This window comes from Nycticebus coucang, chromosome 18, assembly GCF_027406575.1.
Source record: "Nycticebus coucang isolate mNycCou1 chromosome 18, mNycCou1.pri, whole genome shotgun sequence".
NCBI lineage: Eukaryota > Metazoa > Chordata > Mammalia > Primates > Lorisidae > Nycticebus > Nycticebus coucang.
The window spans coordinates 30875039-31163396 of NC_069797.1; the positions used below are offsets into that span (position 1 = coordinate 30875039).

The 288358-nt window shown below is 41.8% G+C and overlaps 4 protein-coding genes, 1 long non-coding RNA gene, 2 other non-coding genes and 2 pseudogenes across 24 annotated transcripts in view; 5 read left to right on the forward strand and 4 right to left on the reverse strand.

Moving 5' to 3' along the window:
* Positions 1 to 227: 227 nt before the first annotated feature.
* On the forward strand, positions 228 to 46137 carry BLMH (bleomycin hydrolase). Of its 2 annotated transcripts, none has more exons than XM_053570893.1 (12): positions 228 to 547; positions 842 to 1042; positions 5698 to 5807; positions 6617 to 6758; positions 7420 to 7508; positions 10268 to 10360; positions 23032 to 23187; positions 24019 to 24177; positions 24293 to 24360; positions 26452 to 26569; positions 30024 to 30093; positions 45164 to 46137. In XM_053570893.1, exons 1-12 carry the CDS (start codon positions 535 to 537, stop codon positions 45313 to 45315), a joined length of 1371 nt encoding a protein of 456 aa, XP_053426868.1. In that variant the 5' UTR covers positions 228 to 534; the 3' UTR covers positions 45316 to 46137. The 2 variants fall into 2 exon arrangements, with proteins under 2 accessions (XP_053426868.1, XP_053426869.1); XM_053570894.1 differs by having other exon boundaries at positions 229 to 547; positions 845 to 1042.
* On the forward strand, positions 6370 to 6476 carry LOC128571361 (U6 spliceosomal RNA). Its single transcript, XR_008375791.1, has one exon. It is a non-coding gene; the product is annotated as a U6 spliceosomal RNA (small nuclear RNA).
* A 13239-nt stretch (positions 46138 to 59376) lies between the features above and the next one.
* On the forward strand, positions 59377 to 99778 carry SLC6A4 (solute carrier family 6 member 4). 4 transcript variants are annotated; one of them, XM_053570877.1, is made up of 15 exons: positions 69682 to 69725; positions 70478 to 71134; positions 71486 to 71922; positions 74396 to 74530; positions 74983 to 75202; positions 76363 to 76501; positions 77328 to 77462; positions 77836 to 77939; positions 79276 to 79403; positions 80647 to 80759; positions 81357 to 81488; positions 82508 to 82607; positions 84958 to 85058; positions 89873 to 90040; positions 99031 to 99778. In XM_053570877.1, exons 3-15 carry the CDS (start codon positions 71580 to 71582, stop codon positions 99103 to 99105), a joined length of 1893 nt encoding a protein of 630 aa, XP_053426852.1. In that variant the 5' UTR covers positions 69682 to 69725; positions 70478 to 71134; positions 71486 to 71579; the 3' UTR covers positions 99106 to 99778. The 4 variants fall into 4 exon arrangements, with proteins under 4 accessions (XP_053426855.1, XP_053426852.1, XP_053426851.1 ...); XM_053570880.1 differs by lacking the exons at positions 69682 to 69725; positions 70478 to 71134 and adding an exon at positions 59377 to 59532; XM_053570876.1 differs by lacking the exon at positions 69682 to 69725 and having other exon boundaries at positions 70376 to 71134.
* Positions 99779 to 111413: 11635 nt separating this feature from the next.
* Positions 111414 to 162597, reverse strand: NSRP1 (nuclear speckle splicing regulatory protein 1). 11 transcript variants are annotated; one of them, XM_053570882.1, is made up of 8 exons: positions 162546 to 162577; positions 162076 to 162105; positions 161264 to 161357; positions 122286 to 122342; positions 119688 to 119816; positions 117832 to 118039; positions 115617 to 115725; positions 111414 to 112564 (listed from the first exon to the last, which is right to left on the reverse strand). In XM_053570882.1, the coding sequence occupies exons 1-8, from the start codon at positions 162563 to 162565 to the stop codon at positions 111508 to 111510; spliced, it is 1704 nt and encodes a 567-aa protein (XP_053426857.1). In that variant the 5' UTR covers positions 162566 to 162577; the 3' UTR covers positions 111414 to 111507. The 11 variants fall into 11 exon arrangements, with proteins under 11 accessions (XP_053426857.1, XP_053426862.1, XP_053426861.1 ...); XM_053570887.1 differs by lacking the exon at positions 162076 to 162105 and adding an exon at positions 124397 to 124459 and having other exon boundaries at positions 162546 to 162561; XM_053570886.1 differs by lacking the exon at positions 162546 to 162577 and adding an exon at positions 124397 to 124459 and having other exon boundaries at positions 162025 to 162227.
* On the reverse strand, positions 137210 to 137344 carry LOC128571449 (small nucleolar RNA SNORA2/SNORA34 family). The gene has a single exon (XR_008375862.1). It is a non-coding gene; the product is annotated as a small nucleolar RNA SNORA2/SNORA34 family (small nucleolar RNA).
* LOC128571204 (acyl-CoA-binding protein-like) lies at positions 147081 to 147619 on the forward strand (annotated as a pseudogene). Its single transcript, XR_008375696.1, has one exon. The product of XR_008375696.1 is annotated as an acyl-CoA-binding protein-like (transcript).
* Positions 162598 to 176638: 14041 nt separating the features above from the next.
* On the reverse strand, positions 176639 to 177546 carry LOC128571201 (COMM domain-containing protein 10-like; annotated as a pseudogene).
* Positions 177547 to 189699: 12153 nt separating this feature from the next.
* The window catches only part of EFCAB5 (EF-hand calcium binding domain 5), a 135378-nt gene continuing 36719 nt past the window's right edge, over positions 189700 to 288358 (reverse strand). Inside the window, 18 exon segments of the mRNA XM_053570868.1 lie at positions 189700 to 189878; positions 190598 to 190884; positions 192436 to 192689; positions 194080 to 194183; positions 197740 to 197895; positions 200961 to 201189; positions 202020 to 202189; positions 204057 to 204346; positions 215757 to 215913; positions 218638 to 218852; positions 223719 to 223808; positions 223909 to 223986; positions 226251 to 226424; positions 226427 to 227089; positions 230352 to 230451; positions 241933 to 242088; positions 281722 to 281792; positions 287306 to 287354. Coding sequence (XP_053426843.1) covers positions 189756 to 189878; positions 190598 to 190884; positions 192436 to 192689; positions 194080 to 194183; positions 197740 to 197895; positions 200961 to 201189; positions 202020 to 202189; positions 204057 to 204346; positions 215757 to 215913; positions 218638 to 218852; positions 223719 to 223808; positions 223909 to 223986; positions 226251 to 226424; positions 226427 to 227089; positions 230352 to 230451; positions 241933 to 242088; positions 281722 to 281792; positions 287306 to 287354 — 3366 coding nt within the window. The 3' untranslated portion in view covers positions 189700 to 189755.
* On the forward strand, positions 242475 to 251890 carry LOC128571206 (uncharacterized). Of its 3 annotated transcripts, none has more exons than XR_008375697.1 (3): positions 242475 to 243477; positions 243826 to 245588; positions 246290 to 251890. It is a non-coding gene; the product is annotated as an uncharacterized LOC128571206 (long non-coding RNA). The 3 variants fall into 3 exon arrangements; XR_008375699.1 differs by having other exon boundaries at positions 247884 to 251890; XR_008375698.1 differs by having other exon boundaries at positions 247893 to 251890.

Genomic DNA, 288358 nt, shown 5'->3' on the forward strand with positions numbered 1-288358 from the left:
GGCTTCTCAGAAGGCTAATGGGGTCAGTTCTCCGAAGCTAGAGTATTTGGTTCTGGGCGCAGTAGGGACCTCCCCAGGCTGCCACCTGGGGCGGGCCTGACCGCGGGAGAGCGCCCGCGTGGCCAGGAAGCGGGATCGCAGATGGCCCGGGGCCCTGACACCGCCCGGCGGGGCGCGGGGCAGGACAGGGTGACCGCGCGGCCCGGAGCGGGGGCGGGAGCGGCCTCAGGACGTGCCGGGCGGGGGCACGGTCAGCACCCGGCACGTCAGCTCCGCGGTCCCCGGCGGCCCTCCCCCGGGCGGGGCCAGCCCCGACGGCGCTGACTCAGCAACGCGAGGGGGGAGTTTTGTCCCTCCGCGGACCCCGTTTCTCCTGGCCTCGGCCTCCCCGCCGCCACCGAGCCGGTTTCCTTTTTCCGGCGCTCCGGGTGCGAGAGGCAGGTCTGGCCACCTAGGCAGCGAGCCTCGGTGCAACCCCAGCGCTCGCCTGAGGTCCCCAAAACTACCGTTACCCCGCCAGGCAGCGTGGGCGCCATGAGCAGCGCGGGTGAGACGCGGCTGTTCCCCAGCCGAGGCTCTGCCGGGGTCCTCTCCGGAGACGCTCAGCCGTACCCGGGAGGCCGGCAGCGGGGAAGGCCGGGGGCTGGGGCTGGGGGTGATGGCAGGGATGCAGCTTTGGGGGGCTGGAGGAGGACAGCATCTTGGAGGAGGACGCCGGCAAAGGGCTTGTCCGCTGCAGTGGTCACCTCAAGATGCGCTAAGAAGTTGGACGCGGGGTGTGGGAGTCACGATCAGCCCTCTCCAGGCTTGTTTTGGTGTTAAATGCTGTTTGCTCTCCCAGCAGGACTGAATTCGGAGAAGGTAACTGCTCTAATTCAGAAACTGAATTCTGACCCTCAGTTCGTACTCGCTCAGAATGTTGGGACCACCCACGACCTTCTGGACATCTGTCTGAAAAGAGCCACGGTACAGGCTGCTCAGCATGTGTTCCAGCACGCTGTGCCTCAGGAAGGCAAGCCGGTCACCAACCAGAAGAGCTCAGGTGAAATCTTGAACTTCTTGCATACTTTGTTTGACCTTTTTGGCAGCGTCCCGTTTTGGTATCTTAAGAATGGTCTTGGGGGAACAGATTTGTACTGAAAGAACTTCTAGTAAATTCCTAGAGAATAGGCACTGGTAAAGGTAGTTCCAGGAACATTATCCGTGTTGCTTATTAGCACATTTGGTTTGGGTGCTAAAGCGACAGGCCATGATCATATGCTTGAGTGTAATTCACTATATTCTGTCTTGATTTTAAATGATTGTAGTCCATCAGACAGTGCAAAAATGTTCATACCCTAGGTAGAGGAATCCTCAGAATTGCTCTGAAGGCCATATACAAATGTATGAAATAGAGACCATATAATGTAATCACATCAAATGTAACTTTTAAATCTGCTTTTTGGTTACAACTGAAGGTAATTAGTGCGTGCTAATAGAAGGAGTTCCCACCAATGACCACTTTGTAATGCAGAAAAAAATCCAGTTCACACGCCTTTTTGATCAAGAAGTCTTGTTTTGCTATCTCCTGTAGCACCATTATCAGAAAAACAGCTACAGTGAAAGGTTAGTTATCCAGAAACCTAAATATAAGAATATTCTCACACAGAATTGTACTAAAAGGATATTTTTAAAAGTCTTTAACCATTTAAAAACTATACAGAGAGCACATTAGTACTTGTTGAGAGCCAGTCAAAACTCACTCACAAAGTGTACGTGGGTATATTTTATTGTATGTGCAACCTTTGTAAAGTTGATTTTTAAATTTCAAGGAAAAAAGTCAAGACCTTTCAAGAATTAATGTGCTGGTGGCGCCTGTAGCTCAGTGGGTAGGGCACATACACGGAGGCTGGTGAGTTCGAACCCAGCCAGGGCCAGCTAAAACAATAGTTACAACTGCAACAACAACAAAAATTACCAGGTGTTGTGGCGGGCACCTGTAGTCCCAGCTACTTGGGAGGCTAAGGCAAGAGAATCACTTGAGCCCAAGAGTTTGAGGTTGCTGTGAACTGTGATGCCAGGGCACTCTACCAAGGGAGACATAGTGAGACTCTGTTTCAAAAAAAAAAAATTAATGTGCCGCTGTAGAGGAAAAGTAACTTGGGGGTGTGTAGGCTCTCAGGCTCCAAATGATTCAGTTGGTAATGTCACAGTGGTCCTACAGAGATTAGATTACAGTGACCTCTTAGGGAAAAGACTGGAAAGGCTAATTTGGAAAAGATCAGGTCTTCTACAATCTGTAGCATCATTTTTATTTATAAATAATCCAAGTAGCACGTTACCTATGTACTTTATTTTCATGCATTTTTTAAATTTTTTTTTTTTATTTTTAATTTCAGCTGTCTTGTTCATTCTTCTTCATTTGAAGTACTCTTTTTTTTTTTTGTTGTTGTTGTTCATTTTCTTCTTCCTCTGGTGATGCTCTGTCCTGCTGTTTTTGATGTTAGTAGAGACGGGGTCTTACTCTGGCTCACTCCTGCTCATACTGGTCTCCAACCTCTGAGCTCATGCAATCCACCCGCCTCGGCCTCCCACAGTGCTGGGACTACAGGCGTGAGCCACCACGCCTGGCCTATTTTCATACAGTTTTCTGTTTTTTTTCTTTCTTTCTTTCTTTCTTTTTTTTTTTTTTTGAGACAGTGCTGTGGCATTGCAGCTCACAGCAACCTCAAACTCTTAAGCTTAAGCAATTCTCTTGTCTCAGCCTCCCAAGTAGCTGGGACTACAGGCGCCCGCCACAGCGCCTGGCTATTTTGTTGTTGTAGTTGTCAGGCCCAGGCCCAGCTCCAACCCACCAGCCTTGGTGTATGTGGCTAGTGCCCTACTCACTCAGCTATGGGCACCAAGCCTTTCATGAAGTTTTCAAATCAACAGTTCATCCAGATTTCTTCTACTAGAAATATGTAGTGTACAGAAGGGAGGTGGCATACCGATAAACCTAAGGTAAGGATGAGCAATACTAAGGCATTAGTAACTTTTCCAAAAGCACTATAGTTAGTTATTTTATTATATATATTTTTTGTTACAAAGTTACTCCTTTTCAATATAGAATAGAATATTTGCAAACTACCAAGTGACTATTTTCTGTATATCCCTCAGGTCTTTGTGTGTATTTAATTATAGGTTGATATTTTATACATTGTCAGTTAACCTGCCTACCTTTTCACTTACCAAAATACTGCGAATATCTTTTCATATCTGTAAAAAAGTTATGCTCAAATGTAAGTAATAGTTTTTCCCTCTGAATTTTCCTTCAGAAAAGAGAGAATTACCTTATATTTAAGGCTGTAATAACTTTTACAATGGGCATTCTCAGTTTAGTTTGAAGTGGAGTACAGTTTAGGAAAGGCTTTACTCTGAAATAATCTCCAGTCTATGCTAGTTGTGGGTGCTTACAGAGATCATTTGTTTGAATTAGTTTTTTTTAAAGTGAGAAATTTGAGCACAGGGTATTCTAGGACCCGACTTTGTATGAAAATGTTGACTATCGTTGTAAATAGGCCTTTTAAAGATGACTTAAATCAGTAGAAGTGGTGACATTGTGAAGTTTTGGGTTATATACTTAGAGGAAAAATGAAGAATGTTATTCTACAGTTGGTGGTTGGCATAAAATTTTCAGGGATACATCATGCATGGATTAAAGGACAGGAACTTTATAAAGCTTTTGCTAGGTATTGCCAGATTGTATGTAGGTATTTTGTACCTATTTAGATCCCTATACAGAATGATAACAATGCTTATTTCCCCAAGTCCTTGCCAACATTGGGCTTTATCAATTTAAAAAATGTCTCCCCACTTATCAGGTATCTTTTTTTTCTTTTTCTTGAGATGGAGTCTCAAGCTGTTGCCCTGGGTAGAGTGCCACATCATAGCTCACAGCAACCTCCAACTTGGGCTCAAGCAGTCCTCTTGCCTCAGTTTTTCTATTTTTAGTAAAGATGGAGTCTGTTTTTTGCTCAGGCTGGTCTTGAACTCGTGAGCTCAAGCAATCCACCTGCCTCGGCCTCCCAGAGTGCTGGGATTACAGGCATGAGCCACTGTGCCTGGCCTTACCAGGTGTCTTTTGATGAATTTGAAAAAATGTTTCTTTGCCATTTATGTCTTTTTTGGCCACTGAATGATCTGATGATCTGTTTGTGATCTCTGCTCATGGTTTTCCAATAGTGTTTCTTTTTCTAATGTGATTTTCTTAGGCGATTTATAATGGATTCTTTTATTTATTTATTTATTTTTAATTTTATAGACAAGGTCTTACTCGTCGCTGAGGTTGGGATACAGAGACACAATTTTAGCTTACTGTAACCTCAAAGACCTAGGCTCAAGCAATCCTCTCATTTCAGCCTCTTGAGTAGGACTAAAGGTGTATGCCACAATGCCTGGCTGATTAAAAGAAGTTTTTTGTAGAGGCGTGGTCTCACTATGTTGCCCACACTGGTCGTGAACTTCTGACCTCAAGAGATCTTCCTGCCTTAGTCTCCCAAAATGCTGGAATTATAGGCATGAGCCACTATGCCCAGTCTTGTAATGGACTCTTTTTTGACTCTTACTTTGTCGCTCTTGGTAGAGTGCCATGACATCATAGCTCTCAGCAACCTCAGACTCTTGGGCTGAAATGATCCTCTTGCTGTAGCCTCCCAAGTAGCTGGGACTACAGGCACCTGCCACAACGCCTGGCTATTTTTTGTTGCAGTTGTCATTGTTGGTTAGCTGCCCTGGGCCAGGTTCCAACCCGCCAACTTCGGTGTATGTGGTTGGTGCTGTAACCACTGTGCTAAGGGCGCTGAGCCTCTTGCTGTCATTTTGAACACCAAAACTTTACCATAGTGTTTTCTACCTCAGATAAAACCTCTGACTACAAACTTGGATAGGCTGTTCTGGTCTGTCTCGCTGTGACTCCACTCATCCCCTGGCTGCTGGGTGGTTCCCCTCAGTCTGGTCTTGAACTTTTGAATTTAAGTGATCTACCTGCCTTGGCTCCCAGAGTGCTAGTATTACAGGTGTGAGCCACTGCGCCTGGCTTGGACTCTTTTTGAGGCAGGGTCTTACTCTGTCACCTAGGCTAGAGTGTAGTGACGTCATCATAGCTCACCTGCGACCTTAATCTTGAGCTCAAGCAGATTCTTCTGCCTCAGCCTCCTGAATAGCTGGAATTCCAAGCATGCACCATGACACCTGACTAACTTTTTTTTAATTTTATTTTTTGTAGAGTTGAGATCTCAGTGTGTTCCTTAGGCTGGTCTCAAACTGCTGGCCTCAAGCAATCGCCTCAGCCTCCCAAAGTGCTGGGATTATAGTCATGAGCCACCGCACCTGGCCATATTTTTTTAATATGTTAAAGATATTAGTTTTGTATATGTCCTGCAAATAATAATTACTACCTTTTTTTTTGTTGTTGTTGCCCTCAGTAGAGTGCCATGGCATCATAGCTCATAGCAAGCTCAAACTCTTAGGCTCAAGTGATCCTCCTGCTTTAGCTCCCAAGTAGCAGGGACTACAGGTCCCCCACCACTAATGGCCAGCTGTTACCTTTTTGTTGTTGTTGTTGTTCTTATTCTTTCTGCTCTTTCTGATTTAGTCTTGAATTGTCCAAATCTTGTCATGGCAATGTAATCTATGTGAATGCTCATCTTAATTTCTTGATTTGCTTTTTTATTTCAGGGCGATGCTGGATCTTTTCTTGTCTGAATGTTATGAGACTTCCATTCATGAAAAAGTTAAATATTGAAGAATTTGAGTTTAGTCAGTCTTACCTATTTTTCTGGGACAAGGTATGGGACTAATCTGGCAAGATTCTTTTGTTTTGATGTCAACCTTACTAGGACTACCTCTTCATTTCTTGCTTTTCCAGTTATAGTCTGCCCTGTTATTATCGGTGGGATACCTTTTATTCTGATTTCCAATGTATCAAAAATTGTCTCTTTTCAGAGCCAGAACCACTTACTTTTTGTTGGTAGGTGGCTAATCTTTATAATGAAATAAGTCTATTGATCACCTGAATGCTTACTTATTTATTTAAAATTTATTTTAATAATTTTTTGGCATCTTTATTTAGCTTATTTAGTCCTTTCTAGAACCCATATCCCCTTTTCTGGCAGTACTTATCTGAAAATCAGCAAATAATTTTATTTCAGAAATAAGAAGAAACTTTAAATATTCTTATAAAGCTATATACTCATTTAATTATCAATTTTTTTTGTTGTTGTTGTTGCAGTTTGGCCGGGGCTGGGCTTGAACCCGCCACCCTCGGCATATGGGGCCGGCGCCCTACTCACTGAGCCATAGGCGCCGCCCATTTAATTATCAATTTTAATTTAAAAATATGTATTAGTAGTGTTTGTTTCAGCATCACTTATACCAAAATTAGAATGATACAGAGAAGATTAGCATGGCTTCTATACAAGGATGACATGCAAATTTGTGAAGTGTTTTGTATTTTAAAAAAGAAAAAAAACAACATTATATAGAGTCCATGTTAATTCCATGACTCCCATTCTGTTGACAATGCCGGTAAAGTTATTGATTCTCTTTTCTTTTAATTCTATTTAACTTCCTTTAATTTAATTTTGTTTAACTTTAGGTTGAACGCTGTTATTTCTTCTTGAATGCTTTTGTGGACACAGCTCAGAAAAAGGAACCTGAGGATGGGAGACTGGTGCAGTATTTGCTTATGAACCCTGCAAATGATGGTGGGCAATGGGATATGCTTGTCAATATTGTTGGTAAGAGACTTTATTTAATGGAACTCAAAGTCCAGGTGATTGAGCAAGGCTTTATAGGTATAGGCCATTTCTTCTGTGGTTAGATACAGAGTAGAATTGGTCTCCAAGAAGATATGTTGTTAGCTGTAAGAACCTTTATTTCACATTCTCACCTATAAAGTGCCTTTCTTAAATGAGGGGGTAAGGAGATAGGTATAGTAAAGGGAGGGTTCGGAAAGAAAAGACAGTATTAAGTAGAAGTAATTTTCCATATAAAAACTCATCTCCTATTCCATGAAATAATCAAGAAACACATTAAAACTGCAACCGTTAGGTAATATCCTCATATAAACATGATCTTTTGGGGAAACCTCATCATGCTGAGCACTTAACAAAGCATTGTAAATAAAAAGAATAAAATTAATTCTAAGATAAATATACACATTAGAAACCTGCTTAATAGGGCGGCACCTGTGGCTCAAAGGGGTAGGGCGCTGGCCCCATATGCCGGGGCGGGTTCAAACCCAGCTCCGGCCAAACACTGCAAAAAATAAAGAAAGAAAGAAAGAAAGAAACCTGTTTAATAATATGAAGTTAAGATTTTCTAAATTGTTTTTGCCAAGGTTTCTAATACTGGTATATACTTTTACCTTGTTAAACACTAAAATGTATTTTCTTTTAGAAAAATATGGTGTTGTCCCTAAGAAATGCTTTCCTGAATCTTACACAACAGAGGCAACCCGAAGGATGAATGATATTCTGAATCACAAGGTATAATATGTGGAGCAGGGTGGAATTGAGTTTACTATGCATATTGTAAAACTTCTGGCCAGGTGTGGTGGCTCATGCCTATAATCAAAGTCCTTTGGGAGGCCACGGCAGGTGGATCACATGGGGCCAGGAGTTTAGGATTAGCAACACAGTGAGACCCTGTCTTTTCAAACAATACAGAACTTAGGTGTAGTGGTGTGTACTTGCAGTTCCAGCTATTTTGAAGGCTGAGGCAGGAGGATTGGCTTGAGCCCACGGGTTTGAGGTTGCAGTGAGTTATGATGACACCACTGCACTCTAGCCTGGGAAATGGAATAAAACACTATCTCAAGAAAAAAAAAAATGCAAAAAAATTTCTAATTGGAGGCCAGGCACAGTGGCTCATGCCTGTAATCCCAGCAGTATGGGAGGCTGAGGCGGGTGGATTGCCTGAGCTCACAGGTTCGAGACCAGCCTAAACAAGAGCAAAACCTGTCTCTAAAAATAGCCGGGTGTTGTAACAGGTGCCTGTACTCCCAGCCACTTGGGAGGAAGGGGCAGGAGAATCCCTTGAGCCCAAAAGTTTGAGGTTGCTATGGCATTCTACCAAGAGTGACACAGTGAAACTATCTCAAAAAAAAAAAAAAAAAAAAAAAAACTTCTAATTGATTTTTTTTTTTTTTTTTTTGTAGAGACAGAGTCTCACTCTATGGCCCTCGGCAGAGTGCCGTGGCCTCACACAGCTCACAGCGACCTCCAACTCCTGGGCTTAAGCGATTCTCTTGCCTCAGCCTCCAGAGCAGCTGGGACTACAGGCGCCCGCCACAACGCCCAGCTATTTTTTGGTTGCAGTTCAGCCGGGGCCGGGTTTGAACCCGCCACCCTCGGTATATGGGGCCGGCGCCTTACCGACTGAGCCACAGGCGCCGCCCTCTAATTGATTTTTTAAATAACTGCCTGGGTATTTCAGTGTTCACTGTTGATATACAAGATAGTTACTCATGGTCAATGTTAGTCAAAAGCAATGTAGCTGGCTGGGCATGGTGGCTCATGCCTGTAATCCGAGCACTCTGGAAGGCCAACGCAGGTGGATTGCTTGAGCTCAGGAGTTGGAGACCAGCCTGAGCAATAGCAAGATCCCACCTCTAAAAATAGCCAGGTATTGTGGTGGGCGCCTGTAGTACCAGCTACTTGGGAAGCTGAGGCAAGAGAATCACTTGAGCCCAAGAGTTAAAGGTTGCTGTGAGCTATGACACCATGGCACTCTGCCAGGAGCGACAAAGTGAGACTCTGCCTCAAAATAAAAGCAATGTAGGTTCATATTAACCTTAAAAATAATTGAAATTAAAGTGGTTTTTTTCCTTTTTAAAAAACTTCCATTTTTATTTCTGTTGATTTTAATGTTTTCTTAGGAGTATTTGTGAAAGAAAGTCACACAATTAATATGGACCACAAGCACTGAGTGCTGTGTCTCTCGTGTGGTTCTAGTAGAGGTGGGCTGCCTTATGCACTAGTAGAATCAAAAAGAACTATTTGCAAGACCCCCCTAAAGAATATGCATTCTGAGACTTCCCCAGACCATGTTTATGTGGTTTATTCACCCACTAAATATTTGAAGTAGTCACAGAACTGCTTTTTATTGCTTCAGGTATCTTAAGGAATCATTCTCCTCTACACAGCCCATTTTTCCAAGGAGGCTTATAAATCCTATAAGATGCTGCTGTGCTTTTTTGAGAACTTGGAGTTTGTCAGAATCCTGTCCTGATCTAGGGGGTTAAAACTGGATTTGTCATCCCTGGAAGAAAGATTACATTTTAAAATAAACTATAAATGTGATTTCTCAATATTAGAAGTAGGATATTTTCACCCCAGAAACTCTTTATCCAAAGGCTAAAAGATCATTAATGATGTAACATTGGATTCCTAGGGGTGTGTGTGGGTTTTCAATTTGGGGTTGTTTTTTTATTTGATACAGGGTCTTGGTCTGTCTCTCAGGCTAGTGTGTAGTGGCATGATCGTAGCTCACTGTAATCTCAAAGTCCTAGGCTCAAGCAATCCTCCTGGCTTTGCCTCCTGAGTACCTGGGACTATAGGCAGGCACCACCACACCTTGCTAATTTTTTAAAACTTTTTTCTAGAGATAGTTTTGATATGTTTCTCAGGCTGGTTTCAAACTCCTGGGCTCAAGCAGTCCTCTTGCCTTGGCCTCTCAAAGTGCTAGGATAACAGGTGTGAGCCACCATACCTGGCCTGGATTCCATTTTGAGTGGGAGCAAGATCCTCCTGGTTAAATTTCAGACTCACCTTTATCTTGGGTATCTCTTAAAATTGGAAGCCAAAATAGTGAAAACTATATTTGGTGTTGACATAACCATAGTCACAGTGATTTTGCAGAAAAATAGTGCACAACTGTGAAAAATATATTAATAAATAAAAATCTATTAGAGTGGCTTAGTGACATAACCATCTTATTTCCTACGTCTTCTAAGGGTGGTAAGCATTATAGGATCAGATGTTTTCCCCATGTCCAGGTACATAATGTCACATTTGCAGAGCAAGAGCAGTTCCATCTAGTATTCTTTGGGAATAAATTGTCTTTTCTCCTTATGAATTTTTAGCTGTGTGTTTAAGTAGACTAGCTAGGGGAAAATACACTTTTATGAACTTTGATTCAGGTCTTGGCTGAGATATACTTCAAAACAGAACAAGTATTGGTCTGTTAGGCTTATTTAAGTTGAATTTGGGTAAATATTGGAGTGCTGACTAAGTTTCTGTCACAGATGAGAGAGTTCTGTATACGACTGCGCAACCTGGTACACAGTGGAGCAACCAAAGGAGAAATCTCAGCCACGCAAGATGTCATGATGGAGGAGGTAATGACAACTATTTGGATTTTTTGTGACCTTTCTTGAGAATTCTAAGAATATTATCTGTGAAACTATTGACTAGGGAGTGTAATCATTGCTATGTATGTTTAATTGAATTGAAAATTACTTATTTTATAGAGCTGAAAAAACTGAGCTTTAAATTTCTTTTGCATATTTGTTTGAAACTTAGGTTTTCTGATTTCTGTTTTAGTGGCTTATGTTCATTTCATAAATACTGACTCTTCTATGATTTTGGCACTGGGGAAACAAAGCTGAGAAAGACAGTGTCTGTTCTCAAGGAGCTCTGTCTTTGGGGAAAAAAGAAAACACACGTATAATTATAATAAATCCTATGCTGGATGTAAAAAATGAACCGATGGTCACTGAGAAGGGAATGATTAATTTATTGAACTAAAGGTAACACAGGGAAGATATTTGAACTGGTTCTTGAAAGAGCAGCAGGAATTTATCAGGTGAGTAACAAGACCATTCTAGGCGATATATATAGGGCCATGAACAAAGGTAGAACCTTCACGAGGTGGTGTGGCTGATACATAAATATTATCAGTATGACTTATAGCAAATTAAGCTAGAAAGGCAGAGATACAAGGGATCTTGGGTACACGCCAGATCTTTTGGCTTTATTCTGAAGGAATAAAGGTAGGGAGCTGTGGATAGTTATAGCTATTAAAATAACGTATGTGAAAACATTTTGGAAAACTTAAAAGAACTAAACAAATATAAAGTGGTAATATTATTTATTATCAAGCAGTTAGGACTCTTTACTGCTAATACTATTCATATCCAGTATGACTGTGTGTAAGACTATGAAATTGCTTTGAGAAAAGAATAAACATTTCCCTTTTCAGCCAGTGGGACCCTCAGGAGTCCTCCTTTGTGGAGTTAAATGGCTTACTCTTCTTTCCACTGCAATGGAAAACACTGATGCTTCACTCATGTTTTCCTTTAAATATTAGAGAGGCAAGATAGTGAAGTAGTTGAGAGTGTGGTCTCTAAAGTAGGACTTTATGAGTTTTGGTCTTCTCATTACTTGACGGCAATATGTTTTACGACAAGTTCCTTAAGCTGTCAAGTCTCAGTTTATTCAAACAAAACACGTCTAGCCTAGTAGTTAACATGATAGCTATCTCTTAAATATCTGTTGAGTAGATGAATGCATGGGTTTCATTTACCAAATGAATTATTTTAAATTACCTCATGTTTACTTCATACATGCCTAAGGAAGAGTGATGTCTTAGTGTAGGAGGACAAAACAGGCTTTGGAGTCAGATGTACATGTTTTTAAATTCTGGCTCGATCACTTAACAGCTCGTGATATCGGGTAAGTACTTACCTGTCTGAGATTCAGTTTGGGCTTTAAAACATTTTTCTCATTGGATTTTTTGACGACCAAATAAGGAGTTAAATATATGCATACAAGGCATAATGCCTTTTTCTCTTCTATCCCTACTTCAGAAACAAAGTTAGGTACCACTTTACCAAGTCTTGAGTATGGATGTTTTATAGAATTATTTACTTACTGATTCTACTGCCTGTTCACCGCAGACTTCTGTGTGGTAGGTTTTAAAATTTTTACAATGCCTCAAATGACTCTTCTTTATTGAAGCTGACTCTGGTAATGAAGGGTAAGGTGGTGGTTTTAAAGCCACAAATTAGTACCTATGATTTGCTTAGCCTTGTAGGCAAGTCGAAATGATGACTTAAATGAACAGCTATGAAGCTCATATAGCTTTGAGTAAAATGCGATTATGCTAAAGACATTCTTTCTGAGGGAAGTGAAGCACAGGTTGCTTATTGAGATGACAGAGAAGGTAGATGTGTTTTGGAAATGTGTAGTCACATCTATTGCATTATGTCCACTGTTCTTTTAGCCTCTGGGTCTCCTAATGATTATTAATGTATTCTCTACCAAAACTCTGTTAAAAATAAAACACAGCTAGGTGTGGTGGTGCGTGCCTGTAGTCCCGACTGCTTGGGAGGCTGAGGCTAGAGAATTGCTTGAGCCCAGGAGTTTGAGTCTAGCCTGGACAACATAGTGAATACCCACCTTACACCCAGCCCCAGGCTCTTAAAACAGACAACAACAGGTTGGTCACGGTGGCTCACTTCTATAATCCTGGCACTCTGGAAGGCTGAAGCAGGAGTGCTTGAGCTCAGGAGTTTCAGACAGCCTGAGCAATAGTAAGACCCTATATCTATGAAAAATAGATTAGCTGGGCATTGTGGCAGGTACCTGTAGTCAGTCCCACCTACTCAGGAGTCTGAGGCAGGAGGATTACTTGAACCCAGGAGTTTGGGGTTGTTGTGAACCAGACTGATGCCATAGCACTTTCGCCTGGACAACAAAGTGAGACTCCATCTCAAAAAAAAATTGTTTTTCATAATAATTCATTGTCTGGGTGTATCATAATTAACTGGTCTCATATTAATTAATGGACATTCTATCTCATACATAGTTTGCATGTGTGCATATAGACCTGTAGGTTACATTTCTACAAGTAGAATTTTTGAGTTAGAAAGAAGGCCAGGTATGGTTAGCTGACGGCTGTGATCCTAGAACTCTGGGGGACCAAAGTGGGAGGATTACTTGAGGTCAGGAATTCAAGATCAGTCTGGGCAAGAATGAGATATCCACCTCTACAAACAGTAGAAAAATCAGCCAGGAATAGTGATAAATCCCAGCTATTCAGGAGGTTGAGGCAGGATGATTGCTAAGCCTAGGAGTTCGAGGTTGCAGCGAGCTATGATCATGCCATTGCACTCTAGCCAGGGCTACAGAGCAAGACTCTGCCAAAAAAAAAAAAGAGAGAGAAAGAATATTCATTTTTAATTTTCATGTGTGATGCCAAATTATCCTGATGATTATACATTTTATACTTATTACCAGTGTCTGCTAGAACCCATTTCCCTTTAGTTTTATCAGGGCATTGTATTTATCGAACAATTGGATTTTTGCTTATCCTATAGGTAAACAGTGCTGTCTCACCGTTTAATTTATGTTTTTCTTTGAGCGAGGTTGAGCATCATTTCTGTGATCTGTCTCTTCCTATCCTTTACTCATATCTTTCTTGGTCTTTTATCAATTTCTGGGTCCTCCTTATTTATAATAGAAACTAGCCTTTTGTGATATGGTATCTATAGTACACAGAATATTTAATTCTTACGTAGTCAAATTTGAAATCTTTTACAGTTTTCGATTAGGGTTTTCCCACTCTGATTATAAAAGAGTTCTTCCATTTTTCTTCTAATATCTACAGAGTTTTGATATTAATATTTGAATCTCTGATGCATTTGGAGTTTATCCTGCTGTAAGACGTGTGGTACAGATCTAACCTTTTTTCCAGATGGCTACTTAGTTAACTCATGCCTTTTTTGAATATTCCACATCTGCTCCCTACCTCTTAATTTGAGGTGCCACTTTTATCATATCTAAAACCTCTGAAGTTTCACTTCTGTTCTGTTAGTCTGTTTATTTGCCAATAACTATTTTAATTACTGAGGTTTTTCATAATATTTTAAGATTTGTGAGGATAGTCCCATATCACTGTTCTTTTACATTCTTGGCTACTTTTGTTTCAGCATCTCAGTTATAGCATCTTTACTTTAAAAGCTTGTTGTTCCAGCCTGAGCAAGAGCCAGACCCCATCTCTACTAAAAATAGAAAAACTAGCCAGGTGTTGTGGCAGGTGCCTGTAGTCCCAGCTACTTGGGAGGCTGAGGCAAGAGGATTACTTGAGCCCAAGAGTTTGAGTTTGCTGTGGGCTGTGATACCATGGCACTCTACCAAGGGCAACAGTGTGTGAGACTTTGTCTCAAAAAAAAAAAAAAACCCAAAAATAAATAAATAAAAGTTTTTGGTTACAATCTGGTTAAAATTCTGGTTAAGATCTACTGCTGCTAAGAAATAACTTTTTAGTATGGTCTTCACTTTGGGATTCTGGAAGAGAAAAGGAAATTCTTTTTGACAGCCTTGGAGGATATCCCTAACTCTGAAAAAGGGACTAAACTTCTCCTGAAGTTTCCTTTCCTATTCTATTCTATTCTATTCTACCCTAAACAGTCTCATTTTGTTGTCCTAGGTACAGGGCCATGGCATCATAGCTCACAGCAACCTCAAACTTTTGGCTCAAGCTATCCTCTTGCCTCAGCCTCCCAACTAGCTGGGACTACAGGCACCTGCCACAATGCCTGGCTTCTTTATTTTTCATATACAGGGTCTCACTCTTGCTCAGGTTGGTCTTGAACTCCTGAGCTCAAGCAATCAACCCACCTCGGCTTCTCAGAGTGCTAGGATTATAGGTGTGAGCCACTGCACCCAGTCCTCTCTTGAAGTTTTTAAAGGAAATAGACTGTATTCACACATTGCATTGTCTTTTTTCTAAATAGATACAATAAATAATAAAACCAATAAGTATTTTTGCCGACCCCCTTTAATACTTAAAATCCTAAAATAATATTAACAAAATATTTAAACAGTCTCTTTTAAGTATCCTTTAGAAGTGAAAATTTCACATCTCTATAACAATATAAATTTTTTTTTTTTTTTTTGGTAGATTTTGGCTGGGGCCAGGTTTGAACCTGCCACCTCTAGTATACAGGGCCGGCGCCCTACTCCTTGAGCCACAGGGGCCGCCCACATCATAAATTCTTTTTTTTTTTTTTTTTGGCCGGGGCTGTGTTTGAACCTGCCACCTCCGGCACATGGGACCGGCGCCCTACTCCTTGAGCCACAGGCGCAGCCCCATAAATTCTTAATTAAAATAAAGATGAATTGTATATCATGTTTCCTTACAGCTTGAAATACATTTCACATCATCTGTATATGAAAACCCAAGTGTAATGAAACCCTTATTCCTTAATTCTCTCCATTTAAATAGTCTTCACTGAGTCTGAAGGCACATTTCTTTTTTCTTAGCCCATTGAAGAGCAGAACTGTTTTGAAAAAACAACTCTGTTTCTTCTGTCATAATTTAGTGGCTATTGTAAAAAGAGTGACAAAAGCCCAGAAATATGCTTTGGTCTTCTTAAGGTAAATGAGACTTATATACTTGTGACTTATATACTACATCAGACTCGGATCTATATTTTCCCCTTCTAGTTTGGGCTTGAGGTCTCTCTCAGGAGAATGGGTTTAAACTCTGTGTCTGCCCTGATGGGACTCCAGGGGAAGTTGTCATGAGTGTTAACAGTGTGCCTTTCACAGGATACTTCTTTATCCTGCGGATGGCATAAGTATTGACCTGTGACACCCTCCAGGTGTCTCTCAGGAAACTTGTTTATATTGGCAAATGCCCTTGTGCCTCTTATTTGATCTGTGTCCAGTTTATTCCTACCAAGATAACCACTCTAGGAGAGCCCTAACCAGGCAAGAAGTTGGGTTCAGGTGTGTCACTCAGGTAAGATCCAGGGGAGGCAGCTCAGCAAAATGTGACATAACAGAAGCAGTGCATTAGTTACAGATCTTGGAGAGAAGAGAAGGCAAGCCTTGCAGGGCCACTAGGGAGTGGGAAGCAGTGCTTGTCACAGGTAGGTAGTGAGGACCTGTGTGCTGAAGTCTTTATCGGGGTCTGGGATGTTACTGAAGCAGGCGTCCTACCCAGAGTAGGGTTGGGGTAAGCAGGCTTGAGTTCCATGGAGTCATACCGTGCCTGAGAGGTGGTCACTGTAGTGTATCTGTGCAGTCCCTAAGGAATGTGTGGCTCAGTGAGGCAAGTCAAGTAGGTTGCGTCTAGCTGTCCCTTATGGAGGAGGTCACCAGGAGGCAGCTGTTTAAAGCATATATCTAAATCAACCACATTAAAAAATTGGGAAGAAGCAGAGAACTAGAAATTGGTTTAAGGGTTGCTAAGCCCTGCTTCTGATATGAGAAAGTCCAATTTATATTCATAATGGATGTTGAAACAACATCAAATTATAGGAATTCACTTCAAGATTCATCCAGCCCAAGGTTTGTTTCTGATGGTAACTCCCAAGAGACATACTGCGTGAAGCACTCTACATATCTCCATTACATTGAATCACACATTTTTCATGTTACATGTGAAGTAACTTTTATCTAGTAGGCAATAAAATAAGTAATACAAAGTGAAATAAAGTAAGTGTCCTAAGCGATAGTATCTAACACCAAAGATGGAGTTGGTGCCCCTTATTTAGGGGATCAAGGTTTCCTAGAAAAATATGCATTACAGATGTGCTTTGAATGAAGTGAGACGGGAGTGGAAAGTGTTCTAAATGGGTTGTGGTCAGATTAGGTGAGGGGTGAGTAGGCTAGTTTATCAAGAGTCCTAGAGAAGATCTAAGGTGGTGTTTGTCAGAAGGTGATCTGAAGTCCATCTACATTAGAACTAGCGTGTGCTTGTTAAAAATACAGACTCCTGGGTCCCATCCCAGATGCACTGAATCTGAATCTCTGGGGATAGTTCTTATAATCTGCGTTAAATTAGTGACTCTGAAACACATTAAAGTGTGAAGCTAGAAGAATAATGTGGAATTAAAATTAGATGTATATAAGAGCTTTGAATCATAGCATGTCAGCTTAGGCAGGGAGGAATCAGGAAGAGTTTTCAGTAGAGTAATGTGAACTAAAGCTTCACATTTGGAGATTAATTTAGTTAAAATAGGTGAAACTGGAAGGAGGAGAGGTAGTACAATCATATCAGTGTGGCTTGAGCTTTGAAAGCAAGGGTAGGAGTGATTGGATTGGAATAGACCTTGTAGAGGAAATGGGAACTGGTTTATATAGGGGCGGTAAGTCGCGGTAAAGGGGATGCATTTTATTCTAAGTGAGGTAATAACCATTGGGGGATCATAAGCTGAGGAATGACATGGTTTAATTTTTGTTTTAAAAAATTCACTCTAGGTGTTTTGAGAATGTATCATAAAATAGCAAGAGAGGAGTTGGGAAGCTAGATTGAAGTTATTGTGGTTGTATAGATAGATGAGAAGTTACAGTGGTTCGGACCAGGTTGATGAGAGTGAGGATGGAGAGAAGTGAATAAATTCCAGGGTACATTTTGGAAGTGAAGCTATCGAGGATTTGCTGATAAATTGGATGTGGAGGACAAAGAAAAGTGAAGAATTGGGGCAATATTCTGGTGTGTTGGAGGTGGGAGCATATAGATATGAGAGAAGGTTTTTTGGCAGTTAGGGCAGTAGGAGGGAACCAGTGTGTAGAAAAGGGTAACAATTGCAAATGAGAAAAATAGAAATTTGGCTTGGCACCTGTAACTCAGCAGCTAGAGTGCCAGCCACATACACCGGACCTGGCGAGTTCAAATCCAGCCCAGGCTTGCCAAACAACAATGACAGCAAAAAAAAAGTTAGGTGTTGTGGTGGGCGCCTGTAGTCCCAGCTACTTGGGAGGCTGAGGCAAGAGAATCGCTTAAGCCCAGGAGTTGGAGGTTGCTGTGAGCTGTGATGCAACGGCATTCTACCCAGGGCGACAGCTTGAGACTGTGTCTCAAAAAAAAAAGAGATAGAGAAATAGCCATTAAAGAAGCAAGGTTTGGAGGAGGGAAGGAATAGATGTGGTCTAAAAGTAGTGCTTTCTCTGCTTGAAACTATATTTAATACCTCCAGAAAATATCTCCTCTGGGTTTTTTTTTTGTTTGTTTGTTTTTTCAGTTTTGGCTGGGGCTGGGTTTGAACCCACCACCTCTAGTACGTGGGGCCAGTGCCCTACTCCTTTGAGCCACAGGTGCTGCCCTCCTCTGTTTGTTTTTGCAGGTTCAGGCGGTTTTTAACAGATCCTTGCCCTTCTCTCATTCCCCACCAGAAAGCAGTAGAGAGCTGTCTTCCTTCTCCCCTTTCTCTGCATGTAAGCACCGAGATCCCTCACTCCTTCCCTCCTTTTACACATAGCACTGAACTTTCTTCAGAGTTCAGCTGTATTCTGACCACTTTAATGTCCTTGTTCATGGCCACTCTACTCTCTGATAAATAGGTCATTTTACCTTTGAGCCTCGTTTTTTTCAGTAAAACTAAAGTTAGAGTAAATTATTTCTTTAGTACTTTGTGAGCAGTGAGTACAGCGTGTCCAGTATCTATTTTGTCCTGACTGCCGAGTGCATCTTGTGAGAAGCAGGTGACAATCCTGTGTTACCCACCAGAGAGCAGACTTAGCTGCCAAAGCTCACTACAGTTTTGTACCTTTGGAAGTGGAGAATGTTATTTCAAAACAGTAGATCTCCATCAAGAAAAAATAAAAAAAAAAAAAAAGAAAGAAAATACGGAATCAGAGACCCTAGATATTATACTTTGGAGAATTTTTTTTTTTTTTTTTTTTTGTAGAGACAGAGTCTCACTGTACCGCCCTCGGGTAGAGTCCCGTGGCGTCACACGGCTCACAGCAACCTCTAACTCTTGGGCTTACGCGATTCTCCTGCCTCAGCCTCCCGAGCAGCTGGGACTACAGGCGCCCGCCACAACGCCCGGCTATTTTTTTGTTGCAGTTTGGCCGGGGCTGGGTTTGAACCCGCCACCCTCGGCATATGGGGCCGGCGCCCTACTCACTGAGCCACAGGCGCCGCCCTACTTTGGAGAATTTTTTAAAAATTGGAGTTCATATAAACTAACATTACTTGGCTCAGAACCAAATATCCTTCCAAAGTGTTACAGGTTGCCTTAAGTGTGAATGACTTTGGATAATTTATAGTTATGGTAAACAAATAGTATAAAACAAAGCAATGCAACTCACGTTAACAGAGTTTTACTAGAATCTAAGAGAAAGAAAGGTCACCTTTATCCTTATTTATGCCTTAAATATATCTTTGATAAAATTCAGATTTGTAAGATATATGCAATTAGGCATAAGTATCATCTTGCAGAAGGATTCACTATATAGTTCATTAGACAGCAGAAATGCAGATTGCCTCTTATGTATTTTTCAGGAGAAGGAGGAGCTTAACACTTTTCACCTCAGAGAGGGGGTCAAATGCTTAATGAGGTTTTCTGCAAATTATTGTGTAAAACATATTTATTTTTAGAGTTTTTTTTTTTTTTTTTGTAGAGACAGAGTCTCATTTTATGGCCCTCGGTAGAGTGCCGTGGCCTCACACAGTTCACAGCAACCTCCAACTCCTGGGCTTAAGTGATTCTCTTGCCTCAGCCTCCAGAGTAGCTGGGACTACAGGCGCCCGCCAAAATGCCCGGCTATTTTTTTGTTGCAGTTTGGCCGGGGCTGGGTTTGAACCCGCCACCCTCAGTATATGGGGCCGGCACCTTACCGACTGAGCCACAGGCGCCGCCCTATTTTTAGAGTGTTTTTAAAGGTAAACAGAAGTTGTCTTCATCTTCATCAGCTCTCCTCTGAGCCTGCCAGAGGCTCTTTTGTGACCAGGGCCTGGCTTAGCTAGAATCGCCACCCTTGGACGACTGGACTTGATCAAAATGATTCCACTAATATGTACATATGTGTGTGACAACAATTACTAGTTAAAAATATATATCATTTAAGTCTATAAGACCTTCCTAATCTAAATGTACACTAACCATTATCTTGACCATAGTTACCAGCGGCAGTGTCCTCCTTATAATGACAGATTTCTAAAGCTGCCATTGGTAACTTCGTGCTGAGCAAATACAGAATGACTCTGTATTCCATGCGAATCTAAAACAGACTCATTAATCGTGACTAGAGTAACTCAATTAAAGTTGTTTGTATGATGTCCTGCCTCCTCTTTTCTGTGCTAGAAACCAACCTGTGAATGATACGACATTAGAAGAGAGGTAAGGACCAACTGTTCACGCTTATAAAACACACTGCAAATTCTAATAAAGGAAGCGTTCTCTCTTGGAAAACAGAATAAAACAAATGGCAGGCAAGCATAACCTTTTCTAAGTTAAACTGCTTTTGTTAAGATAGGAGAATCAGCAATAAAGAACAAATTACTCATGCCCACAGCAACATGAGTGAATCTCACAGACATTATGTCAACCAAGGGAAGACAAACATAAAAGATAGTATGCCCTATGATTCTGTTTATGTGAAGTTAAAGGATGGGTAAAACTAATAAATGGTATGGAAGTCAAAATGATGGTTATCTTGGGGAAGTTGTGGGTTATTACCTACAAAGGGGCTAGGGAACCTCCAGAACTCTAGACATGTTCTATACATTATCTGAATGGTGGTTACCTGAGTGTATACATATATTCAAAAATCAATCAAATTGAGCTGTACACTTAAGATTAGTACACTTTACATATTTACTGAACACATGTTATGCCTAAGTAAAACAGTAAGGAAAAGAAATTAGGTCATAGAGTTTGGATTTGTTGTGGGAAGTAATAGGTAAACATTTTTGGATCTTCAATAGGAAGTGATTTGAAGAAAGTGATGCTTCTAAAATCATGTATTCTGTGGTGAGAGTAGAACCATGTTCAGGTCAGCTGGTATAGCCAGATCACGTGCCCAGCACTCTGCTAGATGCTGTAGGGAACACAAAATAACTATGAGCTGGATTTATAAGATTATAAATTACCCTTAAGATTATAACCTTTTGGGCAGCTCCTGTGGCTCAGTGAGTAGGGCACCGGCCCCATATACCGAGGGTGGCGGGTTCAAACCCAGCCCCGGCCAAACTGCAACAACAACAACAAAAAATTGTTGTGGCGGGCGTTGTGGCGTTGTGGCGTTGTGCCGGGTGTTGTGGCGTTGTGGCGGGCGTTGTGGCGTTGTGGCGGGCGTTGTGCCGGGCACCTGTAGTCCCAGCTGCTCGGGAGGCTGAGGCAAGAGAATCACGTAAGCCCAAGAGCTGGAGGTTGCTGTGAGCCGTGTGACGCCATGGCACTCTACCAAGGGCAGTAAAGTGAGACTCTGTACAAAAAAAAAAAAAAAAAAAAAGATTATAACCTTTTGTAGGAGACAAGTTAGATAAAATGGTAAATTCTTGGTGTTTTGGAAATATGAATATAGCCTTGAAGTCAGACCTGAGTTCAAATTCTAATTTTGTCACTTACTGGCTCTGTGGCTTCAGGCAGCCTATTTATTTCCCTGAACCTTGGTTTCCTTATCTGTAAAATGGGGGTAGTACCTTTGTTGGGAGGTTTAAGAGATACGGTAGTCAATATGGTACAATACATATTTGCTTTTTTTTTTGAGACAGAATTGCAAGCTGTCACCCTGGGTAGAGTGCTTTGGCGTCACAGCTCAAAGCAATCTCAAACTCTTGAGCTAAGTCATTCTCTTGCCTCAGCCTCCCAAGTAGCTGGGACTACAGGCGCCCACCACAACGCCCGGCTATTTTTTAGTTGCAGTTTGGCCGGGGCTGAGTTTGAACCCACCACCCTCGGTATATGGGGCCAGCGCCTTACCGACTGAGCCACAGGCGCCGCCCTACATATTTGCTTTTTAATGCCTATAGCCAAGGATCAGTATTTTTTGTGGGGAGGGAAGGATAGGGAGTCTGTGAACTCAGTTCAGACTGTGGTCTGTCTCTTAGTGGCTATATGACCTTAAGTAGGTTATTGAATTTCTTTGAGTTTCAATCTCTTCTGGAAAAAAAAAGAAAAAAGAGAGGGTAGAGGGAATTAGACATTGAGAGAGTCTTATGAGAATTAAGTGAACCTAGCAGATACCTATCACTAAACAGGCATAATTAATAAATTTATTTCTGTTTAATAGTGTATACAAATGTATGGTATAAATAATGCAGGTAATAGGTGAGGAGATTGGCTCTGAGTGGAGAAGGAAGAGGCAGATCATAGTGTAAAATTTTTTTATTTTATTTTTTGTGATTTTTGGCCGGGGCTGGGTTTGAACCCGCCACCTCCAGCATATGGGACCGGCGCCCTACTCCTTGAGCCACAGGCGCCGCCCATAGTGTAAAATTTTTTAAAAGGAAATTTGATAATAGAAAAGGAAGTACTTTCTATATCCTGGCCTTGTATAAGATGTTTCTCTTTCTACTTCTATTTTTGTATTACTATGAAATGAAAATGATATAAGGTATATCTTTGTACTATAATGATGTCAACTTGAAGATACTGTAAGATCATCAGAAAATGTTATTGTCTCACCAAAAATATTACCTTACTTTTAAAAAAGTTCCTTCTCTTCTAAGTTTGAGGTTACAGTAAGCTGTGATCACTCCACTGCACTTCAGCCTAGATGACAGAGCGAGATCTGGTCTCTGAAAAAAAATTTTTTAAAGTTATTTCTCTTCCAATAATACTTCTAACAGACATTGTCATTCAAGCTCCAACTAAAAAGTTAATGGCTTTTCTATAAGTAGAGACCTCTGTCACAATCAAAGGAAAACCTCACTGCATGAAGGGAAGGAAATCCATTTATAAAATATGTCACTGTTTGTTACTTGAAAAATTATCAGCAGGGTAGCAATCCAGATCTTGTTGGGTATCAATGTTAGGCAGCTTCTTGGCTAAGGAAGTTTAATTAGCAGGACAAGTACTAAGTACAAAATACTAACATTTCAGAATTTCATTGTTCTGAGTGTTTGTTTGAGAACTCACAAGTTGACTAATATCAAATCCTGGATATCAACATTACAATTTTTGAAGCAGTATTAGATTTCTTGTGAAATTTCTGGCTTGACTAGAGCCACTGACTTCTTGTGTTTCCTAAGCTTAAGAAAAATGAAGAGGTAAAAAATAACACATTCCCCTGATCACTGCTCATCTGCCCTCCTTTTCTTTTCCAGATATTCCGAGTGGTGTGCATCTGTTTGGGTAATCCACCAGAGACGTTCACCTGGGAGTATCGAGACAAAGATAAAAATTATCACAGGATTGGCCCCATAACACCCTTGGAGTTTTACAGGGAACACGTCAAGCCGCTCTTCAATATGGAAGATAAGGTTAGAGACTGGCACTGACTACTGCTGACTGTTTGCTTTCAAATGCCTGTTGAGTGCAAGGAAGGATAGAAAATTTCTGAGTTAACATGCAAGATCATCCAACTATCCAGTATGCAAACTTTTTTTCCCTTCCTCTGAACTATTTAGTATACCAATGAAGTTTGGTCATGCCAGAATCTGTCACGTTCCCCTAGTGTTTCTCTGTAGGCCAGCAGTCAGTTTAATTCCTGTGTGCTCCCCTGATTTGGGCCCAGAATCATTCTCAGGTGCAAAGAACAATGAAAGCATATTGGGTATTGCTTATCATGGGTTGAGAGTACTCTGTACTATACAGTTCCCTCTAGGGACTCTCTGGCTGAAGGGAGAGTGTCCCATCCTAGTTTAGCTCCCTTCAGATTTTCTTCTTCTGCCTAACAAGACAGCCAGAGCCTCCTTCCTTCATTGGCTCTTGACCCTCTTCCAAGCAAATAGAATTGCCAGGTGTTAAGCCTATCTTGTACCTTTAAGGCAGGGTTCTTGGGATGATGCGCTTTCCGTCGTCTTCTAGTGCGTGTGATTTTTTCAGAATTAGTGTCAGAGTAGTTCATCCCAATAGGAAAGGTGGGAGATGCAGCTCTCAGATGTGTCTCTCACACTAATTAGAACGTGCAGGGACTCCCTCACATGTATTTTGCCACCTTTTGTTTATTATTTAACAGTGTAGCTGTGGTGCTTATTCTTGTAGACAGAGGTCCTGAGCTCAGCTGCAAACATATGACCCTAGAGGAGAAAAGTGTCTTACTTGACATTCCCGGTTTTGTGTTCTAATCAGGATGTTCTTGATCTCAATAGATTTGTTTGGTGAATGACCCTAGGCCTCAGCACAAGTACAACAGACTTTACACGGTGGACTACTTAAGCAATATGGTTGGAGGGAGAAAAACTCTATATAACAACCAGCCCATTGACCTCTTGAAAAAGATGGTTGCTGCCTCCATCAAAGATGGAGAGGTTGGTATTGTTTTTGTCTCTTCCACATTAGGGTTAAAACATCTTTTACTTCCTTAGTGTAATAGAAGAAAGAATTTGTGCTGACTTACTTTCTTCCTTTCTTCTCTGTTTCTAGGCTGTATGGTTTGGCTGTGATGTTGGAAAACACTTTAATGGCAAGCTAGGCCTCAGTGACATGAATGTGTGAGTGTAAGAAATTTTAAAAAGTCATTCATAAGTTGTTGCTGTTGGAGTGCACTCTTGGTATGAAATGACTCTGCTGAGGTTCATCCAAAGATTAAGGTTGGGCTAAGGCTGAGTTTCTTGCTGTAGAGTTTGAGGGCTTATAGCATAGACTCCACATACGTAAATGGTTTAACTCAGGGAATCAAGATCACATTTCATATCTGAATAGAAATTGTTGGGTGTTTCTAAAAAGCCATCCTAGGGCGGCACCTGTGGCTCAGTGAGTAGGGCACTGGCACCATATACCGAGGGTGGCGGGTTTGAATTTGGCCCAGCCAAACTGCAACAACAACAACAAAAATAGCTGGGCATTGTGGCGGGCACCTGTAGTCCCAGCTACTTGGGAGGCTGAGGCAAGAGAATCGCTTAAGCCCAGGAGTTGGAGGTTGCTGTGAGCTGTGACGCTACAGCACTCTACCAAGGGCAATAAAGTGAGACTCTGTCTTAAAAATAATGATAATAAAATAAAAAGCCATCTCATATGAGAAAGATCTTAAATAAATAATTACTATGTAAATCAGTGCTTTTGAGGAATATTAGGAGAGATTATCCAGAGCTCTGTATTGCTGTTTGATTCTTCAACTACCCTGTTTCCCCCAAAAATAAGACAGTGTCTTATTTTAAGGTGTGCTCCCAAAGATGCGCTAGGTCTTATTTTCAGGGGACGTCTTATCTTTCCTGTAAGTAGGTCTTATTTTCAGAGGATGTCTTATTTTTGGGGAATCAGGGTATTTATCTTACATTGCTGCCTTTGAATTCTGTCTTAATGACAAGTAGAACTAATTGCGTGCGTACTTTAAAGCATTACTCCTGGTGTTTGTGACATTGAAAGTTCATTTGTGAACTAAGTTGTATAAGATTCCTTGACTGTTAAAATACACATCATTTTAGGGTTACTTATAAGTAATTGTTACTTGTAGGACGTTGAATAAATATTTTGTTAATAAGAGAAAAATCTAGGCCAGGTATGGTGGCTCATGCCTATAGTCCTAGCACACTGGGAGGCCAAGGTGGGTGGACTGCTTGAGCTCAGGAGTTTGAGACCAGTCTGAGCAAGAGTGGTCTCTACTAAAAATAGAAAAAAATGGCTCAGTGTTCGTAACACAGTGATTATGGCACCAGCTACATACACCGAGGGTGGCAGGTGTGAACTTGGCCTGAGCATGCTAAATAACAGCTAAACAACTGCAACAACAACAACAAAAACAAAAATAGCTGGTTGTTGTGGGCACCTGTAGTCCCAGCTACTCGGGAGTGTGAGGCAAAAGAATCACTTAAGCCCAAGAGTTTGAGGTTGCTGTGAGCTGTGATGCCAAGGCACTCTACCAAGGGCAACATAGTGAGTCTCTGTCTCAAAAAAAAAAAGAAAAGAAAAGAAAAATTAGCCAGGTATTATGGCAGGCACCTGTGGTTCCAGCTACTCGGGAAGCTGAGGGAGGAGGATCACTCAAACCCAAGAGTTTGAGGGTTGCTGTGAGCCATGACATCACAGCCCTATAGCCAGAGCAGAGTGAGAGTCTGTCTCAAAACAAAACAAACAAACAAACAAAAAAACTATAACTAAAAGAGAAAATCTGCTAAAAAAGAGAATGAATGCTTTTTTTAATTTGGAGTGTACTCCCCAATATATTTGGCATTGTTTATTTAAATTTCAGACAGCAGTGGCTTAAACGAATTCAGTAACTAGTTCTACTAGCTCAAAAGAGATCATTTTTATAAGAAGTTACTTTTAAAAATTTTTCATTATTTTTAAAAGTTTTCTTGCCAAAATGACAATGCCCAGTCATCTTGACAACCTTTGATGTGGAAAATTTATGTTTAATCATTTCATATTTTTCTGCATACTCTGTGACACACAGAGAATGGAATCCCATTGAGAGATTAAATTCTGCGTGTAACATTCTCTCTGAAGAACTATAGCTAAAGCCCGTCCATATTTATTTGGAGCTGTTGAGCCCCTTTAGTTTATTCTGTGTTCCTTTTACAATTAGATGCCAGTTTTCCCCATGATTATACTCCCTTTACTTTGTTCTGTCATTCTTTTTACAGCTATGACCATGAGTTAGTGTTTGGTGTCTCCTTGAAGAACATGAATAAAGCGGAGAGGTTGACTTTTGGCGAGTCACTTATGACCCACGCCATGACCTTCACTGCTGTCTCAGAGAAGGTATGACCCTCAGCATGCCTCCTGCAGTGTTTGTACAGATGGATCTACATTCTCTTGCAGACTATTATCCAACAAAGCTTCATTTTTAGTGTACATAATTTCTGTTAAAAGTTAGGTTCCAAGTAAGACATTGTTCCTGCATCACTTGGGGTTTGGCTGCCTGCTCAGAGGTAATTAAATTTGGAACTTTCCATGAGGCACAGAATGTAAATCAGCAGGGAGTAAGGAAGTAACTGTTTTCCTATAACTTTGGAAGGTCTTAGCATGGAGAGAGGCTAGCAAGGGAATTTGGTAAATACACTTCTGCTTTATAAGGAAGGTAACTTCTATTTTCTAAGGAATTAAAATGTGTCCATATCTTGCTGACCTGTGTTCAGACTTTCTTTTCATTTGTTATTCAGATTCTCCTGTAGTAAAATGCCAGCGACATTAGCTTGTGGACTCCATGCCCATTACTGGGTTTATGCAGAGCTTTAGGAAATTGGACGTAAAGTATTTTCCATTTTCCGTGAAACACTCTGAATAATGTATTTTTGTAGGACACAGTATTGGCAACAACTGAAATTTTATCTTTCACAAGTAAGGATGGGATTTTCCCTCTATACCTTTCTCTCATCTCTTCCAACTATTTCACTTACAGGTGCCTTTTCAAGCCCATAGCATCCCAGATCGTTGTGCCCTTTCCTATTCATAACCTGATCTTGAGGAAGATTTAATTACATTCATACAGGCTCAGTGCCCGTAGCTCAGTGGTGCCGGCCACATATCCCGAGGCTGGCGGGTTCGAACCCAGACCAGGCCTGCTAGACAACAATGACAACTGTAACAAAAAAAAAAAAAAAAAACAGCCGGGTGTTGTGGTGGGCACCTGTAATCTCAGCTACTTGGGAGGCTGAGGTAAGAGACTTGCTTAAGCCCAAGAGTTGGAGATTACTGTGAGCTTTGATGCCACGGTACTCTACCAAGGGCAACATACTAAGACTCTGTCTCAAAAAAAAATAATTATAATAATAACATTCATACAAATTACAGGGCCAGGGTGTTAAGTAGTAGAACTCTGAGATAGTCTTAGTTTTATATGAGATCAAACACAGGATAGTATGAAAAGTGCCCTGAAATAATTCAGCAGTCCTATGCTAATACTCCTGCCCCTCATGTAGTTTTCATAAATAAATGCAAAGGGTGAGGTCTTGGAAGCCAGTGATGTTTGCTTCATCATTCTGTTCCTTGATATTCTCAGCTCTGTAATTAGCAAGACTCCCACACCAAGAAACAGATTGTTAAGGGTTACCCAGAAAAATGTGTGGAATACAATTTGTATTATCTGTGTAGATCAGGAAAAGCCCTTTAAAAACAACAAAAGAGATTTAAAAATGTTATCACTCCAATTTAACAGAACTCTCATATTTGAATTATTAATAAAACAAAATTAAGGTATAAGAAGTTATCTTAAACAAGGGTACCTTTTTGACTTCAGAAGCAAAACATTAGAAATTTTTCATGAATAAACTAAGGGATTTGTTCATATGTATGTTCATATGTATATTTGGACCTGTAAAATTCAGTGGATTTACAACTAAAGGTCCTTAAATTAAACTTTTAAACCATATAGAGAATTATTAAAAAAGAAAAAAAAGCAAAACACCTGGTATAATTTCCAAGAGAAGTTGGGCTTTTTATTATTTTTCCATCTCTCTTCATAGAGTATTCCTATTTTTCAGAAAGAAAAATCATTAATACTCCATGCCCTTTTCTCTGGAACTTGCAGTCTTTGATTGGCATGGCTTATTTCCCCAGGGAAATGGAACCACCTTACATGCTAATAGCATAAAGCATAATTTGTGTTATCATAACTGGAATTTTATATTGACATTTTTATCTTCTTTCGAGGTTTTGACCACTAAAACTAGTTGGAGCTACATTTGAGTAATACAACAGGAGTGAATGCATGATAATAGTTACGTTTCTTCAGTATTCTTTCTTGTTCATTTCATGTAATCCCTGTAAGGGATGTCCAGGTATTATTCTATGATTATAGATGACGCAGAGAACAACTTGATCCAGATCACTGCAAGAATTTACTGGCAAAGGAAAGAATAGGAAACATTTTCAGACTTACTATAATAACAAGTAAATTACCTTAGGTGATACAGTCCAATGATAATTATTTAAAAAGAAAGTAAAAGCCTGAGGCAGGTTTACTTGAGCCCAGGAGTTTGAGGTTGCTGTGAGCAAGGTTGTAGCCTGGGTACAGAGTAAGATTCTGTCTAAATAAATAAACAAATAAAAGATGGACTGCAATGAGAATAGAAAACCATACGGACATTTAATATGCCAGCTCCAGAATGTGTAGTTTGATGACCTGGTTTTGAAGGTTTCTGGTGTTAAGAGTAAGAGTTAGTGCCGGTAAGGCATTTGAAACTTACGGATTTATCATTTGTTGGCTATTTCTGAGACTGAAAATTACTAAGATCCAAGAAAACTGACAAGAGTAAAGTGTACAGGTTAGCAAAGCCAGTGGGAACCAAATCCCATGTAGGTGAAACTCGTCATGTAGTTATATGCAAGTGGGAACTGACAGATGAAATCATTAGGAGATAATAGAGGGGTCAGTGCTTTTCTTGAGCTACACAGATTTAAGTTGTTTTGACATCAGCAAATATCCTGGGTAAACATGAAAGAGAAAAGTCTTTTTCAAAATGGAGCCTTCCTCTTGTCCCTCTACGTGTCTTAGTAGTAAAGGCTATAAATGAAAGTTGCGATGAGTATCACTTTCCCTTTAAGAAGATGAAAATTGAGCTTATTTTATTAATGAAGATAGAAGAGGGACAATAGTAGAACTGCCTGGCTTCTGTTTATGAAAACGGTCTTTTTACTTTTGCTTTGACGTTCAATCTCTGTTGCATTAAATTCAATATTTGTGTAACTGAATCAGTAAAAGAACACATTTAGAAAGTATTATTACTTGATTTCTCAAAGAAGAAAATCAACCAGTATGATGAGAATGTGTTTGTTTCGTTTTAAAAAACAAACAAACCCTGACCAAGTTTTAGAATCATTCCTAAAATAAATACAGCCTTTGCAAAGAACTCTGATTGATTTGAAGGAGTCCCTGGCTTCAAACGGTATTCCCTGCTTTTATTAGTTTATATTTTCATTTTTCTTAGGCAAGTAGCATTTTACGTGCCTATATTGGGTATAGAATACAATGTAAAGGAGAAGATAGTGTTTATTGCTTTGTCAGCTTTATTGTATTTTTACCCCATGGGATTCAAATTCCACTTCTGTGGACTATCCGGGTAGTGACAGTAGGAAATATGTAATCCTGGTCGTGTACATCAGGCCTGAATAGAGCAGGCTGTTTATTCTAAGTAGATGAAGAAGAACTAATACATGACATGTCAGCAAAGGGAATGTGGTTTCAGACTATTCACCACCACCCGCTTTTTTGCAGGATGACCAGGGTGGTACATTCATGAAATGGAGAGTGGAGAATTCATGGGGTGAAGACCATGGCCACAAAGGTGAGCTTAATTTGGTAATACTAACTCCCGGTAACTGCAGTCTGCTTTACTTTGCCTCTGTGGGTGGAAAGCTGCTCTAATGTGGAGAATTTTTCAGGAATTGGTCCCATTGACTAGAGTCACAACACTAGTCTGTAGAAAAATCAGGGGATCTGGGCTCAGCACCCATAGCACAGTGGTTACAGCGCCAACCACATACACCGAGGCTGGAGGGTTCAAACCCAGCCTGGGCCACCCAAACAACAATGAGAACTGCAACAAAAAATAGCCAGGCATTGTGGTTAGTATTACCTCCTGTTAGTATCCTGTTTGTTAGTATTACCTCCTGTCGTCCCAACTACTCAGGCGGCTGAGACAAGAAAATCGCTTAAGCCCAAGAGTTTGAGGTTGCTGTGAGCTGTGATGCCATGACACTAGTGGGGTGACAAAGTGAGACTGTGTCTCAAAAAAAAAAAGAACTCCTGGCTCGACGCCTGTAGCTCAGTGAGTGGGGCACTGGACACATACATCAAAGCTAGCGAGTTCGAGCCTGGCCCAACCTGCTAAACAATGACAACTGCAACAACAGCAACAAAAAATAGCCCAGCATTGTAGCGGACACCTGTAGTCCCAGCTACTTGGGAGGCTCAGGCAAGAGAATCGCTTAAGCCCAAGAGTTTGAGGTTGCTGTGAGCTATGATGGCATGGCACTCTGTGGGGGTGACAAAATGTCTCAAGAAAAAAAAAAAGTCTCAAGAAAAAAAAAAAGAAAGAAAAATCAGGGGATCTGGTTTGCCCCCACAATTCCCTTGACAAATATGGTATGCCTGAACCTGTGGGTTGACCCTGAGACCCGTGCGTGCTGACATTTGTTCTAGGCCATGCCAACCGTTTATACCAGAATCACCTGATCAAATGGGAGGTTGGATGCCTTTGCCAAGATGCTTGGTACATATCTTTTGGTATATTTTCACCTATTTGCACCATTGCTCTAGAAAGTCAGAAGCCTTCTGAATGAGAGAATGAGATTGACAAGAAACTTTCTTCAGGCATTTGATTAGAAGACCCCTTAGAAGTTATGATGCCTAGAAAACAACACTTCTGACTACCATTTAGAACTTTTTTATACTAACAAATGAAAACCCTTACAGAAGTCATGAGTAAATTATAGCGAATAGGCTAAACAAAATTACATAGGTAATATATAAATTGTAGGAAAATAACTCTAATAATCTCACTACCCAGAGATCATCATTGATCAACAGTTTAGGGTGTATTCTTACAAATTTTATGATTTAATTTTTAGAGTTTCAAAAAATGCCAACAACTACCGTGCTGTATATGTGAACATGCATGCAGGCACGTGCGCTGTGTGCTAACAGCATTTTGCAGCCAGTTATTTCCGAGTCCATGTTTTTTACTTTTAGCCAGTGAATTCTGGCTAAGAAAAAACACATTAATCACAGCTTACGAGATTATTTAGAAAACTGGGAGGAGTAGGAGGTAGGTAGGGAACCAGAGAAGGGAGAGACACAAACACTTGGAACCAAACCCCTTGCATACATTTCACTGAACAGACGTTTTCTTAAAATAAGAGAAGAGAGAGAAAGAAAGGAAAGTAGAGATCAGTAACTCTAATTTCCAACTGTTTCTCTGAGCTGGAAGATTTTTAAGGGTAAAAGGTAGAGGAGGAGGTGTGGGGGTTTGGAATTGAGCATGGGGAACTTCCATGGCTTATGTTTGGAAACTGTCTTAGAAGACCCCTTTACACGGAATTTTGAATTTGAGAAGACTTTATTTAGCATGCTGATTGAGCAGCACAGACTGGTATATGATGGGCAAAATCTGAAGGTCATTAATCTGTCATTCCAGGTCTTTTCATCTCCCCATGAATATAATCATTGATGGATTTTGGCTAAAACTCCCTGGAATCTGCTGTGAAACCCAGCAGCTCAGTGTTTATATGTAAACAAACACAAGTGCTATTAGGGCATTTATCTTCATCATCAAATAGTTGCATGTCCCCCTTCTATGTCTTCTGTGATTACAGGGATCTATTATGAACAAGAATGCAACATTTGGGCAGCGCCTGTGGCTCAAAGGAGTAGGGCGCCGGCCCCATATGCCGGAGGTGGAGGGTTCAAACCCAGCCTCAGCCAGAAACTGCAAAAAAAAAAAAAAAAACATTTTTAAATTGGTGATTTCTTAGAAGGTAAATTTCATTTTAAGACACATGTACATCAGAGTCAGAGAGGGGTTTAAACCTCAGCAAAACTAGGAGAAAGATTAAAAGTAATTGATAGTTTAGTAACATGATGTTATGAATCAGTGGTAATCAAGAAATAGATGCTTGTCTTAAGTTGGAAAGATTTGATTATTTGTAGCAAACATAAGATCCTGGGTTAAAATTGTTTTTCTATTGCTTCAGATGAACCTCTGTAGCTTCTGTTTCATTTCTGGTCTAAATTGGTCACATAATTGGGTTTGTTATCATATAGGTTAGCATCTAAGAAAAGAACTGAAGCCTGTAGTCCCAGCTACTCGGGAGGCTGAGGCAGGAGAATCGCCTAAGCCCAGGAGTTGGAGGTTGCTGTGAGTTGTGTGACGCCACGGCACTCTACCAAGGGCAATAAAGTGAAACTCTGTCTCTACAAAAAAAAAAAGAAAAGAACTGAAGTTATGGCTTATTTAGATGACCCTGGATCCACTGGCTGGCTTCTTATTGTTGCTTATTTGTTTTCTTTTTTTTTTTTAATTTTGTTGCTTTTTTTAAAAAAATTAGGGGGGGTATTTCATTTTTTTTTTTTTTTCTGTTTTTCTGGGGTTTTATTATTTTTTTATTTTGCATTTTTCGGGCTTCCTTTTTTGATACTTTTCCATCTGGGACAGTCACTCAGTTACTAGATAGTTGTGATGTCCATTTAAGAGAGAATAAATAGGCCCAGGCACAGTGGCTCACGCCTGTAATACTAGCACTCTGGTAGGCCAAGGCGGGAGGATTGTTTGAGCTTAGGAGTTCAAGACCAGCCTGAGCAAGAGTTAGACCCTGTCTCTACTAAAAATATAAAAAATTATCTGGGCTTTGTGGCAGGGGCCTGTAGTCTCAGCTACTCGGGAGACTGAGGCAGGAGTATCACTTGAACGTAAGGAGTTCGAGGTGCTGTGAGCTAGGTTGATGCCATGGCATTCTAGCCCGGGCAACAAAGTGGAGACTGTGTTTCAAAAAAAAAAAGTAAAAAGTCAGGAAGATTTGTATGTTCTACATAGCATGGATTGCTGTCTTTAATATTCTGCACCTAGGCCAGGGGCAGTGGCTCACGCCTGTAATTCTAGCACTCTGGGAGGGAGGTTGAGGCTGCTGGATTGCCTGAACTCACAGGTTTGAGAGCAGCCTGAGCAAGAGCAAGACCCCATCTCTAAAAATACCTGGGCGTTATGGCAGGTGCCTGTAGTCCTAGCTACTTGGGAGGCTGAGTCAAGGGAATTGCTTGAGCCCAAGAGTTTGAGGTTGCTGTGAGCTATGATGCTATGGCACTCTGCTGAGGGTGACAAAATAAGACTCAGTCTCAAAAAAAAAAAAAAATATGCTGAACCTAAATACTTACTTTTAAAGAGAATTCTGGGCCACTTTGCTTTTTTTTTTTTTTCATTTAACTTTATCTCTTTCTACTCAAAGTTTTTTTTTTTTTGTTTTTGTTTTTGCAGTTTTTGGCTGGGGCTGGGTTTGAACCTGCCACCTCCGGCATACAGGGCCGGCGCCCTACTCCTTTGAGCTACAGGCGCTGCCCTCTACTCAAAGTTTTGCCTCTGCTGATTTATTCATTCCATTATTATGCTGAGAAAACTGGGTCTTGAGCCCTATAATCGACTTATAATCCTTTCCAGCGAAATCTGCAGCTATCTAGTAAAGATTAAACTAACTTTTTTTGTTGTTCTCAAATAACTGAAATGCTTGAGATTATAAAGAGCAAAGCATTTCATTAGGAGAGCCAAAAGATAAGAAATAGAACGGGCATGGAGTAAGGAATAGTTCATTCAAAGCCAAAATAAATTATTCTTGTGTATGTCTTGGTAATGTTTTTTCTGTCTTAACAGGAAGGAAGGAAAGAAAACATGATCTAATTTAATTGGCACACTTGGCCTGACCTTAGGAGAGCATGTAGTATGTTATGATGTTGCCGATGTGTGTTTACTCTAGCAGAGCCTTCTTGTCTGCCATCCTGTGGGACCTTGGGTGGCACCTCTGTTTGTGCTCTCTGGAGACATGACAACATTAAGAAGCATTACTGGGATTTTGTTTCTATAGATAACATTGTTAACAGTTTGTTACTATTCTCTTTGGGATTTCTGCCTGTTAAGGTTGATGTTTCTGTGAAAGCATGTTGATAATACAAGCTAGAGATAACAGAGCAGAGATACCTGGGCAAGCTGCCCTTGTCCTCTGCCCAGCCCTGGCTTTGGGCCTCCCTGTCGCTCACATTCATGGCCTTCCTGCCCAGAGACTAGTATGTAAATGAAATAACCTGACTATTTCACAAAAGAGAGAGAGGGTTCTTTCTGACCAGGAGAAACATAAACAAGAGAAATTAGTTTTTGCCTTACTGTAGCAGTTGTTTTACTTCACATTGGTGAATTCTAGTATTCGTAGCTGTACTGAAAATTGGACACACATCTGACACGTGTACTTCCGTGGTTTCTTTTCTCCCCTGCTTCTTCTTTTTTTTTTTTTTTTTGTAGAGACGGAGTCTCACTTTATGGCCCTCGGGTAGAGTGCCGTGGCGTCACAGCTCACAGCAACCTCCAACTCCTGGGCTTAAGCGATTCTCTTGCCTCAGCCTCCCGAGTAGCTGGGACTACAGGCGCCCGCCACAACACCCAGCTATTTTTTGGTTGCAGTTTGGCCGGGGCCGGGTTTGAACCCGCCATCCTCGGTATATGGGGCCGGCGCCTTACCGACTGAGCCACAGGCGCCGCCCTCTCCCCTGCTTCTTGAAATACCTGACTATGCGTTTCATACCTTATTTATAGATTATATCAGAAGTGGATTTCACAGTTAGATGAGGAAATAGACCTTGGGATTTGTTATGTTTTATTTTGAAAAAGTTAATAGAATAAAATATTTTATAAAACATTTAAGAATATGAAATAGGGGGCAGCGCCTGTGGCTCAAAGGGGTAGGGCACCGGCCCCATATGCTGGAGGTGGCAGGTTCAAACCCAGCCCCAGCCAAAAACTGCAAAAAAAAAAAAAAAGAATATAAAATAGGGAAAATAGCCTTTGGTTCCTTTCATTCTTTCTTAGAAATTCACTCGATAAAAGCCTAATCTTTAAGCCAGAATGACCTGCGGGTCCTCTTGCTAATGAACAGTAGAACCAGAATTATAACACAAACCCTCACAAGATGCTCCACTCCCCACTCCTTGTTCTGATTCTTAGCCATAAATCATATGCTAAGAGCCTTGTCTCCTGAAACCAGACATTTACAGGACATTCCCAGATCCTTTATATAGTTTTATATCCTTTTAGCTACTGTTTCTGGTCACCAGTGACCATGAATTGACCCATTATTTCCCTGGACTGGATACCATAAAATAGAGAAGCTGAGAGAGAGCATAGTTTAATGGTTAAGAAAATTGGCTGTGGTGTCAGTTATATCTGGGGTCATAATTCTGGTTCCACTACTTATTAGCAAGAGCACCTGCAGGTCACTTTGGCTTCAAGATTAGGCTCTTCTAAGGTGAATTTCTAAGAAAGAGTAAGAAGAACCAAAGGTTATTTTCTCTATTAACTCCTTATGCTTTCACATTTCTCTGGTAATGAAGATAATCACTCTTGTTTCTTTATGAGATCTTACAATTTGCCTAATACAGCCATATTTCTGTTAAAGATATTCAGATATACAGTTGCATAACATCTTGCTTCATAAGAATTCAAAGTTTGCTAATGTATCTGTATTTATTTCTCCACGTGGTATCAAAGTAGAGTAACTCTGGATGTGAATGTGGGTGATTATACCCACGTTTTATTGAAGAAACTGAAACTTTTTGAGTTTTGATTCATTTGAGTTGTACTGGATCAGAGAGAGAATTAAAATTCAAATCTCTTAATTTGACACAGGCAGCTTCCCCAAAAGTATGTATTACTATTTTGTAAAATAACTATAATTATTTTGTAGGTAAGTCTGGGGTTCAGTTCTGGATTTCCAGCACAAATAATATAAATTATAGGCAGTGTTGAGCTGAACTTACTGAAACAAGAGTAAATTACATGCCCTAAAAATAAAGGTTTCTGATTTCCTGGAAAGGGGCAAAATACAAATTTTTGTGGTCTCAGAGGATTTTCATATCTCTCCAGGCTTAAGAAAACTGTTGCTACTGTCAAATCTGGATATCTGAGTTCTTTGAGAAGGACTTTCCATTGCCAGTCTTCATTAACCAAAGAGCCTGCGTGCCTCGAGCTAAAAAATGAGTAGGATAAAGGAAGCACATGCTCTCCGGTTCACTGGTGCTTCCCTGTCTAAGTGTGTGACTAGGAGAAGGCTACCACTGCGGAGGCAGGGACTGCGGGCACAGAGGAGGCATCTAACCTGCAGTGAGGCATGAACTTTAGAGAGAAGTCATTTCTTTCATGTTGAGTGTAGAGCTTTCTGTATACTACATGTAAGTCTTTTTCCTATAATAAGCATGTATAATTTTCACCAGATTGTTTCCAAGGTATGTTTGTATTGGCTTCAGAAGGACTGAGGGGTAAGCACAGAATCTGGAGCCAGACGGCCTGGGTGTGCATTCTGTCTCTCCTTCCTACTGGCTGTGTAACCCTGGTCTTGCTATTTAACCTCTCCGTGCCTCAGCTTTCTCTCTGTAAAATAGGGATAATTATAATACCCATCTCACAGGGTTGTTGTGAGAACCATGAAATTAGCCCTAATTGCTTCTGCTGTTAATGTTATCTCTGTACTAATGGGGTCAAGAGAACAAGAGCATAAGGCTCTCTCTCCTTTCCTTTCTAGAAAAGGACTTTCTAACTTGCCATAGTTCCAGCTTTAGATCTCTAAAAATGCAGGCCCCTAGTGTGACCATTGTGCTCCATCACCAGTTTACTAGGTGGGCCTAGTTTCGTGAGAGAAAACAGTAAATAAGCCTGGTGCTGAGGAAAAACCATTAGCAGTAGCATCAACTCACATTTATTGATGGGGTGCAGGGAACCGTACATAGGCCATGGTGGAATGGATGTCTCTGACCCTCAGAGGAATTTGTACTTGTTCACCTGTGACACAGGAAGGGGACTTGAAAAGGGCTGTGATGTGACAGAAGTGGCATGCATGGTGTGCTCCTCAGACTGTAAGATGCAGGATAAATAGACCGAGAAAAGCCAACAAGGAATGACTTTTCCAAGAAGGCAGATGACAGAGAGAAGAAGAACAGGGAGGGCCCTGGCCAGTGGGGAGGCAACAGGAAGACAGTGGAGCTGAGGTTGCCGAAAAGATTGAGGGGCTGGAGAAAACACCCCAGAAGTCGGGGGGCCAGTTGGGGTCAGGGGCACATGGAAATAGGTAGTGGTGGTGCAGCAGAGCAGGTGGAAAATGAGTCCAGGGGAAAAGCTATTGGGTTGGACTTGAAGGTGGGTTTTGGAAACTTCAGGAGGGGTGACGGTGCAAGCCCGGCTATCCTGTTAGGCCACCTCAGTTGCATGTTAGTATTTAATTCCTTCAGAAGCTGGGTGCAAGGGGGGTGAAGGGGAAATAAAGCTGGGACGATTGTGGCTGTAAATGTGATTCATATGGTGTTTGTAATCTATTATAAGAATGAATATGTAAAACAGAAACACAGTGCTAAGTGCAGAGTAGCATAGGGAATAAACCGCAAGGGAGAGGGTGAGCGAGTGAATCTGTGAGGGCGCCTCAGGGATTCTTCAAGGGTGAGTGGAATGTTAGGGAGGATGAAAAGGGAGGCGGCGGCCAGCCAGAGAAATGGTAACTAAAAAGGGCAGCTCTTCGCATTTAGAGCATGCTTTGGACAGGTCAGAGGAGTGAGGTCCAGAAATAACATGGCCTGCCATCCACGGAGCTCTTGAGGAATGACCAAAAAAGGAGGCTTTGCCTGAAACACATAGGAATAGTGATAGTTTGGGAGTCAGAGAGTAGTCATTGAGTTTCAGTGGAAAACAGACGCTTTGTGCTTTCCTCTCTTGGTCCAACGTCAGAGATCCTGGCAGAGTTACCTGTGTTCTCAGGCTTGCCTGGATCATGTGCAGGGGTGTCAGGGAAGGAGAAATCGCTCTGAGGTGAGCTGGCTCCTCAGTAGAGGGCACTTTCTCAGGATGTGTACACATCTGCTGACTGGTATTTGCTGTGGTTTGATGGTTTCAAAAAATACAAACCACAAACCAAAATAACTCCTTTCCTCTACCACATTTTCCACTGTGCATTCTTCCTAGTATATTTAGGGGAAATGGTACCTTCTGTAGTTTTTGTTTCTGAAGGAGGCCACAAGTAATATCCGGCTATAAGAGAATCTCTTTCATCAGCAAATGATTCATAAACATAGCTGGGTCCTCACCGCATAGCTGGACTTTTATGTTTACTCTGGAAGAAAAGAAGCCTCTTTTCATATCACTGTTTAAATGGCAATCATAATTATAAATGGTTGTTTCAGTTCCTTTCTGCTGATTTTTTTAAACGTCTAGCCCATGTTCTTATCCCTCTTTCTAAATATGTGCACTCAGAACACATGGCATCTTTTGATTTAAAGATAAAAAGTACATAGTGGACAAAGTTTCACGTGCCTGCAGTCCCAGCCACTTGGCAGGCTAAGATGGGAGGATCACTTGGGCCTGGGAGTTCGTCTAGCCTGGGCAACATAGCAATACCTCCACAGTCAGTACATAGTAAATAAATGAACGTGTGCATCCGTACATAACTAGCCAAGACCGTAAATGGCCCCGGCAGATGAAGTTGGTTCCAAACAGGCGTCTGAGCTAGATGAAATGATGTCATCTATTGCTGAAGCCTCTTTGCCACTGAGTGCTGTATTGGAAGGAACTGAGCCATATGGAAAAGACTCTAAAGCTAAAACCTGAGTTTGATGCAAGCTTTCCTTAACTGGCTGTGTGAATGTAGACAACCAACGCCAACCCTGCAGGCCTAATAATGTTGTGAGGATTAAAATCAAAATAAGGGTAGGGAAGGTATGTGAAATTGCACCGTGAAGCTCTTTGGGGGCCGGGGTATGTGTATATGGGTGTTTTGTTTTCTCAAGTATAATTTCTTAAATACATAAAAAGTTACATTGTTCCAAAATCGAAATAACAAAAGATTTCTAAAGAAAAATCTTGTCTCCTCTGTCACTCTCCATTCCCCTCCTCCCTCAGGTTACCACCACTGCTATTAGTTTCTGGTATCTCTTTTTTTTAGTGCCAATAAATACAGAGAGAGGTATAATGACCACCTCCTCGTCATGCAGGGGTGGCAGTGGTCGCATGCCTTATATCCTGCTCTGCACCTTGCTCTCTCTTCACTTAGCAACCCGGCTTGGAGGCATTTCCTTATCAGTACATTTCCACATCAGGACATCTTCATTATCTTCCACCCTCTGCATGGACCTAAGTTTATTTAACCATTTCTCTCACTAATGGAACTCAGTTGTTTCGGTCTTTTGCTATTACAAACTATTAGAGTAAGTTAATGTATGTACAGTGCTTAGAATAATGCCATACATACCGTGTTCATGCAAGTCCTGTGTATCTGCAGGACAGAGTCCCAGAAACAGCATTCCTAAAAAGGATACATGGATTTGGAATTTCTCTAGATATTGAAAAATTTCATTCCGTGGGCATTTTGTCATTTTCCACATTTATAACATACTCTATACAAATTAAGGTATTAGACATGCTTCACACAATAGGTACCTAACAGAAGTAGTTGACAAATTATCACTTCTAAATTATCTATTGAGATTATCTGTGTTCATTGTTGGGGACTAGAGTATGTCAAGGCCTTAGTAAGTGATGGGGTGTTTCATTGAGCCTATGTTTCTAATGTTTTCTTTCTACTTATCCTGCTTTGTTCTTGTATTTTTTTATTATAATAGCAGAAAAATGGTTGTAAGAGTAACATTTGAGTTAGAAACCAAATTAAAAAAGATATGGCTGAGCAGTGCCTGTGGCTCAGTGAATAGAGCGCCAGCCCCATATACCGAGGGTGGTGGGTTCAAACCCGGCCCCAGCCAAACTGCAGCAAAAAAATAGCTGGGTGTTGTGGCAGGCACCTGTGGTCCCAGCTGCGCAAGAGGCTGAGGCAAGAGAATTACCTAAGCCCAGGAGTTGGAGGTTGCTGTGAGCTGTGACACCACAGCACTCTACCGAGGGCTACAAAGTGAGACTTTGTCTCTAAAAAAAAAGGAAGATTATGACTGGGTATGGTGGCTCACGCAAGTAATCCCAGCACTCTGGGACGCCAAGGTGGGTGGATTGCTGGAGCTCACATATTCCAGACCAGCCTGAGCAAGAGCAAGACCCTGTCTCTAAAAAGTAGCTGGGCATTGTGGCAGGTGCCTGTAGTCCCAGCTACTTGGGAGGCTGAGGCAAGAGAATCACTTGAGCCCAAGAGTTTGAAGTTGCTGTGAGCTATGACACCACAGCATGCTACTGAGGGCAAGAACGTAAGATTCTATCTCAGAAAAAAAAAAAGATAAATTTGATTTAATAAAAAACAATTTTTTAGTAGGTTAGCAAATATCATAAACTAAATTAGAACGCAAATTACTTAATAGGAAAAAATATTTGCAACCAATGTAAATATATAGGATGCTATCACTGACCACTGTGAAAATTATATACTGTATTTGTATTGTACCGTTGCTATGTTCAGACACACAAATACTTACCATTGTATAACAGTTGCCTGCCGTATTCAGTATAGTAACATGCTGTACAGGTGTTAGCGTAGGAGCAGTAGGCTATACTATACAGCTTAGGGGTGCAGTAGGCTGTATCATCTAAGTCTGTGTAAGTACTCTATGGTTATCTGCATGGTAGGAAGTTGTTTGTTTGTTTTTTTTATAGAGACAGAGTCTCACTTTACAGCCCTCGGTAGAGTGCCGTGGCATCACACAGCTCACAGCAACCTCCAACTCCTGGGCTTCAGCGATTCTCTTGCCTCAGCTTCCCAAGTAGCTGGGACTACAGGCGCCCGCCACAACGCCCGGCTATTTTTTGGTTGCAGTTCAGCCGGGGCCAGGTTTGAACCCGCCACCCTCAGTATATGGGGCCGGCGCCTTACCGACTGAGCCACAGGTGCCGCCATGGTAGGAAGCTTTAAATAGGAACCAAGTGCCAGTGAAGTTTGTGCTTTCCTTTCTGGAAGTCTTTATTCATTCTTGAGTTACTGGCTGTTAGCTGAAAGATTGGGAGTGACTTAATGAGGTCTTTGGTCGTCTGGTTTTCTTAGGTCCATGTTGCTGAGACAGATCCATCGGAGCAGAACAGATAACTTGGTTTTGTCATACTTCTCTGAAAAAGCAGTACTTACATAAATACATACATAGAAACAAACCACAAGTATAATAATTTGTTAATGAGGTGAAATACTTGTAGTGCCTGTGGCGCCGGCCCCATATATCGGAGGTGGCAGGTTCAAACCCAGTCCCAGGCAAAAACTGCAAAAAAAATGAGGTGAAATACTTCATAGCACAAAGACAACAAAAAATATAAAACATTTATAATTCATAAATGAAAATATATTTGTTTTCTTAATCTAGTCTAAGAGATTTAAATCTTAGATCTCTGGTAGGTTTTCAGAAAACTGTTTTCTTAGGTAAAAGGTCTTTCTTCCCTTAAACTGACGAATCTGAAGCTTTTCTGTTTCTAGGTGAATTTCATCTAACCAGTCCGCAGCTGTATCCACAGCTGCTGTTTTTCCCTTTCCAGATGGATTCTACTCTTTCTCTTACAAAATACAGAAACATTGCCAGTTGGGGTTTTTTTGTTTGTTTTTTAAAGGAGAGTTCACTTATGTTATTTCTTTCTCATTGCATGTAAACAAGACATTAAAGTTTAAACAATTTAATTTCACATTAGTTCCTAAAACTGACTTTTTTATCCATCTATTTGTTCCCCTCACTGTAACCTTGTCATCCCTGGAACAGGGTTTTTTTTTTAAGAGACAAGAGTCTCACTTTATCACCCTGGGTAGAGTGCCATGACATCACAGCTCACAGTAACCTCCAACTCCTGGGTTTAGGCGATTCTCTTGCCTCAGCCTCCCCAGTAGCTGGGACTACAGGCGTCTACCACAACGCCCAGCTATTTTTTTTGTTGTTGCAGTTTGGCCGGGGTTGGGTTTGAACCCGCCACCCTCGGTATATGGGGCCAGCGCCCTGCTCACTGAGCCACAGGCGCCGCCCCCTGGAGCAGGTTTTTATTTTGTTTTGTTTTCTTTTTTTTTTCCTTGGGAATGCTTGTTTCTAATGGCCAGAGTACTTAGGAGCTCAGAGCTGCAACTTTCTTTGGATCAAAATGGCCACCTGAATCCTGCCTGAGCAGCATCTCTGCTGTCCCCGAGCAGAGTTCCCTCAGTTTCAGACACACTGATCCTAATCTTCTCAAACTCCAAGACATGCAGTGTCAACAGTTAACAGCAGCCACAAGTTTATTATCTCTATGGGGTACAATTACTTGGCCGCCACCTAGACTGTGAGGTGTCTGCAGGCCCCCCCCCAAATTCATATCCTGAAGAGAGAGACTAATCAAGGCAGGTCCTCTTGGCAGGGACATTGAAAGGGTGGATTACAATTGATAGGAGTTTTAATTTGTGAGGACTTAATCTGATCTGCTTTGGGAGCAAGATAGTGTAGATGTACTTACTGTCCATTTTCTCTGGGCTTCTTTGAAGATTCATTTGATTGCACAGTGATAGTATTATTATAAGGGCACAGAACTTTATTACATGAATCTGCCCCTATCGTTCACCTGCCTCGCTGCCCAGAGCGCCTGGAAGGATTTATTCAGCCTGCATTGTGGTGAGGGGAAGGATGACTAAAGCCTCAAATCGTGTAGGGCCTGTAGTCTGGTCTCTTGCTTGCTGAAAGCTCCTTTTGTGGAAGGCAAGTGCTGAGTTTTTTCAGGAAGCACTTAAAAAGGGTACTGGTTGGCCCTTTAGCTGACAAAACCTTATTGCAGGAACTTAGTGGCACTAGAGAGGTGATGTTAAGGGCCAGGTCCTGACTGGCTGGCATAAGTGAAGCCAGGGACTCAGGAATATATAATCAAGAAAGCAGAAGCAGCACAGGCCACGGCACCAGTCTGTGCTCTCCCTCCCTCTTTCTCCTGTTGAGAAAAGGGGCGCTGCCCCGGGGGCAAGGATGCAGTCCCTCACCGACTTGGTCCGAGTTCCTGAACACCTTCTCAGGCATTTCCTCCTGAGGGTAAACATGCTGTGCCACATCACGACAGTCTGTCTTTGACTTCTATCAGAGGGGAAAAGCAAAATGGGACAGAGATGACCTCACCAAGGCGACGGTGTTTTCAGATAACATAATGCCCTCTGTCACAGCATTTAGTTTATACAATTAGACTGACCACCATGTTAGTAATTTAAATCAGTCTTATCTCAGATCAGTAGTTCTCAAAATGTGATCTGAGGATCTCTGTGGGTCTCTGGGACCTTTTTAGGGGGTCTGCCAAGTCTTTCCTTCTCCAACAACATAGCTGTGAGGCTGGAATTTCTTCATCTATATTTCAGCCAGAACAACATATTGCAACACATTGAACACAGATGCAGATACAGGAATTCAGCTGTCTGTGAAGGCAGACATTTCACCTCTTTGTTTTGGAGAATATTATTTTTTCCTAAATACAAAGAGGGTGCTAATGGGTGGCGCCTGTGGCTCAAAGGATTAGGATGCCAGCCCCATATACCAGAGGTGGTGGGTTCAAACCTGGCCATGGCCAAAAAAAACTGCAAAAAACAAAGAGGGTGCCAAAAATGTATATACATTTTAAGAAAGGAAAAATCTGCATTAAATTCATAATACTCAAGTCATGTTTGATTTCCACAATTACAGGAAGTGCTTAATGTGACTTGTATTCATCTTTTGTTTTCAGTATATATTGAGCCTCCATACAGTCCTGCTCACTGGAGAAATCTATAAATCCTAGGGCCTTAACAAAGAGGACAGGGGAAGCCGCTGTCGGGGTCTTCCAGGTCTGCCTGGTCTCATCACAGAATTCCTTTTTTTTCTTTTGAGACAGTCATTAAATCGCCCTCGGTAGAGTGCCCTGGGGTCACAGTTCACAGCAACCTCTAACTTCACTCTTGGGCTTAAGCGATTCTCTCGCCTCAGCCTCCCAAGTAGCTGGGACTACAGGCGCCCGCCACAACGCACAGATGTTTTTTTGGTTGCAGTTGTTGTTTAGCAGGCTGGGGTCAGGCTTGAATCCGCCAGCCTCAGTGTATGTGGCCAGCATCCTACTTACTGAGCTACGGGTATTGAGCCCACAGATTTCTTTCTAAGAAAACATAGACTGTGTGACCCTTCGATTCTCAGTATCGTCTGTGGATAAAGCGCCTGCTGGGAATGATGGTATGCCCCATTAGTATGCCTGCATCAGACTCACTGTTTACTGTAGGAATCTGTGCTAAAAATGAATGAGGAAAACAGCCAGTGATGCTGAAAGGGCAGGTGGTAAGAATGGATCTGATGTGCTTGCCTTTCTGTCCCTGGAGATGTATTTCCTAGGTATGGCTCTATGAGCAAAAAAATATTTACTAGCGAAAGGGTCATCACTTGCTGTCAGCAGTGCAGCTGAGCAATGGAACAGCAGCACGGGGTCTGGTATCAGCCTTAGGTCCAAGGTCCAGCTCAACCACACCCAGGCGACCTGGGCATATTACTTACTTACCCCAACCCCCAGTTTTCTAATTGGTGAGAATACAGTTGTGTCTGACCTATCTGCTTCCTAGAATTGCTAATATATTTAGATTTATTGAGATTACAGTTTTATTAGTTTTATAAAAGCCTTTATAGTACAAATAGGGCTTCTGTTCTTTGCCCCTTGCCCTCTGGACTCATGAGACTTCTGCTTTTTCCTCCAGGCTACCTGTGCATGACAGACGAGTGGTTCTCTGAGTTTGTCTACGAGGTGGTGGTGGACAGGAAGCATGTCCCTGAAGAGGTGCTAGCTGTGTTAGAGCAGGAACCCATTATCCTGCCAGCATGGGACCCCATGGGGGCTTTGGCTGAGTGATATTGCCTCCAGCTCTTTCCTCCTCCCACTAAACCTGAAGTAGCTGCAAAGGACAGATCCAGGGACTGAAGCCAAAGTCACACAGGTGACTGTGTGTTCCCAAAGGACACAGTGGGACTCTTGGATTTCCAGTCTCTTCCAGGAGCTGCTTCGGGGAAGTGTGCTTTATGCTGAAACAAATATTCTTAAAGAAACAAAAAGGGGAAAGATCGGGTCATGCTATCCACTCTCCACATCTCCAACAGCTCAGGATCTCAGCATTTTAATCAAATGTAATTGTTTGTCTTAACTCTGTCTAAACGGTTCGATTCAGTACCTGTGTTTTGATAAGACAGGAGAAGATGAGCCGCTGAGGTGTACGGAGAGCAAACAGGCCTACTGCTCCTTGTTCCTAGAGTAGGGTGGGGGAGGGTTCCCTAGGATTCGAGCTCTCGAAACTGCATGCTGCCTGACAGTCTCACTGTCCTTCCTAGATGGCAGTCACTGAATTCAGTCTTTTCAAGGTAATTTCATGTGCCTCTAACAGCCCAAGAATGGGAGGTTGATCAGGTCTGACATGATTCCTTCCTGTTTCTCGGAACAGTGGGAGCACAGCTGCACTTGAGTCAGGTTTAAGTAGAGGCTTAGACTTAAGTGGGTGAGAGAACAACCAAAACCTTATCATGATCTCAATTATAATCATTAGGGGGAGCTCTCGCCTAATAGTTTAATGTCTGCCTCTGGAATTAGGGGTTGGGTGGGCAGGGAAAGGTGATATCCATTCTTTCTGACAACTAGATGGTGCTGAGTCGCTTTTGAATAAAACACTTTGCTAAATGAGAATAAGTTGGCTTATTTGATCTAAGAAGCTATAAAAGAAGGCAACCACGTGTCTCACTTTCTTCAAAATAAAAAAAACAGAAAGGCTTCCCTGCTTCAGCTTCTCTGCAGACTATGTTCCTTCCTGGCCTGTACTAATTCTCACTGGCTTCTGCAAAGAGCTTCAAGATACCATAGGTAAGAAGGCCTGGACCCCTGCCCCTTACTTAATCATTCTTCCACCCAGATCCAAGAGCCTTACAAAGGTGAGAAGTGGGAGTGGCGCCTGTGGCTCAGTCAGTAAGGCGCCAGCCCCATATACCGAGGGTGGCGGGTTCAAACCCGGCCCCGGCCGAACTGCAACCAAAAAAATAGCCGAGCATTGTGGCGGGCGCCTGTAGTCCCAGCTACTCGGGAGGCTGAGGCAAGAGAATCGCTTAAGCCCAGGAGTTGGAGGTTGCTGTGAGCTGGGTGAGGCCACGGCACTCTACCCAGGGCCATAAAGTGAGACTCTGTCTCTACAAAAAAAAAAAAAAAAAACAAAGGTGAAAAAAAAAAACAACAAAGGTGAGAAGTGAGGTTCTGTTGGAAAGCAGGTATCTTACTGAGATTGGGCCTGCCTTGCGCTGAAAGCAAATAAGGAGAGCACCTGGTCAGCATTTCAGTGCCTGAGACCCCTGCTGGTCTGACTCCCCAAGATTATTCCTATCAGCAGTACTGTCTATCACAGCACCTTCTAAGATGAAATTAGGTAAAGGTTCAAACTTTCACCAGAGCATTCACAGTATTTCAGTAATCCTCTCCCCAGCAGGATAAATAAATTCATTTCTCGACACAGAAACTGCAAAACAGATTAAAAGCATACAGGAAGAAAAGATTATCTCCCAAGTAAAGACAACTGGCTGGTCAGCTAACTCCTCATCAGCATCTATACACCAGAAGACGGTGAAATGGATCTTCAAAGTGCTGTAAGAAATCAATTGTGAACCTAGAATTCTTTGCTTGACAAAACTTTGCTTGACATAACAAGGCTTTCAAGAATAAGAGTGAAATAGAAGACGTTTCCTAAAACGAGTTTGCCCTACCAGAAGGGCAGTGTTTCAATATGGAAGGCTTAAAATGTATCAAGGATGATACAGCAAAGAACTAATAAGTGTGGATTAGCTAAAAAAAAAAAAAAAAAGTGAATGTAGGTAAGTCTTCCAGGGTTCAAAAAAAGGTAAGATTGAAATCCATGAAAGTGGCAGATAATAGGAAAGGAGGTGATTTGAAGATATTCTAAGGTTCTTGTGTGATTCAGGGTGAAGATAAATATTAACTTTAGACTTTGGTGTGTTAATAGTGTATGCTAAAAATTTCCCAATTATCTACTAAAAAATAAGCAAAGGATATAGTTTCCAAGCAATAATAAATACAATATGAAAATATAATTAACCCACAAGAAGACAAGGAAGAGAAAGCATGCAGGACGAATACAATATTCAGAATGAAATAGTAGAAATAAATCTAACTGCGTCAGTGATTTCAGTATGTATAAATGGATTAAGTGCTCAGAAGAAAGATAGACTGCCAGATTAGATGTTTAAAAGAAATGCAGCCATATGTTGATTATAGACATAGACTAGAATATTTAAAAGGATGGATAAGATACTATGTATCAGGCAGATACTAACCAGAATAAATCTAGTGAAGTTATATTAGTCCACAAAATTTGGCCCACTCAGATTAACCAGACAGAGACTGATTCCAAGGTATGTTATTCACATAAACTGTTATGTGAACGGCCTCCCCGGAGTTGTGCAACGCTGGCCCTGGAAATAGGATTTAAGAAAAAAGAGCACTGGCCAGGCGCCATGGCTCACACCTGTAATCCTAGCACTGGGAGGCCGAGGCAGGAGAATCACTTGAGCTCAGGAGTTTGAGACTACCCTGAGCAAAAGTGAGACCCTGTCTCTATTAAAAATAGAAAAATTAGCCCGACATTGTAGCAGATGCCTGTAGTGCCAGGTACTTAGGGGGCTGAGGCAGGAGGATCATTTGAATCCGGGAGTTTGAGGTTGCTGTGAGCCTAGCTCACAGGCTGACCCCATGGCACTCTATCCTTGCAACACAGTGAGATTTGTCTCAAAAAAAGAAAAAGAGCACTGTACTTAATAACTTCACATTCTTTTTGAGTACACATGGAACTTTTAAAAAAATTGACCGCATACTGGATGGTAAAGTCAACCTCCACAAATTTCAAAGGGCTGTTATGTAGACCACATTCAAACCATAGTGTAATTAAGTTAGAAATGAAAATTAAAAGATAACTGGAAGACCACTACTTTTTGTTTTTTTGAGACAGAATCTCAAGCTGTCACCCTGGGTAGAGTGCCGTGGTACAGCGTGGCACAGCAACCTCCGACTCTTGGGCTCAAGTGATCCTATTACCTCAGTTTTTCTATTTTTAGTACAGATGGGGTCTCGCCTTTGCTCAGGCTAGTTTTGAACTCGTGAGCTCAAACAATCCACCCACCTCGGCCTCCCAGAGTGCTAGGATTACTGGTGTGAGCCACCATGCCTGGTCTCATCATATGTTTAGAAATTAACTCAGAAGTCCAAGAAGAAATTATAAAGGAAATTTAGTCTGAGCAATAATAAAAGTAATACATACTAAAACAAGGGATGCTGCTAAAACAGAACTTAAAAGAAATTTTATAGCATTAAAATATTAATATAATTAAAAGTATAGAATATTGTATAATTCTGAATGTTTAATATTAAAATTGCTTTAGAATAAGAATAATATAATATTAAAATTACATTAGACTATAGAAAAGGCTGAAAGTTGCCATCTGTTTCAAATAACTATAACAAGCTGGGTGTGGTGGCTCATGCCTATAATCACAATGACTCAAAGGCGGAAGTAGGAGGATCCTTGAGGCCAAGAGTTCAAGACCAGCCTGAACAACATAGCAAGACTGTCTCTAGAATTATTATTATTATTATTATTTTTTTTTTTTGTAGAGACAGAGTCTCACTGTACAGCCCTCGGGTAGAGTGCCGTGGTGTCACACGGCTCACAGCAACCTCTAACTCTTGGGCTTACGTGATACTCTTGCCTCAGCCTCTCTAGAATTATTTTTAAAAAATTAGCCAGACATGATGGCACATGCCTATAGTCCCAGCTACTTAGGAGGCTGAAGCGGGAAAGTAACTTGAGCCCAGGAGTTTAAGGTTACAGTGAACTATGATGATGCATTCTAACCCAGGAGGTAGAGTAAGACCTTGTCTCAAAAAAAAAAGAAAAGGGCAGCACCCATGGCTCAGTGGGTAGGGCACAGGCCACATACACCAAAGTTGGTGGGTTCGAACCCGGCCCAGGCCAGCTAAACAACAATGACAACTGCAACAACAAAAAAAATAGCCAGGCATTGTAACAGGTGCCTGTAGTCCCAGCTACTTGGGAGGCTGAGGCAAGAGAATCACTTAAACCCAGGAATCTGAGGTTGCTGTGAGCTATGACACCATGGCACTCTACCCAGGGTGACAGCTTGAGACTCTCAAAAAAAAAAAATTCATAACCAAACAATAAAAGACATTTTTCAAATAAGATCAATATCCAGTGGAGAGAAACTAAGAGCGGTAGGTATATCTTCTCTGCTGAAGATCCAGGGAAATGGGCTGAAGTTTTAGTCAGAGATCTGAGTTGGAAGGGCTTGCTAATAATTGGATAACTGGTAAGCTAGGACATGAGAGAACATGGAATTGTCTTCCCTATAACTGGGAGTGTCACCAGAGGTGAACCTGATGACTCTGGGCTCTGGAAGGTTGTGGTCTGAGTCACGGTGACCCTAACATGTCCAAGACGCCAAGACCTGATAATGAGCTGCGCCTTCAGGATGTGGTCGTGGCCCTATCTGCTTGCTTTGGCTTGTCTTGAAAGGGCAATTCTAATTTGCTGTGGGCAGCGCCAGGGCACTTGCACTTTAATTCCCATCTCTCCAGGGCGGTGTGGGTAAGCGTGGTTACTGACTATGGCTGGAGTTAGTCATTTGTTAACTGGGATTTTTAAAAATATTTCCAGATGGGCATTCTCACATGTAGGACAACATGTTCAGAACCATGGCTGCTTCTCATCAAACTGACTCTTCCTTCCTTGTATCATTTCTGTGATACAAATAGATTGAAAACTAGGAATAAAGCTGGCCGATTTTTTTTTTTTTCCTTTTCAAACTCCAAGTACTTTACATGTTACTGCAGAGGGAAAGGAAGAAAGGGAGGGAGTATATGATTCATACCAGATGTGGCTATGTGGGCACAGGATTGAGTGCAGTGGGAAGCTGGCCACATTCTTCTTTCTTGGGTATCATTTGAATACTCATTGTTTTCCCTCTCGCTTACTCCAGAGAAACTCCAGTAGCACAACTTGAAGTGGGCTGAATGGGCTCTGGAGCCATGTCTCAAGCGAGCCCATGACAGTTGTTTGTTTTTTGTTTTTTTGTTTTCTTTTTTAATTAGCTGTTGTGGAGAAGGTTAAGGCAGCTGAGGCAGGGTGGACATTTGGTGGAAAGTATCAGAGTGTGCTTGACTTAGAACTATAGCGTCCCTGCATCTCACCTGGCATGAAACTTCTGAGTTACCTAGTCCCAACTTCTCCAAAACAGGAAAAGTCAAAGCTTCAAGTTCTACTTGGACACATTCAGTGACAGGAAACCACAGCCTTGCTGCGGCCCCTGCCCATATCTCCAGACTCCACGTCCTTCCCTTCAGGTATGCTCTGTTCTAGGCAACTACCGACACCCCACCGCCTTCCCACACTATCTGCTCAAATACACCAGGCTCACTTATTATCCATGTCAGGGCTTCAGTGTCAAGGCCATCTCTGGACAACTTACCTAGGTAGGAAGCCTCCTGTCCACTCTCTTAACCACTTCCACACCTGTCACTCTACAATTATCAGGATCTATTTTCTTCCTAGCACTTAATCACTTTCTGAAATTATTTATATGTTTATTATCTGTTTTCCTTAAAGTCGGTCCTTCCTGCCAGCTCCCCAAGGGCAGGGGCTTTGTCTTGCTCATAATACATCTTGGTAGGCTGACTGACTGTACAGGCCCTACATTCTATAATCATTTAAAAGCTATAATCAATTAAAAGTTTATACATAGACCTCGTCAGGCAAGGTGGCTCACTCCTGTAATCCCAACACTGGGGGAAGCTAAGGAGGGAGAATTGCTTGAGCTCAGGAGTTTGAGACTTGCCTGAGCGAGAGTGAAACCCCTGACTCATAAAATAATGAAAAACCCAGCCAGGAGTCACAGTGAGCCCCTGTAATCCCAGCACTGTGGGGGGCTGAAGAAGGAGAATTGCTTGAGCTCAGGAATTCAAGACTTGCCTGAGCGAGATTAAGACCCGGACTCGTAAAAAAATGAAAACCCAGTTGGGAGACAAGGCCAGCACCTGTAATCCCAGCAGCTTCAGGACGCTGAGACAGCAGGATGCCCACAGCCCCAGTCTGAGGTTGCAGTGAGCTATGACGCCATTGCACTCTGCTCAGGACTCTGTCTCAACAACATTAACAAAACAAGGAAATAAAAAAATAAAGTTTATACATAGATCTAAAGTGTCCCTCTAACTTGCTCAGCAGGGACAAGTAGAACAACAATAAAATCCCTGTAGATCTTCATATTTTAGCACTTAACATAAAAGACCGAAATTTATGAAGGTGCCAGGCATTAGAAGAGTACAAGAGATTGGGAGAAAACCACAAAGTTCTGCTTCGCTTTCTTGTTTCAAATCAGCCCAACACGATGAAACAAGAAGGGCCTTTGGACTCAGATACGCGGCCCTCACCACTTTGCCAGTCTGTGTAAGTGTGGAGAGGTTATTAAACCTCTCTGAGCCTCAGTTTCCATATTACCTTTATTAAGACGTTTAAAATGAATTAAATAGGAAAACTCACAGCTTGAAAAGGAGGTAAACTGTAATTTGTTTTTAGCTACTCATATTCTTCTAATTTATTTTTTGTAACACATATAGGAAAATACAACCAAAAGGTTTATATTGCATATTACCCAAATGGTAGAAAAAGGGCAAAAGCTAATGCCTACAATGTGCCTAGTAGAAGTTTAATAAATGCAGGCATTTATTTATTTATTTATATTTTAGAGACAGAGTTTCGCTTTATCACCCATGGTGGAGTGCTGTGGCGTCACAGCTCACAGCAACCTCCAACTCCTGGGCTTAGGGATTCTCTTGCCTCAGCCTCCCGAGTAGCTGGGACTACAGGTGCCTGCCACAGTGCCCAGCTATTTTTTTGTTGCAGTTTGGCTGGGGCCAGGTTTGAACCCGCCACCCTTGGTATACAGGGCCGGCACCCTGCCCACTGAGTTACAGGCGCCTCCAATGCCGGCTTTTAATAAAAAAGCAGTTCTCACAGAGCTGCTCTCACATGTCCAGCATTGCAGTGAGCCCACTGGGGGTTAAAGCAATTCCCTGCTCTCAAATAAGTTTTCCCTTCATTGGGAACATAAGATATTTATGCATGGACAAGTTGAAAAATAAGGTAAGCTGGGCGGCGCCTGTGGCTCAATGAGTAGGGCGCCGGCCCCATATGCCGAGGGTGGCAGGTTCAAACCCAGCCCCGGCCAAACTGCAACAAAAAAATAGCCGGGCGTTGTGGGGGGCGCCTGTAGTCCCAGCTGCTCGGGAGGCTGAGGCAAGAGAATCGCGTAAGCCCAAGAGTTAGAGGTTGCTGTGAGCCGTCTGACGCCACGGCACTCTACCCAAGGCCGTACAGTGAGACTCTGTCGCTACAAAAAAAAAAGAAAGAAAAATAAGGTAAGCTTATATGAGTGAGGTCTTCCAGAAATGTCATGATAGGTGTGAAAGGGCTTAAAGTTGGAGAAAGAAAAATGCTGACTGTTTTTAAACTAACTTGTAACCACAGTGACCACAGACATCAAGGATGGGGGTAATCAGTTTACCAAGAAGAAACTAAAGGAAAACCTCCCTAGATGCAGAGGCACAGGTTCTCTTGAAGTTTATAGGGGAGAGGAAGAACCAGAGAGACGGTGAGTGTTTAATAATCCCCTGCAGGGCGACACCGGTAGCTCAGTGGGTAGGGCATCAGCCACATACACCCAAGCTGGCCGTTTGAACCCAGCCCGGGCCAGCTAAAAACAATGACAACTGCAACAAAAAATAGCTGGGCGCTGTGGTGGGCACCTACTGTAGTCCTAGTTACTAGGGACTGAGTGGATGAGGCAAGAGTATCGCTTAAGCCCAAGAGTGTGAGGTTGCTATGAGCTGTGACGCCACGGCACTCTATCGAGGGTGACTGTTGCTGTCCACTGGCTTGGTCAGAGACACGGAGGCAAGCACTGCAGACAAAATGAATGATTTAAAAGGGACGGCTGGGGCTCGCTCCGGCACAGCAGCAATCAGCCATCTTTATTCACTTTCTTATATACCCGAACTCATCAGATAAAAATAATCCGAGAACAAGGAAGACAAAAGGTAAAGATTTCTTATCAGCATTAATACAGCAAAGTACGGACACAGCTTTCTAAACCAAGAATATCCTGTTTGGAGATAAGCAACAATGGAGATGAACTACGAAGGGCGGGGTTGTCTGTTCTGTTTGCCCACTTCCCTATATGACTACGGAGGTTATTGTGTAAATAGAAGTAGGGGATTAAGTGCAACGGTCCATTGCCCCAGGCAAATGATCTGTCTCCAGCTACAACCTGGCAAGGGCTCTCAGGCACATTCTTTCCTTTAAGGTGTGATTGTAGCCCAAGTACTGGAAATGCTCCTTCTCAGAGTCTTGTGCCTCAAGGAGCACAAATGAGACTGATTCACCTTACAAGGGTGCAGTGGTCCGCGCCCTTTCAGGTGACATAGTGAGACTCTGTCTCAAAAATAATAATAATAATAATAATAGGCTCGGTGCCTGTGGTGCAGTGATTGCAGCGCCAGCCACATACACCGAGGCTGGTGGGGTGGAACCCAGCCGGCTAAACAACAATGACATCTGCAACAAAAAATAGCTGGGCGCCGTGGTGGGCACCTGTAGTCTCAGCTACTTGGGAGGCTGAGGCAAGAGAATCGCTTAAGCCCAGGAGTTGGAGGTTGCTGTGAACTATGACGCTACAGCACTCTACCAAGGGCAATAAAGTGAAGACTCTGTCTCTAAAAGAATATATATATACATATATATAAATATATAGGGCAGCACCTGTGGCTCAAGGAGCAGGGCGCTGGCCCCATATACCAGAGGTGGCAGGTTCAAACCCGGCCCTGGCCCCCCTCCCCAAAAAAAAATATATCACTTGCACATGGAAGATATTTAAGTAGTATAGAAGGATACACAGTGAGACAGAGGGTTTCCTCTGCTGACATCCTCCCCCACCAAGCCACCTGCTAATCCCAGTCTCTTTTATATATTTACAGGGATTTCAGTACACATGTCAGCCTCCCTCACTTTTTTTTTTTTTTTTTTTGTAGAGACAGAGTCTCATTGTACCACCCTCGGTAGAGTGCCGGGGCGTCACACAGCTCACAGCAACCTCCAACTCTTGGGCTTACGCGATTCTCTTGCCTCAGCCTCCCGAGCAGCTGGGACTACAGGCGCCCGCCACAACGCCCGGCTAAGCCTCCCTCACTCTTGACACAGATGTAATACTTTGATATTTTTCACTCCATTTAACAATAAATCTTGAGAACCTCCCCAAATCAGCCCATATAAAACTATCTTACTCTTTTTAGCCACGTTCAATACTTCATCAGTGAATTATGTGCTTGGACCCTGTATTTTTTTGAGACAGGGTCTTGCTCTGCTGCTCAGGCTGGAGTGCAGCGGCAGTGGCATCATTGTACTTTGCTGCAACATAAAACTCCTGGGCTCAAACTCCTGCCTCATCCACTAGAGTAGCTGGGACTACTAGCACCTTCCACCACACCCAGCACTGTTTTCTTTTTTGTAGAGATGGGGTCTTGCTTTGTTGCTCAGGCCAGTCTTTGTGGCCTTAAGCAATCCTCCTGCCTAAGTTTGATAAGACTGAGGCATTTTCCCAGCCATTCATTGCCAGTCCACATATTAATGGGGCCTGCTGTGTGCTGAGACACAGTTGTTAGGTGCTGAGACATGGGGAGAGATGGAGTCCTGTCCTTGGGCAGCTCAGAGCCTAATGGCGAACACGGGCAATTAGAGAGGGAGCATACTACAAAAGATCTTCCTGATACTCTGTGCTTCTCCTGGGCTCAGCATCTCCAGGAGGATAAACACAGCTGTCCTGCAGAGCATGGCCTTAGCTAAGGGCATGTAGTCAGCAGAATCTTGATTCAGAGATATTACAGCTAGAACGTGGACGGGTCACAATGCTGTGAAAGATGGGCTGTCTGCACACCCTGATTTCTCCCGTGTGAGCATCCCTCAAGCTGGGCTTTTGCACATCGGCAACTCCACCTTTCCCCCTTTTTTAGAAAAAGTTATCCATAAAGTCTGAATGCACATTGAGTTAAGTGTAGGCAACAGCAGAAACGTATATCAACACTAGTCTGATAAATAGTTCCCGGTTTTAAGTAGTGATCACTGTGCATCTAGATGGGGTAGTAGAAGCAGCAGGGGCTGTGGGGAGGATTTGGGGAGTTACATGAAGCTCCCAGGCAGGACTGCCTGGCACACAGAAGCGCTATGTAAGTCTCAGCTATTGTTATTAGCAGTCCAGTTTGTTCAAGAGATGCTCCTGGGAGTGCTGGGGTGCTATTCTTGAGTGGGTAGGTGTGATAAGACCACTTCCATAATACTTGACTGAGAAACTGAAATAATGGGAGTTCAAATGAAGTGGTGGAGTGGGGGTAGGGAGCAGGTTGGGGGCAGTGGGGCTAGGGAAGGGTTTGTTAGCAAAGACAGTGGGCTCATCAGGAATGGGGAGAGGGGGCCAAAAAGAGGTGACCAAAGACAAAATCCATCTACTTCCCAACGTGTTCTGCCCTCCTTAGGGATAAACCTGGGCTAACCTCCTGACCCTCTCCCGCACCCCACACCTTCAGCCCCCACCCTGTAGCCCTTGCACTTTCACTGACACTCCCAAAGGGGCAGTCCTGGAACTCCTTTTACTTACTTCTCTGGGCCAGGGTGGGCCTGCTGCAGGTGGCTCCTGTGGGACCCTCTGTAGGGGCAAGCCCAGGTTCACAGTGACAACAAATCCTGCCTGAGAGGTGCTGTACTCTGGTCACGGTGGAATACGCATGCAGAGTCACCAACACCATGCCTCATCCAGGAAGAGTGGGGGTGCAGGGGTGACTGAACAGGATGGAGCAAGGAGACAGGGAGCACTGTAGCCTTTTCCCACAAGGAGCCTGGGCCTGCTCCTTCCACAGTGTAAACGGAGCCGGGGCAGGACAGACATGGCGCTCAAGGCTTCTAGAGGGAAAGTCCTGGCTCCACAGTGGAGTGAATCACCCAGAGCTTTGAGACTCCCGGGAGGTGGGGCTTCTTGGTGGTGTTTAGCCAGCAGGGGTGTGGACATTGAAATGTGCTCCTTGCCTCTCACAGGGAAAGACTGTGTTATGCTGCATTCAGCCCCACAGCAGGCCCACAGCTCTACGTTCTTGAGCCAGAGTCAGTGGAACAAAGAGAAAGCATTGCTGTGCTATGATCGCCTGTGTACCTCCTACCAGCTACCCAGAGTCCTGACACCTTTGACATCCCGGCTGCTCTCCTCATAACACCAAGTCAGCAGCAAGCTTCGCAGTCTCCCCTCTGGTTTCTGCCTTGCATCTATGTGCCCTGGCGCCACCTTCCCTCACAGGCACTTGTGCTCTAAGAAACCTTGGCCCCAGCCACCCCAACCCTCCCAGCCTGTGCTGGTCACAGCCATCAGATCCTTTGCGTCTCCTGCTTAGGGCTCCTACTGCCTGCCATGCTCAGCAGGGCCCTGGCCGGAAGCCCAGGTCTCTCGGTGCCCAGAAGGCGGTCGTGCTCAGGCCCTGGAGCAGCTACACCAAGGCGGGGCTGGGAACAAGGAAATCTGTCTACCTGTGCTGACTTGGAGGCAAGGGGGGCAGACGGGGGAAGCTCCACAGGGATGCCAGGGCCAGGCATCTAGTCAAGGGAGGGAGGCAGGATGCTGGGAAAGACCGTGCAGTTAGGGCGATGAGAATCAGCAGCCAGGCAGAGATGAGTTAGCTCTAAGGAGGAGAGAGAGGTAGGGTGCAGAAGGGGCAGCTGGGGCTAAGGCATCCCAGTGCCGCCATGCCACCAGGGAGGAGGACCGGAAAGCCCTTGTTTGGAGAGAGGGTCTCTGGGTCAACTTTGTGCTGACAGGCAGGCAGGCAGCGAGAAATAAAGGAGGGGTCCCGTCTGTAATTCTAACATATTTGTCTAATAGTGTCCTCAGTTAGGGAGCAAGATGGGAGGGCTGAGCCAAAGAGAGGGGATAGGTGGGGGAATGCTCTCCCTTAGGAAGAAAGGCCAATGGGCAGGGTGGACACATACCCACCATTGTTATCAGCCCTGTTTCACAGGCAAGGGAGTAAAGGGTCAGGGCTGGGATTTCACTCAGGGCCACAGGACACCCACACCAAAGGGCCAGCACCCACACAAAGAAGGCGGGACAAGGAGGGGTGAGGGTGCTGGGCAGGAAAGATATTAGTCTAGAAAGAGCCTAGAAAGAAGCCCAGGAGTGGAGCAGTTACGTTTGCAACACTATGGAATGGGGGTGTTAAGAAGTCACCTTGGACAACTGAGACAACGTGGGGAACAGACCGGGTGGCGACAAGAGCTTTAACCGAGTAACTCCAAGCCTCCCTCAGCGGTTGGTGCCCTGCCCAGTCCCCTGGCTCCCCTCACCCTGCCCTGCCCCCTCCTGGAAACTGTGCCCTCGGTGGAGCCCCTCTGCACAGCACACACTCTTTCATTAGTAAGAAGTAGCAGTGGGACGCTGAGGGCGGCAGACGGCTGCGTTGATCTGAACCGCGGGGCCGCTGGAGGAGCAGATTTGGCCGCCAGGGGCCCAGGAATGCGCCCTGGCGCTGCTGCCCCGCGCGCACCAGCTTTGAAGGGCGTCGAACACCGGGCACGGAAGTCCCCCGGCTGTCCTTGCAGTCTGCTCTCTGACGCCTAGGTGGCACCAGAGCCTCACTCAGGTGCCCCCCGTGGGGCGCCGCCCACGCCTGCGACCGATGCTCCCACTCCGTCCAGCCACTTGGCAGACTGGGCGCCAACTCCGTTTTCGGAGTTCAGGTCTCCCAGGTACGAGGGGCTGCAGCCTCTCTCGAGTTGCGAACTTGCTGTTTCCCTTCTGTCCCCTGCTTCGGTATCATTTCTCGCCTCCTTGTACCAGAGGGAGTTGATTAGCCCGAGCCCTCACACCCCCGCCTCAGGGACAGCGCAAGGCAAGTCTTGCATCTGCCTTTAAAAAATAATTTTAGTGAAAAGTTAATATAATAATATTAAATTTATTTTTAAACTTTAATTTTTTATTGTTAAATCATAGCTGTGTACATTAAACTTTAATTTAAAAAAACTTATGAAAATAACATATCTACATGGTTCCAAACAACAGGTTCCCGTTGAACCCCTTCCGATAATTCCAGTAAAATAGTCCCTCAAGCCCTGGTCCAGGAACACTGCATGCATTTATATCTGTTTTTGCAGATCACCACCCATGCTTTCTTTCATACAGCTTTGCATTCGGCTAGTTGGCAAAATGAGAAAGAATTCTCCATCCATCCATCCTGCGAGTATTTATTGTGCGCGGGCCCGAGGCTCCGCAGGTGGCGGGGAATTGGCCCAGCGCCCTCCCGCTGAGCTCAGGTCCCACCCGGGAGCCGGATCAACTCCTGGGGTGCCAAGTGCGGTGAAGTCCTCGGAAGAAAAAGAAAGCGGGATTCCGGATTGGGGGAAATGACATTGAGCAGAAACCTAAATGCACTTGAGGTGGCAATTGTTAGGGTAGGAAATGCGCCTGTCAGTGGCGCAGCACCCCTCGCCCCCGCCAAGTTAAAGAGCAGGAAAGTGAGGATTCCTCGGGCTGCTCAGACCTGCCCAGCCTGCTGCCAGGCCCCGGCCGCCTAGCTGCTCCGAGGGCTCCTCCCCCAGCGAGCCAGCGTGGTGAGGATCGTCCCTCCCCTGCGGGGGTCGTGCGCCCCTCCCGAACCCTCACCGACGCGCGCCCCCTCCCTCTCCCGTAGGAGAGCCGAGCGGCGGCCGCGGTGAAACATAAAGTTTATTCGCCCCAAAGTGACGCAAAAATTCCTAGAGCTCGGTGGCGGCGGCTATCTAGAGATCAGACCATGTGAGGGGCGGCGGGTACAAATACTGCCGCGCGGGCGCCGGCTGTGCACAGGCAGCGGCCGCCCGGGTGCCTCGAGGGCGCGAGGCCGCCCCGCCTCCCGAGCCGGACCAGCCTCCCCACGCACGCCCCGCAGGTGGGTCCTCTTTCCTCGGCCTCCAACCCTCACTTCCCTGCAGAACTTCCGAGGGAGAGCCGTCGGGGACGCGGTGCCGCGCTAGCGGTGGGCTCCGGGTTCCGCCTACGGCTCCCTCCACTCCGTAAGAGCCAGCGCCGCGGGCAGGCGAGCAGTGTCCGAGGGGGGGTCGGGAGGGGGAGCTTCTTTGTCGCCTGCAGGTGCTGTGCGACGTCTTGAGTACCAGAGGAAGACCTTGTAAAGAGGGTCTTAAGCCAAGTGTTGTTCTGGGCTTGGGGAAAAGTTGCATAAACCCACGATTATGTTTGGTCTTCACTCTGCTGCCATCACTTGCAGGTGGCCTTATGCAAAGATATTTGTGCAGGGAGAGTTCTGATTGACTTAAATGCCCGAATAGCCAGATAAATCTGAGTGACACCTAAGTGGGCCGCGTCTCTGTGCACTTGGGTTGTTTCACTGTGGGAGCTGATGCACGCTCAGACACGCCACAGGCCATTCAGAATTTATATGAAACTCCTACTCCAAAGGCTGTTCTACAGGGTTGAAGTAAGTGTATAACCGTCAGTGCCTTGAAAAAATATGTACATTCAAATGTTTTGAAAAAAACTCTGGAGTTGGAGCAGATGTAGCTCTGGAGCTCACGAGCAGATTTCCTTTTGAACTGGGTCTTTGGTATATTGAATTGTTCCCTTTCAAGTGTGGTTCTAAAGAATTTGAGAGGGGTAGAATTTCTAGGAATCAGACGTGACAAAGGCTTGTGTGTATGTATTTTTATGATCAATTTTGTCCCGAAAAATGAACCAGGTCAATGGATTATTTATGAGCCTGCTAGCTCTTGTCGTAGTAAGATGAGATCAAATATTTAATGTGTTTTGCCTTCAGTTACACAGGAAAAATGTGTAAGAAGGGCAACACTGGGATTTGCATTTCATGAAACAGGAGAACTCTGGGCAGCTTTAGTGTTTGGGTTTTTAGGTGTGCTGGGAGCATACAGCTTTGACTCTTTGTTCCATTATTTGCTTTTGTGTGAAACCTCTGAAACCCAAAAGTTCAATTGCTCTCACCACACACTGGTGTTGGAGTGACTGTGGCTTGCATGCGTGAGAGGCTGGTGAGGAAATGTCTCTGCAGCCATTTTTGGCATGGGGTTGTCTTTGCTTTCATAGAAGGGCAAGTTGAAACATCTTCTTCGCAATTAATCAAAAGTCCCTCAGTTTCTTTCCATCTCCTTGTTTAAGAATATATATGCCAGGAGATGGGTGGCACCTGTGGCTCATGGAGTAGGGCGCCAGCCCCATATACCAGAGGTGGTAGGTTCAAACCTGGCCCCGGCCAGAAACTGCAAAAAAGAAAAAAAGAATATATATGCCAGGAGAGATGGTGTGTGTGTGTGTGTGTGTGTAGGGGGGTGATTAACGTCAACATTTCAATGGAATTGGCGAGTCTTCAGAAATTTCTTGGGGATTTTTGGAGTTATCGGGGCATTTTGGTGAAGCTTGGAGAGGCGAGTCAAAGAGTTTCACAAATGGGCGACTGAGGAATGGGGACGCTTGGCTGGAGGAGGGTTTAGGGGGTCGAGGGCTGTCTTAGGGCAGGCTTAACACCCTGGATGTCCCTCACCAAAGAGAAACAGGGGTAATTCCAGAAATTAAGCCAGCATGTGGCAGCTCCTTCTCCTTCAGACTTTTGGAATGGTACTGTGTATACTTTGAGAGAACATACAAGGCAGGACTGGCTGAAGAAGCTTAATTTTAATTTGGCTTAATGAATCAACAGGATATAGCTATGACTTGACTTTTTTCCAAAGATGTCTGCATAGCCAAAGGGAGACTTATATAGTCATTTCTTTGCTGAGAAGGCAACTCCGACTTCCATTATTCCCAATACCACATCAGCTGCTCTGGATCTCATGGTCCTCTGCTCTAAGTGAGGGGAGACCCCCATAACACGATGTCCAGCTTACTGTACAATTGTAGCCCTCACGTCTCTAAGAAAACATGAGTTGAAATGGTGGTGCAAAAATGCCTGAGGGCCAGGACTCTTTACCCAGATGTTGCCATCAAATCAGGGTCTTCTGGGGAACCCCTCTGATTTTGCTCTAAGGCAGAGGCTTTACCCACTCCAACACATGTTGAGTGCTGCACCTCAACTACATCAAACCAAGAGGGGTCCGAGTAGCCTGACTCCCCAGATGCCCTTTGCAAGATGCCCAGCCTTTGGTGCAGGAGAAACCATCTCCAGGCAGATTTGGGCTGTGCCAATTTTCCTGTCCAGTCACTGAGCACTGCCAACCAGCTGCCTTCCTCTGAGGTTTGTGGTTCCATAGAACAAGCTTGAGTGTGGATCAGACGTCTCACATGAGGAGCAGGTGAGGTAGATTCACCCTGTTCTTGTGGGGAATCTATTATCTGCTTCTGGGCTTAAACAGGCAAAAGGGCATTCTTTTTTTGTGTGTGTGGGGGGAGATAGAGTCTCACTGTGTCGCCCTGGCTAGAGCGCTGTGGCATCTAGCTCACAGCAACCTCAAACTCTTGGGCTCAAGCAATCCTCTTTCCTCAGCCTCCTGTGTAGCTACAAGTGCCTACCACAACACCTGGCTAGTTTTTTCTATTTTTAGTAGAGATGGGGTCTCCTTCTTGATCAGGTTGGTCTCCAACTCCTGAGCTCCAGCCATCCACCTGCCTCAGCCTCCCAGAGTGCTAGGATTACAGGCCTGAGCCACCGTACCCAAGCTTGCAAAATGGCATTCTAAGGAAAGAAACTGTCATCTTTCTAGAATTGAGAGCTAAGGTGGAGAACAGATGAAGCTAGCCTTTAATAGATCACCTTCCAAGAGCAGAGAGGTGAATTGCTTTCCTAAGGTAGGTATGACGTCTGCCATCAATGACACAGCCCCCTTATTTGAAGGGGAGCTCATGTGCGACTTCGGGCCACATTTGGAGATGTTGGTCTGTGGGTAACATCTCTGCCGGAGGCATCCCCTACAGCCCAACCTTTGTTAGCTCTCAGTGCCTGGGAAGGTGAATACTCATTTACTGAATGTCAACAACACAGCTTTCAAACTGAGCAAGTGTTTTCCCAGCCCTGTGTGTAATGAGGTGACACAATGAGTAGAGATAAAAATGGTGTGAGGCAGTCTATTATTGTTTCCTTTGGCGCCCCGGAACCTGGAAGCAGCTTCCCAGCTCTCACCCCCGACCGAGGCCAAACGACCTGTTAATGGGTATTGAGCCATAGGCTCCTTAAAATCCAGGACAGCGTGGACCTTCATTAACTACAGAAGCCTTTGGACTACAAAAGGAGAGATGTATCCCGGTAACATGGAGACGTGGCGGTAATGTCCCAGGGTCCCCAGGCACTGACAAGTAACAGATGGCAAGGAGAAGGTCTCCTGGGGTCCTGAAGTCTGGTTCTTCAGGTCATTATTTGAGGTTGGGAGGGCAGAGGTAAGAGAGGTGTGGCAAGGCCAGACAGTGATTTGGGAGAGCACTTCTTAGCCAAGCTGGGAGAGAGCCAGTTGTGTGCTTGGGCTTCTCCCGGCAGGATGGGTGGGCAGCGGGCCCGGAAGGGGCAAAGCCATGGGCGTTTCTTTCTTGGGTTTTCATATGGTCTTTCTGGGTATTCTGTTTCCTTTATTATTGAACTGCTGAATAAAAGAAAATGAATTTTTTTTTCTGTAACTAAGGGAATGTTTTCCTCTAAGGGGCCTAGGATCAGGGAGGGGAGCTTACTGAAGCTTGCCCACGGCTTACGAAGACATAGCCAGGGCTTGAACTTGAGTTTCCTGCATGTTGGATTTTCTCTCCCTCTGCTGGTAGCGGTCATGTTGCCTTTAAAATGCTAATCAAATTATCTGGCTCATTCCTTTGTTTGGGAGGAAAGGAGCTGGCGGGAAGAGCAAGGAGAAAGAGACTGGAGGGGAGCAGGGAGATAGATAAACTGTTCTGGTCACCAAGGTTTCCCAGCCCTGGCAGAAGGCTAGAACTGTTTTTCTTGTTGTTGTTTTTAGACAGGGTTTCACTCTGTTGCCTGGGTTAGAGTACAGTGGCATCATCATAGCTCACTGTTAACCTGGACTCCTGTGATCCTCCACTTCAGCCTCCCATGTAGCCGGAGGCCACATGCCCAGCTAATATTTAGTGGAGACAGGGTCTCACTATGCTGCTCAAGCTGGGCTCTCTACTCCTGGCCTCAAGTGATCCTCCGACCTCAACCTCCAGAAGTGCTTGGATTATAGGCACGAGCCACTGCGCCCAGCCAACTTTTTGAAACCGTAAACTCTTAGGGGTCAAAAAAATATCTCTTGCCCCCATCTCGGTGCATGTTTGGGAACTAGATCAATGTTGTGTAATGACGACCTGATTCTTCATGAGTGTTCCCAACTGAGTGACTCACTGTAAAGCACAATTCAGGTTTTGACCTAAGAGTACAGGCACCTTCAAGCAACAACTCCCAAATGTCTTGTGTGGTCTCCGCGGCCCTGCCACCCTGAAGCGCCCCCTGCCCCAGCAGCCAGCTTCCCTGCCCCTTCCAGGGGACATGGGCCCACTTCCCCCTCTTCTCGCTCTTCTTTACCACTCACATTTTATTTTTAAATTTCACTTCAAATCCCTTTCTCCTCTGCTCTTTCTCCTACTTTGCTCAGCTGCCGCAGGTAAATCCGTCCTTATTTTGCAGCACCCTCTCCCTGGAGCTGGGATTTCTTCCTCTCTTCTCTGGGGTCCCTTTGCGGGTTTAATCATGTCTGTGTTCACAGACTTAGTTCCTTAGTCTTAGGAACATACCTGTGTTAAAGAAAAAAGCTGTGTTTAGAAATGCTCCCATATGTTTTATCTTGATTTCTACTTATTACAACAATAAAGGAGTGTTTAGAAGCTGTGACACTCCTAACGCTGCTTAATTTAACCCATCAGCTGTTTTAAGTGTTCTTGAATCTCTTTCCCATTCCCCATGTTTAAATCTACAGCCACAGATTGAAAGCAGTTTTCTGAAAAAAGTTGTAAGTTGTGAAATCAAGTTAAGCTAAAAGACACCTTCATGGAATCTATACAAGAGTGTCTCTATTTCCTTGTTCTTCTCTTCTTAAATTTAGTTTTCCTCAAGAATCAGAAAGAAGGTTAAAATAAGCAACTTCTCAAAACAAAACAAAACAGAAGTAACTTCCGATCTGTCTCACTGTCAACGGCCCTCCCTCCAGCCCTGTTTTGTAGTACTTAACATTGCAACTTTCACGTCAGATGTTTTCGTTTATGACCTTTATTTTTGTGGGTAGGAAATATATTCCAAGTTCCAAACAACCGACTCACAAATGAACATTTGGAACACAGACCGTTGATGGGTGTGCCTGCTGGTACTTGTTTCAAAGTTTGAAAGCACAAACTGCGCTCTTTAATCGCAGACATGCCACTCTTTTCCCGTCCAGAGTCCGTTAGAATTCTTGTTGTGGCAGCCCGTCTCCTCTGCCCCTCATCCCCAATACACAGCTCTAGCCTGAGGCAACAGAATGAGACTTGGTCTCAAAAAAAAAATTCAGATCCCTGGGTACCCTTATGGATCAGTTCAGTTAGAGTATTGGGCACAGCAGCCCAGGAGTCTGTCGTTTACAACTTTCTCAGGTGACTCCAAGCCACTGATTGAGAGGAACGGGCATGACCCAGTGAGGTCCACAAATCACCTATGTTTCCAATGGGTGGGGTCTGAAGTAGAAAAGCAGAATGGGCCACGTATGTGTAGTGGTGATAGGGAATAGCAGTTCGCTGCCATTTTTTTATTGCTTTTAGACAACTGAGGTATGCATTTGTCATCATACTTTAATCCCCCCAGTGGCCTTTAGGAAGTAGGAATTTTAATGGTTTGTTTTTACACAGGAACAAATGGAGACTGAGAGAGGGTAAGGGACCTACTGAAAGTCACATGGTCAGGAGTGGTGGATCTGGGATTCCAGTGCAGATCTGTGAAACAAACTGGAGAGCAGTGGGCTGTGGACACAGGAGCTGTTCAATGACGACTCAGGAGGGAGGTTTGTTAGGCTTGTCTTTTTCTATTCACAGGAGGGAGGGCTGTTCGTACCTGAATGTGTCAAATCCATTCTATTCTATGAAAATCAAAATACATAATCTGTTGTAGTTTGGAGGAACCCTGAAGTTCTCTTGACCCTATCACAATTGGCTGATCCTCCAGACTTTATACTGGAGGAAGAAGCTTGGGGCTATCCTCCTCTACGCAGGAAAGTTCTGAACTGAGACATTCTTTCCTTTTCTCATGGTAACTGGCCCAAATGGCCCTGAGGATTTTAACCTATGTAATTCCTTTCTGAAAAATTAAACTGACTCTCTCCTATAAGGAATCCTTTGGCCAAAGTGATGGCTGTGATAGTAGAGCTCATTTCTACCCTTCATGTCCAAAAAACAAGCAGATTTTCTCCGCCTCCTTCATTTACATCATGAAATCTCTTTATTTTGTTTGAAAGGCAAGCCAGGAATCCCTATGGCTTAAGACCTTCAACACTACACACTTTGGAGAACACAGCAACCTCTTCAGCAGATACATATTCAAACATCCACTTTACAGTGTGGAGTTGGTGAGGAAGAATCAACTAATGTCTGAGGTCCTGTGACAGAAGCTGTGCAGTGGCAGCAAAGGGAAGTCTTTGAAAACCTTTGAGGGCAGCGTTGGCGCTGTAAATGAGAAGCATCTAAACATCCCCCAGCAGGCCAGCAGGAGTCCCCGGTGTGCAGCAGCACTGAGGGGCAGCGCCAGCCTGTCTCCTTAAGCACAGTGTGTGGGATTTCCTAGCAGTCCATGGTCCTTTTCAGATTTTTGCCCTTGCCCTGCGAACTCCATGAAGGCAGTATTGCGCCTGTCTTATCTTCAAGGAGCCTCGTGCATAGTAGGCAGACAGTTTATCTTTTTTTTTTGTAGAGACAGGGTCTCACTTTACCGCCTTCAGTAGAGTGCCATGATGTCACAGGACTCACAGCAACCTCTAGCTCTTGGGCTTCCGCGATTCTCCTGCCTCAGCCTCCCGAACAGCTGGGATTACAGTTTATCTTTGCTGAATTAGTGTTTCTCTGTTGACAGGGCCAGAGTGGATGTTTTTTTTTTTTTATTTGTTTGTTTGTTTTGTTTTTGAGACAGAGTTTCACTCTGTTGCCCTCGGTAGAGTGCTGCGGGGTCATAGCTCACAACAACCTTAAACTCTTGGGCTCACCGATCCCTTTGCCTCAGCCTCCCAGGTAGCTGGGACTACAGTTCTCACAGTGCCTGGCTAGTTTTTTCTATTTTTAGTAGACATGGAGTCTTGTTCTTTCTCAGGCTGGTCTCCAACTCCTGAGCTCAAGCAATCCATCCACCTCGGCCTCCCCGAGTGCTGGCGTTATAGGCAGGAGCCACCGTGGCCAGCCTCTAGTGTAGAGTGAACATGTATTGCACTGGGAGGCGCCTGGGCTTCATGTTATCCTCTCATCCACGGCGGGTCTCCTGGGAACTTCAGTCTGTCTGTGAACAGAGATTGAAAGTTGCTACTCAGCTATATGACCTGTAATTAATCTTATCTCAGTGTTATCCATAATTCATGTGGGTCTGATTTTGTTTTTGAAAATGGAAATGGAGTTTCCTGAGACACGAACTCACTTTGATCTTGACACGTGAAGTCAAAGTACAAACTTTCTGTAGTGTTTTTGCCTAGAATGTGCCGACTGGTGTCCAACAGTCAAGTAGAGTCATGGGCACTTCCAAAGGGCTGGGTAGTTTTGGGACAAATCATTGTAATGCCTCTCTGGCTACAGAGAAAGTTTGTGGAAAGAGGAGTGAAGATTTGATTAGAAGTTTAAATAGAAACAGTCCTTATTTATTTATTTATTTATTTATTTTACTGGGATGGGGGAAGAATGGAGTAGATGCCAGAGTGTGAACAGAAGGTCAGCCAGGACCATCAGCTGGTCAGCTGCATCACTGTGCTATCCCTTGTGGGCAGAGGGTTGTCATCCCATAGCACTGCTGAGTTACGTGGTACAACCTGTCACCTGCTCCGAGTGGGACAACAACACACATTCAAGGTGCAAAGGAAACTTCTGGGGCTTTTTCTGCCCATGAAGAAACTCAGTGGCTGGCCGGGCATGGTGGCTCACGCCTGTAGTCCCAGCATGTGTGAGGCCGAGGCGGGTGGATTGTCTGAGCTCAGAGGTTCGAGACCAGTATGAGCAGCAGTGAGCCAGAGTAAGACCCGGTCTCTACTAACATCAAAAACAGTCAGACGTTGTGGTGGGCGTCTGTAATCCCAGCTCCTGGGGAGGCAAGGGGACAGAGCATCGCCAGAGGAAGAACATCTAAAAAAAGAAGAAAGAAAATGAACGACAACAACAAAAAGAGTACTTCAAACGAAGAAGAATGAACAAGCAAGCTGAAATTAAAAAAAAAAAAAATTAAAAAGAAGAAAGAAACTCAGTGGCTGCCTGGAGGGGATCACAGTTGTAATATTAACCTCATTTGTAATCTTTCTACCCAGCAGGATGAAAATATCTTTTAAAAAATTAAAAGAAAAAGAAAGCTTTCCAGAGAGCAGTCTTAGAAGCTAGCCTTAAATACTCTGACTTGAGATTGTTCTCAACCGTGTTGTCTGCTGGCCTCAGTAGAAGAAGCCGGTCAGTGCTCAGGAGAGTCAGCAAAGCAGGAAGGGAGCTCCACAGGCAGAAGCCCGAGGCAGAAAGGGGCCCCGGCAGCGCCATCTGCTCCTGGCTGCCCCAATTAGTAACTAGGAGGAGTTTTTCTCTGTCTGGGAGAGGCAGAGTAGAGAGTTGAAGAAAAGGTCATGTGTGTCTTCTGCCTGTTTGGTGGCTTCACAGGGTTGTACCTTTCTGTTTGCATCCTGGGTTCTGTGATCAGGGTTGGTGTGCAACAGGAGAACCCCAGAAAGCAGAGCTGGATGGAGAGAGACCAGCTTCTGGGGAGAGGCAACCTGAAGGCATGAGATGCCTGACGGATGTCTAGGTTTTAAACTTGGGCTAGTTCAGCCTGTTGATAAACAAATTTTTTTTTTTTTTTTTTGAGACAGAGTTTCAAGCTGTCGCCCTGGGTAGAGTACCGTGGTGTCACAGCTCACAGCAGCCTCAAACACTTTGGCTTAAGTGATTCTCTTGTTGTAGCCTCCCAAGTAGCTGGGACTATAGGTACCTGTCACAATGTCCGACTGTTCTTTTTGTTGTTGTTGTCATTGTTGTTTAGCAGGCCTGGGCCGGGTTCAACCCTGCCAGCCTCAGTGTATGTGGCCAGTACCCTAACCACTGAGCTATGGGTGCCAAGCCAATAAACAAATTTTTTAATGAAAAAGATTTTAAAGTACTGGGAGATGTTTCAGGAGATAAGATCTGTGCAATGGCTCAGAACAAAAATAGAGAACAGTATATTCTTTCAGGAGCTGCTGTCATGGTTGCCAGGAAATCAAGATCAGATGCTTTGGGGGCTAAAGCCCTGCCTCTCCCCTGGAGAGCACACCCTGCTCCCCCAAATCTACTGACCCACATACATTTTCCATCATTTCTGCAGGATGCCCCAAGGGAAAAAGTAAATGAAACACAGAACAAGTCATTAGGCTCCTGAGGCACGAGGGGTAACAAGTCATTGCTGTGGCTGCCGCTTCTGAGATGGACCTTGTTACCCCTCCTTCCATAGACCCCGTGGGTAGAGAGACAGGCCTGAGAAAGGGGCTTGTCTCCCCACCCAATACATACAGTTAGAGCTTCCATTTAAATGAGAGGAAAGCGAGGGTACTGAACATGGGAAGAAGCTTCTATAGAAAGCTTGGCAGGAGAGGGGCAGGAGGAAGAGGAAGGGAAGGGGCGGTTCTGTAAGTTCTGGGCCCTCTGGCCACACTCAGGAAAGCTCCTGGTCCTAAGATAGGGTCTTCAAGTTCCTCCTTGTTTAATGTGGAAAGCACATCACAGATAAAGGCCAGAAGGAAGTCCGGAGGCCTTCTCAGACAACATAACCAGAGACCGCCAAGTTCAGGATTAATTTAGCTGTTTATTTAAATATATTAATGTCTCATCATTTCTCTCAAAAATAAAATCCCTTGGCCTGAGAAATGTTTACTTCTGGCCGATGAAAAGATGTGTGGTTATTTTAAAAGACTATCCAATCTAGTTGCGGTCCCAAGGAAGCCGAGAGCAGAGAGAGGCTGGACAGGAGCATACAAGGTGAGCAGAGTGAAGTTTTATTGAGATCACTTGTGAAAAATTCATATTCTTCTGAGGGGTGTTTGCATCCTTGAACCTGGGTAGGGAGGGGCATGGGGCCCAATCGCTGGATAGGGGAGAGCCCAGGATATCTCCCCCCCTTACACGTAACATAAACGTACACAGCCATAAAGAGCTGATTTATCTCTGGTTGCTTTAGATGTTTTTGGCAATAATCAATCTTTTAAAAATTTCATTTTCTACTTTACAGAAAAAAAAGAATACAATGAATAGGAAATTCTAATTACTTTTATCCCCTGGTGTTCATTTTCTAATCCTTGCCAATATTTATATCCATAGTTATTTGTGTGAAGCTGCTACTTTGTGCTCTCATTTTTCACTCACTGTGTCTTTGTCTTCACGTATATAGTTATAAACACTGAAAGCCTCAAACAGGAGGGAGTCATATATTTGCCATTTTTATCAGCAACCAATTCCTAGCCGTCCTCTAGTGTAGGTTTTAGAGGGTTAGCCTCAGATCTTTGCAGTTATGAATAGTCCACCACTGGCCATCTTTTCATAGGAAGATATAATGTGATCCTAGCTAAGCAAAAACATGTGTCAACTATTTGAACTATTTGAGGAGTTTGAAAAGCTCAGGCCCAGAAGCAGCAAAGTAAGCAGGAAGGTGTTGGCTTCTTATAGCTTAATAACAGGCCATAAGTTTAAAGTCCAAAAGGGCTCAGATTTCTACCCTATGTTTGACGTCTCAGATGTTGATCCAGACAAGAGCCACGGTGACTTCCCTGCACCTCAGCCCACCCACAGTAGTGAGATGAAGGTGCAGCAGCCCCGGCTCAGCCCCCTCCCCGCCCCCACAGAGGAGCATGGGGATAGAGACATAAGCCACACCAGCGCTGGTAACCTGCAGATCAGTTACCTTCTCCCTGGCTCTCCTGGATGCACGGTGACTCTGCTCATCCACTGTAGCTGAAGAACAAGTGACTGAGCTACAGGAGTTGCTGGGGGGGAGGGGTGGCAAGAGGAATGAATGATGAGCACCCGTGCCATCTAAGGCCCAGTCGGACTTGCAGAAGTGTAATGGGAACGCAGAGAGGCCAAGTTCAGATGCACTGGATACAACCAGAGGCAGCTGGAAGCTTCGCAGACCTGGTTGAAAGGAAGAGTACCCAAGTCTACAGCTAAGGAGCTAAGAGTGCCTCACAAAAGGTGGCCTTTTTACTTCTCTCCTTTACTCTTTTCTTTTTAAAATTATATATTCAGTTTATATAAAATATAATTCAGGGTATTCAGTTTAAATGATGGAGAGGCATATCCCTACCTACGTATGGGCAGAAGAAACTCCTGCTTTGTTACTGTTTTCCCAGCATAACATCCAGGGCAGAGAGAGGGCTCTGTGAAGCTTTGGGGTAAGCCTCTTTTTATGTTCTTCTGAGTTACTGGGGAACTACAGAGTGAGATTCTGGTCCTTCAAAGTGAAGGAAGTGCTTAAATAGAGCCCGTGTAAAACCTTGGTGACTTGCTGTCTATTTTTGTGTATTTTGTTGTTTTCTTTTCAAATTAACTTGATTGTGATATGACCTCTTGTATAGGTTAAGAACTGAGTGTCTTTTATTGATTCTCATATAGCAAATAGGATATCTTCCATTTAACAGCTGCACTGGGAATCCCATTAACTAATGTAGTTTAAGATGTGTGAGGAGTTCATACCAAAGACGAGCAAAATGCCTGACTCCTCTCTCCGTGTGCCTTTCCAACAGAACTCTCAATCGCGGCAGTATAAAGCTGAGGCACTCCTCAGATCTGAGCACCAAGACCTCAGATGGGCATCGGTGTCATTCACTAACCAGCAGGATGGAGACCACGCCGCTAAACTCTCAGAGGGAGGTATCAGCCTGTAAGGACGGAGAAGATTGCCAAGAAAATGGAGTGCTACAGAAGGGGGTCCCAGCCCCAGGGGATAAAGCAGAATCCAGCCAAATATCCAATGGGTACTCAGCGGTTCCGAGCCCTGGTGCAGATGATACGCGGCACTCTGTCCCGGCTGCCACGACCACCACCCTCGTGGCTGAGGTCCATCAAGGGGAGCGAGAGACCTGGGGCAAAAAGGTGGATTTCCTCCTCTCAGTCATTGGCTATGCTGTGGACCTGGGCAACGTCTGGCGCTTTCCCTACATATGTTACCAGAACGGAGGGGGTCAGTATCAGGGCCCATGAGTGGAGGCTGTGACCCAGGGGTGGGCTGTAGTCCCTCTTGAGAGGCCAGAGATAGGTCATGTCCTTTCTTTCTTAACTGATAGGAGTCTGGGAGCAAGATTACTCAGACTTTCAAGTTTGTCTAAAAGTCAGATTTCTAGGAAGCCAAAAGCTTAAGTCACCAAAGTCTGACCTCACAGGTGTTCAGCATTATTAATGCTTCATTTGTTGAGGTGCCTCCTTTCCATCCCGCATTACCCAAGCTCCAGAGGTGGGGGAGCAGCCACCAGCACCCTGCTGTCTTATAAAGCTGGCAGGTTCCATTTGGAAGGATCCAGAGGGTTAGATCTGTGTAAGGAAAAATTGGGAGGTGGCTCCAGAGTCCCAGACACTTATGGGCTTTTGGACTTGGGTCAACTTAGGTCCAGAGTCTTAAGTTACCATTCTGGGCACATCCCAAAGCTGGACCCAACCACAGCATGACATTAATGCCAAGCCCAAACCAGGCATGGACACACCTTGATTCTCCTAAGAAAGCATTAGATTTTTTTAGGCCAGAGATCCTATCTTGTTCTTACATCCCTAAAGGCTTTAGAGTAGTTGATGTGTAGATTATAAAAAAAAAAAAAAAATAGTAGCTGACTGTTGCTTGAGTGTAGCATGCAAACCTGGGGGAGGAGTAGAGCAGGGGAGAGAAGTAGGTAGGTTATGGGGCCTCTGCGTTGACATTGGACTTGTTAGCAGAATAGGAAAAGGACAAGGGTGTCAAATTAGTCAATATTTGTTTTGATGGGAGCTCTGGCAACCAATTTGGGAGAGCAGCTAAAAGGAAATTTGGGGATAATTTATTTGTGTCGCTCTCACTGTCACTTCTGTGGCCAGTCACAAAGTTGCCTGGATTTGCTGCTCTTAAGGTTTTCTGTCCAAAAGCAGTTCCAGGGTCTGGGAGGAGCGGAAGTCATAATCACCTTATCTCCAGGCAGAGAGGACTCACCTTTAGCCCGAGTGTTATACAGGGGGTGGGGTCACCGGGAAGTATTTTCCTACACTCATTCCGAAGTATATGCCATCAAGCAAACTCTTTGAACAGAGGCCACCATGAAAATACAACATGGTTTTTATTCTCAAGCCAGGTTTATCCAGTGTGATTATAAATTATGTAGACCTTTCTGAGTTGCACTGAGTTCAGATTTCTAGGTTCAAAGCAATTTATGGTTGAGAATGTTATCAGGGAAAATCACAGCTGACCCACCCTTTGGGGTAAAACTCAGGTTGCAGGTGAGCATTCCCCAGCTTGGCATTTCCAAACTCAGCCTCAGCCACGAGATCCAGGAGACACCAGCATACTCCAGCTACACAACAGCTCTGTGCTTTCTTGTTCTGTGAAAAATGACCCTTCTCTCTGCTACCTCACAAATACAGTTTATGAGGAATCAGTCTGGCTCAGTGGAATTATGGAAATATAGCCAAATGTCTATAATCAAGTGTCTGGAGCCATAGTAATACCATTGAACAAAGATAGCATAATTCAATACCTCCAAGATGGTTGCAGCTGTTGTTACTGATTGTCACACTTGATCCATTCCAAGGGTCGTAAATACTAGTTGCATCAGAATCGTCAAGGGAGCTTGAAAAACATTTTGTGTTGCACCCATACCTGGAGATTCTGCTTGAGAAGGACTGGTGTGGATCCAGGAATCTAGGTGTCAGTTTTTAAGCTCACCAGTGATATAATAGCTGGGTTTGGGAACCTCAGCTCTCCTCAACCTGTCATGTTACAGGGAAGACATTGGGGCTCAGAAAGGGAAAGTGGTCCAGGGTTCTCCAGGCTCTAAGAAGAGGTTGTGGGCCTAGTGCCTACTCTGTCCACTCCCAAACCTGGCTTTCTTTTTTTGGGGGGTGGGTGGGAGGGCTTATGTGATTCTCTTGCCTCAGCCTCCCAAGTAGCTGGGACTAAAGGCGCCCATCATAGTGCCCGGCTATTTTTTTTTTTTTTTTGGTTGCAGCCATCATTGTTTGGCAGGCCCTGGGCTGGATTTGAACCCGCCAGCTCAGGTGTATGTGTCTGGTGCCTTAGCCACTTGAGCCATAGGCACCAAGCCAAAATAGTTTTCATTTATCAAATAACTGATTTTAAGAATCCTTCTTAATGACTTTTTTTTTTTCTTTTCAGTTTTTGGCCAGGGCTGGGTTTGAACCCGCCATCTCCGGCATATGGGGCCGGTGCCCTACTCCTTTGAGCCACAGGCGCCGCCCCCAAACCTGGCTTTCTTTCCATTGACTCTATCGGCCTCCTCTGAAATGTTTGAGCTGTGGAACTCTGTCTACTACTCCTGGCAAAGACTAAAACCAGGGAGTACAGTGTTACGGTCACTCAGCACAGAGTGGCTTTGTGATGCTCAGTGTGAAGGGTCTGTTGGGCTATCCTGGGACAGCTGTGGGCAGGGACTGAAATTATCTTTCATCTCCCTCAGGGGCGTTTCTCCTCCCCTACACCATCATGGCCATTTTTGGGGGAATCCCACTCTTTTACATGGAGCTCGCGCTGGGGCAGTACCACCGAAATGGATGCATTTCAATATGGAGGAAAATCTGCCCGATTTTCAAAGGTAACTGAAAGCTTTGGGTGGTTGGGTGAGTGGTGGCCTCCAAGGAAGTGGTGATTGCCATCAATGGGTGGGAGCTGGAGACTTTCATCTGGCATCAGTTAGGCCTTACACATCCTTGGAAGATAACGTGAGTAATAGTTTTCTGACTGCTCAAGTAGGGTGAAATTTAAAACAGAATAAAGGGCAATTCAAAGTAAATTTAAAATTTTTAAAGCATTCACAGCACATATACATATTTTCGAAAACATGTAACCTTGTAAATCCTTACGAGTAACTTTGCTGTGTTGCTACTTTTCCCAACATCTAGAGTCCCTAAAGTCATTGGGGAATGACATGGAAGGCAGTGTCTACCCTTCCCTTCCCCTGGGCTGCGGGGCTCTCCAGTGCCCACTTTTACCCTTTCCCGATCGGGCCGCTGTCAACGTGGCCTCTCGGTCTCACCCGCTGCCCAGGGATTGGCTATGCCATCTGCATCATCGCCTTCTACATCGCCTCCTACTACAACACCATCATGGCCTGGGCACTGTACTACCTCATCTCCTCCTTCACGGGCCAGCTGCCCTGGACCAGCTGCCAGAACTCCTGGAACACTGGGAATTGTACCAACTACTTCTCTGAGGGCAACATCACCTGGACACTCCATTCCACTTCCCCTGCTGAAGAGTTTTACACGTAAGTGCATGTAAGTGAGGGGGTAATCTGTTAGAAGGAAAATTTGCCCAGTTTACATGGGAAGACGGCAAGAGGCAAGGGCTTTCCACCCCACTCTTGGCGGATTTCTGAGAGACGAAGCTATCAGGGCTGGAGGAGAAAATGTGAGTGACAGAATGGCAAGGCCAGCAGCCGTACCTTAAGTGCTCCCTAACCTGGCCCTTGCATACCTCCCCACTCCTTTCCAGTGTGTCAAACCAGATTGCCCAAGCAGATCCTTACATTCACATTCCAAAACTAGTTCCCTTCATCAAAACTGCCCTTCTCTCTGGGTCGTCTTCTCAGCCAGCTATTGTGGAGCAAAACATCCTATGAGTTCAATAGTTCAAAACCATTCAAATAATTTCTGGTTTAAATGTGTTGACTTCTTAAGTGGGATCTATCTACCTTTTCAAAGTAGATACTTGAAGAAGGTAGTATTCTTTTTTTTTTTTGTAGAGACAGAGTCTCACTTTATTGCCCTCGGTAGAGTGCTGTGGCCTCACACAGCTCACAGCAACCTCCAAATCCTTGGGCTTAGGCGATTCTCTTGACTCAGTCTCCCAAGTAGCTGGGACTACAGGCACCCGCCACAACGCCTGGCTATTTTTTTGTTGCAGTTTGGCCGGGGCTGGGTTTGAACCCGCCACCCTCGGCATATGGGGCCGGCGCCCTACCCACTGAGCCACAGGCGCCGCCCCGAAGGTAGTATCCTTTAATGTTAGAATTTCAGGCAGCGAGACCCCAAAGAGACCCATTTTGGGGGAGGGGATGTGGCCCAATATCCACACATACACTTCATGTACCTAAGAGCCATCATATTGGTTGCAGGGATTCAGGTCCCAGCCAGCAGAGGAGAAACCAGGAAGTCTACTCCTCCTGGGTGGTGGGCTGAATGTGCTGCTTACTCCTTCAGGATGGTCTGGGCCAATCCCAGCTCTTGGTCCTGGCAGGGCAGTGTCCATTTTTCAAGATCAGACAAGATCAGGCGCATTCAGGGTGGTATGGCTGTAGATGACTGGATGTGCTCCTGGGCAACAGTGTCCATTTTTCCCTGGGCTCCCTTCTGTGGGTATCACAGATTATGTGCCCAGGTCACTGTCCAGATCCTCTCACGGGCCTTTCTTCCTCCTTTACTCCAGGCGCCACGTCCTGCAGATCCACCGGTCTAAGGGACTCCAGGACCTGGGGGGCATCAGCTGGCAGCTTGCCCTCTGCATCATGCTGATCTTCACTATCATCTATTTCAGCATCTGGAAAGGCGTCAAAACATCTGGCAAGGTGAGGAGGACTCTGGCTGCTGATCCAGGCCTGCCAAGGGCCTCCCAGAGTCTCGGACACAGAATGCAGCAGCCTAGACAGTTAATGGTCAGGGTACCGTTATTGTTTCTTCAAACCAAACATGTTCTATGATACTCAATTCTGTCATCACTAAATCTGTTAGAAAAGTCTAGAGATGGGCCAATTTCAAGTACTCTTACATGATTTTTTCCCAGAATGCCTTTAACCCACTGGTATTATCACAATTAATAATAATGGCAATAATTTATTGGAAACTCATCATGGACCATGGTCAGTGTTTTATATACACTGGCCAACTCTGTTGTTTCCTGGAGAGGTGTCCAGCCTGCAGGATGCTGATTTTGTAAGGACTTTTTTTGTTTGTTTGTTTGTTTATCTGTGTTGTCAGGTATCATGAAAGGTATGTATGGACCTTTTTTTCTTTTCTTTTTTTTTTTTTGCTAATCAGCTTTCATTAATGTTTGTGTATTTACTGTGTGGCCTAAGACAACTCTTAACTCTTTCGTTGTGTGTCAGGAAAGAAAGAAGGTTGGATACTCCTGTATACTTCCCCTTCTACAGATGCAGAGCAGACGTATAGGCAGTTAGTAGTGGCCACGCTGAGTCAGATCCCTATCTGTCTGATTCTGAAGGCTGTGATCTTTCTGTCACACCAGCTTGCCTCCTAAAATAACAGAAAAAAGAGGTGGATCTCCTTTCTTAAGGTTTTCAAGAAGAAAACACATTGCTGTCCACCCATCTCCTTCCTCTGCCCCTTCTGGAACATCGTGGTGATAACCTGTGTTTTCATCCTCCTTCCTTACAGGTGGTGTGGGTGACAGCCACCTTCCCTTACATCATCCTCTCTGTCCTGCTGGTGAGGGGGGCCACCCTCCCTGGAGCCTGGAGGGGTGTACTCTTCTACTTGAAACCCAACTGGCAGAAACTTCTAGAGACAGGGGTAAGATGAAAGAAATAGTGTGCACCCATCTGTCATTTACTAAAGGAGCTAGTCCTCTGAATAGAACAGCAGGGACAGCTGAAGTTTGCTTTTAGTGTGCAACTTTGCAGTGATGCTTTAAACCACAACTACAAACACAAAAAGCACAGTTGAGGCTATTAGATGGGTTTATGCCTAAATGATAGGAAAAGAAATTGCATTTGTTTGCACTTGATATGTGGCTATTCCTGGACTGAGTCTTAAAAGCTGGTCTCCTGCCTCTGTGCAAAGCTGAGGCATGAGAGGTGCTGGCCCTGCGGGTGCCCAGTGGTCAGCCTGGCTCTCACCCCTACCTTTACCCCACTCCCACATCCTTACCCCTGCTGTGTTCCAGGTATGGGTGGATGCCGCTGCTCAGATCTTTTTCTCTCTTGGTCCCGGCTTTGGGGTCTTACTGGCTTTTGCGAGCTACAACAAATTCAACAATAACTGTTACCAGTGAGTATCTGGGGCCCTCAAGCAAGGCTTGAAAGTTAGTGAGTCTGGAGGAAGGTGATCGATTTGTTGGCCTCAAACTTGGCCAGATTCTGGACGTGATGGTACTGACCCTTGGGGGTGCTGCAGGCCTCTGACCAGTTCACCCATGGCCAGAGCACCCATCCAGGTCATAACTTCACCTGGGCCGAGTCCCTGTATATAGAAAAAAGTAATAATTAAGAAATTCCGGGCGGTGTCTATGGCTCAAAGGAGTAGAGCACCAGCCCCATATGCCGGAGGTGGCGGGTTCAAACCCAGCTCCGGCCAAAAACAGCAAAAAAAAAAAAACAAAAAAAAAGAAATTCTGAGGCTGGACACAGTGGCTCACACCTGTAATCTGTACTTTGGGAGGCCGAAGTGGGAGGATTATTTGAGGTCAGGAGTTGGAGACCAGCTTGAGCAACAATGAGACCCCATCTCTACAAATAATAGAAAAAAAATAGCCAGGTGCACTGGGCACATACCTGTATTCTCAGCTAGTCAGGAGGCTTCAGCAGGAGGATCACCTGAGCGTAGGAGTTTGAAGTGAACTATGATGAGCCCAGGTGACAGAGTAAGACCCTGTCTAGAAAAAAAAATTACAAATCAGGTTTATAAAAATTTCAACATATGGTTAAACAGGTTTAATTAGTTAATGTGTTTAACAACAAAAACAGTGTGATCATTAGTTTTATGTATGTATACTCAAGAAAGTAAACATACACACATATATATGACTGAATTATTTTGGCCTACACAAAATGCCACCTTTTTTTCCTTGTAAAAACTTACTTAAATTTTAACAAAACTGGAAAATGGGTGTGGTGGCTCATGCCTGTAATCCTAGTACTTTGAGAAGCTGAGGCAGGAAGATCCCTTGAGGCCATGATTTCATGACCAAGCTAAGTAACATAGGGAGACTCCCATCTCTAGCAAAAATAGAAAAATTAGCCAGGCATGGTGACACATACCTGTAGTCCCAGATACTTATGAGTCTAAGGTGGGAGGATCACTTGAGCCCAGGAGTTCAAGGCTGCAGTGAGCTCTGATGATGTCACTGCACTCCAGCCTGGGTGACAGAATGAGACCCTATCTCAGAAAAAAAAAAAAAAATTCCCTGACCTATTCTTTCCACACCATGTGTGGTAATCACAGCAGTTTGTACTTCATACCTGGGAGGCCAGGCTCTGGGACACCTGGACAGCTCAGCCTGCTCACCCTTGCCACAGCTGTCTCTAGCAGGGAAGGCACAGAGACGGAGGCTCGTTAGACTCTTGACCTCAGAACTGTCTCAGACAGCTTGGGTTTTCTACTCCAGAGATGCCCTGGTGACCAGTGTGGTGAACTGCATGACGAGCTTTGTTTCGGGATTCGTCATCTTCACAGTGCTGGGGTATATGGCTGAGATGAGGAACGAAGATGTGTCTGAGGTGGCCAAAGACGCAGGTAAGATCTTGGGTTTTGTTGAGGTCCCCTGCTCCTACTGAATTGCTTGGCTTCAAATCTTTACAAATATATAGCTTTGGAATTACTTCCAAATGTTGCCTTAAATTTTGCAAAGATTTGAGAGAAACAATGTCCTTTCTATATATTTAGGCCATGTGGGGATTGGGTCTTTGGTGCTCAGGACTGGGGGCTTCAAAAACCTATGGGCTTGAAAATGTGTCTTAGATGACAGCAATAAAACCGGTGGATTTGGGACCTGTGGTTGGTGTTGCAATAGCTACTAGTGTAGTAAGCAAATAATCATTTCTTGTTGGAATTGCTCCTTGAAGAAAAATAAAATGTAGCCAACATGGTCACACTATTGTGAGATTTTCATGAGTAAAGAAAAGAGCAATAGAGGTTGGCAAAGAGGTGATGGAATCTAGAAGATGTGTGCCGGGGCTTTTATGCTAACATACTGTATCTGTTGGTCTGATCTGGTACTTTGACTAAGCCCATACTCCCTAGCTAGCCTATGAGAAGTTGAAGATATGTCCCTTGTACTACAAAAGGGACTTTAAAATGGCAGGAGGGGCTGGGTTCAGTGGCTCACACTGGTAATCCTAGCACTCTAGGAGGCCAAGGCAGGTGAATTGCTTAAGCTCAGGAGTTCGAGACCAGCCTGACTCTAAAGACCAGCTGGGCCTTGTGGCAGGTGCCTGTAGTCCCAGCTACTTGGGAGATGGAGGCAAGAAGAGCACGTGAGCCCAAGAGTTTGAGGCTGCGGTGAGCGATGGTGCCACGGCACTCTACTGAGGGCAACAAAGAGAGACTCTCTCAAAAAATATATAATAAATAAAATAAAATAGAAGGAGGTCTTTATTCCAAGGCCTCTGTCACTGTACTGAAATCAATATTTCCTATTGTTCTGGAGCTAAAGACTTCAGAGGGGGTAAACTGACTTCAGTGGGACTTTAGAAATATCGATCCTGGCCCTGGAAAAAACCCCACTGAGTTATTACATAGTGGAAACTCTTATACTTGTGTGCAGCTTTGCTAGTCTTAGGGTTCTTGGGTCTGTTTCCATCCCCCACACTAATTGAAGGCCCAGGTATGATGGTGTGCAGTGTGAGGAAGCACTGGTCTGGCTCCCATGTAAGGTTCTGCAATGAGAATTGGAATTGTTGTGGCTGAGTTTTCCTCTGTGACATCTCTGTAGGACAGGTCTCAGCAACCACCTCCTCTTCTCTCCTCCCCGTCTCAGGCCCCAGCCTCCTCTTCATCACATACGCGGAAGCTATAGCCAACATGCCAGCGTCCACGTTCTTTGCCATCATCTTCTTCCTGATGTTAATCACACTGGGCTTGGACAGCACAGTGAGTGAATGGGAAGGGAAGATGGGCTCTGGGAGGAGGAAGAGGAGAAAGAGGTGGCAGCTATACTCCCTCCCTCCCATCCTAGCCATCTCTGGCACTCCTTAGATGCCTGGTTCACCCCTCAGTCATGGCACTTACCACCCTTTAGTATGGTCGTGTCATTAATGGGATAATGTGGGTAAGGTGCTGGGCTAAGCCAAGGGCTCAGCGTATGTGAACTATCATTATCGTGCACTGTCTCTTGCCCAGATAATGGCAGCTAAAGGCCAGGGCAAATACCTTCTTGTGTCTCTGCCCCGCCTAGAATTCAGTACCTTGCATTCTGGTATAAAGTTTCCCCAAGAGACTCACATATTAAAGTTCTGCCCATATGTCCTATTTTCTTTCTTGGATGTCCTTAGTGATGGGTTCAAAATGACAGTGTAAAACAGGGAAATTTACTTCGAGATGCTTTCATGGGCCAGTGAGTCAGGGGAACTGGTCATGATCCGATTGACTAGTCATTTAGCAACCTTACCCTTCCCTCCAGTTCAGTGCTCTGAAGTCTATAGACTTGTCCCAAAGCCACCACTGTGACCATTTGTGTGTACCTTTTAGTTTGCAGGCTTGGAAGGGGTGATCACGGCTGTGCTGGATGAATTCCCGCACATCTGGGCCAAACGCCGGGAGTGGTTTGTACTAGCTGTGGCTATTACCTGCTTCTTTGGATCCCTGATCACCCTGACTTTTGTGAGTACCACGCTCCTCAGTTTAGAGTTTGCCTCCCTTAGGACAATAGAATGCTGTGAAAAGCTGTTCCCTTCCTTCTATCCCACGGGTATCCTGGATTTGGGGCCAAAGAGAGGGGGGTTGTTACTCCCATTAAAAAGTTTGTTATCAAGGAGAAGAAAGTTGCTTCTGGTGGCATCTGTTTGTAGAATCTGTGCATAGTATCTGGAGCTTCTGAGCATTTTACAACAGATCCAAGTAAATTTCAAGCTTGGCAGACTATCTGGAGAAAATGTAGGAATTTTTTTCTAGTTTCTTTTCACTCCTTAGGGCTGCTTTCATGTTTCATAGGAATGTTGCCCTGATATCTTGATATGCAGAACATCGGGAGGCTGGCATCGTCTATGTGTGACGCCACTGTGTCTCCTCCAGAACTTGCAATGGCAAAGAAGTCAGACCCTTATTGGCAATTTTTTTTTTTTGGTAGCTGAAATGCTGTAAAGCAGCATCAGATAGTACCCACAGGCATCCTATGCTGGGTGCTCCTGACTCGAGGCAGACTTTGCAGATAAGCATCTTCAAGCAGTGACTTCGACAGCCCTGGAGCTTGAGGGAGGGGATGGCATGGCATAGGGCTGAGTAGAACTCAAAGTTGTCATGAGTTAGGGCAGATGGCAACTGTGACCAGGTCCTCAATGTGTCTGATGTCATGGACCCTCCCTGATTTAATCTCTAGAGGGGGAGTTCTCCAGGAACACACCAGGTGTTTAGTAAGTTGAAGAAAGTTTAAAGTTTAAAGTAGGGGGACAGGAAACTAGTAAGAAGAATGTGTTCCATAGGATGGGAAGAGGTGTCTTATAGGGCGAGTACCTGGCCCACAATGCAAAGACCAGTCCAAGAGGCAGGCTCTGGAGTCTTTGTATCAGGTCCAAAGTGGGAAGTTTCCAGAATTATCATGTTAAGAAGCTCCTGCAGGCCTTCGTAGTAAGGACAGGTAGTCCTCAGCGGGCCCTTAACCAGGTTCACACTCTCGTTTCCAGGGCGGGGCCTACGTGGTGAAGCTGCTGGAGGAGTATGCCACAGGGCCCGCGGTGCTTACGGTTGCACTTATAGAAGCTGTCGCTGTGTCTTGGTTCTATGGTAAGATGCTCTCTTCAGCCAGCTAGGATCCTTTCTGTGTGACCCAGCCAGTACTTTAGAGAAGGGATGATTTCATCAAAGAAAGGCAGGGAGGGGCAGTTTACAAGGTACGACCTCCTGACGGGTCTGTAAGATAATCTCAGCCGAGTGCCTTCTTCAGAAATAGCTCATCATTTCCTCGACACTCAAACTTAGTACAATGGATTGCCTGTGCTCTAGGGAGGACATTTTTTTTCCCTTCTGAGTTTGAATGTTTACCCAGTAGAGACAGGCCAATGCAGTTCCATGTAGCTCATCCACAGTGGTTAAGATCCTGGTGGGATCTAAGAATTGAACAGATAACACAGAACTAGTACACAGTGAATGCATTTGCAGAATGTACAGTATACTACTGTTATATGGAGTGGCTCCAAATTTAAATTTCTCAAGGAAGAGCTCCTTCCAGAGCCCTGAGACAGAGCTTATCTTGTAGGTAAGAGGCAAGAATGCTCTTATTTGTACACTTTGCCTTGGTAGAATCCTCAGATCACTCCCCTGTGGTCCTAGGATGGAATTTGATAAGGGCAAAAACCACCAGAGGGGCAGTAAGTAAGCTGATGAGTCCATTGGCAGAGGTCCCAAGATCCTGGGGTGTGGAAAGCACAGGCAATTAGAAAGAGGAACACTGAGTCCAAAGATGCCTCTCTTCCAAATCAAGACATGATTATTTCATGGTAAAAGTGTATTTATTGGCAGGGTACAGTGGCTCACGGCTGTAATCCCAATACTTTGGGAGGCTGAGGTAGGAGGATTATTTGAGTCCAGGAGTTGGAGGCTACAGTGAGCCATGATTGCACCAGTGTGCTCCAGCCTCGACAACAGAGCAAGAACCATTTCTAAAATAAAAAAGTATTTATTTTCTTTTTTTTTTTTGTGGTTTTTGGCCGGGGCTGGGTTTGAACCTGCCACCTCCAGCATATGGGACTGGCGCCCTACTCCTTGAGCCACAGGCGCCACCAAAAGTATTTATTTTCTTACCATGTTAATAAACCATACTAAAATGGTAGTGATTATTGGACAGGCACATCTGTAATCCTAGAACTCCAGGAGGTTGAAGTCAGGAGTTCAAGGCCGGCCTAAGCAAAATGAGATGACTCCAACTCCCTCACCCGCATTACTGGGAAGAAAAAAAAAAGAAAAATTAGCAGGCCTGGCATGGTGGCTCACACCTATAATCCCAGCTCTCTGGGAAGCCGAGGTAGGTGGATTGCTTGAGCTTAGGCGTTCAAGACCAGCTTAGGAGTTCAAGACCAGCCTGAACAAGACCCAGTCTCTATTAAAAAAGAGTAAAACTGAGGCAAGACGATCACTTGAGCCCAGGAGTTTAAGGTTGCTGTGAGCTATGATGCCCTAGCACTCTACCAGAAGCAACAAAATGAGACTTGGTCTCCAAAAAAAAAAAAGAAAAGAAAAAAATTATCAGGGCATTGTGGTGCACACCTATAGTACCAGCTACTTGGGACACAGGAGGATCACTTGAACCCAGGAGTTTGAGGTTGCTGCAACCTAGGCTGAGGCCATGGCACTCTAGCCCAGGCAATAGACTGAGACTCTGTCTCAAAAAAAAGGTAGTCATTATGAAAGAGAGGACACATCTGAATGGCACATGGGCCCAGTTTTTTTAAAAGAAGAAATCCCCACCTCCTTGGCAATTCTGAGGACAAAGTTCAAAGTGTGTAAACTGCTATAAACCTGCCCTAGGAACTGTTGGGAGCTCCCAGGGAAACAATAGCCGAGCACTTTCCCCTTCTCGATTTCTCACCCTTTGGTGGGAGTACTCAGTTCTCACTTCCGGAACAGTTACTTTTTATAGAAGAACGTTGATCTTGATCTGGTACATGAATGGGTAATATTGTGGTTAAAATTTGCTCTGGAAAGTTTCCAGCATTAACAGTCAAAGTCAGTCTCTGTTAGGCAGGTTCTCCATTCCTAGATAGAATTGAACTTTCTTTTCTATAACAGTAAAATCAAATTTATGCTACCGTAGAAAGGCAGTGTGGCACCAGGAGGGGATATTAGGGTCTCTTCCCAGTGTCCATCCATCTGCCTACTCCATGTAGAAAGAGCTTTGTTTGCTTGCTATAAAAATGCATCTTTGTGACAAGTCCCCCAGACCATACTGGTGTCTCTGGCCTCCTTCCACAGGGAAATTCCAGAGGTGGAAGTTTGTCCTGTGTAGGAATTCTAGCTTCATTCCTCCTTGTCATTCCCAGTGCTGATCCTGCTGGCCCTGACTTGCCTTGAGACTCGGAATAGAAAGACAGTCTGTGTCCTCTCATACTCAGTCTCTTTCTCTTCTGGATGATTTTAGGTATCACTCAGTTCTGCAGTGATGTGAAGGAAATGCTTGGCTTCAGCCCCGGATGGTTTTGGAGGATCTGCTGGGTAGCCATCAGCCCTCTGTTTCTCCTGGTGAGTTGTCATTTCCCTTCTTCTGGCCCTGGGAAAAGACATTTGTAAAAAGTAAAGTTTATTTAAGTATAACCTATACAAAGAAGCGTGCAAATTGTAACTATACATCTCAAAGAAATTTTATAAATTGAGTACACCTATGTAGCCAAAAACATACCGAGAGAGAAACCTTGGCGTGGCACCTGTAGCTCAAGCGGCTAAGGCACCAGCTGCATACACCGGAGCTGGTGGGTTCCAATCCAGCCTGGGCCCGCCAAAACAACAATGACAACTATAACAAAAAAAAAAAAAAAGAAAAAAATAGCCGGGCTTTGTGGCAGGTGCCTGTAGTCCCAGCAGTTGTCATTGTTGTTTAGCTGGCCTGGGCTGGGTCGAACCCTCCAGCCTCGGTGTATGTGGCTGGCACCGTAAACACTGTGCTATGGGCGCCGAGCCTACATTCATTTTCTTAAAGAGGCCGTATGCATAGATCCAAGTCAAAAGAATCCAGGCTGGGCCTGATGGCTCACACCTATAATCTTCTTAGCACTCTGAGAGGCCAAGGCTAGAAGATTGCTTAAGCTCAGGAGTTTGAGACCAGCTGAGCAAGAGTGAAACCCTATTTTTACTAAAAATAGAAAAGTTAATGGAGCATTGTGGTGGGTGCCAGTAGTCCCAGCTACTTGGGAGGCTGAGGCAGGAAGAATACTTGAGGTCAGGAGTGTGAGACTGCAGTGAGCTATGATCATGCCACTGCAGTCTACCCAGGGGTAGCAGAGCAAGACTCTGCCTCAAGAAAAAAAAAAAGGAAAGCCAAGCCCATCGAGAGATATTCAGTGTTTCTTTTGTCCTCGCTTCATGGGCTCTTGCTTCCTTCCTTATGTCCACCTGAAGGGAGATGTTTGCCCAAGGTGGGTGATAGCCTGCTGCACACCCGCCTCCTGCCCCCCTGTGCATTCTGAGGTAGCCTAGGGTAAACCCATTCCATGCACACCAGCAGGGATTACTCTTCTTTAGTTCATCTGTAACTTTATTTGGGGGGCGTTTTGATCTTCTAGAACCAGAAAGATAGTCCAGGTGCAGTGGCTCAAGCCTGTAATACCACTCTCTGGGAGGTCTAGGCGGGTGGATTGCCTGAGTTCACAGGTTCGAGACCAGCCTGAGCAAGAGCAAGACCCCTTCTTTACAAAAATAGCTGGGTGTTATGACGGGCACCTGTAGTCCCACCTACTTGGGAAGTTGAGGCAAGAGAATCACTTGAGCCTGAGTCTGAGGTTGCTGTGAGCTGAGATAGCACAGTACTCTATTGAGGGTGACAAAGTGAGACTCTGTCTCAAAAGAAAAAAAAGAAAAGAACCAGAAAGGTTGTTAGACTGTTCCTTCAGTCTATGTCTATCCTCAAAATTACACAGATCTTTAGGAGGATCTGGGCCATCCCTTTTTTTTTTTTTGACACAGAGTCTCACTTTGTTACCCTCAGTACAGTGCCATGGCTCCGTAGCTCACAGCAACCTCAAAACTCTTGGGCTTAAGTGATTCTCTTGCCTCAGCCTCCTGAGAAACTGAGACTTGTAGGCACCCGCCAGACAAGGTCTTGCTCTTGTTCAGGCTGTTCTTAAACCCGTGACCTCAAGTAATCCACTAGCCTGGGGCTACCAGAGTGCTAGGATTACAGGCATGAGCTACCATGCCATTTTGTTTTAGGACAACTCTTTGGCATATAACTGTCCCTTCCCCCCTTTCAAAATAGCTCTTTTTGTATTCTGTGTTTTGACTTTCTTCAAGTAGCCCTTTATTTTTTGTACCTTTTTTTGGTGCCCACACATCGCAACATTAACTTTTATGTGATGGACAGCATGCTCATTCCTGCCTCCATGACACTGCATGTCTCTCTGTATCCCCATATCCCTCCCTGACTTCCATTCTCCTAGACCCTGGAGGTTTCCAAAACCAATGTTTGCTTCAAGCAGCAAATATTCCTAGGGCACAGTGGCTCCAGTGAGAGTCTGAGGTTCTTTACCCTATCAGCTCACTATGCTTTTAGATAAATTTAAAGCATATTTATTTTTTAACCCAGAAGTATTGGTTGTTTTCTGGGAGAGGGCTAGTCAGAGTCACCGAGCCCACCACTTATACCAGAAGCAGAAGTCCTGATATAAGTGGGTTATTGATTTACATCATTACCAGTGCTTCTCCATAATCTACTTAAGTCCTTTCATTTGTTTTTCAAAGGAAGAAGAGCCATTGGATTGATTTCTTGAGGGCAGAAACATTTTTTGTGTGTGTACACCTTCATGTTCCCCAAACAGTGAGGAAATAATGTCAGGACTGAGAGTTGGGCGAAGTAACTGAGATATTCCCCATGGTATAAAACAGGGGTCCTCAAACTGTGGCCCGCGGGCGACATGAGGTGGTGTGATTGTATTTGTTCCCATTTTGTTTTTTTACTTCAAAATAAGATATGTGCAGTGTGCATAGGAATTTGTTCATAGTTGTTTTTTTTAAAACTATAGTCCGGCCCTCCAACAGTCTGAGGACAGTGAATTGGCCCCCTGTTTAAAAAGTTTGAGGACGCCTGGTGTAAAATATAAGGGGGTACCAAAAACTCAGTACTCAACATAAATGTTGTTTAAATACAATATTTTTAAAAACAATTGCATGAATTAATACAAAAAATTAATGATGAACAAAATAGCAACTTTTAACTTAAATACAGGTTCCAACCCTGTACTTGAATGGTTTACCTCATTTTACCTGAGTCTGTAGTCTGGTTTTGTCAGATCCTGCCTTTTAAGACTTGCATTAAAGGCTGGGCACATTAGCTTATGCCTGTAATCCTAGCACTCTACTTGGGAGGCCGAGGCAGGAGGATCCCCAGAGCTCAGGGGTTTAAGACAAGCCTGAGCAAGAGTGAAATCCTATATCTACTAAAACCAGAAAAAAATATTAGCTGGGCATTGTGGCAGGCACTGGTAGTCCCAATTACTCAGGAGGCTGAGGCAGGAGGATCACTTGAACCCGGGAGTTTGAGGTTGCTGTGAGCTAGGTTGACGCTTGGGTACTCTAGTCTGGGCAAAAGAGTGAGTCTCTGTCTCAAAAATTAAAAAAATAAATAAAATAAAATAAATTTTTCACTAAAATATTATTTAAGTTGATTACTAAAATTTTGCACACACACTCCCTCCATCAAACAACTAGGCATTAGATGCCTCGAACTAGTCGTGGCCCTGAGGCTTTTGGAGTGTTCATTTCTGTGACTCTCCTGTCGTCAGGCTGGGTAAGCTCTTGGCGCACACTCAATGGGTTTCCTTGCCCAGCAAAGCCCATGTATAGATTTGGGCTCAGGCGCATTACTCATAACTCTCATGATGTTTGTTTTACTCACCTCCTCTAAAGGCAAGTGCTCTAGTGCCCAATTAAGAGGAGGAAAATCTGTCTTCCACTTCTAGGTTTACTTAACAGATCCCCTGCTCTGGGCTTTTTAAGACTGCTTTAGGTAAACAACAAGTAGCTTACTAAAAATACTCTTTTTCACTGAAGCCAAGTTACAAAAAAAGAAAATGTGTATGAGCAGGAAGAGGCCAGGGCGTGTCAGGGGTTTCTGAAGTGGTGCTTGCTGCAACAAGAGCCCTCCCTGGCTGAGCTGACTCCACATACCTGCCATCAAGATGAGACAAGCTGTGGCAGGGATGGCTCCTAACGAGACCCTCTTCTTCCCTGTCCCCAAAGGATCTTCCTCCTTAGTAGCCGGGTTTGGGGATGAGGAGAGTAAGTCAGGAGAAGGGTTCGCAATTGACTGGGCTCCTGTTTTGAAGGCTTCCTCCTGGACTTAGGATAACACTGCTCAGAAGATGGATGTGTGTTTAATAATTTCCCATTTTATTACCTGCAGACAAAGAAAAAAAGATATAAATAGATATTTAACCACACAAATAATTTACATTACTGTCTTCTTTATGACTGTGAAATAATAAAATTAAATCAAGAGCAATAACAATTTCGGCACAGTGGTTACTAGGCAAAAACACTCTCTAGAAACCAAACTGAATAAGAAAACTCATAAGCTGGGTGTTGGGAGCACACCATGGAATTTTTCTTGGTCAAAATTTTCATAGAATTTTCAAGTGGAAAGTGTATTAAATTAAACTGCTGCTTTCCTTCTGTAATGCCTTTCATTATGAGGACTTGCCGAGATGTGTCTTGGCAGAGCCATCCTTGTTGAAACCCCAGGCTATAGAGCTCAATGCAGAAAGCAGGAAGCTCAAGGAAAGGGGAAAAAGAACACACACCCAGAAGCCCAAGTCCTCTCCAGGTCTGAGAACCTTACTGTCTTTCTTGGACACAAGGCACCTTTAATCTGACCAAAACCAGTCACAGCTGAGAAATGCATGGGAATGAAAACAAAACAGAGAGAAAAAGGAAGCCCTAGGTCTGGAAGGGTTGTGGAGAGGTCACTCAGTTTATTCCTCTGCTTTCTGGCAAGTCTGGGCTCAGACCACTCTCGATGCAGTCTCTTCTCCGTGACAGCAGACAGCTTTGAAGAGGGTGCTGTTAACTTCCCTAACTGTAGGGATAACTGTAGGGATGCTATCATATCCCCACTGTAGGGATTTGGGTTGGGGGTGAGGGAGAAATGCAAGCAAAGCTCCTGGCTGTTTTATTCTTGCAGGTTGGGGTAGAGAAATCGGTAATTTTGTGTGTCAGAGTTCAATCTAGGATATAGCATATTTGGAGAATTTCACAAAAGTATCTTCACTTTCTCATTTGCTACTTGTTAGAGCTCTCTGCATGGATATTATTAAGATATTTAATGTTTCTTGGAATTTCTGTTTTAGTTCATCCTTTGCAGTTTTTTGATGAGCCCGCCACAGCTACGACTTTTCCATTATAATTATCCCTACTGGAGTATCATCCTGGGGTACTGCATAGGAACTTCATCTGTCATCTGTATTCCCACATACATAGCTTATCGGCTGTTCATCACTCCAGGGACATTTAAGGAGGTATGTGTTCATTTGTGTGTGTGTATTTAGGCTATTGTTTTGGGAGAAAAGGATTCTTTTGTTATGCTGTATTCAAAAGAGGTAAGTCGATTACATGAAATTCACCAGGAGGCTCTCAACTTTATGTGTTTATATATCTATAATCATGGTCTAGACCTCTACTGGCTGCCACTGTCTTCTTAAGGCATCTCCCAAAGCCTCAAATACAATGGCAAAAGAGTGAGCTGATCTTTTGGGTGCCCCACAGCCTTCATCTTGGGCTGTGTATAGCTTTTCAAGCTTATCAGATTACTACTTTGCCTCTTGCTTGGCTACTGCGAGTGGACATCAGATCTGTGCTGTCTGGAGCAATACACACATTTTAAGTGGAGAATGTCCACGGTCATTTTTATAACCACAATGTGATAAGTGCTATTTTGAAAACCATCTCAAAATAAGGATAGTACAACAATATCAGTTTTAGCTCAAAAATTGGTAAGTAATAATATTGTAGTTTTAGTTCAAGCCAATGGAGTAAAAGGTTTTTGCCATAATAGTAAGATTCATTTCAGTAATGAATGTGCTGTAGAAATTTTGATAACAGTACTTTCCGGTTTGTATAAGAGTATATACTTTTCAAAGTACCAGCATGTAGATTATCTCATTTTGTTATCAAAATACCTTGGGAGGTGGAGGGGGGCAGGTGTTATTAGCAGACAAGGACACAGAAACTGGAAATTATTCTGCTCTAAGTTTCCTTATTTCAGTGGTTTGTCCAAGGACAGAACCCAGGTCTTCTGATTTCTTGCTCCAGTGTTCTTTTCACTTTTATATTCAGCTTCCCTCTTGTCCTCAGGGTTTGCTAAAATAGAAATTGGTGCTAGAGGTTAGAGAGAGATGTGTAGCCACTTTTCCTCTCGTGCTGCCGTAGTCAGTGGGTTAGCCACCAGGATTCCCGACAGTGTCGTGCCTCACATTACCAGATTTTAAAATGCTTCAGTTCTCACTTGTTTGATTGTATTTCTTGCCACAGGAATAGGGGTGTTATGACAGAAGAGCCTGAAGAAGTGGCCACTCACACGTCATAGTTGGTGCTTTTTCAGGGGCCAAGCTCAAAGGTGAAGGGTGATGTTTGGGGAAAGTTGAAAGAAACAGTAATCTATGATGGCCTGAGATTGGAGGTGGGCTCTTAGATAGCAAAACTCAGACATGAGACTGTCACACGAATCTTCCTAAAACATAAGAAATGAGAAGCAAGAGAACAGAGGCAATTAAACATCAGCTCTTACCTGGGTTCATTTCTTCTTCCAAATAGGAAAACTGAATTCTAGGTAAGAAGAATTCTGCAGTTGCTGTTCCAAACCTGTTATTGCTTGTAATACACTCTCAGACCCAGAGGATTGAAGTCATTCCTTCAGGTTGTCCTTTGTGGCAGTTGTCATGATCCCCAAGCTCTGTTGTTTCAAACCCAGAGGTCAAGGGCTGGGTTGGGAATTAGGTTAATAAATGTCAGTATTCTTTAGTCACAGACTGCACCTCAAATCTTGGTCATCTTTCTTGCAAATTCCCCCAGTTGGTCACATGGAAATGCCCCTAAAGCTATGTAGGTAACACAGCTCAGCTCTGTTAGTAGTAGAGGTAAGAATTATCCGGCCATCTTCAGCACAGGCCACCAGCTGGGGAGCAGTGGGTTTTCAGGAACAGTATGACACAGACTGTCAAAGAGGACTGCGAGGAAAAAGCCCTAGTCAGCTATGGCAAATCACTCCCCCTTTGCTAGGCCTTGGTTTCCTCATTGTTAAAATACGCTTGTTGGACTATATTAACATTTTCCAAAATGTGTTGTAAGTAGTTCTATGAGATTTCAATAGGTTTTACTGCTGGGGGAAAAGGATATATAATCAGATAATTTTTGGAGAATACCAGATTAAGTCAAGTTAAATGGGTTTCTTTACTACAGCATTTCTCAAAAAATTTAATTTGCCCATGTGCATGCTAAATTGTTGAGGGAGATAAAGCAGGCCATGTTTTTTTGCTACGTACTCCCAAGGGTCTAGAATTATGTATAGGTCTTTGTGAATACCAGACTCGATAATCTGTAACATTCCACAAATTGGGGAGACCTTATCTAAAATTTTGGTCTGATGAAAAAAAAAAAAGGCTAAGAGAAGGGTGAAGTTCTTAACTGTTTTGGACCCTGGCCATATAAAAAGTTGGAGTTTGTGGAGTGAGCCACCACTTACTGGTATAATTTGGAGGCTATCACATGTACCCGTAGCCTAGACATCTCAAGGTTGCAGTCATCCACTGGCTTCGAAACCACTAATAACATGACAAAGATACTGGAAGACAGTCCTAATGAGTACTCATTTATGAAGATATCAACAGTGATCCATTTTCTAGATTAACTGGTTATCATCTTACAGAAGGCCAAGACTTGGCTAATTTTGAGAATAACAGTAGTCTAGCAACTAGGATGCTGCCAAAACACGGAAAACAAAAGTGGGCCTGGTATTTTGGGCCATAAGCAGCCAGTGTGGGCAGATCAGGGCACAAGAGCTAAGAATTTTACTTTGTAATGCTGTTTAATGCTGGTCTGGCCCCCACTATACACCTCAGTGATCTGTCTCTGCACACCATACCTACACTTAAGGTTCGTTGTAGTGATCTGTCTAGTTCCCAGTTAGCATGACATAATTCTATTTAATCAGTTATAGTTTACATGTTTATCTATGGGGAAGGATGGTTCCTAAAATTTTGCATTCAGTGACTTGATATGTCCTGGTAGCTTGTGAGTACTGTGATAGCTCCTTTTTAGGTTTTATGGTGTGAGAGTTCACTACTCAGATACTAAAGTCCTGAGGAACACAAAATATAAAAATTTGTGAGTTTCATTAATTGGAGAACTGAAACTTTTTTTTTTTTATTGTTGGGGATTCATTGAGGGTACAATAAGCCAGGTTACACTGATTGCAATTGTTAGGTAAAGTCCCTCTTGCAATCATGTCTTGCCCCCATAAAGTGTGACACACACCAAGGCCCCAGCCAGCTCCCTCCTTCCCTCTTTCTGTTCCCCCCCCATAACCATAATTGTCATTAATTGTCCTCATATCAAAATTGAGTACATAGGATTCATGCTTCTCCATTCTTGTGATGCTTTACTAAGAATAATGTCTTCCACGTCCATCCAGGTTAATACGAAGGATGTAAAGTCTCCATTTTTTTTAATGGCTGAATAGTATTCCATGGTATACATATACCACAGCTTGTTAATCCATTCCTGGGTTGGTGGGCATTTAGGCTGTTTCCACATTTTGGCAATTGTAAATTGAGCTGCAATAAACAGTCTAGTACAATTGTCCTTATGATAAAAGGATTTCTTTCCTTCTGGGTAGATGCCCAGTAATGGGATTGCAGGATCAAATGGGAGGTCTAGCTTGAGTGCTTTGAGGTTTCTCCATACTTCCTTCCAGAAAGGTTGTACTAGTTTGCAGTCCCACCAGCAGTGTAAAAGTGTTCCCTTCTCTCCACATCCACGCCAGCATCTGCAGTTTTGAGATTTTGTGATGTGGGCCATTCTCACTGGGGTTAGATGATATCTCAGGGTTGTTTTGATTTGCATTTCTCTAATATATAGAGATGATGAACATTTTTTCATGTGTTTGTTAGCCATTCGTCTGTCGTCTTTAGAGTATTCAGAGATGATCTCTTGTATCTCTGTGGGATCAGTTGTTATTTCCCCTTTATCATTAATGATTGAGGTTACTAGAGATTTTACTTTTCTATTCCTCGTTAGTCTGGCCAATGGTTTATCTATTTTATTTATTTTTTCAAAAAACCAACTCCTTGTTTCATTAATTTTCTGAATGATTCTTTTGTTTTCAATTTCATTGATCTCTGATTTGATTTTGGGTATTTCTTTTCTTCTACTGAGTTTAGGCTTAGATTGTTCTTCTTTTTCCAATTCCATAAGATCTCTTGTGAGATTGTTGATGTGCTCTCTTTCTGTTTTTCGAATGTAGGCATCTAAAGCGATGAATTTTCCTCTCAAAACTGCTTTTGCAGTATCCCACAGGTTTTGGTAGCTTGTGTCTTCATTGTTGTTATGCTCAGGGAAGTTAATGATTTCCTGTTTTATTTCTTCCTGCACCCATCTGTTATTCAACAGAAGATTGTTTAATTTCCATGCCTTTGGGTGGGGTCGAGCATTTTTGTTAGAGTTGAGTTCCACCTTTACTGCCTTATGGTCTGAGAAGATACAAGGTAAAATTTCAATTCTTTTGATTCTGTTGATATTTGTTTTGTGTCCCAGGATATGATCAATTTTGGAGAATGTTCCATGGGGTGATGAGAAGAATGTATATTCTTTATCTTTGGGATGGAGTGTTCTATATGCGTCTATCAAGCACAGTTGTTCTAGGGTCTCATTTAAGTCTCTTATATCCTTGTTTAATTTCTGTTTAGAGGATCTGTCCAGCTCTGTAAGAGGAGTGTTAAGGTCCCCTGTTATTATGGTATTATCAGATATCATATTGCTCAGACTGAGTAAGGTCTGTTTCAAGAATCTGGGAGCATTTAAATTGGGTGCATAGATATTTAGAATTGAAATGTCTTCTTGTTGTATTTTTCCCTTGACCAATATAAAGTGACCATCTTTGTCTTTTTTAACTTTAGTTGCTTTAAATCCACATGTATCTGAAAATAAGAATGCAACTCCTCTTTTCTTCTGAATTCCATTTGCCTGAAAAATTGTCTTCCAACCCTTGACTCGGAGCTTTAATTTGTCTTTTGAAGCCAGGTGTGTTTCTTGCAGACAGCAAATGGATGGCTTGTGTTTTTTAATCCAGTCAACCAATCTATGTCTCTTCAGTGGGGAATTCAAGCCATTAACATTTATTGAGATAATTGATAAGTGTGGTAGTATTCTTTTTTTTTTTTTTTTTTTTTTTTTTGTAGAGACTAGAGTCTCACCTTATCGCCCTCGGTAGAGTGCCGTGGCGTCACACAGCTCACAGCAACCTCCAAATCCTTGGGCTTAGGCGATTCTCTTGCCTCAGCCTCCCGAGTAGCTGGGACTACAGGTGCCCGCCACAACGCCCGGCTATTTTTTTGTTGCAGTTTGGCCGGGGCTGGGTTTGAACCCGCCACCCTCAGCATATGGGGCCGGCGCCCTACCCGCTGAGCCACAGGCGCCGCCCAGTGTGGTAGTATTCTATTCGTCTTATTTTGTGAGAGTCCATTGCTTAGTTTTGTCTTTTGCATCAGTGTGGAGGTTTGGTTCTGTCCTTTAATTTCTGAGTTCTTACTTTGCTGCTGATCCATTGTGGTGGTCAGTGTGCAGAACAGGTTGAAGTATTTCCTGTAGAGCTGGTCTTGTGGCGAATTTCCTCATTGTTTGTATATCCGTAAATAATTTGATTTCTCCGTCAATTTTGAAGCTTAGCTTAGCAGGGTACAGAATTCTGGGCTGGAAATTGTTCTGTTTAAGTAGATTAAAGGTATATGACCATTGTCTTCTTGCTTGGAAAGTTTCATTAGAGAAGTCTGCAGTCAATCTGATGGATTTGCCCCTGTAGGTCAACTGGCGCTTACTCCTGGCAGCTTGCAGAATCTTTTCTTTTGTCTTGACTTTGGACAGGTTCATCACAATGTGTCTTGGAGAAGCTCGGTTAGAGTTGAGGTGACCTGGGGTCTGATAGCCCTCTGAAAGCAGTGTGTCAGAATCTTTGGTGATATTTGGGAAATTTTCTTTTATAATATTCTCTAGTATGGCTTCCATTCCTCTGGGGCATTCTTCTTCCCCTTCTGGAATTCCTATAACTCGTATGTTGGAACGCTTCATAAAGTCCCATAATTCTCACAGTGAACGTTCTGCTTTCTCTCTCTTCTTTTCTGCCTCTTTTACTATCTGAGTTATCTCAAGAACTTTGTCTTCTACCTCTGAAATTCTTTCTTCTGCATGGTCTAACCTGTTGCTGATACTTTCCATTGCATCTTTAAGTTCCCTGATTGACTGTTTCATTTCCTTCAGCTCTGCTATATCCTTTTTATATTCTGCATATCGTTTATCTCTTATTTGATTCTGTTTTTGAATTTCCTTTTGGTTATTTTCTACTTTATTAGCAGTTTCCTTCATTGTTTCCATCATTTCTTTCATTGTTTTCAACATGTGTATTCTAAATTCCCTTTCTGTCATTCCTAACATTTCTTTATAGGTGGAATCCTCTGCAGTAGCTACCTCATGGTCCCTTGGCGGGGTTGTTCTGGACTGGTTCTTCATGTTGCCTGGAGTTTTCTGCTGATTCTTCCTCATGGGTGATTTCTTTTATCTGTTTCCTTGCCCTAATTTTCCTTTCACTTCCTCTTGCTCTTTAAGTTCTCGTGCCTGTGGACTAAGGGTTACAGGACCAGAAGGGTGAGAAGGTTGAAGAGCAAAAAAGGGATGAAAGAAAGGAGGACCGAATGATAAGAAAAAAAAAAGAAAAATAGAGAAAGGAGAGGGGGTGGGTAAAAGGAATATTGACAAAAAGAAGGGAGGCACAGAAAGAGGGAGAAGAGCAATATAGGTGTACAGTAGGGTACTTTGATACAACCTTAAAAAAAACCCCACCTTCTGGGGGTGCCCAGTTGGGTGGTTCCCTTGAGGTCAGCAGCTCTTTGCTAACCTGATCAGACACAGTACCCCACCTCCACCAAGTAGAGAGGAAAGACAAAAATGCTATAAATCAAACCAAAACAAGCAAACAGAAAACTTTACGGGATAAAATTGGCTGGAAAAACCAAATAATAGCGGTAGAAACACTAACAAAAATGAAGTTCTAGTTATTGAAATAGGCAGCAATGGGAAATTTTAATTAAACTAGAAAAATTGAGAAAGAAAAAGGATCTGTATGGAAAAGATTGAACTTAAAAAACAAAACAACAATCAACAACATCAAAATAAACAAAAAAAAAACAACCAAACCAAAAAAAAAAAAACACAACCAAAAACAAAGCAGTATGTATATGTTATTGAATATTGTCTGGGCAACACGTGGTCTTCTGGGGTATGAGATGTTAATCACAGTTCTGATACGACTGGAGGCTGCTAGTTTCTCAAAGCTCAGCAGGTAGACACCCTAAATCTCTCTTCAGCCCACTTAAAAGGCACTTTGAACTTGTTCACTTACTGAGCAGAAGCTTTCTCAGGGAAGTGCTTGTCGCTGGAATCACTGCTGAAGTGGCTATCCACTTACCCTGTGTGCCAAAACTGGTCTCCCTCTGCCCCCGAGGGTTAGGGCTGCAAGGCGGCTCAGACCCCGCCCGTAGGCTACTTGGTCGCTGGGTTACCAGCTCCCACCCAATTCCAGCTCTGCGACCCTGAGGGCGGAGCTTGCCGGGGCAGATCGCTCACAATGGCTGCCTGTGACCCAGAGCCAAACACTGTTAGCTCCGTCTGGCTCAGCGGCTCAGACTGGGGCCCTAGACAAAGGCCAAAGTTCTCCGCACTCCTGCTCAGGCTCTCCCCAAGGCAGTTCAGCTGAGTGCCAAGTCCAAAGACACCAAAACAGTTCACAGGTAAGGCCTTTCTGGTTTGCAGTCTCGCTGCTACTGAACTTACAGTTGCGGGCGGGTTTATATGGATTGAACACATGCGACCACTTGCCGGTTTTCCACTGTTTTAGTCCTCCTCTTGGGGTCCAGAAGTCTCTTGCTGACTCTCTGTATCCTCTCAGGGGTGATGATAGGCAGATCCCACCAGCCAGAGATGCCTGGAGGCCTATATCCCCAGACTCACGGTGCCCAGATGCAAGGAAGCTGTTACTCGGGTGCCATCTTGCTCTGCCTCGAGAACTGAAATTTTTTTTTTTTTTTTTTTGTAGAGACTGAGTCTCACTTTATGGCCCTCGGTAGAGTGCCGTGGCCTCACACAGCTCACAGCAACCTCCAACTCCTGGGCTTAAGCGATTCTCCTGCCTCAGCCTCCCGAGTAGCTGGGACTACAGGCGCCCGCCACAACACCCAGCTATTTTTTGGTTGCAGTTTGGCCGGGCCGGGTTTGAACCCGCCACCCTCGGCATATGGGGCCGGGACCCCACCGACTGAGCCACAGGCGCCGCCCAAGAACTGAAACTTTTAAAATTCATAGGCCACGATCCTTAAAGAACAATAAAGAAAAGCTTAAAGGGGACTCCATACTTTCCAAAGTGAAAAGGACAGTAGCAGAGCTCCCCTAAGAAGACTTTTGGCCAAGAATTTTCTAAGCCTCTGCAGGGCTGCTAATTTTTCCTTCTTCATACCTCAGCTGCTTCATGTCACTCTGATGCTCAGTTTTACAAGACAGGTTGTATATTTCACACCTAAGCCCAAGCATATTTCAGATCTGTCTTAAGCACTTCTGTGTACCTCAGTTGTTTCTATAGTAGAAATTCTCGGTCTTTTCTCTGGGATAAGTGCTACATTAACATGGGCTTGTATTAGAAGTGATGATTTAAGTGGTCACATCTTTTAAAATTACGTGATAATCTGTATTCTTATATGAACCAGGTCTGCCTTATGAGCGGATTCGTTAAATCAGTAACATCCTGCTGTTACAGTGGCTGATGGCCCAAGGCACAAGGAGCCTGACTGACGGTGGAGCGGGGGGTGTGTGTCAAATCCAGGACTCACTCTGGTCCCCAAGCCCTGTGTGGCTGCCGATGTTTCCCTCTGTCCAGAGAAAAGGGTACCCTTTCCTAAGTTATTCAAAGGCATTTTATAGGACAGCAGAGGTTCTATGCAAGGCTTCATCCTTTTCTCTAATTGGTGTTAAAATGATTTTCTTAGCTTACAGGTTCTTATAGGTCCTGAAAATACCATTTTTATCCATATTTGAGAATAGAGAATTCCTTTCTTAAGGAAGGCCAATGAGATGATTCCAGCTATTAAATGTTATTAAAATGCTATTTAAGCTTTAATGTGAATGTTGAAATATTTGTGCAAGTTTATGAAACTGCAAGAAAGTTTATAACATTGTATTTTCTTCCCAACAGCGCATTATTAAAAGTATCACTCCAGAAACACCAACAGAAATTCCCTGTGGGGACATCCGCTTGCATGTTGTGTAACACACTTTTCAGTGACCGAGAAAAGGCTTCCCAACAACCTCCTTCTTCAGTTCTGACAAGTCGTGCTTCGCCTCTCCCCTTTAAGTGAATGAGTTTCCAGCTAAGCCTGACAATGGAAAGGCCTTCTCCATAGACATGGACCTATGAAACTATGGTGCCCAGACTCTTATGGCCTCCAGCAACTTTTCATGAAATCTCCTGGACACACTACCATGTTAGAGTGTGATACAGCTAAACTGGCCTATTTTGGACATGTGAGGATGTGTGTGGAGGTGATGAAAACCACCCTATCAGTTGGGATTAGGTTTAGAATCCAGTTTGTGAAAGTCCCCTGTATCGTTTCTTGGTATGATCACTGGTATCTGACATCTACTTGCTTCTAAAGGTTTCACCATTCATGAATACATAAACCATGTAGGAGAAAAACAGGGATGACATCTTGCTAGCCATTTATTTTCTGAGTAGCATAGAATCTACTTTTCTGTAGCTGGAATCTCCTACAACCCTGTAACCTGTGTGCTGCTGTGAAGTCAGGAAAAGATGTAAGAAGCTAAACTGAAAAATAATGTAAACATGTGAGCATGTGTGTCTGTGTATATAGTTGTTGCACTGTATTCTCCATTCCAGTACTTTGAGCCCATTACAAATTCCTAATTTTTCTTACATTAACAAATTCCACCCACTTAAACGTGTACGTATGTTTGTTATTGAGAGGTACAATTCCTGCCACACACTCTGCTACCTTTTCCTTTTCCTTAGCCCAAATACCTTCCTTTATGGGCCAGCCTTTGGCATTTGCTGCACTTCACTGCTGTCTTCCCGTCTCTCTTTCCTAATCATTCAGGATAATGTTCACAGGCAAATCTGGCCTATTTGGTTAGTCACTGTGGCTTGACTTTGAAGGTGGGTCTTGACACATGGACCTTCAGTGTTCAGCTGGCCATCTGGTTTAAGCTTAGTCTACTTAAAATAACTTGAGTTTGATCTGGTTACTTTGCTTTGTGAAGAGGGTAAATCCAATTTTCACTTAGCCCTAGGGTATATAACTTTGGAACCCTAACCTAAACTAAGGTCACCCTCACTCCAAAATCAATTGTGGGGAGTCTGGGTTAGCCTTAAATGGACTTCCTCCTCAATTGACCTTGCTGGTAATCATGTTTGTGAACCCTCCAGATAATTTTTGAGACTAAGTAGTTGGGTGCCATGACTTATGCCTATAATACTAGCACTCTAGATGGCCAAGGCAGGTGGATTGCTTGAATTCGGAGTTCGAGACCAGCCTGAGCAAGAGTGAGACTGTGTCTCTACTAAAAATAGAAAAATTGGCTTGATGCCAATAGTTCAGTGGTTAGGGCACTGGCCACATACACTATGGCTAGAGGGCTTGAACCTGGCCCAGTCCTACTAAACAGCAACAATAACTACAACAAAAAAATAGCTGGGCGTTGTGGTGGGCATCTGTAGTCCCAGCTACTCAAGAGGTTGAGGCAAGAGAATCACTTAAGCCCAAGAGTTTGAGGTTGCCGTGAGCTGTTCCGCTACAGCACTCTACCGAGGGCAACACAGTGAAACTCTGCCTCAAAAAAATAAGAAATAAAAATAGATGGCTCAGCACCTGTAGCTCACTGGCTAAGGGTGCCAGCCACATACACTGAAGCTGGCGGGTTCAAATCCAGCCCAGGCTCGCCAAACAACAATGACAACTACAACAAAAAAATAGCCAGGCGTTGTGGTGGGCACCTGTAGAGCCAGCTACTTGGGAGGCTGAGACAAGAGAATCGCTTAAGTTTAAGAGTTTGAGGTTGCTGTGAGCTGTGACACCATGACACAACACAGACTCTGTCTCAAAAAAAAGGCGGGGGGGGGTGGCACCTGCGGTTCAGTGGGTAAGGTGCCAGCCCCATATACCGAGGGCGGCGGGTTTGAACCCAGCCTCCAGCCAAACTGCAACAACAACAAAATTTTTTAAAAAATAGGAAAAAGCTGGGCATGTGGTGCAGGCCTGTAGCCCCAGCTAATTGGGAGGCTGAGGCAAGAGGACCATTTGAGTCCTGGGAGTTTGACGCTGTGAGCTATGATGCCATAGCACTCTACCCAGCGTGACAGAAGAAGACTGAGACTAAGTAAGGTTGCTTGGGAAATGATCAGCTATGTGGATGACCTTTCATTCCCCAAAAAACACTTCTTTTTTTTTTTTTTTGTAGAGACAGAGTCTCACTTTATGGCCCTCGGTAGAGTGCCATGGCATCACACAGCTCACAGCAACCTCCAACTCCTGGGCTTAAGCGATTCTCTTGCCTCAGCCTCCCAAGTAGCTGGGACTACAGGCGCCCGCCACAAAGCCCAGCTATTTTTTGGTTGCAGTTCAGCCAGGGCCGAGTTTGAACCCGCCACCCTTGGTACATGGGGCCGGCGCCCTACCAACTGAGCCACAGGTGCTGCCCTCCCCAAAAGACTCTTAATACGGATAAATTAACCTGGCCTCTGGTGGCTTGTGACAGATGCATAGGTACAGAGACAAATATTACCTCATAGTGTGGGATTTCCTTATCAAAATCTTGAAGGGAGAAAAGCCTCATCAGTGACAAAAGGACACTCATCTGGCTTCATATCACTTCAGTGTTTCATTTAAGTACAACATCAACATGAGATTGTATTAGAAGTGATGATTTAAATATAAATCAAATTAAAATAAAATAATATTCCATATTATTCCACATAAATCAAATTTAATTTAGCAGCCTTATAAAAAGGTCCGTATAACAGGAATGGTTTTATCCAATTACTGAGCTTCCTCCCTGGACTTCCTTGGCCATCTTCCTGATTCTCACCACACCCTACTAGTTTTGATTCTTTGCTTTTCCTAGCAAAGTAGTTTCTTTACACATAGATGTTAGCTGCTGAGAAATCTCCCAAGATGAGGGAAAAAGAGGGGAATGAAAGATGTCCGTTGCTGACCTACCTTTATTATCTTCATTCTTTCATTCCTTCCTACTGCCCCATTTCCAGAGAAAATACGTGAGTGCCAGTGGATTCAGTGGTCATAGCTTTGCAAATTTTAAAAACTTGCTTTGTAAAAATATCCACATATGGATTCTCTTCACCTCACACATACGTAGAACTTGTCGAAAGTTACTACTATTTTTTTTTTTTAAAGCACTTTTTCAGGGGCTGGGCACTGTGGGCGCTCATGCCTGTAATCTCAGCACTCGGGGAGGTCGAGGCGGGTGGATTGCCTGTGCTCACAGGTTCAAGACCAGCTTGAGCAAGAGGGAGACCCAGCTGTAAAAATAGTCGGGCATTGTGGAGGGTGCCTGTAGTCCCAGCTACTCAGGTGGGTGAGACAGGAGAATTGCTTGAGCCCAAAAGTGAGGTTGCTATGAACTATGACACCGTGGCACTCTACCAAGGGTGACAAAGTGAGACTCTGTCTCAAAAAAAAAAAAAAAAAGAAAAAGCAACAAAACACTTTTTAAAGGGAATTAGAGTTTTGCCAAGTGTATTAAGAAAATCATAAAGGAACTTTGAAAATTTTCAAACTTTATTAATCTGAAAAAAAATCCAAAATCCCTGTTTGTTCTGCATAGTTTATAATTATTTGACCCACATTAATCAATACTACTTTGGATTTTTTAAAGGAAAACTCAAGAGTAGGTTTTAAATTAGTCTTTCAAAGACCTTTTACATCTAATGTAGCATTTACATAAAAGTAAAAATTAAAATCGAACCGAACTGTAAAACACTGAATTCTTATTACTTTTATCAGAAATTAATTAGAAAGTAACAGTCAAGATACCAAACAAAGCTATAGAAGCAATCTAACCATTAGAGGTAAGGAAGTCCAAAGAATTTATCTCCCAATGTAATCTTTTTTTTTTTTGAGACAGAGTCTTACTATGTCACCCTATGTTGCTTGACCTCGGTAGAATGCCATGGTGTCACAGCTCACAGCAACCTCAAACTCTTGGGCTCAAGCGATTCTCTTGCCTCAGCCTCCCAAGTAGCTGGGACTACAGGTGCCCCCCACAATGCCTGCCTATTTTATTTTTGTTGTAATTGTCATTGTTGTCTTTATCTGGCCCGGGCTATGTTCGAACCCGCCAGCTCTGATGTATGTGGCCAGCACCTTAGCCACTGAGCTACGGGCACGGAGCCTCCCAACTGTAATCTTACAAACCATTGAAAACTCATTCCGTTTGTTGGTTGAAATGCATGTAATCTGCGATCTAAATTCACTGCACTGGCTGCCCCACCTGGAGATGGATGCAAAGACTGACAAACCCAGAGTCAATACAGTCACTTCAAAATCAAATAATGCAATCATAAAATAAGGCAGGAAGTTATTCTGAGAGATGTCATGTCCTTGCCATCTTTTCACTAAGCTTGTTAATTTGGTGCTACCAATCTCAAAATTTAAGTGTAAATACGAATTTCCATTAAGTCACCTCCTTCCCTTAAAAGGGAAGTTATTATTCTGGAATTATAATTATTATCTTTCTGACAAATAGGACTGACCTGTGCTGTTCTTACACGTTAAGATAATGCTTTGCTACCCAATGGTACGAGCATGTCTCTTTACTCATAAATCAACACCTGGTGCTTAAGGTAACAGAATTGTCTGGGATGGTTGTCTTCTTTAAACATAACAGTAAGGCATTTCTCATCCCATCCCCATTTTTTAATGTCTTTTTTTTTTTTTAAATAAGGGAGGATAACAAAGAGAAGCAGTCGGTCCCTCAGACTGAGCCACAGCCTGTCATTCTCATAAATAATGTAAAAAAAGTAAAACAGTTCCATGCTACGGGGAAGTAATGTATTTTAAAAATAATCATGGAGTTTACACATATCTTTTAAAATGCAGAGTTATGTGAAAGGCTCTCAACTAGGAAGATGAACTTAGAAAATGCTTGCTTGAGAAGCACATTAAATAATGAAATTTATATATTCAAATATGGGGTAAAGGGACAAATAAGAAAAAAAGGATATCCCCATACTATAGAAAGCTTTTTTGGTCTACTTGAAATGCTCTGGTTTCTGAATTTTTTCAATATAGAGAGGAGTCAGATATTAACTAAAATTTGTTGTTCCATGGGAAGAATATTTCAAAGCTTTAAGTCTTGGCTCAGTGCCTGTAGCTCAGCGGCTAGGGCGCCAGCCACATACACCAGAGCTTCTGGGTTCGTATCCAGCCTGAGTCTGCCAAACAACGACGACAACTACAACCAAAAAATAGCCTGGCATTGCGGTGGGTGCCTGTAGTCCCAGGCTACTTGGGAGGCTGAGGCAAGAGAATTGCTTAAAGCCCAAGAGTTTGAGGTTGCTGTGAGCTGTGACACCACGGCACTCTACCGAGGGCGACAAACTGCAACTCTGTCTAAAAAAACAAACCAAAAAAAATATTTAAGTCTTTTTTTTTCTCATTGCTTAACTGTCTCTAAATTTTAATAATAGAACAATATTTTAAAGTTCAAATAATGTCAATAGAGGCAGAGACAAACCTGAATTTCCACGTTCTGGAAATTTCTAAAGAAAGGTGAACTTAAGCTTTATTTCTTCTACTAGGATGAAATAAATTACTGCCCTTTGTAAATTATCCAGTCTTGTCCAAGGACTAAGACATCTTCCTAAGATAATAAGAATGTAGCACAACATCTGGCACATAGCCCGCAGTTTCTTGAATACATGAATATATATCCAATCCCATGTCACTAGTCTGGCCTAGCCTCCTTCCATCATAAATTGACTTATGTTATTCATATTGCCCAAAACAAAAAACTTTGCACACTTGTGGAAAGAGCAACCAAATAGGATTGAGAAGACAAGGGTTCAACTCCTTTCTCAGCCACTAGCAAACCAAGTAACCTTGGGTAAGTCAGTCAACTTTACTGGCCCATTTCCTCATGGGTAATAACAAGATAACCACAATAATTACCAACATTTACTACATGCTTACCAATGTCAGACACATCGTTACATGTACCCATCCAATCTTACACACCCTTTGTATGCCCAATTTTATGAAACACGTACTTTTATAATCTCCATATTATAGACAGGGCAACTAAAACTCAGAGAAGTTAAACAGTATGTCCAAGGTCACGCAGCCAGTAAGTAGAGAACCTCAGATTTCTCAATTCTCAACTCTTAAAACATGACATCACAGTGCCTCACAAACATTTTAAACTGCAGCCATTAGACAATTTCTAAAGTCATTCCAGTTTAAAAATTCTGATTTTAAGAAATACTTAAGAGTTATTAGGATAAATGAAGTAAAAACAATGAAAAAAAACATTTTTTTTTTTTGAACAGTCTCACTCTGTTGCCCAGGCTAGAGGCCCCTTGGTGTCATCATAGCTCACAGCAACCTCACTCTTGGGCTCTAGCAATTTTCTTGCCTCAGCCTCATGAGGAGCTCAGACTACAGCTACTCAAAAACACTTTTTTTTGTTTTTAGTAGAGATGGAGTCTCGCTCTTGCTTAGACTGGTCTCAGACTCCTAAACTCAAGCAATCCTCCCACCTCAGCCTCTCAGAGTGCTAGGATTATAGTGAATAAAACTTTATTTTAACCCTTTGCTCATGCTGGCACTGTAGTAGCCATTGGGCATACAAAGTTGAGTAAGAGTGGATGGATCTTTTGTCTTCAAACAAGTGACATACCATCATCATACTATAATGTTATTAAGTACAGAGCGCAAAGGAAAGAGAGGGATTGAAACAAAAGAGGGTTATTAAGAGAGATTCAGTTTTAAAAATAGTTAAACTGTTGATGGGACTACAAACTTAATCCACCCTCTTTGGAAAGAAGTATGGAGAATCCTTAACTCAAAACGGACCTTCCATTTGATCCTGCAATCCCATTACTAGGCATCTATCTATCCAGAAGAAAAAATATCATTTTACCATGTGGACATTGGACTAGATTATTTATCACAGCTCAATTACAATAGCCAAGATGTGAAAACAACCTAAGTTCCTATCACTCCATGAATGGATTAAGAAACTATGGTATTTGTGTACCATGTACACAAATTTTTATTCAGCCATAAAAAGATGGAGACTTGGGTGGCACCTGTGGCTCAGTGAGTAGGGCGCCGGCCACATATGCCGAGGGTGGCGGGTTCAAACCCAGCCCCAGCCAAACTGCAACAAAAAAATAGCCAGGCGTTGTGGCGGGCGCCTGTAGTCCCAGCTGCTCGGGAGGCTGAGGCAGGAGAATCGCATAAGCACAAGAGTTAGAGGTTGCTGTGAGCTGTGTGACGTGATGGCACTCTACCCAAGGGTGGTACAGTGAGACTCTGTCTCTACAAAAAAAAAAAAAGATGGAGACTTTACATCTTTACGTCTTTTGTATTAACCTGGAGGGAGCTGAAACACATTCTTCTTAGTAAAGTATCACAAGAATGGAAGAGCACGTACCCAATGTACTCAATACTAGTATGAAGCTAATAGACTAATATGTGCCACACTAGAGAAAAACTCAAATTCAAATTGGTGTGCTCCCACACCTGATGGGCACAATGTAAGGGTATATGCCACACCTCCAGGGTGGGGGATGCAACCACAACAGGGACTTTATCTAATAAATGCAAACATTAATCTAATTGTTTGGACTCTCATATTAATCTGAAATTTAACAAAATTGGCAGATACAAAGCAAAGCATCCAGTACATGGGAAGGCATGGTTAGTGTGGCACAGCGCTGTGTATCTGGCAGGACTAGAGTAAGCGTGAACAAAGGGAATGGGAGGAAAACTAAGATTTTTGAATCATTCATATCTTACTGAAAATTGAGTCAGAGATGCTTACTAATTCATAAAATTTCTTTAAGTATTTAATATGCTATTTTGGACCTCATATATTTAAAATAATAAATAACACCTAGCAACAAATTTAATAAATCCCATACTGGTCCCAATAATACATTATCAAGGAAATACTGCTCCATGCAGAAACCATTTGACTAATCATCAGTCTATATGGATACTTCCTATAGAAATTACTAATGACCAGACTGAGCCTTAGTTTCTCCAACTCAGTATTATAACTTTCAAGATTTCAAAAACATCTGTTAAATGTACACACAAAATAATACATAAAACGTATTTATACTTCAAAGAACAAACAAGTCACCACCATTCAGAATAAGAAATGAAATATTGGCTCAGCACCTGTAGCACAGTGGTTAGGGCACCAGCCACATACACTGAGGCTGGCGGGTTCAAACCCGGCCCAGGCCTGCTAAACAACTGCAACAAAAAAAATAGCCGGGTGTTGTGGTAAGCACCTGTAGTCCCAGCTACTGGGGAGACTGAGGCAAGAGAATTGCTTAAGCCCATGAGTTTGAGGTTACTGTGATGAGCTGTGACACCCCAGCACTCTACCAAGGACGACATAGTAAGACTCTGTCTGAAAAAAAAAAAAAAAAAGAAATATTGTCAGCATTTAGAAGTCCTGTGTACACCTCTCTCCCATAAACTTTTCTTTTTTAGAGACAGAGTCTCACTTTATCGCCCTCAGTAGAGTGCTGTGGTGTCACAGCTCACAGTAACCTCCCAACTCCTGGGCTTAGGCGATTCTCTTGCTTCAGCCTCCCAAGTAGCTGGGACTGTAGGTGCCTGCCACAAAGCCTGGCTATTTTTTGGTTGCAGTTTGGCCAGGGCTGGGTTTGAACCCACCACCCTCAGTATATGGGCCAGTGCCCTACCCACTGAGCCACAGGCGCTGCCCTCCCATAAACTCTTTTATGGCTGCATAATTCTTTTTTTTGTTTTTTAATTAAATCATAGCTGTGTACATTAATGCAATCATGGGGTACAATGTGCTGGTTTTACATACAATTTGAAATGTTTTCATCAAACTGGTTAACATAGCCTTCACGGCATTTTCTTAGTTATTGTGTTAAGACATTTATATTCTACACCTAGTAAATTTCACATGTACCCTTGTAAGATGCACAGTAGGTGTGGTACCACCAATTACTCTCTCTTCACTCATCCTCCTCCCTCCCGTCCCTTCCCTCTCCGCTTTACCCTTCTTGGGCTATAATTGGGTTATAGCTTTCATAAGAAAGCAATAAACTGGTTTCATAGTAGGGCTGAGTACATTGGATACCTTTTCTTCCATTCTTGAGATACTTTGCTAAGAAGAGTTATGTTCCAGCTCCATCCATGTAAATATGTAAAAGGTTTAACAACCATAAACTTCTTGAGAGAAGTCTCTCACTGTTGCCAGGGATAGAGCACAGTGGATAACAGTAGGTTCACTGTAACATCTAACTCCTGGGTCAAGCTATCCACCTGCCTCAGCCTCCTTAGTAGCTGGGACTAAAGGAATGCGCCATCATGCCTAGCTCACTTTTCTATTTTTTGTAGATAGGGTATTGCTATGTCGCAAAGGCTGGTCTTGAACATCTGACTTCAAGTGATCATCCTGCCTTGAGCTCCCTAAGTACTAGGATTACAGTGTGAGCCACCACCGTCAGCCCTAATGCTAACTTGACTTTTTCTAATAATCATTGCCTAGTTTTTCTTTAGTTTTACCATCTACCCATTATTCCTATACAATATAATTTTGCCCATATGAATTTTTTTTTTGAGACAAAGAGTTTCACTATGTTGCGGTAGAGGTTGTGGCACCACAGCTCACAGCAACCTCAAACTCTTGGCTCAAGCGATTCTCTTGCCTCAGTCTCCCTTGTAGCTGGGACTACAGGTGCCCACAGCACCTAGCTACTTTTTTTTTTTAGCAGGCTCAGGCCTGATTTGAACCCATCAGCTCTCATGTACGTGGCCGGTGCCCTAACCACTGAGCTACAGGTGCCGAACAGCCACATAGATTTTAATATAAATTACTTTTTATTTTGAGACTGTCAGATTCCAAGTTGCTGGGTTGTGGTTCTAGTGTGCTCATTTCACTGCACATAGCTTTTATATAGCTATCGTAAGTGGAATTTTGTTTCCAATTGGGCTCTTTTGGTTGCAGTGGAAGAAATCCAAGTTAAACTAGCCTAGGAGATATAGTATTGGTTTAAGTATCTTTTTAAAAAAAGCGATGATAAAAAAATACTGTGGATTAAGCAAAATTTCAGATCTTTATAAATTGGTGGGAAGGGAACCAAATAAAATTTTTGTGCTGGAAAAAAAAAAAGCTACTAGAGTTGAGCCAAATTCAAAGCAATCAGTTCTTGTAGTTTTTCTGTTCCTCTCATTTTTGCTTTTGTATGGGCATTATTCTGACAAGCAGCCAGAGACTCTCCAATGCAATTCCAGACTTAGCTCACGTTAATAGCCAGCAACTCCAGTTAGTGGAAAAGATCTTTCTGTACTTTCTGACAACTATCCCAGAATTGGCCTGGTTTGATTCACTTACCCTTCCTGGAAAACTAGTCTGTTCCATTTAAACCCCTAGACTAAGAGTAGTAAAGGGGGGTTTTCCCAAGGGAAAAATCAAGGTGCTAATACCAGAAAAGGGTGAATGAGAGAGGCAAACATCAATATTTGTGTATCTGGAGGAAATACAAGAAAACACTTACTTTGCAGTTTCTGACTCATCTATGTCAAACTAAAGAGGTTAATAATCCACAGCTTTTCCTAAGGTATCCAAGCTGCTTTAAGTCCCTAAACTATTGAGAGAGAAATCAATAGTTTATCAGATCTGATATTGGTCTCTCCTTTCTACCTTACACGCCACAAATTATCAATCTTCCTAGTTATAAAACAATCCTAACAAAGGAACCACACTCTACTGAGGTTGAAGATTTTTTGTCTGTCACTCATGCGTCTTCCGTGATCTCTCCCTTTCGATACTTACTTTATAATGCTCCCCCTGTGTACACTAAGTCATTGGCTTTTTAGAGCAGTCCTCAAACTTTTTAAACAGGGGCCCAATTCACTGTCCCTCAGACTGTTGGAGGGCCGGACTATAGTTTAACAACAACAAAAAAAAACTCTGAACAAATTCCTATGCACACTGCACATATCTTATTTTGAAGTAAAAAAACAAATCGGGAACAAATACAATCACATCGCCTCATGTGGCCTGCAGTTTGAGGACGCCTGTTTTAGAGTTTGTCCCTGAATGAACTTTAAAGTATTAGGATGTAGCTGGTATTTAATGTGTCAATCGTATCTGGCCAGTAACTCGTTACTTTTCCTTTTAAAGGTAAAATGATTTATAAATGCTACACCTGACTCTTAATACAGTTGTTTTTCATCTAGAAGTCAGTATTTTCCTCCACCAACCCCAACTTTTTGCTGATAGGTGTGGCCTCCTCCTCTGGACCCCTTTGCTCTTTCTGGTGCCCAAAACTCCTCAGGATAGCATAGCGCTCAGGCACTGGTGGGCCAGAGGTAATGGAGACAACCAGCCCTGGCCCAGTCCCTCCCCTCCCCTAAAAAGACAACGTTCTTAATAAACTAAGTTTACCTTTTATCTAAAAATAAATGTGGAAGCTGTTTATAAAATATCATGAGAGCTGTAAACAGCATTTTCTTAATGGGAAGACCCATTAAAAGAACTATTTTCTCCACAGCATTCATTCTTTCCCCATAAATAATTTACAGTATATAATTTCAAATGGCAAGTTTCAAAGACTTAGTAAAGAAATACTAGTTTTGACATACAAATGGAACTTGGAATAAACTGTTCCAGATTTTCAGAGTAGGTAAACAAGATACATTCAGAAATAGGGTACCTGGAGCCTTAACTAATTTAATTTAGGCTAAATGTTTCCATCTTTTCAACTTTAGCTAAAGTGAATTTCATACACAGTTAATTTACTAACTTGCCAAGGCTTCAGACTTTTACTAAAAGCAAAGACAAACTATGACGAGTTAAATTACTTTTAAAAGCATGAAAAAAAAATAAATAAAAAATAAAAGCATGAATTAAATGTGTAAGCACATCACTATTTTTATTTTGACTTAAGCCACTATGCTGCAGGATAAAAGTTTAGACAATATATATGACCACATGTTATACTTTAATATAAATTTCAGAACATAAACCTCTAATGTTCTCTACTTTATTGTCCAAATATACATATTTTTATCTGAAATACAATATTTACAAAACAGCTCCCTGTAATAAAATCAACATTATTAGAAGAATTGTTTAAATTATTTTTAAATGGTTGTAGTGGAGCCAATTTTCCTCAGTTAAGTACCTACAGGGATTTAGCACACTCATGGTTCTTGAATACAACTAAGAATGTAGCACTGATAAGTAAATATTACATATAAATTCAGCCGAACATTCAAAATAAAAAATTTCTGATTTCAGAAATATATTTAAAAATATCCTCCTGTCCACTGTTGTTACACTCCCTTTATTCTTTCACACAGCTAGTTCCAGGAGTTAACAGTTTTCTGTGCTTCCAGAGATCTTTCAAATGGGGCAGCCCTCAATCATCTTCTTTTTCAATATAGGTCTTTGCATTAACCCGTGCCATTTGCCTGGCCAAGTACCTGTCTCTAGCTGACATTACCGTTTCTTCATTGTTTCGCTTTGCAAACTTGCTCACCACTTCAGGGGTTCTCTCCCGTCCTTTGTCCTTCTCTTGCCTTTCCTCTGTGAGTCTATGTTTTGCTCCTGGGGATGTTTCACAACTAGAGGGTTTCTCTTGGTTTCCTTCTTTGTCATTTTCCATGTTTCTCATTTTGTTGGCTCTTTCTTGGTCATGATACTTATCCTTTGCTCTAGAATTGGGGCTGCTTTCCTTTCTGGCTTGGTTTTTTTCTGAAGATTGAACATTTACTTCTTGTTTTTCTCTATCTCTGTATTTATCATTATTTTCATATCTTTCCCTCCTTACTTTCACATATTCTTCCTTTTCTCTGCTTTTCTCTTCCTTCTCTCCTTTCTCACTGTGTCGGTCATGAGCATTTCGCTGTCTATGTCTTTCTTGCTCTCTTGGGGAGTATTTTTCCCTGTCTTTATCTCTTTTCCATTCTCTGTCACTTCTTTCTCTTTGGTCCCTTGCCCTCAGTTTATCTTCTTGTTCACGCCTCTTCCAGTGGGAATCTCTATGACTGGCCTCTCTGTGCCTATGAGAATCCTTCTCTTTCCGGTAATCACGGTCAGTGTAATGGTTCTCTTGGTCTCTGGACTGCCTCTCTTGGTGCTGATCTTGCCTTTTCTCAAGTCCTCTTGACTTAGAATCTTTTGTGTGGTGTTTGGCACCATGTCCTCTTTCTTCACTAGATGACCGTGAGTGTGTCTGAGTCCTGTGATGCTTGGAATCATCCTTTGAGGTCTCTGTGATGTTTTCCCGCCAGCAGTTCCGTTTCCTTTCTTCCATTTCATCATCCTCACTGCTCTTAGCATCAAAGTCACTGTCGGCATCTGGGTTTTCCTCCACTTTCATACCAGTTTCCAGAATGCACTTCTCCTGTGGTATTATGTTCTTTGAATTTACTTCATCAGAGTAACCCCTTGATTTCTCTTCCTTTATCCCAGACCTTTATTTAAAAAGAAAACACAAAATGCCACATTATCAACTATAGCAAACAAACGAAGTGTTCACATAATTTTTCTCAATATTTAATTAACACAACTATAATTATTATATGCATTGTCTAATTATCTAAATGCAAAAAGGTACTACCTTCTATGCAAACTAGCATTTTCAAAGCATTCGGACCCTTCTCAGTATTTATAGAAGTGCATTAGAGAATATTAGTCCTTCTCTATTAGACTACGAGAACCTTCAGACAGGGGTCTGTACAACATCTTCCCATTTTGCTAAGCCTGAAAAGATATGTTTTCGATCCATGTTCTGTTTTTATAACATGAAGTTCAAATTGTGACTATTGGATTTTCTTCCTTTCTTTTAAAAAAATTGTAAAAATAGTCCTAGAAATACATAAAGATATGTTTTTCATAGCAAAATAGTGGCAAATCTAATTCTAAGTATTCATCTCTCTCATGATTAAAAATGTACTACCATCCTAATATTCCCCCTTGGCACCTATTACAACAAAATGGGTATTTCCATTTTGTATCTGCATAGTTATTAAAATGAACATTAAAATTACCTGTATCATCTACATTTTTTAAGGTGGAAAGTGTGGCTATTACACATTTATTCTTACTAATCACTAATCACACTAGTAGTGCAACAACTTTGTTTCTCTAGGAAATGCTGACAAAACCATCTTGGCTAAAGGACCCAATGATGGTTAGGAACTTGATTATTATTAGACTCAGTACAACTAAGAATATGACATTATGGTATTTCATGGCTGGCCTCATAAATATTCCAGATGAAATTCTAATAGAAAAACATAATGTGTTATAATTTCCATTCAAAAGATGAATCTTCAAATGTACTTTCTTAGGCTCATACTTCTCATCAATTTTGTAATCAAAACCTAGCAGCGTGGGGAGGAGTGGGGCATAAACTTAATTCTTTCTCCTTATCCTTAATTATATTCTCCCACCGCTCCCCTTTCCCCAGCAACATAAACTAAGATCTTCTTATAAGAATATTTCTGGGGGGACCTCACCTAATGTGCATGATGCAATGGTACATCTCAAAACTATTAAAAATGAGTATAATTGTGATGGATATGTTACTTAGTTCAATGTAAACATTTCACATTGTATACTGAAGCAGTATCTTGAACCCCATAAATGCATCAATGTACAAAGTTATGATTTAATAAAAAATAATAAAAAAAAAATAAATTCAATTGAAAGATTGAAGGATTAAAAAAAAATAAAGTGGGGTGGCGCCTGTGGCTCAGTCGGTAAGGCGCCGGCCCCATATACCGAGGGTGGCGGGTTCAAACCCAGCCCCGGCCAAACTGCAACCAAAAAATAGCTGGGTGTTGTGGCGGGCGCCTGTAGTCCCAGCTACTTGGGAGGCTGAGGCAAGAGAATCGCTTAAGCCCAGGAGTCGGAGGTTGCTGTGAGCTGTATGAGGCCACGGCACTCTACCAAGGGCCATAAAGTGAGACTCTGTCTCTACAAAAAAAAAAAAAAAAAAAAAAAATAAAGTGATCATGGCATTCTACTGAGGGCAGTAAAGTGAGACTCTGTCTCTACAAAAAAAATAAAATAAATAAATAAATAAATAGAGATAATGCAAAAAAAAAATTTCTGATTAAAAAATAAAAGTTGGCTTAGATACAGATTTAGCACAAACTCTCCCTTTACCTCATTATATACTGATGTCATGATCACCTTATTATTCCTATAATACCTTATAATTTTATTCAAAAACCCTCTAATCCTTTACTTTCTGTTTTCTTTTTTGAGACAAAGTTTCAGGCTGCTGCCCTGGGTAGAGGGCCATGGCGTCATATCTCACAGCAATCTCCAGCTCTAGGGCTCAAGCAATCCTCTATGCCTCAGTTTTTCTATTTTTAGTAGAGACGGGGGTCAAGCAATCCACCCGCCTCGGCCCCTCAGAGTGCTAGGATTACAGGCATCAGCTACCGCACCTGGCCTGATCCTTTACTTTCTAAACTAGTGCTGTCTAATAGAAATGCCTACAGAAATGGTAATGTTCATATCTGAACTGTATAATATGGAAGCCACTAGCTAAATGTGGCAACTGAGTACTTAAAATATGGCCACTGTAACTAAAATTTTAGATTTTATTTACTTTTGGTTAATTTAAATAGCTACTTGCGACTAGTGGCTATATGCTGGACTATGCGATTCTAGTCCAATATGTGAATCTTACATTTTATGAAGGCTGGGTATTATTATAAAAATAAACCCACTTTTCTTTTTATACACTAACTGAACATGCATGTAAGATTTATGTTGTGGACACATGATCCTTTCAAATTTCTTCTTAATTCTGGCAACAATCATTTTAAGGAACCAGGGCCATGGGAGTTACCTATACTTTTAGTTTAAAAAACAAAGAAGGCGGCGCCCCTGTGGCTCAGTGAGTAGAGCGTCGGCCCCATATACTGAGGGTGGCAGGTTCAAACCCGGCCCCAGCCAAACTGCAACAACAACAACAAAATAGCTGGTGTGTTGTGGCAGGCACCTGTAATCCCAGCTACTCAGGAAGCTGAGGCAAGAGAATCACCTAAGCCCAAGAGCTGGAGGTTGCTATGAACTATGATGCCACAGCACTCTACCGAGGGCAACAAACTGAGACCCTGTCTCAAAAAAAAAAACAACCAAAAGAACAACAACAAAAAAAACAAAGATAGAAACACACCATTTGATTTTGTTTCTCCTCATAGGTCATTCATAAGACCCATAAAGTACACTAATATTTATGGTAACATTATACTGAATCACTAGGAATGGCCTGATGCAAACTGTAGCGATTTTTGTGAACTACAGAACAGAAACGATCCTTGAACTAAAATTTTAGGTTGTAAATTAAGAAACTGCAAATTCCTAGCCATTTAATTCACTTAGGTCAGGTTGGCTGACAATGCAACATATAGCATATCCTCCATCTTTCTGAGGGTTAAAATGACCCTGCAACCACAGATTATTAACAGTAACTTTCTTTTAAACATTCCATATGGCACCTCTTACCTGGCTTCACGAAAACTGCACTTAGGTACCTCCTCTTCACCAACTGCCTGATTTAACAAGTGCCTATAAAATCCACTGAGATCTTTCTGCTTTGTTACATCCAAACGTGCTGTGAGGGAAAGCAAGTTGAGTAGAACATATTTAGTACAGCCAATGCATGTGTTTTACAGGTATAGAGTACACAAACATATACAGTGTATAAACTATTCTCCAAATTAGGAGTTAGCAAGCTATACCCAGCAGGCCAAATTAGTTTTTCTTAAATCAATTTTTACTGGAATGTAGCCCTACTTATTCATGTACTGTCACAGCTACTTTTGGACTGCAGAGGTATAGGTGAGTAGTTACAATAGAAATGGTATGCACAAGAGCCTAATACTCACTATCTAGTCCTTCACAGAAAGTTTGCTGAATGGTACTCTATCTGAACACATAGTACAACATGTTTAGAATCTATATATTTGATTTTCTTCAACTTAAAAATTCATGAACAGGGTGACGCCTGTGGCTCAGTGAGTAGGGCGCCAGCCCCATATTCGGAGGGTGGCAGGTTCAAACCGGGCCTCGGTCAAACTGCAACAACAACAAAAAAAACAGCCAGGCGTTGTGGTGGATACCTGCAGTCCCAGCTACTTCAGAGGCTGAGGCAAGAGAATCACCTAACCCCAAGAGCTGGAGATTGCTGTGAGTTGTAATGCCACAGCACTCTACTAAGGGCAACAAGATGAGACTGTCTCTTAAAAAAAAAAAAAAAAAATATATATATATATATATATATTCATGAACACTTGCCAATTAAATTATTTGTAAGGATGACTCGGTGCCTGTGAGGCAAGAAAATCGAATTTGAGGTTGCTGTGAGTTATAATGCCATGGCACTCTACCAAGGGCAATATAGTGAGACGATGTCTCAAAAAAAAAAAAAAAAAATTATTTGTAAGTACATATTCTATTTACATCTTAAGGAATGATCATGAATAGAACACTAAAGTAAGGCACTAAGACATTCTTAAACCTCTGCACACCTTTATTCTTTCTTTAATTAAGTTGTTCTTTTTTATAATTGCCTACTTAACGCTCCGTAAGAAGTGGTGTTACTCTAGACTTTCTGATTCCAGAATATAACCTAGGTTTTAAGTCGTATGCATACTGTTTCTGACAAGTGTATTGATGCTATAACTTTAAAAAAATTTTTTCAGAGACAAGGTCTTCAGTGGTTCAATCATAGCTTACTACAGCCTCCAACTCCTAGGCTCAAATGGTAACTCCTATCTCAGTCTTCCAAGTATATGGGACTAGAGCTACACCACTGTACCAGGATTATTATACCTTGTAATGAATGTTTTTATGTTTTTATGCCATGTTCTAAGGCAATAACTAGTAAAGATTTCAGTTAAGCAAAATGAGAACTCAAAGTTTACTAGAAATAAGTTACTGAAGAAGAGTTCAACTGTGGTTTCAGTTAAAATTTCCTGTTTTATACTACTATTTAATACCATATTATCTTGTTTCCAGGTTTTTTTTTTTTTTTGAGATAGTCTCAGTAGTTGCCCTCGGTAAAGTGCTATGGCATCACAGCTCATAGCTTCCTCAAACTTTAGGGCTTGAGCGATTCTTTTGCCTCAGCCTCCCAAGTAGTTGGGACTACAGGTGCCTACCACAACACCCAGCTATTTTTTCGTTGTAATTGTCAATGTTGTTTGGCAGGCCTGGTCTGGGTTCAAACCTGCCAGCTTTAGCAACTATGGCTAGCGCCCTAGCCACTGAGCTACAGGCCCCGAGCCTTTGTTTCCATTTTTTAAGAGACAAAGTCTTACCTTGTCACCCAGACAGGAGTGCAGTGGCTCAATCATAGCCTACTACAACCTTGAACTCCTAGGATGCTAAGGTAGTAAGATAAGTTGAACCTAGGACTATTAGCTTACGCCACCATACCTGGTTAATTAAAAATTTTTTTTTTGTAGAGATGGGGATCTCACTATGTTGCCCAGGCTGGTCTTGAACACCTATTCTCAAATGATCCTCCCACCTTAGCCTTCTAAAATACTGGGATTATGGGTTTGAGCCACTGTGCCCAGCCTTATATCTTAAATTCTTATACAGAAAGTATGATTACAACATTATAATCCAAAAATTTAGTGACAGAGCAAACAGCTAACCACAGTATAGAAATTGTTCTGCTGTTTGCTTCCACCTTCCCCGCTTCCATTTTTACCTTCTAGTGCAGCAACCTTCTTTTCTCTTTCTTCCTCTTCAGCTCTCTCTTGCAGTTTTTTCTTATAAGCCGATGTCACAAATGCCTCTTTATCATCAAATTCTCCCTTTTCCATTTCTCGTTCTCTCTGTATTTTCTTTTCCATTCTTTTTTCCTGTTCCTTTTTTCTAATTTCAACTGCTTTTAGTAAGTTGTGAATGTACTTCGGCTAAGGGAAAAAAATAAGATTTAGAAAAGGAGTCAAAAATAATAATTTGTAACAATGTAAACACTGTTATAATTTTATAAAATTAGAAATTATTAGCCCAAATAGGATTGTGTTCTCAAAATTTGATGCCAATTTACTAGCAAGATTAATACTGAAATTGTTTTCAATAAAAATTTAAGTATAGGCTTAAATAAAAATTTAAGTATAGGGCATAGCACAGTGGTTACGGCGCCAGCCATATACATTGAAGTTGGCAGGTTCAAACCCAGCTCAGGCCAGCTAACCAACAATAACGACTGCAACAAAAAATTGCCAGGCATTGTGGCGGGCACCTATAGTCCCAGATGCTCAGGAGACTGAGGTAAGAGAATCGCTTAAGCCCAAGACTTGAGGTTGCTGTGAGCTGTGACACCATGGCACTCTACCGAGGGCAACATAGTGAAACTGCCTCCAAATAAAAAAGAAAAAAAAAGTATAACAGAGATAGAAATTGTTTATAGTGCTATTTTACTTTTCCTTAAAAATCTAAAACTAGGGTGGTAGCTCAATGGGTAGGGCACCAGCCATATGCACCCAGGCTGGCGGGTTCGAGCCTGGCCTGGGCCTGCTAAACAACAATGACAACTGCATCCAAAAAAATAGGCAGGCGTTGTGGTGGGCACCTGTAGTCCCAGCTGCTTGGGAGACTGAGGCAAGAGAATTGCTTAAGCCCAAGAGTTTGAGGTTGCTGTGAGCTATGATGCCATTGCACTCTACCAAGGATGACATAGTAAGACTGTCTCAAAAAAAAAAAAAAAAAAAAGTACAACTAAATAAAAAATTTCCAGTGTTTTTCCTCATCCTTTTTCCTGGTATTCTCTTAATTCAACAAATAAATGACTAAAACTTTCCTACCAGTTTTTCATGTTTAGTGGAAATATGATTTTATTTCAAATTTTCCCTACCAATTTTTTTTCAAACTGAAAATCATCATGATATGTGCAGGCAGATGATTTAGTTACTAGCTAGAAAGCAATAAAAAATAAGAGGATAAGGAAAAAGAAATAAACATGAAAAGGGCAGGAGCAGTACAAATTTGGTATATAAAATTTCTTTTTTTATTATTTTTTTTTATATATATATATATTTTTTGTAGAGACAGAGTTTTACTTTATGGCCCTCGGTAGAGTGCTGTGGCGTCACACAGCTCACAGCAACCTCCAACTCCTAGGCTTAGGCGATTCTCCTGCCTCAGCCTCCCAAGTAGCTGGGACTACAGGCGCCCACCACAACACCCGGCTATTTTTTTTGTTGCAGTTTAGCTGGGGCCGGGTTTGAACCCGCCACTCTCGGTATATGGGGCTGGCGCCTTGCTCGCTGAGCCACAGGTGCCGCCCGGTATATAGAATTTCTAAGGAAAAACTTTCAAAAAATTATTTGTAAAGTTTCCAAAGCAAAAACCAAAATTTAGAAAATAGTCATAAGATAATTCGCTTGGCCCATTAGTGTAATATACGTAGGGCTTCCTTGGTCCTAAAATTAATCTATAATATCTGGAACTACTAATATGAAATACCTAATAGCTTTATCTCAGACCATACTCATGTTAAAGTAAGAGTAAGACACAAATTTAGGTCAAGGAAAGTTTCTATTTCAGCTACAAACAAACCTTTCGATCTTTTCCCAAAAGCAACTTGGGGTTACTTTCCTCCTTTTTTTTCTGCATTTCATCATAAATACTGTCATATTCATACACAGTGGAATCTTCTGCAAGGGCCTTCTGGATTTCCATTTTGGTCTTAAAAAAAATTAAACATGTTTCAAAAATATGAACCAGCCAATAGATACCACCAAGTCTATGCATTTTTTGGAGAAAGGCTCATAAATTGGAAATATATCATAATAATTCTAACAATCACATTTTAGTTATAAAATGTGAATGTAAATTCTAGAACCAGGTTGCTGGGTTTGAACCCTAGTTCTACACTTACTAACACTTTGAGCAAGTTTGCTTAAATCTTTTTGTGCCTTGATTTTCCTCACCTAAAAAAGTGAGATCAGGGCGAGTGCAGTGGCTCACATCTATAATCCTAGCATTCTGGGAAGCTAAGAGCTTAGGAGACCAGCCAGAGCAAGAGTGAGCCACCATCTCTACTAAAAACAGAAAAATTGTGGTAGATGCCTATAGTCCCAGCTACTTAGGAAGCTGGGGCAGAAAGACTACTTGAACCCAGGAGTTTGAGGTTCAGTGAGCTAGGCTGATGCCTCAGGACTTTAATCTGGGCAACAGAGCTCTGCTCAAAAAGTAAATAAATGAATAAATAAAAAAATAAAATGAGAGAATAATTATATCTATTTACTGTGCTGCTGTTTAAATGGCTTAAACTTGAAACATTTGCAGGGGTTTCTAACCTTTTGGCTCCCTGTGCCACACTGAAAGAACAAAAGTTGCCTTGGGCCACACATTAAATACATAAACACTAACAAAAGCTAATGAGCAAAAAAAAAAAAAAAAAACAAGGTCATAGCCGGGCGTTGTGGCGGGCGCCTGTAGTCCCAGCTGCTCGGGAGGCTGAGGCAAGAGAATCGCGTAAGCCCAAGAGTTAGAGGTTGCTGTGAGCTGTGTGACGCCACGGCACTCTACTTGAGGGCGGTACAGTGAGACTCTGTCTCTACAAAAAAAAAAAAAAACAAGGTCCATATGTAATTTTTGTATCACCACCAATAAATAAAAAGCCAGGGGCACAGACTTTCTTGATGATTTGGGTTTTAATTGTTCTTACTGCACCTGATAAAATACAGCTATCTGCAGATCCCTCAACTATGACATTTTAATTAAATAAATTTTTAAAAAGGAGAATAGTAGGTAATTTTTAATAATAGACCTGTTAGCACCTTAGTATTCCCTAGCACTTTTTACATAAATTTGTCTTATAAAATTCACAGAAAACTTGTACAAGGTCCTGATTAATAAATATGAAACTCAAAAAAGGATAAACTGGGCCTGAAGGTTTACCAATTTCTACTTCTACATCAAGTATCTTAGATATGCTCTTAGAGCATAATGAAATTAAATAGCAAGGCACTTTTCTTTTCCATTTTAATTCTTTATTCTTCATATTTTCCTTATTAATTTTTCATCTTATTCCTCCCTTGTCTAACTGGAAACCTGTATAAGGATAAGTTTATTAAGCAGTTTCTGTGTGCCAGATGTTATTACAACTACTTTTTAAGAATTATCTTAATTCGGGCGGCGCCTGTGGCTCAGTGAGTAAGGCGCCGGCCCCATAAGCCGAGGGTGGCGGGTTCAAACCCAGCCCCGGCCAAACTGCAACAAAAAAATAGCTGGGTGTTGTGGCAGGCGCCTGTAGTCCCAGCTGCTCGGGAGGATGAGGCAAGAGAATCGCGTAAGCCCAAAAGTTAGAGGTTGCTGTGAGCCATGTGACGCAACGGCACTCTACCCAAGGGCGGTACAGTGAGACTCTGTCTCTACAAAAAAAAAAAAAAAAAAAAAAAAGAATTATCTTAATTCTTACAGTAATTCTATGAAATGGGAAAAGTATTGATGCTCTCCTACTATTTCCCTTTCTTTTTTTTTTTTTTGTAGAGACAGAGTCTCACTTTATGGCCCTCGGTAGAGTGCCGTGGCCTCACACAGCTCACAGCAACCTCCAACTCCTGGGCTTAAGCGATTCTCTTGCCTCAGCCTCCCGAGTAGCTGGGACTACAGGCGCCCACCACAACGCCCGGCTATTTTTTGGTTGCAGTTTAGCAGGGGCTGGGTCTGAACCCGCCACCCTCGGTATATGGGGTCGGCGCCTTACCGACTGAGCCACAGGCCCCGCCCTATTTCCCTTTCTTGATAAATGAATTCCAAATAAGTATAAAATTATGAAATCACTTTGGCTATGAATAGATTATTTGGGGGCAAGTAAGCTCATTAGCAGGAATTTAATAAACAAATAACAATCTGCCCACCAATCCATCACTAGGCTGAATGGCAGGATTGGCTTAATCTACAGCACAGCAATAAGAAGCTAAATCTTCATTGTCTTTTGCCTTTAAAATTTATACAGGAAACCTGCAATTTATATAAAATCAAGAAATGTTCTTACACATTTTTAAAAAACAATAGTCAAGATAAAATTCTCATTATACACATCTACTCTGTTTTAGTGTCAGTACAAAGATATGAAAACTGATACTTAAAAATGTGAGCCAAAACACACACTTCACTAAATGCACTTATCTCACTCTTCTACCTTACCTGTTTCATGGCCTGTTTCTTAGCAGCTTCCCTCTGAAGACTTTCACTCACGGAGGTCTGTAAAATAAAAAAATACTACCACTGTCAAACCAATTTAAAAGTTATTTTCTAGTACAGGTTAAGTATCCCTTATCTGAAATGTTTAGGATTAGAAAGAAGTGTTTTGACTTTCTGATTTTGTGGCAATACTTATAGGTTCAGCATTACAAATCTAAAGCTCTAAAATCCAAATGTTCCAGTGAACGAAATTGAGTATCATATAGGCAACTCAGAAAAGTTTTAGATTTTGGAGTACTTTGGATTTCACATTTTCAGAATGTGTTGTAGTTGGCAACTGATTCCTTACAGTTAAAAGTGGAAAGATTATGAATTAAATTAATAATTTCAAGGTCCTTCCCCTAAACTTTAGGAAACAAATTTTCATTGTTAATCTTCAGAGACGACCGTAAGGTGCAAGAGAAAATAGTACAAGGGAAAAAATGAAGAACATGAATTTTTTGTTTTGTTTTTAGAAACAAGGTCTTGTGGCTGCCCAGTCTGGAATACAGTGGTCTGACTATATATAGCTCACTGCAAAACCAGGCTTCTTTGTTTTTGAGACAGAATCTCACTGTCACCCTGGTTAGAGTGTCACGGTGTCACAGCTCATAGCAACCTCCAACTCCTGGGCTTAAGTGATTCTGTTGCTTCAGCCTCCCAAGTACCTGAGATTACAGGAGACTGTCACAACGCCCTTTTTTTTTTGTAGAGACAGAGTCTCACTTTACCGCCCTCGGTAGAGTGCCATGACGTCACATAGCTCACAGCAACCTCCAAGCTTTTGGGCTTACGTGATTCTCCTGCCTCAGCCTCCCGAGCAGCTGGGACTACAGGCGCCCGCCACAACGCCCGGCTATATTTTTGGTTGCAGTTTGACCAAGACCGGGTTTGAACCCACTACCCTCGGTATATGGGGCTGGTGCCCTACTCACTGAGCCATGGGCACCACCCGCTATTTTTTTTTTTTTTTGCAGTTTTTGACTGGGGTGGGACTTGAACCCACCACCACCGGTACACGGGACCAGCCGGCACCCCACTCCTTGAGCCACAGGTGCCGCCTGCCCTGCTATTCTTTTTTTTTTTTTTTTTTTTTAGTATTTTCAGTTTGGCCAGGGCAGGGTTTGAACCTGTCACCTTTGGTATATGGAGCCCACCCTACTCACTGAGCCACAGGTGCCACCCCTGCCTTGCTATTCTTTGTTGCAGTTGTCTTGTTGTTTTAGTTGGCCCCGGCCAGTTCGAACCCACCAGCCTGGGTATATGTGGTTAGTGCTGTAACCACTGTGCTATGGGTGCAGAGCCAAAAGTATCAGGCTTTAATCATCAGGGAAATGTAAATCAATGCCATTATCAGATACTACCTTATACCTGTCAGAATGACTTTTATCAAAAAGTTATGAGCTAGGTGCTAAGTGTATTACATGTATGACTCATTCGATCCAAATTCTCCTGTTAAACATGAAAGATGCTTAAATTTCCTTAAGTGTGACACTTTCATACATTAAAGTATTACTGTTAAATATTAAAATTGAAAGTAGTGTTTCCAGTGTATTTTTATGTCTAATTAGTGTAAATGAAATGCATTTTTCTTGAAAATGTATTTTCACTGAGTTAGTAGTTATCTTCAGGATTGAGAAGTCTCCCAACATTAGACTTCTATTTCTTTTGCTTGCTTTCATTATTTTTTCTTATCTCTTCTTTCAGTCTGTCATACTTCACCTATTGTCACTTTCAAATTGGTTGCTTCAATCTAAACTACAGAACTTAGAAAAGAAAAACACTAGGCTATAGCTATAACTTCTCAGACTTTTTTTTTTTTTGGAAACAGTCTTGCTGTTGCCCCAGCTAGGAGGAATGCAGTAGCTCACTTCAGCCTCAAACTTCCTGGACTCAAGAGAACTTCTTGACTTTTGAAAAAATAAGATGTTACTACTTATAGGAAGGTAAGATATGGAAGGAATGCAATGATTTTACATGTCCTATTCATAAACTTATATTCTTTGTATTCAGTAGCATCAGGCGATAAAAAGAGCAATTCTGAACTTAAGTTGAAAAAAACCAGGGAAGATTACCTTTTTGAAGTTCATCTGATTGTAGTTTTCTACAAAAAGGTACTCTGACAATGACCACTAACTCTGGTAAGTAAAAGCCAATGTGTTAAAACACATATACACAAAAAACTAAAAATTAAAATAGCAGTAACACTTTTACTTGTTTCTATAATAGTTATCATATATAAACATATTCAATGATTTTTACCTTTTATATAAGAAATAATAATCTAGATACATATAGAGAAATTACAGCCAAATGTACATTTACAAAATATCATAAAATTTTATAAAATATTTATAAAATATTCTCTATGTGCTGGCCATCTCTTTGTAAAATTTTGTAGTGAGTATTTTGTAAATAAAGATACATTTAGTTACAATTTCCCATTTTCCCTACCTAGGGCAACTTTTTTGGCAACCTTCCAGACATGTATAGATAAGACAGACCTCTCTCCGGGGGAGTCCTCTGCTGTGCAGTTATGCAAATGGATGGTGAGACCTGATACCAAGGATACGCTAACTGAAGAGACATCTAATAACTGCCCTGGTGCGAGGTATGAAAGGGGAGTAGTCATTAAAAAAGTGTGTTTTTCTAAAGCCAACAATCCCATATATCAATGGGCAAGAGACATGAATAGAACCTTCCCTAAAGATGACAGATGAATGGCTAACAAACACATGAAAAAATGTTCATCATCTCTATATATTAGAGAAATGCAAATCAAAACAACCCTGAGATATCATCTAACCCCAGTGAAAATGGCCCACACTCAAAACTGCAGATGCTGGCGTGGATGTGGAGAGAAGGGAACACTTTTACACTGCTGGTGGGACTGCAAACTAGTACAACCTTTCTGGAAGGAAGTATGGAGAAACCTCAAAGCACTCAAGCTAGACCTCCCATTTGATCCTGCAATCCCATTACTGGGCATCTACCCAGAGGAAAAAAATCCTTTTATCATAAAGACACTTATACTAGACTGTTTATTGCAGCTCAATTTACAATCGCCAAAATGTGGAAACAGCCTAAATGCCCACCAACCCAGGAATGGATTAACAAGCTGTGGTATATGTACACCATGGAATACTATTCAGCTATTAAAAAAGATGGAGACTTTACATGCTTTGTATTAACCTGGATGGAAGTGGAAGACATTATTCTTAGTAAAGCATCACAAGAATGGAGAAGCATGAATCCTATGTACTCAATTTTGATATGAGGACAATTAATGACAATCAAGGTTATGGGGGGGAGGAAAAGCAGAAAGAAGGAAGGAGGGAGGGGGTGGGGCCTTGGTGTGTGTCACACTTTATGGGGGCAAGACATGATTGCAAGAGGGACTTTACCTAACAATTGCAATCAGTGTAACCTGGCTTATTGTATCCTCAATGAATCCCCAACAATAAAAAAATAAAAAGAAGTGTGTTTTTCTTTCATTTTGTAATAATTATAAATTCACAGGAAGTTGCAAAGAAATATAAAGTCCTATGCACCCTTCACCCAACCTCCCCCAATGTTAAAAATGTGCATAAATGGAGTACAATACAACAGCAGAGAACTGACATTGGTACATCCAGAGCATATTCAAGTGCTGCCAAATACACACCCACACATTTGTGTATTTTTTTTTTTTTTTTTTTTTTTTTGAGACAGTGTTACTTTCTTGCCAATAGAGTGCTATAGCATGATAGCTCACAGCAACCTCAAACTCTTGGGCTCAAGCCATCCTCTTGCCTCAGCCTCCCAAGTAGCTGGGACTACAGGCACCCACCACAAGGCCCAGCTATTTTTTAGAGATGGGGTCTTGCTCTTGGCTGAGGCTGGCCTTAAACTTGTGAGCACAAGTGATCTACCAGCCTCAGCCTCCCAGAATGCTAGGATTACAGGAGTGAGCCACACAGCCTTTATTTGTGTATTCTGCTTTATGCTATTTTATAACAAGGTGTAGCCACATGTAACCACCACCACAGTCAAGATACTTAGTTGTATCATCACCATACTATTCCTTTGTGCTATCCCTTTGCAGCTACATCCATCCCTCATCCTCCATCTCTAATCCTTGGCAACCGCTAATGGCTCTCCATCTTTATAACCATGTTTCACAAATGTTAAATAAATGGAATCACGCATTATATATCTTTTCTTAAGACTGGCTTTTCTCACCAACACAGTAAAGTACTTTGTTTAGTATAGCTACTGCAAAAACATTTTGGTTCTTGCCACAAAATACCCCAGCCTACAAGTCATCTAAGGGAAAACAGCTGTTAAGAAAAGATTATGGGGCAGCACCTGTGCCTGTGGCTCAGTGGTAGGGTGCCGGTCCCATATGCAGAGGGTGGCGGGTTCAAACCCGGCCCTGGCCAAACTGCAACAAAAAAATTGCCAGGCATTGTGGCGGGAGGCTGAGGCAAGAGAATCGCCTAAGCCCAGGAGTTGGAGATTGCTCTGAGCTGTGATGCCATAGCACTCTATGGAGGGCAATAAAGTAAGACTCTGTCTCAAAAAAAAAAAAAAAAAAAGATTGAATATGTCCAAACCACATAATGCAATCATTGATTTGTTTCAAAATTAGCAGGCAAATATTCTGTCTGAAGACTAGTTCACAGCATAACAACAACAAAAAATTCATTAATGATACCTTCTAATAAAACCAAAAATTGTCATTAGCTTAAAACACAGGAAGACAACAACTAATCCCTAGAAGGGCCTTTATCATAAAAGAAAAAAACAATTTATAAATAGGTTCAAGTAGAACTACCCTAAAGTGGAAAAAACCCACGGGAAAAAAACCCCACACTATTACTTCAAAATATGTTTTCTACCAAAAATCTCAGGAAAATATTTTTTAAAAACCTAAGTAGTAGTTCCTTGTAAATGTTTTAATCCAGTTAAGATGCTGAGAGCCTACAAGGTGTATAACACTTAGATTAAGTACCACAAAAAGTTTACAATCTAGTGGGAGAGAAACCATATTCAGCCAACATTTTAATTTATGTCTAATCTAAGAGTTAGCAGGTTCCTATTAGTTTTAATTACAAATAAAAAAAAGAAAAAAGTGAAGAAAGTACCTGGTTCATTTTATATATACTAATAATTCTCCTTCTCTCTCTACACACACACACAAACTCACTCACTCTCTCTTTTATAGGGGTTGTAAAGGGTTTGCTTTATTGAATTGCAGTCAGATATGACTTGACTTTAAAAGGGGGACTTTTTATTAAAACAAAATAAAGTTTATAGTTAAATGGAAAAGAAAGTACCTTTCTTATGTCACTATACAAATTTAGACAGACTACCTCCTGAGCTGTGATAACTACCAGAAAAGAAATAGCTCTGTAAATATTATTGCAACTCATTGACCCTAAACAAAATAGTCTAATGATACTGAAAAAAGTTACAGATGCTAGACCATAAATTATATTAAATTACTTTTCTTCAATAATAAAAATGTTTAAGAATTGAACGCAAATCTAGTAAAGGGATCTAAAATTTTTCTTTTTATAGAAATTAATCCATGATTCCATAATTAACAAACCACACTGGGAAGAAATCACATATGAGCTTCTTTCTAAAATAAGAGGTCTATGTATCCTCTTGTTCAAAGTAGTTCTTAGCTAAAGAAAACACTTCAGAACCTTTTTCAAATGGCTTATAGCTACAATTTTCCGTTGTGGTCTGAGAACTCAGAGATGGAAAACTTCCTGTTCTTCTCTCTCTCTCTCTTTTTTTTTTTGTGACAGATCCTCAAGCTGTTGCCCTGGCTAGAGTGCTGTAGTAGCACAGCTCACAGCAACCTCCAACTCCTGGGCTCAAGCGATTCTCCTGCCTCCACCTCCCAAGTAGCTGGGATTACAGGTGCCTGCCACAACGCCCAACTTTATTTGGTTGCAGCTGTCATTGTTGTTTGGCGGGCCCAGGCTGGATTCAAACTCACCAGCTCAGGTATATGTGGCTGATGCCTTAGCTGCTTGAGCCACAGGTGCCAAGCCTTTTCTTCTTTGTTTAAATTAGCAACGGATCGTTTTAAAGGCTCTACAACTCAGCAATCTCTATTATGGGCTTTCCTTGTTCACATTCACACACTCTTGAGTACAAAGAGCTGTAAGCCTGGTGTGGTGGCTCATGTCTGTAATCCTAGCACTTTGGGAGGCTGAAACAGGAAGATTGCTTGATCTCAGGAGTTTGAGACTAGCCTGAGCAAGAGTGAGACTCTGTCTCTCCTAAAAATAGAAAACATAGCTGGGCGTGGCAGGCGCCCATAGTCCCAGCTCCTTGGGAGGACGAGGCAAGAGGATCGTTTGTGCCCAAGAGTTTGAGATTGCTGTCAGCTATGATGACACACCAAATGCACTCTAGTTGGGAGTAACAGATCAAGACTCTGTCTCAAAGAAAAAAAAAAAAAAAGGAGGAGAGACAGGTAGCCAAGTGAAGCTAGAGAATGTATAGCCCAAAAACAGGTCAAAGTCAAGTAAACTATGGAATGAACAAAAGCAGCTAAGCTGTACACAGACACAGGAACACATACAAAATTATTCTCAAAGTAAGAGTGGCTGATCCAACCAATTCCTGGTTGCTCAATAAGAAATAATCATAATCCTAACAATCCTTAGTAGCTTCTAAAACTTTAACTTGTCTCAGATGCGAAGATATTTTAGTTTTAACTTGAAGTATCTAAAAATTCATTTTTCTAACGCAGGGGTCCTCAAACTTTTTAAACAGGGGGCCAGTTCATTGTCCCTCAGACCGTTGGAGGGCCGGACTATAGTTTAAAAAAAAAAAAATTATGAACAAATTCCTATGCACACTGCACATATCTTATTTTGAAGTAAAAAAACAAAACAGGAACAAATACAATCACACCACCTCATGTGGCCCGCAGTTTGAGGACCCCTGTAAAATCTCCTTGGGAGTAAAAAACTATCTCAGTCGGCTTTCCATTTGCTACCAGTAGTATCTAGTACACATTAGATGCTCAAAGAACGATGGTTAAAAGTATTTAACAATAGGTCGGGCGTGGTGGCTCATGCCTGTAATCCTAGCACTCTGGGAGGCCAAGGCAGGTGGACTGCCTGAGCTTACAGGTTTAGAGACCAACCTGAGCCACAGTTGAGACTTTGTCTCTCGGCAGACACCTGTAGTCCCAGTTACATGGGAGGCTGAGACAAGAGAATCACTTGAGTCTAAGAGTTTGAGGTTGTTGTGAGCTATGACATCATGGCACTCTACCGAGGGAGGCATAGTAAGATTCTATCTCAAACGAAAAAAAAAGTATTTAACTATAGTCACATCAGAGTGGGTTAAAAAGTCAAAAAAATTTACATCATTTAACAAGAAAGGCACTTTAAAAAATTAAGTTTCTAGACTAGCCAAGAAAAAAAAGAGAGGAAATACAAATAAAACTAGAAACAAAAAAGAAGACATTACAACTGATGCCACAAAGTACAGAAGATCATAGGAGATAACTATGAAGAAACTATATGCCAACAAAATGGAAATCCGTAACAACACAAATTCCTAGACAAATACAACCTACCAAGATTGAATAGGGAAGAAACAGAAAACCTGAACAGATCAATAATGAATAACAAGATTAAATCAGTAATAAAAAGTGTCCCAACAAGGAAAAGCCCACGACCTGATGGCTGCACTGCCAAATTCTACCAAACTTACAAAGAACTAATACCAATTCTCCTCAAACCACTTCCAAAAATAGAAGAGGAGGGAATTCTTCCTAACTTATTCTATGAAGCCAGTATTACCCTGATACCAAAACTAAGCAAGGACATAACTTAAAAAACAAATACTACTGGGCTCAGCGCTTGTAGTTTAGTGGTTAGGGCACCGGCCACATGCACCAGGACTGGTGGGTTCAAAACCCGGCCCTGATAAACAAATAAAAAATAGCCAGCGTTGAGGCGGGCGCCTGTGGTCCCAGCTAGAAGGGAGGCTAAGCCAAGAGAATTGCTTGAGCCCAAGAATTTGAGGTTGCTCTGAGCTGTGACACTACAGCATTCTACAGAGGGTGACATAGTAAGACTCTGTCTCAAAATAGAAAAAAAAAAACCCCCCGAATACTACTGCCCAATATCCCTGATGAACACAGACGCAAAAACCCTCAACTAAATACTGGCAAACCAAATCCAAAAGCATATCAGAAAGATAATATCATAATACAGTGGGGTTTATCCCAGGGATGCAAGGATAATTCAACATATGTAAATCAATGAACATGATACATGTATCACATCAACAGAACAAAGGACAAAAATCATATGACCATCTTCACAGATGCAGAAAAAGCATTTAATAAAATTTAACACCCCTTCCTGATGAAAACATGCAACAGACTAGGCATAGAAAGAACATACCTCAGAAAAGCCATCTATGACAAACTCACAACGAGTATCATGCCAAATGGGGAAAAGCTAAAAGCCTTTCTTCTATAAATTGACTAAGGGGATGGGGGGGGAGCATTTCCTCTAAAAACTAGGGCTAAACAAGATGTTCACTTTCACCACTCCTATTCAACACAGTATTAAAAGTCCTAGCCAACGCAATTAGGCAAGAGAAAGAAATAGAAGGCATCCGAATTGGAAAAGAGTAAGTTAAATAACCCCTCTATGAAAATCACATGATCTTATATTTGGAAAACCTAAAGACTCCACCAAAAAACTCTTAGATCTGATGAACAAGTTCAGTAAAGTTACAGAATACAAAAATTGTAGGATTTCTATACACCAATAACAAACTAAAAAGCATATCAAGAAAGCAACTCCATTTACAATAGCTACAATAAAATAAAATACCTAAGCATCTCCACAAGAAAAATTACACAATACCGAGGAAAAACATTGAAGAGGACATAAACAAATGGAAAAAATCCCATGCTCATAGATTAGAAGAATTAAGTTAGTTAAAATGATCTTACTATTCAAAGCAATCTATAGATTGAATGCAATCTCGATTAAAAGACCACTGACATTTTTCACAGAGATAGAAAAACAATTGTAAAATTTGCCTGGAAACAAAAAAGAGCAAAAGTAATCCTGAGCAAAACTGAACATCATACTATCTGAGTTCAAAATGCAGTACCAGGGTACAGTAACCATAACAGCATGGTGTTGTTAACAAAAATAGACACACAGACCAAAGGAACAGAGAACCCAGAAATAAATCCACTTATCTCCAGCCAACTGATTTTAAACAAAGGCACCAAGAACAAACATTAAAGAAAATACACACTCTTCAATAAATGGTGCTGGGAAAACTAGATAACCATGTGCAAAAGAATAAAATAAATCCCCTGTCTCACGACATTTAAAAAAAAAAAAAAAAAAAGCAAGACTAGAAACTATAAAACAACTAGAAGAAAACACAGAGGAAAGACACCAGGACACTGGTCTAGGCAAAGATTTCAAGGCTAAGACCCCCTCTCCCCAAAAGCATAGACAACAAAAACAAAAATAGATAAATGGAACAATATTAAACTAAAGCTTCTGTACAACAAAGGAAACAATCAGCATAGTGAAGACACAACCTGTTGAATGACAGAAAATATTTATACAATATTCATCTGACAAGGTACTAGAATATAGAAAGAATACAGAAGGAACTTGAGAGAAAAAGAAAAAAGAATCCAAACAAGTGGGCAAAGGATTTAAATTGAGAATTCTCAAAAGAAGACATACAAACCACCAACAGTTACATGAAAAATACTCAACATCATTAAGCAGCAGGGAAATGCAAATCAAAGTCACAATGACATTCATTTTGCCCCAGTTAGAATGGCTATTATCAAGAAGACAAAAAATAAAAGAGCTTGCAAGGATGCAAAAAATAAATTTTCAGGGGTGGTGCCTGTGGCTCAAGGAGTAGGGCAGCTGCCCCATATACCAGAGGTGGAGGGTTCAAACCCATCCCTGGCCAAAAACTGCAATGTTATGAAAAATAATATAGTAATTTCTTACAGAACCTTAACATGATACAGCAAGTCTATCACTGGGTATTTACTCAAAGGAAAGGAAATCAGTATATCACCCCCAGGTTTACTGCAGCACTATTCACAATAACAAAGAAATCAACCTAAGGGTCCATCAATAGATGAATGGATAAAATATCCATTACACAATGGAATGAATACTGTTCAGCCATATGAAATAAAATCATGTCATTTTCAGCAACACAGATGAACTGGAGGTCACTGTGTTAAGAGAAATAAACCAGACACAGAAAGACAAATATCACATATACTCACTCATACGTGAAAAACTAAAAAAAAAAAAAAAAATCAACCTCATGGAGGTACAGAATAGGATAGTCACAAAAGGCTGAGCATAAGGCCAGCCAGGGGAGAAGACTGCACATTCTAAACACATAACAAAATATCATGTGTACCCCATAAATACGTACAAATATTTACCAATTAAAAAAAATTTTTTTTTTTTTTTTTTTGAGACAGTCTTTGACGCCCTTGGTAGAGTGCTGGAGTGTCATAGCTCACAGCAACCTCAAACTGGGCTTGGAATGGCCTGCATCACAAAGTCTCAAAACTGCAGATGCTGGTGTGGATGTGGAGAGAAGGGAACCCTTTTACACTGCTGGTGGGACTGCAAACTAGTACAACCTTTTTGGAAAGCAGTATGGAGAACCCTCAAAGAACTCAAGCTAGACCTCCCATTTGATCCTGCAATCCCATTACTGGGCATCTACCCAGAAGGAAAAAATTCCTTTTACCACAGGGACACTTGCATGACTAGACTGTTTATTGCAGCTCAATTTACAACTGCCAAAATGTGGAAACAGCTTAAATGCCCACCAAGCCAGGAATGGGTTAACGAGCTGTGGGATATGTATACCATGGAATACTATTCAACCACTAAAAAGGATGGAGACTTTACATCCTTTGTATTAACCTGGATGGACATTATTCTTAGTAAAGCATCACAAGAATGGAGAAAGAATCCTATGTACTCAACTCTGATATGAGGACAATTAAGGTCCTAGTACACGGTGGGGGATGGGGAGAGGTGAGAAAGGGGAAGAGGGAGGGAGTGGGGGGACAAAGGGTGTGGTATACCTTTTGGGGGTGGGACACAATTATAAGAGGCTATCAGTGTAGGCAATCAGTGTAACCTGGTTTTGCGTACCCTCAATGAATCCCTAATAAAAAAAAAAAAAAAAAAACAACTGTTGGGCTCAAGTGATCTTCATGCCTCAGGCTCCCAAGTAGTCAGGACTATAAGCGCCCACCACAACACCCAGCTATTTTTAGAGACAGGATCTCACTCTTGCTCAGGCAAGTCTCCAACTCCTGAGCCGAAACAATCCACCCATCATTGCCTCCCAGAGTGCTAGGATTACAGACGTGAGCCACCGTGCCCAGTCTTAATTAACGATCCCCCAAATTCTCCTCCTTCAGAATTATCACGGTACTATTTCTAGACCAGTTAAGATCCACATGCATACACAGTACCTAGACCCATTATAATGAAATTTAAGAAAATTCAAGACAAAAAGAAAATTCTAAAAAATTCCAACAAGTTAGAGTACATCACTTACAATTAAGTAAAATCACAATGGTATCACATACCTCATCACAATGGAGTTAAGTTGATGGAAAGAACTTTGAACCAAAAAGTTTATATCCAGATAAACTATCATCAAAAGTAAAGATGTCTTAAGCACATAAAATCTCAGACTTGCTACATAAAGTCCCTCTCTGAAAATAAAGGTAGTAAAGGTTGAGTATCACTACTCCCAAAGCCCAAAATCCAAAAAAACCTGGAAATCCACAAAACACTTCTGGTCTCAAACATTTCAGATATGAGATATTCAACCTGTATTCTCAGTAAGAATGATATAAGATACGGCAAAGGTAAATATACTATATAATTTAGTAGAACTTAGTGTCTTTAAAAAGGAACAAAATAGAACCATAATCCAGAACTGAAAATCTAGAGCAGGGCTATACAATCGAACTTTCTGAAATGACTAAAGTGTTCTATACTTCTGTTGTCCAGTATGTTAGCTACCAGACACATGTGGCCCTGAGCATGTGAACCGTGGCTAGCGTGACTAGGGAACTAACTTTTACATTTTACTTAAGTTTAAACTTAAATAGCCTCTATGACTACTGGCCACCATATTAGCAGGTCTAGAGCAAGGGTTAGCAATCTTTTAATTGCCAGCTGGTGAACTTTTAGGCATGTAGGCTATGCAGCCTCTGTCACAACTACTCAGCCCTGCCACTGTATCACAAAAGCAGCCACAGACAATAACTGAATGGCAAGGCTGTATTCCAATAAAACTTTATTTAAAAACATACTGCCAACACCTAAATGACATCAATAAATATAGAAGCAATTTGAGGAGTAGAGGTACAGAGAAGAAAATCAGAAGGTAGCCAAAGTATGCCATAGTACTTATACTGAAGAGGAAGTGATACAGAAGAAACTGAACACTTAAGTCTAGACATATTTGGGGTAATGACCAAAATTTTAACTATAAAGTACAATGAAATGTGTAAATTCCAAAGTATGAAAAAAGTTCAACCTATTAAATGGAAGAGAAGAAAAAAAATCAAGACAGATTCTGAATTGGATTTTTAAAAGATCCAGAAATTGAAGGTCTATATAAGATGGCCTAAACATAAAAGAATATAGACATGCTAAAAAGAAATGGATAGGAAACAATATGAATGGTAAATGCAAGTCTAAAGTTTGATAGTAATTATAAAATCAGAAAAATTAAACACAAAAACGAATATAAAAGACAAATATAGGCAGATCAACACCCACAGTACAGTGGTTACAGAGCCACACATACACGGAGGCTGGCAGATTCTAACCCGGCCCAGGCCTGCTGAGTAACGACAACTACAACAAAAAATAGCCAGGTCCCAGCTACTTAGGAGCCTGAGGCAAGAGAACTGCTTAAGCCCAGGAGTCTGAGGTTGATGTGAGCTGTGACGCCATGACACTCTACTGAGGGCGACATAGTGAGACATTGTCTCAAAAAAAAAAAAAAAAAGACAATATAGGGTGCTATAAATTGAAGGAAAATAGATCAAGAAAAAATGGTAAAAAAGGGCCAGGCAGGTGGACTGCTTGAGCTCAGGAGTTTGAGAACAGCCTGGGCAGAAGTGAGACCCTACCTATCTCTACTGAAAAAATAGAAAAACTAGCCAGGTGTTGTGGTGGCACCTGTAGTCCTAGTTGCTTGGGTGACTGAGGCAAGAGGATCACCTGAGCCCACAAGTTTGAGGTTGTCGTGAGCTATGAAGACACAGCACTCTACCCAGGGCATGGAGTGAAACATAGTCATCAAAAAAAAAAGAATAGAAAAAATAGCAATCATAAACACTTATGTTTCAAGCAATGTATCTATCTTTCAGGTCCATCCCCTTAAGCACTCGGCCATGACTATGATCTTTTCCAATATAGTTTTAGAAAAAATAAAGTTAACACAAAAATGATTCAGTGGGGAAGAACAGACTATTTAACAGTGCTGATACAACTACATATGCATGCGCAAAGGAATGAAGGAAGGCTCTCATCTCACAACATGTATAAAATAACTGAAAATATTGATGGTAACCTAAATGTTAAGGGCTAAAACTATAAAAATTATAGATGAAACATACAAGTAAACTTTTTGTGACCCTGAATTAGACACTATAAGAGAAAATCTATGTCGCTAAAACCAAAAGCCCAAATGATAAAAAAAAAAAAAGATAAATTTCATCAAAATTAAAATCGTTATTTTAAAGGACATCATCAAGAAAGTAAAACATAGGCTGGGTGCGATGGCTTACACCTGTAATCCTAGCACTCTGGGAGGTCAAGAGATTGAGGGTGCTGTGTGCTATGATGATGCCACAGCAATCTATCCAGAGTGACAGTGAAACTATGTCTCAAAAAAAAAAAAAAAAAGTAAAAAATAATCCATAGAATAGGAGAAAATACTATTGACCCTTGAACAACATGGGTTTGAACTGTGAGGTTCCATTTATAGGCAGACTTTTTCCAATAAAAGTTACACTGAATGTGCCTGCCTCTCCTGCTTCTTTCATTTACCTCCTCCTCTTTCTACCTCTGTCACTCCTGAGACAGCAAGATCAACAATTCCTCTTCCACCTGTTCAATATGAAGATGAGGATAAAGATCATTATGATGATCTACAACTCCTCTTAATGAAAAGGAAATTTATTTTCTCTTCCTTATGCTTTCTTTTTTTTTTTTTTGCAGTTTTTGGCTGGGGCTGGGTTTGAACCCACACCTCCGGCAAATGAGGTTGGTGCCCTACTCCTTTGAGCCACAGGTGCCACCTTCTTCTTCTTCTTTTTTTTTAAACTATAGAATCATCTTTTTATTTTGGGTGAAAACCACAGTAATTTTGGGGGTTGTAATTAAGATTTAACAGCATTCTAATTCTAATGAATAACTTAAATATCCTCTTGAGATAAATATAATAATATTTTATGGATATTCTGGAACCCCAATATTAAGACTACAAATAAATGGGTGGCACCTGTGGCTCAGTGGGTGGGGCGCCGGCCCCATATGCCGAGGGTGGCGGGTTCAAGACCCGGCCCTGGCCAAAATGCAACAAAAAAATAGCCGGGCATTGTGGCGGGCGCCTGTAGTCCCAGCTGCTCGGGAGGCTGAGACAGGAGAATTGGGGAAGCCCAAGAGCTGGAGGTTGCTGTGAGTCCTGTGACGTCATGGCACTCTACCAAGGGCGGTAAAGTGAGACTCTGTCTCTACAAAAAAAAATAAAATAAAATAAAGACTACAAATAAATACTAGCCTACATCTACTGCCAATGACTCATACTGTTTCTTTCTAATGAATTGACCATTACATTTCCAAAGTTCTGAAACAGCCAACAGACCATAGAAAGATAATTCTTTAGGCTCCTGCTTGAAACCAAGCTTCAGCAAACTGCTGGCCTTGATTCAGGGCCAACCTTATGCTTTCCTTAATAACATTTTTTTCTCTAGCTTACTTTATTGTAAGAATATAGCATACGATATACATATATAAACATTAGAGTGTTAATCAACTGTTTATGCTATTGGCAACGCTTCTAGTCAACAGTGGGCTATTTATTATTAGTTACATTGGGGGGGGGACTCAAAAGTTTTCAAATGTGCGAGGGGGTCGGTGTCCCTAACTCCTGTGTTGCTCAAGGGTCAAATGTATTTGCAATTGTGTATCTGTAATGGGATTTGGAGCCATAATAAATAATTCTTACAATTAAAAAGAAAAAAGCATATTAAGCACATGAAAAGATGCTCTACATCTTTAGTTGTCAGGGAAATACAAATCAAAACCATAATGAAAATACCACTTAATATCTCAGTAGGATGAATAAAATAAAGACCAATGCTGATGAGGATGGGGAAAACTAGAGCCCTCATACACTGGTGGTGTATTTGTAAAATGGTACAGCCACTGTGGAAAACAGTCTAGTAGTTCCTCAAAAGATCGGAGTTACCATAAGACCCAGCAATTCTCCTCAGTATGTAATCAAGAGAAGTTAAACATAAATCTACACAAAAACCTGTACACCAATGTTCACAGTAGTATTATTCTTAATAGCCAACAAGTAGAAATAATTCAAATATCCACCAACTGACAAACGGATAAACAAAATATATGGTATGTATAGTCATAAAATGGAATATTATTCAGCCATAAAAGGAATGAAGTACTGATAAATGCCACACTATGGCTTAACTCTGAAAACAATATGCTATGTGAATAAAGCCATGTTTTGTGACTACAAAGAGTCATATATTTGATTTCATTTATTTGATAATGTCCAGAAGAGGTAAATCTGTAGGGATAAAAAGTCAATTAGAGTTCCCAGAGGCTGGGTGGAGGGGAGAATATAGGGTGACTGCTAATGAGTCAGGTTTCTGGTGTGATGAAAATAGTTTATAAAAAGATAGTAACGACGACTATACAACTCTGTGAATAAAAACTACTGAGTTTTTGATAAGTGAATTTCATCTTAGTATGATTGTTATTTTATATATATATCACAACAACTGAGAGGAAGGTCAGGTAAGGAGGAGCCTTTGAGCTTAGGAGCTTGAGACCAGCAAGAGCAAGACCCTTCTCTACTAAAAATAGAACAATTAGCCAGGTGTGGTGGCAGGCACCTATAGTCCCAGGCACTTGGGAGGCTGAGGCAGAAGGATCGCTTGAGCCCATGAGTATGATGTTGGTATGAGACAGGTTGACACCATGGCATTTTAGCTGAGGCAACAGTCTATCTCAAAAAAATAAAAAATAAAATAAAGGCTTGGGCTTTTACAGGCTCAGGCCTGTAATCCCAACACTCTGGGAGGTAGAAGCAGGGGGTGGAGGTGGGGACAGAATCACCTGAGCTTAGGAGTTTGAGACCAGCCTGAGCCAGACCCCGCCTCTAAAAATAGCCTGGCATTGTGGTGGGCTACCTGACAGGCTGAGGCAAGAAGATCGCTTAAGCCCAAGAGTTTGAGGTTGCTGTGAGCTGTGACCCCATAGCACTCTACCAAAGGCAACAAAGTGAGACTCTGTCTCAAGAAAAAAAAAAAAAAATATCATGAACAATTCTGTTCATCAATCTGAAAATCTGGGCAAAATAGATGCATATTCTTAAAACTGATTAAAGAACTTGAATAGACTAATAACCACAGAGACATTCTTTCCCAAGGAGCCCTAGGTCCTGACAGTATTAGAAGTCAAATTAAATTCTGTTAAATTTTTAAGGAGCAAATAATCTCTATTTTCTACAAATCATTATTGATAATAAAACAAGAGGGGAAAACATCTAGTTATTTCATGAGGCTAAGACTTTTTATTTCAAACCAGATCAGAATAAGAATAGGTAACTATTCTGGATCTCTGTGCTTTCTCAGATTCTTTATCTATCTGGCATCCATTCATCACAGGGTCAATTATACTGACTATATTTTCTGTATACTTGATGCTCTGGCATTTGTGGCTTTGCTGACTAGCGAGAGACATTCCCTATCCCCAGGGACAGCCAATACTTAGAGAAAGTGTTAACCAATCCAGAGTCCAGTTTTTGTACTAGTGTCTGTCTCTATTACCAACACTCAATCTGGGCTCAGGTGATCCTCTTGCCTCAACTTCCCAAGTAGCTTCTTGATCTCAAGTGACCCTCCTACCTCAGCTAGGACTACAGGTGTGCTCCACAAGACCTGACTAATTTCGCCATTATTTTGTAAAGATGGGATACTCCCTGTTTGGTTTAGTCTGGTCTTGAATAATTAAGACTCAACAGATTGTCCTACCTTGGCCTTCCAAAATGCTTAGATTTCAAGCATAAGCCACTGAGCTGGCCCAAAGCCTAAACTCTGAAAGACTTCCTCTGGCACTTATATTCCAGGAAACAATATTCATCTGCCTTAACTGCCCAGGGACAGGTACCGATCAACCCCTACAGCCAGAATCCACAGTATGATTCAAACTAGCCAATCCTGAACTGTTTCCCCTGTCCTGTCTTGCCTTTCCTATGGAAAACATAATAGACTCTGGACCATGCTTTCTCTGGCCTCCTTCTGCCTCCCGACAAAAACCAGTGCTTCGCCATGTGGCCCTGCATGGAGAAGTGTGCCACCTCCTCTCTGTAAATGTAATAATAATCTTCTGTTAAGGGCATTGATGGCACTGGATCATTAATTACCTCCAAAAATTAAAATCCCACAGGCACATTTTGAGACATGTAAAGCCTATGTCATTTATGAACAGAGATGTTTGAAAATCCAAAATGAAATATTAGTAAATTAAGCTCACTATCATATTAAAAATAATATAACGTGCTCAAAAAGGATTTAAACCAGAAATTCAAGAATGATGTGACATGTGAAAACTTATCAGGTAATAAATCACACTAAGAACCACAGGAGAAAAATGACTTCACTATCTCAACAAATGCAATAAAAGCATAGGATAACTATGTGTAATTTATAAGGAATTGTCAACCAGGAGCGGTCGCTCATGCCAGTAACTCTGTACTCTCAGAGGCCAAGGCGGGAAGATGGCTTGAGGTTAAGAGTTCAATACTATCCTAGCAGGCACCCTGTCTCTACCAAAAGTAGAAAAAACTAGCGGATCTCTTGAGATTTGAGGTTGCACTGAACTATGAGCACGCCACTCTACCCACGGTGAAGATTCTGTCCCAAATTTTAAAAATTGAAAAAAGGGGGCTCAGTGCCCATAGCTCAGTGAGTGGGGTACCAGTAACACACTCAGTGGCTGGTGGGTTCAAGCCCAGCCCGGGCCTGCTAAATAACAATGACAACTACAGCCAAAAAATAGCTGGGCTAATATTATGGCTGGCAGGTGCCTGTAGTCCCAGCTACTTAAGAGGCTGAGGCAAAAGAATCGCTTAAGCCCAAGAGTTTGAGGTTGCTGTGAGCTGTGATGCCATAGCACTCTACTGAGGGTGACATAGTGAGTCTCAAAAAAAAAAAAAATTTATAAAAGAAATCTTCAGTTAACTATGATTAGAAGAAAGCTTCCATAACCTGATGAAGACTATATACTAAAAGCCAATAGCAAAAAGCAAATTTAATGGAATAACTTCAGAAGCATCCCATTAAAAATAGAACATGCCCACTGAAGCTTTATTCAACATGCTCCTGGAGGACCTAGCTATATAAATATATAAATAAAATGGGAAAAAGAAACAGAGGTTAAAAAACAAACTATTATAATAAATGTGATTAGAAAAGCTTTCAGGACTCAGCGCCTGTAGCTCAAGCGGCTAAGGTGCCAGCCACATACACCAGAGCTGGCAGATTCGAATCCAGCCGGGGCCTGCCAAACAACGACAGGTACAACCACAAAAAGGCTGGGCGTTGTGGTGGGCGCCTGTAGTCCCAGATACTTGGGAGGCTGAGGCAAGAGAATCACTTGAGCCCACGAGTTGGAGGTTGCTGTGAGCTGTGATGTAACGGCATTCTACCCAGAGCAACAGCTTGAGGCTCTGTCTCAAAAAAAAAAAAAAAAAAAAAAAAAAAGCTTTCAGAAACAGAATCAACTTAAAAAAACCAATAGCACTGCTCTACATCAAAATAGTCAACTAGAAAATACACTTGAAAATAAGGTTTCAATCATAACAACTATAAAAACTATGAGAAGCATGTAGGAATTAACCCACAAATGAGGCACAGAACTTCAATGGAGGAAAAAATATCTCATAAAAAAAGTCCAAATGAATAAACTATACCAAATTTATCAGTAGTTCCTTCAGGATTAATCTAATCTGTAAATCTAAGGCAGTTCCAATACAAACCTCAGGAGAGTTTTATTCTCAACATATTTTACAAAACTTACTTTAAAATGTCTATGTAAGAACAAAGGACCACAACTAGTTCAATCAAGTTTGAAAAAGATGTATATAGCAGGGGACTCACCCACCTAGATACATTAAGCTGTAACAATAAAAAACTGTTTTGGCTTCACACCTGTAGCTCAAGTGGCTAGAGCGCCAGCCACATACACTGGAGCTGGCGGGTTCGAATCCAGCCTTGGCCCACCACACAACGATGACAACTACAACAACAACAACAACAAAAAAAATAGCTGAGTGTTGTGGTGGGCGCCTGTAGACCCAGCCACTTGGGAGGCGGAGGCAGGAGAATGGCTTAAGCCCAAGAGTTTCAGGTTGCTGTGAGCTGTGACACTACAGCACTCTACCCAGGGCGAAAGCTTAAGACTGTCTCAAAAATAAAAACAAACAACGACTATGTTTTGACCCAGCAACATCAAATAATAAAATGAGATCTTAGCAACAGATTGATAGATATATGGCAATGTGACATGATGATGATGACTCACAAATCAGTAGGAAGTGCATCCTTTTTTTAATCAATGGTACCAGGTAAATTGGTACATCCCAAGAAAGATGTTGGATTATGGCCAGGCATGGTGGCTCATGCCTATAATCCTAGTATTCTGGGAGGCCCAGATAGGAGAATCACTTGCGCTCAGGAATTAAGAAACAAGTCTAAGCAAGAGTAAGACCCCCATCTCTACTAAAAATAGAAAAAAAAAAAATAGCTGGGTATTGTAGAAGGCACCTGTAGGTCCAGCTACTCAGGAGGCTGAGGCAGGAAGATCACTTGAACTCAGGAATCTGAGGTTGCTGAGAACTAGGCTAAGGCCATGGCAACATAAAGCCCAGGCAACATAACAAGACTCTGTCTCAAAAGAAGAAAAAAAAAACAACAACCCAGAACATATGTTCTGTTTCAAACAAAAAATGGTGGTAGAAAAACAATTATTTAATAAGTTTTACCAAAACCATTAAGTATTACGGTTAAGGATACCCCTTCCAATAACTGCTTAATTCACCAATAAAAGAAATAGTCTATAAGCTTAATCCACTTAAAAATAAACTTATTTTCAAAAAGCACCTCATGAAGCACGTTGGTAACAACTAGCACTCTTATAATAATGAACAGTCAAAGGTCTTGTAATCCTTCCTACATAGGCCAAATTTTAATGAAATACACTTGGTAATGTATTTTTTCAAAAGACAAGCAATAGTTTGGCACCTAATATATAAATCACAATGACCAAGTCAGGTATGCAGCATCCCCAGTACAGACTTTATTAGAGTTCAGTTATAAATACATAATCTCTTGACACTGAAGATGTAGTTCTTGCAGATAAAGCCCAAAGACAGGAAATGAATCTCCTCCCAAATGCTGCTTCTTATCTATAAAGTAACCTCAAATTATTACTAAACTAATAAAGTAATTTTGTTTCAGAAAGTGATTTGATCTATTTATTTTCAGTTTTTGATAAATTCAAAAGTGAGATCAAGGATTATTGCTTTTTGTCTGACAACACACACTGAAACACAACATGAAAATATAAAAAACCTTTTTCTTTTTAATGATTTTTATGGTAGAGATGAAACAGGCAATATCAAAGCCTGTCAGTACTCAGAAGATGTGTATGGTTTTGGAAAAACAGAAAGCTAATTTTGTTATTTAACTTAGCAAATTTGAAGTAAAGCTTTTACTATAAGCTTATATCTATCTTATCTATCTTAACTATCTTCTAATTAGAAATTGTCAGTTAGGCAGGATGAGCAAAAAAGGTGCAACGAAATTGTATACTAACCAAATAAAGCAATAATAATCCAAAAATGTAATTACGGATATTATAGCCTTATTTATTAAGTTTTTCTAAGATAATGGTTTATAGCTAATGGCTATAATCCAAATTGGAGACCTAGATTCTATTAAAAAGTCACAAAAAGCCAGATTACCAAATATGACTGTCAAACACTAAGTGGGGTGGAGACAGCACAGGAAACTTTCAGAATACTAATGATTAATGATTATAATTACTGCACACAGACAAGATATTATAGTAATATAGATACCACTTACCGTGCTTCTACTATGTGTCGTGCATTGTACTAGGCACTTAAGATATAAAATAACCTTTAAGTAGATAATATTACAAGTTGTTTTCGGGGGGAGGACAGAATCTCACTTTATTGCCCTCGGTAGAGTGCTGTGGTGTCATAGCTCACAGGAACCTCAATCTCTTGGGCTTGAGCAAGCCTCTTGCCTCAGCCTCCCAAGTATTGAGGACTACAGGTACGTGCCATCATCCCCAGCCAGTTTTTCTATATTTAGTAGAGACAGGGTCTCACTCTTGCTCAGGTTGGTTCCTGAGGCTCAGGAACTCCTGAGCTCAAGCAATCCACCAGCCTCTGCCTCCCAGAGAGCTAGGATTACTAGCACTTCTTAAATGAAAGAACTGACACTAAGAAAAATTAAACAACTTGTTCAATATAGATTTTAAGTATGAAGTGTCTGATTTCCGAGTTTGACCGTTGATGTCTCTGACATTTCACTTTGACACTTGTTTTATTTTTATTGTGAAGGTACATCCTCTTATCTTCCAAATGCACACTTTGGTTTGTGATAATCTTTCAAATTGTTTTTTAAAGGAATTTCTGTGAAACCACAGGTAAGTCAAAAATTTGTTATTTCTGAATGTGAGTTCTGTTGTAGAACCAATGCAGCACAGACAGCTCAAAGTATCAATGAAGTATTGGGGAAGGGTACAACTAATGAACACATAGTACTGATGGTTTGAGAAGTTCTGTTTTGGTAATTTTAATCTTGAAAATGAGCCATGTGGGTGACCTGAGACCAAGGTGGATAATGATGAGCCAAAAGCCGTAGTGGAAGTAAATCCATCTCGACCTATGCATGAATTAGCAGTAAGGTTTGGTGTTACTTACTATTCCAACAATATCAGACCACTTAAAATAAATCAATAAGGTAAGAAGTGAAGGCTAACTCTGAAGTTCTAGGCTGAGTACTGAAGACCTGTCCTAACAGGCACACAGAGCAGCACCACTGCAAAGACGGGAGACTTATTAATTACAGGTGTTTAAGGAAATCTCTGTCAAACAATTAGCTGACCACTAAGCTAACCCTGCAGAGATTTCCAAGGCCATAAACATACAAATAAATAAATACAGACTTTACAGAACTAGTTCAGGAAAGTTACTTTTAAAACAAGTTACTTTTGGGCGGCGCCTGTGGCTCAGTGAGTAGGGCGCTGGCCCCATATGCCGAGGGTGGCGGGTTCAAACCCAGCCCCGGCCAAACTGCAACAAAAAAATAGCCGGGTGCTGTGGCGGGCACCTGTAGTCCCAGCTACTCGGGAGGCTGAGGCAAGAGAATCGCTTAAGCCCAGGAGCTGGAGGTTGCTGTGAGCTGTGATGCCACAGCACTCTACCAAGGGGAATAAAGTGAGACTCTGTCTCTACAAAAAAAAACAAACAAACAACTTACTTTTAAAAAAAGTAAAAACAACAAATGCTAGGGAAAGAGGAGGACCTAATTTCCAGACTTGCCACATTTTAAATATTTGACTTTTAACAAAAAAATTTCAGACATACAAAGAATAAGAACAGAATATATGCAAAGAACTAAAGGAAACTATGTCTAAGAACTGAGGTGTGAGAACAATGTCTTGCCAAATAGAAGATGCCAATAAAGAGATTACATTATAAAAATAAACCAAATTCTAGAATTGAAAAATACAATGCTCATGCATTACATTTCACAAGAAAGCAGCTTTTAAAAAATTTGGCCATCTGACAACATAAGTCAATTTGGTCAAAAATGCATAGATAGAAATAAAATTTACAAAGTTAACTTTACATATTTAAGAGGACCCATGATTAATACCACCATTTCCTTCCTTGGAGTGACAATTCCTACCTCATCCCATCTTCGTAATTTGGGTTCTCTCAGCTACTTTTGTAATGCTCTTATCCCACTGGGAGATAAAATTGTGTAAACCACACAATTACTTTAAATCACTCATTGTTTATACTGCTATTTAGATATATTTAGTATGAATTTATCAGGATTTGAATTTTACAGTATATGGGAAAAGTTAAAATTCGATGATTTTTTTTTGAGGGGGAGACAGTCTTATTCTATCGTCCTGGGTAGAGTACCATGGCACATCATCATAGCTCACAGCAACTAAAACTCTTGCTTGAGCAATCCTCTTGCCTCAGCCTCCCAAGTAGATGAGACTACAGGCATGCACTGCTACATCTTGCTAATTTTTCTATTTTTAGTAGAGATGGGGTCTTGGCTGGATCCAGTAGCCCACACCTGTAATCTTAGCACTCTGGGAGGCAGGGATAAGTGGATTGCTTGAACAAGAGTGAGACTCCATCTCTCCTAAAAATAGAAAAACTAGCCAGGCATTGTGGCAGGCTACATGTGCATAAATAAAAAAGAACAAATGAAAATGATTAGTATTCCCAGCTACTCAGGAGGCTGAGGCAGGAGGCTCTCAAGCACTCTACTCAGGGTGAGTAAGATTCTGTCTCAAAAAATAAATAAAATAAAAATGGAGACGCAGTCTCACTCTTGTTCAGGAGTTCGCTCAGGCTGGTCTCAAACTCCTGAGCTCAAGCAATCCATGGCCACCGAGCCCAGCCCAACTTCCTGACATCTTGACTAATATGCTCTGTCATGTCTATGTAAAACTGCCATTTTATCTGAACTACACTAGGCTATGTACAGAGAAACAGAAAAGTACCTGATTATAAATGATGAAAAGCTACAACACTTTATTGATTCAGATGTACTAAAATGTTTGGCCAGATTAAAATTTTTCTTTTTCTTATCATAAAACAGGCTTCCAGCAAAGATAAAATTAGTTTTTCATCGGGAAAACCAAACCTATGAAGACTACTTTTTCTAGAAAATGTGTTAAAAGATTGGAATGGAAGTGGAGAACGATTAAGAAATAGTAAAAGCAATGCAAGCATGTTACATAATCTAGTAAATTGCTAATGCTTCTTATTTGGGGAATATACAATTATGGTTATCTTTTCTTTTAAGCACTCATTTCCTTCTAGTCTTCAAAATTATAATAACGAATACAATTTTGAAAAAAATCCATACGTATTAAATACTACCCTTAAAAATAATTTTCATTTATTTATTTATGCACATGTAGCTTTGTACAACACATGTATTCAATTTTGTATGCTGTTTACTTCATTTTGTATTTTAAATAGTTCTGTGATATCAGATAAGGTGTGTTGTTTCCTTCTGTATTTTAATATGATTTGGAAACAAAAATGCTACTTGAAATGCTTAAAATTTGACACTGTGGCTTCCTGCTCCTTACCTCCTACGCGACTGCCGGGAATCTTTGCCACCCTGCCAGCATGTCTCAGGCTGAGTTTGAAAAGCCGCAGAGGAGGTTAAGCACCTCAAGACCAAGCCTGCAGATGATGAGATGCTTTTTATCTACAACCACTACAAACAAGCAACTGTAGGAGATGTGAATACAGAACGGCCTGGGATGTTGGACTTCAAAGGCAAGGCCAAGTGGGATGCCTGGAATGAGCTGAAAGGGACTACCAAGGAAGATGCCATGAAAGCTTACATCAACAAAGTTGAAGAGCTAAAGAAAAAATAATGGAATATAGAGACTGGATTTGGTTGCCAGCCATATGATTAACCTAAACTGATACAATGCCTTGTTTTTTTCTAATACTGTGGATGATGTGAAATAACCAGTTAACCCAGTTCCTCAGGGCTGTGGAGGATACAGGTCTAACAGATTAGGGGCTAAAATGATTACTGACCTTCTTTTAGTAGTTTTCATCAGAGATAAATTAAAAGTGTGTTTGTTACTTAAAAAAAAAAAAAAAAACTTAAAATTCACCATAAATTATTCTTAAAAAGCTGGAAAATACAGAAAAGTATAAAAAACAAATGACTACTCAGACAGCTAACCATTATATTCTGAAATGCTTTATTTTTATTTATTTTAGTGACAGAGTTTAACTTTGTCGCCCTGGGTAGAGTGCTGTTGCATCACAGCTCACAGCAACCTCCAGCTCTTAGGCTTAGGCAATTCTCTTGCTTCGGCCTCCTAAGTAGCTGGGACCACAGGCACCTGCCACAAGCCCAGCTTTTTTTTGTTGTAGTTTGGCCAGGGCCAGGTTTGAACCCGCCACCCTCAGTATATGGGGCTGGCGCCCTACTCACTGAGCTACAGGCTATTTTTTTTTCCCTTTCTTCCTTTCTACAGACAGGTCTCACTGTGTCATTCAGGCTGGATGGCATCACATCACATAGTGGCATGACCAGAGCTCAATGCAGCCTCCAACTCCTGGTCTCAAGCAATCTTCCTGCATCCACCTCCCAAGTAGCTAGGAACTACAGGCACGTACCACCACACCTAGCTAATTTTTGAATTATATTGCCCTGGCCAGGCTCAAACTCCTGGGCTTAAGCGATTCTCCTGCTTCAGCATCCCAAGTGCTGGGACTACAGGCATGAGCCATTGCATCTGAATGCTTTCTTTAATGTCTTTTTTCCTTTGATTTTATCAGAAGTGTTACTTCATGATGAATTTAGTAGCTGTAGTAGATCTATTGTGCCCATTTTACTCTGTCATGCTTTCACTGTTGGAAATTGGGTTGAGTTTTCACTATCGTATCCTTGAAGTAAATGAATACTTTGGAATATCTATAAATCTTTTATAGATTTCTGGCAATTTCAAGACAGATTTTTAGAAAGAAAAATACTGGTACAGTTTCTATCTCTTGATTGATAGATACACTTTATTAATATGTAATAAGATACTAAAATATGGCATCTTACTATGCTTCTAAATTTACATTTCTTGAACATGGCAAAATTGGGTACTTTTAGTGTACATTAGATATAATATTTCTTCTCTATTTGTCTATGAGGATCCCCATTTTTCTATTGGATATTAGAATTTTTCTTATAGTTTCTGTAAGTGCTTTACGTCTTATACAAATACTTAACCTATACATGGATTTATACCATAGCTTCTGTGTGATTTCATATATACACAGGAAGCCTGACTATTAAGCTCATGGACTCATACTAGAAAGTCCTACACACCTCACTGCTGAGTATCACTATGGCCACCTCTGAAGCACTCCCCTTGGGAAGGTATTCACCAATCCCAGTGCCTAGTCCTCTCTGCAAAGCAATTTTGGAACTCTTTATGGAATGGCCATGAAAATTGTTGTCATATTACTCTTCCTACCGTCCTGAGTGTCATCAAAATGTCTTCCTTTCAATATTTCCTTTGTCTTTGGGTAAAGAAAAAAGTCACTGGGGGCCCTATCAGGTGAGTAGTCATTTGTTTACTGGCTAAAAGTGCCCTCAGACAGTGCCGTGTGAACTGGTATACTATCACGATACAAGAGTCACACTCTTCTCATGCTAAGACTTTCCTGTTTATCTATGTATACTTGGTCTGCTCTGTTCTGCTTCTTATAGTCACCCAACAATTCTGACATACCATCTGACAAATTTTTGCAACATTTTCATCAGTTCTGCTCATTACTTGTAACCTTGACCTCTCTTTATGAATGATGCTTTCTCTCCCCTTAGAAAAATGTTTAGTCCATTTGTATACTGCCAGAATTATCCCCACAAACTTGGATTAACACTTCCCTGATTTCACTTCCACTCTTGCCTATTTAACAAGAAATTTAATGTGGTTGGACGTGGTGGCTCACACCTGTAATCCCAGCACTCTGGAAGGCCAAGGTGGGCAGATCACCTGGGCTCACCAGTTCGAGACCAGCCTGAGCAAAAGCGAGACCCCCATCTCTACTAAAAATAGAAAAACTGAAGCAAGAAGATCACTTGAGCCTAAGAGTTGGAGGTTGCTGTGAACTATGATGCCCCGACACTCTACACAGCTTCAGATTCTGTCTAAAAAAAAAAAAAAAAAAAAAATTTAAAGTTTGTTCATTGTTCTAATTCAAGCTCTGACATTCTCACAACAGCGCACACACAAAAAAACATGCAAAGATAATGAACGCCACTCAGCAAGACATGACCACCAGACCAACACAAACATTGATGTACCAAAATTATGAAATCTTGTCAACTTGTTTGTGCAGTGCTGCCAATGTTAAGTGTACAGTGGCAAGTTGGAGAACTTATCAGAACTCATATTTATAAAACTATGTTTATGGGCGGCACCTGTGGCTCAGTGAGTAGGGCGCCGGCCCCATATACCGAGGGTGGCGGGTTCAAACCTGGCCTCGGCCAAACTGCAACCAAAAAATAGCCAGGTGTTGTGGCGGGCACCTGTAGTCCCAGCTGCTCGGGAGGCTGAGGCAAAAGAATCATGTAAGCCCAAAAGCTGGAGGTTGCTGTGAGCTGTGTGACGTCATGGCACTCTACCCAGGGCGGTAAAGTAAGAGACTCTGTCGCTACAAAAAAAAAACAAAAAAACTATGTTTATAAATTTTTTTTTTTTTTGTAGAGACAGAGTCTCACTGTACCGCCCTCAGGTAGAGTGCCGTGGCGTCACACAGCTCACAGCAACCTCTAACTCTTGGGCTTACGCGATTCTCTTGCCTCAGCCTCCTGAGCAGCTGGGACTACAGGTGCCCGCCACAACACCTGGCTATTTTTTGGTTGCAGTTTGGCCGGGGCTGGGTTTGAACCCGCCACCCTCGGCATATGGGGCCGGCGCCCTACTCACTGAGCCACAGGCGCCGCCCTATGTTTATAAATTTTATCTAGTTTAACTTAATACTGACTTTTAAAGAAGTCAAGGGGTTTTGTCTCTTTATTCAAAAGCAAAAACTTCCAGGTTGCAGGCATCATACCTCTTGATGGCATATGAATTAAGTTGTAATAACTGGATTTCATAAATACATGACTATATAGAAATAAGCACTTCGATTGGCAAGATTAAAAAGAAAATTTATTACACTCTGCAGAAAAAGCAAGCATCTGTAACAAACACCTAAAAGAAAGCTTTTAGTGGCTAATAACTTAATAACACATGTGAAATATTTCTTATCACAAGTGCTTTTGAGAATAATCATATAGACCAGTGGTCAGCAAGTTATAGGCTATGGACCAAATACAGCCCACCCCCATTTTTGTAAATAAAGTTTTTAAAAAATTATTTATTAAATCATAACTTTGTACATTGATGCATTTATGGGGTTCAGGTTACTGCTTCGATATACAATGTGAAATGCTTACACTGAACTAAGTCACGCATCCATCTCAATTATACTCATTTCTCAGTAGTTTTAAAATGTACCATTGCATCATGCACATTAGGTGAGGTCCCCCCAAATATGTAAATAAAGTTTAAATAGAGTTTACTCATGCTCATCATTTAAATTTTGTCTAAAGGCTGCTTTCACGCTGAGAGTAAAGTTTAGCAGGCTTCACCTGCAAAGCCTAAAACACCTACTATGTGGCTCTTTACAACAGACAGGTAAGCACCTGAGTAAATAATCTAACTCATTCTTAGAAGCCAGCCTAAGGTGGCGCCTGTGGCTCAGGGGGTAGGGCACCAGCCCCATATACTCAGTGGGTGGCAGGTTTGAACTCAGCCCCAGGCAAACTGCAACAACAACAACAAAAAATAGCTGGGCGTTGTGGCAAGTGCCTGTAGTCCCAGCTACTCAGGAGGCTGAGGCAAGAGAATCGCCTAAGCCCAGGAGCTGGAGGTTGCTGTAAGCTGTGATGCCACAGCACTCTACCGAGGGCGATAGTGAGTCTGTCCCTAAAAAAAAAAAAAAAAATAGAAGCCAGCCAAAACTCATGGAGCTCATATTCTAATACAGTGACAAGACAGGTATATAAACAACGTATAATCCTAGGCTGTCAGAAAAAGGAAGAGATTTTATCCAGTAGGGAAAATCAAGTCTTACGGATGGTAAAAGAGGCTTTGCTTAAATTAAGGATCTTGAGATGGGTAGATTATCCTGGAAAACCGAAGAAGGAAAAACCAAAGAGGGTATCTTGAAAGAAGTAGCTTTTGCACTGGGTTTTGAAGGATGGGTATAATTTGAACATACAAAGATGGTTTGGAAAAGACTTCTAGTGAAAAGAAAAGCAGATCTGTGAAAAACCTTAACTATGACAATATACTCTACAAAGAGGAACAGAATTAAGAGAAAATGTTAATAAGCATTTTAAGGCTAAAGCATTAAGATTTTCAGGAGAGGAGGGTAAATTAACACCTAATGGGCAAAAAGTACACCATCTGGGGACAGACATATGTAACTTGGATTCAGTATGTACAAAAGTAATGCATGTAACCAAAACATTTGTAACCCCTGTAATATTCTGAAATAAAAAAGAAAAAGTAAAAATAAATAAATAGGGGCAGCACCTGTGGCTCAGTGGGCAGTGGGTATGGTGCCGGCTGGCTCCATATAAGGAGGGTTGCGGGTTCAAACCCGGCCCGGCCAAACTGCAACAACAACAACAAAAAAATAGCCGGGCGCTATGGCGGGCACCTGTAGTCCCAGCTACTCCAGAGGCTGAGGCAAGAGAATCGCCTAAGTCCAGGAACTGGAGGTTGCTGTGAGCTGTGTGACACCACGGCACTCTACCGAGGGTGATAAAGTGAAACCCTGTCTCTACAAGAAAAAAAATAATAATAATAAATAAAAAGATACTGTTAAAAAAAAGGTTTTCAATGTCAGGATTAGCACTTAAAAGACTTAAGTTACAATCAGGTTCAGAAGTGAGTAACAGAGATTAGGAGTAAGAGCGTTGTGGCTCACACTTGTAATCCTAGCACTCTGGGAGACCGAGGTAGATAGACTGCTCAAGCTCAGGAGTTTGAAACCAGTCTGAGCAAGAGTGAGACCTCGACTTTACAAAAATAGAAAGAGGAGCTGGATGTCATGATGGGCACCTGTAGTCCTGGATAATAAGGAAGCTGAGGCAAGAGGATCACTTGAGCCCAAAGAGAACTATCACGTCATGGCACTCTACCCAGGGTTACAGAATGAGACTCTGTCTCCAAAAAAAAAAAAATTGTAGGCGGGGCGCAGTAGCTCACACCTGTAATCCTAGCACTCTGGGAGGCTGAGACAAGGGCATGCCCTGAGCTCACAGGTTCCAGACCAGCCTGAGCAAGAGCGAGACTCTGTCTCTAAAAATAGCCCGGTGTTGTGGCAGGTGCCTGTGGTTCCAGCTACTTAAGAGGCTGAGGTAAGAGAATCACATAAGCCCAAGAGTTTGGGGTTGTTGTGAGCTATGACGCCACAGCACTCTACCAAGAGTGACAAAATTAAGACTCCGTCTCAAAAAAAAAAAAAAAAAATTGTACTTTTAAAATATCTAAGTATTTGAAATAGGGCAGCACCTATGGCTCAGTGGGTAGGGCGCCAGCCCCATATACCGATGGTGGTGGGTTTGAACCCAGCCCCGGCCAAACTGCAACAAAAAAATAGCCGGGCATTGTGGCAGGCACCTGTGGTCCCAGCTACTCGGGAGGCTAAGGCAAGAGAATTACCTAAGCTCAGGAGTTGGAGGTTACTGTAAGCTGTGACGCCACAGCACTCTTCTAACGGTGATAAAGTGAGACTTTGTCTCTAAAACAAATAAATTTAAAAAAGTGTTTGAAATAATTTGAAGGGAGAGAGAGGTAATAAGAAAAGTAGTTATAAAACTATTAAAATAGGGCAGTGCCTGTGGCTCAGTGGGTAGGGCACTGGCCCCATATACGGAGGGTGGCGGGTTCAAACCCGGCCCTGGATGAACTGCAACAACAAAAATAACCGGGGATTGTGGCAGGCGCCTGTAGTCCCAGCTACTCGGGAGGCTGAGGCAAGAGAACTGCCTAAGCCCAGGAGTTGGAGGTTGCTGTGAGCTGTGTGACACCAGGGCACTCTGCCAAGGTAAAAAGTGAAATAAAGTGAGACTCTGTCTCTCAAAAAAACAAAAAAACAACAACTGTTGGTGGTGCCTATGGCTCAAAAGAGTAGGGTGCCGGCCCCATACGCCAGAGGTGGCGGGTTCAAGCCCAGCCCCAGCCAAAAACTGAAAGAAAAAAAAACTATTAAAATAACACAAGAGGGCTCGGCGCCCGTAGCACAGTGGTTATGGCCACGCCACATACACCGAAGGTGGCATGTTCAAACCCGGCCCGGGCCAGCTAAATGACGACAACTGCAACAAAAAAACAGCCAGGCGTTGTGGTGGGCCCTGTCGTCCCAACTACTTAGGAGGCTGGGGCAAGAGAATCGCTTAAGCCTAAGAGTTTGAGGTTGCTGTGAGATGTGACGCCACAGCACTGTACCAAGGGCAACATAGTGAAACTCTGTCTTTAAAAAATTAATAAAAAATAACCCAAGAGAAAAATAATGAAAGGTGGTGACAATGAGAATGGGAAAAGAGAATGGCTGGAAAAAAATGCAAGAAATACATTACTACTATAGCAAAACCACTCAAACACTATGATCAGACTGCACCATCCGAATATACTTTCTCACTCACATGGAGTGTAAAAACTTTAATGTCCTTGCCATTCCTCCAACCTCTTAATAAAAAGACAATTTTAATAATTAGTTTTGATAATTTTATAAAGAGGAAATGCTTAAATAATTAAAAGCAGTGGACTACCACTTTCCGATTTTTAAACTAAACCTGAATGTAAGTACAAGATAAAATAGAATTCATGTGCTAGGGCCCCCTCTGCTGGACCACTGGAGAGAAAAAGTCTGATCTTTTTTATTTTTTTTGTAGAGATAGAGTCTCACTTTATGGCCCTCGGTAGAGTGTCATGGCATCACACAGCTCACAGCAACCTCCAACTTCTGGGCTTAAGCGATTCTCTTGCCTCAGCCTCCCGAATAGCTGGGACTACAGGTGCCCGCCACAATGCCCAGCTATTTTTTTTTGGTTGCAGTTCAGCCGGGGTCGGGTTTGAACCTGCCACCCTCGGTATATGGGGCCAGCGCCTTACCGACTGAGCCACAGGCGCCGCCCCAAAAAGTCTGATCTTAAGTTTGGAATCTTAGTCGCTTCCGCTGAATTGTTGAAAACATGTTAACTTTGGGCTCAGTGCCTGTAGTTCGGCCTGTAGTTTTAAGCGGCTAAGGTGCCAGCAACATACACCAGAGCTGCAGGGTTCGAATCCAGCCGCAGCCTGCCAAACAACTACAACCAAAAAATAGCCGGGTGTAGGGGTGGGCACCTGTAGCCCCAGCTACTTGGGAGGCTGAGGCAAGAGAATCACTTGAACCCAGGAGTTGGAGGTTGCTGCGAACTGTGTTGTCACAGCACTCTACCCAGGGCGACAGCCTTCTCAGTACAAGGATAAGCTGGAATGCACCAGACTGATTTTTTATAGGTAATGAAATTATGAAAGAGCAGGTTTATATTCTGTTCATTACGAAATAAACTGCAGCTCCTTTGTGAGTTATCTTCTGGATAGGCTCTAACAATGCAAAACACAGACCGTATAATGAAAGGTTGAAGGGAGAAACCAGGGTATTCCTAATCTCCCCAATGGCTTCAGCTCCCTCTGGATAAGTCCAATTCCTACCAGGTAACCCCAATCCATTATCTCTAGGACCCATCTCCTACCTGTATCCCTTTATCATCACTTGCTTTTTTTTTTTTTAATTAAATCATAGCTGTATACATTAATGCGATCATGGCGCACCACTTTTTTTTTTTTTTAAGTCTTTAAAAAGTCTTTTTAAGGCGCGCCTGTGGCTCAGTAGGGCGCCGGCCCATAACGGAGCGTGGCGGGTTCAAACTCGGCCCAGGCCAAACTGCAACAACAACAAAAAAATAGCTGGGTGTAGGGCGGCACCTGTGGCTCAGTCGGTAAGGCGCTGGCCTGCCAGCCCCATATACCGAGGGTGGCGGGTTCAAACCTGGCCCCGGCCAAACTGCAACCAAAAACTAGCTGAGCGTTGTGGCGGGCGCCTGTAGTCCCAGCTACTCGGGAGGCTGAGGCAAGAGAATCGCTTAAGCCCAGGAGTTGGAGGTTGCTGTGAGCTGTGTGAGGCCACCGCACTCTACCGAGGGCCATAAAGTGAGACTGTCTCTACAAAAAAAAACAAAAAACAAAAAAAAACTGAAGCTGGATGCCTACCTAATACTACATACAAAAATTAACTGAGTAGATCAAAGACCTAAATTTAAGAGGAAAAACTATAAAACACATAGAAGAAAATTTAGTCTAAAGCTTTGTGACCTTGGCTTAGGCAATGGTTTCTTAGCTATGAAACCAAAGGACTAGCAACGATAGGGGGAAAAATTGTATTTCCTCAGAAGTGCACTTTTGTGCTTCAAAGGACATTTTCAAAGAAATGAAAAGGCAATCCACAGAATGAGAAAATATATTTACAAATTATATATAAGGTACCTGTATCCATATGAAGTACTTTTACAACTTATTATAAAAGGACAACTCAATTGTAAGTAAATAGAGCTAGCTGTGATGGCTCATGCCTATAATCCTAGCACTCTGGGAGGCTGAAGAGGGTGGCTAGCTTGAGCTCAGGAGTTCAAGACCAGCCTGAGCAAAAGCCAGACTCTGTCTCTACTAAAAATAGAAAAACTAGCTGGGTATTGTGGTGGGTGCCTATAGTCCCAGCTATCAGGAGGCTGAGGCAAGAAGATCACTTGAGCCCAAAAGTTTGAGGTTATTGAGAGCTATGACTCCAGGGCACTCTACCCAGGGCAACAGAATGAGGGCCACAAAGTGAGACTTTACCTCAAAAAAAGAAAAAAAGTAAATGGCACAAACATGTCTCCAAAGACACAAAGTGGCCAGAGAAATGCAAATCTAAAACCACAAAGAGATACTACTTCACACTCACACATATTTTTATAATAAAAAACATAAGTAGTTGTAGAGGACGTCAAGAGCCAGCCGACCCCGGAGCAAGATGATTTGCAGCTGGGGAACGGATCCTCGGGCGATTCGTCCGCAGGTGCTCCTGGCAGAGAAAGAGCCTGAGCCCATGGTGATCCTTAGGCACGCATTCATTGTCTAACACTCCCCTCAACTGTCTTGGGCTGTGTCAATAAAAGGCTACTGCAGAGGTTGCTCACAGCTATCCTGCAAATAAGGTTAGCCCCCCTCCTACAAGCTTGTACTTCTGTGTCATGCCTGGTTCCTTTCTGCAGCGATGGAGTCCAGGGCCATAGGGGCCACTAGCGGCTGCAACAAGTAGTGTTGGAGAGGATGTTAAAATGTTGAAACTTTCATACACCACTGATTGCAATGTAAAATGATGCTGCCACTTTGGAAAACAGTCTGGCAGTTCCTCAAAAAGTAAAACCTAGATTTACGTGAACGAGCAATTTGACTCGTAAGTATACATCTAATAGAAAAGAAAATATAGGGTGGTGCCTGTGGCTCAGTGAGTAGGGTGCCGGCCCCATATGCCGAGGGTGGCGGGTTCAAACTCAGCCCCGGCCAAATTGCAACAAAAATATAGCCGGGCGTTGTGTCAGGCGCCTGTAGTCCCAGCTGCTCGGGAGGCTGAGACAAGAGAATGGCGTAAGCCCAAGAGTTAGAGGTTGCTGTGAGCCGTGTGATGCCACGGCACTCTACCCGAGGGCGGTACAGTGAGACTCTGTCTCTACAAAAAAAAAAAAAAAAAGAAAAGAAAAGAAAATATATGTCCTCCCAAAAACCTACACACAAATGTTTATAGCAGCACATTAATAATGAAAAACTTTAAAAAACCTCAATGGTTACTACCAATGGATAAAATGTGGTATACAGACATAATGAAATACTATTCAGTAGAAAAGATAAAGTATTCATACATGTTATAACCTTGAAAACATTACCTGAAAGAAGCCAGACAAAAAAGGCCACTTACTGCATGATTCCATTTATACGAAATGTGCAGAATAGGCAAAACCACAGAAATAGAAAGTAGATTGGTGGCTGCCAGGATTTGTGGGTGGGGAGAATGGAGAGTGACTGTAATGGGTATAGGACTTCTTTCTGGGTGATGAAAATGTTCTAAAATTAGATAGTGGTGATGGCTGCACAACTCTTAAATCTCAGTGAATTCTCATAAACTTCAAAAGGGTAAAGTACATGGCATATAAATTTTTATTTTTATCAAGTCTTTTGTACATAGATCATAAATACATTTATGCCAATTTCAGTGTGTTGATTATTTGTACAAATAGGAGTGCTTACATCATACTAATCATCATAGCTTTCACCTCATTTACCCAATTATAGCATTGGGACATTTGTGTTCTACACATGATAGAACCAACTTGTACTTGCCATGGCATATAAATTTTATCAGTTCTTTTCAATGAGGGAAAATGACAAGATCTTGCATAAGGATAAAAATACTGTAAATAAATCTTAAAATGAGGACTGGGCACAGTAGCTCACACCTATAATCCCTGCACTCTGGGAGGCCAAGGCGGGTGGACTGTCTGAGCTCAGGAGTTCAAGACCAGCCTGACCAAGAGTGAGACACCATCTCTAAAAATAGCTGGGCATTGTGGCAGATGCCTGTAGTCCCAGCTACTTGGGAAGCTGAGGCAAGAGGATGGCTTGTGCTCACGAGTTTGAGGTCAGTATGAGCTATGACATCACAACACTCTATTGAGGGTGACAGAATGAGACTGTCTCAAAAACAAAAACAAAAAATGTATGTCCTCCTCCATTGTACTGTAAGCATACAGATTTGAATGTCAATCTCCTGCCATTCCTCCATAGAAATCCTTACAGTAATATCCAACTCATCTCTTTCCTTTCTCATATATTCAATTTGGCTGTCAGGTTCTGTTTATTACTGTGGTACCTTTCATTTTTGGTCTCCATTTTGATTACACCCTAGTTAATAAGACAGTCATCTTTCACCTGAACTACAAAAGCCTTTAAACAGGCATACTCACCCTCAACTTACATTTCTCCCCTTCTGTACTTTACAACTCAAGAGTTATCTTCCCAAGATAAAAATATAGTCATATCACTTAAAAATCTACTTAAAAACTACTAAAAAATCTAAAGTTGAAATTTCATATGAAGCATTCAATGTACTTCACAATCTGGCCCAATCCTGCTACAATCTCACCTGCAAAAATTTGTTTCCTGAACACCCAGCCACATTGTTCCACAAAAATGCCCTGCCCTGTTCCACTTTTATGCACTCTGTTATTTCTTGCCATTCTCTCCCAACTTAAATTATCTCCATCTGTATCTTTTTTTATCCATTTAAGTCTAAATCATCCTTGAAAGCTGTTTAAATACCTACTCTTGCCTTGATTTTCCCACAGCAAAGCAAATCTTTTTATCCTCTGTATCTCATTAACATTTTGTAACTCTATTATTAAGACAAGGCAAGACAGAAGAGTGAAAAGAGTTTAGGTTTGGGGGTCAGATAGGCCTGTGTTCAACTCTCAATTCTGTCACTTACTTAGTCATGAGGCTTTAGAAAAATTAATGTGAGCATCAATTTCCTCATACGTAAAATGAGAATACATCACAGAGTGATCATGAAGATTAAATAAAGTACGATGAGCACCTAAAAGTCCCCAGTAATGTTAGTTTCCTTTCCAAATTTCAGTCCACTTTACAATAATGTTTACATAACTGTCTTCCTCAATAAACTATAAATTGGCTGAAAGTAACATATGGTTTCTGAAAAATTGTTACAAGGGCACAAAAGAGTTTAAAGTACATAGGCTACAACTACAATACTGATCAACTTTTAGCCTACAGTCGGTAGTAAATATTTATTGATGAAAGAACAAAGTAAGATTTGGGAACAATTAGTAACTTTTTCAATATTCTCTCTGAAAGCAATCTAGTTGGCTACAAAATACACATTTAATTAGTAACATTGATTCATTTCTTATAATCAATTATTCTACACTTTTATAAGGAAATAAAAAAAAAAAGAAAAGCTTAAGTCACTGTTAAGAGGAAAAAAAAATCCATTTTACAAAAAAAAGTGAGCTGGGTATGGCAGTTCAAACTTGTAGTTCCAGCCACTTGGGAGGCAGAGGCCAGAGGATTGCTTAAGCCCAGGAATTTGAGGGGGAGTCCAGGCTGGGCAACACAGTGACACCCTGTCTTTATTTAAATAAAAGAAAAATGATTCTACAATTACATGGATGAATCTCACTGAAAGAAGTCAAACACAGGAGTTCATATGATTTCTTTTATATGAAATTCAAAAACAGGCAAACTAATCCATAGTGACAAAAATCTGAGCACTTATTTGGGGTAGAATGTGGGGAGGTTGACTGAAAAGGGGTGTGAATGGACTTTTAGGGAAAGGGAAATGTTCTACATCTTGATTGGAGCATATACATTTATCAAAAATCATCAATCGGTATTTAAAATCTGCAAATTTTATTTCACGTAAATATCTTGATTATTACATGTACATATCTCCATTTTTTAAAAGTGTGAACCATAGAGCCAATTATATATTTAATACTTAGTAAAAACTGAACTTTCTTAGTTTAGATTTAAATGGATAAAAAAAGACACAGGTGGAGATAATTTCTGCCAGATCAAAGGAAGGATCAGATTAACTAATGCAAAGGTGTGTTTTAAGAAATACAAAAAAATGGATATTGGGTCTCTCTCCCTCTTCTCACTCAACTCTCTTTGGAAGTGCTGTAAACTTTCTCTGTGCTCTTAAATAAAATTTCTCTTTGCTCTAACAAAGCCTGGGCGTAGCTACTTAAAAGAAAATGGAAATTAGATAAGAACACATTTGAGGTTGTTTCTGCTGTGGTTTTTAAAGGCTGCTAAAATAGAAAATGTTCATATTAAATGTTATATTAGTGCTATCAATGATAACTTTTACTTACCATAATTATAACTTAGCAATTACACTTAGCAGTCACTGAAGAAATAACCACAAAAGTAGCTGAATAAACAATTGTTATACTATCATCTTAAACCATGGGAAGGAAGTAGAGATTGATTTGCTTATAAAAAGTTCTAAGAGGGCGGCGCCTGTGGCTCAGTGAGTAGGGCGCGGGCCCCATATACCGAGGGTGGTGGGTTCAAACCCAGCCCCGGCCAAACTGCAACAAAAAAATAGCCAGGCGTTGTGGTGGGCGCCTGTAGTCCCAACTACTCGGGAGGCTGAGGCAAGAGAATCGTGTAAGCCCAAGAGCTGGAGGTTGCTGTGAGCCGTGTGACACCACGGCACTCTACCAAGGGCGGTAAAGTGAGACTCTGTCTCTACAAAAAAAAAAAAAAAATCTAAGAAATTAGTGATATCTTAATAACTCATTCCTAGGATCTTTAGAGCAACAATTATTACATCAATTTTAGTTGTCTGTAATCGTTTAAAAGTAACTGAAATCCATAGCTTGGGGGGGGGGAATTCCAAAGAAAGAAAAATTGGTGGAGTTTCTTCCTTTGAACATTCTTTTTAATAATCTTGGAACTCATACTCTGAGACATGGTATGACAAATAACAAAAGGCAAATATATCGATTCACAAATTTCAATTTTAAAAAATTTTACAATTCCAATAATGCAGGAGTAAAACATAGGTTCCCTTACCTCATCATCATCATCAGAATCATTTCCAAACACTGATGGTTTTTGCAAAACAGGGCGCAACTGCTGTGTTTTCTTTGGCAAAATAAGCCCATACCTGCATATTGTTTTTTGAAATAGAAATCACAACATTATCTTTAAATGTTAAAAAATACATCCACTACCTCTTCCAGATGAAGCTATCAAGTCAAAATATGTCATAAACCTTATGAACACACAACAGACTGTTACTGATTTTCAGTGATCTAAAAATTCTAATATGCCATTTTAGTTACTGCAAGTTATTATTTGTAGACCCATATCAAACTCCAGTAACATTTTTATCGAAGAAAAGAAGTAAAGAGCTCAGAACTGTTGTAGTTGATGAAGTGATACTAACAGTTTACAAAAGACATGTTGGTGGAAAGCTCAGTTCATATCCACTAAAAATAAAAATGTTTTAAATTACTTTGTGGTCTAACAAGTCAAGAAAACGGCTTGTTTTTTGTTGTTGCTTTTTTTTTTTTTACTGTGTATTTACACAGTTTTGAGAAGTTACTGGTAGTGTGTAACCCACGAAAACTTTAAAGAAAAACTTAAAGCCATGAGGAAAGTTCCTATTATTCCTTATTAAGCTCACTTGCTTTGTCTTGGAGCACGCGCGAGAACCATCCCATCAGATTAAACTCATTTAATTTCTCACATTTTGGCCTTTATGCAGCAAAGATCACAGGAAGCCACATTAAAAGGATTACACATCACAGGTCAAACTTCCAAATACGTACAATATTTGTCTCTTGTGCGGCAACGTACACCCCAATTCCCTATACGCCTACCCTTTTCTGTGGCTTCTCAGAACAATATTCCTAAAACGAGAAGGGAGGGCGGGAATCAGGACTTGAGCTTCTGCCAAGAACAAGGCCCTCTAAGGGAAGCCAGGAATTGTCTCTCTTCTTACTGCCCCTCTGAGCATCCAAGTCGGGAGAAACTCAAGCGCGGGGTAGGAAGCAAGACTGAGGGGCCTCAGACCGAGCTTTTGGAAAATAGAAAAGTCTCGCTCTCTGCCCCTCAGCCTAACTTCCTTTATTTCCTCACAAGTTTCTCCCTCTCAAACTTCAGGCTTCCATCCTGGAAAGTGTATGGGGGAGGGGGAAATCTATGTTCCTCGGGACTTCTGGATTTTTCCCCGTCTCTTTCCCTGACGACACAGCCCCTTCGCTTCCAGCGCACATTAACTCCTCGGCCAAAGACACAGTCGCTGTAGTTTCTCATTCCCCAGCCTGACCCTAACTCCCGGATCACTCACTGCCTGCCCGGAATCGCCATCTTGCTCCCGTGTCCGCCGAACGTGGCCGACGTCGACGCCGACATGACGCTGACGCCAACGGCGCCGTAAACTCTCGCGTGGCTTTGGATGCTCGGTCCCGCTGATCGATTGGCCAGCTCTTTTGAGTCACGCCCACTGCTGAGAAGCGGAGCCTACAGCTTTTTATTCCGTAGGCCGCTGGCTCGGAATCAGTGGGAAGAAAAGAAAGACAGAATTCTGGGCTGATGGTTTGCAAAGCTTGTTTCTGGAGCCAGTAGCCTCAGCCTCCTCTGCTATATTGTTAGAATTGGAAATTCTCGGGCCTTACACCATAGTTTCTGATACAGAAACGAAATTTTAACAGAGCTCCGGATAATACTGATACCCAGGGTTGAAAAATCAGTGCCCTTGGCTGGCCATTTTTCCCCTAAAAATATTCATTTAAGAATAATTGGAAATAGGCGTAGTGCTGTGTGGTTGCAGTCCCAGCTACTGGGAAGGTTGAGGCAGGAGGAGTTGGAGGCTGCAGTAAGCATGATCACACTCCAGCCTGGGTGACAAAATGAAATTCCATCTCAGAAAAAAAAAAAAAAAGGTATAACTAGCTCAGGGTAATTGTGCAGGAAATAAGCTATATGCTAACAATACCTCATATCGAATGAAAATTAATCATTCACGGTACCGCTGGATTTAGAAATCAAGATTATACGTAATACCTTTTTTAAAACACTAGCCGCATTTCCTATGTGCACCTACTTTTTAAAAAATTTTATTTTCTCTCTCTCTTTTTTTTTTAAACAGTCTCTGTTGTCCAGGCTAGAATGCCCAGGTTCAGACTCACTGACAGCAACCTCAAGATCCTGGGCTCAAGCAATCCTCCTAGCTAGGACTGCAGGCGCCCTCCACAGTGCCCAGCTAATTTTTCACTTTTTAGGTCAGGGGTCTCTCTTTCTTGCTCAGGCTGGTCTCCAAGTCCTGAGCTGAAGGGATCCTTCCACTTCGGCCTCCCAGAGTGCTGGAATTATAGGCCTGAGCCACCGCGCCAGGCCCACCCACTCACTCTTGACTCGTTCCAAACTAGTCTTAAAGAGATCTTTTCAATTACTGAGAGAAGCATGTTGAAATCTCCAAAACAATTGTGAATTTGTTTCCTCTTTTAAATCTGTCAGGTTTTGTTTCATGTATTTTGAAGTTGGGTATAGAAACATTTAGGATTGTTTTGTCCTCCTGCATTAGCCTCTGCCAGGGGTATCCAATCATCTCCTTTTTTATCTGCCAAACATTGGAGGAATAAGAGTTGTCTTGGGCCACACATTAAATACACAAACACTAATGAAAACTGATTAGCAAAAGAAAAAAAAGGTTCATTCATACTTTTTGAAATATCCAACACCACAGATAGGCAAAATAAGTCCTCACAAAATCAACCTGTTTCCCACCGGCCACAGGTTGGACACCCCTGCTAGAAGTTATAGCATTAAGAACTGGTTCCCTAGGCGGGGCATGGTGGCTCACACCTGTAATCCCAGCACACTGGAAGGCTGAGGCAGGAGGATCTCTTTAGCTTGGGAGTTCGAGACCAGTCTGAGCAAGAGTGAGACATCTGTAAAAATAGCCAGGTGTTGTGCCATGTGCCTGTAGTCCCAGCTACTTGGGAGGTTGAGGCAAGAGGATGGCTTGAGCCCAAGAGTTTGAGGTTGCTGTGAGCTGTGACACAATAGCACTCTATGGAGTGTGATCAACTGGCACTTTGTCTCAAAAAAAAAAAGAACTGGTCCTTTTCTTTCCTCTGTCTACTTTGATATTTCTATAACTAGCTTTCTTTTGATTGTTAGAATAATATATCTTTTAATATCCTGATACTTTTAATCTATTTTAATCTATCTATATACTCATACTCACCCTTCCTTAAATATATATAATATATGTAATATATTTATATATTATAACATATATAATATATGTAATATATTTATATATTATAACATATATAATATATTCAAGTCATACTTTTTGTTTTTCATTTTTTGTTTTCTTTTTAAGGGAGTAGCCTTAGGGTTTTGTTTTTTCCTTTTTTTTTTTTTTTTGAGACAATGTCTCACTTTGTCCCCAGGGCTAAGGTGCAGTGGTATCATCATAGCTCACTGCAACCTCAAATTCCTGGGCTCAAGAGATTCTCATGCCTAACCTCAGAGTAGCTGGATTATAGGAGTGCAACACCATGGTAAACTAATTTTTCTATTTTAGTAGAGACAGGGTCTTGCTCTTGTTCAGGCTGGTCTCAAGCAATCCTCTTGCATTGGCCTCCTGGAGTACTAGGATTATAGGACTGAGCCCCTGCACCGGGCTCTGCACTAGGAGTTCTAGTATACATCTGATCACAATCTACCTTCAAACAAGAATATACCACTTAGGTAAGTACAAGAAACTTACAAAAGTATCCTTCCATTTTCCCTCCTAGATTTTTGTTTCACAACTTTGCTTTTACTGATGTTATAAATTCACAATAATTTATTTTTTGTCAGGTTTTTAAAAATGATTTTTAAGGCCAGTACCATGGCTTACACCTAAAATCTCAGCACTCTGGGAGGCGGAGGCGGGTGGATTGCCTGATCTCACCAGTTTGAGACCAGCTTGAGCTAGATCGAGACCTCGTCTCTAAAAATAGCCCGGCATTGTGGCGGGCACCTGTAGTCCCAGCTATTTGGGAGGCTGAGGCAAGAGAATTGCTTGAGCCCAGGAGTCTGAAGTTGCTGTGAGCTATGACTCCACAGCACTCTACAAGAGGCAACAAAGTGAGACTCCATTTGAAAAAAGAAAACTATTTTTAAAGTAAGAAAAACATTATGTTTTCCCACATAATCACCATTTCTTGTTTTTCCATATCTTTGTGTAAATCCACATTTTTGTCTAGTACAATACCTTTTTAATTTTTGAATCCATTTTATTGAGATGTAATTCAGGTATCATGCAATTCACCCATTTAAAGTGTATAATTCAATAGCATTTAGTATAGTCAAAGACTTGTACTACCCTCGCCACAATCAATTTTAGAATATTTTCAATACCCAAAGAAGAAATTGTGTACTCATTAATCACTCTTGTTTTCCTCCAAACCTCCCTGCTCTAGGCAACCACTTATCTTCTGTCAGTTTTTGTTTCCTGTATTTTGAAACTCTGTTATTATTAATAGGTATAAAAATGTTTAAGATGGGGGGGCGCCTGTACCTCAGTGGGTAGGGTGCCAGCCACATACACCAAGGCTGGCGGGTTCGAGCCCGGCCTGAGCCTGCTAAACAAAATGACAACTGCAACCAAAAAATACCCGGGCATTGTGGCGGACACCTGTAGTCCCAGCTGCTCAGCAGGCTGAGGCAGGAGAATTGCTTAAGGCTCCGCGCCTGTGGCTCAAGCGGCTAAGGCGCCAACCACATACACTTGAGCTGGCGGGTTCCAATCCAGCCCAGACCGTCAAAACAACGGCTGCAACCAAAAAATAGCCAGGCATTGTAGCAGCTACTGTGGCAGCTCCTGTAGTTCCAGCTACTTGGGAGGCGGAGGCAGGAGAATCGCTTGAGCCCAGGAGTTGGAGGTTGCTGTGAGCTGTGATGCCACAGCACTCTAAGGAGGGCAACATAGTGAGACTCTGTCTCAAAAAAAAAAAAGGTTAAGATGGGAGTATGAGAAATGGACAAAAACTTATCTAATGGGTACAATGACTACTATCTGGATGACAGCCATACAACTATGACTCAAAAGTATTTGTACCCTCATAATACTTTGAAATAAAATAAATAAACGTTTAAGATTGTCAAGTCTTCTTAAGTGACCCCATTTCATTATGAAATAACCTTTTTCTTTTTTTTGAGACAGTCTCACTATGCCACCCTTGGTAGAGTGCTGTGGTGTCACAGCTCACAGCAACCTCAAACTCTTGAACTCAAAAGATTCTCTTGCCTCAGCCTCCCAAGTAGCTGGGACTACAGGCACCCACCACAACGCCCAAGTGTTTTTTTGTTGTTGTTGCAGTTGTAATTGTTGATTTTAGCTGGCCCAGGCTGGGTTCAAACCTGCCAGCCTCAGTGTATGTGGCTGATGCCCCACCCACTGAGCTATGGATGCCGCCTGAAATAACCTTCTTTATCATGATAATATTCTTTGTTCTGAAATGTATGTGTGTAATATTATTATAGCCACTGCAGTTTTCTTTTGACATCAATTCCAGGCAAAACAAAAAGATGTGCAGGAATGGAAAACAATTGTAATTTACTACATGGCTAAGCTCTAAATAGCATACATGATCATCATGATGTAAGCACAAAATATCGATTTATTCCAACTTAAATTACTGTGTAATAATATTAGAAAGAATATATGGGAAGGACGTGTGTTTGTGTGTGTGTATTTGTATGTGTGTTTGTGTGTGCATGCGGTAAAGAAGGAGCTAACGCTTTGTCTTGCTTTAGGGAGGTTAAAATAAATACTATCTAAATCATGGGGGGAAAAAGGTAACACAAAACCAGCAATATGGAGGTAACCATAAAACTATAGCCAAAATAGGGCTGCGCCTGTGGCTCAAAGGAGTAGGGCACTAGCCCCATATGCCAGAGGTGGCGGGTTCAAACCTGGCCCTGGCCACAAAAAAAAAAAAAACAAAAACAAACAACAACAAAAAAGAAACTATAGCCAAAATAGGGGTTGGCAAATTTCTGCTTCAGACAGTAAATATTTTGGGCCTTATGGCCCATATGGTCTCTGGGGCAAATTACTCATCCTTGCCCGTGTAGTGTGAAGGTAACCATAGATGATATGGGCATAGCTGTACCAATAAAACTTTATTTACTATAATAAGCAGTGGAGCAGATTTGGCCCATGGGTTGTTTAACAACTCCTCAACAAAAAGAATTGACTCGTGTTACTTTTCTAAAAATGAAAAGAATAAAGAGTAGAATATAAAGCCCTAGGCGGTGCCTGTGGCTCAAAGGAGTAAGGCACCGGCCCCATATACCGGAGGTGGCAGGTTCAAACCTAGCCCCGGCCAAAAACTGCTAAAATATATATATATATATATGTATATATATAAAGCCCCCTATCAAAGGGCTTGAAGAGACTGACTGGGGAATTAGTTACACCAAAAAAAGCTCAATATTCTAGATGATTGGAGTTTTTGAAATGGTGTTTTGAATTCTGTATTCTCCCAATGCCTTTGGGACATTGTAATGAAGCAGTCGTGGGATTTTCCCAAAGCTGGAAGATCGATTTCTCAGATGCAGTCTTGCAGAGAGTTCTTCAATCATTTGGTAGAGTCTGTAGTACTGGTGGTAACTGCAGCAGTGAACCAAGGGCACAGAGAAGCTTCCTAATATTATAGAACCCAACTTTGGTAACTTTAGCTGGAGAATGCTGAAAAGATGGATGCAAGGTGAATCGGTTTAAGACAATATCATCACTACCACACTCCTGATGGTTATACAAGAGAGAATTCCAACCACTTTAGACTTCTGGAAATGTACTGAACGAATTTCAGTGAACCCCTATATGATTTTCATAATCCTCTTTTTCAACTAACTAGTTGACCTTTCATTTACCAGAAAAGGGAGATTTTCTATAAGACAAAAGGACTGAGATTCTGAAGGCTCCTGGGCAGACTTCCTGATGCCAAGATACACCATCTCCCAAAACTTGCCCCCCAGTGCACCCAGCTCCTTGTTAGTTGTACCACAACCTGCCACAAGGCACATGGCCCCTCCTTTAAAACCCTATGGTGTCCATTAGAGATAGAGATTTGAAACAGTTTCTCCCATCTGTCATATCAAAAATTCCTTTATGCCTTGGCAATCCTTGTCTCGACAATTGTATCTTTGTGTCATGAGCAACTGGACCTAGACCAAAACCACCTTGTGGTTTCAACAACACACACAAGCCTTCAAGAGCACAACAGTTGGGTTCAGCGCCTGTAGCACAGTGATTACGGCACCAGCCACATACACCGAGGGTGACAGGTTTGAACCCAGCCTGGCCCAGCTAAAAACAACAATGACAACTTCAAGAAAAAATAGCCAGGAGTTGTGGTGGGCACCTATAGTCCCAGCTACTTGGGAGGCTGATGCAAGAGAATCGCTTGAGCTCAAGAGTTTGAGGTTGCTGTGAGCTGTGATGCCACAGCACTCTACCAAGGGCAACATAGTGAGACTGTCTCAACAACAACAACAACAAAAAAGAACACAGCAGTTGGACTGGAATTGCATCCAAGACAACTCTGGGAGTCTCTGCACCCAAACTCATGGATCTTCCAGTTAACCTTTTAACATTAATGTTACTAATGTTAACTTCACGACTTTCAGTTTCCACTTCTTGTGCCCGTTCTTCTCCCCAGTCAACTACTCACTCTCTACACCTTTTCTCTACTCGTACCATCTAACTTGTAGTGTCTGGAAGGCAGTATGCTGCTTCTTTAAGGCCTGTCATGACACCTTTGGCCTCTCTAAACCTTAATATCCTTTTAGACATTGCTTCAGCTGCTATTTCCCACTTTTATTTGTCCACAGTTTGGGTATTTATTTATTTATTTATTTTTTTGTAGAGACAGAGTCTCACTTTACCGCCTTCAGTAGAGTGCCATGATGTCACAGGACTCACAGCAACCTCTAGCTCTTGGGCTTCAGCGATTCTCCTGCCTCAGCCTCCCGAGCAGCTGGGACTACAGGCGCCCGCCACAACGCCCAGCTATTTTTTGGTTGCAGTTCAGCCGGGGCTGGGTTTGAACCCGCCACCCTTGGTATATGGGGCCGGCGCCCTACTCACTGAGCCACAGGCGCCACCCACAGTTTGGGTATTTTTTATACTGGGCCATTTCACAAATTGACCTCACTTTGGTGAAAGGCCAACTGCAATTCAAACAGCTGTGGCTGAAGAGCCCGTCTCATGAAGCAAAATATGGTTCTGCTTGTCAGTTCCTTAATTTTGGTTTCTAAAAACTGATAGTAAGGCCCTCAGCCCAGGAAGAAGGTGGAAGGTGTTGGTGAGATGTCCGGGATGCTGGCAAGGGCAATCAACCACCCTACTTCATCCTGTAAGCAACCAGGGAATGGCCTGAAAAAATGGCAAAAATGTGCAAAAATGTTTTCTGTCTCTTTAAAACTTCCCCCACTTGTGTTGGAAACTGAGACCTGCACGCCTGTCAATGTAAATTGCGAATTTGTTCAAATAAGCTATCCTGTGAAAATACTTCAAAATGTGTACCAATGTATGGCATTTGTTATTTTTAAGCTAGAAACCACATTTATTTAACTTAATTCCCATGATAATGGCTAAAAACATAGTATTCTGCAAATTCTTCCCTTCCTTGTTACCTAAAATGCCATTTGTATTTCTATAAGCTTGTTCTGAAGCCATCAGGATATGTGACTATCAGTTTAATATCTTTAAGAACATTGCTCCTAGAAATGTTGCTGCAAGTGCCCTCAAAAGCCCTCTTCCAAATATGAAACAGGCTTATAAGTTAAAACCCGGCATGCGATCACCCGAGAGATGAGGACTGCTAATAACACTGCCATCTTATCAGAAAAGGTTAAAAAGGGACCTCCAGTCTCAAACTATGTTTGGAACACATCACGTTTTGTCAAACTAATAAAAGTTTAATTTCCCAAAATTTTATTAAAAATGGACTCTATCATCAGATATCTTATTGTGAAGATGAAATCTCACAACAGAGCAGTCAAGTTTGTTATAATAATAAGCTTTAAACAAATATAACTTCTTTTTGTAGTTCTTTAACTTGAGAGGGTTTTTTTTTTGTTGTTGTAAAAAGGATGTTTTCTTTTTTCCATGAGTCACAGACATTTTCCCACAAACATTTCTGTTCATTAAAATGACTTTAAGTTGTGGGTGGTGCCTGTGGCTCAGTGAGTAGGGCACCGGCCCCATATACCCACGGTGGCAGGTTCGAACCCAGCCCCAGCCAAACTGCAACAAAAAAATAGCCGGGTGTTGTGGCGGGCGCCTGTAGTCCCAGCTACTTGGGCAGCTGAAGCAAAAGAATCGCCTAAACCCAAGAGCTGGAGGTTGCTGTGAGCTGTGATGTTACAGCACTCTATGGAGGGTGACAAAGTGAGACTCTATCTCTTAAGAAAAAAAAAATGACTAAGTTGTTAAGTAAGGCAAGGGGGTGGGAAGAGAGAAAAGGAGGAGGTGGGGCGGCGCCTGTGGCTCAGTCGGTAAGGCGCCGGCCCCATATACCGAGGGTGGCGGGTTCAAACCCGGCCCCTGCTGAACTGCAACCAAAAAATAGCCGGGCGTTGTGGCGGGCACCTGTAGTCCCAGCTACTTGGGAGGCTGAGGCAAGAGAATCGCTTAAGCCCAGGAGTTGGAGGTTGCTGTGAGCTGTGTGATGCCATGGCACTCTACTGAGGGCCATAAAGTGAGACTCTGTCTCTACAAAAAAAAAAAAAAAGGAAAGGAGGAGGTGGTGTTCAGAGAAATGTTTGAAAAATTAGAAAACAATTCTCAGTCCATTTCTTAAAATCTTTATTATCTGTTACACTTTTGGTATAATTTTTTTTTCCTCTAAATCCTCAGCCTTTACTTACTTAAGTTCAAAGTGATGAAAAATAATTCCTCTATCAAACCACTGCAGATACATAGCTCAAACTAAAAGGATACTTTCAAATACATCCTGTGACATAGTTATGTTTGGTTATGGCTACCTTAGCTGGGTATTTTTTAGATAGGTCTTCCTATCTAGGTCTTTCTTAGGTAGACCTTTTGATTTTAGAAAGTGCTGAGGTAAATGTTTTAAAAGACAGTTAACAGACAAAATTGAACACAGTACCTAAACACAGTACCAATTCTGTTATCACGTCCATTGCAAACTATCCCCTGGCATTTTTGCATAAATATAGTTGTCAGACCTGGAGGGCAAAGGAGGGGTAATAGTACTATTCACTGTTTGGTTTATCTCTATGAGAGCTAAACAGATGTGCAGCCAGTGGTATAGGTATTCCAGGACAGTATTACCAATGTTCCATATTTCAATTCGAGAATAATCTGCATCAAGAAAAAAAACAAAGTTAGTGTGGATAGTTTTATCATTAAACTACTTTAATAGTAATGTACTTTTATTATTAAAATGACATGTTCCAGTATTACGATTATAATTCATAAGATACATTTTGAGGCAAAACCATACTTGAATCTTGCTTAAATATGTAATTACAGGAATATGGACAGATAAATTTTGGTATATTCATATAAGGGAATACTACACAGCAGTTATATAATATGATGGAGGAATCTTAAAAACATATGGAACCAAAGAGTAACTTGTAGAACAATATATACTTTTGAGTACCATTTTGAAAAGTCTAAAAACCTAAAAAGTAATATTATGTTGTTTATGGATTTGTAGGCATATAGCAAATTATGTAATCATGCATAAAACTGATAAATATGAAATTCATGATAGCATTATCTTTAGGGAGGAAGAAAAGAGATTGGGATCCATGGATGGGTAGAAAACGTAAATAGTTCTTAAAATGGCTTAAATTTCTGTAAAAACAAAAGGCTGACTCAAATATGGTATAATGTTTAGATTGGATATAAAATACAGCTCTGCAATGGCTTTGCAGGTGTTAGCCTATATTTGAAATATTTTCTAATTTAACATTAGTTAAAAATATGTAGTATCTGCACACCATTATGTGTGTAAATTTGTTAAATTGAAAACTGTTAAGCTGTCATTCCTAAAAGTTACTTCTTCCCAGGAGTCAATGACTAATCATCCTGATAGAATGGTCCAATGGAAGGAATATATCCTTGAGAGTTCAATGGATCTAGGTCCTAACTTTGGCTGTACCCCAGCTAGCTTTGTGATCTTGAGTAGGTCACTTAATTGCTCCAAGCCTCAATTTCTTCTTCCATAAAACAGAATTGTTATAAGGATTAGTAAGAAAATGTATGCAAAAAATCTGTCACAGAGTTAATAGCAACACTCAGTGACAAAGTGTGATATTGATTACATTTATGGAATTATTACAGATGCCTCCCACCCAGGATTTCTTTTGCTATTCCTAGTGTCTAACTCAGTGCCTAATCCAATAAATGTTTCCTGATTTGAGTTTAATAAACCATTAAATCATACGTATAATTGAGTATGAATTTTCAAATGTCAAATTTTCTATCCAACAGCTTATTAACAGTAATGATTACCTATTAGAATTACAAAATAGAACATACTTTATTTTCTTGTCTTTTATCAACACAAAGGAACGGGGTTCCCTGAATTAGGTTAAACTTTCCTATGTTTTGAAGGACCAATTACAACAAAAGGTACAATGTGAGATAGGAAAGGCTCATACAATGTGGACAACATTCACAAGTCTCAATTTTTATTTGAAGTTAATTTTAAAACATGTGGAAACAATTATTTTTCTAAAATTCTCTGTTTTAAAACACACACACATACACAGAGAGGCACTGTTTTTTCTCACTCAATTTTAAGTGTACCCTAAATTTTGAATTGAAACATTAAATTAAGGAGTAATTGAATTAGGTTTTTCACATACTAAAAGTCTTTCCAGATTATAGCTCAGTAATATTAGTGACAATTATGAATAAAAACAAAAACACCAAAATATCCCATCTACAACCATTATGTGCCTACAATAATTAAAAAATTCAAAATCTCAAGACAAAAATAAAACAATAAATGTAAAACCCTTGTTATTATACATGGTTAGTGGCTGGTACTTGGTAACTACATTATAATTACTTTCATAATAAAAAATCTGCTTCAAAAAACAAAACAAAACAGATGTTGGCATGAGAGCACATTAAAAATACTTGATTCATCTGTTTTATGGGTAATACTAAACCAATCAATATACATTACTGAAAATATTGAGGGTGCATTTTTTATAATTGATCCTTCTTTCTACAAATTAGCTTCCTGGGAACTTTACAAGATAATGATACAAGTTTCTAAAGGTTGCTTTGATTATCATAGTGCTCCAATGTTATGAATTAAATTAAAGTAAAATAAAATTCACCTTAGGACACCCCTAACCAGTCCTAATTTTCTGAGACAAAACAGTTCTGCCGCTCCCCGTCTCCTTTATTCTGCCCTCGCCGAATCCCCATTAAAGACCTCTGTTCCACAGTGCTCTTATCTGAACATCCAAACGAACAGACCCCTATCTGCAGCCATTATTAAACCAGTCGCCATCTCCATGGTGACGCGAGGACACCAGGACGGGAAGCGAGGTCTCTTTCAGAAGTCCCAGTTGCTTATTTCCTGTCTTATTGTCACAGAGGCAGAAGCTCCGAACGTCTGCGTGGTGGTTCCTGTTTTCCCGGCCCTTCCAGAGACTGATGCATTAACAATGGGCTCTAACGATTTCTCTCTAGACGCCTCGGTTGCTCTGTTGGGGTCCCCATTAATGGTTGAGCGCTACTGCCCTCTTGTGGGAGGTAAATCCTAGACCGTTGCAGAGACTTCGTACTATATTTTCATGCAAATGTACTTTTATTTTTTCTATAACCATAAAGGTATGCTTTTTTGCTTTGCCTTGGTAAAGGATATGGTAATAAATCTATAGTATATTATTTAACTGTTGTAAATTATTTGAATACATTTAAGCTATAAAGATCTGGGTCCAACTTTGGATCTATTTATAGACCTATTAATTCAGAAACATTTACTAGTTCTTTTTTTTTTTTTTTTTGATACAGTCTTAGCTGCCTGAGCTACAGTGCCATGGCGTCTGCCTACTCACAGCGACCTCAAACTTCTGGGTTCAAGTGATCCTCCTGCCTCAGCCTCCTGAGTAGCTAAGACTACATGTGCTCCCCCAAACCTGGCTAATTTTTCTATTTTTTTTTTTTTTTGTAGAGACAGAGTCTCACTGTACCGCCCTCGGGTAGAGTGCAGTGGCGTCACACGGCTCACAGCAACCTCTAACTCTTGGGCTTACGCGATTCTCCTGCCTCAGCCTCCCGAGTAGCTGAGACTACAGGCACCCGCCACAACGCCCGGCTATTTTTTTGTTGCAGTTTGGCCGGGGCTGGGTTTGAACCCGCCACCCTCGGCATATGGGGCCGGTGCCCTACTCACTGAGCCACAGGCGCCGCCCTAATTTTTCTATTTTTAGTAGAGACAGGGTCGTACTCTTGCTTGGGCTGGTCTTGAACTCCAGGCTTCAAGGGATCCTCCTGCTTTGGCCTCCCAGAGTGCTAGGATTATAGGCTTGCGCTCCTGCCCCTGGGCTATTACAGTATTTTTGTAGGTTCTAGTTTAATCAAAATTATAATCATATAGGGAATTCATTATGCTGGAAACATTGAGCTATAATAGGATATCTCTAAATTAAAACTCCATTTATGGATCTCTGCTTAACACTGTATTAATTAAGTTGAATCCTTTAGGAATTACAGGCAATTACTAAAGATAGGCAAAGCAAAAAGAATGAAATAATCGAGTTTCGGGTACAAAGTTAGGCCGGCACCATGGCTCATGCCTGTAATCCTGGTGCTCTGGAAGAAGAGGTGAGTGGATTGCTTGAGGTCAGGAGTTCCATACCAGTCTGAGCAAGTGTGAGACCCTTCTCTAAAAACTTGCTGGGTATGGTGGCAGGCACCTATAGTCCTGGCTACTCAGGAGGATGAGGCAGGAGGATCTCTTGAGTCCTAGAGTTTGAGGTTTCTGTGAGTCATGATGCCATGGCACTCTACCAAGGGTGACAAAGAGTCACCCTTTTTTTGACTCTGTCTCAAAAAAAAAAAAGCTAATGTATAACTGCTCCTTTCAACTAACAACTAAGCCAAGGTCAGCAGCCTTTGCTGAATGTACCTCTCCTTAATCACTAGTTCTCTTAGTTTCAGTTCCCTTATTTTTATTGCTTGACAGACCCTAAGTTACTCCTTAACATTATTGCCACACATAGTGAACTGAAGGTCCATGCAACAATGCATGCTTAAAAGGGCATGTGTATTCCTATCAGTTTTTATGAAGGCAGAAGAACTCATATTTGTCATGGCAGCTGGACACATAATGTCATTGTTAATTTAATGTGGTTAAAAAAAAATCAGTATGGTCCCCAAGGCACTGTAGAGTAGTGTCTACCAGGCCATCAGGAAAGAATCAGCGTTCGGTGCAGAGGTAAAAATGTATTTTTCTTGCATTATCCAAGTTAAGGTGGAGGTTTGTTCGGGGATGAGTGCTGAGTTCTCATAGCTACGTTACTTTCACTCCTATTGCAAGCATAATTTCTGTACAATGTCACATGTACCAGATTTTCTCATAGTTTAGCTATAAATAAAATCATGTGTGAATTGAAATCAATGCAATTCGTCTTTACAGAGATCCACAGTTTAATGCCATGGCCTCCAAATGCTTTTCATCATGGATCTTTATGAGTAATGAATGTTGAGCATGTACACCAATACGTGTACGTTTATTTATAAAATGTTTATTTTAAAACATTTTCCAACAAAAATAGAAATTAGACAATGGTGAGTTAAAACCATTACAAATAAAAGTCCTTTGGTATTTTTCTTGCACCCCAAAAGATAGTTTTTAAAAATCTTCTGGGCTTTTTTTTTTAACCCTAAAATACCAAATTTTATTGGCTGAAATCAATTAACATAGTTACAGAAAGTGTAAAAGTTACTAATTTGAATAAAGGTGCCCATTTAGAACTGATTACAATTCTTTTTATTCATGATCTGAATCTGTCTCCTACACTATGAAGTGAATCACTATTAATTTGAAGTATAAAGAATAACTAAAGTAAAAACATTAATTAATCATTAGACTTAGAGAAAAAATTAACAGAGAAGCTCACTCTGGAATTAAGTGATACATTGTTACTATTAACTTTAAATTTCTTTCCTATATTATTTCCCAGGCAAAATATCACATTCAAGGAAAAATATCCCATAACATATTTGATTGCATGTGGCTATTTTTTTAATTTTATTAACGTAAGTACCAAAGCTCTGTATTCTGCTAGGTACACATTACACTTTGTATCCATGGATCCTCCTTGATATATAAAGTTGTCATCAAGCATGTAAAAATAAGCGGGTCAGGTAATAAAGCAACAGTATGACAGTAAAAACAGTATGATGTTCACTTTTGTTCCCTGTAAGGCAAAAGTTTTCTGAACAATTGCTGTTGCCTCACAGAACTGGAGAAAGTATATTAGAACCTCAGTACTGCTAACAATGGTATCCCTTGGCTGATATTTGTCTAAGACATGATAAACCATATTATTTACAGAAAGAAAAGCCGCTGAATCCTTCAGAAAACACAACCTGGCAATCTATCTTCAATGCAAAATAATGAAGTGGCAGGAGTGTGATGGAAAAACCAGTCTTCAAAAACGTCATGTAAGGGAACCCAGCTGTGCTTGTATGGTCTCTAGCTTGTTGTAGCAATCGAACAACTCCTTGTGACTGAATTCCACAAGAACTTTCTCCAGGTTCTTTGAATCTTCACTGCTCACTCCTGGTTGTAACACAGCTTGAGGAGATTTCAGTTTTGCTTAAGCAGAGTGAGCCATTTGAAGGTTAAGCTGCCATCCAACAGTCTCTAGCTTGTGGGGAGCAAGAATCCTCTGCCTGAACTTCTCGACTGTTTCTCGACCCGAGGAAGACCAGGCCTTCACAAAGGCTTCTGCTTTGTCTTACGTAAGGTGGATGTTTTCTAACTGCTGCTGCAAACCTGCTGGCTTCACATTGTGATATACTGCCTGTTCTAAAATAAATGATATTGTTTCAAGAACCAGGTGGACATCTTGTTTCTCTAGAGAAAATGCAGCTTGAAGTTTTTCTTCCTCTTCTTCACTAAAACTGCTCTCAGCCTTCAAGTGAAGTTTTTGAAGAATCCGAGTGAGCAATCGTGGAAATCTTCCTATATCTATCACATTTATCAGTGACATTGCTTTTTTCATGCTGGGGCTCTCCCTCAGGATCAGCACCGCTGACACCGCCATCCTCCTCGCCCCCCGCCGGCTGCCCTCTTCTGGGCTTCTTATACCCTACTTGGGAGACTGTCAAGTTAAAGTTGAAAGAAATAAAATGGACAATCCTTTTTTTTTTGAGACAGTATCTCACTTTGTTGCCATTGGTAGAGTGCTGTAGTGTCATAGCTCACAGCAACCTCAAACTGTCGGGCACAAGTGAACCTCTTGCCTCAGCCTCGCGAGTAGCTTAGTAACTTGAGACTACAAGTGCCTGCCACAATGCCTGGGTAATTTTTTTTTTTTTTTGAGATGGAGTCTGCTCTTGCTCAGGCAGGTCTCAAACTTCTGAACTCAGGCAATCCACCCACCTCAGCTTCCCAGAGTACTGGGATTACAGGCATGAACCACTGTGCCTGGCTGAACAATCCTTTTTTAGATAAGTAACATGCATTCAATATTGCCACAACCTAAAATCCTACTAAGGAACCTCAGGCGCCTGCCACAATGCCTGGCTATGTTTTAGAGATGGGGTCTGGCTCTGGCTCAGGCTGGTCTTGAACCCATGAGTTCAGGCAATCCACCCACCTCGGCCTCCCAGAGAGCTAGGATTACAGGCATGACCACTGCACCTGGCCTCAAAACTTTGGTAACTCAGTGTCTCACAGCTCTGTTTCTGTAGATATGTGGTGATGTCTTGCTGAGTGGCTTTCATTATTGTTTTCGCACGTTGTTGCGTGCTGTATGATGACAGCTCTGACGGAGTTCCAAACTTACTTTGAAGGATACACTAGGTGCTGGCATCAGTACTTAGCTTCCCAAGGTGACCATTGTGATATTCAGCAATGCGGTGTGTAGCATTTTTTTTTTTTTTTTGCAATTTTTGGCCAGGGCTGGGTTTGAACCTGCCACCTCCGGCATATGGGGCCAGCGCCTTACTCCTTTGAGCCACAGCCACTGCCCGGTGTGTACAAGTCCAGAACTTAATTGTCAGACAGAATATGGCCAATTCCTTTCCTTCCTTCAAGTCTTTACATTAATCACCTTTTAAAAATTAAAATTTTAGGGCTTGGTGCCTGTAGCTCAGCGGCTAGGGCGCCAGCCACACACACCAGAGCTGGTGGGTTCAAAACAAGCCTAGGCCTGCCAAACAACAATGACAACTACAACCAAAAAGTAGCCGGGCATTGTGGCAGGTGCCTGTAGTCCCAGCTACTTGGGAGGCTGAGGCAAAAGAATCACTTGGGCCCGGAGTTTGAGGTTGCTGTGAGCTGTGACACCACAGCATTCTACCCAGGGTGATAGCTTGAGACTCTGTTTCAAAAAAAAAATTAAAATTTTAGGCAGTTTGTGGTGGCTCATACCTGTAATCCTGGCACTCTGGGATGCCAAGGTGGGTGGATCCCTTGAGCTCAGGAGTTCAAAACCGGTCTGAGCAAGAGCGAGACCCAGTCTCTACCAGAAACAGAAAAAACTAGCTGGGCATTATGGCAGGTGCCTACAGTCCCAGCCACTCGGGAGGCTGACGGATCACTTGAGCCTAAGAGTTTGAGTTTGCTGTGAGCTATGATGATGCCATGGCACTCGACCCAGGGTGACAGAGTAAAACTGTATCTCAAAAAAAAATTACAATTTTAATTAATTAATCATTTTATTTAGAGACAGATTCTCACTCTGTTGCACAGGAAGGAGTGCAGTGGTGCCATCATAAGCTCACTTAACCTTGAATGATCTTACCACCATGGATTCCCAACTAGCTGGGACTACAGATGCACACCCAGCTAAAAAATTTTGTAGCGACACAGACTGGTCTTGAACTCCTAGCCTTAATTAATCCTTTCTTCTTGGCCTCTAAAGTGCTCTGATTACTAGCATGAGCCCTGTGCCTGCCTCCTTACCCCCAAAATAAACAACCATGATTACCAGTTGTCTGAGAAAAACCTCTTCTATAATTTTTTCTTCTTTTCTTATTTTAAATTTTATTTTACTTGTTTTAGAGACAGGGTCTCACTCTGTCATGACTCACTGCAGTCTTGAACTCCTAGGCTCAAGTGATCCTCCCACCTTAACCTCCCAAAGTGTTGGGATTACAGGCATGAGCCACTGTGCTTGGCTATGAGGAAAACCTCTACCATGAGACACAGAGAACAAAACACTAAAACATAAAAGTAGAAATAGGAGAAGGAAACTTCAAGAAAATAATCATCACTAAGATCCTCAGAGTAATAAGATGTAATGCAAACAAAATGCTATAAAAAGCAAATAATTGGAGAACAACAAGAGCTCTTAGAAATTAAAGCATGCAGAAACAAAAAGAGAGCAATAGAATTAGAAGATAAGCTCGGGGGAATTTCTCAGAAAGTGAAGAAAAGACAAAAAGAAGATAGGAGAAAAAATAGAAGGATTTTGAAGACTGAATACTAGGAGAGATCCAATGTCTGAGTAATAATTGCCAAGAAGGAACACAGAAAAGGGAGGGCACGGCTACCACCAGCCTTATAGGTCACCTTTGTGTAAATGAGAAAAAGGCACCTCCTGTGGGTGAATTTACTCACTCTGTGGGCACACAGATTGGTGAGCAGAAAAAGATGATCCTCCTTCTCCAAGCAGTGTAGCTTCAAGCTGAGATACAGTTTAGTGAATAGAATCTGGGATACATTTTGGCCTCCACCCACCTCCTCAGCAGGGCACCTTTGTGCAGTGCACAAATTGTACAGACATAAGTAGTAACATTGATGCCATGGAGGAAATCGTCCAGTACTTAAGGACTTGAATTTTACAAATGAAAAACCCCAGCAAGTACCCAGATCAATTGGGGAAAATAGACCGATATTAAAGCATATAATTATGAAAATTTCACAACCTTGGGGATAAAGGTATGATTCCACAGCTTCATAAGAGAAGAAAATTAAACCAAAAAGATCACCTGCACAGAATGAGAAAACAGAAGGGCTTCAGACTTCTCAACAGCAATCTTAGAAGTTACATGACAATGGAGCCATTTCCACAAAAAATTAAACATACCTGAAGACCCAGCCACTGCACTCCTAAAGTATTAATGTAATACCAATGGAACTGAACACATCTATTCACACAAAAACTGTAAACAAATGTTCATAGAGGCATAATCACAATAGCTGAGAGTAGAGATAACTATCCACAGGTGGGTCACCTAATCCAGAACAAACTTAATATGGTATATCCATATATTAGAATATTATTCAGCCATAAAAAATACTGAAACAAGCTAGAACATAGATGAACCTTAAAGACATCATGCTAGGTGAAAGAAGCCAGACACAAAAAAGCCACTTACTGTATGATTTCATTTATATGAAATGTCCATAATAAGCAAATTCATAGAGATAAAAAGATTAGTGGCTGCCAGAGGATAAGGAGAGGCATGGGGGGAGTGACCACTAATGGGTACAGAGTTTCTTTTGGGGGTAATGAAAATGTTCTAAAATTAGATAGTGAAAAAAAATAAAATTAGATAGTGGTGATGATTGTACAGCTTGGAGTATACATTCAAAACCACTGAATTGTATAGTTTAAAATGGTGAAATTTATGGTATGTGAATTATAATTTGGTTTTTTTATTTTTATTTATTTATTTATTTTTTGTAGAGACAGAATCTCACTTTACCACCCTCGGTAGAGTGCCATGATGTCACAGGACTCACAGCAACCTCCAGCTCTTGGGCTTTCACAACTCTCCTGCCTCAGCCTCCTGAGCAGCTGGGACTATAGGCGCCCACCACAACGCCCGGCTATTTTTTGGTTGCAGTTCAGCTGGGGCTGGGTTTGAACCCGCCACCCTCAGTATATGGGACCGGCGCCCTACTCACTGAGCCACAGGCGCCACCCATAATTCGTTTTTTTTAAAAAAAGACAATGGAGCACTGTCTACAAAATTATGTTCTCTGGCAAAGTACAAATCAAGTATGAGGCTTGAATAAAAACATTTTCAGACAGGAAAGATCCCCCCAAAAGTACCATTCCTGTACTCTTTCTCAGAAAACTACTGGAGATATGCTACAGTGGGGAATAGGGAATAGAACAAGAAGGAACTAAGAGAATGACAGAGTAAACTCCTATGATAGTGGCAAATGAACCTCAGGAAGGCAGTTTAGTAGCAGCTCTGGAGAGTTCAGATAGAAAAAGAATTAAGGTTGGGCAACGTGGCTCACACCTATAATCCTAGCACTCTGGTATGTCGAGGTGGGAGGATTGCTTGAGTTCAGGAGTTCAAGACCAGCCTGAGTAAGAGTAAGACCCCAGTCTCTACTAAAAGTAAGACAAAAAAATTGCTGGACATCATGGCCAACACCTATAATCCCAGCTACTAGGCAGGCTAAGGCAGGAGGATTGCCTGATCCCAGGAGTTCAAAGTTGCTGTGAGCTAGGCTGATGCCATGGCACTCTAGCCCCATGCAACAGAGTGAGACTATGCTCTATCTCCAAGAACAAAAACAAAATAAAGAAGAGAACAGAAGAGAAAAGAAGGAATTGAGATCTTTAGAGAGGATGGCTTTGGGAAAATTAATTGGAACTAATAAATTATCTGATAGAACTGTCCTTATGGCAAATTATATGGAGAGACAAATGTAAAGAGTGGGAATTATCAGGAATTAAAAAGAAAATTAAGAATTTTGTTTTCATAGAGATGGGGTCTTGCTATGTTACCCAGGCTAGTCTTGAGCCCCTGGCCTCAAGCATTCCTCCCATCTCATACCTGCTGGGATTGCAGACATGAGCCACTTTGGCTAGCCCAGAAATTATAAAATAAAAGGCAATTATTTACTTCAGGAAAAACAAAGGGTAAAAAATGAGGAATAAAAATGTGCTACAATGCTTAGCTGTAGATAATATTTGCATAGGCAAAATCATACAAAATTGCATTTTGATCTAACCCCACATTAAAACATAATCACATTGGGAGGATGGTATAAGAAGAAATTGATTGATAAGGTTTAAAATTCACAAGTCAAGGTCAGGTAAAGTGGCAGGCATCTGTAATCCTAGCACTCTGGGAGGTCAAGGCAGGTGGATTGCTTAAGCTCAGGAGTTTGAGACCAGCCTGAGCTAGAGCAAGACTAGTAGTTCCTATAGTCGCAGCTACTTGGGAGGCTGAGGTGAGAAGATCACTTGAGCCCAAGAATTTGAGGTTGCTGTGAGCTATGATGCCTTGGCACTCTACCGAGGCTGACAAAGTGAGACTATCTAAATAAATAAATAAAATTAATGAGTCAAAAGATAGCAATATATGCATAAATTAGAAATTTAGAGGTATGCAAATGCCAGAAGAAATAGTCAAAAAGGGTTGCCTCTGGTGAGGGGAATTGGAGAGAGTGAAAGCAGATAGAAGGGGTGGGCTAGTGGCTCTTTATATGCTTTTAGTTCCATTTGACCTTTTAATACACTTTAATAAAAAATATGTAATTTTCAAAATTCTTTCATGATAAAAATTTTAACACCCACTAAAATTAAAAAATATTAGTGTTGGATGGTGCCTGTGGCTCAGTGATTAGGGCGCCGGCCCCATATACCGAGGGTGGTGGGTTTGAACCTGGCCCTGGCCAAACCTCAACAAAAAAAATAGCTGGGCATTGTGGCAGGTGCCTGTAGTCCCAGCTACTCAGGAGGCTGAGGCAAGAGAATCACTTAAGCCCAAGAGTTGGAGGTTGCTGTGAGCTGTGATGCCACAGCACTCTATCGAGGATGACAAAGTGAGACTCTGTCTCTATTAAAAAAAAGAAAATTAGTGTCAAGTTAAACAGAAAAATGTTCTCATTAAAAATTATTTTTTGGGGCGGCGCCTGTGGCTCAGTCGGTAAGGCGCCGGCCCCATATACCGAGGGTGGCGGGTTCAAACCTGGCCCCGGCCAAACTGCAACCAAAAAATAGCCGGGCGTTGTGGCGGGCGCCTGTAGTCCCAGCTACTCGGGAGGCTGAGGCAAGAGAATCGCTTAAGCCCAGGAATTGGAGGTTGCTGTGAGCCGTGTGACGCCACGGCACTCTACCAAGGGCCATAAAGTGAGACTCTGTCTCTACAAAAAAAAAAAAAAAAAAAAAAAAAATTATTTTTTGGCTGGGCTCAATGGCTTATGCCTGTAATCCTAGCACTCTAGGAGGCTGAGGCAGGAGGATTGCTTAAGGGCAGGAGTTTGAGACTAGTCTTAGCAAGAGTGAGACCCTGTCTCTACGAAAAATAGAAAATAGGCCATGTGTATGGCACATGCCTGTAATGTTAACACTCTGGGAGGCTGAGGCAGGAGCATCCCTTGAGGCCAGGAGTTTGAGAGCAGACTGAGCAAAAGAGAGAACCTGTCTCTACCCCAAATTACAAAAATTAGCCAGGTGCAGTGGTATGTACCTATAGTCCCAGCTGCTTGGGAAGCTGAGGCAGGAGGATTGCTTGAGCCCAGGAGTTTGAGCTTGCTGCAAACTAGGCTGATACCATGGCACTCTACCCAGGGCAACAGAGTGAAACTGTCTAAAAAAGAAAGGAAAGGAAAGGGGAAAGGAAGAAAGAAAGAAAAAGAAAATAGAGGAATGGAGAGACCAGAGCCTTGCGAAGGTCATGGGTCTCCAGGTAGAAAAGATCATCAACTCAACTACTAGGCGTACTTTAGGCAGAGTGGCAGCCTACTGATGTGCTACTGTGTGCACAGCTTTCTGGGAATGGTCACTGGAGTCACAGGGTCCCCATAGGGAAATATTTCAGCGGCATTCACATGCAATGGCACAGCCTGTGGAAACCAGGCCTGCTGAACAAACCTGCACAATGCTTTTTCAGAGATGACTACTGAAACTAATGGCAAGACACAGCTTCTTACAGTGCCATCAAAATATAAAATACACCTTTCTTGGACTAGGATAAAGTGGGATGAGAGTTGGCAGCAGAAGCCCTAAGAAAGTGTAGGCACATTACCAGCCCTAATTCTTTTTTTTTTATTGTTGGGGATTCATTGAGGGTACAATAAGCCAGTTACACTGATTGCAATTGTTAGGTAAAGTCCCTCTTGCAATCATGTCTTGCCCCCATAAAGTGTGACATACACTAAGGCCCCACCCCACTCCCTCCCTCTCTCTTTCTGCTTCCCCCCCCATAACCTTAATTGTCATTAATTGTCCTCATATCAAGATTGAGTACATAGGATTCATGCTTCTCCATTCTTGTGATGCTTTACTAAGAATAATGTCTTCCACTTCCATCCAGGTTAATACGAAGGATGTAAAGTCTCCATTTTTTTTAATGGCTGAATAGTATTCCATGGTATACATATACCACAGCTTGTTAATCCATTCCTGGGTTGGTGGGCATTTAGGCTGTTTCCACATTTTGGCGATTGTAAATTGAGCTGCAATAAACAGTCTAGTACAAGTGTCCTTATGATAAAAGGATTTTTTTCCTTCTGGGTAGATGCCCAGTAATGGGATTGCAGGATCGAATGGGAGGTCTAGGTTGAGTGCTTTGAGGTTTCTCCATACTTCCTTCCAGGAAGGTTGTACTAGTTTGCAGTCCCACCAGCAGTGTAAAAGTGTTCCCTTCTCTCCACATCCACACCAGCATTTGCAGTTTTGAGATTTTGTGATGTGGGCCATTCTCTCTGGGGTTAGATGATATCTCAGGGATGTTTTGATTTGCATTTCTCTAATATATAGAGATGATGAACATTTTTTCATGTGTTTGTTAGCCATTCGTCTGTCGTCTTTAGAGAAAGTTCTATTCATGTCTCTTGCCCATTGATATAAGGGATTGTTGGCTTTTTTCATGTGGATTAATTTGAGTTCTCTATAGATCCTGGTTATCAAGCTTTTGTCTGATTGAAAATATGCAAATATCCTTTCCCATTGTGTGGGTTGTCTCTTTGCTTTGGTTATCGTCACCTTAGCTGTACAGAAGCTTTTCAGTTTAATGAAGTCCCATTTGTTTATTTTTGTTGTTGTTGCAATTGCCATGGCAGTCTTCTTCATGAAGTCTTCCCCCAGGCCAATATCTTCCAGTGTTTTTCCTATGCTTTCTTTGAGGATTTTTATTGTTTCGTGCCTTAAATTTAAGTCCTTTATCCATCTTGAATCAATTTTTGTGAGTGGGGAAAGGTGTGGGTCCAGTTTCAGTCTTTTACACGCAGACATCCAATTCTCCCAACACCATTTATTGAATAGGGAGTCTTTCCCCCAAGGTAAGTTCTTGTTTGGTTTATCGAAGATTAGGTGGTTGTAAGATGTTAGTTTCATTTCTTGGTGTTCAATTCGATTCCAAGTGTCTATGTCTCTGTTTTTGTGCCAGTACCATGCTGTCTTGAGCACTATGGCTTTGTAGTACAGACTAAAATCTGGTATGCTGATGCCCCCAGCTTTATTTTTGTTACTAAGAACTGCCTTAGCTATACGGGGTTTTTTCCGGTTCCATACAAAACGCAGAATCATTTTTTCCAAATCTTGAAAGTACGATGTAGGTACTTTGATAGGAATGGCATTGAATAGGTAGATTGCTTTGGGAAGTATAGACATTTTAACAATGTTGATTCTTCCCATCCATGAGCATACCAGCCCTAATTCTATCTCTTGGTAAAATCATTGGCTTGGCAGGCTTCACGGTTTAGGAGCTATGCTATCTAATCTAGCTATTCCTCCCCATTCCAGGCAGAACTTACAGATTTTGTGGGTGGCATTTCATGCTGGGCAGGGTTCGCTGAGTGGGGGCCTTAAAGCTTTGAGCAACAGTTTACCCTGCTAGAAGACTCTTCATCCAGCACAGAAAGGCTCCTCAAAGAATTCCTCTCCCTTCCCCTAAACAGGGAGCTTAGGATATCAAGATATAATTGCACCTGAAGGAGAGAAGGTTGGTATCCTATGAACCAACCATAGGTTGGTAACCTATGAACTTCTTGATTGCGCAGTCTGTAGTGACAAGGGAGCCTATGGGTTACCGGTTTCTGGCTGAGTCCTTCTCTGCTGACTGCAATTAGAATTCCTGCCACCCGAGGGCACTGTTGGAAAGCAGAAAGTAGAGGGGAACTCTGGAGGGTGGGCTTAGGAAACAGCTAGGATAGTTCCAAGCAAAGGCAAGCAGAGAAACAGAAATTTGCATGTGTTCTGAAACAAAGGAGCTGTGTATGACAATGGGAGGTAATTCTTATAGGCAAATTTAAGATGAAACCTAGTGAGATTGCCTTGAGGCTTTGGTACGATGCCACAGGAGATGTCTTTGGTCTTCCTTTTCGCTGGGAATGGGCTTGCTCGGGACCAAGAGCCAATTTCCTACATATCCCTCGAAGGTGGAGGGGCCTGCTCCTCAACCCTAGCTCCCACCTGACAGAAGGATAGAATTGGACACTGAGTCCTGGCCAGGAAGTGGAGCATTTCTGAGAAGACACAAGGAACCTGAGGAGCAGGGTCTGGCTCTTGGTCAAGGGTTGGGAGTTGGGGGGGACCAAGTGGAATAGGGACTAAGGAAGACTGTCAGTTAGACAAACTGGATGTGCATAGAGGTAGGGGGATGCTGGAGCTCATTGCTGGACTAAATCTACTCCAAAGGGAAATACAGTAACCAGGTGGGGCCAGGGGCACTGACATGGAAAACATTTCTTCTGGAACAGTGAACAGTGAGCAGGTATAGAATGAGTATACAAAAGTATATAGTAAACACGTATTCATTTTTGTTGTTGCGGTTGCGATTGTTCCTCTTAAAAAACAGCAGCTTAGAAGAAGTTATACCTGTAACCCCTATGAATCCAGAGGCTCCCATGAATTTGCCCAGAGCCATGAGGCTACAGTGGAAGCCCCATTCCAAGTAGGAATTCCAAATGTGACTCACATCAGTCACATTAACTCATGCTAACTGTTTTTTTATTTTGTGGTTAACATTGGTTTTATTAAAAGGCAGATTAGCTATTAATATTAATAAAATATAAGTAATTTGTATGCACATGCATTTTATTTTTATTTATTTATTTATTTTTATTAAATATAGCTGTGTACATTAGTGCAATCAAGGGGTATAATGTGCTGGTTTCATATACAAGCTGAAATATTTTCATGAAACTGTTTAATATAGCCTTCATGGCATTTTCTTAATTATTGTATGTAGACATTTGTATTCTGCATTTAGTAAGTTTCTTGTACCCATTCTAAGATGCACCGTAGGTATGACCCCAGCAATTACCCTCCCCCTACACTAACCTCCCCCCTCCTCTCCCCTCCCTTGGCTCTTTCCCCATATTCCTGTGCTATAGTTGGGTTATAGCCTTCATATGAAAGCTATAAATTAGCTTCATAGTAGGGCTGAGTACATTGGATACTTTTTCTTCCATTCTTGAGATACTTTGCTAAGAAGAATATGTTCCAGCTCCATCCATGTAAACATGAAAGAGGTAAAGTCTCCATCTTTCTTTAAGGCTGCATAATATTCCATGGTATACATGTACCAGAATTTGCTAGTCCATTCGTGGGTCAGTGGGCACTTGGGCTTCTTCCATGACTTAGCAATTATGAATAGGGCTGCAATAAACATTCTGGTACAGATGTCTTTGTTGTATGTGATTTTTGGTCTTCTGGGTATAAACCTAGTAAAGGAATTATAGGATCAAATGGCAGGTCTATTTTTAGGTCTCTAAGTATTCTCCAAACATCCTTCCAGAAGGAACGTATTAGTGTGCATTCCCACCAGCAGTGTAGAAGTGTGCCCTTTTCTCCACATCCACGCCAACATCTCTGGTTTTGGGATTTTGTTAGGCGGGCTAATCTTACTGGAGTTAGATGATATCTCAAAGTAGTTTTGATTTGCATTTCTCTGATGATTAAGGATGATGAGCTTTTTTTCATGTGTCTGTAGGCCATGCGCCTGTCTTCTTTAGAGAGGTTTCTCTTCAAGTTTTTTGCCCACCCTGAAATGGGATCACTCGTTCTTTTCTTGCTAATATGTTAACTCATGCTAACTTTTATGTGAAGCTCATAAGCTCTCCTCCAGCGCTCCCCAACTTCTGGCCAGATGATGATGTCTCTTGGTCTGTCTGTCTCCCCTCCTCCCATCCATCCATTCACTGCTCCACCACCCCTGGGCTACCTGCTTACACTGTCACAGGCTCTGAGCAGTGGCTGTCCTCCCCTAGATTGCCTTTTCCTTCCTCTTGTCCTAGCAGCCTCTCTGGTTCTGAGTATCTCAGCCTAAAATATGAAAGCCATCCACAAAGTATCCAGCCACACAATGTGAAAAATAGAGACAAATGTGGCTGAATACTTTCTGGACAGTCCTTGACTATGTCACAGAAATCCAGAGGACTCTTCTGATTTACTGTGGGGTCTCCACAGAGAAGCAGAGAAGGGAAGGAGAAGAAGGATCGTTTTAGGAAGCAATTTCTACATACGTCATTTCCCCAATTGATTATTTTTTTAATAGGTAACAAAGAAGCAGCAAACTTTAAATGTATTCCTTACAGGTCCGCTCACACACGCAGCCTCAGGCCTCTGGTGGGAGAATACACACCAGTGCAGGAAGGAATGCCTATATTCAGACATCTACTTTTACATGTGGCCTATCCTCTGGCAAAATTGCTCATCCTCTGCTCCTATTTGACAACCTTACTGCTCTCCATTTCCAGTGATTCTTGTCCTTAGAGGAGTCTAATATTTTGTTTAGTTCTTTATTGAAACTAAAGATCATAATAGCCTTTTTGCTTAATGTTCCTATCCTCACTGTAACCCCTATTTGCTTTTGTTTAAATGAATAATGCACATGTAGTTAGTAAGTGGGAGATGTGCTTTTGAATTCTCATATGTGTGGAACAGACATTGACTTTGGAGAATGATTTGAAGAATTATAGACAGTGTCCCTCCTTTCACAAGGAACTTTTGTAAAAGAACTCCTGTAACTTTTGTAAAAACTGAATTTATGGGCTCAGCACCCGTAGCATAGTGGTTACGACACCGGCCACATACACCAAGGCTGGGGGGTTTGAACCCAGCCCAGGCCACCTAAACAACAATGACAACTGCAACAAAAAAATAGCTGGGTGTTGTGGCGGGTGCCGTTAGTCCCAGCTACTTGGGAGACTGAGGCAAGAGAATCGCTTAAGCCCAAGAGTTGGAGGTTGCTGTGAGCTGTGATGCCACGGCACTCTACCAAGGGCGTCATAGTGAGACTCTGTCTCAAAAAAAAAAAAAAAAACCTAAATTTGTGAGCCACTTGCTTTATTCTAACAAAATCTCTTAATTGCAATTGTGTTTTATTGCTATCAGTATAGATTTAGGGTATAATTAAGGGAAATTTACCTCTGATAAGTTCATCAATGAGCTTTAAATTGACTTGCTCAAGCTCAGAAGTTGGATCAAAGGTACAGATACTTTCAATTAAATATCTGTCAACATACTGCAAACAAAGAACAAAAGAAAAGTTATGAGATCATCAGCAAGTAGAAATATAGTACCCAGTTCATCAATCTACATAATTTCATTTATATAGATTTTAAAATAGGCAAAACCAACCTATGGTGTTAAAAGTCAACATATGGCTACCCTTGGGATGTGTGTGTGTGGGGGTGCCGGGGTAAGGCAGAAGGGTAAAAAGGTGAGCTTTGGGGGATGCCAAAGGTGAGCTTTGGGGGATGCCACTAATGTTCTGTATCTTGATCCACGTCTGGTTACATGAATGTGTTCATTGTGTGAAAATTCTTGCATTTGTACACTTATGATTTGTGCAATTATGATTTGTACAGCTAAATCAGTATAGGTTGTTCATCAATAAAAATAAAAAAATAAAACTTATGGCCAGGTACGGTGGCTTATGTCTAAAATCCTAGCACTCTAGGAAGCCAAAGCAGGAGGATCATTTGAGCTCAGGAGTTCGTGACCAGCCTGAGCAAGAAAGAGACCCCCATCTCTACTTAAAAATAGAAAAATAAGCTGGGCACGGTGACAGGTCTGTAGTCCTAGCTACTTGGGAGGCTGAGGCAGGAGGATAATGAACACAGGACTATGAGCTTGCTGTGGCCTAGGCCGATGCCATGGCACGCTAATCCAGGCAACAGAGTGAGACTGTTTCAAAAACTCAATCAATCAATCAATGAAAAAAAAAAAAAAACAACTTACAAATTGACACTTCTCCCAATCTCCAAAGTCACTTGAAAATTCCAGCTTTGGATGAAAGAACAAAATAACGGCCTTCAGGATGTTATGCACTAGGTTTATGTTGATTCTTGACTGGATGTATTCGCTGTCTGTAGTAGACATTGGCCCTCCTGCACGACTGTAATTATAGAGCAACAGTGACACAAAGTCTGAGGTCCTGAGTAGCTGGAGACTTTCCTGCAGCTCCTGCAGCATGGTGCGGAAGAAGATAATTCCTGCCCGCTGGACTTCCCCTACATTTTCAATCTCTGGAATAAAAAGATGACATCTCATATTGCTTGCTGTCACTTACATCATTTTGTCATAAGATTCTGTGCACATGATAGTAAACCTTTTTTTTTTCTCCCCCGGAAAAAGAAGACCATATCCTATGTTTTTTTTTTGTTTGTTTGTTTTTGTTTTTTTTATTGTTGGGGATTCATTGACATATCCTATGGTTTTAAACAATCTTAGTTTCTTTAGCCAGGAAAGCAAAAGAACTCAATGGAATTACCAGTAAAGCTCAAAGGAAGAAGCCTTGAAAAAAAGATAAAAAAGTTGTGTGTTAGAATTAGACCTTAGTTTAAAAATACGCTGTCTCTGCTGTTAGTTCTATTGTCTCTCTGAATACCCTTCTCTTCTGGGAGAATGGGCTAATCCCCACTTCCCTGGTGAGCTGTGGGAATTCAGTGAGATAATATATGTAAAAGTGATTAGTTTCAGGCCTTACACATAGCAAACGAACACTCAAAAGGCATGAATTTTCTTCTTTCTTCAAATCCCACTCTATTGTAATGGCTAGAAATCTCCCAGCTTAATCCCACATGATGTTACTCCTCTAATTCTGGTCACTTCATTTTAGGGACCCAAAGGTTTCTATGCCTTCTTTCCTCCTTACTCTCCGAGCTGTTATTGTGCTAAAAATAGCCTAGTGGATGTGGAAGCATAAAAATTGGGATTTTGGCTCTGCCTTTAGCTTGCTAATAGGCATTGGATAATCCACTTCACTTCTGTGGGCTTTAGCTTCTTTAACTGTAAAATAAGGTGTTCTGGTTAGTTAATGCTGTGTAACCTTGTGAAAGTTTGCACCCCAACCTAGGTCCAAATCTATCCTTCACTATTTGGTAATTGTGTGCTTTGGGTCAAGTTCTTTACTTTTTCAGAATTTCATTTGCCTCACCTGTAAAATGGGATATCACCATTCACCTCACAGGGTTATGGTAAGGATTAAATAAAATTATATATATTATATATAGTTGCCCTTGATAGAGTCCCGTGGCATCGCAGCTCACAGCAACCTCAAACTCTTGGGCTCCTGCCTCAGGAAACTCCAATTCTCCTGCCTCAGTCTCCCCAAGTAGCTGGGACAATAGGTGCCTGCCACAATTCTGGGCTATTTTTAGAGATCGGGTCTCCCTCTGGCTCAGGCTGGTCTCACATGAACTCAAGCAATCTACCCTCCCTGGCCTCCCAGAGTGCTGGGATTACAGGCGTGAGCCACCAAGCCCAACCCTGAAATAATATATTTAACATTCTTGACATATCATGGGACATTTAATAAACTGTAGTTCTATCTTCCCTTGTGAATCCTTCTAGTTCTAAAACTGTATGATTCCAACCAAGAGTACGTGATTCCATGCTCTTTGTTTTAATCTACAGACAATGTTCATTAGCCTAAAACTGCATTAGGGAATTCATTTCACACGGAAAGATCGGTATATTACAACCATTTTAGAAAATGTATACTTCATTGCACTGTCTGTAATCTCCCCCAAACCTATAAAACCCATGAACCCAGACTGTTGCTGCATTCACAATACCTAAGACATATTTTTTCGTTATCTCTCCAGAGAATTCGCCAAGTATTTCATAGCAGGCAGCTTGGATCACCTTCACCATTTTCTGCAGATCTTTATATTCTTGATACAACAACATTCTATTTCTGCCAATGTTAACATCCAGGACTCCCAGAGCCTCTCCTGTTCGCTCACGGAGTGGAATTACTATGTGGGTTTCTCCACTGGCAGAGGCCAAAACAACTTCTGAACTGTCTGCACACTTGAAGAGGAAATCCCTGAAACCCAAACCAAGTAAGCACACAGGATATTAAATGTCAGCCTGTTCACAACATTCCAGCCAAACATACTGAATCACTCTCTCTTGTGCCTACCTCACGGCTGCCTGGAACACTCCACACCTTGATTTCTCAGGGCTCTGTCCCTCAGCCCACTCAGGTCTCTGCTCAAACAACCCCTTGGCAGAGAAGCCCTCCCTGACTACCGTTTGCTAACTATCCCTTTCTGCTGCTAAGTTACCACTTTATGTCTTCATGATATCTATAACAGTAAAGACTCATCACAGCAAACTTTCCAGGCATAATAATAAAGCCATTACTGGTTAAAAGACTTCCTCCAAAGGTATTTGCTCTGAGTTATACACAGGAATCCAGGGTTATGAGTTTGGATGTTCCAAGGACTCCTATAAAACTCTTGACCACCCCAAGGAATAAACTATGAAGGAAAGAGCTTGACGCTGAAGGAGCAGTCTGGTATTGGGTCAAACTAAAGTTTAATTAACATATGTAATTAAATGTCCAATTAGCCTGCTAGTGGAAGATTACTAGGTTAATAGGTGTGTTTTCAGTTAAGACCTGTTTTGCATCTGTCCAGAGGTTGGTAGTGTTCCTTGCATTCCACAGGGGAGAGCCGTTCTAAGTAATCTACAACCAGCTACTTGTTAAATACAACATTCTCTGCCTTCTCTTCAACTTTGCTCCTGACTGTGTTCTTTAAGTAAAAATAAAACAAACAAAAAGCCCCACCATAGTCACAGGCTAGCTAACATTAAAAGATGAGCTCTAATAAGTGAGTGATGTGGATGTATAATTCACACTTCATAAATCTGCTTCAGTAAGAGACTTGAGACTTTTACTGAATTCCATGTTTATAAACACTTTAAAAACATTTTTTTTTTTTTTTTTGTGGAGACAGAGTCTCACTTTATGGCCCTCGGTAGAGTGCCATGGCATCACACAGCTCACAGCAACCTCCAACTCCTGGGCTTAAGCGATTCTCTTGCCTCAGCCTCTCGAGCAGCTGGGACTACAGGCACCCGCCACAACGCCCGGCTATTTTTTGGTTGCAGTTCAGCCGGGGCCGGGTTTGAACCCGCCACCCTCGGTATATGGGGCCGGCACTTTACCGACTGAGCCACAGGCGCCGCCCAACTTTAAAAACATTTTTAAAAACACTATCATGCTTTAAAACATGCCATTTTAGTATAAAATACCAGTGACATTTATTTTAAAAAGGATTTCAAGGAAGAAGAGATAATATGTTTAAGAAATTTTTCTTTAAAAGCTAATCAGGCATGTGTACTAGTAAGAGACAGAGGTTGTGTTGTTCAGTCTATAATCCACACTAGGTTGTGTACTGGCAGTCAAACAAAACGGACATGTCTCATACCTGAAGATGCATGACTTCCTGAAAATGGTAGGGGGATTTGTGTGGATTTCTGTTAGACCCTGCTTCCCTGTAACCATCATGTTCCGTAAAACATAGTCTGAATCCTTGAAAAGAGGGAGAAATTTCATTAGAAAGGCGTAACTAGACCTCATATTTCCATTGAAGCTTTGAGACAGATAAATAGAAAAAAATTAGGACAGTTTACATGACTTCTAGCTTTAAAGACAGTGACATTTTACTTAGTACCATTAAGAAACTGGGAATTCCACATAAAACATTTTTCAAAAAAATAAAAAAATTTTAAAGCACAAACTTATTTTATATAAATGTGACAAAACTGTGTTTATATTATTTTTCTGATGTTAAAAGTGTACTGTAGGCTGGGCGTGGTGGCTTGCTCCTGTAATCCTAGCACTGTGGGAGGCTGAGGCAGGTGGATTGCTTGAGCTCAGGAGTTAAAGACCAGCCTGAGCAAGAGTGACCCATCTTTACTAAAAATAGAAAAACTAGCTGGATGTCATGGTAGACGCCTGTAGTGCCAGCTACTCTAGAGGCTGAGAATCTCTTGAGCCCAAGAGTTTGAGGTTGCTGTGAGCTATGACACCACAGCCCTCTACCCAGGGCAACAGAGTGAGACTCTGGCTCACACCTATAATCCTAGCACTCTGGGAGGCTGAGGCCAGTGGATCACCTGAGCTCCGGAGTTCAAAATCAGCCTGAGCTGAGCAAGAGTGAGACCCTGTCTCTACTAAAAATAGAAAAAGAAAAAACTGGCCAAGCATTGTTGCGGGTGCCTGTAGTCCCAGCTACTCTAGTAAAGTAGCTGAGTAGCTGGGACTACAGGTGCCCACCACAGCGCCGGGCTATTTTTTAGAGACAGTGTCTTGCTCTTGCTCAGGCTGGTCTTGAACTCCTGAGCTCAAACAATCCACCCACCTCAGCCTCCCCGAGTGCTAAGATTACAGCATGAGCCACCACACCTGGCCTTGATATTGATTCTCCTCCTATTTCACTAAACCCTCTTTTTCATTCTCCTTCCTCCCTCTTTAGCTCCCTTACTTCTAAGAGATTTTCAAACTGTAGGGCATAACCTACATACCGGCTGTGAAAATATTTTAATGAGTGTTGATCAATTTTTTTTGTTTTTTGGTAGAGACTAGTTTATTTCCTTTTTTCTTTTTGAGACAGAGACTCAAGCTGTTGCCCTAGATAGAGTCATAGCTCACAGCAACCTCCAACTCGGACTCAAGCAATCCTCTTGCCTCAGTTTTTCTATTTTTAGTAAGACAGGGGTCTTGCTTTTTGCTCAGGCTGGTCTCGAACTCTGGAGCTCAAGAAATCCACCCGCCTTGGCCTCCCAGAGTGCTAGGATTACAGGCATGAGCCACCACGCCCAGCCTGAGATTAGTTTATTTCTAAGAAAGCAATATTAACATGTTCTGTAAAATGCACTAAACTATAGGACAGAGAAATTCAGTTGGGAGAAATAATGAGGGTAGGGGGTTTATGGATAATTCCTTTAAAAACTAATTCTTGGAATAAAAAGGAAACTGTGATAAAATAATCTGTAGGGTCTGTATAATGACTGGTGCTTGGGAGATGAACTGCTTTCTATCTATACTCTGTGACCTTAAGTGTTCTCCCCAATTTTTTCTTTCTTTCTTTTTTAAGACAGTTGTCCTGGGTAGTGTGATATGACATCATAGCTCACAGCAACCTCAAACACTTGGGCTCAAGAGACTCTCTTGCCTCACTCTATTGCTGGTGGTAGAGTGTAGCGCCTGTCATCACAGCTTCCTGCAACCTCAAATTCCTGGGCTCAAGCAGTCCTCCTGCCTCAGCATATAGAGTACCTGAGACCACAGGCATGGATCACTTTGCCTAGCTAATTTTTATATTTTTTACAGAGACAGGTTCTGGCTATGTTGCTCAGGCTAGTCTACCAAACTATTTTTTTTTTTTGAGACAGAGCCTCAAGCTGTCACCCTGGGTAGAGTGCTGTGGCATCACAGCTCACAGCAACCTCCAACTCTTGGGCACAAGCGATTCTCTTGCCTTAGCCTCCCAAGTAGCTGGGACTACAGGCACCCACCACAATGCCCGGCTATTTCCTGTCTCACTTGTCTCCCTCCTATCTCATTCTCCCTCAGGTTGGTCTCAAAGGATCCTCCTGCCCTGGCTTCTCAGAGGCCAATTTAATTTTCTTTATAACTTTGGTGCTAGATAATTGTACATTTTTATGCAGCTAATGTACCAACCTTCCCATAATTGTTCCATCTTAGCTATCTGTCCCAGACCAAGATTGTAAATTTTCTCTCAACACACATTCTTAGCTATTTTATAAAGATTAAAGTCATTTCTCAAGGTCAGATCTGTGACTCACGCCTATAATCCTAGCATTCTGGGAGGCTGAGGCTGGTGGATTGCCTAAGCTTCAGAGTTTGAGACTAGCCTGAGCTGGAGTCTCTAAAAATAGCTGGTCATTGTGGTGGGTGCCTGTAGTCCCAGCTACTAGGGAGGCTAAGGCAAGAGGATCACTTGTGCCCAAGAGTTTGAGGTTGCTGTGAGCTATGATGCTATAGCACTCTACTGAGGGTGACAGAGTGAGACTCTGTCTGAAAAAAAAAAAAAAAAAAGCCTCTGATGCTGTGACTTAAGATAGCAAACCAGGCACACATGTTAGCCATTTGTTTTTCTTACAACCAAAGGAAAATAAAAGACTGAGGTCTTGGTTTTCTTACCAGCTGTTATTTGTCCTTAGTAAGTAGAGACCTCGGATCTTTGGACCAAGCCCTGTGCATTTCAAAGCTAGCAATGGAATGTAAAATTGCCAGATCCCTGACTCCTCTCTTGTCCCCCCATCCCTGAGGGATCACAGCCAGAAAGGGTTCTCTGTTCTTAGGGCAGATTATATTGGGCCCACTTGGATAATCCAGGATAATCCAGCTTCTCCGTCTCAAATTCCTTAATTTTAACCACATCTGCAAAGTCCCTTTTGCCATGTAAAGTAACATTTTCACAGTTCCAAGGATTAGGAAACAGACATCTTTGGGGGAAGGGCATTATTCTACCTACCACAGTTACCTATTTAATAAAGACAATACTCCAAAGAAATAGACATAAGTGATTCCGGTGATAAACTAAAATGGCCCAAGTTCCATACCTAAGAAAATTTGAATTTCCCCATTTATGGTTATTGGCATCTGAGCAAGCATTTTTTCCTCTGTGACTCCATATTTATAAGAACATAGGTACGAAGTAAGGTGAGGTATCTTAGGATCTACTTTACAATTCTTATCAGTCAGGGTGTCAGAAGGAAACAGATGGCGTGCGAGAGCTGGCTAATTTAAGGGGTGCTTAATAGAGACTATTTATAAGGTCTGGGCACTGTTTAGAATCCTGGACTAGTGATAATTAAGGGGCAAAAGGAGGAAGCAATTACTAGAACCTGGAGAGGACAGCTGTAGGGAGAAGACAGCCTTCCTAAGGCAGTTTGGGGTAGATTCTGGTCACAGCCACAGTTCTTGAGTTGGGGTCATGGGAAATAGAACCCCAGTTATCCTAATAGCGAATTAATATAGTTTTAAAACATTATCAAGATTATAACATCTGGAAACTCTGCTATTTCCGAGAGGTCTAAGACTGCTGAGCCTTGCCCACCTGGTTTGGGCTCGGCTCTACAAAGTAAGTAGTGATGGAGGTGATGCTGGATGTGATGTTATTGTAGAGCCAGCCGATGCCGGTGATCACGATGTGCAGAATGTGCTCCCGGCTGTGGACAAAGTGGTAGGCAGTGCTAAAGACACCGGCAACCCCCTGTTGGAACAGAAAATTCAAATTGTCTTTTTTTTTTTTTAAGTAGAGAACTAACTAGTAATACACTAATTGGATGATCGTCTTAAGTATAATCTTCTTCCTACAAATTATTATCAGTTTTTAAAAGGCAGTGTTCCAGATACTATGAGAAAAGGATTAAGACATCAAAGGTAGAAAGAGATTTTTATGCTTTCTAATTATCTAGTGAAATTTGTGATTTGTTCTATCAGAGAATAACAAGATATTTTTTCTTTGTTTTTTTTTTCTTTTTTGAGAAAGAGTCTCACTCTGTTGCCCTGGGTAGTGTGCCCTGATGTCATAGCTCACAGCAACCTCAAACTATTGGGCTTGAGAAATCCTCTTGCCTCAGCCTTCTGAGTAGTCAGGACTACAGGCACCTGCCACAATGCCTGGCTAGGTTTTTTTCTATTTTTAGTAGAGATGGAGGTCTTTCTCTTGCTCAGGCTGGTTTTGAACTCCTGAGCTCAAGCAATCTACCCACCTAGGCCTCCCAGAGTGCTCGGATTGCAGGCGTGAGCCACCGTGCTCAGCCAAGATACTCTTTGAAATGAGAAAAACAAGCTTAAAAGCTAAGAACCAATGCCAGCCTTGTGCAGATGGATAGGAACTTCCCTGATCGGATGTGAGTGTTAATGTCTGCATCTATACGTGACTACTGTCACTGGTTCACAGTATAGGACATGTTTGGTTCCAAGGCTTGCAACATGCTAGATTACACAGTTCTCCAGCAGGCATGAAGAGACTGAGAAGGGATGGAAAATCCTTAGAATCCATCTGTGGGCTTGTCAAAAAAAACCCCAGGAAACATAAATTCTTAAAAATTATATGCATTTCTCTCCCTTTTAAAAAAATTTCATATTAATACGAGGGTACAAACCATTAGGTTACAATGTTTGCACTTATTAGGTAAAGTTCCAGTTGTGTCCTGTACCCAGGAAATGTGCCATATACCCTTACATTGTGCCCATTAGGTGGGAACACACCAATCTCCCTTCCTCCTCCCCTTTCCCCTCTCTCCTCCCCCCCAACTTGAGTTTTTCATTTATATGCATTTTATATTAGGATTCAAGTTTTTCAATTATATGCATTTTATATTAGGATCCATCTAAGGGCAACTCAGGAGCCCTTTATCTCCAAGGGCTAGAGAGACAATTTATAATTCATTTTGACAAATTCTCTAACAAGACTGTATATAGTTCACCAACTGAGAACTCCATACTGCTGCATTTTACTTCTTTTTTTTTTTTTTTTGAGATAGAGTCTCACTTTGTTGCCCTTGGTACAGTGCTATGGCGTCACAGCTCACAGCAACCTCAGACTCTTGGGCTTAAGTGATTCTTCTGCCTCAGCCTCCCAAGTAGCTGGGACTACAGGCACCCGCCACAATGCCCTGCTATGTTTTGTTGTGGTTGTCATTGTTGTTTAGCTGGCCCAGGCCAGGTTCGAACCTGCCAGTCTCAGTGTATGTGGCTGGCTCTGTAACCTATGGGCGCCAAGCCTGCATTTTACTTTTTTTTTTTTGAGATAGAGTCTCACTTTGTCGCCCTTGGTAGAGTGCTATGGCATCACAGCTCACAGCAACCTCAGACTCTTGGGCTTAAGTGATTCTTCTGCCTCAGCCTCCCAAGTAGCTGGGACTACAGGTGCCTGCCACAAGGCACGGCTATTTTTTTTTTGTTGCAGTTTGGCCGGGGCTGGGTTTGAACCTGCCACCCTCGATATATGGGGCCGGCGCCCTGCTCGCTGAGCCACAGGCGCCGCCCTGCATTTTACTTTTTAATAACTTCGCATCATTTTTATGCCAGATTAGAATTAATTTTACTATTAAAAAGAGGTCCAGAGAAAGAGTCTACCATTTTCCTTAGTTATCTAACCAGTAAGTGGAAAGAGAAAATGAAAAATAATGGTAGATAAATGGTAAATGTTACATAAACATAATAAATGAAGATTTGTTCCCCCAAAGCTTATGGGGGAACAAATGAGAAGGGTATGGCAAGTTCCTGACTTGCTGCTACAGCCCACAGTCCCACAGTTTGAAGGCTTTCGATCTTCCTCCATTATACTTTTTACCCATAAAATTCAATTAGAATGCTTGTAGGAATGGTCTCGCTATTTTATAGCCTTAAAAGTGCCTGTCAGCTCAGTGCCCGGAGCTCAGCGGTTAGGGCATCAGCCACATACACTGGGGCTGGTGGGTTCCAACAACAATGACAACAACAACAACAAAATAGCCCAGTGTTGTGGTGGGTGCTGGTAGTCCCAGATACTGGGAGGCTGATGAAAGAGAATCACTTAAGCTCAAGAGTTTGAGGTTGCTATGAGCTGGGATGCCATGGCACTCTACCGAGGGCGACAACTTGAGACTCTGCCTCCAAAAAAAAAAAGAAGTGCCTGTCGTTTTTGTAATATAATTTGAAAACACAAATACTCAAGAAAGACTTATGCTTTTTTCTGTATTCTTCTTCAAAAACTATAACACTGAAATCAAGAGCTATGGGGATGCACATCAACTTTAGCGCCATTTATGGAAGGAACAAAGGATTTCTAGGTACCACTATTAATGAGACACAACTATGTCTCTTTTAAAAGTTCACTCCTAATAAATATAAAAAAAAAAAATAAAAGTTCACTCCTGGGTGGCGCCTGTGGCTCAAGGAGTAGGGCACCAGTTCCATATGCCAGAGGTGGCGGGTTCAAACCTAGCCCTGGCCAAAAACCAAAAAAAATAAATAAAAAAAAAAAGTTCGCTCCTACTTTTCAGGTCTTAGTCAGTGGTCTAACAGTTGTGTTTTTGTTTTACAGAACAAAATTCTATTTCTGTGATCAATGCTATCAGACACATTTCAACAATCTTCACAGGGAAACTAATTATTTTCATAAGTAATGGGTAAACTCTCCAAAGACTGAAATGTACACGCAGAGAACTGGAGCAAGTAGGATGACCTTGTCTATATATATTGCTTTACTCTCATCTGGTTTCAGGTTTCACTTGCTGGTATCAGAGACACCATCCTACCATTGCTCTCAAGACATCTATGAGTTACCTGATAGAATCGAATCTCATGAGGTAGGAAGATACTTATTTCACGGGGATCTTTAAGAGTGTCAACAGCCAAGACCCCAAAGATCCTCATATATGTATCCTGAAGAGGCAGGGCCAGGAATGAGCCATTACAATCATTCTTCTGACGGGACTCGTTCCAGAAGAAGATGTTCCCATGGTACTGAACTTGGGGAACGTGAATTGGCTTCCCTTCATCCACTACTGTAAAACTGAGGAAAAAGAAGATGAGGATAGGAGAAGGGCCCAGGAGGCAGATTTAGATTAAACCATGGTGGAAACTAGATTGAGTCTCCATTCACAATCATTGGCATTAAATGTCAGAGAAGTCAACTCAGATGAGATTACCAGTTTGAAGGGTCTGACTTGAAAGATTTTTAAAAATAAGCTTACATCTAAAAAAAAAAATAAGCTTACATCTTTATACATATACATATATATTTATATATCTTTATATATATAAAAATAATAAATAAGTTTGTATTCCTGAATTTATATTAAAAATTTAGACAAATGAAAACTGAAATAAAAGATTGACACCTTACTGGATTTGATGTATTATAACATTTTTCTGTTCTGTTTTAATCTTTTTTTTTTTAAGCCAGTCAAATTTAGTAGTGGAGGGTTGTATACCAACTTTAGTGACACTAATGTTAATAAATTCTGATAACCCTCTACCATCAGACCCCCCCCAAAATAATAATAATAATAATAATAATAAACAAGCTTAGATCTTTACAGAGAGAACATATGCACAGAAAGGAGGCTGGAGACGTAACTTACAGAGCAGGCAGAAATAATTGAGCTGATACTGTGAAGCAGAATCCCTATGTTCATTATTATGTGGCAAATTATTGCCAAAGGTTGAGCTGTAGAATGCCCAGGTGAAATCATCCCGGGCTGGATGTCCATCAGCTCCTACTGTAGAAGCATTGGTGACTTGAGGCATTTCTCCTTTGACAGCTAACGAGGATTTGGATGCTAGTTTACTTCAGAATTTTTTTCAGAAGAATGAAAACCAACCTCCTCAAGAAGTTCTTACCTGATTCCCTTCATGTCCCTGTAGAGCACTTTGTTCAGTACAAATGGAGCATCATCTAAGGTACAAGCCACGTTCCTCAAAAGAACATTTCCTCTATCAGGCAGTTGTTGGTTTTCTTCTAAGAGAGAAATATGAGCACTGATCTTCTTATTTCCATGGGCATCAGCATCCTATGATGAAAAATTTCTGAACATGTATTTGCTAACAGCCAAAGAACTCCCCTAACATATCTCCCTTCGTTGGCCAATTTGTGTATCTGGCCCAAATATTTTCATTTTCCTGAATAGGTAATGCAGATATTACCATTTGCAGGTAGTGGGGAAAAGGCTGACACCACAACTGTCCCCCAAAACTGAGTAGAATAATTTCTCTCCCATAGCTTTCACCTCAATTTGACTGGTTTACTGGATAAACAAAAACAAAAATCCTCTCAAATCTACTCAAATTTAGAGGTTTAGAACTTGGATCCCTTTGAATTGTAGTTGAATTGTTTGGGCTTCTATTAAAAGTCTTGATCTTAAGGAACTGGAGCAAGAATATGCCTTCACTTCACTCAAATTCTTAACCATCTAATATGATGTGAATAGGAAAAAAAAACACTCTAAAGCAATTTTGTTTTTCCCCCAGTCTCATTTTGTCACTCTGATAGAGTGCCCTGGCGTCACAACCTCAAACTCACTGGCTCAAGCAATCCTCCTGCCTCAGCCTCTTGAGTAGCTGGGACTACAGGTGCCCACCACAACGCATGGGTATTTTTTATATTTTTAGTAGAGACAGGTGTCTCCCTCTTGCTCGGGCTGGTCTCAAACTCCTGAGTTAAGGCGATCCAGCCGCTTTGGCTTCCCTGAGTGCTACGATTACAGATATGAGCCACCGTGCCCACCCACTCTCAAGCAATTTTTGAGATATTTTATCAAAGGATATTTATCCATAGATAAATGGATATCTACCTATTTGGATATTTTATCTATGTCATTTCAGGACTGAATTTCCTGAGGCTTAAGACTGCAGACTCACTACAACTACTATTTCTAATTAAAATAACTGAAAATTCTCTGTACCTAAAATATTATGTTATTAACAACAGTATGTGTTAATACACATATTGAACATATCCATAAATAGGTTCTCTTAGGGTAGCACAGATCTCTGAAGCAAGTTTGAGTAGTGCTTCATCTTGAGTGGGCTCCTGGTCCTGGTGCACCTTAGGAAACTAATTCAGGAGATGATTTCATTGTTACTATTTAGCTGAGATGACTGGTGAGCCATTGCTCACATGTCTCTGCATGGGAGGAGCAGGAATCAGGAACTCTGAAAAGGTGGAAAGCCTATGGCTAGTGGCCCCTCGGGGCCATGTGTTCTAAGTGGCAGGATTGTGAAATAGTTTTAGCTTGAGTCTAGTCAGTGCTGTAAAATACTGTGTGTGATGCTGGATTCTACTTCATATTTATGATTTAAATTGCTCCCTTTTCAACTGACTTTCAAAATATCATGGCTGGGAGAAGCAACTTGAACTCCTTGCACATCTCCTTATTGGTATTTTTCATTCTCTATCTATTGTCTATTCTAGGCTTATTTGACTCTCAGCACAAATGAAATTAGAAATTCCAAGACATCTTTTCTTTTTTTTTCTCTTAATTTTTTATTAAATCATAACTGTGTACATTAAGGCATTTATGGGGTACAATGTGCTGATTTTATATACAATTTGGAATGCTTACATCAAATTGGTTACCACAGTCTTCACCTCATTTACTTAATTATTGTGTTAAGACAGTTATACTCTATTCTTAAGAGATGTGACATGTACCCTTGCAATATGCACTGTAGGTGCTACTGTAGATGTTTTATTCATTTTAGTACATTACAAATGCTCCAACCTCCAGGAGAGATGCAACTAGAATGATTGCCAGTGGGTGAGATGCAAGCGGAGAGGTGATTTTTCAGAAGAATTCAGTATGTTCCTCTTTTGCTATCATTGTATATCACCTACTCTGAGGAAATGTTTCCTCATATATATCACTTTAGAAAACATACCTGGGTGAGGGCCTTAAACGTCTCCATATACACTGGCTCCAGGGACACCCCACTTTTCTGTGCTGCATATTGGATTTGGTGTAGCCATTTTCGTCTAGCACTATTCCTCAGACTCTCAATATGGCTCCTCTTTAGATTAGTCATCAGAAATTCCACCACATTTTCCAGAATTTGATCTTCATTGCCCCTGAGTTCAGATACAACCAAATCTATGTATTTCTGAAATTGTTTTGAAGACAGCCTCACTTCATGATCAGGGTGTGGCTTTGGAAATTGGAAGTGTAGTTTAGCTAAAAAACAAACATAAAACCAAGAACTAACCAAAAGTTGATTTATCAGTGGGGGAAATTTTTATCCTCGTCTTATAGTGAACTGCAGCCCTTGACAACTGCTCTCCTGGAAAACCAAGTATCCCAAAGGCATCTCTGAACACAGTAGAATATTTCACCGTGGCTTCCTATGCTGAGCTTAATATAATCCCGACATCATCTTCTTTGTTTTATTTTGTGTTACTTCTACCACTCAGCCTGGTGAAACCTCAGGGTCTACTTTGACTCCTACATTTGCCCTCCAAATCCAGTAAACCACTTAATCCTATTCGGTTACTCTTTGGCAACATGGCTAATCCTGTGGCCACTCTCCTCTGTTCCTGTCTTTCAAAATTTTATGGCTGACTTTTTTTTTTAGAGACAGTCTCACTTTGTTGCCCTCAGTAGAGTGCTGTGATGTCACAGCTCACAGCAACCTCCAGCTCTTGGGTTTAGGCAATTTTCTTGCCTCAGCCTCTGAGTAGCTAGGACTACAGGCACCTGCCACAATGCCCAATGGGCCGGGTTCGAATCCACCACCCTCCGTATATAGGGCCAGTGCCCTACTCACTGAGCCACAAACGCTGCCCCCTTTAGCTGACTTATCAATAGTAAAAAATGCACGTTTATAAAATCAAAACACAACTGGCATTATCAATTCCCTGATTCAAAGTCCTGCCATATTTGAATGCAGTCTCTTTCTTTTTATTTTTGTAGAGACAGAGTCTCACTGTACCGCCCTCGGGTAGAGTGCCGTGGCGTCACACGGCTCACAGCAACCTCTAACTCTTGGGCTTACGCGATTCTCTTGCCTCAGCCTCCCAAGCAGCTGGGACTACAGGCGCCCGCCACAATGCCCGGCTACTTTTCTGTTGCAGTTTGGCCGGGGCTGGGTCCAAACCCGCCACCCTCGGCATATGGGGCCGGCGCCCTACTCACTGAGCCACAGGCGCCACCCCATGAATGCAGTCTCTTTCTAATCATATTTGCCCTGACTACAATATAGGAGTTATTTGCTCCAGTATGCCCATTCTTCTCTTGGTTCCTGACTATGCCTCGCGCACTTTTGCATTTACACTTCTATTTTTTTAATTGTATAATCATGAATCTACTACTAAACCAGAACGCTATCAGTAACTTATATTTTCCTCTATGACCTACCCTATTCCATCCTCTGCTTCCCCACACTCCTACCAATATCCTGAAATTTGGCTTTATCTTCTCCCTTTTTCTTTTCCCAATATTCTTACATGTGTTCTGTAATTATATAACAATATGTGTATAATGTATACTCACACATACACACACATTGTTGACTTCTAAATAATATATAATTTAGTCCCGCCTGTTTATAAATGTAGTTTTCTGAAACTTGCTTTTTTATTCACCATTATGCTCCCATATCCATCCACGTTGTTTCTGTAGCTGCAACTCTTTCATTTTCACCACTGTATGTTATTATGTGAGTATGCCATCACCAATTTATTTATTCTCCTAGCAATGGGTGTTTAGGTTTAGGCCATTTTTAATATTTTGCTATTATGAATAGTGCTATGAGCATTTTGTACATGTCTCCTGATGCATATGTGCAAGTTTCTTTGACAGTTGATATAAATTAGAAAGTCAAAGGGTATGCACTCTTGCCCTTCAAAGTATGACGCAAACTCCCTCCTTCTTCAAAAAGGCTTCCACCATGATTTCTCCCCCTGAAAGACAACAGTGTACATTCTATACCATTTATTTGACAATGAACCAATTCTACCTTGTACTATAGTCATATTACCATGTGTAAGCCTCCCACTTCTGTAGTTGAACATTCATTAATCATTATTCTCTTGGTATTTGTATTTTCAATTTTGCTTTGGGGAAATCTCTCTGCTCTCATTTCAGTTCACATGTTTGAGTGGGTTCCACTCATAGTTCTAGAGGTGGGGCATGCATCTTAAGTGTAAGCCAGTCAGGATATACTATTCCTCTAGCCAGAGCCAAGAATTTTTGCTTGAATGATTAAGAAAAGGACACTTTCCTTTTTATACCCACTGAACTTGAATGAACTTGTGAGAATGTGAATCTGGACCTGGCCACACAAGGGGAGGGGTTGGTTGTTGGAGCTACAACGTAGAAGAGAGCAGGGCCAGACCAAAATCAAGAGCAGGAGAAAGAACAAGACACCCATCCTAATGTTATTATTTGAATCCCCAAATCTAGTTGTGTCCTGAACTAGCAATGGACTTTCTCATTGCAAGAACCAATACATTTCTTTTCTGTTTAACCATATTGGATTAGGCTTTCTATTATTTGATCCAAAAGAATCCTAACTTCTACAGTCCTCCATTAGATTAAAACCTGTGGGGTTTTCCTCCAGTTTTCTTCCTTCCATTTTATTGCCTTCTTGAACAATTCTGCCCTAAAGCCATTAGGGACAGAGCAAGGTAAGCACCTTGGATATATACTGCTATAAATGAATAAATCATGGCAGAAGCCATGGTAGCACAGAGCAGGAGATCAGAGTTCAAATGGGTGAAGGAGGGCATCTGTGCAGGGTAGCTTGGCATTGGCCAAGCCTGAGCAGGGTGAGGAGGGTATGCAGGTAGAAGGCAACCTTCAGCCCATGGGGATAAAGAAGGTGGCCCTACTGAGAGGTGGTGTACCTTGGGGTGTCAGAACCCAAACAGGATGAAGAGAGCAACCACATGAGGTATTTCATCCTGAGCAAGGGAAGGGCGTACATTTAGAGGGACAGCCTGGTCTGGAAAATTGGAAACTAAACAGGGTGAGAAGAGTATTTCTGTGGAGGGGCCTTCCAGCAAACAGAGCCCAAGCAGAGCGAAAAGGAATTCCCGATGGGGGGTCAGCTCAGCATTGGGAGTCAGAGTGGACTGGAAAGGTCATCTACGTGAAAAGGTACTGCGGCATGCCATGTCAGAGCCTCGGGAGCGTGTAAAGGGCTGGTCTGGTGTGAGATGTCAGAGGCTAAGCACAGTGAGGAGGACAGATTGGAGTGGGGCGTTGGAACTTAGGTGTAGTTAAGAAGGAAATCAATGTGACAGAGAGGGCAGCAGCAGCAAGGAGAGATTCATTGCATATAGAACTAATGGATTGATTGGGGGGTTGATCCAATGAATAAGTATTTTTAGAATACAACCAGCCAGAGAGATGGCAGCTGCAAAGTGGAAAAGGAAAAAACTAGAATGAATCCTGTTGTGTTGGACTGGACTTGGAAGTATCAGTGTGAACTCATGGTTTTTCATATTAATAGACAGAAAGAGAAAGCTCTATACAAAGGTAAATGTTTGTCTACAAACATACACACACACACACACACACTTCCTACGTCTGACCACTGAGAAACCTGGAAGTAGAGACCTATGAGCAAAGAGCTCATGTAAAACCCAGATACTGGCTCGTAATTACCATTCTCCACTAAAAGAAAGCAGATTTGTTGAGGAAATGGATGCTTCCAGGGTGAAAGCAGGGAAGGTGTAAAATGAACCCGGAAGATCTCATTGCACCAGAAAGCAAGGAAGTGCTCAGAGAATGGACACATGTTAAAGTGATGCAGGAAACTGGCAGTGTCTTAAAAAGTTGAACATACACCTACCCTGTGACCCAGAAATTCCACTCCTAAGTATTTGAGGATAAGAAATGAAAACATATATACAAAAAGATTTGTATAAGACTGTTCAGAGCAGCTTATTCCTAATAGCTAAGAACTGGAAATAGCCCAAGTGTCCATCAATTGGAGAATGGGTAAACAAACTATGGTATATTCATATAATGGAATCCTACTCAGTAGTAGAAAGAAGCAAATTGCTGATACATGCAACAACATGTAAGAATCTCAAGAAGAATTATGCTAAATGGAAAGAAGGCTTACACAAAAGAGTACATCTGTATAACTGTATTTTTATGATGTCCTAGAGGAGATAAAACTAATCTATGGTGGAAGACAACCAGAAGAGTGGTTGCCTTGGGGACTAGGTGGTAGGGATTGAATGGGAAAGGGGCACCCAGGAATTTTTTGTTCTATATCCTGATAGAAGTACACAGATCATGCATTCACCAAAACTCAGCAAAGGAACACTTAAAATTTATGCATCTCATTTTATAGAACTTTTATCTCAAAAAGAAACAAGGCTGTTAACAAATATTGAACTTTAATTAATGATATGCATGCTAAAGTATTTAGGGAGAAGTATATTAATGGCTATCATTTATTTTAAAATGTATCAAAAATAAAGGAGGTAAGTGAAGGATAAAGGATGGAAAGATGAATAGATGAATAATTTTAAAAGTACAGTAAATTGTTAATGGTAGAATCTAGGTGGTGGGCATATAGGTGCTCACTGTAAAATTCATTCGGCTTTGCTGGGCTATGGTTGAAACTTTTCATAAGAAAATGTTGAGAGTGGGGATGGGAGGACACAGGAGTCAGATTGAGAGGACTCCCTTGTCTTAAATCTGGGACAATATGAGCATCAAAAGAAATAATGTTAGCATTGGATAAAACCCATTGAGTAAAATAGGAAACCATGGATATATACAGCTATAAATGAATAAATCAAAGTTTGAAAAAAAAGGAAGAATTATTTACATTAGAACTCTGTAAGTTAACCACCCAAGAGACTATAAGGACCTGGTCAACATAAGGAACTAGGTCTACAGTACTGATACATACGTGCAGTCCGTGTTTGATCTATGAAAATTAGGTTAACTTAAGGAGGTAGTCAATGTAGGGAGATGGTCAACTTTGGAGGTGGAGGTTGTACTGTATATGGTTTCAAAGCACACTCACAAAATACTTATTAATAACAAAAAAGACTAAAGCGGAGAGTCCTGACATATCGTCTTGATCGACTGGTCGAAGTTATTACCAGGAGACCTTTGATAGGTTTGAACAAGAAGAATACAGACTTGCTCATCCTGCCAAAGATATAATGTGAACACAATCATGAGGAAACATTAGGAAACACGAGGAAACAAACCTAAATAAAATATGTATTACAACCAGCCTATATCTCCAAAAATGTCAAGGTCCGAAATCAAGGAAAGATTGAGGAATGTTTTAGTGATTCCTCATTCCAGAGTTCCAGAGCAAAGAACGAGCAATAAGTATTTCTTTGTCAGCTATTTGTCCAGCTTTCAGTTTCATTTGTTTGTTTATTTATTTTTTGGTTTTCAGTTCCTTTAAAAAAACACCCTGTGTGCTTCTCAGCAAGACTTTTAAATTATATTAATGTTTGAGATTTCTGGAATTTTGTTACAAAAATTAATACCAAAATGTGTAAGGGTTTTGTTTTCTTTAGGTGTTTTGTTTTAAAATAAATGTTTTTTTCCTAGCTGGATTTTTTGCTTTTATTATTTATTATTATTTAATTAATTTATTTATTTGAGATAGAGTCTCAAGCTGTCACTCTGGGTAGAGTGCCGTGCTCTCACAGCTCACAGCAACCTCAAACTCTTGGGCTTAAGTGATCCTCTTGCCTCAGCCTCCCAAGAGCTGGGACTACAGGTGCCCACCACGACACCCGGCTATTTTTTTGTTGCAGTGGTCATTGTTGTTTAGCTAGCCCAGGCCGGATTAGAATCCTCCAGTCTTGGTGCATGTGGCCGGCACCCCACCCACTGAGTTATGGGCACTGCCATTTATTTATTATTTTTGTTTTTATTTTATTATATAAAAGTTTTTCTTTTTGCAGTTTTTTGGCTGGGGCTGGATTTGAACCCGCCACCTCCAGCACCCTACTCCTTTGAGCCACAGGCACCGTCCCTAAAAGTTTTTCTTTTTTTAAGAGATAAAGTTTCACTCTATGCACAGGCTGGAGTGCCATGGCTATTCACAGATGAGATCTCTCTACTGATCAGTGCAGGAGTTTCCATCTGCTCTTTTCTGAGTGGGCTGGGTTACCTCTTCTTAGGCAAACTTGTGGTCCCCTGTTGCCTAGAAGTCACCATAATTGATGCCAAACTTAGTGCAGACACCTAATCAGTGGCATAGTGCACTACATCCCAGAATTCCTGGGCTCCACCAATCTTTCCGCCTCAGCTTCCTCTGTAGCTGGGACTACAGGTGCACTCTAGCACACTCAGCTATTATTTTTAATCCACACATAATAACTGTACATATTTATGGCATATGGTGTGATATTTTGATATGTGTATGCAATGTGTAATAATCAAATCAGAGTAATTCGTGTGTCCATTACTTCAAGTATTTATCATTTTTTTAGAGTTGGGAACATTCAAAAAACATTCTTCTGGCTATTTGAAGACATACAATAAATTGTCAATTCTGGTAACCACAGTGCTACACATAGAACACTCAAATTTATTCTCCTATCTAGCTGCATTTCTGTATTCATTGACTAACCTTTGGCTATTCCCCCCACCCCCCACCCCATCCTTCCCCAGCCTCTAGGGATCACTGTGAGATCAACTTTTTAAGCTTCCACATATGAGTGAGAACATGTGATATTTATTTTTCTATGCCTGGCTTATTACCTTTAACATAATGTTCTCCAAGCTCTTCCATGTTGCCATGAATAACAGAATTTCATTCTTTTTTTTGTTACTAAATGGTACTCCATTGTGTATTTGGACCACATTTCTTTTTTTTTTTTGTAGAGACAGAGTCTCACGGTACCGCCCTCGGGTAGAGTGCTGTGGCGTCACACGGCTCACAGCAACCTCTAACTCTTGGGCTTACGCGATTCTCTTGCCTCAGCCTCCCGAGCAGCTGGGACTACAGGCGCCCACCACAACGCCCGGCTATTTTTTTTTGTTGTTGTTGCAGTTTGGCTGGGGCTGAGTTTGAACCCGCCACCCTTGGCATATGTGGCCGGCGCCCTACTCACTGAGCCACAGGCACCGCCCCACATTTCTTTTTTTTTTTTTTCTGGTTTTTGGCTGGGGCTGGGTTTGAACCCGCCACCTCTGGCATATGGGACCGGCGCCCTACTCCTTGAGCCACAGGTGCTGCCCTGGACCACACTTCTTTATCAATTCACCTGTTGATGGACACGTAAATTTATTCCACATCTTGGTTATTGTGCTGCAATAAACATGGTCTGCAAAATCTCTTAGACTTGCTGATTTTCTTCTTTTTTTTCTCTCTCTCTTTTTTAAAGATATATACCCAGAAGTGAGATTGTTGGATCATATGGTAGTTCTATTTTCAGCATTTTGAGGAGCATACAGTTTTCCATAATGGCTGTACAAATTTACACTCCTGCTAACAGTGTATAAGAGTTTTCCTTTCTACACATCCTCACCAGCATTTGTTATTTTTTTGTCTTTGTAATAATAGCCATTCTAACTAGGGTAAGATGATATCTCATTTTGGTTTTGAATTGTAATCCCCCTAGTCATATTAAGCATTTTTTCATATACCTGTTGGCTCTTAATACATTTTCTTCTGAGATGTCTATTCAGCTCATTTGCCCATTTTTTAATTGAAATATTTGTTCTTTTGCTATTAAGTTGTTTGAATTCCTTGTACATTTGGGTTATTGATCCCTTGTTAGATGACCGGTCCAGGGAATAAAGAGTGCTCTGGAAGTTTGGGCCCAGGGAGCAGGGTGAGGCTATAATTTGGGAACCTGAGCCAATAGAGTGCACTGGTCACTATGTAGTAGTGACTCTAACCCCTGGGCTGACGAGGCCGGCAGTATCTGTGAGATCAGATGCAGTGGCAGCATGTGCCTCAGAATAGCAGAACACAGATGTTATTTGGCCCTTGAGTGAGGGAGGAACTGCACAGTGATGACGCCCCTCCTCAGGGAGGGGGTTATCTCAGCTGTGCAGACTCTAAAGGGGCTAGTCAAGTTGTAGAGAAGCAAGATACTAGAGTTGTCTGGCCTGTAGGGTGAAGTGTCTCAGCTCAGCCACTGCATTGTTTCCCTGGGACACTGGTTCTCAACTTTCCTAATGCCGGGCCATTTAATATGATTCCTATGGGTCGCGACCCACAGGTTGAGAATCGCTGCCCTACGACATGGGTTACTCCATCAGCTCAGCCCTGGGGTGTGCAGCTGCTCAGCTTGGCCACGGCACCAGTTCCCAGGGAGTGAGGTGCTGCTTGAGTTCAGTCCTGTGGGGTGATGGGCAGCCCAGACACAACTTCCCTGGGCTTCAGACTCTGCTTCAGCTTAGGTACTAGTGTGCATCATTGCTCTGGGCAGTCAAGACATTGTATTGTGGCCAGGCGAAGTGGCTCACACCTACAATCCTGCACTCTGGGAGGCTGAGGAGGGTGGATCCCTTGAGCTCAAGAGTTTGAGACCACCCTGAGCAAGAGTGAGACTCTGTCTCTACTAAAAATGCAAAAAAGTAGCCAAGTATTGTAGGGGGTGCCTGTAGTCCCAGCTACTGCACTCTAGCCCGGGCAACGGAGTTAGACTCTGTCTCAGGAAAAAAAAATAAAAAAAGATACCGTTTCTTGGGATGCAGGGTGCTATTTCAACTTAAGCATGGGAGGCATGACTGCTGTGGGCACTAGGTACTGTTTTCCCAGGCAGGAGGCAGGGTACTACTTCACCTCTAGCATGAGGGGGTGGGGGGAGGTATAGGTGGAGCTCCATTGGGCCCATGGAGAAGGGTACAACAGCTGCTTACAGCTCAGCTTGGAAATGTTGGGCCACTGGACTGGAGTCAGCCTCAGGAAAGAAGTGGAGTTACAGCTACTTGTCCCTGGAACAAGACACACTATAGTATAGTGACTATACCAATTCCAAGATGGTATAGTGCAGCAGTCATATGGGTCACAGAGGCACTCCTCTAGGACAGTGCAGCTGGGTGGACACCAGGCAGCTCCTTTAACTGGGCTCGTACCTGTGAGGACTGCAGCAGACCCCAATAATGAGGTCTCACACATCTCATCTCTCTGTATGAGACCTCACTATTGGTCATGTAGTGAGAATAAGATGGAGTCTGTCAGGCTAGGGCAGACTCCACACAGCTGGTCTGGTTGGTTCAGGTCTTGCCTGACCTTCACCCACTGTCTCCCATTCTTATTGTTTTGTAAATTTAGCTCCCACCCTAAACATGCCTATCTTGAGTAGTTTAGGTGGATTGATTTGGGAGATTAACTTTTTTTTTTTTTTGTAGAGACAGAGTTTCACTTTATCGCCCTCGGTAGAGTGCCGTGGCATCACACAGCTCACAGCAACCTCCAACTCCTGGGCTTAGGCGATTCTCCTGCCTCAGCCTCCCGAGTAGCTGGCACTACAGGTGCCCGCCACAACACCTGGCTATTTTTTTTTGTTGCAGTTTGGCCGGGGCTGGGTTTGAACCCACCACCCTCGGTATATGGGGTTGGCGCCCTGCTCACTGAGCCACAGGCGCCGCCCCTGGGAGATTAAGTTTTGAATGGGAATGTTGTAATAAGTCACTGAGTTATGCTGATTATTATTATTTTTTTTTTCAGTTTTTGGCCAGGGCTGGCTGGGTTTGAACCTGTCACCTCCGGCATATGGGGCCAGCGCCCTACTCCTTTCAACCACAGGCGGCGCCCGAAGTTATGCTGATTATTATTTGGAAAAGGAGTTAGTGTGGTATTTGCTTTGAACTTTTATGTATAAAACTGTAATTCTGGAAATGGAAGAACAGAACATTCTTGGTGAGGTTACTTTCACTGTTCTCCAGAATCCTGGCCTTCTGACTAAGTTTGGTGGACCTATCCCCATCTCTGCATATTGGCTGACAGTGACAGGCAGCCAGACCTTCTTTGTCCGGTAACATTGGAACCCAGCTATCCAGACCATTGCCTATTGTTCTCTACAGAACATGGTTCTATGTTATAACATTTGTTCATCTTGTAAGTGGAAACCACCTCATTATACCTTTTTTTTTGAGACAGAGTCTAGCTCTGTTGCCCCAGACAGAGTGCCATGGCACTAGCTCACACAACCTCAAACTCCTGGGTTTAAGCAATTCTCCTGCCTGGAGTAGCTAAGACTATAGGCATGTGCCACCACGCCTTGCTAATTTTTCTATTTTTAGTAGAAACAGAGTCTCGATTTTTCTCAGGCTGGTCTTGAACCCCTGAGTTTAAGTGATCCTCCTGCCTCAGCCTCCCAGAGTGCTAGGATAACAGGAGGGAGCCACCAGGCCCAGCCTCATTATGCCTTTTGAAACTTCATTAGGTAAATTCTCTTTGGGTGCAGTCTAAGGTAAATAGAATAGTATAATGTAAAGTTTTCAGAAGACATAGTTACTGACAAGAACATAATAATTGATAAACTTAGGTATATTTGAAAATCAACAAATACAATGGTTTTTTTTGTTTTGGCAGTTTTGGTTGGGGCCAGGCTTGAACCCGCCACCCTGGGTATATGGGGCCAGCGCTCTACTCCTTGAGCCACAGATGCCACCCAAAATACAATGATTTTTGAAAGGGATAAAGAACTTAACTAACCTTGAGGGTTCTTTCCCTCAAACACTATATATTTTACAAATTGAAAATCTAGTATGCCAAAGTCCTCAGATTAAACTCTTTTTTTTTTTTTTTTTTAATTTTTTGTAGAGACAGAGTCTCACTGTACTGCCCTCGGGTAGAGTGCCGTGGCGTCACACGGCTCACAGCAACCTCTTAACTCTTGGGCTTACGCGATTCTCTTGCCTCAGCCTCCCCAGCAGCTGGGACTACAGGCGCCCGCCACAACGCCCGGCTATTTTTTTGTTGCAGTTTGGCCAGGGCTGGGTTTGAACCCGCCACCCTTGGCATATGGGGCCGGCACCCTACTCACTGAGCCACAGATGCCGCCCCAGATTAAACTCTTAAACCTGGTAAAAAGCAAAATAATTTAAACTAAGATCTAATAAAATGAAGAAAGAAATTTAGTGTAATATACTGGAATGAGAATTTGAGTAGCTTTTGATCGGGAAGTATTGGGGAAGTATTGATTCGAAGAAAAAATATGGAGGGAGAAAAAGTCATTAAGGAGATTAAGAAGTTAGTAAAGTGAAAAGAAACTTAGAAGCCAGTGAGACTTGAGGAATGAATCAGACCTTGTAAGGCAGATAGATGACACAAGAAGAGAAAACAAGCAAAACTATGGAATGGTTCAGAGTCTTTCACCTTAAGAGTGAAGTTAGCCAGTTACACATAAGGACTCTGACCTCTATAGAGTTAAGGTCTTGGACAAAGCTCTCTGCAACATATTCCATTCCTGATTGTGTTGACAAATGCACAAGGATTCCAATATTTCCACATCTTTGCCAATACTTGTTATAATTTTTCTATTTGTAAAGATATAGCCTTATTCGTAGGCGTGAAGTGGGAACTTATGGTTTTAGAACAACCGGTGTTTTAACCACGAATGTGTTATAGTCCCTAGGAAACTTGAAACCAAGTTGTTACCACAATTTAAATGAGATCATTCTTACGTTTTACCTTTCTTCATAGATTCTTTTTCCATTCCATCCCGGTATGTATACAAGAGTTCATCAACTTCCTTTAGATCCAGGAAGCCTGAGCCATCGCTGTCCCACTTCTGAAAGAGGGCCTCTAGGAGTATCTCCCGTCTGACTTCGAAAGCATTTTGTCTAATCTAAGGCACATACAGAATAACAAAGCATAGAAGACACAATGTTTACTGTGTTTATTCCCCCCCAAAAGTGCAGCACCTTTTAAGCATGATGTTAGTGGAAAATGTAGTGATTATGTTTAATCCCTTACATGTCCTTTCTCTAGAAATGCCATTTTATCTCTAGACCAAAAACATAGGCATTCTCTGCATTAGACTAAAACATATTAACTTAGAAAGGGTGTTACAATTCTTAAGAGTTTTTTTTGTGTGTGCAAATTTCTTCTATGAACCTGAATAATTTTATTTTTTTCTTTTTCATTTCTTTTCTTTCTTTTTTTTAAGAGCCAGGGACTTACTTTGTTGCCCAGGCTGGGCAGTGCCGCGGCATGATCATAGTTCACTGCAGACTTGAACTTCTGGGCTTGAGCAATACACCTCAGTTTCCCTAGTAGCTGTAACTATAGGCACATACCACCATACCCAGACAGTTTTTTTTTTTTGTAGAGAAGAGGTCTCACTATGTTCCCCAGGCTGGTCTGCAACTCCTGGTCTCAAGCAATCCTTTCACCTTGGCCTTCCAAAGTGCTGGGATTACAGGTGTGAGGCATCATGCCTAGTCGTCTAGAATCTTTGATCATTTCTTTTCCACTTCTTCCCTGGTTATTCAGGAATGTGTTTACACGGGATACCCTGCCTAGCTTCCTGGTCAGATGTGTTTTGTAGTGAAGGGGAATGAATGGGAGTATTCAAAAAGTGAAACTGTCAGTGTTAAAAAATTCTTTTTTATATTTAACATTGACTTAACTTGACATTGATTTAATTCACCATTTAAAGTTTTCACTAGGTTAATTTTATTAATTAGATAGTAATTGAATTAATATCTAGATACAGTTGCAAAAATAAAATGAATATACATATCTTTTGGGTAAATGGGAGAAACGGTAACTGAAGAGGCAAAAGGGAACTGTCTAGAATGGGTTGAGAAGACTCATAAGGCTAATGAGATTAATGAATAAACTTAATGAAACTAATTTACATGGTTCACATACCTAGTTCAAACAGTTACATGTTTCAAAAAGCTAAAGTGTATGTTATTATCTATCACCAAAGTAAGTAGTAAGTTCTTAGGAAATATGTACTACCTGGGTGCCCATAAATAAAAATATATATTCGAGGCCAGGTACTGTAGCTCACACCTGTTATCCTAGCACTCTGGGAGGCCAAAGGGAGTGGATTGCTTAAGCTCAGGAGTTCAAGACCAGCCTGAGCAAGAGGGAGATTCTGTCTCTACTAAAAATAGAAAAACTAGCCAGACATCGTGGCAGGTGCCTGTAGTCCCAGCTCCTCAGGAAGCTGAGGCAAAAGGACTGCTCAAGCCCAAGAGTTTGAGGTTGCTATGAGCTATGATGCCATGGCACTCTACCAAGGGTGACAGAGTAAGACTCTGTCTCAAAAAAAAAAAAAAAAAAAAAATATATATATACACATACACACACATATATATGCATATATATATTTAAGCCATAATCATACCCCAGGCATACGTACTTGCACTCACATAGCAGACAGGTAATATATACATGCACATTTGCTCTCAGAATCTATTCCTTAAGCTTTAGAGGAGGAAAAAACAAAAAGCTATACAATAAAACCATCTTCCAACAGAAGCAACCATGTTATCAGAAAAATGAGTTCCCTGGAGTGTGATTTTTGAACACTTGACAGTAAAATAAAACATTTAATGGCTATTCTTATTGAAGTAAAGTGATACATTTGGTTGTACATCTTTTTCTGAGATAGAGTCTCACTTTGTTGCCCAGGCTAGAGTGCTCTGGCATCAGCCTGCCTCACAGCAACCTCAAACTCCTGGGCTCAAGTGATCCTCCTTAGCTGGGACTACAAGCACTTTCGGCAATGCTCAGCTAATTTTTCTTTTCTTTTCTTTTTTTTTTTTTTGAGACAGAGCCTCGAGCTGTCACCCTGGGTAGAGTGCTGTGGCATCACAGCTCACAGCAGCCTCAAACTCCTGGGCTCAAGCGATTCTCCTGCCTCAGCCTCCGAAGCAGCTGGGACTACAGGTGCCCACCACAACGCCCAGCTATTTTTTGGTTGCAGTTGTCCTTGTTGTTTGACAGGCCCGGGCTGGATTTGAACCTGCCAGCTCAGGTGTATGTGGCTGGCACCTTAGCCACTTGAGCCACAGGCACTGAACCACTTTTCTTTTCTTTTCTTTTGAGATAGAATCTCACTGCATTGCCCTTGGTAGAGTGCCATGGTGTCATAGTTCACAGCAACCTCAAACTCCATGAAAGGCTCAAGTGATCCTCTTGCCTCAACCTCCCAAGTAGCTGGGACCATAGGTGCCCACCACAACGCCTGGCTATTTTTAGAGACAGGGGTCTCACTTTTGCACAGGCTGGTCCCAAACTCCTGAGCTCAGGCAATCCACCGCCTCAGCCTCCCAGAGTGCTAGGATTACAGGCCTGAGCCACCACCCCAGCTTTTTTCTTTTTTTTTTTTTTCAGTAGAGATGGGGTCTTCCTCGTTCTCAGGCTGGTCTCAAATCCCTGAGATCAAGAGATCCTCCAGCCTTGGCCTCCCAGAGTGCTAGGATTATAGGTGTGAGCCACGGTGCCTGGCCTGATAGTACATTTTTTAAGAAGAGCCACTTCAGGAGCAATTGAGGCTTAGAGATTTACTTGTAACAGTAACATCACTTGTTTCATTGATAAAAATATTACCTACCTGTTCTAAGGCATTCATTTTCTCTTCTTCTGTTTCAACATAGCCTGTCTTGAAAAAAAGGACGAGGGCCTCACTGACACTCAAGGGAACATCTTCACCAACAAATGTCTCCAGGAGTTGCACGAACTGGAGCAAATTGAAGGAAACTCTATTGAAGGCAGTCCTGTGCCTTATTTTCTTATAAGATTGAATATTTCTGATAATTGGGTGTAGGTCTGTCAAACAGGAAACATACATGAAGCAGTAAAGTGAACAATTCTTTCAAACCTTAGGGAAAATATATAAGTACCTGTAGAAATGAACATCTGCTATTTTTGAGGTTGCTGTAAGTTATGATGCCACGGCACTCTACCCATGGTGACAGAGTAAGACTTTGTCTCAAATTAAAATATATATATATATACACACACACATATAATATTCAAGCTATAATCATACCCTATGTTCCCTTCAAGAGGACAGAATCTTCCTTTTTGCTTTGGGAAACATTTCTCCTTGTCAGTTAAGATAAGTCAGGTCGTACTGAGCCTCCCCACCCTTGAACCTTAGATGGTTGTGTGATACAGTTCTGGCTAACAATTCACATGTGACAGCAATATAACCCCCTATATAGGCCAATAAGAATTAGCATGCATTAATGTATACATGATCTATGCGTTTATGATTTAATAAAAAAAATGAATTAGCCCCAGAACTCTTAGAGCAACTATTAGGGAAGAACCATTCCTTTTTGTACTCCAATTGCTGAACTAGTAGGATATAAGATTAGAGATGTTCTCATGGCCATTTTTGGCATAATATGGAGAAAACTGCCTCAAATTGAAAGTGACACAGAGAACAGGGCTGAGAGGCAGAGACAGTGTCCTGTTGCTATTGTTGAGCCCTTGGACCCAGTTGTGTCTGAAGCCAGCTTTACTCTGAACTTCCCAGTTAAATAAATAAGTAAATATCACCATACAATCCCTCCTCACAAGAGTCTTCACTAATATATTTATCTTGAAGCTTACTATTATATTCCATAAAATTTCAGCAAAGCTACTTATGTTTGATTTATTCATTGATTCAATCATTCATGTCCTTATGCCTTCTATATGAGACTTGATCTGATTTTTAAAATGATTACCAAACAAAGTATGTGAAAGATCTCTAAAAAGAGAACTACAAAACTGTAAGAAAAGTAATAGCTGAAGATGTTAACAAATGGAAAAACATACCATGCTCATGCCTGGGAAGAATCAACATTATTAAAATGTCCATACTCCCCAAAGCAATATACAATTTTAATTCAATCCCTATTAAAGCTCCACTGTCATACTTTAAAGATCATGAAAAAATAATACTTCGTTTTATATGGAATCAGAAAAAACCTCAAATAGCCAAGACATTACTCAGAAATAAAAACAAAGCAGGTGGCTGGGCATGGTGGCTCACGCCTGTAGTCCTAGCACTGTGGGAGGTCAAGGCGTATGGATTTCCTGAGCTCAGAGGTTCGAGACCAGCATGAACCGGAGTGAGCCAGAATGAGACTCCACCTCTACCAAAAAAAAGCCGAATGTTGTGGTGGGCACCTGTAATCCCAGCTACTTGGAAGGCAAAGGGCAAGAGAATCGCTAAAAGAAGAAAGGAAAAAAAATTAAAAGAAAAAACTACAAACTAAAATGAGTGAAAGCCAGCTGAAATTGAAAGCAAAATAAAAAAAAAAAAACAACAACAACAAAAAAGCAGGAGGAATCACACTTCCAGACCTCAGACTATACTATAAATCGACAGTGATGAAAACAGCATGATACTGGCACAAAAACAGAGAGGTAGATGTATGAAACAGAATAGAGAACCAAGAGATGGATCCAGCTACTTACCATTATTTGATCTTTGACAAGCCAATTAAAGACATTCAATAGGGAAAAGATTCCCTATTTAACAAATGGTGCTGGGTGAACTGGCTGGCAACCTGTAGAAGACTGAAACTGGACCCACACCTTTCACCATTAACTAAGATAGATTCTCACTGGATTAAAAAAATTTTTTTTTCGTTTTTTTTTATTTTTTTTATTTTTTTTGTAGAGACAGAGTCTCACTTTATGGCCCTCGGTAGAGTGCCATGGCCTCACACAGCTCACAGCAACCTCCAACTCCTGGGCTTAAGTGATTCTCTTGCCTTAGCCTCCCAAGTAGCTGGGAGTACAGGCGCCCACCACAATGCCCGGCTATTTTTTGGTTGCAGTTTGGCCAGGGCCAGGTTTGAACCCGCCACCCTCGGTATATGGGGCCAGCGCCTTACAGACAGAGCCACAGGCGCCGCCCTGGATTAAAAATTTAAACTTAAGACATGAAACTATAAAAATACTAGAAGAAAGTGCAGGGAAAACTCTTGAAGAATTTGGCCTGGGTGAATATTTCATGAGGAGGACCTCCCAGCCATTTGAAGCAACACCAAAATATACTACTGGGACCTGATCAAACTAAAAAGCTTCTGCACAGCCAAGAACACAGTAAGTAAAGCAAGCAGACAGCCCTTAGAATGGGAGAAGATACTTGCAGGTTATGTCTCCGACAAAGGTTTAATGACCAAAATTCACAGAGAACTCAAACATATTAGCAAGAAAAGAACAAGTGATCCCATCTCAGGGTGGGCAAGGGACTTGAAGAGAAACTTCTCTGAAGAAGATAGTCGCACAGCCTACAGACATATGAAAAAAATGCTCATCATCCTTAATCATCAGAGAAATGCAAATCAAAACTACTTTGAGATATAATCTAACTCCAGTAAGATTAGCCCACATCACAAAATCCCCAAACCAGAGATGCTGGCGTGGATGTGGAGAAAAGGGCACACTTCTACACTGCTGGTGGGAACGCAAACTAATATGTTCCTTTGGAAAGATGTTTGGAGAACACTTAGAGATCTCAAAATAGACCTGCCATTCAATCCTACAATTCCTCTACTAGGTATATATCCAGAAGACCAAAAATCACATTATAACAAAGATATTTATACCAGAATGTTTATTGCAGCCCAATTTATAATTGCTAAGTCATGGAAGAAACCCAAGTGCCCATCGACCCATGAATGGATTAATAAATTGTGGTATATGTTGGAATATTATGGAGCCTTATGCCAAGTGCTACCAATGAGTGCTCTTCTGCATGGAATATTATGCAGCCTTAAAGAAAGATGGAGACTTTACCTCTTTCATGTTTACATGGATGGAACTGGAACATATTCTTGGCAAAGTATCTCAAGAATGGAAGAAAAAGTATCCAGTGTACTCAGCCCTACTATGAAACCAATTTATAGCTTTCATATGAAAGCTATAACTCAATTATAGCCCAAGAATATGGGGAGAGGGAGGAGAGGGGAGGGGGGAGGCTGAGCGGAGGGAGGGTAATTGGTGGGACCACACTTATGGTACATCTTACAAGGGTACATGTGAAATTTACTAAATGTAGAATATAAATGTCTTTTTTTTTTTTTTTTTTTTTTTTAGTTTTTGGCCAGGGCTGGGTTTGAACCCGCCACCTCCAGCATATGAGGCTGGTGCCCTACTCTGTTGAGCCACAAGCGTCGCCCAGAATATAAATGTCTTAACACAATAACTAAGACAATGCCATAAAGGCTATGTTAACCAGTTTGATGAAAATATTTCAAATTGTATATAAAACCAGCACATTGTACCCCATGATTGCATTAATGTACACAGCTATGATTTAATAAAAAAAAAAAAAATTACCAGCCAGGTGTGGTGGCTGACACCTGTAATCCCAGGACTTTGGGAAGCTGAGGTGGGAGGATTGCTTGAGGCCAGGAGTTCAAGACCACCTGGGTAACATAGTGAGACTCTGTCTCCACAAAATAAATTTAAAAAATTAGACAGGTGTGATGGTGCACACTATGGTCCCAGCCACTTGGGAGGCTGAGAAAGAAGTATTACTTGAGCCCAGGAGTTTGAGGTTGTAGTGAGCTATGATCAGGGTACTATACTACAGCCTAGGTAAAAGAGTGATACTCTGTCTCTAAAAAAAACAAAAACATATAATTTTTATACACAGTGGTAAAGCAAAATTGATATAAAGATGACTAGGAAGGAGAACGTGAACTAGCAGGCCACAAGTGCTTAACCAATGCCATGTATTTCATCAGAATATTTTGCGAAAAGTTTATTTGATCAAGGCTTACATGAGAAAAGAAAATTTGCAGATAAGAAGAAAATAATCTTTCTTTTTTTTTTTTTGAGACAGAGTCTCACTTATTAACCCTCAGTAGAGTGCTGGGGTGTCACAGCTCACAGCAACCTCCAAATCCCTGGGCTTAGGTGATTCTCTTGCCTCAGCCTCCCAAGTAGCTGGGACTACAGGCGCCCGCCACAACACCGGCTATTTTTTTGTTGCAGTTTGGCTGGGCCTGGGTTTGAACCCACCACCCTCGGTAAATGGGGTCGGCGCCTTACCCACTGAGCCACAGGCGCTGCCCAAGAAGAAAATAATCTTGATCTCATTAGCTCTACTACTCATTGAGGTGAAAGGCAAAATGATGTAATGGCATTTTAGCAAAATATAAGTAATTTTTGAACTCTCATTGTTAAACACATGGTTTATCAGAAAGCTAAAAACGACCCTTTGCTCTGTTGAGTACATCTTTCTTGGCAATTCTTCAAAACCAAGACAGATTCAAAAAAAAAAAAACCAAGACAGATTCTCACTTGTCTCACATGTTTGGATGTGGACCCAGGAGGAAGAGCTGAAATTATCTCTATCTAATACCTGATTACCTGTGTATGTTTGGATCATAGCTTCAAAGAAGTTGTGAGATCATATAATGGTACAAAACATACATACTAATACCATATGTTTTAAAGCGGAAGAGCACTCATTGGTAGCACTTGCCACAAACAATAGCACACCACCACCAAAGCATCCATTTTGTGTCTGTTTAGATCTATCTTCTCAGGGAAAAACAAATGCAAGACTCACTCTCCCATCGAGTCTCAGCTAAATCCAATCTTTATCACAGAGTGCCCAGTATATTAAATTCATTTATTTGATTGCCACATATGCTTCCTAATTTCATTGTTAACATGTACCTGTGTATCTGGGATTACCATAGATTATGTCTGCCTGTTTCTCATCTTCAAATTCAGCATTCATGTTCCAGTTACAAGCAAAAATTTCACCTGTAAAAAACATATTTTGCAACATAGCCAATTTATTTTCATTTCCACAGTGTTTTTGTTCTAGACGTGTAAATGAAAGGGGAGTTAAATGAGGAGTTACCTGACCATGACTTTCCGTCTATTTGGGGGGACTTGGGTTCACAGGATTTGTCTTTAGGAACTTCCTTTTTTGCAGTTTCTAAAAGGTACAAAAGAAAATAGTTATCAATTGGAAATTTCATGTTCTATGAGATTTCTAAAGTCAGTGAATGATAGAAATGCTTTGTACACAGAAAATCCCAAATCCTACTTTCCCATCTATATTGCATCATAAACCACAGCGATATCACTTAATAACCGTAATTATTGAGAGAAGTTCTGTGACAAAAGCTATTTGTTATATCCCAATTTGGCCCTGCAAAATGAGAGTTACATCTCCTAGTCTCCCCATCATTATACAACAGTATCCCCTATGTCTGTGGAGAATAGACCTCAGGGAATACTGGAAACCCCAGATAGAACTGGGCTCTAATATACTCTTGCAGTTTGAAGGGGGAACAGCAAAACTAGCATGAATTTCTTTTTCTTCTTCACATTTCATCATTTGTTCACACTGTAGAACTTAACCTCAGTATATGATTTTTTTCTTTCCTTATTGAGAGAACTTTCACATTAGATGAAGTACTTTACGGCTTCTCTGTGGCATATCTGAAATGCCAGCATCACTACTCTCGTGCTTTGGGGCCATTATTAGGTAAAATAAGTATTACTTGAACACAAGCACTGCAAGACAGCCGCAGTCAATCTGATAGTCCAGCAGCTGCTACGTGCCTGAGGGGCAGGTAGTGCAGACAGCATGGATCCACTGGATAAAAGAATTATTCATGCCATGCTCATGATGGAGCAAGTGGCATGAGATTTCATCACATCACTCAGAATGGCATACAATTTAAGATTTATGAATTGTTTATTTCTGGAATTTCTCATGTAATATTTTCAGATGTCAGCTGACAATGAGCAACTGAAACTGTGGAAAGCAAAACCTTGAATAAGGGGTGGACTATTGGCCAGGCGTTAGTGGCTCACACCTGTAATCTTAGCACTCTGGGAGGCGACAGAGGAGGATCACTTGGGCTCAGGAGAGACCAGCTTCAGCAAGAGCAAGACCCTGTCACTACCAAACATGGAAAAATTAGTCGAGAATTGTGGCAAGCACCTGTAATCCCAGCTACTTGGGAGGATGGGGCAAGAGGAATCACTTAAGCCCAAGAGTTTGAGATTGCTGTGAACTATGATGATGCCAGGGTACCAGACTGTCTCAAAAAAAAAAAAAAAAAAAAGAGGGGGAAGGGCTGGGTGCCATAGTTCACGCCTGTAATCCTAGCACTCTGGGAGGCCAAGGCAGGGGGATTGCCTGAGCTCATGGGTTCAAGACCAGCCTGAGCAAGAGCAAGACCCAATCTCTAAAAACATACAGCCAGGCATTGTGGCCGGTGCCTGTAGTCCCAACTACTTGGGAGCCTGAGGCAAGAGAATCGCTTGAGCCCAGGAGTTTGAGGTTGCTGTGAACTATGACTCACAGCACTCTACTGACGGCAACAAAGTGAGACTCTGTCTCTTAAAAAAAAAAAAAAAAGAGGTGGGAGAGACTACTGTATGCCTAAATATTGACCAATGAGATATGAATAAATATTATAAGACTGAGGTAGGAGGATCACTTGAGCTTGAATGTAATTAATTTATTAATTTATTTTGAGCCAGGGTCTAACTCTGTTGCCTGGGCTAGAGTGCAGTGGCACCTCACTACAGCCTTCAACTTCTGGTCTCAAGTGTTTCTCCTGCCTCAGCCTCCTAAGTAAGTGGGACTACATGTGCATACCACCATACCTGGCTAATTTTTCTATTTTTTTGGTAAAGATGAGTTCTTACTATGTTGCTCAGGCTGGTCTCAAACTCCTGGCCTCAGGTGATTCCACCTTCCCTGGCCCCCCAAAGTTCTAGGATTATGGGTGTGAGCTATCATGCCTGGCTAACGGAAATTTTAAAAGGTGGTTTCTACTATCAGATTCCACATTTAAAACAAAAGGGTTTCTAATGCCTTTTCAGAAACCCTAGTAAAACATTTCTGTATGTAACAATGCCAGATTTCTTCCACACAAATGGACTTATAGTGCAATAGAAATTCTAGGTAAATTGATAATGGAGGCACTCTGTTTTGCATTTAATTGATTGTTGCAGATCTAGAGACTCATGTTGAATAGCAAAATATGTCTGAGTTTTGAGCGACCTGGTATGCCAGAACAAAATCCTAACTTAAATGAGTATCTTCTAAAAGGACTTTATTTTATTTTATGTTTTCTTGTCTTTTCTTTTCTCACACCTCTGTTCTAGGCCTCATAAAAAGACTTTAAAAAACACTCCATAACACAGGGAGCTGACATTGTAGAAGGACTGCACTATTGCCTGAAAGACAACCTTTTCTATGTGATGTTGGAGCTTTCTCTTGCCATTCAGAACTCACCAACAGTTCCTCTTCCTACGCTTGCTCCCTAGGCCTCTCTTTAGGTACAGGGACCTCAAGGTACTCAGAGAGAGTAGACACCCTCAATGTTGTACTTTTTCTTAACATTCTATTACTGATTGTGATATCGAGTCCATACCCTGTTGTTCCTCTGAATTTTCCTCTTCATAAAGTTCTTCTTCTGGCCATTGGTATGGTTCTTCTATTGCTGAATTGCTGTGTGAGCCACGTTTTGCAACTGACTCTTTGTGTGAGCTTCGTTTTGTTATTGATGCTCTGGGTGATCCTTGTTCTGCATCTGATTCTCTGTGTGGTTCTTGTTCTGCTGTTGATCCTTCGTGTTGCTCTTCTTCTGTAGTTGCCCTCCTGTGTTGTTCTTGTTCTGTTATCAACTCTGTAGTTGATTCTTGTTCTGGAGTTAACCCTGTGGGGGGTCCTTGTTCTATTTCTAAATAGCCGTACTCGTCTTCTTCTTCTATAGTTGGCTCTCTGTCTTGTTCTGCTTCTTCAGTTGAAATTCTGTGTGGTCTTCGTTCAGCAGTTGTCTCGCTCTGCTCTTCTGGTGGCTTTGGTGGTGGTGTTGGTATTCTCTGTTCATCATATTTCTGTTGATCTTCTAGATTTTCTAATAATTGACTCTGGGGTTTGCTAGCACGTTTTTCCAAAAGCAATGTATTCATCTCAAAGATCACTTGGTCAAAGTCTTCATAAATGTGTTTCTGGTTATCCATGTCTCCCCAAAATTCAGGCAAGTCTATCTCTTCAAATTCAACGAATGGCCCTGATGGCAGAAAACAAAACATTTAGCTAAACAATTAATCTTAGAATGTACAATTGAAGCTATTAAATTAATGCCCCCCCAAAAGGATTGAGCACAATGATTGCAATATAGGCCTATTGCTTTTCTTTTTTTTTCTTCCTTTTTCTTTTTTTTTTTTTTTGTAGAGACAGAGTCTCACTTTATGGTCCTCGGTAGAGTGCTATGGCCTCACACAGCTCACAGCAACCTCCAACTCCTGGGCTTAAGCGATTCTCCTGCCTCAGCTCCCAAGTAGCTGGGACTACAGGCGCCTGCCACAACGCCCGGCTATTTTTTTGTTGCAGTTTGGCCGGGGCCAGGTTTGAACCCGCCACCCTCGGTATATGGGGCTGGCGCCTTACCGACTGAGCCACAGGCGCCGCCCCTTTTCTTCCTTTTTCTTTTTCTTTCTTTTTTTTTTTTTTTGAGACAGAGTCTCACTTTGTCACCCTCAGTAGAGTGCTGCAGCATCACAGCTCATAGCAACCTCAAACTCTTGGGCTTAAGTGATTCTCTTGCCTCAGCCTCCCAGGTAGCTGGGACTACAGGTGCCCGCCACTATACCTAGCTATTTTTAGAGACGGGGGGTCTTACTCTTGCTCAGGCTGGTCTCAAACCTGTGAGCTCAGGCAATCCACCTGAGGAGTCAGCCTCCCCAGTGCTGGGATTACACTCGTGAGCCACCACACCTAGCCTAGGCCTATTGCTTTACATAAATATCAGTTACCTTTGGTTGCAACATAATAAAAAGCAAAAGTGTATATAAGGGAACATAAAAAAAAAATCTTTACTTTTTATGAATCTTTTTTTTTAAACAACTTTTTATTTATTTATTTGCAGTTTTTGGCCGGGGCTGGGTATGAACCTGCCACCTCCGGCATATGGGGCCGGCACCCTACTCCTTTGAGCCACAGGCGCCGCTCTTTTATGAATCTTTTAATTCATAAAAAATCTTTATGAATTAGAGATCGCCCCTTCCTCAAAGTTGTGGTTTTGGAACTGAAGATGATTTTGATTTTTCTTTTGCTACTTGGAGGGTTCCCTAGAGTTCCAAGGCACATAGAAATTATCCTCTACCTTTGTGGTCTTCCCACTGTGGTCTTCCCACAGTAAGTATAGAGTAAGAATGGGAAATGGGGAAGGGGACACCTCTTCCACCTCAAGTATCTTTTCAATACCTGTAATCTAAAAATGAAAGACTCATGAGAGTATTTCACTAGAGCTATGTTTTTCCCAAATTCATTTTCTCTCCTTTCCTCTTTTTTAAAATTCATTCCTCAGTTATTTTCCTCTACAACCTATGTGGACACCTGGATAAAAACTGTAGGGAAAGGCTGCATACCATTCACCAGAATCCCACAGTTAAAAAACAACAAAATCCTGGTATCCAGCACTATAGTGAGTGGGACTCATGCCCTCATGCCACAAGACTGTCCCTATCATCTCCCCAGAACATTTAGTAGTTAAACTGTAAAACAGTGATTGTCAATATTTTCAGGAATACTTCATGTATATCACTCACAGATTTTTAAGTATCCAAGTAATAAATCCTCACACAAAAATAAAATGTTGACATTCTTTGGAAAATACAGCCATTAAAACACTTTTTTTTTTTTTGAGACAGGATCACACTCTTATCTCCTGGGCTAGAGTGTAGTGATGTCATCATAGCTCACTGAAATTTCAAACTCCTAGACTCAAGTAATCCTCCTGCTTCAGCCTCCCAAGTAGCTGTGACTACAGGCACACACCACCTCATTTGGCTAATTTTTCTAGTTTTTGTAGACATGGGGTCTCACTCTTGCTCAGGGTGATCTCAAACTCCTGGCCTCCAGATATCCTCCTGCCGGCTGGGCACAGTATCTCACGCCTGTAATCCTAGCACTCTGGGAGGCTGAGGCAGGTGGATTGCCTGAGTTTAGGAGTTAGAGACCAGCCTGAGCCAAAAATAGACCTCATCTCTAAAAATAGCTGGGCATTGTGGCAGGTGCCTGTAGTCACAGCTACTTGGAAAGCTGAGGCAAGAGAATCGCCTGAGCTCAAGAGTTTGAGGTTGCTGTGAGCTATGATGCCATAGCACTCTACTGAGGGCAAAACAGTGAGACTCTGTCTCAAAAAAAAAAAAAAAAAGAAGAGATTCTCTTGCTTCAGCCTCCCAAAGTGCTAGGATATAGGCATGATGAATGGGCCTGGCAGCCAAAGACTTTCCTCTTTAAAAGATACACTGGGCGGGCAGTGCCTGTGGCTCAAGGAGTAGAGCACTGGCCCCATATGCTGGAGGTGGTGGGTTCATAACCAAGCCCTGGCCAAAAACTGCAAAAAAAAAAAAAAAAGATACACTGGGCACAGAGGTACATGCCCATAGTCCCAGCTACACAGGAGGGTAAGGTGGAAGGTTCACTGGAACCCAGCACTTCAAGGCCAGCCTGGTCAACATAGCAAGACCTTGTCTCTGGAAAAAAAAATAAATTAAATAAAACCCATAATTCTATTTGTTGTGGTAGTAATATAAAAAGGATATTTTACTGTATCAGTATAGTAAACATACATGTAAAAATGGGAGAAGAAAATATTTTTCTTAGAAATACTAGAATTCTAGGTTGGGCATTAAAAATGGAATTACCATTGCTAACTTAATTTCCAAAACATTCAGACTATCACTAAAGCACCTCTTCATTTGAAAGAATTTAAAACTGAATTCTAGCTGAGTTCTGACATAACACTTTTGAGTATTGCACCATGGTAAAAAAAAAAAAAAATACTTCTAATTGTGATCAAGAATGAATTTTGTGGCAGAGCATGATGGTTCACTCCTGTAATCCTAGCCTCCTGGGAGGCTGAGGCAGGTGGATTGCTTAAGCTCATGAGTTCAAGACGAGCCTGAGCAAGAGTGAGACACCATCTCTACTAAAAATAGAAATACTAGCTGGGCAGTGTGGTGCATGCTTCTAGTCCCAGCTACTTAGGAGTCTGAGGCAAGAGGATCTCTTGAGACCAGGTGTTTGAGGTTACTGTGAGCTATGACATCACGACACTCCAGCCAGGGGCAATAGAGTGAGACTCTGTCTCAAAAAAATGAAGAAAAAAGTTTATTCAATCAGGGAATTAACAACTAGATATAGCTATCATGATCTAAAAGAGGTGTTACATGAGGAGATTACATGGCAATAGATTGATTTTGTGTTATCAGATCAGTGTATCATGCTACTTCAGCTTGAACATATTTCCTCCGAGTGATACTTACATTGTCTTGGGTTTCGGAGTAAATGTCTAAGCATTTCTGAACTTTGGTCATAGAATATTTCCAGCAAGGCCAATGTCCTCTGCCGATCTAAAAATCCCACCTAAGCAGAAAGTTTGTAATTAGTTGTTACATGAAATTTAAGATTTTTATGCAGTTGGAACATGGCTTATGGAAGCTTTTATCACCATCACCACCATCATCATTGTATGTAAATAAAAGCTGCAGTGTCAAAATCAGGAAAGCTATATCTTGCTTTTAGGCTTCATTTGACTTCTCTGTTCTATGACATGTGAAGGGGCACAGTCCACTGCACCCTTGTAGGTGAATCAGTCTCATTTGTGCTCCTTGAAGTTACGAGACCCTGAGAAGGGACATTTCCAGTACTTGGGCTAGATGTGAGTTTCGGAGGATATTTTCCCCCAGCTCACATAAGCGGCTTTGCTGAAAAATGCAGGCAGTCATGCCTTAAAGGAAAGAATATCCCGGAGGGCTCTCGCCAAGTCATAGCTGGAGACAGATCATCTGCCTCGGGCAATGGACCGTTGCACTTAATCCCCTACCTCTATTCACACAAAAACTTTCAGTTAATCATATAGAGAAGTAGGCACACAGAACAGACAACCCAACCCTTTGTGGTTCATCTCCATTGTTGTTTACCTCTAAACAAGAAATTCTTGGTTTAGAGAGGTGTGTACGTACTTGCTAGATTAACTCTGATAAGGAATCTTTACCTTTTGTCTTCCTTGTTCTTGGATTATTTCTATCTGATGATTTTAGGTATATAAGAAAGTGAATAAGAACAGCCAATTGCTGCTGTGCCTGAGTGAGCACCAGCCATCCCTTAATAAATCACTCATTTCATCTGCAGTGTCTGCCTCCGTGTCTCCGACTAGGGCAGTGGACAGCAACAGACATGTCAAAATGCCTTACATTTATTAGATGTTTAACAAATACTTGTTGTTATTGACTTATCAATTGCCAAACTCAACGTATAATGTTCAGTTCTTGTCTAACCTTACCTGAGAATGTCACTTGCAACAATTAAAAGCTTCCTAGTTGTTCTTTTTTTGTGTTGTTTAAGTTTGAAAAAAAAAATTAATTGTAGAAAAGGATGAAACCAACACATGATATGTTCCCCATACCCAGAAATAATGATTGTTAACATTTTGTGTATGTACTTAAGAAAAAACTGATATAGGGCGGCGCCTGCGGCTCATTGAGTAGGGCGCCGGCTCCATATACTGAGGGTGGTGGGTTCAAACCCGGCCCCAGCCAAACTGCAACAACAAAAAAAATAGCCGGGCGTTGTGGTGGGTGCCTGTGGTCCCAGCTACTTGGGAGGCTGAGGCAAGAGAATGGCCTACCTAAGCCCAAGAGCTGGAGGTTGCTGAGAGCTGTGATGCCATAGCACTCAACTGTGGGCGACAAAGTGAGACTCTGTCTCTAATAAAAAAACAAAAAACAAACAAAAAAAACCTGATATAGTACGTATATAAATTGCTTTTATTTACTCAACATTGCTTCTTCAAATTGTTTTTATTTACTCAACATTGAGATCTAATCCACAAATGGAAAGAAATACGTTTTATTCCCTTCACTTATGATATGGCATTCTGTAATATAAAAACACCATTAATTTTTTAACATTCCTCCATTGATAGACATTTAGATTATTTTCAGTATTTTGATTATTCACATAATGCTGCAGTGAATATCCTTTTCTTTCTTTCTTTTTTTTTGAGATAGAGTCTTACTTTGTCTCTCTTGGTAGAGTCCGTGACGTCACAGCTCACAGCAACCTCAAACTCTTAGGCTTAAAGCAATTGTCTTGCCTCAGCTTCCCAAGTAGCTGGGAGTACAGGTGCCCACCACAACGCCCACCTATTTTTAGAGACGAGGTCTCAGTCCGGCTCTGACTGGTCGCGAACTCCTAAGATCAGGCAATCCACCCTCCTCAGCCTCCCAGAGTGCTAGGATTACAGGTGTGAGCCACCGCACCTGGCCCGTGGATGTCCTTATACACATTTCCTTGTGTCCACGTGCAAACATTTCTCTAAGACAAATAACTAGAAGCGGAATTACTGGATTGTATAATGTGTACACTTTCAACTTTCGTAGTTATTACCAAATTGCTCCACAAAATGCCCACACCATCACTGGATCACAGTATCATTTCTTCATACCCACATCAAAACTTGATACTGTTTCTCCAATCTGATAGATAAGAACGGTATCTTATTATTTTAATTTGCTTTTCCCTGGTCATTAGTGAGAATTTTCCTTCCTTCCTTCCTTCCTTCTTTCTTTCCTTTCCTCCCTCCCCTCCTCCCTCCTTCCTTCCTTCCTCCCTTCCTTTTCCGATAGTCTCATTTTATTGCCCAGGGTAGAGTGCCATGGCATCAGCATCACTCACAGCAACCTCAAACTCTTGGTTCAAGCAATCCTCCTGCCTTAGCTTCCTGAGTAGCTGAGACTACAGCTGCCCACCACAAAGGCTGGCTTTGGCTGATCTTGAACTCCTGATTTGAAGTGATCCTCCTGCATTGGCCTCCCAGACTGCTAGGATTATAGGCTTGAGCCACTGCACCTGGCTGACATTTAATATATTTTCATATACTTATTATATATTTGGGTTTCCTGTTCTGTGAATGGGTTTTTCATGTTATTTTCCCATTCTTCAGTTGAGAATAGTAGTCAATTTTGTTTTTTTTTTGAGACAGAGTCTTACTCTGTCACCCTGGGTAGAGTGCCCTGACATCAGCATAGCTCACAGCAACCTCAAACTCTTGGGCTCAAGTGATCCTCTTCCCCAGCTTCTCAAATAGCTGTGACTACAGGCGCCCACCATTATGCCCAGCTGGTTTGTGGTTTTTTTCCCTACTTTTAGTAGAGATGGGGATCTCACTCTTGCTCAGGTTGGTCTCGAACTCCTGAGCTTAAGCAATACACCTGCCTCAGCCTTCCAGAGTGCTATGATTATAGGAGTGAGCCACTCTTGTAACTTATTACTTATTAGTTTAAAAAAACTTGATACAGATCATTGGTACCTACATAACAAATATTTTTTCCAGATTTTAATTTAACTTTTGGTAAGTTTAGCCATATCAGTGTTATCCATTAATTTTGAGGTAGTTGCATCTGTTTTGTATTTTTTTTTTTTTAAGTAGAGACAGAGATTTCACTCTTGCTCAGGCTAGTCTTGAACTCCTGAACTCAAGCAATCCTCCTGCCTCAGCCTCCCAGAGTGGCCTATAATCCTATGATTATAGGTGTGAGACACCATGCCCGGCCTATTAGAATATTATTATTATTTTTTTTTTGAGACAGAGTCTTACTTTGTCACCCTTGGTAGAGTGCTGTGGCATCATAGCTCACAGCAACTTCAAACTCTTGGGGGGCTTAAGTGATTCTCTTGCCTCAGCCTCCCAAGTAGCTGGGACTACAGGCACCTGCCCCAATGCCTGGCTGTGTTTTTTTTCGTTGTTGTTGTTGTAGTTGTCATTGTTGTTTACCCAGGCTGGTTTCGAACCAGCCCGCTCTGATGTATGTGGCTGGTGCCCTAGCTGCTGGGCTACAGATGCCGAGCCAAAATATTCTTTTTGTTGTTGTTGTTATTGCAGTTTTTGGCAGAAACTCTTGGGCTTAAGCAATTCTCTTGCCTCAGCCTCCTGAGTAGCTAGGACCACAGGCGCCTCCCACAACACCCAGATTTTTTTTTGTTGCAGTTTGGCCGGGGCTGGGTTTGAACCCGCCACCCTCGGTATATGGGGCTGGCGCCCTACTCACTGAGCCACGGGTGCTGCTCCACATCTAGTTTTCTGGTTAGATAGAATTCACCTTTCCTCATTAGTAAGGTTGGAATCTAATTTTTTAAATCTAATTTTATATTTTTTCTCAATATGGAAAGCCAATTGCCTCAGTATCATTTATTGATTACTCCTTTTCTCACTGATTTATATTGCTAGCTGTGTCATACTAAATTCTCACATACTCTCATATGAGAGGTCTGATGCCAGGTCTAATAGTCTGTTCCATTGATTTATTTATCTATTCCTGCATCAAAGCCAAAACTATTCTAATGAATGTAACTTTGTTTATTATATACACATATATACATATACACAGACATATATATATTTTTAGACAGAGTCTCACCACCTTGTCACCCTTGGTAGAGTGCTGTGGTGTCATAGCTTTCAGCAACCTCAAACTATTGGGCTCAAGCAATCTTCTTGCCTCAGTCTCTTGAGTAGCTGGGACTACAGGCACCCACCACAACACCCAGCTATTTTTAGAGATGGGGTCTCACTCTTGCTCAGGCTGGTCTCGAACTCCTGAGCTCAAGCAATCCACTCAGGATGCTAGGATTACAGGTGTGAGCCACCACGCCCAGCCAATATAACTTTATTTTTTAAATCAGAGAAATTATCCCCAACTTCTACTTCATTTATAATTGTTTTTGGTATATTTTGGCTTTTATTTTTCCATTTAGTTTTTTTTAATTAAACCTTTTAAAAATATATACCAAATACACAGAAAAGTGCACAAATCCTAAGTATATGGTTTTATGAATTACAGAATATAAACACACACAGGAGCACTTTCTCAGAGGAGAATAGTAAATGTGAGTAGAGGGCAGGGCTTCGTTTCAAAAATCGAGGGATCTACAATTTGATTCTACTATTGCAACTTGTCACAGCATACCACGTGCCACCCATACTCCAAATACTGAAGGATCTTCTGGATAATAAGGCATGAGGTGAAAAAGAGTTTTTGCACTACCTAGGAAAGCCTGCAAAGCCTTTTGTTGCTCCGGGATCCACTCTGGCTACTGATGGCTCAGTTAAAGCGTAAAAGCAACACATACACATGTGCTCAGTTAATTCATAGAAGGATCATATGCAAATGTGGCAAAAGTTATTTCTAAAATGTAGAAATCGTCCAATAAGTATTGTGCCTTTTTCTCAGTGCTAGGGAGCAGAAGATACAGCAATTGACCTTATACTTGGAACCAGTGAACTGCTAAAAATTTTACCAAGGTAGTAAACTTTGTTTTTTTTGAGACAGTCTCAGTATGTCGCCCTTGGTAGAGTGCAGTGGCATCAGAGCTCACAGCAACCCCGAACTCTTGGGCTTAAGCAATTCTCTTGTCTCAGCCTCCTAAGTAGCTGGGCCTACAGGCAACCACCACAACCCCTGGCTATTTTGTTGTTGTTGTCATTGTTGTTTAGCAGGCCCAGGCTGGGTTCAAACCTGCCAGCCTCTGTGTAAGTGGCTGGCGCCCTAACCACTGAGCTACGGGCACCAAGCCTAAATTTTGGGTTTTTATGGGGTTTATCTCCCATCCTCTGACACAATGTATCTTACCAAGGCATCTAATGCTAATTCTGGCTCATCAAGTACAATCACCATGACGGACATCATGGACCTGTGTGATGCTCTATGATACGTCAATGCAATCAACGTCTTTGCCTGCTAGATTATGATAGAGAAAAGGAGAGATGCTTTACCCTTTAGGCAAAGAACCTCTTTCTTTCAGTGGAATTAAACTTCTATTGGTCCTTGTAAACTGCCCTACAGAAAAGAGTATTTTCCAGTTCAATGGTTGTGAATGAAAGGTCCAGTAAAGATTTCACACCTGGAATAGCCACTGCAAATAGAGTCACAGAAATCTATAATCTTCAACATGTATCCATCTTCTACACAGACAAAACAGGAGAATTAGAAAAGAATGCTATAGGATTACTTCCCCTGAATCCTTTATATGTTTTCATATCTAATCTCTGTTTTTTGTTTTTTTTTTTGGTATTTGGCCGGGGCTGGGATTGAACCCGCCACCTCCGGCATATGGGACCGGCGCCCTACTCCTTGAGCCACAGGCGCCACCCTTTTGTGTTTTTTTTTTGAGACAGAGTCACCCTACGTCGCCCTTGGTAGAGTGCCATGGCACCACAGCTCGCAGCAACTTCCAACTCTTGGGCTTAAGTGATTCTCTTGCCTCAGCCTCCCAAGTAGCTGAGACTACAAGCGCCCACCACAACGCCTGGCTAGTTTTTTTTTGCAGTTGTCACTGTTTAGGTGTCCCTGGGTGGGTTCGAACCTGCCACCCTCGATGTATGTGGCTGGCACCGTAACCACTGTGCTATGGGTGCCAAGTCTCTGTTTTTGTTTTTGTTACCTGTTTGTTTGTTTTTTTGCTTCTGGCAGAGGGTGAAAGTTCAGGAGTTTCTATTTGGTCCTTCCTACTATAATAGTCCTCAGTTCCTAATTTGGAAAACAAATGTAAGGATTCTGTTATTGCTGAGTGTGTCTATTCTAATTAAACATTCAAGAACCAGAAATAATCATAGTTAAATCTACAGATTAATTGGGCCTGTGCCATAAGTAGCATGACCTTGATAAGTAGCATTTATCACCTGACATCCATAAATCCTTACTTTAAGTAATGATCCACTGGGGTGTTTTAGGATCCAAAGGATTAGTGTTAACTTGGAGTCAGTGTCTAGTAATCCCTGAAAATCTGAGACATTTCCCTTTTCTCAATGCATATTCACCCTAATGTGTACTTACAGGCTCTTTGAGGGAATTATTTTCTAAGAGATTCAACCCCCCATTTCACAGAGTTCTGGGTGTATAATTAAGTCTGGTAACTGCATGAGAAGCCAATATTCTCCATTGTGCTGTCTCAAGTCATATTTCTGGCTCCAGAGTTAGTGCTTTTCTGTATATATATATAAAATAATATAGTAGATAATAATATAGTATAATTATATATAATATAATAATATAGTAGGTAATAATATAGTAGATATCCTATCTATTTAATTCCTACAGAAACCATCTATGGTCACCAAGCAAATCCATGTGGGCCAAAAGATTCAGATGTCCACTTTAACCCTCACTACTCATTAGGATAATGCCAATTACATACACATGTTCAGGAACTAAAGAAATAACCACAGATAAATTGAACCTATTAAAATAAGGCCTTGGACCTTAGGGATTGAATTAAAATATCACATATCAATGCTATTTATGAACAATAACTTTGACTATGGACCTTGTCTCTGGCAATTAAATGCCATATGTCCTCTGTCACCCTGGATTCTAATAATTTCCCTTGAAAAGGGAATCTAAAAGCCTTTAGATTCAGTGGCAGTGTCTCCCAACATCATCCCCATGACAGCTACCACAGAACATTTTAGTAATGGTAGTGCTCTCCTCTTTTTTTTTTTTTGAGATAGAGTCTCACTCTATTGCCCTGGGTAGATTGCCATGGCATCATCATAGTTCACAACAACCTCAAACTCTTGGGCTTGAACAATCCTCTTGCTTCAGCATCCCAAATAACTAGGACTACAGGCATGCACCCCAATGCCTTGCTAGGTTTTCCATCTTTAGAAGAGATGGGGTCTACCTAGCTCTTGCTCAGGATAGTTTCAAACTCCTAAACTCAAGTGATACAATTGCTTTGGCCTCCCAGAGTGCTAGGATTACAAGCATGAGACACTGCACAGGCCCTCCTTAATTTTTTGAGTATTTCTCAAGGGAGTGTCATTTGAGCTGTTTTGGGCGATATGGTGGAGGGGCATATGTGCAGGCTACATATAAGAAATCAATTCAGCAATTAAAAAAAAAAAATCCGGCAGGGCAGTGCCTGTAGCTCAGTGGGGTAGGGCGCTGGCCACATACACTGGGGCTGGCAGGTTTGAACCCAGCCCGCGCCAGCTAAAACAATAATAACAACTGCAACCAAAAAATAGTTGTGATGGGTACCTGTAGTCTTAGTTACTATGGAGGCTGAGGTAAGAGAATCACTTAAGCCCAGGAGTTTGAGGTTGCTGTGAACTGTGACACCATAGCACTCTACTGAGGACAACATCATAGTGAGATGCTGTCTCAAAAAAAAAAAAAAGGCTGGCAATCTTGAAAGTCTTTAGATTTCTTCCTATACAGTATCCTGAGAAAGTGCTGTCATCTCAATCTCAGTGAACATTAGGCCATTTTTTAGTCAAGATTTCATATAATCTATGAGATAAATTAAAACATATGTACACTAAAAGATTTACACACAGGGCAGCGCCTCTGGCTCAGTGGGTAGAGTGCCAGCCCCATGTGCCGAGGGTGGTGGGTTTGCACGCCGTCCCGGCAAAACTGTAACAAAAAATAGCCAGGCATTGTGGTGGGCGCCTGTAGTCCCAGCTATTTGAGAGGCTGAGGCGAGAGAATCGCCTAAAGCCCAGGAGTTGGAGGTTGCTGTGAGCTGTGATATCACTGCACTCTACTGAGAGCGATAGAGTGAAACTCTAAAAAAAAGACTTACACGTGAATGTTCTTAGCAGCTTCATTCCTAATAGCTTCAAATTGGAAACAACTCAATGTCCATTGACTTGTCAATAGATTTAAAAAAAAATTGTGACCCCCCCCCCTTCTGTGGCTGCTATCCTTCTGCTTTAGTGCCATATTGGATTCGGGACTTATCTGTGAAGCTTGCAGTTTCTTAGTTACATCCAGGACATGAAGCGCAAGGGTTTGCTGTTCTTAAATTTCATCTCAATCTAACTAGAATTTCCAAGAGTGTCTATAATGTTGCCCTCAACCTCCAACCCTGACTGGAGCTTAAGGATGGAGGATCAGGCACCAACCCTGACTTAGGGACCCAGACAACCTCTAAGCTTTAGTCACACCCACTTCAACATCCTTCTCTTATCAGCTGGTCACAATTTCACAGTGATAGAAAAACTGCTTTGATGTCGTATTTTACATTCTTCTTTACTCTATGACTCGCCATTCTTCCTCAAGAGCCCAGCATTTTCAATTTAAAGTCTAAGCTTTCAGAATTCTTGTCTCAGCTACTGGTTAGAAATATCACTCAGAAATCCAATGAACTTTTTTTTTTTTTTTTGTAGAGACGGAGTCTCACTGTATCGCCCTCGGGTAGAGTGCCATGACGTCACACGGCTCACAGCAACCTCTAACTCTTGGGCTTACGCGATTCTCCTGCCTCAGCCTCCCGAGCAGCTGGGACTGCAGGCGCCCTCCACAACGCCCGGCTATTTTTTGGTTGCAGTTTGGCCAGGGCTTGGTTTGAACCGGCCACCCTTGGCATATGGGGCCGGCGCCCTACTTTATTGAGCCACAGGCACCGCCCCCAATGAACTTCTTTATTCTAGAGACTCTGTTTACCTTCCCTCTGAAGGTATTATTAAAATATGCTATTCTAGCATATGATTATTAAATTTAAAGACATGTGAAAAACAACAGATTCAAGATCACTTTGACCTTCATGCTGTTTCTTCAAAGCAGAAGATGAAATTCCCATGTGAAAGACACTCTGTTGGGCAGCACCTGTGGCTCAAGGAGTAGGGCGCTGGTCCCATATGCCGTAGGTGGCAGGTTCAAACCCAGCCCCGGCCAAAAACGACAAAAAAAAAAAAAAAGAAAGAAAGACACTCTGTTTATACTATAAGGAAAGGCAACACCCTTATCTTCAAGGATGAGAAAATGCATAAAGCTTGTTAGAATAACTCTTATCTTTTAAGTCTCCACACACAATTTAGCCACATTTCACAGTTTACTATTCTTTGTCTAATCCAATATAAAAGTAACTGATACTACTGCTTCTTTGAGTCTTCATTTCCTTTTGAGGGCTCCTGTGCCATGTAAAACTAATAAATACATTTGTATGCTTTTCTCCTGTTATTCTATCTTATGTCAGTTTAATTCTCAGACCCGGGATGGAGGTGGATTTTTTTCTTTTTTTTTTTTAGAGACAGAGTGTCACTTTATCGCCCTCAGTAGAGTGCTGTGTGGTCACAGCTCACAGCAACCTCCAGCTCTTGGGCTTAGGCGATTCTCTTGCCTCAGCCTTCTGCGTAGCTGTGACTACAGGCGCCCAGCGCAATACCTGGCTATTTTTTGTTGCAGTTTGGCCAGGGCCAGTTTTGAACCACCGCCCTCGGTATATGGGGCTGGTACCCTACCCACTGAGCCACAGGCACCTTCCAGATGGAGGTGGATTTTTTTCTGCCCTTACACTTCTAAGGTTAGCACGTAACTACTGTGTGAATGATGGCAAGAAAACTAAAGAGCACAAACAAACCTCTAAATCCCTCTAATTCCTCTAAATGCAGTAGAACCTCTATAGTTGACTACCTCCCTACATTGACCACCTCCTTTAGTTGACCTAATTTTCATAGACTGGACACGCATCACATGTACATATCAGTACAGTAGGCCTACTTCCTTATCTTGGCCACTTCCATTAAGTTGACCAGTTTGTTAGGGTCCCTTGTGTGATCAACTTACAGAGGTTCTACTGTATTATCCCACTATGTTTGATATGGCACATGAGTTGGTGTTAAATTGGTCAACAGATAACAGTGCCCTTCAGGCATTTACCAGGGAGTAAGATCTGGATGCCCATGTTACCCACTAGTCATTATAATCTCAGTTTAAAGAAACAATGTTCCAGAAGGATTGCCTGAAAGACACATAGATATTTTAGATTTTATAAAATCTATTCCTGACAGTAGCCAAATTAGCAGGAATTTGAGAACCTAGACTGCAATATTTTGGTTTCTTTAAGAATTGCCTTTGCGGAATTGCTGCCCAGTGTGGCATCATTTGCCTACAGTTAAGGTGGTTGTAGGAAACTACCCTAAAAAAGTCATTGTTTCACTTACTCCAAGTCCATCAGAAAGGATGTTCACTTCATCACATAGGGCCCCTTTAATGAGTACCTCCAGGAGAAACTGCCAACTATAATTTGAACCTCAAATTTCTATACTTAGCACTGTTTGTAATTATCTTACAAAGTTTGTGGAAATTATGTTTTGTCATGTTTCCCTTTTCACATTCACAGCTAGGAAGCTTAGATCCTAACTTGTAATCAACCCACAATATTTAGGTCATTATGGCAGCATTTTTGAGAGAGGGAAAAGGCAGGCCCTTGCCCAATAAAGCATAATTAAAAGCCTGAACAAGGTCTCTGATAACACAAGAGATGGAGAAACTGGCCAAAACTAGCTAGAACCCAAATGGCCACAAAAAAAAATCATCTCACTCTTGCTCAGGCTGGTCTCAAAATCCTGAGTTCAAGCAATCAACCTGCCTCAGCCTCCCAGAGTGCTAGGATTACAGGCCTGAGCCACTGAGCCTGGCAGCTTTTTGTCTTTTGGAATTGTCTGATGCTTATTATACCCTATTAGACCCGTCTTAAGATGTATTAGCATACTAAAAGAAACTCCTACCAGGGCCAGGACAGTTTACAAATGCCATGGCAACGCCTTGCAATGCCTCTGCCAACAGGTGCCAGTCTCTCCTGAGAAAGATACAACCACTAAGGATAGCATCTAGACAATTTCATAGCCATTTGAGGAAGTAACTTATTAATTTGAATCCGAGAATTTTAAAACTGAACTGTATTTTGTATGTTCTTTTTTACTCCCAGTAATCCATTTTCATTTTCCTTCAGTCCACACAGATTGAAAATTTAAAACATCACCATCCATAACAGCCTAAAAACTAGTCTTTCATCACAAATAGTTTGAGAAGTAACTGGTTAAGGGTCTGAACCTACCTTCCCATGGTCACAATGCAGGAAGAGTTCTGCAAACATCTGCCTCTGCATGTCCGATTTTACAAACTCCCGGAATTCATCTGCACAGTGGCAAAGGTGCTTAAGGAGTTTCTCAAACATTTCATTTTTAAAGTCTGCAATATGCGAAGTGATGTACTGCAGGAAAAAAAAAAAAGGAGGGTAAATTGATTGACTTAGAGCCTTGCTCTCAACTGCCTGGGATTTTCCCAAGGCTTCAGCCAATATGTGTGAAAAGTATTGACTGCAAAATGTTTCCATATCATTTGCTTATCACTCAGATGAAGCACTTTCATGTTAGTGCTGCTCTGTAGGCTGTGATGCAGAGAGGTAACCAATGGGACTAGATTATTTTTGGAAAAATTTTCGTCTCGATCACATTGAAGGAGCAAGAGCACCGCCTAACGTTAGGTTTCGGTTTCACTTTTCTGTATGCCAGCAATTTCTGGAAATCAGCAAGACAGCGCCCAATCAGGCCGCCCCACACCCTCCCCTTCGCCCAACGTTATAAACCCCCCCCCCCCGCCCGAGCTCCGGGGCTCTCAGCTCGGACCCGCTGTGCCGGGGTCCCTGAGGGTCCAAGCTCCACCTTGTAATAAAGGCTCTTTTGTCTTTGCATCGGACTCGGCTCCCTGGTGGTCTTCGGGGACAACGCAATCGGGCCACAACATTTGGGGGCCGTCCGGGATCCCCAAGACCCTGAGGACCTGATCCGAAGGGCCAGTAAGTGTTCATTGTGCTGCGGCCTCGTGTGTCGGAGTGTTTTGGAACAGGCCTAATCTGTACTTTGTGGGGTCGGCGTGTCCAGGCGGACTCGCTGGAGGCTAGCTGACCCAGTGCGGGAAGACGTTCAGGCTCCTTCTGGAAGGGATTTGATCCCTCCGGACTGGGTCGGGCGTGGTGAGGACGTCATTCCTTTTGTGTTTCTTTTGACCGGACGGTTAAGAGTCCGTGGTCCCGGTTTGCTTCCGCGGACTGTCTGCTTGGTGTGTCTTTTGTGTTTCGTTGGTGTTTTAGTGTGGTTAGCTGTTATGGGGCGACTTTGACCGACACCATGGGACAGAAACAAACAACCCCCCTCTCCCTCTTCTTTGATCATTTTTCAGAGGTTAAGGCTAGAGCCCAGGACTTAGGGCTCGTGGTGAAAAGAACTAAATTGATTACATTTTGCAGGAATGAGTGGCCTTCTTACAACGTGGGCTGGCCTCCAGAAGAACTTTCCACCTCCCTATTATTTTTCAGGTCAAAGACATCGTGTACCAACCCGGGACTGGTCACCCTGACCAGGTCCCGTATATCACCACCTGGCAGGACCTGGTGGAGGATCCCCCTTCTTGGCTGAAAGCAATTCTGCCTCCATCCCAGGCAGATAAACAGCCAAGCAGCTCAGTTCTCACGCTGAGTGAGAAGCCCCCTCTGGAGAAACCCTTTAAACCCTCTGCACGGCTTTATCCTGTTTTGCAGGACAGTGTAGATCAAAACCTGCTCTGCCCTCCTCCATATCATCCCCCCACCAGACCACCGCAGGTGAGGCGCACACCCCCTGGGGAAGCAGAGGTTGCAGTGCCTGTCTCTGCAGCTGGACCAGCCGGTGGGAGAGCTGGATTAGCTAGTGGGAGCCCTCCCTTCACCAGGCAGCAGGCTTAACAAGAGGCAGCCATGGATTCTACCGCCCTACCTTTGAGGGCTGTGGGTCCCCTGGATAAGGGTGGAAATCAATTCCTTTACCCTTGGCCATTTGCCACTAGGGATTTGTATAACTGGAAGATGTGAAATCCTAAGTTTTCTGAGAGACCCACCGTTTTAATTGATCTTTTAGATTCTATCCTTTTTACTCATCAGCTCACTTGGGATGATTGCCAACAACTTTTGCAGGTGCTGTTTACCACTGAGGAAAAGGAAAGGATCCTGTTGGAAGCCCAGAAATCCATTGAGGGCCCGGCCGGGGAGATCACTTCGAACCCAGTGTTGATTAATGCTGCCTTTCCCCTCACTCGCCCCGATTGGGATTTTAACTCGGATGCTGGTAAGGTGAGTCTCCAGGTCTACCGCCAGACTCTGATGAGGGGGTCTCAGGAAAGCGGCTCAGAAGTCGACCAATTTGGCTAAGGTAGGGAATGTTCAACAGGATAAGAATGAGTCCCCCGCTGCTTTTTTAGAAAAGGAGACATTCCGCATGGAGGCATTCCGCACCTATACGCCCATGGATCCTGAAGCGGAGGACAATAAAGCTGCAGTAATAATGGCTTTTGTTAACCAATCAGCCCCTGACATAAAGAGAAAGCTCCAAAGAGTAGGCAGATTGGCTGAAAAGTCTCTGCAGGATCTACTTGCTGTGGCAGAGAAAGTGTATAATAATAGAGAGACCCTTGAGGAGAAGCAAACCCAGGCACAAGCCAAACTAACACAGGACCTGGCCAAGATTCTACTTGCCATCACAGCCAACTCCCCTGGGGAGCGGAGACAGCAACTAAAATACCTGGCCAACGGTGGAGCTAAGGAGCAGCCCTGGGGAGGCCGTCAAAGGTTGCAGAGGGACCAATGTGCCTACTGTAAAGAAATTGGACACTGGGCTCGAGAGTGCCCTGAGAGAAAGGCAGGCAAGTCTACTCCCCCTGGTAAGACTCATATTTTAGAAAGGGGGGAGCTGAGTGATTAAAGAGGTCAAGGTTTGGCACCCCTCCCTGAACCCAGGGTAACCCTCAAAGTGGAGGGAACTCCAATAGACTTCTTGGTTGACATGGGCGCCCAACACTCAGTTCTTGTTGCAGATCATGATACATTATCCACCAAAAAATCTTGGGTGCAGGGGGCAACTGGAATGAAACAGTACTCATGGACTACCCGAAGAACTGTAGATTTAGGTACAGGCCTGGTATCCCACGCATTTATGGTCATCCCAGACGGTCCATACCCATTACTGGGCAGGGATCTTCTAAATAAAATTGGAGCCTAGATTTCCTTCAAACAGGAAGGACCCCAGGTCACAGATAACCGAGGGCGCCCTATACAAGTTCTAACTATTTGACTAGAAGATGAATACAGACTCCACCAACAACCCCACCAGGCCCAACCTGACATCTCCACTTGGCTCCACTCCCACCCATTGGCATGGGCAGAAACGGGAGGAGTAGGATTGGCTGCTCACCGGCCCCCGATTATAGTAGAACTCAAACCCGGAGCAGTTCCCATTTGGGTAAAACAATACCCCATTACTGCGGAGGCAAAGAAAGGGATACTCCCACACATAAGACGCCTCCTCGAGGCAGGAATTTTAATCCCTTGCCAGTCAACATGGAATACCCCCTTGCTACCTGTCAAGAAACCCCTCACCAATGATTACCGTCCAGTGCAAGACTTATGGGAGGTCAACAAACAGGTAATGGATATACACACTACTGTGCCCAATTCGTATATGCTCTTGAGTGCTCTGGCTCCAACTCAGACATGGTACACAGTGTTGAACTTAAAAGATGCTTTTTTCAGCCTGTCTGTAGCCCCACAGAGCCAAGCCATGTTTGCCTTCGAGTGGAGTAACCCGGAGAGTGGCATCAGTGGACAATTGACCTGGACCCACCTACGGCAAGGCTTCAAAAACTCTCCCACTATCTTTGATGAGGCCCTACATGAGGACTTGGGTGAGTTCCGCAGGTCACACCCCGGCCTAACCCTCCTCCAGTATGTAGATGACATTTTGCTGGCGGCCTCAATGAACAAGATTGCTGGCAAGGGACAGTAGATCTGCTCAGTACACTAGGAAATTTGGGATACCGAGCATCAGCGAAGAAAGCCCAAATCTGTCAACAGACTGTAAGTTATCTAGGGTATGTACTCAAGGATGGCCAGAGATGGCTGAGTGAAGCCAGAAAACAGACTATACTGGGAATCCCTACCCCCATCAGCCCCAGGGAAGTCCTGCACTTCCTAAGATCGGCAGGATTCTGTCGATTATGGGTGCTGGGGTTCACTGAGATAGCCAAGCCCCTTTATGAAGCCACAAAAAAGAGGAAACCTTTCCAGTGGTCACCGGACAGGGAGCGGGCATTCAGAGAACTCAAGACTGCCCTACTATCTTCTCCCCCATTGGGCCTCCTGGATATAACAAAACCGTTCCATCTGTATGTGGATGAGCATAAAGGGGTGGCTAAAGGGGTATTAACCCAAACCCTAGGACCCTGGACTTGTCCGGTAGCCTTCCTGTCCAAGAGATTGGACCCAGTGACATCCGGGTGGCCCCCTTGCTTACGCAGTATAGCGGCTACCGCCCTTTTGGTAAAAGATGCTGATAAGCTCACCCTAGGACAAGAACTGTTAATAACTACACCCCATGCCATTGAAGGAGTTTTAAAGCAACCTCCAGACCGATGGATGAGCAATGCCCGTCAGAGTCTGCTGCTGAACCCACTATCAGAGTCTGCTGCTGAACCCACCCCGAATCCGGTTCCTACCTAGCTCTACCCTGAACCCTACCACTCTCTTGCCCAACCTGGAAGCAGAAACGCCGATCCATGATTGCCAGGATATCTTGGCCCAGGTTCACAGCCTCCGCCAGGACCTGACCAACCAGCCACTACCTGATGCCGAGGAAACCTGGTTCACGGATGGCAGTAGCTTCATGAAAGATGGACACAGGTATGCAGGAGCGGCAGTGGTCTCCGAAACAGAAACTTTATGGGCAGAACCGCTCCCGAGCAGCACCTCTGCCCAACGGGCGGCGCTCATCGCCCTCACCAAAGCTCTAGTCCTAGGAAAAGAAAAGAAGATCAATGTCTACACTGATAGCTGCTACGCGTTTGCCATGGCCCATGTCCATGGAGCCGTCTACCAGGAGAGGGGGCTATTGACAGCAGAAGGAAAAACAGTCAAAAATAAACAAGAAATACTGGATCTCCTGGCCGCTATCTGGCTGCCAAGAAAATTAGCCATCATTTATTGCCCAGGGCACCAGAAGCCAGTTACCGCAGTGGCCAGAGGTAATCACCGGGTGAACGAGGCCGCCAGGGGGGCAGCCCTCAGTGCAGCCCAGGCCCTTACCATCAGCCTACCAGATCCTGGGCAGCCAATCCTGCCCGAAAAACCTGAGTACACCCCAGACGACCTGGCCTGGCTCCGTTCTAATCCCCAAGCGCATAGTCCTCTGCAACATAACGGCTGGTGACGTACCGCCAACGGAAAGACCATCCTCCTGGCACAATAAGGGGTGGAAGTGCTGCGGCGCATGCATCAGGCCACCCATATGGGCAACAGGAGACTAAAAGACTTAGTCCGCCATGCAAAGATCAAAATTGAACGACTGGACACTAAAGTTGATCAGGTAATCAATGCCTGCAAGGCTTGTCAGCTCACCAACACCAGGGCTGGGCCAACTGCCCAGGGAAATCGTGAACAGGGAAATGAACCAGGTGCATATTGGGAAGTAGATTTTACAGAAGTTAAACCAGGACGATATGGGTATAAATACCTTTTAGTTTTTATAGATACTTTTTCCGGGTGTGTTGAGGCCTTCCCTACGAAACATGAGACTGCCCAGATGGTGCTGAAAAAACTACTGGAAGACATCCTCCCCAGATATGGACTGCCAGCTCTGATTGGCTCAGACAATGGCCCTGCCTTTGTATCTCGGGTAACAAGGGGTAGCCACAGCCCTGGGAGCAACCTGGAAATTACATTGCGCTTACAGGCCTCAGAGCTCAGGTCACGTAGAAAGAATGAACAGAACCTTAAAGGAGACCTTGACCAAATTAACTCTTGAGTCTGGCGGGGACTGGGTGGCTCTCTTCCCGTTTGCTTTGTATCGGGTTAGAAATTCTCTTTATAAGCTCAGACTCACTCCTTATGAAATACTCTATGGAAGACTGCCTCCCATTATCCCCAACATCTGCATAGAAATGTTAACTGAAGCAGATGATGAAAATTTCCTTCTTTCCCTTCAGTGTTATCAGCAGGCACAAAAGGAGAGTTGGAACTGCCTGCAGGCTACTTATGAAGCAGGCCCCACATCTGACCCCCACAAGTTCCAGCCTGGCAATTGGGTATATGTGAAGAGACACCTCCGGGAGACGCTTGAGCCCTGGTGGAAAGGACCCTACGTTGTAGTCCTGACGTTGCTGACCGCCCTCAAAGTGGACGGTGTTGCCTCCTGGGTGCATCATACCCATGCCAAGCTTGCAGACCCCTTCACCATCCAGAAAGATTTCATCCTGTAATGGAAACTTCAGCGGGACCAGGACAATCCATTGAAACTCAAGCTCCGCCATGTGCCACCTGCTGTTTAGCGCTCCTACTAATTGTATGTACTCCTATCTGGGGCTGAGTTCAGAATCCACACCAAGCTTACAATGTTACTTGGCAAATATGGGGAGGGCTTCCAGGAGGGCAGAAAGTACTAAACCAAACCTGGGGGTTACACCCCAAGAACACTTGGTATCCGGAATTATATATAGAATTAGACTTGCTGATAGACCTCACTGCAAACAGTTGGACACCGAGACACAGTTCTTATTATGTATGCCCTGGCTATAGAATTGGTAAGTGCGGAGGAGTAGACCATGTCTTCTGCCAATCTTGGAATTGTGTCTCCGCTGGTAACATCTGGTGGATTCCCCCAAACAAAGGTGACCTCATCACCATGAAGCATGGGACGGCCCCACGTGGCTGCCAGCACACAGGGATAAGAGGACATAATTGGCTATGCAAACCTGTGTCAATCCAATTCACCTTGCAGGGGAAGAACAGTCTAGTCACACGGGAATGGGGTAAGACATGGGGAATCCGGTTGTTCGACCTGGTGCGTTTCCCTTATGCCACAGACAAAGGTGGGTTTTTCCAAATACGAGTTGTCCATGAGCCAGTTCAAAACCCAAAGGCCATAGGACCCAATCTGATTCTCCAGCCATCATTGAATTCCCTCCCCGGCATAGAAACCTCGGGGGTTTCTAATGAGGCCCAACGCGGCAGCGCCTAATTCGGCTGAGAATTATCCCGGGTACTCAGATCCTATCTGGGATCTGCTGACCAGCACTTACCAAGTGCTCAACAAGTCCTGACCGGATTTAACTGATGCATGTTGGCTCTGTTTTGATGCTAAACAGCCTTATTTCGAAGGGATTGCCATCAAGGGTCATTATACTCCTGGAGAAGCCAACGCATGCCGCTGGCAGAAGCAACGCCCAGGTTTCACCTTGCAGGCTGTGACAGGTCAGGGAACTTGTATGGGAAGAATCCCCACCTCTCACCAACATCTGTGTCAGGAGACTGTTTTGTGGAACGGGACTACAATGCCCACAGATGCCTGGTGGGCTTGCTCCACAGGTTTGGTTCCAGGCATACACTCAGGAGTTATAAACGCAACCAAAGATTATTGTGTTCTTGTGCAACTAATACCGAAATTAATTTACCATAATCAAGAGGCGGTGCTCTGTAGATATGAGGAAACAACCCCCTGACAGAAACGGGAGCCTGTTACCGCCATCACAGTCTTGGTTTTGCCAAGCCCAGGATTAGCTGGAGCAAGTACCGGGGTATCTGCTTTAATCCTCCAGGATAAAAATTATGGAGCCTCAGAATGGCCATTGACCTTGATATAGAAAGAATAGAAAAAGTCCATAACATTACTCCAAGATTCTCTGACTTCCCTCTCGGAGGTCGTACTACAAAACCGAAGAGGATTAGATTTATTATTTTTACAGCAAGGGGGACTAGTGCAGCTCTAGGTGAAGAGTGCTGCTTCTATGCAGACCACTCTGGTGTGGTCAAAGAATCTATGGCTCTGGTGCGGGAAAGTTTGCATAAACGTAAACTAGAGAGAGAAAGCAAGCAGAGTTGGTATGAATCCTTCTTCAACTGGTCTCCCTGGTTAACCACCCTGATCTCAGCCCTAGCCAGACCTCTGGTCATACCGTTATTACTATTGACCATAGGGCCATGTATTATTAACAGAATAATTACCTTTGTCAGAGAACGAATAGGAGCAGTCCAGCTACTAGTCCTACAAAGCCAGTACTGGCCCCTGGTTTCTGATGAATTAGCGCTAGCTCCGGTCCCATGATTGGGCCCCAACAGTAATTTTAGATTTAGTAAATTTAGCTGTCATTTTAGATTTAAGTTTCACTTTCCTGTAAGCCTGCAATTTCCCCGAAATCAGCAGGACAGCACTGGCCCAATCAGGCCACCACACACCCTCCCCTTCGCCCAACTTTCGTTATAAAAATCCCCCTGCCCAAGCTCCCGGGCTCTCAGCTCGGACCCACTGCGCCAGGCCCCTGAGGGTCCAAGCTCGAGCTTGTAATAAAGGCTCTTTTGTCTTTGCATCGGACTTGGCTCCCTGGTGGTCTTCGGGGACAATGTGATGCGATTGGGGCACAACATCAGCATTATACTATGTGGAGGGCAGACTTTCGTCACAGAATGAAATAGCAGCACTGCTGATAAAATGGTGCCTGTAAATTGAAAGTTTCAAACATCAAATACAGTTTTTCTACTAGCATATGGATTATAAGAGCGTGTGTGTTCCAAGACGGGTTTACATTTAATTATTGCAGTGTAAGGGATAGAGATCCTGGGTGGCTTTTTGTCTTTTGTTTGTTTGTTTCTTTTGTTTTTAGCCAGGGCTGGGTTTGAAAGCACCACCTCTGGCATATGGGGCTGGTGCTCTACTCCGTTGAGCCACAGGCACCACCCTTGTTTGTTTGTTTGTTTATAGTCTCACTCTGAACCCTCGGTAGAGTGCTGTGGTCTCATCCTTCACAGCAACCTCAAACTCCTGGGCTCAAACAATCCTCTTGCCTCAGCCTCCCAAGTAGCTGGGACTATAGACAACTACCACAATGCCTGGATAGTTTTTTCTATTTTTAGTAGAGACGGTCCCACTCTTGCTCAGGCTGGTCTCAACATTCTGACTTCAAACAATCCACCTGCCTCAGCCTCCTAGAGTGCTAGGATTACAGGCATGAGCCACTATGCCTCACAGCTTTTTTCTTTTGGTATTGGTAATAAGGCATATTTTATCAGTGTGTTGTTTTTTGTTGTTGTTTTTGGAAAGTGTAGGGACTGAAAACATGTATAATCTTAGGCCATTTATCTTGATCCCTGTTGAACAGATTCTCAGAAGTGAGAATGCTAGCTTAGAAGGCAATTGTTTCTGTGCTTTTTGTGGGCTTGACACGCTGCTTATAAGTTTTTGCACTCCCGCCAATAATGTATAAGTGGCTATTTCCCCTCAGTCTCACCATAAATGTGTATTGACATCTGGATTCTTGATAGGCCTAGAACAAATTACATTCTTCTTTTAATTAATTTATTTTTTTTTTTAATGAGAAAGGGTCTCACTATACTGTCAGGCTGGTCTTGAACACCTGGACTCAAATGATCCTCTTGCCTCAGCCTCCCAAGTAGCTGGAACTATAGGTGCCGGCTACAAATCACTTTCTTGATCTATACCTCATTATAAGAGATAGAAAGTATCCAGTGACTGGGCGGCACCTGTGGCTCAGTGGGTAGGGCGCTGGCCCTGTATACCGAGGGTGGGCAGGTTCAAACCCAGCCCTGGCCAAACTGCAACAAAAAAATAGCCAAGCATTGTGGCGGGCGCCTGTAGTCCCAGCTACTTGGGAGATGGCACTGTACCAAGGGCGATAAAGTGAGACTCTGTCTCTAAAATAAAAAAAAAGAGAAGTATCCAGTGACAGAGAAATAATTGAACACTGCACAAGTTTTTGAGTGGACTTCTCTTGATGTGTTAGCCCAGCTCACAGTCAGTAATTTCCTTCCCTCCTCACAGCGCAGAGGTAGACAAATTTATATTGCATTATCCCACTTCCCTCGCCATAAACGACTGGATCAGGGGAGAACACTTAACCTAACTAAGTAAGGTCATCAGATTCTCTCTATAGGAACTGGAGATTAGAACTGAGGCATGGCCAGTGATCTTTGAGTGGATCTGGACTTGTGATTTCTGTTGTTTAAACCTCCCTGTCTGTGATACTTCAATATGGCAACCCCAGAAAACTAATATAGGCAATAAGGAACCAATAAAGCAGTTCCTTGACGTATACGTTTCTTGAAGTTGAAGGCCACATGGGAAGAGTCACACCAAATTGGAGGATAGTTCACTTAACCCCTCTCATTCCTCTGCCTTAGAATTCTCTCATTTTTCCCCAAGGTTTTCTCATGTACTCTCATGACATTGTTGCCTCTGCCTCCCCAAAGCTGTTGCTCTTCTTTTTTTCTCTTTCCCTGCCACAGCTCAAGTACATGAAAAATAAAATGAGTGTGGCTCAATGCCTGTAGCAGAGTGGTTACGGCACCAGCCACATACACTGAGGCTGGCGGGTTTGAGCCCAGCTGGGGCCGGCTGAGCAGCAGTGACAACTGCAACAGAAACATAGCCGGGCGTTGTGGCAGGCGCCTGTAGTCCCAGCTACTTGGGAGGCGGACGCAGGAGACTCGCTTGAGCCCAGGAGTTGGAGGTTGCTGTGAGCTGTGATGCCACAGCACTCTACTGAGGATGACATATTTAGACTTTGTCTCAAAAAAATAAATAAAATGAGTGAAATAAAACAAAAAATATTTAAGATATTGATAGGTAGGTAGGAAGGTAGATAGGTAGATAGAGACAGAATATAAAACTATTTAGACAAATATCCTTGTAGGAAAATGCAGATCCTGGATTTAGTAGAATATATTAAGTGAGAAGACATAATCTTTGGATATAGTTGATGAAACCCTTCTCTTTAAAATTTAATCTTGGAGCCCCGTTAGTTTGAAGGCCTCACAGATTGTATAAAACAATCCCATAAGGAAATGACCATCTCAGCATGGACCACCACTGAGCAGGAACACAGTGAATGCCAAAAAAGGGAATCCTGGGAGAGGCAGGCATTTATTTACTCCTAGGCAAGGGATATAACAGTTCTTCAGTGTGGCAGAATCAAAAGTTAATATCTGGGGTCAGGCATGGTGGCTCATGTTTATAATTCTAGCACTTTGGAAGGCCACTGTGAATGAATTGCTTGAGTGTTTGAGACCTGGGGCATTGTAGTGAGACCTGTCTCTACCAAAAAGAGAAAAATAAACCAGGTGCAGTGGCAGCTGCTTGTAGCTGGGAGGCTCAGTCAGGAGGATCACTTGAGCCCAGGAGTTGGAGCTTGCCATGAGCTGTCATCATGCTACTGTATTCCAGCCTCGGTGACAGAACAAGACCTTGCCTCCAAAAACCCTCTTTTTCTAAAAAAGTAAATATCTGAACCTCACTATATAATATTTGCAGTTTTTGCATATAATTATTATTACACCGATTATATGATTCAGGAGTTAGCCTCAGACTGCTTGCAGCCCGGGCCTACTGAAAAATGCTTCTGAGAAATTGACTTTCACTTTCTACGGTCTTCCCATAAACAGGAATGTTGGGTTCTTTTCACTTGCTGCAGGTAAGCAGGTAGATGTGTAGCTAGAGTCTCTACAACAATCAGATGGACAATAAAGTCAGGAAAGGATGTAAGTAAACAAAGTAAATTCCTCTTTTAGAGTAACCAACTGCCTCACTCTGCCTGGTTTCAACACTGAAAGTCCCATGTTCTAGAAAACTCCTGAGTCCCAGATAAGCCAGGATGGTTTGACGCCCTGTACCTGTCAACAGTATAATCCCTATAGGGATCTCTGGTGAACCTCTGTTTAGAGTGTGCTGTGTTGTTTCCTGCTTTATATAACAAACTATCTCTGTAAGTATTGGCATCCTTCGCTGAAAAAGAAACTATAAACTTTAGCTGTGTCTGAAGTATCTTTACATCACCATTTTTTTTTGATAACCACATATAGTAAATTATATATAGAATTCATATTCCATGGAATACAGCCCAAGAAGTTCAGGATATTCCACTCCCAAACATGCAACTTTTCTATAAGAATTATTTTGAGCTAAAAACACTTTTTTTAGAGTCTCACTCTATTGCCCTGGGTAGAGTACCCCAGTGTCATAGCTCACAGCAACCTCAAATTCTTGGGCTCGAGTGATCTTCTTGTCTCAGCCTCCCAAGTAGCTGGGCCAATAGGCACCTGCCACAATGCCCACCTAGTTTTTCTATTTTTAGTAGAGATAGGGTCTTACTCTTGCTCAGGCTGAGCTCAGGTGATCTACCCATTTCTGCCTCCCGGAGTACTAGGCCTACAAGTGTAAACCACTATGCTTGCCCTCTAAAAATGTTTAAAAAACAGTAGGCTGGGCATGGAGGCTCATGCCTATAATCCTAGCACTCTGGGAGGCCGAGATGGGTGGATAGCTTGAGCTCACGGGTTAGAGACTAGCTTGAGTAAAAGTACAAAACTATAAATAGAAAAACTGAGTCAAGAGGATCACTTGAACCTAAGAGTTGTAGGTTGCTGTGAGCTATGACACCACAGCACTCTACCCAGGGTGACAGCTTGAGACTCTGTCTTAAAAAAAAAACAAAAAAAAAAAAACCAGCAGCTACAAGATCATTCTGATCTTGCATTTCTTGTTCCATTTGTTCCTTTTTCTTGCTTTCTTTCTTTTTTTTTTTTTTTTTTGAGACAGGGTCTTGCTTTGCTGCCTGGGCTAGACTGCAATGATGTCCTCATAGCTCATCAGCACCAATGGCTTAGAGATAAGCAAGTTCCTTCCCCTTGTAGTACATGGTGATGCTCTGTTCTTCAGTTAGCAGGCTGAAGCCTGCTTCAGCCTCCCAAGTAGCTGGGACTACTGGTGTGCACCACCATGCCTGGCTAATTATTGTTATTATTATTATTATTATTTTGTAGAGAGAGGGGTCTCACTCTTGCTCAGGCTATTCTTGAACTCCTGACCTCAAGCTGTTCTCCCACCTCAGCCTCCCAAAGTGCTAGGATTACAGATGTGAGCCACCATGCCCAGCCCTTTCTTCTGTTCCTTAAAAACGGAAGATGAAATTCGTTTGAGAAAGATGACTTCCCTTTACTAGAAGGAAAGTAATGTTCTTATCATCAAGGATAGGACATTGAGACCAAAGGAATTCGGTACAGACCTTGTTTAAATAATTTTTATCCTCTAACTTTCCCATGTAATTTAGTTGTTTTTTTACAACTTACTATTCTTTGCCCAATTCAGTATATAAGAGGTCAACTCTGTGTGCCTAGGTCTTCATTTCCTTATGAAGTCTCCTGTGTTTTGTAAAAATTCTGTTTGTCCTTCTCAGGTCAAGTTAATTCTCAGGTCCAGCAAGGGAAAAAAACTAGAAGGGTAGAGGTAGTATTTTGTCTCCCCTAGGCATTCATCCATTCTCAATATAATCACGAGATAAATAACATATAAATGTGTTACTGATAACTGGGAATGGTGAAGATAAGTGACAATAGGAGTCAAGATCCTCATGCCTAGAGTGAGCAAAGCTGATAAGCAGGCCAGGCAGTGAATAGCCCTTTATTTAATAGTCTTTGTCTGAGAAAGCAACACTTTGTGTTATTTTGGAGGTGAGAGTTTAGGAGACTGACTGTGAAACCACATCAGGACAAGGATGTAACCCAGCACAGAGCCAACTGATAAAATCAGAAAAAGAAGTGTGTCCATCTCCAGAGCCCTAAAAGGGAAGAAGGAGGATTTGCACTAATAATAGGTCATTTTCCCTCTTGGAGTCTTGGAGGCTCTCCTCTGCCCTAGGGCATCATATTCCTCACTCCATGAACCTTTTGTCATGACAGGGGTTTTATATGTAGTTAGCATCAATGGCTTAGAGATAAGCAAGTTCCTTTCCCTTGTAGTACATGGTGATGCTCTGTTCTTCCGTTAGCATTTTTCAGCACAGAAATAGAAACTCTTACTAAGAACTCAATGGCACACAGAACATAGACAATAAGGACCCTGGCCACTATATAAACTTCTTCTATTTGGAAAATGGATTCCAAGTTCCAAACAACTAACTTACAGAAACTTTCGTTGAGGGGAGGGGCACGTAGCCATTCATGGGACTGTCAAATCATGGGCACTTTAACAATTCAGTATAAGATTTGTCTTAAAATGCACCAAGAAAAATTTAGACATACTTATCTCTCTTTTAGACTCCCCTTAAAGCAGATTGCTAGGAGAGAGTCTTTATCAAAACACGGGGAATTTACAGAGCTCAAAAATTCCAGGAAATAAAAAAGAACCCTCCTGGGCGGCGCCTGTGGCTCAGTAAGGCGCCGGCCCCATATACTGGAGGTGGCAGGTTCAAACCTGGCCCCCGGCCAAACTGCAACAACAACAAAAAAAATAGCTGGGCGTTGTGGCGGGCGCCAGTGGTTCCAGCTACTCGGGAGGCTGAGGCAAAAGAATCGCCTAAGCCCAAGAGTTGGAGGTTGCTATTAGCTGTGATGCAATGGCACTTTAATGAGAACAACAAAGTGAGACTCTGTCTCTAAAAAGGAAAAAAAAAAAGAACCCTCCTACTTAAAAAGTTAACTGAATTTTTGATAATCATATTAATGATATTTTAAATACATACTTGAAAACATACATAACTAAAAAGTTAACTGGAATTTTTGATAATCACATTAATGATATTTGGATAAAACATACATACTTGAAATTGTTTTCTTTTGTTGATAAAGAAATTAACCAACCAGAGAATAAAATGAAAGGATAAAGCCTCCGTAAGATTGAAATTTGGGTGTTTCAAGAAGGACCCACCAGCCAGGCATGGGGGCTCCTGCCTGTAATCCTGGCACTCTGGTAGGCTGAGGAGGGTGGATTGCCTGAGCTCACAGGTTCAAAACAAGCCTGAGCAAGAGCGAGACCCTCATCTCTAAAAATAGTCAGGCATTGTGGTGGGTGCCTGTAGTCCCAGCTACTTGGGAGGCTGAGGCAAGAGAATCACTTAAGCCCAGGGGTTTTAGGTTGCTGTGAGCTATGATGTCATCGCACTCTACAGAGGGTGACAAACTGAGACTGTCTCAAAAAAAAAAGATCCACCAATCACTACCTGCTTACTCCTGGACTGAACATAAGACAATGTAGTTACTTATTCTAATGGGTGCCCACTGAAATCTAAGGGTTAAGACTTCTACATGGTATTTCTTTTCAAACTTGTAGAGGGAACGCAATATCTATTTCCACAACTCAGCACCAGTGTTAAAAGTAATACAAATAGGGCTGGGTGTGGGGGTTCATGCCTTTCATGCCAGCAATTTGAGGGCAGAGGTAGGAGAATCACTTGAGGTCAGAAGTTCAAGACCAGCCCAAAGGACATAATGGGACCCTCTCTCTACAAAAAAAAAAAAAAAAAAAAGTAAAAAATTAGCCAGGCATGGTGGAAACCTGTAGTTTCAGCTACTCAGCAGGCTGGATCACTTGAATCCTGGTGTTCAAGGCTAAAGTGAGCTATAATTGCACCACTGTACTCCAGCCTTGACAACAGAGCAAGACTGTCTTTAAAATAAAAGTAATAGAAATGGTAAGTTTTGTCTCTTGGAATGTGTCGTCTTTGGGGAATCAAAATATTCTGAGAATTTAACACAAATTTGATCTGCTCCTAAAACAAATTTCTGAATACTTGACTTATAAAACAAAACAAAACAGAAAATTCCAAACAAACCCGTACACACTACATTTTAAACTGTTTTTGACATTGTTTAAACGAAAGCATTGTTCTTTTTTTTTTTGTAGAGACAGAGTCTCACTGTACCACCCTCAGGTAGAGTGCCGTGGCGTCACACGGCTCACAGCAACCTCTAACTCCTGGGCTTACGCGATTCTCTTGCCTCAGCCTCCCGAGCAGCTGGGACTACAGGCGCCTGGCTATTTTTTTTTTGCAGCTTGGTCGGGGCTGGGTTTGAACCCGCCACCCTCGGCATATGGGGCTGCCGCCCTACTCACTGAGCCACAGGCGCCGCCCGAAAGCATTGTTCTTAAGGTTCCTATTGAAGTAAGGAAACAAGTTATGGCAGGTGAAAGAAATCTAAAACTCATGCCCACCAGATGAGTTTCCTACATGAAACCTACTGTATTGAAATTTCGTTTTCTTTTGCTATGCATTCCTCAGCAGCAGTGAATGTAATAGTTTATAATGTTTGTACCTGTCCATTGCTTTGTGATTTTGTGTGTGTTGCTTATATTTTGATTCTCCCCTTTCCAGATCCTACCGTAGTCCCATCCAGTGTGTGTGCATGCGCAACACTCCCCCCAGCAGAGGGACACAAATTCCTGTATATGCCTTCAGACATTCCCATACAAGAATGCATTACTGTAATGAGTAAATATTCAATATATACTTAATAACTAAGAGACTAGAAGGAACATCCTGAAATGGTTACTTTGGGTCTTCATTTACTACAGATGAAAAGTGAGAGATGGATCATAGTCAATACAGACATCATAACCTAAGGAGACAGAGCCGTCCTCAAATGAGGTCTGACAATTAAGCTGCCAAACTCAGAAAAAATGCTTTGAAGGGTGAATTAGGCGCTGGCGTCAGTGCATAGCTTCCTAAGGGGAATACTTTGAAGGTGACTGTAGTGATATTTAGCAACAAGGTATTTCGCAATTTTCCTAGTATGAGTTGGTGAATTTAACTGTCTCTCCCAGTACTCCATGGTGAAAACTAATTACATTGCTTATGACAAATGATGAGAGAGGCAATTGTATGGCATAGTATCTCCACTAGGTGGCACTTATGTGTAATATCTTGATGTTAAGCCCAACATTTATAATAGTTTTCTTCCAGTTTCATTACTTGAGTGCTGATAATATAGCCTTAAAGCAAATCTGTTTAAAAGCAAGTGCTCCAAATACTACTTCAATGTCAAATAAGATGGTCCAATGATTTGCTGATCATATAAGTAATAATTTTCAATAAATAATTGCTATATAAGTAATACCTTCTTGGTTCTATTTGGGTACTAGCTCTTCTTTATCATGAAAGTGCTTGATTGTATGCTGTTTGAATATCAAAAAAAGAAAGCCGGGGCCTGTGACTCAGTGGGTAGGGCTCTGGCCCCACATACTGAGGGTGGTGGGTTCAATCCCGGCCCCAGCCAAACTGCAACAAAAAAATAGCTGGGTGTTGTGGCGGGCATCTGTGGTCCCAGCTACTTGGGACGCTGAGGCAAGAGAATTGCCTAAGCCCAGGAGTTGGAGGTTGCTGTGAGTTGTGTGACGCCACCGAGGCGATAGAGTGAGACTCAGGCTCTACAAAAAAATAAATAAATAAATAAAATAAAAATAAATAAAAATGAAAATGAAAATAAAATAAAGTGGGAAATACCAGGAAAACATATTAATATCCAAACCATCCACCAAAACAAAATTATGGATATAAAAAAAGTACACAATTAAAGGAAAAATGGTATAAGAGTGATGTATTCCTAATAAGACTAGTATAAACTCATTAACATTCTATACAACACGTTTGTAGATGGGATTCCAACATAACTTTCCTCTCTCATTTCTCATCCTTTCCCAGTCACATGCCTCACATACTAGTCAAAGACAATTATTCCCTACCATGTAGTAGTGTAGATAAGTCATACTCTTTCAGTATTTTATTTCACATGTTATTCCCCTTCCTTCCTAGAAAATCCTTCTTCCTTTTCTACATCTGCCCAGCTTCTTAAGACTCAGACTCAACTACACACACTGTCTGTGACATCTTAGCTTACCTATTCTATTGGTGTTCTACTGCAGACATGCTGAAATAACCTTCATTACAATAATTTCCCTGTTTCTCTCCTCTCTCACATCTGTAACACCAAAACTTGGCATATACATTAAAAAGTGGCTACTATGGAGTTCCAAACATTCAACCGCATTGGTTCAGAATCACACATTGCAAGGTCAGGCTTAAGTCCGGTGTGGAGGATGAGAGTCAATTGCCATCACATGAAAGATGAATTCACCTGATCTCGAGGTGTTTCCATATAGTGTCTCATGGTATATTTATTCTGTCAGTACCAAGCACTAACCAATTGTGCCACTGGAACACTACGGTATATTACATTAAAATATAATGGCCCAATCTCCTACTATAGACTCTTAAGAATAGCACTTAGGTAAAATACTAAACTAAGTTGACAGAACATAAACATTCTTAGAAATAACAATCAAGGGCGGCGCCTGTGGCTCAGTCGGTAAGGTGCCGACCCCATATACCAAGGGTGACGGGTTTAAACCCAGCCCCGGCCAAACTGCAACCAAAAAATAGCCGGGCGTTGTGGCGGGCTCCTGTAGTCCCAGATACTCGGGAGGCTGAGGCAGGAGAATCGCTTAAGCCCAGGAGTTGGAGGTTGCTGTGAGCTGTGTGAGGTCACGGCACTCTACCGAGGGCCATAAAGTGAAACTCTGTCTCTATCAAAAAAAAAAAAAAGAAATAACAATCAAAATTTGAAAAATTTAAATTAAATAGAGAAAAGAGAAATATTTACACATCTGTTCATTGCAGCATTATTCACAATTGCCAATATATGGAATAGCCACTATCCATATCAATATATGGATAAAGAAGATGTGGTACATACACATTGGAATATTCACTATAGAATACTGTTTGGCCTTGACAAAGAAAGAAATGCTGTCATTTATAATAACATGGATGAACCTGGAGGACATTATGCTAAATGAAATAAACCAGGTACAGAAAGACAGTACTGCATGATCTCACATATGTGGAATCTAAAAACGTTGAACCCAGGAAATAGAAAGTGGTTAGGTAGTGGTAGCAGAATGGTGGTTAGGAGGGACTGGGGGTGTAGTGGGGGAGACAGGGAGATGTTGGTCAAAGGGTACAAAGTTTCAGAGAGATAGGAAAAACAAGTTTTGGGGTTTTTTTTTTTGCAGTTTTTGGCTGGGGCTGGGTTTGAACCTGCCACCTCCGGCATATGGGGCCGGCGCCCTACTCCTTTGAGCCACAGGCACCGCCCAGGAGAAACAAGTTTTGACATATAATGTAGAGCAGGGTAATTATAGTTAGTAATAATGTCAACTTCCAAATTGCTAAGAGGATAAATTTTAAATATCTCACCATAAACAAATAACTAAAGTGATCAATATGTTAGTTCCATTTAACAATTCTACATTTTATGTGTGTATATAGACATACGTATATCTCAAAACATCACATTGTGCCACATAACCATTTATCATTATAATTTGTCAATGTAAAACATTAACAAAAACAAATAAATAAGAGGAGCTGAACAATAGAAGAGAAACAAAAGCTATAACTGAGAATCAAAAGACTAATTTTAGGAATTCTCCAAAAATGTGCCAAGAAAGCAGAAAAAACATATACAAAAGAGAAAAATGAAGAAAAGAAATAACAATACAAAAAAAAACACAAGGCCGGGCTCCGTGGCTCACGCCTGTAGTTTCAGCGCTGTTGGGAGGCTGAGCAGGTGGATTGTCTGAGCTCAGAGGTTCAAGACTAGTATGAGCAGCAGTAAGCCAGAGTAAGACCCCGTCTCTACTAACAACATCAAAAACAGCCAGACGTTGTGGTAAGCGTCTGTAATCTCAGCTACTGGGGAGGCGATGGGAAAGAACACCGCCAGAGGAAGAAGAAAATGAACAACAACAAAAAAAAGAGTGCTTAAAAAAAACACAAAACAAAAATGTGTCAAGGAGGGTTAGTCTAGAAATATAGGGAAGGTTCAATATTTGGGAATTTATTGATATAATTCATTACATTAATAAATTAAACTAATATAATCATATGATTCTCTCAATAAATAAAATAAGGTTTTTGAAAAGATTCAAAATTAATTTTTGTCTTTTAAATATACTCAGTTAAATTAAGCCTAGTGGGAAATTCTTAAAGCCGATATTTATCAAAATGTTCATCATAAACCAAGAGTCAGACACTTGTTGAATAAATGAATGAATAAATAGATGGAATAGAAGAGAGCACAAAACCAAAGACTGCATTTGTTCCAGAGGCCTGTTCTCTAATGGAGTCAGAAGAGAGACCAGAACAGGAAATGTCTTTTTTTTTTTTTTTTGTAGAGACAGAGTCTCACTGTACCGCCCTCGGGTAGAGTGCCGTGGCTTCACACGGCTCACAGCAACCTCTAACTCTTGGGCTTACGCGATTCTCTTGCCTCAGCCTCCCGAGCAGCTGGCACTACAGGCGCCTGCCACAATGCCCGGCTATTTTTTGTTGTTGTTGCAGTTTGGCCGGGGCTGGGTTTGAACCTGCCACCCTCAGCATATGGGGCCGGCGCCCTACTCACTGAGCCACAGGCGCCGCCCCAGAACAGGAAATGTCAAGCGGCTTAGCTGGAGATTCAAAGTGAAAACAAACTGGTCTCAGCCTTGGAAGAAAGTCAAGAAAGCATCCATACCATATCAGAAAAAATAGAAATTAGGGCAGAACCATCCAAGTACAAAGAATAAGAAAAGAAATAGCATAGGAATGTGGCAACTGAGCAAACAACACAGGAGGAAAAAAAAAAAAGCAAATAATAGATGAAGTCAATCTAGAAGAAAATAGCTCCAGGAGAAGAAAAAAGTTTCTGACAATAGCTTTAAGCTACAGGGCAACTTAATAGGTACACAAATACAATGTAATAAGAACTCAAAGACAAGTTGATGAAGTGGCAGGATGGCATGAAAGAGTAGCGTTTAGGTGTAAGGAACCAAATTCAGCTTCAAAATTTAGACGCACGAGCAAGGTAAAGTGGAATTACTGACAGAAAAGGTTCAGTTTGTCACAGTGAATACAAGTGAAAAAGACAAGGAAATTGACCAAATTAGAAAAGAACTAATAGATATAAAAGACAAATTTAATCCTACATAAGGATAAGACAGATGTAGACAGTCAAAAAATAGAAGATCTATTTAAAGACATAATATGAGAAAATGTCCTTGAAATAAAAAAATCTGAAAATGAAAAAAAAAAAACACACCATACTCACAATATTTTTTTTTAAAAATGTTCTATACCAAGACATATTTTACTTAAACTCTTTGAGGATGAACTTCAAGGCATGCAGGGCAAAAAACCCAATCAACAGGATGACAAGGACTTTTCTTTTGTTTTTTTCTCCCACCGTCATAATCATGGAACATAGAATAATGCCTTATATATGATAAGCACTCAATAAAATATTTGTCGAATTAATGAACAAGAATGGAGAAAAAAAATTGCTGATACCAGGCCTCTCCACAATGTACAGTACCAGAAAACAATTAAGCAATGTTTATATGGTTTATTATTATTATTATTATTATTTTTTATTTTTTTTTTTTGTAGAGACAGAGTCTCACTGTACTGCCCTCGGGTAGAGTGCCATGGCGTCACACAGCTCACAGCTATTTTTATTATTCTACTCTTTGGGCTATTTTTATTATTTATTTATTTATTTGAGACAGAGTCTTACTATGTCGCCCTCGGTGAGGTGCTCTGGCATGATAGCTTACAGCAACCTCAAACTCTTGGGCTTAAGTGATTCTCTTGCCTCAGCCTCCCAAGTAGCTGGGATTACAGGCATCCACCACAACGTCTGGCTATTTTTGTTGTTGTAGTTGTCGTTGTTTGGCAGGCCCCAGGCCAAACTCAGCCTAGCCACTGAGCTACCGGCGCAGAACCTATTTTTATGTTTTTACTTTTATTTTTATTTTTTTGAGACAGAGTCTCACTTTGTTGCCTCATAGCTCACAGCAACCTCCAACTTGTGGGCTCAAGCAATTCTCTTGCCTCCCCCTCCCAAGTAGCTGGGATTACAGGCACCTGTCACAATGCCCGGCTATTTTTAGAGACAGGGGTCTCTCTTTGGCTCAGGCTGGTCTCGAACCTGTGAGCTCAGGCAATCCATCCACATCGGCCTCCCAGAGTGCTAGGATGACAGGCGTGAGCCACCATGCCTGGTCCTGTTTATATTGTTTAGAGATGAAAACAAAATGTGGCCCAAGCACAGTATACCACCCGAGGTATGGTTAAGTATAAAGGCAATATTTAGATATTCTCAACATATAAGAACTCAGAAAATATGGTACTCATGTAATCTCAAAAAAACTACAATAAATTCAGCAAATTAAGAGATGAATCAGTCCCACCATGGTGACTCACGTCTGTAATCATAAACCTCTGGGAGGCCAAACTGAGAGGATCACATGAGGCCTGGAGTTTGAGACTAGCCTGGGTAATAAAGTAAGACCCCATCTCCACAATTTTTTTTTTTAATTAGCTGGGTGTAGTAGTGCACACCTGTAGTTTCAGGTACTTGGGAAACTGAGATGGGAGGATTGCTAAAGCCCAGGAGTTGGAGGTTATAGTGAGGTATGATTGGGCCACTGCATTTCACCTGGGAAAGTAGCATAGCAAAACCCAATCTCTAAAACAAACAAACAAACAAATAAACATAAAAAAACCATAGAGATGTGAATCAAAATAAATAAGATATTGCCTCAGATCCATTTAAATATTGGACTTAAACTAATCAACTTATGGCAATTATAATTACAGAAAAGAAAGTGGAAAGTGTGTATTTAGAGAAAATAAAAATTAGAAAATAACTAAAATTAGAAATTGGAAAAAGATGGGAAAACATAAAAAAATACTTTTTTTTGAGACAGAGTCTCAAGTTGTCACCCTCAGTAGAGTGCTGTGACATCACAGCTCACAGCAACCTCAAACTCTTGGGTTTAAGCGATTCTCTTGCCTCAGACTCCCAAGTAGCTGGGACTATAGGCACCCCCCACAACGCCCGGCTAATTTTTGGTAGCAGTTATCATTGTTGCTTAGTAGGTCCGGGCCGGGTTCAAACCTGCCACCCTAGGTGTATGTGGCCGGCGCCCTGCTGACTGAGCTATGGGTACCACTGAGAAAATACTTTTATAGTAGGATGTCAACTGTTATTTCTAAAATTGAGATATGTGATTTAAAGAAATAATGAATGCAGCCTTTTATGTTTTATATACTGATAAATAAATATATATGGTCATTTTTTAGAATGCTTTTAGAATACATTTTGTGAAGATACGTTTAATTTCAATAATTTCCTTATTTTCATTTTAGTTTCTTTTTCAAGTATAATTATATTTTTATTTTTTAGGTTATCAAAATTTTATAACTACTTCCTTATCTTCTACATTGGTATTACCTATTTATAGCAACATATGATTACCTTTTTTTTTTTTTTTTTGTAGAGACAGAGTCTCACTTTATGGCCCTCGGTAGAGTGCCGTGGCCTCACACAGCTCACAGCAACCTCCAACTCCTGGGGCTTAAGCGATTCTCTTGCCTCAGCCTCCCGAGTAGCTGGGACTACAGGCGCCCGCCACAACGCCCGGCTATTTTTTGTTTTTTTGCAGTTTGGCCGGGGCCAGGTTTGAACCCGCCACCCTCGGTATATGGGGTCGGCGCCTTACCGACTGAGCCACAGGCGCCGCCCACCTTTTTTTTTTTTTTTTTTTTGAGACACAGTCTCACTCTGTCACTAGGGCTAGAGTCCCATGGGGTCAGCTTAACTCACAACAACCTCAAACTCCCAGGCTCAACCAATCCTCTAGCCTCAGCCTCCCAGGCATCCACCACAACTCTTGGCTATTTTTTTCTATAGCTAGAGAAAAATAGAAAAAAGGGGTCTTCCCTTTGCTCAATCTGGTCTCTACCTCCTGAGTCCAAGGGATCCTTGCTCCAGAGTCTCCCAGAGATCTAGGATTACAGGCATGAGCCACCATGCCTGGCCAATAGCAACATATTATATAAAACTGTTTTGAATGATGTTCACCTAAGATTGACAATGGTTACTTCTGGGTACCAAATCCATGGTGATTTTAAAATTCTCACCTTTATAATTTTATGTGTTATCTGAATTCTTTTTAAGGTCATGTATAATATTTCTAAAATTGGATAATTTTTTCCCTAGAAAAATATTCTAGGTGACAAGAATTAATTCTGGGTGATGGGGGCTGGCGCAGTAGCTCATGTCTATAATCCTAGCCCTCTGGGAGACCAAGGCGAGTGGCTACCTTGAGCTCAAGAGTTCCACATATTGTATAATTCCATTTTATATGAAATGTCCAGATTAGGAAAGCTAGAGAGACAGAAAGTAGATTACTGGTTGCCTGGGGCTGGAGGTGTGGAGGCAACTGGGAAGTGACTGCTAATGGGTATGGGGTTTTTTGGGGGGAGGGGGAATGTTCTAAAATGATTGGTTTTTTGGTTGTGCTACTCTGTAAATATACTAAACCCATTTAATTGTACCCTCTTAATGGGTGTAAGGGATGTGTAGTAGGTTGAATAATGACCCCCCAAAATACCAGGTCCTTAATCCCTAAATCTAAAAATGCTGCCTTCTATGGGAAAAGAGTCTTTGTAGATGTGACTCTATTAAGGATTTTGAGATGAGGAGATTATCCTGAATTATCCAGGTGGACCCTCAATGCAATCACATGTATCCTTTTAAGAGGGAGATTTCTCAGACAGAACGGCAGGAAGGGCAATGTGACCACGTAGATGGAGCTGTGATGCAGCCACAAGTAAAATATGCCAATAGCCATGGGAAGCTGGAAGAGGCAAGGAGCAAATTCTCCCAGAGACCCTTCTGAGAGAGCGCAGCCCTGCCAATACCTTCATTTTGGCCCAGAGATAACTGATCTTAGTCTTAGGCCTCCAGAACTATGAGAAAATAAATTTCTATTGTTTTAAGCTATCGAGTTTGAGGTAATTTGTGACAATAGCCGCAGGAAGTAAATACAGTAGGTAAATTAAATCTCAATAAAGGTGCTACAGAAGAGTTCTACAATCTCCACAATTGTGTACATTTTTTGTTCATTTATATATATATATATATATTTTTTTTTTTTTTTTGCAGTTTTTGGCCAGGACTGGGTTTGAACCAGCCACCTCCGGCATATGGGACCGACGCCCTAACCCTTTGAGCCACAGGGACAGCCCTTGTTCATTTATCTTTTATTTCTAATATATTTTTGTATATTCTATTACATTGTGCTATAAGCTCATAAAGCTCAACAGAGTCCTATATCTGCATTAATTTTTACATTTTAAAATGCAAATTTTTTTTTTTTTTTTTTTTGTAGAGACAGAGTCTCACTGTACCGCCCTCGGGTAGAGTGCCGTGGCGTCACACGGCTCACAGCAACCTCTAACTCTTGGGCTTACGCGATTCTCTTGCCTCAGCCTCCTGAGCAGCTGGGACTACAGGCGCGCACCACAACGCCCTGCTATTTTTCTGTTTCAGTTTGGCCAGGGCTGGGTTTGAACCCGCCACCCTCGGCATATGGAGCCGGCGCCCTACTCACTGAGCCACAGGCGCCGCCCTAAAATACAAAATTTTAATATAAATATAAAATAGTCTCAGTCCCATTAAATGATTTTTAATCTTGAAATCTCAGTTTTATTTACTTGTTTATTTCATTTATCAGCTATTCCTTAAAAATTCTTTTAATTTCATCTTTTTTGTCATTTTATATTAGGTGCTTTGTTTTTAGAGTGCTTTATTTTTTTTCAAGTACCAATACCCATGAATCATTAGATAGACTTTTGATTTAATAATAGATTTTGAGGGGTAGGGACAAGAGGAAAGAATATTATTAAATGAAGCATCTTGATTTCTGAAATGCAAAACCAAAACTATTCATCTTGGAAGTGGGGAAATATGATCATTTAGACCTTTTTTTGTAGAAGTCTCCAACCACATGGAATAATAGAAAAAGGTATATTTTGACTGGGTGTGGTGCTTATGCCTATAATCCTAGCACTCTGGGAGGCCGAGGCTGGTGCGTTGCTTGAGCTTAGGAGTTCCAGATCAGCCTAAACAAGAGAAAGGCCCTATCTCTACTAAAGATAGAAAAAAAAGAATTAGCTGGGCTTGATGGTCCATACCTGTAGTCCAAAGCTTTGCAGGAGATTAAGGCAAGAGGATTGCTCAAGCCCAAGAGTTTGAGGTTGCTGTGAGCTATGATGCCATAGCACTCTACCCAGGGCAACAGAGTGAGACTTTGTTTCAAAAAAAAAAAAAAAAGAAAAGAAAGAAAGAAAGAAAAAGTTACATTTTAATATGACATGGATAAAAAAAGGCCTCTCTCTCTGTAAATTGGGAAGAACTGGTACTTCATTTTTACATTATTCTGATAGTAGTTCTCTTAACTTAAAAAAATCTATTCCAATGATGTTACTTTGGCAATTTATGGGTAAAATAGGGGCTCTGGAATAAATTCATACTTAAATTGAACAAAGTTAAGAAGTCACACCAGGATTTATCTTTTCCTTTCAGTCTGGCAAATTAAATCGCCTTTTTCAAGAAATATGGAAAGACAACAGAGAGGTGACAGTTTTGTCAACAGCAGGCATGGTAACAAGAATCCTATAGAACCAGGGTTTTCTCACAACTTTTAATTTATGCACTGCTTATCTGCCTATTCCTTTCTCTAACAAATCCATGAATGATTGAAAAAAATTTTACCTAATAGCACATTGTGATGTGTTTTTGATTTATTTGATACTAGCCAGGAGAGAAAGGTCATGCATTAAAATATACACATTCTTTTTATTAAAAGACAGAGTATTGCTCTGTTGCTGAGGCTGGAGTGCAGTGGCTCAATCATAGCTCACTGCAACCTCCAACTCATCCTCCCATCTCAGCCCTTAGAGTAGCTGGACTATAGGATGATAGGCACATGCCACCACATAGCTAATTTTTAAATTTTTTGTAGAGGTAGGATCTCACTATGTTGTCCAGGCTTGTCTCAAACTCCAGGTCTCAAACTCCCACCTCAGCCTCCCAAAGTGCTGGGATTACAAGTGTGAGCCACCATGCCCAGCCAAAATACATATATTCTTGAGAAAATTTATGCCATAGAGAATACTCTTCTTTCCATAAACATTGAATTTACATTCACATTTGTAGAATGTTCTTTTTATTTTCCATTGGAAAGAAAGAAAATAATGATATTGAAAAATTTTATTTAGAAAATCAGCTACTTGTGAAAGAAAAGTTTGTTCAGTAAACAGTGATAAGTTTTGCTAGCCATTTTAGGGGAAAAAATCAAGTTAGATTTCCATCTATTATTTATCAGAATAGTTTTTCAAGTTAATTTTAAGAAGTAAAAAGAGCTATAAAAATAGGTGAATATTTAGCTGATTTTGGAAAGAAGAGAACCTTCTAAGCTTAGGAGAAATGGAAAAGACCTCAAAAAATATATATATAGATTTGCTTGCAGAGAAATTAATAAAAATTGACCAAGTATAATGGCTCATGCTTGTAATCCTAGCACTTTAGGAGGCCAAGGAGGAAGGATAACTTAAGGCTATGAATTTGAGGACAACATAGTAAGACCCCTATCTCTGCAAAAAATACAAAAATTAGCTGGGTGTGGTGATGAATGCATGTGGTCCCAGCTACTTGGGAGACTGAGGCAGGAGGATCACTTAAGACTGTTGAGTTGGAGGTTATAATGAGCTATGATGACACCACTGCACTTTAGCCAGGGCAACAGAGAAAGACTGTCTCAAAATAAAATAAAAGAAAAAATTAGCAAAAGTTTCTGTAAATTCGAAGCCACCTCTAAAAATTTTTAAATATTTGATAAAACCTGAAAAAAATGAAATTTGTTATCACATCTTTTATCTTTTGGTAATATCTTTAATATATAATGAACATTTATAATTCTATAGAAAAAAATCAACATCAAAGGATAAGGTGAGCAAACTATGAATAGATAATTCACGTAAAAACACATTACATAGAAAAAATTTTAACCTCACCATAAATCCAAAACATAACAAGTTTAAAAACAAAATACCATCAAATTGCGGGTTCCTTATACTTAATAATGCCTACTGTTGGTGAGAATATGGTGCTTTGAGAACTCTCATACATGCCTGGCAGGAGAATAAATCTTAGTTGTAAATCATACAACTAAGAGTACAATTTGACAATAGATACCAAAACCTCAAATGTTTATCCTTTGATATATTTGTTCCTTTTCTGGGACTCTATTCTAAGGAAATTACTGGAGCTGTGTGCTAGTCAGCTCAGGCTGCCCTAACAAAATTCCATAGACTGGGTGTTTAACAACAGAGATTTATTTTCTCATAGTTTTGGAGGCTGGAAAGCCCAAATCCAGGTGCCAGCAGTCAGTGTCTGGTGAGATCTGTTAATAAAAATTATAAGGGGCAGTGCCTGTGGCTCAGAGGAGGAGGGCACTGGCCCCATATGCCAGAGGTGGAAGGTTCAAACCTGGCCCCGGCCAAAAACTGCAAAAAATAAATAAATTAATTAATTAATTAAAATTATAAGAAGCTGGACGGGCTTGGTGGCTCACATATATAATCCTAGCATTCTGGGAAGCCGAGGTGGGTGGATTGCTTGAGCTCACAAATTCGAGACCAGCCTGAGCAAAATCAAGACCCCCGTCTCTATTAAAAAAATAGAAACACTGAGCAAGAGGATCACTTGAGCCCGAGTTGGAGGTTGCTGTGAGCTGTGACACTATGGCATTCTACCCAGGGGCACAGCTTGAGACTCTGTCTCAAAAAAAAAATTATAAGAAGCTGTTGTATCGGACTAAGCTTCTACACTAGGCCCCAATAGAGCAAAATAAAAGTCAAAGTAAATCACTCAGGCTAAGGTTTCATATCACTAGACTCAAACTAAGCTGTTATTTGACCTTTTGAGAAATCAGGAGAGAGAGAACACACAATTTCTCATACAGCTCAGTTTCAACCTTTAATCAGCATGATAATGAAGTTCCCTCTGTTTTAATTCTTAACCTGACCCAACCTGAGGTTAACGCATCAGTTATTGTTCTACTGTTCTATCTCCTCATTTCTGTCTTAAAAGGGAAGTAACTTTTGTTTTTGTTTTTTTGATACAGAGTCTCACTCTATTGCCCTGGGTAGAGTGCGGTGACATCATAGCTCACAGCAAACTCTTGGGCTCACAAAATCCTCCTGCCTCAGCCTCCCAAGTAGCTGGGAGTACAGGCACCTGCCACAGCTATATTTTAGACACAGGGTCTTGCTCTTGCTCAGGCTGGTCTCCAACTCCTGAATTCAAGTGACCTACCTGCCTTGGCCTCCCAGAGTGCTTAGGATTATAGGCGTGAGTCACTCGCCAGGCCAGAAGTAACTTTGAAATCATCAATCCATTTTTTTGTTCTTTCTTTTTGCTTCCTTCAGTCCTTCTCTGTCTATAAAACCAACCTCAAATGTGTCAAACGGTCTATAAAACTAGTGTATGGTGCCCCATGATCACATTAATGTACACAGCTATGATTTAATAATAAAAAAAAGACACACAAAAAAAACCAACCTCTTCTGCTCAGCTCATTTGAGCACTTACTCTTTCATGAAATAAAATGTTGCCTGATTCAAGAATCTCAAATAAAGTCAACTGAAGTCTTTAAATTTGTTGAATTTTGTCTTTTACAGATCTCACTCCCTAGGTTACAGATGGCTGCCTTCTGGCTGTATTCTCACATAGCCTTTCCTCAGAGTAATTTCTCTCTCTTCTTTTTTGTTTTTTTGTAGAGACAGAGTCTCACTTTATCATCCTTGGTAGAGTGCTATGGCGTCACAGCTCACAGCAACCTCCAGCTCTTGGGCTTAGGCGATTCTCTTGCATCAGCCTCCCAAGTAGCTGGGACTACAGGCGCCCACCACAACGCCCAGCTATTTTTTTGGTGCAGTTCGGCTTGGGCCGGGTTTGAACCTGCCACCCTCTGTATATGGGGCCAGCGCCCTACTCACTGAGCCACAGGCACCGCCCTCTCTTCTTCTTCTTCCTTTTTTTTTGCAGTTTTTGGCCAGGGCCAGGTTTGAACCTGCCACCTCCCGTATATGGGGCCAGCACCCTACTCCTTTAAGCCACAGGCGCCGCCTCTCTTCTTTTTTATTATAAAGATAAAGTTAACAATCCTATCAGAATAGGACCACACCCATACAACCTCATTTAATGTAATGGACCCCCTATTATCAAACACAATCGGGTTAGGGGTTAGGACATGAATTTGAGGGAGGGGACACAATTGAGTGCACAACAAGCTATAAACAAAGATTTACATGCAAATACTAATCTTATTTTTATAGTGAATAGTGAGAAGCAAACGTTAAAGAGATCGTTAAGTAGATTATAATGCAATCATATAACAAAATACTATGTAGCTATTAAACTGAAGGATCAAGATGGAGAATATGCCTTCTCCCCTTTCCTACATAAGTACAGTTAAAAAACCTTAGATGTTCCAGTTTCAAGAAGACTGAGAGGGGGAGAAGACAGCAGACTGACTAGGGACCTCAGGCCCTAAGGAACCACACAGTGGTGTGTACCCTGGGATTCTTTTTGCCTCATGTATTCCAGACTGGGTGCTGAAGAAGCTGGCAGCTCAGAAATTCCACCAGGAGTGCACAAAACAAACAACAACAAAACAATAAAAGGTTGTTCACTTGAGCCCAAGGAGTAGAAAAGATGTCTGGTTGGCAGTTGTCTGTTCTTGGTTCTTGGTGTGTGCTTGGCTGAAGAATGACCAGACACACCAAACACAAGGTAAGCATGAAACAGAGGTGAGAGCAGGATAGGTTTATAGAGCAAGAACAAGATACATTTGCCACAGACGACTAACAGTCCTTCTGTCATAACAAGAGGCTCTGGTAGGGTCTAGGGCAGCGGTTCTCAACCTGTGCCCCATCGGAACTGTATTAAAGGGCCATAGCATTAGAAAGGTTGAGAACCACTGGTCTAGGGTCTTGTTTTATGGTGTCTGGACTGGACCCTCCTCATGGTTCAGAGTCACCACTGAACCACTCTGATGGACAGTTAACAACATGATAATTAGCGTTAGGTTACTCGAGGTTACTTTCCAAATTCTACAGTGCCTGGGCTCCTCCTTTCCCCAAGTATGACAGTTGCTCTGGGTGGGGCAGCAAGACGGAGCACCCATCTTTGTCCTTCGCAGGCAGGGCAATTGCTCGAGACAGCACCAAGGCAGAATGCCCACCTTTATTCTTTGTCCCCATGAGAGCTGGAATTCCTTACTATCTACCTAACAACTTAGAAAGACATAAAATATTTAGATAATAACCACTCTATTTTTACAAAACACCACAGAAAAACTATGGCCTCCTTCCCATTCCCATCAGGGAGAGCCAAGAGGAAAGCCTAAACTTCCATCCCCACTCGGTCATAACCAAGTGTCTTTCCCCCCTCCCTGCTAGTGGTTTCAAAAAACAACAGCAACAACAAAAGCCAAGTAGAAAGCTAGTGCTTTCACCTCCATTTAGCAGGAACAAGATAGCTTTCCTCTCCCTCAAGGTGTCTAGGGAAATTGAATGACCGACTTGGATCTTCATGGCCACCTGGTATCAGAGGAAGTCTCTTAAAACAAAATAAAATCCGAAGCCTCTCACTGACTGAATGGACCCCTCTTGGCCAAGGGGACCCCAGAAAAATCTGAAGATTGAGTCCTCAGCCATAACAGTAGGACAGGTTGGACACACATCATTTCCCCTTCCTTTGCTAAGAGCCATCAAGGTTTATTTCCTAAGGGCCAAACCAGCATTCTTTCCTGATAAAAAGTGGTTTTAACAATCTATGGAACATTTGAAGAAAAGGTTTTTGTATCTTTGTTTCACCTTTTTTACATAGAGAGTGGTCATATTTATTTATTTTATTATTATTATTTTTTTTTTTTTGCAGTTTCTGGCTGGGGCTGGATTTGAACCCACCGCCTCTGGCATATGGGGCCAGCACCCTACCCCTTTGAGCCACAGGCACTGCCTTGAGAGTGGCCATATTTAAACATGGAACCCATGAAGGACAGGAAGCCCCATTGCACAGGTACATAGCTCTCCTTTCATAAATATTCATAACTCTTCCTATAGCTTGTTAAATATAGTTTAGCCACTCTGGCTCAGCATAAAATCCTGTTCTCTGTGTCCTTCCCTTGAAGCACATGTTCCTGGCTTGTGACTGGGAGCCCTATTTCCCAGCCTGCCTAAATGGCCACTGTGGGCTGTAAAACTCTTTATGAGAAAGAAAGCTTTCCATTCCCAAATTATAAACCTTGTTATTTTGACTCCATTAACACAAATAAGATCCAGCATAGAATTAGACAAAGCCTCTTGAAACAAGATAGGGTCTGGGTGTAATCCGAGCATTTTGGGAGGCCAGGATGGAAGGATTGCTTGAGGCCAAAAGGTCAAGACCAGCCTGAGCAACATAAAGAGACCCTGTCTCTACAATTTTTTTTTTTTTGAGACAGAGCCTCAAGCTGTCACCCTGGGTAGAGTGCTGTGGCATCACAGCTCACACCAACCTCCAACTCCTGAGCTCAAGTGATTCTCCTGCCTCCGCCTCCCAAGTAGCTGGGACTATAGGCACCTGCCACAGTGCCCAGCTATTTTTTGGTTGCAGCCATCACTGTTGTTTGGCGGACCCAGGCTGGATTCCAACCTGCCAGGTCAGGTGTATGTGGCTGGCACCTTAGTCACTTGAGCCACAGGCGCTGAGCCTACAGAAATTTTTTAAAAGTAAAAAAATTTTGGCTGGGCATAGTGGCCTGTAATCCTAGCACTCTGGGACAGGCCAAAGAGGGAGGATCACTTGAGGTCAGGAGTTTGAGACTAGCCTGGGCAAGAGCAAGACTCTGTCTCTACCAAAAATTCTTGGTGCTACTTTGCTTGTTTGTCTTATATTTAACTTCTCTAAAAGTGGGCATTTTAGAAAATGTTTTTTTTTTTTTAGAAACAGAGTCTCACTTTATCGCCCTCGGTAGAGTGCCATGACGTCACACGACTCACAGCAACCTCCAGCTCTTGGGCTTACGCGATTCTCTTGCCTCAGCCTCCAGAGCAGCTGGGACTAGAGGCGCCCGCCACAACGCCCGGCTATTTTTTTGTTGCAGTCTGGCCGGGGCTGGGTTTGAACCCGCTACCCTCAGTATATGGGGCCAGCGCCCTACTCACTGAGCCATAGATGCCACCCAATTTTTTTTTTTAATTATAAAAGTAATATATAATCCTAGCACTCTGAAAGACTGAGGCAGGAGGACTGCCTGAGCTCAGTAGTTTGAGATCAGCCTGAGTAAGAGTTAGACACTGTCTCTTAAAAAAATAGAATAATTAGCCAGATGTGGTGGCACAGCTGCTTGGGAGGCTGAAGTGGGAGGATTGTTTAAGGCCAGGAGTTTGAGGTTGTGGTAAGCTATGATCATATGATCACACCATCATGCTCTAGCCAGGGTGATAAAGTGAGACTATCTCAAAAAAATAAAAACATAAAAATAAAAATAAATAAATAAAAATGTCATTAAAAACCCACAAACTCAGGCTTGTTAAAAAGAAAAAAGAAAAAAATACTTAAAAAACAAGAGGCAAATGAGATCCAGAGTCTCATAGCTTTATGCCAAAAGTGTCCAAGATACAATAAAAGATCATACATTGTACCAGGAACCAGGACAACCTCAACCTGAATGAGAAAATATAATCATCAGATGCCAACACTGAGATGACACAGATATTGGAATTATCTGAGAAGAATTTTGAAGCAGCTACTTTAAAAATGCTTCAACTGGCTCAGCTCCTATAGTTCAGTGGCTAGGGCACTAGCCACATACACCGGAAGCTGACAGGTTCGAGCCCAGCGTGGGCCTGCCAAACAACAATGACAACTACAACCAAAAAACAGCCAGGCATTGTGGTGGGCGCCTGTAGTCCCAGCTACTTGGGAGGCTGAGGCAAGAGAATCGCTTAAGCCCAAGAGTTTGAGGTTGCTGTGAGCTGTGACGCCACGCCGCTCTACCCAGGGTGACATAGTGAGACTCTGTCTCAAAAAAAAAATGCTTCAACCATTTGTGTGTCTTCTTTTGAGAAATGCACATTCACATCTTTCACCTATTTTTAATTGGATTATTTTTTTTCCTATTGAGCTGTTGGAGTTCCTTATATATTCCAGTTATTACTCCTGTCAGGTCGATAGTTTGGAATTATTTTCTCCCATTCTGTGGGTTGTCACTTCCCTTTGTTGATTGTTTCCTTTGCTGCGCAGAAGCTTTTCAGCTTGATATAATCTTTGGTTGCCTTTGCTTTTGAGGTATTACTCAAGAAGTTCTTGCCCAGACTCATGGCCTGAAGCATTTCCCCAATGTTTTCTTTTGGTAGTTTCATAATTTCAGGTCTTAGATTTAATCTATTTGATCTGATTTTTGTATACAGTAAGAGACAAGGGTCTAGTTTCATTCTTCTACATATTGATATCCAGTTCTGAAATCAGCATTTTGTATTGAAGAGACTCGTTCCCCACTGTTTGTTCTTGGCAACTTTGTCAAAGATAACTTTACTATAAATGTATAGATTTATTTCTAGGTTCTTTATTCTGTTCCATTGGTCCATGTGTCTGCTTTTTGCCAGTACCATACTGTTTATTACAGCTTTGTAGTATAATTAGAAGTAAGGTGATTCCCTCAGGTGTTGTTTTTTTTTTTTTTTTTTGCTATTGTTGTTTGTTTGTTTTTGTTCAGTATGGCTTTGGCTATTTTAGATGTTTTCTGGTTATATGTCAATTTTGGAATTCTTTTTTCTATTTCTATGAAGAATGTCATTGGTATGTTGGTTGCATTGAATCTATAAACTGCTTTGGATAGTATAGACATTTTAACAATTTTGATTCTTCCAATCCATGAGCATGCAATAGCTTTCCATTTTTTTATGTCTTCTTCAATTTCTTTCATCAGTGTTGTACAGTTTTCTTTCTTTCTTTCTTTTTTTTTTTTTTGAGACAGAGTCTCACTATATTACCTTCAGTAGAGTGCCATGGTGTCACAGCTCACAGCAACCTCAAACTCTTGGGCTCAAGTGATTCTCTTGTCTTAGCCTCCCAAGTAGCTGGGACTACAAGCCCGCCACAATGCCCAGCGTTTTTTTGTGCAGTTGTCACTGTTGTTTAGCTGGCCTGGGCTGGGTTCAAACCTGCCAGCCTAGGTACATGTGGTTGGCACCTTAACCACTGTGCTATGGGCACCGAGCCTGTTGTATAGTTTTCATTGTAGAGATCTTTCACTTTTTTAGTTAAGTTTATTCTTATGTATTTTTATATTACAGAAGTGAGCCACTGTGCCTAGCCGAAGAATAATATATATATATTTTAGAAACAGAGTCTCACTTTATCGCCCACAGTAGAGTGCTATGCCATCACAGCTTGCAGCAACCTCCAGCTTTTGGGCTTAGGCGATTCTCTTGGCTCAGCCTCCCGAGTAGCTGGGACTACAGGTGCCCACCACAATGCCCAGCTATTTTTTTGTTGTTGCAGTTTGGCCGGGGCCAGGTTTGAACCCGCCACTCTCGATATATGAAGCCAGCGCCTTACTCACTGAGCCATGGGCACCATCCTGAAGAATAATATTTTTAACGTGTTGCTGAATTTGGTTTGCTAGTATTTTGTTGAGGACTTTTGCATTTATGTTCATCAGAGTTCTTTCAAAAGAAGAAAGATATACAAATGGTCAATAGGTATATTAAGACATACAAATGGCCAACAGGTGTATGAAGAAAATGCTTGACATTATTAGTCATCAGAGAAATGCAAATCAAAACCGCAGTGAGGCTGGGTGAGGTGCCTCATGCCTGAAATCTTAGTACTCTGGGAGGCCACAATGGGCAGCTTGCTTGAGGTAAGGAGTTCAAGACCAGCCTGAGCAAGAGCAAAACCCCATCTCTACTAAAAATAGAAAAATTAGCCGAGCATGGTAGCAGTAGTCCCAGATCTTCAAGAGGCTGAGGCAGAAGGATCCCTGAATTCGAGAGTTTGAGATTACTGTGAGCTAGGCTGATGCCACAGCACTCCAGTCTGGGCAACAGAGTGAGACTCTTTCTCAAAAAAAAAAAAAGAAAAAACAGGCAATAACAAAGGCTGGAGAATATTGGAGAAAGTAGGTGGGAATATAAATTAGTGCAAACACTATGGAGAACAGTATGGAGGTTCCTTATAAAACTGAAAATAGAATTGAATGGCAGACCTATTTTTAGATCTCTAAGTGTTCTCCATATCTCTTTCCAAAAGGAATGTATTAATTTGCATTCCCACCAGCAGTGTAGAAGTGTTCCCTTTTCTCCACATCCGCGCCAACATCTCTGGTCTTGGGATTTTGTCATATAGGCTAGTCTCACTGGAGTTAGATGGTATCTCAAAGTAGTTTTGATTTGCATTTCTCTGATGATTAAAGATGATGAGCATTTTTTCATATGTCTGAAGGCCACGTGCCTGTCTTCTTCAGAGAAGTTTCTCTTCAAATCCCTTGCCCAGCCTGTGATGGGATCCCATGATTATATCAATGTACACAGCTATGATTTAATAAAAAAAAAAAAATAAAAGAAAAGAAAAAAAAAGAAAACTGAAAATAGAACTACCATTTGAGCCAGAAATCTCATTGCTGGGCGTATATCCAAAGAAAGGAAAAACAATATATCAAAAACATGTCTTCACTCCCATGTTTATGTCAGCACTATTCACAATAGCCAACCTAAGTGTCCATCAATAGGTGAATAGATAAATAAATTGTGCTCTATATACACAACAGCCTTAAAAAAGAATGAAATCCTGCCAAGTGCAGTGGCTCACCCTGTAATTCTAGCACTCTGGGATGCTGAGGCAGGTGGATTGCCTGAGCTCACAGTTTTGAGACCAGCCTGAGCAAAAGCGAGACCTGGTCTCTAAAAAATAGCTGGGCATCCTGGCAGATGCCACTCAGGAGGCTGAGGCAAGAGAATTGCTTGAACACAAGAGTTTGAGGTTGCTGTGAGCTATGATGCCACAGCATTCTACTTGAGGATGACAAAGTGAGACTCTGTCTCAAAAAAAAAAAAAAAGAATGAAATCCTTCCATTTATAACAACATGGATAGAACTGGGGAACATAATACTAAGTGAAATAAGCCAAAAAGAGAAAGACAAGTTTTATATGTTCTTACTTATATGTGGGAACTAAATATTAAAAATAATTGATTTCATGGAGACAAAAAGTAGAAGCTGGAAAGAGTTGTAGGGAAGGGAGGATAAAGTGGAGATGCAGACCTAATCTAAAATAATGGCTGAAGGAAATTCTCTTAAAAAAAAATGCAAAAAAAAAAATGCATAGAAGAAGTACTCTTCCCAACATCAGAAAGGAAGAACAATGAAAAGAACAAAAAACCACAGGTGAATAAATGCAACAGACTTTCCTTTTCCTCTTGAGTTTTCTAAATTATGTTGAACAGTTGAGGAAACTGGGTGAAAAGTATGTAAGAGATCTCTGTACTATCTTTGCTAATTCTTACAAATCCGTAATTATTACAAAACATAATAATAAGTTGAGGCTGGGTGCAGTGGGCCATGCCTGTAATCCTAGCACTTTGGGAGGCCAATGAAGGAGGATTTGTTGAAGCCAGGAGTTTGAGACCAGCCTGAGCAACATAGTGAGACCTCATCTGTACAAAAAATACAAAAATTAGTTAAACATAGTTGTGGGCACCTATAGATTGAACACTTTCCTCAAATAACATAGCCCGTGAGAGAGCCAGACTAGAACCCAAATCAGCCTGACTCCAATGCTCATAATGCTGCTGATCCTTGTGCTTTATAGGGTCTATTATAGTCATAGCAGGATGTGAGGTTTTAGTTTTAATTTTGTGTTTTTTCCTTATAGATTTTTGAGTCATGTCTCATATATAACTGTATATCCTATTATTTTCATTTAATATCATCTCCTGATCATCTCTTCATGTCAATACATTTTCTTTCTCTTTCTTTCCTTCCTTCCTTCTTTCCTCCCTTCTTTCTTTGAAACAGAGTCTCACTTTGTCACACAACCTCAAACACTTGGGGGGCTCAAGTGATTCCTTGCCTCAGCATCTCAAGTAACTGGGACTACAGGCACCACAAGGCCTGGCTATTTTTAGAGATAAGGTCTTGCTCTGGCTCTGGCTGGTCTCGAACCTGTGGGCTCAGGCAATCTACCGGCCTCGGCCTCCTAGAGTGCTAAGATTACAGGTGTGACCCACTGCGCCCGGCCAATACATACCGTTTAAAAGATGATTTTCTTAACTTTTTTCTTTTTTGGAGATAGGGTGTTGATCTGTTGCCCCAGCTAGAGTGTGGTGGTGTCATTGTAAAATAGCTCACTGCAACCTCAAACTCCTAGGCTTCAACCTCTCCTGTAGCTGGGACTACAGGCCCACACCACTATGCCTGGCTAATTTTTCTATTTTTTGAAGAGATGGGATCTCATTCTTGCTCAAGCTGGTCTCGAACTCCTGAGCTCAAGCAATTCTCCTGCCTCCCAGAGTGCTAAGGATTATAGTATATTACTTTTATAATTAAAGTTTTTTTTTTTCTAAATTGCCCGTTTATAGAGAAACCAGATTTAAGACAAACAGGCAAATAGCACCAAGAATCAGTGCCTTGCAAAGAAATGTAAGCTATGTTTATTAGTACATTGAAGTGATAAAGCTTTGACTTTTCCAGAATCACTTTAATACTATCATTTATTCTTCTGTGTATTTTTGAGTAGCTTGTCTCATTTGTATCTCTGGGCTTTTAATTTGTAGAGGTGGGTGAGGGATGATATGGGGAGGCTAAGACCATTGAAAGATTTTTATTACATAAAATTTCTGAGAGAAGGGAGGTTGCCATGCCATGCAGAACCACTGGGAAAGCACCAGGTTTTGGTCAGGAGACAGCAGCAGAAAGGAACAAAGGGAAAGCCTAAGTCAGAGTTTTTATTGGGGTTTCCTCAAGAAATCCAAGGGAAGGCAGCACAAAGAACACAGGATTAGCTAGTTTAAATAGTTCTGGCAGCCATTGGAGCACAAGGGCTATCTCTGTATGGTACCTGGCCCTGGGTTGATTTAGAGCAGGAGAAAGATTGCTTTGAAGTGTCAGAATTAGCAAGAAGCTGATCCATAGTATGGGTTCTAGATCATAAGGGAGCTATAACAACTTTGGCCATTAGTTTGGCCTATGACTAATAGATGCCAAATAGAATCTAAGAAAACACAGAACATAACTGTGTTGGAATTTTCCAAATTCTTATTTATACAATAATCATTTCAAAAATGATTCCAGAAATCCTTCCTACAGAATCTTGAAACTGTATATAATACATATTCTTCATTTTCAGTTCAGCAATGGTGCATGAGAGGAGAAAGAGAAAAACTTTAGGACACACTAGAGAAAAATAAGGGGAAATAGAGAAACATGACAAAAATAAAAGTGGGCTATGTAAGACTTAGGACTCTGGTATCGTTAAATTGCTTCTTTCACTTATTCCATTATAATATAATCATACTTTCTCAGATAAAATATTATATAAACCTTGAAACCAAACTCCCTGAATACAAATTTACCCAGTACCACTTATTGTGAGACCATGCATGTACACAAGTTATTTAACCTTTTTGGACGTTGCTATCTTCATCTCGAACAGTGAAAGATAAGGGTTGCTGAGAGTATTGTTAGCTTGGGACGGTGGCTGGCCAATAGAAAAGTTCTTGTAAGTTTTAGATCTTGCTATTATTTGTATAACCATATTTCAAATATAAGAAAGCTAGATTTTCTTAATCTTACCAGAAGGTGTCAGTGGAAGTTTTTCACACTTTCATATCATGAGTGTCATCAAAAGAAATGTAAGATACTTCGATTGGAAGATGTAACTTAATTTCAGAGGAGTTAAAATATTTTTAAGTGTGTATCTTGGAATTGATAAAATAAATTTTTATACTTTCCCTTAACTTAAAGTTAATGTTATGTTTGACAGCCACCAAAAGACAGTTGTAACTGGCAAAATAATTTGATTCAAATATTAAATAATGTAACTTCTTACTTCTGAAAATTCCATTTTGTTCAATCTTCGTTCTGTTGAGTCAATAATAGGCAATTGTTTGCGATGTAATTCTATTTATGGAATAAAGATTATTTCCTAGTTAGTATGATTGTAATACATTCATATATGATATTTAATTATAATGCTTTGAAAGAAGAACATAAAATTATTTCTTAACTAATGTTTATCCATAATTACAATAAAATTAATGGCATACAGTTGGATAACATCCCAATTGCTATCAAATTATTGTTTTTCCTGGCTTTTATTTATTTATTTAATTTTTTTTGCTTTATTTTGTTGTTGAGACAGAGTCCCACCCTATGCCCCTGAGCAGAATGCATGGTGGCATAGCTCACTGCAACCTCAGACTTGGGCTGTATCCCGCTGCCTCAGCCTCCGGAAGCTGCTGGGATTACAGGCAGTCCCTGTGGCGCCTGCCTGGGTTTTTCCATTTTTTTAGGAGTTGGGGTCTCACTCTCGCTCAGGCAAGTCTCAATTTAATTAAGTAACTCAAATACTTAGAGAAATGAGCCTATATTTTTAATGACTAGGGCGGTATAAGGCAGAAATAAATACAAACAACAATAGTATAAAAGACTCAAGAGGCTGAGACAGGAGGATTGCTTGAGTCCAGGAGTTTGAGGTCACAGTGAGCTATGACCATGACACTGTACTCTAGTCTGGGCAACAGAGCCAGACTCTGTCTCAGAAAAAAAGTATAAAATACTATGAAAACATCTGTGCTGGGTTATACTAGTATATATGCTAGCGAGTACCAAAACAAAACACCTCTACAAACTTTCTTACAAAAACTTTGTCTTGGGCGGCACCTATGGTTCAAAGGAGTAGGGCTCCAGCCCCATACGCTGGAGGTGGCGGGTTCAAACCCAGCCTCAGCCAAAAACTGCAAAAAATACCCCTAAACTTTGTCTTTAATGTTTTTATTCATTTATTTTATTGATTTTTTGTTTGTTTGTTTTTGTTTTGAGACAGAGTCTCCAGCTGTCACCCTGAGTAGAGTGCTATGGTGTCATAGCTCACAGCAACCTCCAACTCTTGGGCTCAAGTGATCCTCTTGCCTCAATTTTTCTATTTTTAGTAGAGACAGGGTCTTGCTTTTGCTCAGGCTGGTTTCGAACTTGTGAGCTCAAGCAATCCACCTGCCTCAGCCTCCCAGAGTGCTAGGACTACAGGCATGAGCCACAAAGCTCGGCCTTATTTATTTATTTATTTATTGATATATATATATATTTTTTTTTGAGACAGAGTCTCACTATGTCACTCTTGGTAGAGTGCTATGATGTCACAGCTCACAGCAACCTCAAACTCTTGGGCTTAAGTGATTCTCTTGCCTTAGCCCCCCAAGTAGCTGTGACTTACAGGCATATTTTGTTGCAGTTGTTGTTGTTTAGTTGGCCCAGGCAAGTTTCGAACCCATCAGCAGGAGTGTATGTGGCCGGTGCCGTAACCACTGTGCTACGGGCGCCAAGCCAGGCCTTATTTATTTTATTGAGATAGTGTCTTGAGTGCAGTGACCTGATCATAGCTCACTGCAGCCTTGAATTCCTGGGCCCGAGGGATTCTCCTGCCTTAGACTCCCAAGTAGCTAGAGAGTGGTCTGGGCACGTGGTCTGGCCAATTGTTTTTGTGGAGACGAGGTTCTCACTGTGTTGTTACTCAGGCTGGTCTTGGACTCCTGGCCTTAAGCAATCCTGCTGCCTTGGCCTCCCAAAGTGTTGGAATTACAGGTGTGAACCACTGCAGTTGGCCTCAAATGTTTCTTAAATTCAATAAATAATATATAAATATGTTCATAATATATGCAAATAAAAACAGCAAAACTAGTCCTAGCCCCACGAGCACTCTCCTTCTCCTCTGCCTCATAAGTAACCACTGTCAACAGTTGGTCCTCATCCTTCCAGCAACCTTCCTATGCATTTCCATATGTATACATAAACACATATATCTTTTGTTTTCATCTATATAAATATGATTATCTTGATCTGCAGTTTACACACTTTTATACTTACCACTTGTAGATTTTTTCAAAAAGACCTGGAAGTTGGGTAAAGTTTGGAATGGGACTATAGATTTGAGTCATAAGCTGTAGTCATGGATTTGAATAAGAAAACCCAGAGAATGTGGGTGGCTCACGCTTGTGATCCCAGGACTTGGGAGGCTGAGACGGGCAGATTGCCTGAGCTCACAGGTTTGAGACCAGCCTGAGCAAGAGCCAGATCTTGTCTCAAAAAAATAGCCAGGCATTAAAAAAAAAAAAAAAATTGCCAGGCGTTATGGCGGGTGCCTGTAGTCCCAGCTACTCAGGAGGGTGAGGCAAGAGAATTGCCTAAGACCAGGAGTTGGAGGTTGCTGTGAGCTGTGTGACGCCATGGCACCCTACTGAGGGTGACAAAGTAAGACTCTGTCTCTACAAAAAAAAAAAAAGAAAAAGAAAAAACAGTCTAGATCAATGATTTCAACTGGTGTGCTGTGAGAGGATCTTAGATGCGGTACAGAAAAAAAAAATTGGGCGAGGTGAGGTGGCTCATGCCTGTAATCCTAGTACTCTGAGAGGCCAAGGTGCATGGATTGCCTGAGCTCACAGGTTCGAGGCCAGCCTGAGCAAGAGTGAGACCCCCATCTCTAAAAACAGCTGGGCATTGTGGCAGGCACCTGTAGTCCCAGGTACTCAGGAGGCTGGGGCAAGAGAATCTCTTGAGCCCAAGAGTTGGAGATTGCTGTGAGCTACGATGCCATGACACTGTACCAAGGGTGATAAAGTGAGACTTCCTCAAAAAAAAAAAAAAAAAAAAGAATCGGGCGGCGCCTGTGGCTCAGTCGGTAGGGCGCCGGCCCCATATACCGAGGGTGGCGGGTTCAAACCCGGCCCCGGCCTAACTGCAACCAAAAAATAGCCGGGCGTTGTGGCGGGCGCCTGTAGTCCCAGCTACTCGGGAGGCTGAGGCAAGAGAGTTGCTTAAGCCCAGGAGTTGGAGGTTGCTGTGAGCTGTGTGAGGCCACGGCACTCTACCGAGGGCCATAAAGTGAGACTCTGTCTCTACCAAAAAAAAAAAAAAAAAAAAGAATCAATTAAAAAAAATCAATTGAGAAGAGGATTTGGAAGTATTATGATGAACATTGGATCTACTCCAGGCAACTTCACATGAAGAGAAAATACTGTGTTCTTGGCATTAAGTTTAAAAACCCGTATTTTGATATATTTTAAAAAATTAATTGGATAAAAATTGTGTAAAGCTCAGGACCCAAACTCTAGTTCTTTATGGAATAAGTCTATTTTTTTCACCTAATTTCACATACAGAAATCTTTCTGAAAGCAAAAGCATCAAAATCTGTGGCTCTCCATACAAGAGGGACTGTCCTCCTTTCCTCCAGGGAACACAGTAAAAATATGTGGGTAAGTTTTTGCCACAACGATGGGGGTTAGGGGTAGAGACAGAACTCCTGTAATTCCTGTACAATAAAGACTTTCTCTCTCCTGTGAGACATTTAAGTTGGTGAAAAAGCTCATATTAGTTTTGAATCTAGAACACAACTCTATTATATATATAAAGACAGAGTGTAATTTTGCTGTTGAATTGTCCAAGAATGTAACTACTGTGAAAATTTGAAGGAGGATCGTATTTTGTTTCATTCTGAAACATTACTAAGAGTTGTGTGCCATTTAAAAAAATTGTGTAATAAAAAGTAATATTATAAATTGTCTCTGGCTGGATGTGGTGCCTCACACCTGTAATCCTAGCACTTTGGAAGGCTGAGGCAGGATGATGGCTTGAGGCCAGGAGTTTGAGACCAGCCTTAGCAAGATTGAGACCTCATCTCTACAAAAAAAAAAAAAAAAGAAAGAAAGAAAGAAAAGAAAAAAGAAAAATCAGCCAGGTGTGGTGGCACATGGATATAGTCCCAGCTACATGGGAGGCTGTGACAGGAGGATAGCTTGAGCCCAGGAGTTTGAGGTTGCAGTAAGCTATGATGACGCCACTTCACTCTAGCTCTGGTGACAGGGCAAGACTCGCCAAAAAAAAAAAAAAAAAGAAAAGAAAAAAGTTGTCTCTGAACTCTAATACAACACACCTGTGTCAGTCTGCATTTGTAGCTATTTATGGGGATTCTATGTGTATACCAGGTTAGACAATTATGTTTGCAAACTCAGCCTAGAAAAAGTGCTACAGACCTTATTGCTGAATAATGGAAGTACTTCACCTTGGAAGTACTCCCCTTGGGAAACTATGCACCAGTGACAGCATCTAGTTCACTCTTGAAAGCAATTTTAAAACTCTTTCTGGAATGACCATCAGAATTGTTGTTGTAGAAAAGCCTGATGATTAAGTTCATAAACTTGCCACTTGGTGTTTATGCTCGTCAGCACTATACAAACATAAGCACTATACACAACTGTTTTATATAGTGCTAACGAACATAACGGAAATAAGCACCATATACCAGTGTCTTGATAGTTGTGTTGATATACCAGTGTCTTATAGTTGTGTTTGTGTGGATGTATGGTGATGTATTGCTGAAGGGCATTCATTATTGTTGCATGTTTTTGGGTGCCGTACAATGACAGCTCTGATGGTTATTCCAGAAAAGGAGCTCCAAAATTGCTTTGAAGGGTGGACTACATGCTGGTGTCAGCGCATAGCTTCCCAGGGGCAGTACTTCAAAGATGACCATGGTGATAGTCAGCAATGAGGTGTACAGCACTTTTTCTAGGATGAGTTTGAGAACGTAATTGTTAGACCTTGTATACAAATCCATTCATTTTGCCCTTATTTCAAATGTCAACTACAAATAGTCAATTGTATATAAATTTTACTTTTCCTATATCTAAACGTTCACTATAAATTGGTAGAAACTTCTGACTACTCCATTACATCTTTTAGGTGAAGTTGTAACAAAGCCTTTATATGTCAAAATGTAGTACATACAATTTTCTTGTATCGTTCCTTGTATTTTTTACTTTTTTGAGACAGAGTCTCAAGCTATCACCCTGGGTAGAGTGCTGTGGTGTCACAGCTCACAGCAACCTCAAACGCTTGGGCTTAAGCGATTCTCTTGCCTCAGCCTCCCAAGTAGCTGGGACTACAGGTGCCCACCACAATGCCTGCCTATTTTTGTTGTTGTTGTTGTAGCAGTTGTCATTGTTGTTTTAGCAGGCCTGGGCCAGGTTTGAACCCACCAGCCTCGGTGTATGTGGCCGGCGCCCTACCCACTGAGCTATGGGCGCCGCCCCCTTGTATTTTTTCTTTATATCACAGTTATAACATTATGTATTTCTTTTTCAATTCTGTGTACATAAGTAATATTTTCTAGGAATGTCATAGAACAATAAAAGGGTATGATAGAATACTGGTAGCAAAATAGGCACTGGATTAAAAGGATTGAAATCTCTAATTGCTTCTCTGCTTCTCTACACTGTCTACCGGGTAAGTCCAGAAAAGGCTAATTACATCTATAAGAGCTTTGAATAACCTCTGTCTCCATTTTGACCATTCATCTGCATTCTCTACCCTTTCCAAAAAGACAAAATAAATAAAAATACCAAAGTAATAGGAAGACCTACCAAGATCAAATTCTGTATTCTGAAAAAATTCATGAAGAACATTCTGAATCTGCAAATAAAAAAAGAAACCATATGTTATTCTTCAATTACCACATGTTTTGTATTTTAAACTAAAAGCCATTTAAGTCCTGGGTGATCTTTTCAACTCAAGGACAGAAATAGTAATTCATCTTTAGTTTATAGAATAGTCAAGGTATACAAAATGCTTTTTTACATATATATATTCTCAGGGATTACCAACCTTTCTGTGTGAGGACTAGAATGGGAGAATGATCCCATTTGGATCCCCTACAGGGGACATTTCTAGCAACCCTCAGCCACTGACCATGATGGCGCTAACGCACCTTTGGCAACCAGCTTGGTAGTATAAGAAACCCTCCATACTTTCATATCCTTTAATTACTAAAAACAAAATTTCAGCATTTTTCTTGGTTCATTTTTAGACTTTATTTTTTTGTTGTTGTTGTTGAGACAGGGTCCCACCCTATGCCCCTGAGCACAGTGCAGTGGGCGTGGTAGCTCACCACACCCTCAGACTCGGGCTGCGGGCACCCCGCTGCCTCAGCCTCCGGAAGCCGCTGGGATTACAGGCGCTCGCCGCAGCGCCCGGCTGGGTTTTTCCATTTTTTCACGAGTCGGGATCTCACTGTCGCTCAGGCAAGTCACGAACTCCTGAGCTCAAGCGATTCTCCCTCCTCAGCCTCCCAAAGTGCTGGGATTACAGGCGTGAGCCACCGCGCCCAGCTAGACTTTATTTTTTTTTAATTTTTTTTTTGCAGTTTCTGGCCAGGGCTGGGTTTGAACTCGCCACCTCCAGCATATGGGGCCAGTGCCCTACTCCTTTGAGCCACAGGCACCACCCTTTAGACTTTTTTTTTTTTTAGAGAATTTTTAAGTTCACAGCAAAATTGCGCAAAAAGTACAGAGAGTTCTTATATACCCATCTCAACACCTACACCCAATACACACAAACATAAACACACACACACAGCCTCAACCTTCCCTACTATTAACATTTTGCACCAGAGTAGTACATTTGTGGATTTTTTTTTT

What these genes read in the sequence shown, in the direction of transcription:
- BLMH (XM_053570893.1), top strand. An exon ending in AAGATGTCATGATGGAGGAG is followed by an intron (nt 10,361 to 23,031) that starts GTAATGACAACT and finishes TTTCTTTTCCAG; the next exon opens with ATATTCCGAGTGGTGTGCAT. An exon ending in CCTCCATCAAAGATGGAGAG is followed by an intron (nt 24,178 to 24,292) that starts GTTGGTATTGTT and finishes CTCTGTTTCTAG; the next exon opens with GCTGTATGGTTTGGCTGTGA.
- SLC6A4 (XM_053570880.1), top strand. Translation starts at nt 71,580, where the DNA reads ATGGAGACCACGCCGCTAAACTCTCAGAGGGAGGTATCAGCCTGTAAG. An exon ending in AATCTGCCCGATTTTCAAAG is followed by an intron (nt 74,531 to 74,982) that starts GTAACTGAAAGC and finishes CCCGCTGCCCAG; the next exon opens with GGATTGGCTATGCCATCTGC. An exon ending in TGAGGTGGCCAAAGACGCAG is followed by an intron (nt 79,404 to 80,646) that starts GTAAGATCTTGG and finishes TCCCCGTCTCAG; the next exon opens with GCCCCAGCCTCCTCTTCATC.
- NSRP1 (XM_053570882.1), bottom strand. Translation starts at nt 162,565, where the DNA reads ATGGCGATTCCGGGCAGGCA. An exon ending in TTTTGGGAAAAGATCGAAAG is followed by an intron (nt 118,040 to 119,687) that starts GTTTGTTTGTAG and finishes TTTTTCCCTTAG; the next exon opens with CCGAAGTACATTCACAACTT. An exon ending in GAAGGTTGCTGCACTAGAAG is followed by an intron (nt 115,726 to 117,831) that starts GTAAAAATGGAA and finishes TTTCCCTCACAG; the next exon opens with CACGTTTGGATGTAACAAAG.